Raw genomic sequence first — 261,581 nt, 5'->3', positions numbered from 1 at the left:
AAGAGTCCAGAGGCTTTCTGTCTTCTTCATTCTCCAGGGTCCCCCAACCAAGGTGAAATGTTCATTTTGTCATTTATCAAACATCCTTTCTTGAATTAATTTAACAACTATTTATGGAGCACCTATTATGCGCCAGGCCCTGTGATAGGCACTAGGGACACAATAGTGGAGAAGCAGGCTTAGTCCCTACCTTCCCAGAACTTAGTCTAACTAATGGGAGTGACAGAGAAGTAAACAGATAATCATAATGCAGTGTGACTAGCGCTGACATAAGGACAGTATGGGATGTTAGGAAAGCACATAGACTAGGTACCTAATCTCTACTGGGGTCAAGTAGGGCTTCCTGCTGGCAGTGATGTTTGAGATGAAATCTAAAGGGTGAACGGAAGTTAAGCAAGTGAAGGGAATTCCTCAAAGGAACAGCTTATGCAAAGGCCTGGGAAGTGAGAGAGCTTACAGAGAGGGAGGACATGAAAACAGTTCAGTATGGCGGGAACGTGGAATGGGAGGTGAGAACTGGTAAGATGTGATGCTGAAGAGGTCAACAGGAACCTGACCACTCGAGGGACCTTGGAACTCACAGAGGATCCTATCTTAAGACATTGGATTCTATCTAGGGGCACCAGTTAGCCACTGAAGAGCTTTCAGAGAAAAGTGACACGATCCTGTTTTAATTTTAGAAATCGCTTTCTGCCTCCAAAATGTAGACTAGATTAGAAAGGGACAAGAGTCTAAGTGTGTCTGGGAGAGCAGTCAGAATACCAATGTAGTAATTTAAGTGAGTGATGATAGCAGACTGCCCGCGGAAATAGTGGTGGGGTAGAAAGAAGTCAGGGGTGGGGGGAGGGCGTTCCAGAACTCTTTACGAGGCAGAAACAAGCAGGCTAATACTCAGGATTAACGTCCAGGATTAGTTAAGAGAAATACTGTGAGGGATGAAAACTACAAAAAGTGAAAAGACAAATGACAGATTGGAGAAAAGATATTTGCAGTTTGTATCACAAGCGGCTAAGCTCCCTGTCCTAGAACTCACAGAGATCAGTAAGCCACTAGAAAAAGTAGCAAATGACATTTACAGACAGTTCAGAGAAAAGTAAATATAAATAAATGGCTTTTAAACCTATGAGATGATGTTCAGTTTCACTTTTTTGGTTTAAGTTTATTTATTTTGAGACGGTGAGTGTGGGGGAGGGACAGAGAGAGAGGAAGGGAGAGGGAGGACCCCAAGCAGGCTCCACGCTTGTCAGCACAGAACCTGATGTGGGCTCAAACCCATGACCCCTGAGATCATGACCTGAGCTAAAACCAAGAGATGCCTGACTGAACCACCCAGGCACCCCTCAACTTCATTCTATTAAAAAAAATTTTTTTTTTCAACGTTTATTTATTTTTGGGACAGAGAGAGACAGAGCATGAACGGGGGAGGGGCAGAGAGAGAGGGAGACACAGAATCAGAAACAGGCTCCAGGCTCTGAGCCATCAGCCCAGAGCCTGACGCGGGGCTCGAATTCACGGACCGCGAGATCGTGACCTGGCTGAAGTCGGACGCTTAACCGACTGCGCCACCCAGGCGCCCCAACTTCATTCTATTTAATAAGAAAAAGGCAAACGAAAACCGTGCAGACACCATTATCAGATTGGTAAAATCCAAACATTTGCTAACTTCGCTCTATTTGCAGGGCCGTGACCAAACAGACACTCTAATTTATTTTTTTGTCTTTATTTTCCTAAGCTGTTATTTTAATTTCACTTAACATACAGTGTAATATTAGTCTCAGGTGTATGATACAGTGATTCAAGCCTTCCCTATGACCCTAGGTGGTCACCACAACAAGTGCACAAGTCCTTAATCCCCATTGCCTATTTCACCCAGCCCCCCTCCCCTGTGGTAACCATTAGTTCTCCATAATTAAGTCTGCTTCTTGATTTGTCTTGCTCTCCCTTATCTTTTCATTTTGCTTGTTTGTTTTGTTTCTTAAATTCCACATGAGTGAAATCATAACAGTATTTGTCTTTCTCTGACTACACTCTCTTGCTGGTGGGAATGTAAATTGGTATAACTCCTACTGGGTTAATTTGGCAATATCTATTGATACACGATATCTATCTATCAATACACATACCATCCCCATTTCTAGGAATGATTCCTACAGATATTTGCACTCATGAGAAACACTGTGTATAAAGTGTTCACCGTAGCATTGTAACAGCAAAAGATTAGGAATAACCCATATGTCCAATAATAGGGAAACAGTAAAACAAAGCCTAATACAGCCATACAGCTAAATATTCCGTGGCTGTAACAAAGAATGAGAAAACTCTCCAAAATATTTTTAAATTAAAAAAAAGAAAGAAAGAAAGAAAGAAGAAAGAAAGAAAAACAAAGCTTCAGAACAGTGTGGTTAGCATGATGCCTTTGGTAAAAGAGCAGGAAAACCAAGAATACTCTAGTATTTGAGTAAAGAAATTCTGAAAGAACATACAAGCTACCTACAAAAAGTGGCTACTGGTTGGCATGGGGAAACAGAAGGAAAAGTGAGACTTCACTGTATAACCTCTAAAATTTTTAAAAAATTGGGGCACCTAGGTGGCTCAGTCAGTTAAGTGTCTAACTCTTGATTTCGGCTCAGGTCATGATTTCACAGTTCATGGGTTTGAGCCTCACATTGGGCTCCATGCTGACTGTGCAGAGCCTGCTCGGGATTCTCTTTCTCTGTCCCTCTCTGCCCCTCTCTGCTCTCTCGCTCTCTCTCAAAATAAACAAATATTAATAAATAAAATTTTTTGAACCATATGAATGCTTACCAAGTCAAAAAATTAAAGCAATGTTGGCACACCTATGAAAATGGCTAAATAAACTTAAAAAAAATTAAAAAAAAATAAATACAATAAAATGGCTAACATAAAAAGCCTGACTATTTCAAGTGTTAGAATGTATAGCTATTAGAACTCTCATATGCTGCTAGTAAGAGTATAAAATGGTCCAACCACTTTGGAAACAGTATGGCAGGATCTTTAAAAGTTAAACATACACATAGAACTACCCTACAATCCAGCAATCGCACTACTAAGTATTTACCCAAAGGATACAAAAACTGATTGTTTATAGCAGCATCTATCAACAGTAGCCAAATTATGAAAAGATCCCAAATGTCATCAACTGATGAATGGATAAAGAAGTTGTTATATATATATATATATATATATATATATATATATATATATATATATATATATACACACACACACACATGTATATATACACATGTATATATTAAATTAAATATATATACACACACACATATATATACACACACACACATATATACATACAATGGAATATTATTCAGCCATAAAAAAGAATGAAATCTTGCCATTTGCAATGATGTGGATAGAGCTAGAATGTATCATGCTAAGCGAAATAAGTCAGTCGGAGAAAGACAAATACCCTGTCATTTCACTCATATATGGAATTTAAGAAAAAGAACAGATGAACATAGGGAGAGAAAAAGAGAGGCAAACCCATAAAACAAACTCTTAATTAGAACAAACTGGGGGTTGTTGGAGAGGGGGGGATGGGTTAAACGGGTGATGGGTATTAAGGAGGGCACTTGTGATGAGCACTAGGTATTGTGTGTAGGTGATGAATCACTAGATGCTACTCCTGAAACTAATACTGCGCTATATGTTGACCCACTGGCATTTAAACAAAAACTTGAAATAAATAAACAAACAATAAACAAAACAATTTTTTTTTAAGTTCATACCATATGATCCAGCTATTCCAATCCTGTTAACCCAAGAGAAATGAAGGTGTATGGGCACACACAGACTTACAAGGATATTTATACCAGCTTTATTTGTAACAGCCCCCAGTTGGAAACAACACAAATGACTGTCAACAGGCCAATGGGTAAACAAATTGTAGTACTGCTATACAGTAAAAAGGAATGAACTATGGAAGTGCCCGGGTGGCTCAGTCGGTTAAGCGTCCAACTTCGGCTCAGGTCAGGAACTCGCGCTCTGTGAGTTCGAGCCCCGCGTCGGGCTCTGCGCTGACAGCTCGGAGCCTGAAGCCTGCTTTGGATTCTGGGTCTCCCTCTCTCTGCCCCTCCCCCACTCAACCTCCGTCTCTCAATAAACATGAAAAAGGTTTTTTTAACATAAAAAAAAAAGGAACTATGGATGCACACAAACTGGATAATCTCAATTATGCTGAGTGAAAGGAACCAGACCAAAGAAAAATAAAAAATAAAAAATGCATACTGTAGGATTCTGTTTATATAACATTTTGGAAAATACAAGTTAATCTACGGTGACAAAAAGCAGATCAGTGGTTGCCTGGGGGAGAGGGAGGGACAGGAAGGAAAGATGGATTCCAGGAAAATTTTGGCGGGTAATGGATATGTTAATTATCTTGATTGTGATCATGGTTTTCATGGGTGTATATGTGTGTCAAAATTTATCAAATTGTACATCTTAAATGTCCAGTTTATTGAGTGTCATTATATCTCAGTAAAGGTATGTTAGGGGTGCCTGAGTGGCTCAGTTGGTTAAGCATTGGACTCTTGATTTTGGCTGAGGTCATGATCTCAAGGTCATAAGATCAAGCCTCGCATCGGGCTCCGAGCTGGGTGTGGAGCAAAATTAGGGCAGAAGTTAGCAAATGCTAGAGTACAGATGGGTAAGCTGTGGTCAGAGGGTTCAGAGAATGGCCTTGCCTCTTCCTGCTGGGTCCCTACTTCCAATTAATCAGGCCGAGTAGAGCTTTTTCATGTACCTTTTTTTTTTTTTTAACTTTTTTTAAAAGTTTATTTATTTTGAAAGAGAGCAAGAGAGCAAGCATGAGTCGGGGAGAGGCAGAGAGAGGGAATCCCAACCAGGCTCTGCACTGTCACCAGCGCGGGGCTCAAACCCAAGAGCTGTGAGATCATGACCTGGACCTAAGTCAAGAGTTGGACACTTAACTGACTGAGCCACCCAGGCGCCCCTTTTTATGTACCTTAATTGAACACCTACTATGTGTTGTGCTCTTGACTTATGTAACTGGAAGAACAAAACCACCTCCTATTTCCCAGCCCAAAGAAGGAGGGTAGTGGTTTGTGGAAGAACCCAATCAGGCTCTTTGAAGCAGCCTTTTCAAAGCTTTGGCTGGTTTTTGTGTAACTAAGGGAACAAGGATTACAAGATATATGACTCAGAAATGGACCCTCCTTTCTTATTCCAGGCAAGCCTTTGTAGGAGAGGCACTAACACCGCTCTGCATAATAATGCAAAGGGCTAATTCCACCGTGGCAGGGGCAGCGGCTCTTCTTTGGGGGTTTTGACCAATTTTTCTCAGTGTGAAATCCCAAGCCACCTGCACCAGAATCATTCCGTGCTTATTAAAAGTGCAAAGTAATGCAGTGTTACTAACACACATTCGCCTGTTTGGGGGTTGAGATCTCATTTTATTCTTCGAGGTACGGGTATGTGTCACGAAGGTTACTTACTTCCCAAAGGACAGTCAGAAGAATAAAGCCTCATCTGCATCTCAGTCTGGCCAAGAGACTGGAAGGGTTCTGGACTCGGGTGCCAGCGGCCCCTAGACAGTTCTGCTGGGTGAACTCTGTGTGCCAGAGCTCACTGGGAGGGGCAGAGGGAGAGAGAGAGAACCTTAAGAAGGCTCCACCTAGGGGCGCCTGGGTGGCTCAGTCGGCTGAGCGTCTGACTTTGGCTCAGGTCACGATCTCGCGGTCTGTGAGTTCGAGCCCTGCGTCGGGCTCTGGGCTGATGGCTCAGAGCCTGGAGCCTGCTTCCGATTCTGTGTCTCCCTCTCTCTCTGCCCCTCCCCCATTCATGCTCTGTCTCTCTCTGTCTCAAAAATAAATAAACGTTAATAAATAAATAAATAAATAAATAAATAAATAAATAAATAAAGAAGGCTCCACGCTCAGCTCAGAGCCTGATGTGGGGCTCAATCCCAAGACTCTGGGATCATGACCTGAGCCAAAATCAAGAGTTGGACATTCAACCGACTGAGCCACCCAGGCACCCGAAAGCAAAATTTTTTAAAAAGTTTATTTTTATTTTGAGAGAGAGAGAGAGCGCGCAAGAGAGAGCAGGAGTGGGGGAGGGGCACAGAGAGAGGGAGAGAGAATTCTAAGCAAGCTCTGCACCATCAGCACAGAGCCCAACACAGGACTCGATCCCATAAACCATGAGATCATGACCTGAGCCGAAATCAAGAGTCATATACTCAACCAACTGAGCCACCCAGGTACTCCCCCAAAGGCAAATTTTTAGTGTTTTCCCTTATTCATTGCAATTCTCTTTAGTCTTCCCCCAACCCTTCGGCAAAGAACACTTTGTACAGTCATGTTGAGGAGAACTTACAGCTCTGCTCCACTGTGAATATAGGTGCATTTCATCCAGAGGAACCACACCAGGAGTTTTAGACCATGGCCAGCAGCCAGGTGAAGGGCCCAGGACCGAATGGAACAGAAGGTCAAGCAGAAGACTTGGGAGACAGGCATGAGACAAACCTTGCCTTTCATTCCACTTCCCCAAATACACTAGAGAGAGACAGGTGACCCTTAAAAGGGAAGGATATGGGGGGGAAAAAAGGAGGAAAATGCTGACACTTGGATTTATATACATTATCTCCTTTAACACTTAAAAAAAACCCTAGGAGTGAATGTTATTCCCATTTTACAAATGGGAAGCTATGGCTTAAAGACCTGTCCAAGGTTACACAGCTAGTAAGTGACCATGGTCACATCTGAACACAAATCTATGCATCTGATTGGATTATAATGTCTCCTAGTTGTTCCTGTGGCAATGGGGGTTGGCTGCCTGTCCATGCCCCAGAGACATTTGTTATTCTCTGTTCTATAGAACTTTGTATTATTCGATGCTTTCAAACCTATATTGCTTCTGTAGTTCTGTTTTTAAAATAATAAAAATATTTTAAAAGGGGGGCATAATAAAATCAATGGTTTGCGGAAAACATTGTAAAATGCCTCTATCTTGGGACTGGTGGTCTTTATCACCCAGAGGACTTAGGAAGACAGAATATGAAGAACATGAAACACAAAAGAAAATTTAGGCTCTACTCCTGGTCTGCTCCTTACCAGCTATTTGGCCTTAGACAAGTCACTTGACCTCTCTGAGCCTCAGTTTTCCTCATCTTGAATATTATTCCTACCTCACAGATTTGGTGTGAAGGTCAAATAAGAAGATAAATGATAAATACTTCTGGAGCTATAGAAATCAACCTGTATCTTAGTTAATCTAAGTATTAACTCTATCAGATTTACTGAAGCTTCTCTTTAATTGCAAGGAAGGATACCCCCTCTGGCCACTTCCTGGGCACAATCTCTGTGCAAGCAGGAATCAGGGGCCTTTAGCCAAGTTAAATGAATGGTGGTTGATTCTGCCAATTTATTTCCTACTCCAGGCTTTCTTTCCCTCTTATCTACACATCTGCATGTCAGAAATAAATTTCTGTTTCCTACAATATCATTTTTTTGATGGAAACTTCTAGACTTACTCAGATGGGAGAAAAGGGGGGGGGGAGAACAAAAGACCACATTTCTTCTGCATTTCAATCAACAACCTCATTTTCTTCTAACAGTTGAAGTGAACTTCTTATGAATAATGGATGATGGCCTGATGAATATGCACACAGCCTATTATGCCTGTGAGGTTTGGTAAATAATTTATGAGCTAAAATGTTCCTCACCTTGTTACTGTACAAAAATTATGGGAAAAAAAACATATTTACCCTTTGAGCTGGTAGGGTGATCCGTCAGAGTGACAGCAGCTTAGTAATACAGTCCTACATCATTGCTAAGATTACAGTAAATAGAATAAAATACATGCCTTTCAGGGTGGGAGGTCTGTAAAAACTGGAGTTCGCAAGCCACACTCTGTGTCACGTACAAGTTTTCAAAAACTCTGGCTTCTCAGAAAACAAGCAAACAACGACAGCAAAATACCTCTGGCTTCTCACCTTAAAATATCCCTGCATTGTTAACAGTACTCAACGACCTTCCCCTCTCCCACCTATTCTCTTCCCAAGGGCTTCCACATGACCAGTCAAGATGGACGGCAGCTTCCTGGTTTCGTGAAAACTGGCCAACCGCGACAGGCCATCACATGGCAAAATCTAAGATTCCAGAGACGTTTTTTTAAAAAAATTCTAAAAGCTTTCAGAGAGAACAAACAGGTAGCACACAGAGGGGAAAAACTGGTGGAGAAGCACTTGGAAATGCATTGCTGTCTTTTGTTTCCTCCCGATTGAGGGTTTTTTTTTTTTCCTGCTGACCAACCTGACTCCCTGCTGTATCATCCTCCAACTCACTCCCACCTGCCCAAACCTCATTCCCTTAGCAACAGCAGTGATGCCTTTAATCTGGTGATGGGGGGAGGGGCAAGATTAACTATGGACACGAGGAAGGTGTTTGGGAAAACAGGCATGGATCCTGGGGAAATTTGGTTGTTCTACCACAATTCTGAAAACCTGAAACTGGGTGAGTTCTCAAGCCAGGGAAGATAGGACACCAGGGACTATCTGCTTCGATTCCCAGAGCTTTCTAGGAATGGAGTACCAAGCCAAGGGAGCCGTCAACAGACTCTTGCTATCCCCCTGATGTGCTGAGTGCTTGGTAGAGACCAGACAAAAAAGGAAACAGAAGGCCCTGCCCCACATCTGGTGGGGAAACCAATATGTTCTCCAGAAAAAGAACGAATGGCCTATAAACTACAAATTAGATAATGAAGTTATTGGAACAATGATGTAGCTAAAATAATACTAATTAGAACAACATGGTATTATTCAAGAAAGCTTTTTGCAGGAGATAAACCTCGAGTGGAGTTTACAAAGGAAGAAAGACCCAATTAAACTGAAAGATTAGAGGTATATATGGCCAGGCCTTCCTGATGTGGGCCCTGCCAATCTTCCCAGCCCCATTTTGTGCAATTTTCAGTGCTGTGCCAGCAGCACATGTTGATCCTCTTTCAGTGTCTTGAATGCCAAGTTCTTTCCTGCCAGATGGCCTCTGCCCGGCCTCTGCCTCTGCTGTTCCTTCTGCCTCCTGCCTATCCTGTCTTTTAAAGTTTGTCTTACATTTCACTTCTTCAGAAAGGTCTCCCCTGCCCTGCCCCCCGGTGTTATTCTCTTTCACATCACATTGTTTTCCTTCTTTTTATTTATTTATTTATTTATTTATTTATTTATTTATTTATTTATTTATTTTGAGAGAGAGAAAGAGCATGAGCAGGGGAGGGGCAGAGAGAGAGTGAATCCCAAGCAGGCTCTGTCTGCACTGTCAGTGCAGAGCCTGATGTGGGGCTCAAACTCCCAAACTGCAAGATCATGACCTGAGCCAAAATCAGGAGTCGGACCCCTAACCAAACTGAGCCACCCAGGTGCCCCTGTTCATAGCAGCTTTATCCATAAGGGACAAAAACAAGAATAACCCAAATGCCCATTCGTAGTAGAATGGATATATTGTGGCATAATTATGCAATGGAATATATATACAGCAACAAAAAAAGAGCAAACAATACTGCTAGGCACAACAACATGGATGAATCTCAGGAACATATGTTCAGTGACAGAAGGCAGACCCAAGAGCACATACTGTCTTGATTCCATTTATATGAAGTTCAAGAACCAGCAAAGCTAATCTATGGTGATAGAATTCAGAATAGTGGTAACAGTTGAGTCTTCTTGGGTGTTGGAAGTGCTCTTTTTTTTTTTTAAAGTAGGCTCCATGCCCAACGTGGGGCTTGAACTCAAAACCCTGAAATCAAGAATTGCATGCTCTACTGACTGAGCCAGCCAGGTGTCCCGGAAATGCTCTATATCTCGTTTGGGATGGTGATGATAATTATGTAAAACTTCAAGTTGTACATTTAAGACTTAGGTACTTTACTGGGTGCACATGTCAAACCTGAATATAAAAAAAATTAAACACACAAAGAAGTAATATATGCTCATCATCAAAAATTTAAGCAATGCAGAAGCATACACAATACAAATTAGAGGTTTCCTTTTTCCAGAGAAAACCACAATTAACATTTTGATGTATGTCTCCCCCCAACCCCTTCCATCACATCCATTTCTTTCTTCAAACTATCATCCTTCATATTTACATTCAAAACATTTGATCTGTGTCTGGTACCAAACGAAGTCACATAGACTAAGAGTTTCTGCCTTCGTGTGATAACGTTCAAGAGTAAGAACGTGCCCCTTCTTCACAGAGTGATGGGAAATACAAAAATGAGTAAGTCACAGCCTGTGCTCTCAAGGAATTTATAGTCAGAGGGGAAAGACCACAGAGACTACAGACCAAACAAAACTCCCAAGAGGGGCACTTGGGTGGCTCAGTTGGTTAAACATCCCACTCCTGGTTTCAGCTCAGGTCATGATCTCGCGGTTTGTGCGTTCAAGCCCCACATCCGGCTCCACACTGACAGTGCAGAGCCTGCCTGGGATTCCCTCTCTCCCTGTCTCTGCCCCTCCTCTACTCTCTGTCTCTCTCTCTCAAAAATAAATAAATAAACTTAAACAAAATTTTTTTGAACTCCCAAGAGATAGAATACCATGATATGTATCAGAGTTTCACAAGGCCATTAAAGTGGATATAAGACTATTGTACAGGTAATGATACATCTGTATAGAGCTTATAGTTTTTGAAGTTTTTTCACACACAGCCCCACTATTAAACTTCTTAACCCTAGGCAGTAGTGCCTATAGATATTACCTTCATTTTCTAAGTAATGAAGAAGTTCAACTACTTGCCTGGACTGCAAGCAGAAGAGTTGGGACTAAAACCTAAACAATCTGACTCCCAATCCACCAGCAGGAACTCCTCACCCCCACACGGAAACAGCAAACGGACAGCACCTGAGCCCTGCTGGCCCAGCAGATGATGACGTCAGGCCTCAAGGGGGAAGCTTCTGTGAGCAGGACCTCTGGATGCGAGCAGGCTCCCGGTGACATTCTGGAAAAGCCTGTGGAGCCACTGGTGCGGCTTCCCTTCTATACCCCTCCCCTGCAGGGTCTTCCCCTAAGGGGCTTAAAGAACGGTCGGGGGAGGGCTGAGGACTCCACAGATTCTCCCCGTGCTACCTGTCACTCCTCTATCTCCCGCTCTCCCCGAAATCCACCAAATTGGGGGTGGGGGTGGGGCGGGCAGTGGGTGTGCAATCCAGGCCAACAGCAGGCCGCCTACATTGAGGGATCCATATTCGCTGAATTTAGAGCCTCCCTAAATTATTCTCCCCTCATGCCTTCTTTTCCCCCTTGGGACTTCCAACTCCTTCCTCTTCCACTTGCAACTACTTCTCTAACCTGCTTTCCCTCAGCCCCCAACTCTGCCTTTTCCCATCCCTTCCCCTACCTTCAAAAGCCCCTAGGAAACCAAATCCTCCACACCACCATCACCAGCAAGGCACAACGTTGTTTGTCTCCATTTTACCGAACTTTGTCTTTTTTTTTTCTTTCTTTTTTTTTTTTTTTACATTTCTTGTCCACTTGGACAAGAAGGCAGGGAAGTCGTCTTTAGACAAGACAGCCCACAACCAACCGCCACTGGGGTGAGGGTGGAGGGTGCATTCAGGACCTAGGTTCCCTCCCTGAAATGGAGCTGGCTGAGCGCCCACGAGTTCCCCCTCCTCTGTCGCGGTGGGGTTCCGGCCTGGGGCTTGGGAATGGACCTGAACTTGACTTTCCGGACGAGGAGGGGCACAGCTGACTAACCTAGAGTGGAAAGGCGGCGGCGACGGGGAGTCACCGCCCCAACCCCAGCCTGAAGGGACCGTGGCACAGGGTCTCCACTTCAGACTCCCGTGCTCCCTCTCTCGCACCTTCCAAAATGAAAGCACCTCGAGCAGCACCTCCGAGGGGGCTGCGTGACCCGCCCCACGGACCCTCCATTCCAGTCCAGGAAGGGAGCCCTTGGGGCCTCCTGGCGTGGCCAGGGGCTAAGGGTGCTGCCCTCCCCACCCCCACCCCTCGTTCCCCGCTCCCCAGATCCCCTCCCTTCCTCCACCACCCGCCCAGCCCGCCGCCCCCGGCGGCTGGCGCGCGCGGTGCAGCATGCGGCAAAGCTCTTTGCATAAATTATGCTCATGACGCAGCAGCTAAAAAAATCCAAGTAGCAGAAGGAGGGAAAAAAAGGGGGGGGAGGGAGAGGGGGGGCCGTGGAAGGGGTAAAAGAAGAAAAATATATATACCTGCCCGCCCCCCCCCCCAGCTCCCCCACCCCGCTTCCCGGCCGCCCCCCCTCCGCCCAGCGCAGCCCGCGGAGTCCCCTTCGGCTCTGCCCAGCCCGGCCTGGGGGCCCGGGGGCGGCGGCGGGTCCCGACCGGCTCCCGGGCCGAGCCGAGCCCAGCCAAGCCGCACTGGCTTCTTTGTCTGCGGGCGGCGGCCGCCTGGCCCCGGCCCCGGCCCCGGCCCCCTGGCCCGGGCTGTGAGATGAATCTGTAATCGGTGGCCGCCGGGCACCCGGGGCGGAGGCGGCTCGGGCTCGGGCTCCGGTAAGTAGCGGGGTCCGGGGCGGGGAGGGGTTTGCACGGACGGGGAGGGGGCCGGGCAGGGGAGGTTTCGGGTTTGGTTAATATGCAATGCCCGTAATTAGCATAATTTATATATTTATGATAAAGAGAAAAAATGCCGCGGGGCCGGGGTGCCGGGATGCCGGGCCGGGGCGGCGGGGAGCTCCGGGAGTGGGACAGCGCGCGGCCGCCCGCCTGGGGCCGGAGACCCCGGGGCCGCGCCCTGGTCCGCCCGTGGGCCGGCGGGGACCCGGGGAGGGGAGGGGGCGGCCGCCAGGTGGACCCCGTGGGGTGCTTGGACCTGGCCCCTCCCCGTTTCTGCCCCTGGAGCCCTGGTGGGGTACGGACCAGAGCGGACGTTACGTACACAGACCCGGTGGCGACCAGAAGCCGATTCTTGCCCCGCAGGAGAACCTGGACGCCTGGGTTCCTGGCGGTTAAGGTCAACTGAGACGGCCTAGGCGACCTGTCATAATTCTCCCCAGCCGCAGTACACTGGTGGGACTCAGGGTTAGGAACCCAGGCGTTGCTGGAAGGGTGGGGGAATGTGGGAGGGTCACCATCGAGCAGAGCATGAGCGCTTCATAAATATTTAATAACAATATTATTATTAATAAATAGTCATAATAATGGGCCCGTTAGGTGCTTCCTGGCCATTCTCATCTGCCCAGGCCAAGAGAGCCCCAGGGTGTCTTCTAATCCCCACTTTAGCGTTGGGATCCCCCACTCAGCTATAATTGGAAGCCTGAAACCACAGAATAGCCTTGGCTGCAGGGCAAGGAGAAATAAAACACTGTCAAGAAGCCTTTCTGGGCAAACGAAAAGAAGTTCTTTGCAAAGATTTGAGCCTCATCTACTTTTCCTGATTCCTTGTTCCAAAAGTAGAGGTTGATCTTCAATTGTTCATAGACATCTATCCCTCCTCTCCTTATCTTGGTATTTTAAGGCAGCCAACATCGATGAGCAGGGCCTAATGAGGAATAATTCCATACATCCCCTTTTGATTGAAGTCCTGGTGCTCAGGGTGATATTTCTGTGACCTGGTTTGTTGTTGTTGTTTTGCATATGTGCCATAGAACTTCATTTAGTTTATTGGTCCAACAAAAATACCCGGTATGTGCCAAGTTCTGAACAGTACAGACAGAATTGACTTTGTCATGGAGTTTTCATTTCAGTTTGCTGGCTATAAAATCATAATAGTAATCTTTTACATTTTTTAACACTTTGCAATTGAAAACATTTTTATATCGTGCTTTACTTCGATGAAAAATAAAAATAATATTCACAAACAGTTACATAGTGTTGGCTGTGTGCCAGGCCCTGTTCTAAATGCCTTACCTAAGTGTTATCAGTTTAATCCTTACAATGACCCGTGAGGTGGGTACTGTAATTTAGCCCCATTTTACAGATAAGAAAACTGAGGCTTAGAGAGATTACTTGAGGAGAAGCAGTGCTCAACCTGGGTCTTCTGCCTTTAAGCCCCAAGCTCTTTCTGTGTCAAAAGGTGGGTCAGTGAGGCCACAGAGGGAATGGGAGGGAAACTGGATTGCCACAGTAGGAAAGAGTTGGTGTGGTCAGGGTTCTCCAGAACTTATTGCTACTTCCCTCTTTTTTTTTTTTAATTTTTATTTATTTTTGAAAGAGAGAGAGAGAACAAGCGGGGAAGGGGCAGAGAGAAAGGGGGACAGAGGATCTGAAGCGAGACAGCAGAGAGCCCAATGTGGGGCTCGAACCCATGAACCGCGAGGTCATGACCTGAGGCGAAGGCTGCTGCTTAACCGACTGAGCCACGCAGGTGCCCCTGTTGCTACTTCTTTGAAATCATTTTTAAGTAGTCCTAGTACTGCAAATGGGGGCAAAAAAAATTTGAAATAGGATCTGTGTTTTGAGGGAGAAGGAAATATGAGGAAGCCAAATGATATGACCTGATTTCTTAGTTTATGTTTTTGGCTTATAGTCATTGACCCCTGTTATGTATGAGGTATTGTACTAGGCACTGGGGTATGTTAATAAGTGGACAGGTCTTGGAGCTTACAGTCTGGTGGGGGAATATAGCTACTTTTTATTTTTCACATTTCATTTGCCCCCTCCTTTCACCCTGCCTAGGATGAATCACGTTTGGGCACAAAGGATAAGGGTACAGGAGGAGAAACTAAATCTAAATGTGTCCTTATAAACTAGGTTTACTGTTTGTTGGCTTATATATGTCTAAGATTATATATAAATGGTAATTTGGAAAGGGGGAATTAAAGTCATTCACTACTTTCCTATCTTTTTACTCTTCCCTTTCTTCTGGCCCATGTGTATACCTAGCTGGTTTACCAATGGCTTGCCAAGCCATTTATCTCTGCTTATGACATTGTGGGGGGGGGGGGGGGAGGGGGGCGTGGCTCTGGAGAAGAACTGAGAGCTTCCATTTTCCTATGTGTCCTGATCCTTTGGGGCCAGAACAGGCCCTTTCCATTTCCGGAGAGGAGGCTTGGTATTGTGTTAGGAGGATAGGGATCTGGGGCAGGTGGACACTGACTTCAATTTCGAACCTTCCATGGACTTTCCTGTGCCCTTGGGCAAATCACCGGACTTTTCTCTATCTCCATTTCCCTGTCGATAAAACCGAGAATCGTAATAAGAGCACCACGCTAAGCATTTTACTTACGTGATCTCATATCACCGTTATAACAACCCCCATAAGGTCTTTCCATTTAATCACCATGTTAAAGATAAGGAACTTGAGTTTCAGAGAGAGTAAGTCAGTTGTCCAAGATCACACAGCTATTTCACGGCCAAGCTGGGATTTGAGTCTAGGTTTCCTCCCAAAGCCTATATGCTTACTTCTCTTTAACCCTCAACTTTCTATCTGTAAAAGTGAGAGCAATAATAGCTAACTGTTCTTAGTGTTTTACACAGTAAGTCCAAGGTGAGGTCTCTTATTATTTATCCCTGAGAAAACAGAGAAGTAACCTGCCCCTCTGTGGAAGGTCACACAATTGGTCAGGCTTCGGTGTATATTTGCTCTATGGACTGGTGGGGGGGGGGGGGGCTGGCGTCAGAATTGAATAATAATAGTTAATATATATTGAACCCTTTTGCAATTTACTACAACCCTAGCCCTGTTTCAAATATGGTAACTGAGGCACAGAGAGGTTAGGTCCTTGTCCAAGGTTCTCACAGTGAAGAAATCTTTTATAATTTTTTTTTAAATTTGTTTCGAGAGAGACAGAGACAGTGCAAGTGGGGGAGGGGCAGAGAGCGAGAGGAAGAGAGAGAATCCCAAACAGGCTCCACACTGTCAGCGCAGAGCCCGATGCGGGGCTCAAACCCCTGAAGCCATGAGATCATGACCTGAGCCAAAACCAAAATTCGACGCTTAACCGACTGAGCCACCCGGGCGCCCCATCACAGTGAAGAACTCTTATTTATTTATTTTTTTTCAACGTTTATTTATTTTTGGGACAGAGAGAGACAGAGCATGAACGGGGGAGGGGCAGAGAGAGAGGGAGACACAGAATCTGAAACAGGCTCCAGGCTCTGAGCCATCAGCCCAGAGCCTGACGCGGGGCTCGAACTCACGGACCGCAAGATCGTGACCTGGCTGAAGTCGGACGCTTAACCGACTGCGCCACCCAGGCACCCCAGTGAAGAACTCTTAAAACTGAGAGGTGAATCTAGGCTCTCAACTGCTACACTAAAGTGGCATGAGATAATATATGTAAATTTTTATAATAACTACCATTTTCTGAGCCCTTACTATGTGCCAGGCATCGACCTAAACTTTTTACACGCGTTCATTTATTCAGTCCTCACTATAACCCTATGAAGTAGGTGCTGTTTCTCTCATTTTTTTTTTCAGATGAAGAAACTGAGGCACAAAAGTTAAACCATTTGTCCTGAGGCCCACAGCTAGTAAATATCAAGGCTGAGATTGTGAACCCAACCCATATTGGAAGGGAGAGCCAATGGGATTCGGTGAAGGAGTGAATGTGACCAGTAAGAGAGAAGGCAAGGATGATGGCAAGGTTTTTGGCCTGAGCATCTGTGGAACGAGGTAGTTGCCCATTGGCTGGCGTGGGGAAGGCTGCATGCAGGTGGAACAGGTTTGAGGTGGAAATCTAGAGTTTGGTTTTGAACAGGTGGAATATGAGAGGATATGAACAATCAGTAGGCATTTGGATATATGAGGCTGAAGTTCCCTGAGGAGGTCCCGGCCAGAGATTGAGATTTGGTCCTTGTGTGACCGAGTGAGTGCGCCTGGGGAGGAAGCGAGGAGTTCATGGCACCATTCAGCTCGGCCCCAGTTACCAGTCTTGGCTAATCTGCCAATCCCCTGCTTCCTGTCATTGTGGCCTTTTTGAATGGCAGCTTTGCAAGAGGTAAGTGGGTATACAGCTGAAACATAAAAGCAGTGTAGAATGCCCACAAACAACCTAGCCTGAGGAAATTATGTCAAAACATTTTTTTAAGTTTATTTGCTTATTTTGAGAGAGAGAGAGAGTGAGTGGGAGAGGGTCAGAGGGAGAAGGAGAGAGAGAATCCCAAGGTCTGTGCTGTCAGCACGGGGCTGGACTCAAGGCTCGATCCCATGAACCGTGAGATCACGACGTGAGCCGAAATCAAGAGTTGGATGCTTAACCAACTGAGCCACCCAGGCGCCCTGTGTCACAACAAATGTGACTTTCTTTCCATTGAATACATAAAACTAATTTCAGCTTAATCGACCATTCCTCAGAGTCCAGTAACTTCACGCAGCGTATCCTGCCCCTCCGAATGACTGGATAATGAGAAGGCATTTTACACCTTGGGAACCTCAACCACATTAAGTGTTAAGGGAGGGATTAAACCCACAGAAATGAAGGGGCGCCTGGGTGGCTCACTTGGTGAGGCATCTGACTCTTGATTTCAGCTCAGACAATGATCTGACGGTCATGGGATCAAGCCCCATGTCAGCCTCCCTACTCAGCGTGGAGCCTGCTTAAGATTCACATGCACGCACACACTCTCTCTCTCTCTCTCTCTAAAACAACAATGACAGCAACAACAACAAAACACAGAAATGCGTCTGAATTAAAAGTCTGAACCCCATATAAGAACTTCCATTTTCCTCTATATGGTGTAAGATTTTTTTTTTCAAGTTTATTTTTGAGAGAGAGAGAGAGAGAGAGAGAGAGAGAGCACTAGTGGGGGAGGGGGCAGAGGGAGAGAATCTTAAGCAGGCTCCATGCCCAGTGGAGGAGAGGGGGTTGGGGGGTTGGAGGGGGTCCCCGACATGGGGCTCGATCCCGTGACCACAAGATCATGACCTGAGCCGATATCAAGAGTCGGCCACTCAGCAGACTGAGCCACCCAGGCACCCCATCTTCATACATAAAATTTCGTGTCTGAAACACACGCTCTCGTGGAACAAGGGGAAAAGGACCACACTGTATCCCTTCTGTGGACCCTCTACTACCTTGTATTTATCCACCGTGACATTTAAACATACTGTAACGTAGTTATCTTTTTATTTCCTTGACTCCCACGTCAGACTGAAGGCTTCTCAACAAAGCTGGCAAATGCTTTTTTCCCTCGTTGTAGCCCCAACACCCAGCACATAGTAGCCACTGAAATATTTGTTGAATAAATAAGGGATGAAACATTTCAGAATTTTTCCCAATAGGATCTCCGGCTACTCAGGGGGGTTCGGATTTGTCTGAGATTTCCTAACGCTCCTCCCCGGTGTCTTAGAATGTTGCCCTAAGCGAGCCCAGAGCAGTTGCCAAAGGAGAATGATACATAGAACCCGGCCCCCTAACTCATTCCCCTCCCCGGGAACTCCTTGATGGTCCCGGAGCTCTGGATTTTCGGATTGTGAGCAAATGCTTGAGCACACACAGTTCATTCTCTCCCCGAGGCTACCTGTGTTTTTAGATGTTAGCACAGGAAAGTGAGGGATAAATGAGCCATCTGGTAAGCAGCCGTGGTGCTTTGCCAGGTTTGATTCAGGTGTTTTTCACACCAGTCACTGGAGAAAGAAGACAAAGGAGGAGGCTCTGGGTGGGCGCTGGCTCCCGTCCCAGCTTTACCCAGAGCAGCTCTGCCGTGATCTGTGTATGTAGTGTTCTACTGCCAAAGTGATCACAGGAGTCCCTTCTCTTAAAACAGACTGTGGATCATCTCTCCTCCCTGGCTGTCAGGCTATGGACCCTGCATGGCATCATGAGCTCAAAGGAGGCCATTCAAATGTATGTACCCCAGTCATTAGGGAACTGGTCAAAAAGCAAACTAAAGATGGCGGTCTGGTCAGTGAGACCAAGCCACAGCCTAAGGCTTGAGGAATGTGGAAAGTTCCTGGCAAGGGGGTGGGGCTAGGTCCAGGAGTAACTCTGCACAGATGCTGAACTAGGGGAACACACAGGACACAGCTCAGAGTCAAAATGCTGAGTGTCTGCTTCTCAGCGATGTGTTTGTGTCCCATGCATATCTCTGATAGGCGTCCTGTAGAGCCAAGGCTAAGGAGTCATGTAAGGCCAAGACTAAAGCCAAGTGTGTTCTAGGGTCTGAAATGAGGGAGGCCTTTGTCTCTGTTCTGCCTGTATTTCTGGTGTGCTGAAGCCTGGTTGGTGGGTTAGAGTGGACCTGTGTGTGGCCAGAGGCTCTGAGCCAGGACTGACTTTGCCCTTGACACAAAAGACTAGACATTGAGAAACCAGGCCCACCCCACATAAGCTCATAGAATCTCAAGGGCAGAAGGGGTCTTAGAATCACCTGAGCCTTCTCTACTACTTGAATCTCCCTAATAACACAGCCACAAAAGTGGATAGTTACCTAACAACTCCCCGTGAGTGGCCATTGTTGGCCGAAAGGAGCCAGTGACCACAACAAGACTATGAGCAGACTTTGAGCCCCTCTTGAGCAGATGCCCCTTGCCCCACAATGACTGACTACCAATGCCTCCCACCTAAAGGCCTTTGGGATTGGGAAATTCTTCCTCCATGAAATGTACATATCAAGCTATAGTGGACCCAGATTTACCTTGCATACCTTTCTTCTCAGTTTGGTGTCTGCCTTTTATTTGAATTTGCAAATGACTTGCTAATTGACATTCTTTTTTTAAGTTTATTTATTTATTTTTGGGGGAAGAGCGAGAATCCCCAGCAGCCTCTGCACTGTCAGTGTAGAGCCCAACTCGAGGCTCAAACCCATGAACCATGAGATCATGACCTAAGCTGAGGTCAAGAGTCGGACGCTTAACCGACTGAGCCACCCAAGTGCCCCAGACTTCTTTATGTAACAAATTTCATGGCTCATCCCATTCCCATCCAGAAGTGGTGGTAAATTGTCAAGTTCTTGGCAAAACTCATAGAAGGCTCCCATGTACAAAATCTGGAGGAGGACATCACCCAGGAATGAGACTAGAGTCCCAGTGAGGTTGGAAGATGCCTACTAGCTCTTCCAGCAAATTCCTCTGCCCCTCCTGTACCCCCTTGTACCTAAAAAGAGAGGCCTCGGGGCGCCTGGGTGGCGCAGTCGGTTAAGCGTCCGACTTCAGCCAGGTCACGATCTCGCGGTCCGTGAGTTCGAGCCTCGCATCAGGCTCTGGGCTGATGGCTCAGAGCCTGGAGCCTGTTTCCGATTCTGTGTCTCCCTCTCTCTCTGCCCCTCCCCCATTCATGCTCTGTCTCTCTCTGTCCCAAAAATAAGTAAACGTTGAAAAAAAAAAAATTAAAAAATAAATAAATAAATAAATAAAATAAAAAGAGAGGCCTCATTTCCTCTTTTTTCAAATTGCTAGGTGTCTTGAATTTCTTGCCCTCACTTTCATTCCTACTGTAGGTGGTTAGGGAAGGAAATGGAGAGAGGGAACCTCATGGTTCTCCTTGCCTCTTTGGCCAGGGAACATTCTACCAAAGGGTGAAGACCCTAAAGCCTCTTAGGTGAGCCAGCAACAACACTCTTAGGCATATATTCCAAAGAGCTGAAAACAAATATTCAAACAAAAACTTGTACACAAAAATTCATTGAAGCACTATTCACATGGTCAAAAGGGAGAAACAACCCAAACATCTATCAGCCGAGGAATGGAGAGACAAAATGTGGTATATCCATACAATGGATTTTTTTTTCAAGACCTACGAGTTTAATTACCTACTAGACCATCCAGATGGAAATATGTGGTAAATGAATGGAAACAAGGGTCATAAAATTAGGAGAAAGGCAGGCATTTTTAGAGCAGTTTAGGTTTAGAAGTTCACCAGGTTGGACTTAAAAAAAAAAAAAAAAAAAAAAAAAAAAACATTTAAAACAAATACTTTCTTAAGATTTTATTTTTAAGTAGTGTCTACACCCAGCATGGGACTTGAACTCACAACGCTGAGATTAAAAGTCGCATGCTCCACCAATTGAGTCAGCAGGGCACCCCTTCAAATAAAATTTTTTTACCACAGTGAAAAAACAATAAAATGAAAACAAAATTCCAGAATTGTCCAAATGATTTTTAAAAAAATTTTTTTTTCAACGTTTATTTATTTTTGGGACAGAGAGAGACAGAGCATGAACGGGGGAGGGGCAGAGAGAGAGGGAGACACAGAATCGGAAGCAGGCTCCAGGCTCTGAGCCATCAGCCCAGAGCCCGACGCGGGGCTCGAACTCGCGGACCGCGAGATCCTGACCTGAGCTGAAGTCGGCCGCTTAACCGAGTGTGCCACCCAGGCGCCCCTCCAAATGATTTTTTAATCATGATTACTTTTTTTTCCACATTTCTTTAAATGTCAAGTTTTCGGGGCGCCTGGGTGGCGCAGTCGGTTAAGCGGCCGACTTCAGCTCAGGTCAGGATCTCGCGGTCCGCGAGTTCGAGCCCCGCGTCGGGCTCTGGGCTGATGGCTCAGAGCCTGGAGCCTGCTTCCGATTCTGTGTCTCCCTCTCTCTCTGCCCCTCCCCCGTTCATGCTCTGTCTCTCTCTGTCCCAAAAATAAAATAAAACATTAAAAAAAAAAATAAAAAAAAATAAATGTCAAGTTTTCTTTGGCAAATTTATCCAAAAACATAAATTTTCATTGTATAATTTAGTTTATATTTATATAACATTTATATAAATTGTATATATATATACAATTTATATAATTTGTATAATTGTATATATATATTTAGTTTATATTTATATAACATATAAATTGTATCTATAAATTTCATTGTATAATTTAGTTTATATTTATATAACATTTATATAAATTGATGTTCATCAGAATACTGTTCTCTAAGCCCTAATGGCTTATATCTTCCCTTTAAAGTGTGTATCAAAAAATGTGTATCTTTTAAGTATTTTATCATTTTCAAAGATAGTCTAGAGAAAACATGAATTAAACACCTGTAAGTTCTTCATTTTTTTTTTTAAAGTTTATTTATTTTGAGAGAAAGAGAGACACAGAGAGCACAAGCAGGGGAGGGGCACAGAGAGAGAGAGAGAGAGAGAGAGAGAATCCTAAGCAGGCATCCCACTGTCAGCACAGAGCCGGACTTGGGGCTTGAACTCATGAACTGTGAGATCATGACCTGAGCCGAGATCAAGAGTCAGATGCTTTTTTAAAAAATTAAGTTTATTTATTTATGTTGAGAGAAAGAGAACAAGCAGCGTAGGGGCAGAGAGAGAGAGAGAGAAAATCACAAGCAGGCTCTGCACTGCCAGTGCAGAGACCAATGCTGGGCTCAAACCCGTGAACCCAAGAGTCAGAAGCTTAACCGGCTGAGCCACCCAGGTGCCCCAGTTCTTCATTTCTGTTACAGTGTAGCAATTGGTCCTCTAACCCATGATGGTCTATCAGCTGAGCAAGGCTGAGTCTTGTTCTCAGATGCAGCTGACTGCACCTCGTACAGCAACTGACTACAGGCTTCTCCGCCTCTTTTTCAGACAAGGGTAACTAACACAAATCATTCTTTGATCTATACGTTCTGCTAGTTTCATCCCCCAGATCCTCGTTTGGGAATTCTCATTCGCCAAATCGTTTTTTGAAGACCATTGCACGACACAGTATCAAGTCATTAGATTCACATGCGCTGATAATTCTTGAAGGTATTTTCCAAATGCTTCCTTCCTTCAGCTTTACCATCTGTGTGTTTAAAATGGTCTCAAAAGTTCCAGGGCCACCTGGCGGGCTCCGTCAGAAGTGCGCGTGACTCTTGGTCTTGAGGTCATGCGTTCAAGCCCTGTGTTGGGCGTAGAGATTAATAAATAAATAAGTAACCTTCAAAAAAAAAAAGAGTTCTGAGATTCCAAACAGTTTTCTTCTGGAGAAGATGCCGGTTTCTTGGAAAAGGTTCGATAGTTTTCTTCATTCTCTGCTTTGAGGTATTTTACCATGCTGTAACAGGGATTACATGAAAATCTTCCGTTCCTCAGTCATTGTCTAAGTGTTGCACTTACAACGTTTTTTATTTTTATTAAAAAAATTTTTTTTAACGTTTTCTTTATTTTTGAGACAGGGAGAGACAGAGCATGAGCAGGGGAGGGGCAGAGAGAGGGAGACACAGAATCTGAAACAGGCTCCAGGCTCTGAGCTGTCAGCACAGAGCCCGATGCGGGGCTTGAACTCACAGACCGAAAGATCATGACCTGAGCCGAAGTCGGACGCTTAACCGACTGAGCCACCCAGGCACCCCATCTATTTTTTTTTTAATGTTTATTTTTGAGACAGAGGGAGACAGAGTGTGAGTGGGGGAGGGGCAGAGAGAGAGGGAGACACAGAGTCTGAAACAGGCTCTGGGCTCCGAGCTGTCAGCACAGAGCCCAACATGGGGCTCGAACCCACCAACCGTGAGATCATGACCTGAGCCCAAGTTGAATGCTTAACTGACTGAGCCACCCAGGCGCCCCATACAGGGTTTTTTCTTGAACCGCTTGTGTGGGGAGGTGGTGGATTGGCACACACCTGTGGAGGGCTGGTCGAGTCACAGCTGAGCGTGATGAGCTTTCCATCTTGGAAATGGAACCTCAGTTTGCCTCTCTCTCAGCCCTCCCCAGAGAGAAAGCCCACCCGATATTATCTGTTATTCCATAGCTATAAAAAGGATCAAAGTCCTGATACGTGCCTTGACAACGTTTTTGCTAAAAGAAGCCAGACACAAAGGCCACTTACTGTATGCATCCGTTTTTATGAAATATGGAGAATAGACACATCCATAGAGAAAAGGCCGACTGGTGGCTGCCAGGGGCCGGTGGTGGCAGAGAAAGGGAGGAATTGCTAATGGGTATGGGGTTCCCTTTGGGGATGATGAAAATGTTCTGGAACTAAACAGTGGCGGTGGTTGCACAACATTATAAATGCATTCAATTCCGCGGAGTTTTGCGCTTTAAAATGGTTAAAATGGTGAATTTTATGTTACGTGGATTTTACCTCAATCGATAAAGTAACCGAAGAAGGAGAACCTGTCAGCCAACCCAGGGTTGAAAGAGGAGGAGGAAGGCGAAAGAGGGGGAAGCTAGCGCATTTCTCTGAGCTTAGGTCCCTCATCTGGACCGTGGTGGTGGTAATTCTCCCATCCCCCAGCGGGCATGAGTAATGAGCTTGAGTAAGTGTTATAGAAATACTTAGCCCTAGGGTCGCCTGGGTGGCGCAGTCGGTTGAGCGTCCGACTTCAGCCAGGTCACGATCTCGCAGTCCGTGAGTTTGAGCCCCGCGTCGGGCTCTGGGCTGATGGCTCAGAGCCTGGAGCCTGTTTCCGATTCTGTGTCTCCCTGTCTCTCTGCCCCTCCCCCGTTCATGCTCTGTCTCTCTCTGTCCCAAAAATAAATAAACGTTGAAAAAAAAAATTAAAAAAAAAAATACTTAGCCCTATAGGCGCTCAACGTCAATGTTAATTGCCTTCTTTTCTGTATAAGTATCTAAACCTATTTGTCCGCTTTATACCTTTATTTCTTACGACTCTATGGTCTGAATCTGTTCTTCACGAGGGCTCCTCCCACTCCCTCTCCCTGCATTTGGCAGGCTGCTCTACCATCTGGGATGTTGTCCTGGCTCCCGTGTTAAAGGCCAGGATGGTCCTTAGGCCACTGCCACAGAATCACTTAAGAGCTGCTTCTGTGGGACCCGTCGGCTGAATCAGACTCTCAGGGGAATCTGGGGTCTGCATTTTTAATAAGCGCTCCAAGTGGTGATCACGCACATTCAGGTTTGGGACTACTGTTTCAATTTATTTGGGTCTTTACCATCTCTTCCAGGAAGTCTGCTCAGACTCCTCCCCTGAGAAGCCCTCTGATGGCCAGAGTGCTCCTTTCCTGTGTCTGAGGCTCTGGAGGCTCTGAATGTCTGGGTCAAAGTCAGCTTGGGTTCTGCTGGGTCTGCTCTCTCCCTGCAGACTGGGGAACGCCCAGGGACGGATGCCTGGCCCTCTCTTTCCTCTTGTCACCCTGGTTCTTCCTGAGTGTAGGATCTCTTGGGGTGCTGTAGGAAGCAAGACACTTCCGTTTTCAGGTCCTTTGAATCCTGTTTCCTTTACTTGTACAGATACTTGGGAGAAGTTAGATTTTTCTCCCCTTCCTACCATTCTACTCCTGACTCTCCAAGATGGTATAGAAATTGTATTACTGTGTCACATCAGCCTTTGCTTTTCCCGTCCCATGTCATCCCACAGGCTGTGCTAGGTGTGGGCCAGCCCCCACCCCACCCTAAGTGACCATGGATCCTGGAGCCGGGCCAGAGTCATCACTGACCGTCAATGAGCAGGTATGTTCTGGGGCAGGACGAGGTGGGGGAGTGAGGGTGATGGACCCTGGGGCGTGGCCAGGAGGAACACTCCACAGAGCCTGTCAGTATCTGTTTCTTAACCAAAATTCATGCCGACTTCACCCATCCAGATGCAGTTACCAGCTAGGATTTCTCAGGGGCTGAGATCGGAGATTTAAGCTGTGATTTTCTTATTTATTTATTTATTTATTTTAAGTTTATTTTATTTATTTTTAGAGAGAGAGAGAGAACAGAGGTGCATGTGCGTGCATGCCCAAGCAAGGGAGGGGCAGAGAGAGAGAGAGAGAGAGCGAGAGAGAGAGAGAGAGAGAGAGAGAGAGAATGAATCCCAAGCAGGCTCCACGCCATCAGCACAGACCCTGACTTGGGGCTCGAACTCACAAACCACGAGATCATGACCTGACCTGAAATCAAGAGTCAGATACTTAACCGACTAAGCCACCCAGGCACCCCTTAATTTCACTTTTTAAAGTCACAGCTTAGGGGCACCTGAGTGGCTTAGTCGGTTCAGCAGTTGACTCTTGGTTCTGGTTCAGGTCATGATCTCGAAGTTCATGAGATCAAGCCCCTTGTTGGGCTCTGTGCTGACAGTGCAGAGCCTGCTTCGGTTTCTCTCTCTCCCTCTCTCTCTCAGCCCCTACCCTATTCATGCTCTCTCTCTCTCTCTCTCTCTCAAAATAAATAAACTTAAAAAAGAAGTGAAATTAAAATATAAAAAATTGTATGGGATGCCTAGCTGACTTAGTAGAGCATGTGACACTTGATATCAGGGTCATGAGTTCAAGCCCCACATTGGGGGTAGAGTTTACTTAAAAAAATAATAAAAGGTTTAAATATATATACAAATATGTATAAGTTTACATAAGGAAAAGATTTGGACATCAGGTAATTTACTCTATTTTTTCCTAAATATATTTTATAATTTTTTGCAGTGAACTTTCATTACATAATTTTTTAAAGGAAAAAAAAAAAAGGTTAACATTTCTTAAAAGGTAATTGGACTGAAGTCCCTCGTATCAAATTTAAATCAGAAAAGGAACTGCTTTTGGAGGTGTATTTCACTCATACTCCCCTGAGAGGTCACATTGTCACTTTTTCCAGCAATCTCTGGCTGGGTTCAATTTTGAGGACTGTGTTGTGGGAGTGCCTTCGGGTACAGGCCAAGTGCAGGGGAGGCTCGACACAAATTTTGAACATACAGCGTGTCCCTGATTCTTGATTGGTCTAATTCAAAGCATGCCAGTGCTGGAGGTGAAGAGCTGAGGGCTGGCTGTTTGAGCAGGGGAAGAAGACCAAGAGTTCTGAGGACATGGAAGGCCCCCTCGAGGTCGGAGCATGCCTGCAGATGGCAGGGCTGGCCCCACCGCTCCACAGGGTGCAAGGCTCCAGTCTGGGGAGGTGGGGCTCCAGTCCGGAGAAGTGGGGCTTCAGTCTTGGGAGGTGGGGCTCCAGTCCAGAGAGGTGGGGCTTTAGTCTTGGGAGGTGGGGCTCCAGTCGGAGAGGTGGGGCTCCAGTCCAGAGAGGTGGGGCTTTAGTCTTGGGAGGTGGGGCTCCAGTCCGGAGAGGTGGGGCTTCAGTCTTGGGAGGTGGGGCTCCAGTCGGAGAGGTGGGGCTCCAGTCCAGAGAGGTGGGGCTTTAGTCTTGGGAGGTGGGGCTCCAGTCCGGAGAGGTGGGGCTTCAGTCTTGGGAGGTGGGGCTCCAGTTGGAGAGGTGGGGCTTCAGTCTTGGGAGGTGGGGCCAGTGGCTGCTTCCACAGTATTCCTGACCTGCATTTCAGGAAGTTAGCTTGCCTGGAAACCTTGGCCTGTACCCCAGAGTTTTGGAATCATGAGCCTAAAAAGTTACTCAGCATTGTGGAGCATTCATGTCCATCCCTTTGTCTTTGAGGAAACTCCTGTAAGGTTTCAAGAGAAGTGAAGAGGGATCTGCTTCTTAGCCCAGCCTAAGGCTGGATGCTGTGTTAGTTAGGGGCCTCCAGTATCCTAGCAGCTAAGAGGACGCCCTTGCAGGGCTGTGGGATAGGCCACTTAACCACTCCCTGAACTGAGTCCAGGACGGGGAGCAAACAGAAATATCTCCAAGTGGTTTGGCTCTGTGGGGCTTTTACTAGCGTGTGTCAAGCCCTTCCCGTGTCACCAGGCCCCAGTTTCTTTCCTGGGATCGGGGAGCTGCAGCCTGCCCCAGGCTGTGGAATTGTCACAGCACACAGCCCTCAGGCAAGCGGTCTGCATCTCCAAGTGCCCTCCCCTCTCTCCCCCAGCCAGAAGCCTACTGGCCACTCCCCACCAGCAATGTCCCCTGTCCTCTGTTTTCAGGTCATCGTGATGTCAGGCCACGAGACCATCCGCGTGCTGGAAGTTGGAGTGGATGCCCAGATCTCTGCTGAGGAGGAGGGCAAAGGACTGGAGGGTGTCGCTGCCGAGGGCTCCCAGAGCAGAGGCCCGGCCGAAGCCAGTGAACCCGCTGGTGAAGCTGGGCCAGACAACCCAGACTCCTCTGCAGAGGCAACTGGTACGAGGCCATTGCTCCCATTTGGCATTGGTCCACCCGAGTCCCTCTTTCTGGCTCCTTGGAGAGCCAGCGTGAGTCCCTAGGGCCAGGGTGGCCTCGGGGTCTTGTCTTCCGGTCCACTGGACGACCTCTGGCCACAGCTGTACTTCTGTTCAGCTGCTTGGGCCGTCCTGCCCTCCATGTCCCTGGAACTTGAGTTCTGGTTTCATTCACTTCCGCATGTAAACTGGGATGGGTCCGGGTGAGGTGGGAGGAGAGCAGCTGGGCTCAGTTGAGGGGATCGAATTAACCTCCGAGAGGGCTGTACGTCCAAGCCAGAAAGGCCGAGTGCAGAAAGGACTAGACCTTCAGGATCCCGACAGCCTTTCTAACCCAGTACCTTCTGTGGTGAATCTGGGAGGTTCCAGCGGCTGGGGATAGGAGGGCATGTTACCTACCCCACACTAAAGATGTAGGTTAGGTAGGACCTTGCAGAATCCCAGCTCCTTACTCCTAGCTGGGCTGGTGTGAGTCAAGCCTGGTGTCTTATTCATGCTGTCTCCAAAAACGACTTTTGGGCAAGAACTTGATTCCCCTGTAAGGGGAATGGGTAGGGACGATCCACCCACACCATCTCTCCTAATTACCCTGCAGTATAGCTGCGAGACAGCCAGGGCTGTTCTAGAGGCTGGGACTGAGGTGCCAGGCATGGCTGTCTGGTTGTGGGGCACCCTTTCATGGACTTCCCTCATTGACACCTTTCAGAGTAGACGTCTTTTGCTGGAAACCTGGGGATCCCCAGTTAGTACCCCCAGAACTCCACGATTCATCTCCCCTAGCCTTCTGCTTATCTTCCCTTCCCCGGATTGGAGATCTGGGCTGGTGGGGGTGGGCCAAGAAGAGGAGCCAAGAAGAGAGCAAATGAGAACAGACAGGGAAATATTTAGGGAAATAGCAACTCCATAATAAGAAAACCGTGAGACCTCACATCCCTCACTCTGCCTGCAAATCAGCACGCAGATTCAGTTGGCACCCTAGTGACCTAGGTTATTTTTTCTCCTTTTGAACAAAGGAACTGCAAGAGGCTTGACCGTTTTCCCCTAGCCTGGAAATGCTCTGCTCCATGTTGAGACCAGGGTGGGGTGTCACGTGCTCCACAGGGCAGCGCCCTAGAGAGCAGGCAGCAAAGACCAGGATTCTACGTTTGACCGATCTTCCCACTCCTTTTCCATGGTGGGGATGGGGCCCTTTTCCAGAAAATTCAGGAGATTTCCCAGGTTTACCCACAGGGTTGGCAATTTCCCTTCTTATTCTTTTAACCATCTTCCATATCTCATTTCGTCTGGTGCCTTAATTCTGTTTCTTGTTCAAACCTGCTCTCGGAAATGGATGCTAAGTCAACTATTTATACCTTAGCATCAGTGTTTATGGTACTGTGCATCTTCTTCCAGGGGTTTGTACATTTAAGCCTCTTCACGAAAGTCCTTTTCTCTGTAAAGGCATTTTAGTGATCATCGGGTAGGTAAGGAAGGTATTTTGATGGTACCTCCTAAGAAGCCGCCAACTTAGACTGTGGCCTTGATGGAACCTTTCTTGATAATGCTATTGCAGAGCAGAGGCTAAGAAGAGTTTCCTCTTGGGCGCCTGGGTGGCTCAGTCGGTTAAGCATACGACTTCAGCTCGGGTTATGATCTCACTGCTCGTGAGTTCGAGCCCCACGTTGGGCTCTGTGCTGACAGCTCAGAGCCTGGAGGCTGCTTCAGATTCTGTGTCATCCTCTCTCTCTGTTCTCCCCCACTTATGCTCTGTCTCTCTCTCAAAAATGAATCAACATTAAAAAAGTAAAAAAAAACCAAAAAAACAAAAAACCAGTTTCCTCTTAAAATGAAACTAAGTAATGGGAAACTTTCAGGATGAGAAACATCTAGTGATTTATATCACTCTAAATTACTACCCCGTCCTTGTCCATGTGTGTATTTTTAAAATTTTTTTATTAAAAAATTTTTTGACGTCTATTTATTATTGAGAGACAGAGAGAGACCGAGCCTGAGTGAGGGAGGGGCAGAGAGGGGGAGACCCAGAATCCGAAGCAGGTTCCAGGCTCTGAGCTGTCAGCACAGAGCCCGATGCGGGGCTCAAACTCACAAACTGAGAGATCATGACCTGAGCGGAAGTCGGACGCTCAACCGACCGAGCCACCCAGGCACCCCTCAAACTCCTTTTTTAAAAAATTAATTAATTTTTTGGGGCGCCTGGGTGGCTCAGTCGGTTAAGCGTCCGACTTCGGCTCAGGTCATGATCTCACGGTCCGTGAGTTCGAGTCCCACATCGGGCTCTGTGCTGACAGCTCAGAGCCTGGAGCCTGTTTCAGATTCTGTGTCTCCCTCTCTCTGACCCTCCCCCGTTCATGCTCTGTCTCTCTCTGTCTCAAAAATAAATGTTAAAAAAATTAAAAAAAAAATTAATTAATTTTTTGAGGGAGAGCGGGGGAGGGACAGAAAGAGGGCAAGAGTGAGCGCGAGAAGCCCAAGCAGGCTCTGTGCTATCAATGCAGAACCGGAGGTGGGGCTCAAACCCACATACCGTGAGATCATGACGTGAGCCTAAATCAAGAGTTGGACGCCTAACCGGCTGAGCCACCCAGGCGCCCCTCAAATTCCTTTCGAAAATAAATCAGTTGTGTACCTAGGAGGAAGTTATCACCTGGAAAAGTACAAAATCTATCAATGAGAGGACCAGTAATTGGCTACAAGGTACCACATGGCTGTTAAGCCAGAAAAATAAATAAACAGGGATAAAACCTAGGTTGGGTGGCACTGTGGAGAAATGGGCACATTATTGATGGTTCTGTGAATTGGTTCAGTCTTTCTGAAAAGCAGTCTAGCAGGAAGTGATAAAAGCCCTAAATGTATGCAAACCCTTGGACCCTTAGTCCTACTTTGAAAATAAATCCTAATAAAATGAACATTTCGTTTCTTTAGATGATAAGCTTTTCTCATTCATGTTTATCACATTCCCATTTTCCCACTTTGCTTTTTTTTTTTTATATTTCATAACATTTTGTCAAGCAAAATATTTTTTAAGTTTTTGTGGGTTCAGAGTATCGTGATGTTTCTGATTATTTTTTTCAGTAGCTAGAACTGTATTTCCCCTCCACAGTGGACATAAACCTGCCGTTTTATTTTCTGTTTGTATTTTAGAAGACTTTTGTTGTTGCCTGTTTTCTCTTTGATTCCTTAAAGAGTTGGATTTTTTTTTTTCATTATATACTGTGAACTTTATAGTCCCGAGTTAGGTTACTGCCTTTCCAGATGAAAATGTGGGCTCGGAATGCAAGGTGGAAAGGCTGTCTAATTCCGTGGTTCCTCCTCTGGCTGCATGATGTATCACAAGTGGGTTTAAAAGGAAAAAGAGAGAGAGGAGAGTTTACTGACCTCCATTCCCAGACATCCAATTCAGTAGGTTTAGATTAGGGCCTGGAAATCTACACCCAGCCAATATTAAGAGGCCACCAATCTGGTCTAACGTCCATCACCCAATATTAGATTCCTTTTCAAGTTTTACTGTGTATTAAATAATAACCCTTCTCCTCATTGTTGTGTGGCTTTGAAGAGGTTTCCTGGTGGGGTTCTCCAATACCGGACTAAATCAAGGTAGCAAGAGGAAGCTATCAGCTGGGTGAAAAGCACCCTTTCCCAGGAAAGAAGTTCTTTTGGAAGCTCAGTGAGGCTTCTCAGCTGGACTTCAGACCGCAGGCCCTGGCAGAAAAAAGCTGCCTGGCCTGGAATGCCCCTGTGTTCTGGAGTGTGGCAAAGACCTGTCCAGTTTTCAGGGACTGTCACTTCAAGGACCTCACCCGACAGGAATCTTTGCCCCTTCCCCAAGCTAGCACCTGCATCCACAAAGTCACCTGCAGGTGGTGTAACAATGATTCAGTTGCTGGATGAGTCAAGGGAAGTTGCTCCCATCAATTCTAGCTCCTTCCTTCCCTGACACACGTTTGCTTAGGGCCCCTTTACTGATTATGTGATAGGTCACCATGTCCTATGGAGCCAGGAAATGGGAGACTTGATAGGCAACTGTGCATAGGCCTGCATCTTCTTCAACTAGATGTGGGAAGAGGGTAGCCCACCTTTCAGGTCTGGCACAGGGTCCCCCATCCTTCCATTCTCACTACCGGTAGCATTTGGGAAGCTGCCTCCTGGGCCAGGGAAGGCTGGTGATTGGCCTTGGGTTATGCAGAAAAACAATGTAGGCCTGAGAACTTAGCACTCCAAACTGCAACCAGATGTTCTACTCCAGTGACCCCTCCACTCACACCGGGCTCATTCCTTGTCCTTTCTCTCAATGCCACATGAAGTGAAGTCTCTCCCGGGGATCCCTCCGAGCCCTGCCCCTGCGGTTGCCACCTTCAGCCAAGCCCCAAGCCAGCCTCAGGCATCGCAGACCCTGACGCCACTGGCTGTACAAGCTGCCCCCCAGGTAAGGGCCCCCCGGGGAGCTGAACAGAGGGCCCTGGGCAGGAGCAAAGCATGGGACAGCCAGTGTGGGGTGGCCATGGGATCTGGGGATTTCTCGGGGCAGAACAGGGAAGGGGCTGTGGCTTGAAGGAGGGAATCCCTTCCTGGGCACCCCTGGCCTCTCCCCCACCCCAGATCAGGCCCACTGGGAAGATTAGATCTGTCTTTGCCAACTAATATTCTTGGGTCCAGCAAAGATTGTAGAGATAACGTTAACTCTTTCATGCCACAGGCATCTCTGTTTATCTAATGACTAAATGAGTGAATAGCCTTGTTAGCCCCTCCAGGAGATGCCTGGAAGAGTTAATGGATCGTTCAGAGTCCTCATTTAGAGCCAGGGGGCCGCCCCAGCGCCGCGAGAAGCTGCCTCCCGGGTCCCCCGGCTGTGCTGAGTTCCCTGTGACCTTTTGCTACATGCACAGATCTGCAAGGCATCCAGCGGGGTATCCTCCGTCAGAGCTTCCCAGAAGCCTCTGTAGGTCCTTGATCTCCTGGTTCCACCAGCCCCCGCCCCCTGCTTCCCGACGGCCACAAAGCATTGGTCGTGTGGGCCAGGGCCCAGGGAAGGCCTGGGAGGCAGCAGACTGTGGTGGAGGAGGCCGGCACACCCTCTGCGGTCCCGTGAGTGGGGCCAGGCCCTCGTCTCCGGTTCAGGCAGCTTCTCTGCAGGCAGGATAGTCTGGTCCAGGCACCCCCTCGGGGTCAGGCCTCCGGCTAGGGCTGGTCTCTTCCCCACCCTCACCGGCCTTTTCCCCACCGCCCTCAGAATGCTTTGTTTGTGCTCAACTGGGTCTGAGAGACCTGGTGTTTGCGCTGTCAATGTTGATTTTTTATTTTTTCTTTTCTTTTTGAAATCTTGTTTGCTTTTGCAGGTCTTGACTCAGGAAAACTTAGCCACAGTTCTGACAGGAGTTATGGTTCCAGCAGGGGCAGTTACTCAACCTCTTCTTATCCCCATCAGTATTGCAGGTCAAGTGGCTGGTCAGCAGGGGCTGGCCGTGTGGACAATTCCTACAGCAACCGTGGCTGCCCTCCCAGGACTGACAGCTGCTTCTCCTACGGGGGGAATTTTCAAGCCACCTTTAGCCGGTCTGCAAGGTAACGGCAACTCTCCCCAGGACTGCACCACCTCCCCAGGACCCCACCACCCTACACTACTGTCCCTGCACGTGTGCTTGCCATGCTGGACTCAGAACACGCGGCCCACCGGGGCAACAGCCCTGGAGTCCGGATCCGGTGTCCCAGGCACCCCGCCACAGAGCTGCTGCACCACCTCGGGACTCTAGGCCATGACACCGAGCCGGCCCAGCGGGCCTCTCTCACTCCAGCCAACCGAGACTGCCCCCCTCCCCCCACCCCCCCACCGCGCCAGAGCTCGCCCCACGACCGGCCTCCTAAGAAGGACCACCGCAAGAAGATTCCGCTTCTGCTTTGGAACCTACGCGTCTCCAGCAGGCCCGAGGGAGGGGGGGATGAGAGATGCTGCCACGCGCTGCCCCTGCAAGGATCAAGGGAATCACGGCTGCCTGTCCCCTCTGCCCCGCTGTCCCAACCCCCCTCTCATTCTTGGGCCAGATCCCTTGGGATTGGAGCCGCTCTGGGCTGCGGCTAGGCATTTGAGCGCCTCTGTCTCTGCCTTGCTCCGTAGCAGCTGCCGTGCTGAACGCCGCTCTCCCGACACCCGTACAAGCTGTCCCGCCGGTACAGGCCTCCTCGCCCACGCAGCCCCGGCCAGCGGCCCAGCCCCAGACGCTGTTCCAGACCCAGCCGCTGCTGCAGACCACGCCGGCCATTCTACCGCAGCCCACCGCTGCCACCGCTACTGCCCCCGTCCCCAAGCCAGTGGACACCCCCCCACAGATCACCGTCCAGCCTGCAGGCTTCGCACTGAGTCCAGGAATTGTAAGCTGCTGCCCTCACCCAGGGCTGACCAGGGATGGACCGAATCTCGGGCCAAGGGTGGAACTGGCCCTTCCCACAGGGGAGGAAGGAGGTGGAGGACCAGCCCCCCCGAAAACGGCTCTTTTCCAACACATCCGCAGAGATGGCTCCCTCTGAGGCCTTCTCCTTGCATCTGCCAGCCCATCCATCCCAGACAAGAGCAGACAATCTCCGCCAAGAGGGCTGGGAAAATTCTCCAGAACCTGAACCACTGGACCGGCCTTGGAGGGTGGGATGATGTCTGGGGATTGCAAACTCGTGAGCTGTAACTAAGGTGGAGCTGGAGGCTCACAGCCCCGTGCCCATGTCTGTCCGGTGTGGCTCCCGGCTCGGGCAGTGGATCTGTTGGATGTGACTAGATTCACATCGGCCCCTCCAGTCTGGCCTTCTGTCCTCCTGGGCCTGGCCTGAAAGATTAGCCGGAGTTACTCTTCCGTGGTGGTGCCCCTCCCCCTTCCCCGCAGCCCCTGGCCCTCGATGCCATTCAGCTGGTGGACATAGGCCTGCAGCCCACATTCACACCTGCCCAGCATCCGTATCTCCCCACCCCAAAGCGCTCAGCCTTTTCCTCTCTGCCTTGGGCTCTTTCTCACCTCTAGTGGCCTCTGAGCAAGGCTCTTTCTCCACCCACAGATCAGTGCTGCTTCCCTCGGGGGACAGACCCAGATCCTAGGCTCCCTCACTACCACTCCGGTCATTGCCAACGCCATTCCCAGCATGCCAGGGATCAGCAGTCAGATCCTCACCAACGCTCAGGGACAGGCAAGTGGTCGAAGCCAGGGCTGAGGGTTGAGGGCTGCGGTGAGGCTGCCTGGGGGGGGGGGGGGGGGGGGGGGGTGGCCGGGACTTGGGCTGAGGGTCCTAGAAACTCGGACAGGGTGCCACGCTGCCGTTCATCTCTCGTGTGGCAGCTCTCTGCTGATGCTGAGCCCCGGCAGGGGCCTCACCTCCACCCCAGCCTATCGGTGCTCACTGTACTCTGGGGTTTTCCTTCGTGGAGCACCCACTTTGTGACCAGGCTCTGTGTTAGGTGCTCTCTCACATTATCTCACCTCATTTTGAGTACAGGTCTGTTAGGTGGGGATTTTCATTCCCATTTTTCCGGGGGGGAGAAGGCCGAGGTTCAGAGAAAGTAAGCCACCCAATAAAATGTGGCAGGGCAGGGCAGGGCTTCGCATCCAGGGCTGTGTGAATCACATGCAGACCTATTCTTCCTGCACCTCAGCTCCGGGGATAGAATAAAGGAAACAGCTTTATCGATGAGGGAACTGAGGTCCGGAAGGGTTCAACGATTTGTTGAGGTCCCTTCCCCTGCCCACGTGGGGATTTGGGTTGGGGGTAAAACTGGACGCTGGCCTCACACCTGGGGTCCCTGCCTTGTTTCCTCCAGGTTATTGGAGCACTTCCGTGGGTAGTGAACTCGGCTAGTGTGGCAGCCCCAGCACCAGCCCAAAGCCTGCAGGTCCAGGCTGTGACACCCCAGCTGTTGTTGAATGCCCAGGGCCAGGTGATCGCGACCCTGGCCAGCAGCCCCCTGCCTCCGCCCGTGGCTGTCCGGAAGGCAAGCACGCCTGAGTCCCCTGCTAAGAGTGAGGTACAAGGGCTGGGCTGGGATGAGGGCAGGGGTGGGGGGGTGCCTCCCTCAAGACTGCAGGGCAGGACAAGACTATTTTCTGAAGCCCCTGGCACACAGAGTACCTCCCCAAAGTGAGAGGAAATCCCAGAGTAGAAGGCCCCACATACTCTGTTCAGGGACAGAGCACTCCCCCCCCACCCCCCCACCCCAAAAACAAGTGTATGTGCCCTCAGAGGCCAGTGCCATGCTGAAAGGGCCAGGGAGGTAGTCAAAGCAAACTGAGCCTTGATCGGCTCCAGGGTGAACCGATTGCCAGGAAAGCCCAGGGAGGTGACTCGGCATCCCCTCCGCCTCACCCCTTCACTTGCACTGTGGCTTTGATTATTCCTTTATTTGTTCATTCCAGGAGCAGTTTTTGAGTGCCTAGTATACTCCAGGTGCTGTAGATCTAGGGACGAGTAAGATGCCTTTCCTAGCCTTAGGTGGCCCACTGCTGGAGACAGTTGCAAGCCAGAGTGACAAAGACTGTGACAGGGACGTGACAAGCTGCTGTAGGGACCCCGAGAAGGGAGTTCTGGACCGACTGGGGAATTCAGCAAAGCTTCGTAGAGAAGGGACGCGGCACTAATCTAAAGGGATGAGGTGGGCGGGAGAGTGGGTCCCCCCCTTTACTGTAATTGCAGGAATTAGAAGGTGTCAGAGCAGGGGTTCCCAGAGTTGTGTGTCAGAAGCCCCTGAAGGACAGCTGGAATGCAGAGTCCCGACGCACACACGTCCCCCCACCCTTGGAGTTTCTTGTTCAGAAGTTCTGAAGTGGCACTCCAGAATTTGCATTTCTAGCAAGTTCTCGGGCGAGGTTGAGGCCTTGGCTCTCAAATGCAGCATGCCGCTTCCAGGCTTTGTGAATAACCTCCTAGCCTCATCTGTAAAATGGAGATTATCAGAGTACCAACCTCAGAAGGTTATGAACGTTAATGGATATATCACGCGTAAGACAGGTAACACTCTGGTACGCAGGGAGCACTGGAAAAAAACGGTGCTTTTATTTTATCACTGTTATTATGGAGCTGAGAGTCATGGAAGGGAAGTGGCTAATTAGATGCGTATTAAAAAAAAATTACCGGGGCGCCTGGGTGGCTCGGTCGGTTAAGCGTCCGACTTCGGCTCAGGTCATGATCTCACGGTCCGTGAGTTCGAGCCCCGCGTCGGGCTCTGTGCTGACAGCTCAGAGCCTGGAGCCCCTTTCAGATTCTGTGTCTCCCTCTCTCTCTCTGCCCCTCCCCTGTTCATGCTCTGTCTCTCTCTGTCTCAAAAATAAATAAACGTTAAAAAAAGTTACCTGTTATCCAGGTGGAGCCAAGAACTGAACTGTGGTGAGACTTGAGTCCTTGTCACCTGTTAGGAGGCAGCTGAAACAGTTCTACCAAGAAACCAGGAGCCCTGAACTAAGGCTAAGTCCCTGGGGAGGAAGAGGGACTGGGCTTGAGAGCTACCAAAGGGTAGAATCCAGGGAATAGGACCCATCCTAGAGAAATGTGCACTTTCCAGGAAGTTGTTTTATTTTTTTATTGTTATTATTTAACATTTATTTATTTATTTATTTTGAGAGAGACGGGGACAGTGCGCGTGGGGGAGGGGCAGAGAGAAGGGGGAAGAGAGAGAGGGAGAGAGAGAAGCCCAAGCAGTCTCCACACTGCCAGCATGGAGCTGGCCGCCGGGCTCGAACTCATGAAACTGTGAGACCATGACCTGAGCCCAAACCAAGAGCCAAACGCTCCACCGACTGAGCCACCCAGGCGCCCCGTCAGGAAGCTTTTAAAAACAATCATCCTGGGGCGCCTGGGTGGTGCAGTCGGTTAAGCGTCCGACTTCAGCCAGGTCACGATCTCGCGGTCTGCGAGTTCGAGCCCCGCGTCGGGCTCTGGGCTGATGGCTCAGAGCCTGGAGCCTGTTTCCGATTCTGTGTCTCCCTCTCTCTCTGCCCCTCCCCCGTTCATGCTCTGTCTCTCTCTGTCCCAAAAATAAATAAACGTTGAAAAAAAAAATTTTTAAAGAAAAGAAAAAAAATAAATAAATAAAATAAAAACAATCATCCTGGGGTGCCTGGCTGGCTCAGTCAGTAAGTAGAGCATGCGACTCTTGATCTCGGGGTTTTGAGTTCTAGCCCCACGCTGCGGGTTTTCACTTTAAAAATTCATACTAAAAATACTGCTTTGATATATTTATAGTTTCTCCTGATGATAAATATGATACACACTTAAAAAAAATTTTTTTTAATGTGTATTTATTTTTGAGAGGCTGAGAAACAGAGCATAAGCAGGAAAGGGGCAGAGAGAGGAAGACACAATCCGAGGCAGGCTCCAGGCTCTGAGCTGTCAGCACAGAGCCAGACGTGGGGCTTGAACTCACGGGCCTTGAGATCACGACCTGAGCCGAGGTCGGACGCTCAACTGACTGAACCACTCAGGCACCCTGACACACACTTTTTATAAAAATTCCAATATTATGTGTAATGGAAAAAAGCAAAAATCTCTTACCAGTCCACCCCCAGAGATAGCTGATGTAGACAACTTGCTTTATATGTCTCAAGATTTTGTTTTTCCTGGAAATTCATATGTATTTTTTATAGGAGTTATTCTAAATTTTTTTTTTTCAACGTTTATTTATTTTTGGGACAGAGAGAGACAGAGCATGAACCGGGGAGGGGCAGAGAGAGAGGGAGACACAGAATCGGAAACAGGCTCCAGGCTCTGAGCCATCAGCCCAGATCCTGATGCGGGGCTCGAACTCACGGACCGCGAGATCGTGACCTGGCTGAAGTCGGACGCTTAACCGACTGCGCCACCCAGGCGCCCCTTATAGGAGTTATTCTATAAAAATTGTTTTCACTTTATCTTTTCTTCCACTTAGCACTGTGACCCAGAGCTCCTTCCATGTCGGTTAATTAAGAGATTAACTGCGTACTTTTTTTTTTTTAATGTTATACGTGAGAAAGAGAGACAGTGCGTGAGCAGAGAAGAGCAGAGAGAGAGGGAGACACAGAATCTGAAGCAGGCTGCAGGCCCTGAGCTGTCAGCACAGAGCCCGACGCGGGGCTCGAACTCACGGACCGTGAGATCATGACCTGAGCTGCAATCACGGACACTTAACCGACTAAACCACCCGGGCGCCCCACTGTATTCTTTTTAGTAGCTGCACAGAATGTCATTGTAAAAAGGTCCCCAGAGTCATTTGCCAGTTCCCTGTTAATGGACATTTGGGGCCTGGGAGCCTCTAGAATCAAGTGTAGGTTTCTGTTCTGAGGGAAAAGGTTTGAGAGCAGTTATCTCAAGGGTGGACACCTGTTGGGCTTTGAACAACTGTACTGAACCTTTCGGAGCCTCTGACCTGCCTGTGTCACGGGCGGCTGCGAGGCTCCAACTTGGTGGGGCATGTTGCTGTCCTTACTTCAGAGGTCACTGTCGTTGGGTGGGTGTAATAAGAAGCTTCTAGTCTTGCTTTGTGATGGGGCACGGGTAGGAGTGTGCTGGGGGAGTGAGGATTTCATGCCCATTTTCATGTGGCCCGTGCAGGGACTCCCGCCCCCTGAGCCAGGCAGGTGGGCAGTAGCGTCTCATTGGCTCTCTTCTCCCAGGTCCAGCCCATCCAGCCCACGCCAGCCGTGCCGCAGCCAGCGGTGGTCATCACCAGCCCAGCCCCGGCGGCCAAGCCATCTGCCTCTGCTCCCATTCCAATCACCTGCTCTGAGACCCCTACTGTCAGCCAGTTGGTATCCAGTAAGTGACTCCTGAAAAAGGTTGTAGAGAAGAGGAGAGGCATGTATTCGGATTCCCCAGCCCCTTTAGATGCTGCTCTCCTTAATAAACTTTCTAGTGTCCAAAGGGGAAGGGCAAAGGCCCGCTACCAGGCATTGGCTTTCTTATTCCCATTCCTGCTGAGCTGGATTCTAGGCATGATGACAGTGGAGGCCACTTCCTCAAGAAGCCAATCCATGGGCTGTCTCTCGTTTGGTCTCTCACCCAGTATTTGAGGAATGTGGGTGGCTCAGCTCTGCTTGGGGCCAGGAGCGGGGAGAATGGGGGAGGGTAAGCCGCTGGAGCTGGAAGAACTAGAAAAGAGACCCCTACTTTCAGACAGGTTAGTCCAGGCCCCTTTTCCTCAAGTTTTGTTTGCTTTGGGAACAGGGGCGGTGAAGGTGTTAAGGGTATATGGGCCTTTTGTCAAATGTCTTCATCCCTCACTGCTTCACCAGGCCAGGCCAATGAGCTAGGTAAGGAGGGCTATCATCCGTCTTACACACTCACCCCTGGTCCCTTCCTCTGACCTAGAGCCGCATACCCCAAGCCTGGATGAGGACGGAATCAACTTGGAAGAGATCCGGGAGTTTGCCAAGAACTTTAAGATCCGGCGGCTGTCCTTGGGCCTCACACAGACTCAGGTGGGCCAAGCTCTGACTGCAACGGAAGGCCCAGCCTACAGCCAGTCAGCCATCTGCCGGTGAGTAAGGCTGTTCTGGACAAGGTCAAGGCCGGTTCAGGCATTTGATGGCACTAAGCACTCATTGGGACCCAGGTGCATGGCTCCTTTCCATATTCTCTCTTGCTCCTGCCTCCTTCCAGACCAGGAAGGTTGTTCCAAGGGTAGACGGGAACACCTAGAGTGGCCAGAGGCTGATCCAGTCCGTCTGAGGGCCCTCTCAAGTTTGTTCTTCAATCCTGAGCATGTATGTGGTCTTTCATTGGGGGGAACCTAAGACCCTAACCCATTCAGGAACCCTACAGGGAAAGGCTACAGCTTATGCCGTTGGTCACAAAAGTGGGAACTTCCGTTCTGACTTAGCCGTCCACCGCAACCCACCCTCCCCGCTGTTATGCTCCCACCCCCTTCCTCCCAAGGCATGACTATAAAGCGATGTAGCTGATTTTTCTGTGTGCGGCGTTCAGACTGGTTCTGATGCCAGTATCGAAGGAGGGCAAAGCGTGGCAAACAGGAATGAGCGCATGGCTCAGGGATGGCCGAAAGGTGCCTGCCAGCTCCCAGATTAGACAAGAGTGACCGCTAGACCAGGTGTCACGCTGGCAGTTCTGTAGTTGCATCCGGGCTCGGCCAGGAAGAGCGGTCTGACTCAGTGTCACTACTGTGAGACGAAATCGGAGGAGATGGCACTTGTGACATCCAAGTGCCATCTCTGAAGTCCTCTTAGGATAACTCCTCAAAGGACCTCGCTCATTTGGGTGTGAACGTTCTAGAAGAGTTGTTCAGACAGCAGCTGCACTGTTACCGTTGCGCCACTGAACTGAGGCTGTGGGAATGGTCTCCCTTTTGTGACCTGGCTTACGGGATCGTCTGCGGAGTCTGGGCTTGGCTGAGCCAGGGTGGTCTCGATGGGGGCGGTGAGGGGACCATTTAGTACGGTCCCACCAGTCCTCAGAGGGGCAACCCCTCGTGGAGAGGACTCACACCCCAGGGTGGGGAGTAAGGCATTCTCACTGTCCCTTCCCGGGCTTGGGTCACCCACAGATTTGAGAAGCTGGATATCACACCCAAGAGTGCCCAGAAGCTGAAGCCAGTGCTGGAAAAGTGGCTGAATGAAGCCGAACTCCGGAACCAGGAAGGGCAGCAGAACCTGATGGAGTTCGTGGGAGGGGAGCCCTCCAAGAAACGCAAACGCCGCACCTCCTTCACCCCCCAGGCCATAGAGGCTCTGAATGCCTACTTCGAGAAGAACCCGCTGCCCACAGGCCAGGAGATCACCGAGATCGCTAAGGAGCTCAACTACGACCGGGAGGTCGTGCGCGTCTGGTTCTGCAATCGGCGCCAGACGCTCAAGAACACCAGCAAGCTGAATGTCTTTCAGATCCCTTAGGGCTCCGCCCCCGGCCCTGTGTTCCAGCACTTTGTACTTTTCCCTTGGCCCCTGGCTGCAGCCACTGCTGTGACGGCACCTGTCGTTCTGCCACGTGCGGCTGCGCTTGTCCTGGGGTCGTGAGACTCCACTGTGTGCATGTGCGTTCACTGCCTCCCTCCTCTCCTCCACGTAGCTCACATCACGGGGAGGGCAGAGGGGGCCCACCTGAGAGCTCCAGGCTCCGGGCCGGTCACGCCAAGGGACCCTTCCATTAAGTGGTGTCACTTAAAGAAGCACTTTGCGAAGGTGGTTTTCGAAGGGTGAATTCTGGTTGGGAACCAGAAGCTCCCCGCCTTTGGGGCAGGGCTGCGGCAGCCCCTAAGTACCACTGACCCTTAGCTCTTGTCTTTGATGGCTTCTCTCTCCACCCTCCCTTCCCCTGTGCTCCTCTGTGGAAGTGTCGCAGGTGCAGCAGCTCGCACAGCGGAACCACAGCCTCAACTCCCACCCTTTGCCTGCAGGCACCCTGTCCCCGAAAGGACCCAAGGGGCACAGTTCCGAAAAGTGTGACGAGCTGCTCAGCAGGTCAGGCTCAGTGTCTGCCTTGCCCTCGCGGTCAGAAGGTTCTCGCAGCCCTGGGGCCAGAACATGTGATCCCTGCTTCCTTTGGGGGGAAATTGCACTAAAGCAGAACCTGTTCATTTGTGACCCAGGTTGGAAGGAAGCAGCTTTGAACTCTGGCCGTCCTGGAGTTGACCTGGGTCTACGGCAGGTTGGGAACTCAATAGATGAACCCATCCTTCCAGATTTTAATCTAAACTCTGCCCGTGGCTCTCTCCCTCACTAGACCGTGAGGGTTAAAGAACCGGCAGCCTGGAAAATCCCACTGCCCAAGCTCGCAGCACCCCGAAGAGAAATGAAAGGAATGCTGACTCTTTCTCTTGTCCTCCCACTCACCCCTAACCCTGTGCTGGGCCTTGTCAGAGGGGCACACGAAACCCTAAACCAGACAGCAAGGCCCTGGGGAAAAGGCCACCATCCAGGAAGAATGGATGGCAGCCCAAGAAAGTCTCTTGTGGAAGGTGACTTAACTCTAATTTTCTTGGTGACTTTGAGCCTTGGATACTGGAGGAGAAATCTTGTTTTGTCTGGAGTCTTACACCACGTGTTTGTGCAAACAGTCCTCCCCACCCCTGCCTGCCAGAGCTCCTCTGAGTCAAGAATACCCCCGAAGCAGGACGGGTCTTGCCTACAGAGAGGACAAAGATGGCACACTGAAGGCGGGCACCCCATCCAAGCTGCTCAGTGAGTTTCCCAGCCTCGCTGTGGCTGGACGGCCCCTGGAACTCAGTATGTTACTCCAGGAGGTCGGGCGAGCACTAAGAGGTGTGCTTAGGTGAACCTAGACTCACCGTGTAGACCGTGTCCAAGGGCCACAAGTCACAGAGCCAGATCAGCAGCTGCCCTCCACGGCACCTCACGGGATCTACCCTGACAAAATGGCTGCCAGGCGAGGGCACAGCCCTACCCCACTGGTCACCGGCACAGAGTCCCCTCCTGGTCGAGCTTCCTCTGGCTTGTGGTGTTCCCTTTCCTGCCTACAGCTGGTCCCTGTCAGGCCCTACAATGCCAGAGTGGCCACCCTCTTGGCGGCCCTGCCAGTGAGAGGACGGTTGTGTGTCAGATTTTCCCCCAAACCCCCTACGTACGCACACACTCCTGCCCCAGTGCGTTCGGACCGCCCCAACTTTCCAGAGTGTGGTGGGAACGAGGAAGCAGGCGGGCACCCTGCCTGCCCCAAGCCTCCCGGGAGAGGATACGTCTCCAAGGGGGAGGCTTCACGTTCAAGTTTAGGGTTATCCGCCTGTGTCAACGAGATGAGGGGCTCACTCGGGACGGGCGTCGTAAACAAGTTTTCAGTAAGAAGACCCAGGCTGCTGGCGTCTGTGAAGGATTCAGTGACTTACACGTCAATAAATGAGAGAGGTAGGCTTGCACCCGCAAACACTTGTGTTCAGACAGGCTTTCTTTTTTTGAGAGAGACAAGTGGGTCACAGCTGGAGCCCTGGGAGTAGCATATAATCCAGGGTGTGTCCGTGGCAGTAGATATGCAGGAGAATACCATCTGTCCTGGTCTGTGAAAAGAAGATAATGAAGTCCTGGTCTAAATCAGGCCTGGCCACGCTTTCTCAGCTCCTCCCTTGTCTAAATCTGTCTTCCCGGGGCTGGGTTAGAACGACACCATTTTCTCCTCTGCGGGAAGGATGAGTAGGTCTTTCGGAGGAAGGATACCAGGGGCAGAATTTTTGCAGGCTGAAGTCCCCAGGCACGGGGTGCAGAGCGTCCCTGAAGAGTGCCCAAGGCAGAGCTCACAGGCCTGCTGTCTCTGCTCGCGCTCCCCACCCCCCCCCCCACCCCCCACTGTAGAGCCCTTGGGGAACAGCTATCTCCACCAGAGGTGGGTTTTCTGTTTTGCTTCTGATAGGCATCAGGTTCTGAGGGGTGTCGATATGAATTTTGTTTTGAAAGCACCTTTCTGAACATAACCCAGAGCTCAGTGGCTCCTTTGCCATGGAAAGGCAGGAGAAAGGGCAGAAGTGATTTAACTGTCTGTGTGTGGCATTGTTTGCTTTGTTTTAAAATGAGAGAAGACCAAAATTTCTATGGCCTGGTGAGTCAGCTGGGGTCTGTGACCCTGCACTATCCATAGCATTTTATCTAGCGGGGGCCCGGGAAAGAATTTGGCCAAATGGACTGTGGAACACACTTGAATTTGGAATGAGAGTCCCTGACGTTTTTGTGTCCTTGGAAACCCAATCACCTTCCTATGCCTAGATTCGCTTCCTGTCTCATAAGCCAGGCTCTGACACTGAGGTTCTGACTATTCCCTGACATGGGCAAAGCCTGCTGAGGGCTGGAGTGAGGGGTGGGGAGGGGAAAATGGGGATGTAGTTGTGTGGAATAAACAGTATTTTTCTTTTGTACTGGTCTGTTCGTTTATCCTTCGCCTCTCAGGGTGGGGCTGATAGGGAGAGGCCAGAGAAGGATCTGGGAGCTGCCTTTGCTATCAGAGCTCAGAGCCTGGAAAATCCCACTGCAAGAGGGCGAGACCCAGTGCCCGGGACTATCACTTCACAAGGCCCTGCCATGACCCTCCCCATGGAATGCAGGTCAAGGGGATGCACCCTTTCTCCGCGTAGGACCCCAGAATTCCCTGCAAAGCCCACTTTCCCTCCCCTTTTCTCTGAGTCCCGATAGACTGTGCACATTCCTAGCCCTGAGAGATGACCAAGGGACAGCTCTCTGTTGGAGAGCTGGGGGGATGGAGTTTGGATATGCAAGCTGGAGTGTTGATAAGTATATACAAAGCCCTTTGCAGTGTGAGGTGCGTCTGCCACCCGGGGAGAGAAGGCAAGTAGTGGGCTGGGGACCAAGACTGGGGAACATTCTAGCACAGAACTTGAAGTCTAGCACTTCAAGGAGTGCTAGAAGTCTAAATTCAAACCTGGCCTTCCAGGTGATGATGAAGGTATGCTTGTCGTGATAGAAGGCTAGATCATCCGCAATTAGCTTGTCTTAATACAAATTTAGCTACATGGTAAGTGGATCTTCATTTGTGTTGTTGCTCAGGCCTACAAATGTTAAGGCCTGCCACTTGAGCTTAGAGCAAGGAGAGCACGGCTATAATAAGGGCCCCCCTCTTTACTTGTCTACCTCCTAGGAGTTGGCTTCGTGCCATGCACCCCTGCAGCCCTTCCTCCTTCCTCTTCCACCTACCTGGTATGGATAAGGTCTGGGCTCCATAATCGAAACAGGTGAGAGCAAGGCATCACCTTTGATTCCATCCGATTAACATCCCCGAGCCAGGCAGTGTGCTTCATTCTAGATTGTGTTCTACCACCCTACCTCCACCCAAGGGACAATAGGTGTCCAATATTCTGATGTAAGGCTCAGGGGCCAGAGAAGCTTTACAGCACTCTGAAACGATGGGGCAGAAAAGTCAAATAGAAGCCAACACTTCTGCATAGATGTCATAACCCTAATGTTAGCTGTCCACACTAGGCTGGGATTCCTCAGTATCCAGGTCAGGGACACACAACAGGTCCTTGACAAATGTCCGATAGATGACTGAATGTATTTCCTGTCCTCTCCTTCAAGAAAATAATAAGAGCTAAGTCATTGACTTCATGCAACTGGGAGAAAGCAGGTACAGAAACAGAGGATTCTGCTTAGCCATGCAGGGTTTAGACTGTGCTATGGGGGAGTGAATGGAATCTGGCCAACAACTGGCCTTGACCTGGGAAAGGCAGCTACCACCAGAACAGTCAATGGAAGCTGATATCTCTGGCTTAAACCAGCTGAATGTGGTTCCGGACAGTTGGCCCAGGACAGCCTACAAGGAAGAGGGGTGGGTTTGTGGAGGGACTGGAGTTTCTATTCCTGGGATGTTCTTTTGGGTTCCTGGACACAGTTCTTTATTATTTTTTTTTTTTAATTTTTTTTTTTTTACGTTTATTTATTTCTGAGCCAGAGAGAGACAGAGCATTAGTGGGGAAGGGGCAGAGAGAGAGGGAGACACAGAATCCGAAGCAGGCTCCAGGTTCCGAGCTGTCAGCACAGAGCCCGACATGGGGCTTGAACTCACAAACCGTGAGATCATGACCCGAACCGAAGTCAGTCGCTCAACCGACTGAGCCACCCAGGCGCCCCTCCTGGACCCAGTTCTGATGTGTGTGTGGAGGCTTCCCCACACCAATGAGCAATCTCGGACACCAACAAGGTATCCGAGAATTCAACTCAAGAATTCATCCACCTGAAGATAGCATCAGATTCCACAGGTAAAAGGCTCCGTCCCACAAGACCACCCTCCACTTCAACCACCATCACAAGTCCAGGCTGTTACCTGTGTTTCTGAATGACCAGCTATAAATCGGAGGCTCCAACAACCCCCTTCCAGCTCAGGATGCCAACTGTGAGTATAGGTTGTTACCTACACTTCTGACCAACTGGCTGTAAATTAGACGTTCCCATGACCCTCTCTTGGAGTTCAATGAATTTACTTGAATGGCTCATAGAACTCAGGGAAACCCATTTACTCACTAGAATAAGTGATACAAATCAACAGCCCTGTGAAGAGATACACATGGTGATGTCCTGAACAAAGGAGCTTTTGTGTTCTTGGAGCTTGGGACCCTGGCATGGTGGCACATGGAACAGTTCTGTTCCCCAACCTGGAAACTCTCTGAACTCCTTCCTTTGGGGTTTTTATGGAGGCTTCATTACATAGACATGGTTGATTAACTCATTGGCCATTGGTGATTGATTCAAAATGTAGCCCCTCTCCCTTTCCCTGAAATCAGGAGGTGGGACTGAAAGTTCCAACCCACTATTCATGGTTAGTTACCCTGGGAAGCAGCCCCCATCCGTAAGTGCTTTCCCAAAGCTAACTTTGTTTTTTATTTATTTTTATTTATTTTTAATGTTTATTTATTTTTGAGAGAGAAAGAGAGTGTGAGCGGGGGGAGGCGCAGAGAGAGAGGGAGCCACAGAATCTGAAGTGAGCTCCAGGCTCTGAGCTGTCAGCACAGAGCCCGACACGGGGCTCGAACTCACGAACTGCGAGATCATGACCTGAACGGAAGTCAGACACTTAACCGACCGAGCCACCCAGGCGCCCCCAAAGCCACCTTTGTCAACAAACCCAGTTGTGGTGGAAAGGAGGTTGTTATGAACAATAAGACACTCATTTTACCTTCATGGCTCTGAAGCATTTTCAGGAACTGAAGACAGACCAAATATCGCAAAAGATGCTGTGCTCCCATAGCCCTATTGCTCAGGAAATTCCAAGGGTTTTGGGGACTGTGAGCCAGGAACTATGGATGAAGGCCAAATATGTATGAGAAATATATTTTGGTTATATATATATATATATATATATATATATATATATGTAAATTTCTTATAAATCATCATATTGCAGCTGTCCACCGTGCTAAGGACTGCTGTGAAGGGAGAACTGGTCTTTTATGGACTGGAGAAGATTGCGCTGGTTTCTGGATACAGATCACAACCTGAAGTTGTTGGGAGCTGCATGGCTGTGAAAGCTTTTGATTTCTTTTTCTCTCAACTACACTCCTTCAAAGAAGCCAGACTGGAGCTCATGGGCTTGTCAGGGTGGGATGTGGGAAGATGTGAAGAGTTAAACCTAGGTGGTCAGTCCCTCAACAAAGCCTGCCCGGATAATGGTTTCTTCCTGTTATCTAAAGCAAAATGCCCAATAATTGCCTGGGGAACCCAGCAATAGAGACTCTGACTTCAGTAAATGAATGAGAAGGGAAGACTAGGGGATGGACAGGTGCTGATCCAGAAGCTTGAGCCCTCAAGCCTCTGAGAGAATTGATTTGTCTTGAGAAGTAGGCAGGACAGGTGCTAGGGTCCCCTTTTTATCAGTCATAATAATACTGATCACTATGTGCTAGGTACTGTTCTAAGTACTTAACATGCATTTTGTCAGTTAATTCTCACCATAATTCTGTAAAGCAGTAACTATGCCCATATTATTTATTTTTTAAATGTTTATTTAATTTTTGAGAGAGAGAGAGAGAGAGCGTGCACAAGCAGGGGAGGGGCAGAGAGAGGGAGACACCGAATCCAGAGCAGGCTCCAGACTCCGTGCTCTCAGCGCAGAGCCTGATGCCGGGCTTGAACTCACCTGAGCCAAAGTCGGATGCTTAACCAACTGAGCCACCCAAGCTGATTCCTAAACCCATTTTACAGGTAAGGAGTTGAAGTGCAGAGAAGATGAGGAACCTACTTAGGGTTGCTTTGTTTGTGTGCTGCAGAAGCAAGTCTTGAACCCAGGTAGGCTGTTTCTAAAGCCTGTCTGCTTAACCTTATGCTATACAGGATGGGACCTGGGAATTGCTTTTCTGTCCTGATCATTTTCGTAGGATTTCCACATGTGTTTACCATCCAGGGTAAGCTCTACTGTGTTCTGTGGAGGAGGAAGAACTTTTCCTTTACCCGTTTAGGTTCTTTTGGTGGGTCACTTAATTAAATCAACAAAACACACCAAGAGGAGAAAAAGAAATCTAATTGCATACGTACAGAAGGCCCATAAGAACATGAGACCCCCAGGTGGTCAGGCAACTGAGGCTTATATGGCCTCCTGAGCTATGGGGATGAGGGTAGAGGTCTGAGACTTCACAGGGGAGGAAGATAATTTACAGGAAGATGGGAAGAGCAAGTAGTTGGTAAGTAAATGTTTGCCACGGGATGCAGAGACAATGGAGCCAAAAAGGAATCGGAACAAACAGGCCCTGTTGAGCTTCCCACAGCTACCATACTTAGCTCATATTCTCTGTAGTTATCTCTGATGATAGTTCTCTTCCTGGACTAGGCACTCCGTCTCAAGTATTTTAGGCAGTTAAAAGTAAAGTAAAAGCTTCTCCTGAGTCTTTTGGGCCTTGACTGACTTCAGCTCAAAGCAGTCCACATGCCAAAGCGGCACCTTTTGGGGAGGCTCATTCTGAACCTCTTCAATTCCTTAGATTCTAAACAGTGTCTGTTTCGGGACCTAATCTAGAGAAATGAACCCTTTGCAGATAAGCCTTAACGCCACCCAAATGGTCCAGAATACTGAATTTGGAAGTCTGTGCCACAGGTATTCTAGTTAATCATATTTATTATCTCTAGTAAGAGCCGTGATTTGCGTTGTGGGATGAATTTACGCATACAAACTTTGGTTTATTGATAGGCGGTGCTGGATTTCCAGGGGAACGCCTGGTGATCTTTTCTTGGAAGCAGAGTTCCCAGGGCTATCCCTGGAATCCCTGTTTCTAGCCCTGGCACTCCAATTTCACTCTGAGTTACACTGGGAAAGGGAGAGGAAGGAAAAAGTCCATTTCCCCCAGGCACAGAATTCCAGGGGTAAACAGTCAATAAAATCTTTTCCCCACAGAGGGATCTGGGCTCACAGACATAAATCTCAAGGCTGATCTGCATTCCAATTGGGAGGGAAGCTTAGGAATTATTTTTCATCTTACCCAGTTTATTTTAGAATTAGTAAGTGGCAAGGAGGACTTTTGTGAAGTCTTTATTTTGGTTCAGAATTTAAACTTGAGCTCAAGCATTTCTGAGAAGAACATGTCTGTCTTTTTCTAAATATTTTCCAGAGGACAGGGCTCTACGAGATTCTTGGATATGGCAATGATCTCTTCCAAACATCTAATATGAATATTCCTTGCTTTATTTTAAAGTTATTCACTTTGTGCTCTTTTTCTGCATGTTTTTAAGATTTCATTTTTATTTAAAAAAAAATTTTTTTTTTCAATGTTTATTTATTTTTGGGACAGAGAGAGACAGAGCATGAACGGGGGAGGGGCAGAGAGAGAGGGAGACACAGAATCAGAAACAGGCTCCAGGCTCCGAGCCATCAGCCCAGAGCCTGACGCGGGGCTCGAACTCCGGGACCGCGAGCTCGTGACCTGGCTGAAGTCGGACGCTTAACCGACTGCGCCACCCAGGCGCCCCAAGATTTCATTTTTAAATGTGTATTTATTTATTTTCGGAAGAGAGAGACAGAGCATGAGCAGGAGAGGGGCAGAGAGAAAGGGAGACAGACAATCGCAAACAGGCTCCAAGCGGTCAGCACACAGCCAGACATGGGGCTCAAACTCACAAACTGTGAGATCATGACCTGAGCAGAAATCAAGAGTTGGCCATTCAACTGACTGAGCCACCCATGTGCCCCTAAGATTTTATTTTTAAGTAATATCCACACCCAACGTGGGGCATGAACCCCCAACCCCAAGATCAAGAGTCACATTCTCTACTGACTGAGCCAGCCAGGCGCACCTATTTTTCTGCAGATTAAAAAAAAAAATGCTTCAGGGCACCTGGGTGGCTTAGTCGGTTAAGTGTCTGACTCTTGATGTCAACTCAGGTCATGATCTCACGGTTTGTGGGTTTGAGTCCCATGTCAGGCTCCGTGCTGGCAGTGCAGAGCCTGCTTACAATTCTCTCTCTGCCCTTCCTCCTCCTCTCTCTCTCTAAGATGAATAAATCAACTTTTAAAAAATGCTTCATTCAAGCTATCTTCACGTGACCAGTTTTTGAAAATTTATGTTCTCACCTCCGCAGGCTTCAAAATGCATCTCTGAAAAGAAGGCTAGGTAGGAAGCAGATGTTTTTTTAGGTTAAAACCATCCACAGGGACACAGTGGCATGATGATTACATGTCCAGACTGTGAGATCAGTCAGGCTTCACCACTCACAAGCTGAGTGACCCTGGACAAGTCAATTAATTTTTCTGAGCCTCAGTTTCTTGATCTATGAAATGCATCTAATAATGGTACCTTTCTTACAGGAGTGATGTGAGAATTAAATGAGATTATGTACATAAGACACCTAGTCAGGGGTTGGCACTTAGGAAAGGCTCAGTAAATATGAGCCTCTCATTATTACATCAGAGATTTAAAGTTACTTGCCCAGATGATGCATGTAGAGATGGAGTTGTCATTCAAGGAGGCATGGTTCCACCTAAAAGGCATGTAAAAATACTACCATGGATCTAATGTTCGTTTACAAAGAATTTTGATTATGGCATCTCTCTTTTGGCTTCTGAGCCCAGTTCCAGTTGCTTTACTCATAGGCACGTTTTTAAAAAAAAAATTTTTTTAAATGTTTATTTATTTTTGAGAGAGACAGAGAGGCAGTGCGAGCAGAGGAGGGGCAGAGAGAGAGAGGGAGGCACAGAATCTGAAGCAGGCTCCAGGCTCTGAGCTGTCAGCACAGAGCCCGACCCAGGGGCCTGAACCCACGAACCGCGAGATCATGACCTGAGTCAAAGTTGGACGCTTAACTGACTGAGCCACCCAGGTGCCCTTATTTATTTTTAAAGTTTATTTATTTTGAGAGAGAGTGAGAGAGCAGGAGGGGCAGAGGGAGAGAGAGGGAATCCCAAGCAGGCTCTGCACTGTCAGTGCTAGCCACATGCAGGGCTCAAACTCACCAAACATGAGATCATGACTGAGCTATCTAGGCGCCCCTCAATAAGCATTTTTAAAAAGTCCTATTGAGGGGCGCCTGGGTGGCTCAGTCTGTTGGGCGGCCGACTTCGGCTCAGGTCATGATCTCGCGGTCCGTGAGTTCGAGCCCCGCGTTGGGCTCGTGCTGACAGCTCAGAGCCTGGAGCCTGTTTCCGATTCTGTGTCTCTCTCTCTCTCTGACCCTCCCCTGTTCATGCTCTGTCTCTCTCTGTCTCAAAAATAAATAAACGTTAAAAAAAAAAGAAAAAGTCCTATTGAATGCAGAAACTATACTAGGAGATATGTAGAACACAAGCCTGAGAAAGATTTCTTTCCTATTATTTAGGAAATCGCAGTCTAGTGAAGCAGGCAAATATATACAATTCAGGACGAACTGTAAAAAGTTAAATAATGAAATACAACAGTGAGCCAATACTTTCACATATAGGCAGTGTTTTATAGTGAAAAATATCATCAGACTTTGGAATCAGCTCTGAAGTCGGCACGGTAACTTAGTTGTGGGCAATTTAGCCCCATTAGCCTTCTTTCCTTACTAGTAAAATGAGGGTCATAAATACTTACCCTTTGAATTATAATTCTAATTGCAAGATTGTCTTGAGGATTACTAATAACGTAATAAAGTTCCTGGCATATAGTTGATGCTTGATAAACAATGGATATTACTATTTAATCCTAATAGGACGAAGGGGGAGCAGGGATGGTTATCCTTGCTTTTCAAATGAGGAAACGAAATCTCGGTGAGATAAGTGATTATTCGAAAAGTCACCAAACTAGCAAGTGAAGACGCCAACCCAAATTGTGATCTTCAGACCACGACCTTTTTGAAAACGACAACTTTCACCTATCCCATGCCTGTTCAAACGCATCAGGGGGAATGCGGAAGATGAGCAGAAGCCGCGTCTTGACCTTCGGGGAGGTGAGTTTAAGGAGAGCGAGCATTCCAGGAGCAAAGGAACCCCTACAGGGAGCTCTGGGGAAACGGTCCGGAGTCCTCCAGGGGCCGGGGTGAGTTCGGTAAGACTAGAGTGAAGGCTCCATCCACACCCTAGAGTGTCGACTTGGTACACCGCCCTAGGCAGGACTCAGGTAGCCTCAGAAAGAGCCATTTAAACAGCAGACACCCGACGCACGCGGGGTACTCTCCCAGACCGCCCAGCCCATCTACCGGGGGCGGGGAGGGGCCGTCGCGCAGCTAGCCTATCATCACTGCCGAAGCCCTCGAACTCTCTTCCTCATTGGCGACCTCCTGGGTGACGTCATGTTCGGCGGACCCGCAAAGGAAGAGGGCGCCATGATTGGTTGGCGCTGGGGCGGCGGGCGGTGGAGGACCCTGGCGAGTCTAGGTTTCCAGCCGGTGCTGGACTTTCCCCTTCCATGTTCCGAGGCTCTGGGGGACTGCAGAGGGCGGGGAGTCGGCTCGGCGGAGACCTGGATTGGGTTCTAAGAGCCGTGGGGTTGAGAAGGGGTGACCGGAAGTGATCTTGGGACTGACCGGAAGCGAGGCCTGGAGGGGAAAGGGAGAGCGGGTCCCGGGAGGGAGGGGGGCTTCCAGCAGAAGGGGACGGGGGAGAAAGGTGCGAAAGCGCCGTGGGAGTGCCGGGTAGGCAGTGGGTCGCTGCTGCTGGTCTCTTTGGGAGGCAGCAAGTGACCACCACGAGCTCGAGGGGAGAGCCCAAGCAGTGGGAGTGCGGGAGCCTAGGGCTGCCTCAGCGGAATCTGGAATAGCTAAGCACAGGGGCCCTCGCACGGCTCCAAAGAACTGGGTGGGAGGGATTTTGGAAGTCGAGGCAGGAGCCAGGAGCTGAGGGTACGGCAGATTAGTTGTGCGGGAAGTGCGGTTCGGGCTTGGGGGTGGTCGGTGGGGACGGCGTGGGAGATCTTGGTTTGGAGTTTTCCACAGTCTTACCCCCATTGGGTAGAATCACACTACTTGCCTTTGTACAAGAAACGGTGTCTCCTGGGGCAAGGAAGGAGCCAGCATGGCCTGGGCTCTGAAGCTGCCTCTGGCCGATGAAGTGATTGAATCTGGGCTGGTGCAGGACTTTGATGCTAGTCTGTCCGGGATCGGCCAGGAACTGGGTGCTGGTGCCTATAGCATGAGGTGAGTGAGATTTTTACCTGACCCTGCACCTTCTGAATAACAAAAGCAGGGAAGGGAATAAATAAGGTTGGAGGGGTGTGGGAGGGAGGTATTCAGAGTTAAATAAGCTGTCTGCGGTTAGGGAAAATTGACTTTTTTCTTTGTTACTTTGAGTAGTGACTACTGTGGAAGAAATGGAAGAAGAAGGCAGTGTCAGGTCTGTGCAGGATCAGTGGAAGAAGCAGGAATGGCCCTTGGCTAGCAACCAGATGAATGTTGAGAGGCCGTTGTGCCAGTGTGAGAGATTGGAGACTTATAGTGTGTATGTGTATATGTGGTCAGGTTGGGCTGGAGGTGTGTGAAGGGGCCACATCTGGGGAGTTGGGAGCTGGGATTTATTGATGAATATTGGTTGACTGCTTCTTGGAAGGAAACCTTGGTGAAGAAGCCCACACATCTGTACCTTAGCTTGCTTTAAGGATTAATTCTAGGATGTCTGCCTTTTGAAACATTAGCTATGAAAAGAAAAAGTGTCAGAGAACTTTTAGATACTTCTAGATCTTAGTGTATCAAGTCAAATATTGATCAGAAATAAAAATCTCCTATGAAAGAAGCATAACCTCCCATGTAATTTATTTGCATGCATTGGTTATTTCATTTCCCCAGTATAGTTTGTTTCATTTATGAGATGTACGAGAATCAGGTCTGGAAATGTTGAAACACCTGCACGTGAGGGTTAGATGGAATATAATTGGGTTTCCAAATGCATTATAAGGCTCAATCTAAATAAGCGAGTTAGAAGAGACTTCAGAACTTAACAGTTTGAGTTTATAGGAGAAAGATGTTTTTTGTGGTGAAAGCGGACAAATTTTGTGTTCTGATCACGAGATACTTTGAGAGTTATGTAATGTAAACTTCTTGTCTTTATCTCTGCTAACCCAAAATGGATTTTCCTCAAGTAAAACAATGAGTTAGAACTTAGTACTTCATCTTCAGGAATCTGTGCTTAGAGCTAGAATAATAAAGGCTATCTTGTATACATACTTAAGTGGTTTTCAGGGAAATTTAAGTGCTATCATGCAATGCTCTTAATGTTAAGAAATTTAACTCTAGTTTTGTCTGTCCTTGTTTACATAAGTCTGGCCCGAAAAATAGAGATTAACTTGGTCTGAAAATAAATGCCCTAACCCTGAGCTTATACTCAGTATCTGACATAATATTTGATAATTCATACTGTTGTTCATGTAAAGACTACCACAGCAAAAAGTTTGGTTTAGTTTGTCAGCAGATGGAGATAATTAACTATAACCATACTTGTTATAAAAATAGTTAACATCGTCAACATTCTGTGCGTGTGTCATGTGCTTTCCATACCAAATAACCTTACATTTAAAACTGCTTTCTGGTGTCATACCCCGAATGGTCTACGTTGGTATTAGTAGAATGGTTTGCAAATTCACACCTTTAGAATTTTTTTCTAACATCAATTCTGCGAGAGTTTTCCAAACATCGCTTTCTGTTTTCCCCAGAGCACGATGTGCCAAAATGGCAAGTATTTTTTCTTTCTTTTTTTTCACCTTCCTCTTTTTCATGCATTTTGCTCTTGTCACTCTTCTCCTGACTTTGATACACGTTTAATCATTTGCATTAATTTGTGTTAATTAGATATTAGTTCTCAAACGTTTGTGTTCATGAGAGTCCTCTAGAGTGCTTATTTAAAAATAGTTCCCAGGGCCTCATCTTCAGTGATTTTTCTGGGGCACAGGCCAGAAATCTGATTTTTTAAACAAGTTCTTAGGTGATTTTGATGCAGGTAGTCCAGTGACCACATGTTGAGAAACACTGACTGGAGGAGTTTTTATACGCAAAGACCATGATTCTTTGGTCTTTGTGTTTCTCTCTATAATTAAACCTTCTAATCGATTTTCCTACACCTTTATTAGGGAAAATGTTCTCTTTGTCAAGCTATTTGTTTTGTAAAATATATTCTCTGATGTATTCATTCTAACCTAATTTTCTTATTTTCTACTGCATCTTATAATGGTTTCACTTCAGATCTATTGATTTATATTTTATAAAGATTCACCTTAACTGGATTTCTGTTTTGGACTTGATCTGCCCTTATATTCAGTAATGTTCTTTTTCTAAATGGTTCTTTAATATCTTTCTTACTTTTTCCCTGACACTTTAATACTTGGTACAAACTTTTATTGTTAAAATAAAGGAAATCCCCTGAAAAAAATGCTAAGCGAAAGGAGCTAGTCACAAAAGATCACACAATATACGATTCCACTTCTATGAAATGTCCAGAATAGGCAACTCTGTAGAGACAGAAAGTAGAATAGTGATTGGCTAGAGCTTGGGGAAAGAGGCAATGGGGAAGTGACTGCTGATGGTACTGGGTTTTTTGGGGGGTGGTTGATAAGTGTTCTAAAATTGTGGTCCGGGGCATCTGCCTGGTTGTCGGTAGAGCATGTAACTCTTGATGTTGGGGTTTTAACCCCATGTTGTGTGGCAATTAATTAAAATACATACATACATACATACATATATACATACCCGCAAATTAATTTTGGTAGTTGGGCAATTCTGTGACTACACTAAAGACAACTGAACTGTACACGTTAGATGGGTGAATTGTATAGTACAGGAATTGTATCAAAATAGTGCTGTTATAAAAAAAAAAAAAAAAAAAAGGAAAGAGGATCAAACTCTGTATATTGAGAAGAATTTTATGTCTTTCATTTTTTTTTTAAAGTTGAGGTGGAATTCGCATCATGTAAAATTAACCATTTTAAAGTGAACAATTCAGTGTTATTTGGTACATTCGCAATGTTGTGCGACCACCCACCACTCCCATCAGTCCAAAAGAAAACCCTGTACCTCTTAATGCAGTTGCTCCCCATTTCCCCCTCCCCCTCTGTAGTCTGTGTGCATGGATTTACCTATTTTGGATATTTCATATAAATGGAATCGTGTAACGTGTTCTTTAGTGTCTGGCTTCTTTCACTTAGCATGTTTTCAGGGTCCATTCACAGGTAGCAAGTATCAGTAGTTCAGTATCTCATTCCTTTTTATGGCTGAATAACCCTTTCTATGTATATAACGCAGCTTGTTTATCCATTCATCAATTGGTAGACTGTAGGGGTTGTTTATAAAGGAGATGACCATGACATTTTGTTTTTAAATTTTTTTAATGTTTACTTATTTTTGAGAGGGAGAGAAAGAGAGAGCAGTGGAGGGGCAGAGAGAGGGAGACAAAGAACCCGAAGCAGGCTCCAGGCTCTGAGCTGTCAGCACAGAGCCCGACACAGGCTCGAACTCATGAGCCAAGCTGTGAGATCATGACCCGAGGCAAAGTCATATACTTAACTGACTGAGCCACCCAGGTGCCCTGACCTGAAATGTTTATAAACATTCGTATACAAGTTTCTGTGTAGATTTCTATTTTTCTGTTTTTTTTTCTGTGTAGATTTCTTTTAATTGAGGTATAATGATATATAACATTGTATTAGTTTAAGGTGTACAGCATAATGATTATGTATTTGTATATATTGCAAAATGATCACAATGTCTAGTTAACATCTTTCACCGTACAAAACAGTTTTTTTCTTATGAGAACTTTTTAAAATTAATTAATTTATTTTTAATATAATTTATTGTCAAATTGGCTTCCATACAACACCCAGTGCTCATCCCAGCAAGTGCCCTCCTCAATGCCTATCACGCACTTTCCCCTCTCCCCCACCCCCCATCAACCCTCAGTTTGTTCTCTGTATTTGAGTCTTAGGAGAACTTTAAAGAGTTACTCTCTTAGCAAGTTTCAAATCTGCATTACAGTATTATTAACTATAGTCACGATGCTGTACTAGACATATGTTTCCATTTCTCTTGGGTATATATATCTAGGCGTGGAATTGCTGGCTCATATGGTAATTCTATGCTTAACTTTTTTGTTTTTAAATCTAAAGACTTTTTAGAGCAGTTTAGGCTCACAGAAATACTGAGAGGAAGGTACAGAATTTTCCCATATACCCTCTTGCCTCCACACATGCATAGCCTCCCCTTTTATCAACATCATTTACCAGAGTGGTACCCACTCTGTACCTACATTGATGAACCTAAATTGACGTATCATAATCACCCAAAGTCTATAGTTTACCTGAGAGTTCCCTCTTGGTGGTATACATTCTATGGTTTTGGACCAATATAGAATGACACATACCCATCATAGAGTATCATACAGAGGATTTTCTCTGCTTTAAAAGTCCTCTGTGTTCTGGGTGGCTTAGTCGGTTGAGCATCTCAGGTCATGATCTCACGGTTTGTGGGTTCCAGCCCCACGTCCGACTTTGTGCTGATGACTCAGAGCCTGGAGCCTGCTTGAGTTCTGTGTTTCCCTCTCTCTGCCCCTCCCCTGCTTGTGCTCTGTCTCTCTCTGTCTCTCAAAACTAAATAAATGTTAAAAAAAAAAAAAAAAAAAAAAAGATCAACTTGAAAAAAAAAAAAGCCCTCTGTGTTCTGCCTATTCATTCCTCCACCCCAACCCTGACAACCACTGATTTTTTTTTTAGTGTTTCCAGTTTTGCCTTTCTAGAATGTCATAAAATTGGAATCCTACAATATGTTGCCTTTTCAGATTAGCTTCTTTCACTTAGAAATATGCATTTAATATTCCTCTATGTCTTTTCATAGCTTGATAGCTCATTTCTTTTTAGTACTCAATAATATTCTATTGTCTGGATGTACCACAGTTTATTCATTCACCTACTGGAGGACATCTTGATTCCTTCCAAGTTTTGGCAATTATGAATAAAGCTGTTATAAACATCCATGTGTAGGTTTTCGTATAGAGATAATTTTCAACTCCTTTGGGTAAATACAAGGAATGCAACTCGGGATTATATGGTAAGAATATATTTAGTGTTGTTAAGAAAAGGCCAAACTGTCCTCCAAAGTGGCTGTACCATTTTGCATTCTTACTACAAATTGGTGAGAGTTCCCTTTGCTCCACATCCTTATCAGTATTTGGTGTTGTCAGTGTTCTGGATTTTGGCCATTCTGGTAGATGTATAGTATATACTAAGCTTTTTCAAGAACTTTCAAGCTATTTTACATAACATCTGAACTGCTTTATGTTCCATCAGCAATGTATGAGGGTTCCTGTTTCTCTACACTCTTGTCAGGACTTTTTACTTTCTATTTTCTTTTTGTTGTTTTTTTAATTAAACCCATCCTAATGAGTGTGAAGTAGTATGTCATTGTGATCGTGTTTTGCTATTCCTTGACCATGAAGTTGAACATCTTTTCACGTACTTGCTGGCCATTTGTAGATCTTCTTTGGGGAAGTGTCTTTTCAAGTCTTCTTTTTTTTAAAGATTTCATTTTTAAATCTCTACACCCAACTTGGGGCTCAAACTTACAACCCCGAGATCAAGAGTTACATGCTGTACCAACTGAGCCAGCCAGGCACCCCATCAACCGACATATGGTCCCCAGCTTATGATGGTTCAACTTATGATTTTTTTGACTTTACAGTGGTGTAAAAGTGATACACATGGTAGAAACCATACTTCCAATTTTGAATTTTGAACTTTAACTGGGCTGGTGGTATGAAGTCCAATACTTTTCATGATGCTGGGCAGTGGCAGTGAGCCACAGCTCCCAGTTGGCCAGGTGATCATGAGGGTTGCAAATGATATGCTTATAACTGTACAGTATCCATCCAACCATTCCATTTTTTACTTTCAGTACAGTACTCAATAAACTACATGATATTCAACACTTCGTTATAATATACGCTTTGTGTAAGATGATTTTACCCAACAGTAGGTTAATGTAAGTGTTCTGAGTACATTTGGCTAGGTTAAGCTATGATGTTTGGTAGGTTAGATGTATTAAATACACTTTTGAATGACAGTATTTTCAGCTTACGATGGGTTTATTGGGATGTAACCCCGTTGTAAGTCAAGGAAAAGCTGTACAAGTCTTTCATACCACTGGCTAAATTTATTCCTGTGTATTTTACTCTTTTGGATACTATTATACATGGAATTGTTTTCTTAATTTCCTCTTTGGATTGTTTATTGCTGGCAATAACTACTGATTATTTAGAAACTACTGATTTTTTATGTTGATCTCATATCCTGTAACTTTGCTGAATTCTTTTTTTAGCTTTGGTCACATTTTCCTGGACTTATGGGATTTTCTATATGAAGAGTCATGTCATATGCAAATAGATATAGCTTCACTTTTTCTTTTCCTGTTTGTATGCTTTTTATTTGTTTTTCTTGCTTAATTGGTCTTGCAAGGACTTCCAGTACAATGTTGAATAGTAGTAGTGAAAGTGGGCATCTTTAGCTTATTCCTGATTTTAGAGGGAAAGCTTTCAGTTTTTCACCACTGAGCTGTGAATTTTTCATAAATGCCTTTTTAATTTTGAGGAAGTTTCTATTCCTAGGTTGTTGTGTGTGTATGTACGTGTGTGTGTGTCTGTACGAATGTCCGTGTGTATTATTATGGTAAAATACACATAAAATTTACCATTTTAGCTATTTTTAAGTGTATAGTTCAGTGGCATTAAGTACATTCACATTGTTGTGAATTTGTTGTGCAAATATTACCACCATCCATCTCCAGAATATTTTTAGTTTCCCAAACAGAAGCTCTCTACCCATTAATCACTAACTCGCCTAGTTCCTGACAACCCCCATTTTACTTTCTGTCTCTATGAATTTGACTACTCTAGGAATCTCATGTAAGTGGAATCATACAAATTTGTCCTTATGTGACTGTCTTATTTCACTTAGCATAATGTCTTCAAGGTTTTGCTGAGTGTTTTTATTGTGACAGGTGCTGAATTTTGTCCAGTGCATTTTCTGTGTCTGTTGAGATGATCATGTGGTGTATTACGTTGATTTCTTTATGTTGAACCACGCTTATATTTCTGGGAAAAATCCTACTTGGTTATAGTGTATGATCATTGGATTCAGTTTGCTAGTACAGTATTTTGTTGAGGATTTTTGTGTCTTTATTCATAAGGGATATTGGTCTGCTTTTCCTGTGATGTTTTTTTACACATTTTAAAAATGTTTATTATTTTTGAGAGAGAGAGAGAGAGAGAGAGAGAAAGTAGGAGCAGAGAGAGAAGGAGACACAGAATCTGAAGTAGGCTTCAGGCTCTGAGCTGGCAGCACAGAGCCTGACGTGGGGCTCAAACTCACGGACCGTGAGATTATGAGCTGAGCTGATGTCTGGTGCTTAACTGACTGAGCCACTCAGGTGCCTCATGTGGTATTTTTGTCTGGCCTTGGTATGAGGATAATGCTGGCCTTGTAGAATGTTAGAAAGTGTTCCCTCCTCCTTTTTTCAGAAGAGTTTGAACAAGATTGGTGTTAATTCTTTAAATGTTTGCTAGAACTCACCAACGAAGGCATCTGGTTCTAGACTCTGTTGAAAGGATTTTGATTACTGATTGAATCTCTTGTTATAGGTCTTTTGAGATTTGTTATTTCTTCTTAAGTCACTTTTGACACTTTGTATAAATTTTTTTTTTGGTATCTAAATTATCTTAATCTTTGGTGTAAAATCGTTCATAGTGTTCTCTTACAATCCTTTTCTTTCTATAAAGTTGGTTGTACTAGCCCATTTTCATTTCTGATTTATTTATTTGTGTCTCCTCCTCTTTTTTCCTGGACAGTCTAGCTAAAAGTTTGTCAATTTTGTTGATCTTTTTTAAAGAACTGATTTTTGGTTTTGTGGCTTCACTACTATTTTTTTATTCTCTACTTCATTTCTCCCTGATCATCTTTATTATTTCCTACCTCCTGCTGGTTTTGGATTTAGTTTACTTTTTTATTTTTTTATTTTTTGAGTTCCTTAAGATGTAAAGTTAGATTAATTGATTGAAGTCTTTCTTCCTTTTATATAGGCATTTAGAGCCATGAATTTCCCCCTGAGTACTGCTTTCACTGTGTCCTGTAAGTTTGGATATATAGTGTTTTAATTTGTATTTTCATTTGTATTTCATCAGTATTTTCTAATTTCCCTAGTGATTTTTTGTCCTTCACTCATTGGTTGTTTGTGAGTGTGTTGCTTAATTTGCACATATTTGCACATTTTACAGTTTTCCTTTTATTGATTCCTAGATTCATTCCATTGTGGCCAGAGAAAATAGTTGGTAAGATTTTGATTTTTTAAATACTTACTGAGAATTGGTTTATGGCCAAACACGTGGTCTATCCTGGAGAATGTTTTATGTGTACTTGAGAAGAATATATATTCTCCTGTTGTTGGGTGAAGGGCTCTGTATATGTCTGTTATGTCCAGTTGACTTATAATGTTGTTCAAGTTCTCTGTTTCCTTATTGATCTTCGGTCAGATGTCCTACTCATTATTTAGAGTGGGGGTATTGCAGTCTCTAACCATTGTGGTAGGAGTATCTAGTTCTACCTTCAGTTCTGTCAGTGTTTGCTTCTTGTGTTTGAGGGCTCTGTTATTTGGTGGTGTGTACATGTTTATAATTCTATTTTTTTATAAGTTTTCTTTGAAATCAATATAAAAGTCCTTTGTCTCTTATAGGAACTTAAAAAAAACGTTTTTTTAATGTCTATTTATTTTTGAGTGAGGGGGAGGGGCAGAGAGAGGGAGACACAGAATCCAAAGCAGGCTCCAGGCTCTGAGCTGTCAGCACAGAGCTCAACGAGGGGCTTGAACTCCCGGACCTCAAGATCATGACCTGAGCTGAAGTTGGGTGCGTAACCAACTGAGCTACCCAGGCACCCCACAACTTTTTTTTAAGGACAGTTTATGTATTTATTATTTATTTTGGGAGAGAGAGCACATGTGTGAGCTGGGGAGAGGCAGACAGGAGAGAGAGAGAGAGAGAGAGAGAGGGAGGGAGGGAGGGAGAGGGAGAGAGAGGGAGAGAGAATCTTAAGCAGATTCCATGCCTAGTGTGGAACCCAATGTAAGGCTTGATCTCATGACCCTGAGATCATGACCTGAGCTGAAATCATGAGCGGGTTGCTTAACCAAATGAGCTACCCAGGTACCCCTCTTGTAACAACTTTTGACTTAAGTTCTATTTTGTTTGATATATATGTTTTTAAATTTTTTTACTGTTTGTTTATTTTTGAGAGAGAGAGTGTGAGCAGGGGAGGGGCAGGGAGAGAGGAAGACACAGCATCTGAAGCCGACTCCAGGCTTCAAGCTGTCGGCACAGAGCTCTATGTTGGGCTCAAACTCAGGAACCGTGAGATCATGACCTGAGCCAAAGTCAGATGCTTAACCGACTGAACCACCCAGGCGCCCCTATTTGATATATTTTTAAAAAATGTTTATCCCATTTATTTTGAGAGAGAGAGGGAGAGAGAGTGCTGGAGAGGGGCAGAGAGAGAGGAGAGAGAGAATCCCAAGCAGGATCCACACTGTCAGCACAGGGCCCAATGCGGGGCTCGATTTCACAAACTGTGAGACCATGACCCAAGTGGCAATCAAGAGTTGGTAGCTGAACTGACTGAGCCACCCAGGAGCCCCTTGTTTGATATTTGACTAGTCACTTCAGTTCTCTTTTGGTTACTATTTGCATAGAATATCCTCTTTCACTGTTTTCCTTTTAACCTATTTGTGTGTTGTATCTGAAGTGAGTCTTCTATAAGCAACATGTGGTTGGTCACATGTTGACCACAAGAACAAATATCTTTTTCCCCAATCTGTGTCTTTAATCGGTGAGTTAATCCATTTGTACTTAAAGTGATTACTGACAATGAAGAACTAATTTCTGCCATTGTGCTATTTGTTTTCTATATGTCATATTCTTTTGTTCCTCAATTACTCCAATACGTCTTCTTTTGTGTTTGATTTTTTCTAATGTATCATTTTAATTCCTTCTTTATTTCCTTTTTTTTTGTATATTTTTAAAGTTATTTTCTTAGTGGTTACCGTGGGGATTACAGTTAATATCCTAAGTGTATAGGAATCTAATTTGAATTGATAACAATTTAGCTTCAAGAGCATACATTAAACTAGACTTCTTATGATGATCATTTTGCAATATCTATAAAAATCAAATCATTATGTTGTACACCTGAAATTAATATAATGTTATATGTCAATTATATCACAAATTTATTTATTTTTTTATTATTTTTTTAATGTTTATTTTTGAGAGAGAGACAGAGACAGAGCCCAAGGGAGGAGGGGCAGAGAGAGGGAGACACAGAATCTGAAGCAGGCTCCAGGCTCTGAGCTGTCAGCATAGAGCCTGATGCAGGGCTCAAACTCAAGAGCTGTGAGATCATGACCTGAACCGAAGTTGGATGCTTAACAACTGAGCCGCCCAGGCGCCCCAATTATATCACAACTTAAAAAAAAGAGCATACATTAACTCTGTTCCTGTCAGTTCTGTTTCCATTCTTTATGTTGTTATTGTCACAAATTATGTCTTTATACACTGTGTGCTTGTTACAATAGATTTATAATTATTGTTTTATGCATTTGTCTTTTAAAAAAAAATTTTTTTTTAATGTTTATTTATTTTTGAGACAGAGAGAGACAGAGCATGAACAGGGGAGGGTCAGAGAGAGAGGGAGACACAGAATCCGAAACAGGCTCCGGGCTCCGAGCTGTCAGCACAGAGTCCGATGCGGGGCTCGAACCCACGGATCGCGAGATCATGACCTGGGCCGAAGTTGGACGCTCAACCGACTGAGTCACCCAGGCGCCCCAATGCATTTGTCTTTTTTAAAAATATTTTTTTTTTTTTTTTTTTTTTTTTTTAACGTTTATTTATTTTTGAGACAGGGAGAGACACAGCATGAACAGGGGAGGGTCAGAGAGAGGGAGACACAGAATCTATCTGAAGCAGGCTCCAGGCTCTGAGCCGTCAGCACAGAGCCCGATGCGGGGCTAGAACTCACGGACTGCGAGATCATGACCTGAGCCGAAGTCAGCCGCTTAACCGACTGAGCCACCCAGGCGCCCCTTTTAAAAATATTTTTAAGTAAGCTCTACACTCAATGTGGGTCTCAAATTCACAACCCCCAAGATCAAAAGTTGCACGTTCCACCAGCCAGGTGCCCCTATGTATTCGTCTTTTAAGTCACATAGGAAACAAAAAGAAGAGGTTACATACCAAAAATATGGTATGCTAGCTTTTGTATTTTACCTGTGTGACCTGTGTAATGATCTTTATTTCTTCATATGACTGTGAGTTACCATCTAGTGTTCTTTCATTTCAGGCTGAAAGATTCCCTTTAGCATTTCTTGTAGGGCAGGTTTATTAGCAATGAACTTCCTTACCTTTTGTTGAGAAATATTTTAATTTCTCCTTCATCTTAGAATTCTTGGTTGATAGTTTTTACTTTCAACACTTTACATATATCATCCCACTGCCTCTGGCCTCCATGGTTTCTGATGAGATATTGGCTATTAATTTCATCGAGTTTCCCTCATAATGTGGTGAGTCACTTTTTGCTGCTTTGAAGATTCTCTTTTTTCAACAGTTTGAATATTGTGTACCTTGCTGTGGCTGTCTTTGAATTTATTCTTTTGAAGTTTGTTGAGCTCCTTGAATGTGTAGATTCACATGTGTCATCAATTTGGAAAGTTTTTAGCCATTATTTCTTCAAAAACTTTTCTCCCTTTTTCTCTCCTTCTTCTCCTGGGACTCCCATAATATGCACATTGGTACACTTGATGGTGTACCATTGTATTCTTAGGTTCTATTTAGTTTTCTTCATTTTTGTTTTTGCTCTTCAGCCTGAGTAATCTCAATTTGCCATCTTCAAGTTTGCTGATTCTCTGGAAATCAGATTCTACTCCCTCCCTAGAGATTACTGTTGTTACTTGATTAAAGCTGAAGTTGTCCATTTGTTTAGTGACTTTCCCAAAGTGTTTTTGTAAAGAATGCATTCCTTATTTTTTGTGAACACTGAAGTCTCTTCTGTGAGCTCCGTGGTCCGCCAGTGACTTGACAGAAATTTTCTTAAATGCTTGGATCTAATAAGAAAAAATAAGGAAAAAAAAGAATGTTCTGTTTCTTTAAATCCTTTTGTCTGACTCTGCTCAGGAAGCCACCTCAGCCATGGTGGTTGAAACAATGTCCAGCCTGTGTGCCAGCTCTTCAGCAATCAGAAGCAGTAATCAGAATATATAGTGCTGATTTTTGGAGGACAAGGTCCCTATTGCCCACCCTGACACCAGCAGACTGCAACAGGATCCCAGGCTACTGTCCCCACAGCTGTCTGCCATGGGACTGGGAGCTAGGGGAAGGTAGATGGTGTGCCAGATGCTGAAATTCACTAAAATTTACCAGCCTCTTTCTTCATCAAGCATTCCCTTGTTTGCTGCAAGTATTTGACTAGATTCCAGAGTTCCAGAATAGTTGCTTCAAGCATTTTGTGCCAGCTCAATAGTTATTTTGGTGGAGGGACCAATTCCTGGAGCTTCCTACTGTGCAGTCTTTCATGACCTCTGTCCTTAATCTATAGTAGCCTTTTAACTGGTCCAGCCCTGCTTCCAACTCTGCACTCATCACCCCCATAGCCTGTTCTCTACACAGAAACTTAGAAGTCTATGTGTATTCTGTTCATAAAAAATAATAATAATTTCAGACTTGAAGATTTGCAAAAACAGTGCAAAGAAGTTGTAAATACCCTTCACCGAGATTACTCACATGTTAACGTTTTGCTATATTTGTTTTATCTTCCTCTCTTCTGCTCCTCCCCAACACCTAGAATTATTATTATTTTTTTAATCTGAACTGTTTAAGTTGCAGTTGCAGTGTCCCTTAACACCTAAAAACTTCAGTGTGTGTTTTTAAAAAACATGAAATTCTCCAGTGGAGGGGCAGGAAAAAAACATGAAATGCTCTTACGTAACTATAATATAGTGATCAAAATTAGGAGCTTAACACACAATACCGTGTATGATCTAATCTGTGGACCTTATTCAGATTTTGCCAATTGTCCCAATAATGTCCTTTATAGCAAAAAAATATCCAAGATCATGTATTGATTCAGTTGTCATGTCTTTTATCTCCTTTAATCTAGAGCAGATCATGAGTCTTTGTATTTTTTTTTTTTAACGTTTATTTATTTGTGAGACAGAGAGAGACAGAGCATGAACGGGGGAGGGGCAGAGAGAGAGGGAGACACAGAATTGGAAGCAGGCTCCAGGCTCCGAACCATCAGCCCAGAGCCTGACGCGGGGCTCGAACTCACGGACCGTGAGATCGTGACCTGAGCCGAAGTCGGACGCTCAACCGACTGAGCCACCCAGGCGCCCCGAGTCTTTGTATTTTTATGACATTAACAATTTGATGAGTAGAGGTCAGTTATTTTGTAGAATATCCCTCAGTTTGGGTTTGTCTGATGTTTCCTCATGGTAGATTCAGGTTATGCGCTTTGGGTGGTACTACCTAAGAAGGGATGCTGAGTTCTCTGTGTATCATATTAGGGTACACATGCTATTGATTGGTCCCATTGCTGGCAATGTTAATTTTGACCACTTAGTTAAGGTGGGGTATGCCAATTTTCTCCATTATAAATTTATTGCTTTGCCTTTTGTAATTAGTATTCTGTAGGGGCGAAATTTTGACACCATGTACATATCCTATTTTCAAATTTTCACCAACCAGTTTTAGCATTTATTGATGATTCTTGCCCTAATCAATTTTCTTTATGATGATTGCTAAATGATGATTTTCATATATATATATATATATATATATATATATATATGTATATATTTTAGCTTTATGTATTTATTTTTGAGAGAGACAGAGACTGCATAAACAGGGAGGGGCAGAGAGAGAGAGGGAGAGAATTCCAAGCAGGCTCTGCCCTGTCAGCACAGAGCCAGATGCAGGGTTTGAACTCATGAAACCCCGAGATCATGACCTGAGCTGAAACCAAGAGTGGGATGCTTAACCGACTAAGCCACACGGACGTCCCAAATGATGACTTTCTAATTATGTCTTTCCTTCTACATTTACTAGTTGGCTGTCTACTGTAAGAGCGAACTTTCCCTTCTTATTGGTTTATTTTTAACAATGTAGTCTCAGATTTTTACTTTATTCAATATGTTGTAATCTTTTACTACCATTATATATCTTGATTAAATTATTCCAGATTTGGCCAGAAGAACCCCTTCAAACTGGCTCTGTACAGAAGCCTTTTATTTATTTATTGTTAAATGTTTGTTTATTTTTGAGAGAGAGAGAGAGAGAGAGAGCATGAGAGCACATGTGCACAAGCAGGGGAGGGACAAAGAGAGAGAGGGAGACACAGAATCTGAAGCAGGCTCCAGGCTCCAAGCTGTCACTCAGAGCCCAACATGGGGCTCAAACTCACTATGAGATCATGACCTGAGCTGAAGTCAGACGCTTAACTGACTGAGCCACCCAGGCACCCCTGCACAGAAGCCTTTTAAAATTAAGGTCTTGTTAATGTCTGTTGTCCTGAGGTAACTGCTAATAGCACCCTTGTTCACTCACAAAGTGTCCCTATTTAAATGATAAATTATATGATAGTTTATTTAATTTTTTTTTTTTTTTCAACGTTTATTTATTTTTGGGACAGAGAGAGACAGAGCACGAACGGGGGAGGGGCAGAGAGAGAGGGAGACACAGAATCGGAAACAGGCTCCAGGCTCCGAGCCATCAGCCCAGAGCCCGACGCGGGGCTCGAACTCACGGACCGCGAGATCGCGACCTGGCTGAAGTCGGACGCCCAACCGACTGCGCCACCCAGGCGCCCCTATGATAGTTTATTTAAAATGTAGAGCAGATCATTTCACTTTTCTCCTGGAAACCCTCCATTCATTTTGCATCTTGTTTTGAATTAAAGCCCCAGTTCTGGCATTGATGTACACAGGGTGCCCTTCTGATCATTCTGTCTAGACTCTTTTTATAGCATGCTGTGCCCCAGCCACATCTGATGGTGTTACGGTCCCTCAAATCCTATCACCTTTCTGCCTCAGGGCCTTTGCATTTGCTGTTACTCTTTCTGGAAGTCTTTTTTTTTTTTTTTTTAATTTTTATTTATTTTGAGAGAGAGCCCACACATGTGTGCATGCACACCAGGGGGGTGGGTAGGGAACAGAGAAAGAGAGGGAGAGAAAATCCTAAGCAGGCTCCATGCTATATCAGCTCATGGTTTGTAAGATCAGGACCTGAGCCAAAATCAAGAGTAGAGTTCCTTGGAGCGCCTGGGTGGCTCAGTGGGTTGAGGAGCTGACTTCGGCTCAGGTCACGATCTTGCGGTTTGTGGGTTCGAGCTCCGTGTTGGGCTCTGTGCTGACAGCTGGGAGCCTGGAGCCTGCTTCAGAGTCTGTGTCTTCCTCTCTCTCTGCCCCTCCCCGGCTTGTGCTCTGTCTCTCTCTCTCACTCTCTCTCTCAAAAATAAATAAATAAACATTAAAAAAAATTTTTTAATAAAAAAAGAAATAAACACTAAAAAAAGATGCTTAACCAACTAAGCCACCCAGGTGCCCCTCTTCCTGAAAGTCTTCTGCATTCCCTACTTGCTTTAGGTTTCTGCTCCAATGTCACTTTGTCAGAGAGAGGTTCTGTAACCACCTTCACATATGATAGCAAACACTTCCTTGTCCTCACCAGTACTCTGCCTACTCTACTCTGCTTTATCTTTTTCCAAACATCTGATATCTTATTCATTTGTTTGACTCTTTCCCCAGTTAGAATAAATGCTCCAGGAGAAGAGTGTCTAACAGATAGTTTGTGCTGATTTGTTGGGTATGTGAACTGAATTCACTCTATTTTGTTTCAAAGGCCACTCGTGTAGCAGTTTCTGAGGCAACTATTTCTCTTCATCAAAACTGAATTTTTGACACCTGGGTGGCTCAGTCGGTTGAGCATCCGACTTCAGTTCAGGTCATGATCTCATAGTCGGTGAGTTTGAGCCCCGCATCGGGCTCTGTGCTGACAGCTTGGAGCCTGAAGCCTGCTTCGGATTCTGTGTCTCCCTCTCTCTCTGCCCCTCCCCTGCTCATACTCAGTCTCTCTCTCTCCCTCTCTCTCGGAAAAACAAACAGTAAAAAATTATTATGAAAACCTGAATTTTCTTCATTTTTGCTGTGCGTCTTTTTCACTACTGTTTGCCTTCACTTTTCCCCCTTCAACTGTTACCCATCCATCTCCTAAATCTTCCATTTTTTTGGGTCTTAGAATTGGTCAGTTGTTACTGACTGTGCCTTTACTTTCCCTCTTACTCTCAGTGTCTTATGACGGACTGTGTATTTGGGTGAGATTCCTCCCTTTACCATAAAATTTACCACTGCTTTTTAAAAAGATGGCACCACTGTAAAAATACAAAGAAATGAGTAAGAATGTTTAACTCCAAATTTATGTTACTGTTGCCTCTGGAAGTTAAAGGGGGATACAATGGAGGAAGGGTATAGAGGGCTTCAACTGTTAGTGCTCTTTCTTTCTTTTTTTTAAATGTTTTTTTTTATATTTGAAAGAGAGACAGTGAGTGAGTGGAGGAGGCAGAGAGAGAGAGACAGAGACAGAATTGGAAGCAGGCTCCAGGCTCTGAGCTGTCAGCACAGAGCCCCACGCAGGGCTTGAACTCAGGAGCCATGAGATCATGACCTGAGCCGAAGTCAGACGCTTAACTGACTGAGCCACCCAGGCACCCCTCCCTGTTAGTGCTTTATTTCTTAAGCTGAGTAGAGCGTACACAGGTATCTGTTAAGTTTTTGTTTTGTTTTTTTTTAACCTTCTTGTAAAGTCTGAAATACTGCATAATATAAGTCCAAGAGTGTCTAGCACATAATCGATTGCTGGCTCGCTTTCCTCGTCTTTTTAACTTGTCCTGTCATTCCTTGTCTTTTTTGCCAAAGGTCTGTAACTTTGCTTCCTTCTGGTTCTTGCTCTCTTGGAATACTTATGGAAGTTGACCTCCAGCGTTGCCATTCCTTCCTTCTGCTTTGTTACCTTCTCTTTCTTTTTTCCACCTCCTCCTGCCCTGCCCTCATTCTTTGTCTGCCTGGTTGGCAGTAGTTTCCATTTGTAGCTGATAGCTGGCTCTCCTGATGCAACATCAAACCAGAATCTGGGAGAAAAATAGATTGGGGGCTTTGGATGCACAAATTGATGTTGTGATTTTCTTTCACGGCTACTTCATGCTTTGTGTGCACATCAAGTTCTGGTTGATTCAGTCCCTCGGCAGATTTTTATTCATTCAACACATACTTGAGTGCCTTCTGAATGCTAGGTTTTGTGTTCCAGCTTGATTGTGTAGCTTTGAGTCTTAACCATACACTTCTATATGTAGTGCTGTGTCTGGTGCCATGGTGATTAAAAGACAAAATCAAGCAACTTTTTGTCCTCTAGTTGCTTATAATTTGCTAGAGAAGATAAGACATGTATTTAAATAGGTATGATACAAGCTAGAAACTGATACATCAGAGCACTTAGAGATAAAGTGCTACAGGAGTTTAGAGCATAGAAATACTAAATTCTACCTCCTGAAGGCGTATCTGAAAGAAGAGTAAGATTTGAGCCTGCAAAGATGGAGAAAGAAAATGTTTCAGGCAGAGGGGTTGTAGGATTAATGTAATTGCTGGATTATGAAGTTTGTGTACCTTTTTTTTTTTTTTTTTTAATGTTTGTTTTAAAACACAAGAGCAGGAAGGGACAGAGAGAGAGGGGGATACAGAATCTGAATCAGGCTCCAGGCTCCCAGCTGTCAGCACAGAGCCCGACAGGGGGCTCAAACACACGAACTGCGAGATCGTGACCTGAGCTCGTGATCTGAGAGGAAGTCCAGCACTTAAACTACTGAGCCACCAAGGCAGCTCGAAGTTTGTGTATCTTTATTCAAAATAATGCTAACTTGTTTTTCCCAGTATACTTAGGAGTTTAAAAGTTTTGGTTGTTCTACATCCTAACCAGTATTTTATTTAGTCAGTGTCTTAATTTTTGTCAATTAGTGGATGTGGATTTCATTGTGGTTTTATTTGCGTTTTCCTGATTTTTTATGAGTCTGAGCACCTGTTCAACATGTTTACTAGCCATTCATGTTTTCTCTTGAGAAGTAAGTATTCAAGTATTTTTTGGAGGGGGGAGGGGAGTTGGTCTTTTTCATATTAATTTATAGGAATTTTATTTTTTTAAGTTTATTTATTTTTGAGAGAGTGTGAATAGGGAGGGACACAGAGAGAGGGAAAATCGTAAACAGGAACCTCACAGTCAGTGCACAGAGCCTGATGCAGGGCTCAAACCGGGAAACCATGAGATCATGACCTAAGCTTAAATCAGGATTCAGACGCTTAATCAACTGAGCCACCCAGGTGCCCCTTAAATTTATGTTTTTAAAAAATTTTTATTTAAAAGAAGAGAGAGGGAGAGACAGAATCTAAAGCAGCTCCAGGCTCTGGGCTGACAGCCCAACACGGGGCTCGAACCCAGGAACCGTGAGATCTTGACTTGAGCTGAAGTAGGAGGCTTAACTGAGCCACCCAGGGGCACCAAATTTACATTTTTAAAGATTACTCTGGCTGCAGATTGGCTGATATTGATAAAAAGATGGTTATTGTCCCTGAGAAGGGTTGAAGTTTCATAGGTATCTTCTGCTCTGCATATTCTTAGAAATGCAGATTACTTCCCTCTGTCTACCTACTGTAAAAGAAAGGGAGCAAATAACAGTTCTGCTCTGATTACATCATCAGCCTAATTTGCAATATCTCCAGGGAATGTGTTGGCCATTTTAGAAGACTAGGCTTTCATCAAAGGTATGGTTTGAAGGAGGAGCGATTTTCATAAGGCTTACCACTGGGTGCACAAAGGGAAGAGAGATCGCTAAGGCCTTTTTACCATTTCATAGGACTAATGTTCTGGTACTTTTAGGATTTTCCCAAAAGTCATTAGCAATTAAAGCCTTAAAAAAAAAATCTATGCTTGTATTTCACTGCAGCGAGGAATGGGGGACCAAGATTTGGGGGCTTTGAAGATAGGCTTGGTAGTGGGGATGAAATGAGCAAAGCAGAAGAACACCAACAGATAGGTGGTGAGTGATGCTTGTCTGCGAAGAGGGAAGGAAGCTGAACTACATCAAAGAAGAAGAAGAAGAAGAAGAAGAGGAGGAGGAGGAGGAGGAGGAAGAGGAAGAGGAAGAGGAAGAAGAAGAAAGAAAAGAAATGGTAGACGTTTTGGACCTGAAAAGAAGATTTGAGGCTCAGCACCATATAAGGGTCTATGTATGGTTTCCCTTAGTCGCGGGAAGACAGAACAATCTTGTTTTCCCCTTTAGGTCATACTCTGATGGTAGATAATCAGATTTTGAATACTGAAATGGGGGGGTTCCACTTCCTTTATCAAAATTGTCAGATTCCTGGAATATATAACACACGAATATTGTTGCAGTTTGCCATTTATCACCTAAAGGGGAAGAGTCAGTAATTTCAAATTTAATAAAAGAGCCTGATACTAATGATGCCACAGGTGATATTTTCAATTAGCAGTGTTTTAATGAGATTTATAGGCTGGTCAGAGCTAATCCTGTAATGTAGGGAAAAAAAAAAAAAAACAACAGAAAGCAGGCCTATATCTGGCAAATCTCCTGAGGTAGGGCTTTGCTGATTCATATTTCTTTGATTAAACTTTTAATATCTTGCAAGTTTTCTGGAAGTAAATTTGTATCTGAAATGGGTCAGATACTTTTCAGCTTCGAAAGGAAATAAGGCTTGCAGACAGGTTTGAAGTGAGAAGTTTTTATTGACTTTCTAAGCTAAGGAAAAATAAAAAGTGCATTGCTTATAGCAGTAAATAAATAGTAGTTGACAAATAATTCAACAGAGTAGAATGAGGAAGATCCAGAGACTGGGGTAGAGGGAGAGGAATTAGTTTCATTTTTGGGTAAACTTTGAGTATGTAATGAATGACAACTATTCAAACTGCTGGTCTCTCATAACTGTGTGGAAGAAATAGAATGGTTTATATCTAGAAGTACTTCTTAAAGTGCTTAAAGAGCATTAAGCCCAGTATTGAGATCTTGAAAAAAGTTCCATAAATACTTTCTGACAAGAAAGACTTGTCAGATGACCAATATCTCTGTCAGGGGCATCATCAGCATAAAATCCAGATACGGTGTTTTTATCTACTGCTCACTTGTCATTTTGATGCCCTACTCAACTGGACAGTCTGCATTCCAGGTTTGCAGTTGGAAAGGAGTAGTGGAGTTAAGATACTCAGGTCAGAGTTCTATAAAACACCTGCTAGAGATATACTAAGCCTTTTTGAGTTGTATCATTTTTGCTCTGTATTCTATAATGATTCATTTATGCTTACTTGAGTATCTGTAATACTGTAAGGACAATGAACTGGAAATAAGAAAACAAATAGGTATTTGTAGAATAATGTAGTATGATTTGTTGCTGTTCACAGATAGGAACTTAGACAACGATGCTATACTTTTAAGGGGGACCTTATCTGTACTTGATTATTGTTATATCCCTGCCACCTAAAATAGGGCCCAGAAGATAGCAGGTGCTCAAAGACTATTTGCTGAATAAATGGGGGGAAAAAAAGGAAAGAGATTTACTGATTCAATGTCAAGCTGAGTGTTTTCCCTCTAGTAGTGGTGATAGATACGCATAGATTGAAGAAACTCCCTTTCCATTAGAGGTAGTGTTTCAAGATGGCTCATTGAGGACCTCTGGAAAATCAGATTTTGGTATAGGGAGGTGGTCATCTTCGATGACATGGAGATCATACCCATTATGTTGGCTTATTAAGACATGGAACTAAGTAATTAAGCTCACGATCTGCCCCCCTTCTGATTTAATTGGCACAGGATATGGCCCAGAAAGGAGTTTTAACCACCACCCCACCATCAATTGTTAATACGCACCCAAGGTTAATAGCACTGATCTTTATATGCCTTCCATACGGATTTGACTCTAATTTAGTAATGCAGTCTACAAGTTACGGCGGAAGATTACTTGAAAACTATTTTACTTCCAAATATTTTCTGACTTAAAAAAGCAGGATTTGGATCGCAGTTTTTAAGACAGTCTTCAGTGTGAATATGCTGGCTGTTATATTTTGCAGCATTCTTTGTTCCTTTGCAATGGAGAGTTATGTGCTGTATGAATTTAAAAATGAGAGAGCCAAAAGGGAGCTAATAATGAGTTGAGGAAGTACTGTCTGTGTTTACTCTCTGTGTAAGTCTCTGTATTTCTTTGTCTATTAAACTAGATAATATTCCCTATTCTTGAGTAGCTGAATGACAGTCTGATCTGGAAGACTTGTCTTTTATTGTGTTGTTTTTTGAATACTAATAAAGGGATTGTAAATAAACTTGGTTTAATTTAGTGCAAAGTTTTAAGGGAAAGAGGAGCAGTGTTCTTCAAACTGCAGGTTGTGGTCAACGTTTTCAAAAATGAAGTGCTATAGAAAATACCAAAATTAATAAGTATTGTTTTATGAAACTTATTTCAGTTCTGGGGACACATCCACTGAGTCTTAATATAAAAACGACTTACTTAGGGGAGCGTGGGTGACTCAGTCAGTTAAGCATCTGATTCTCGATTTGGCTTAGGTCATGGTCTCATGGTGCATAGGATCGAGCCCTGCATCAGGCTCCACACTGACAGTATGGAGTCTGCTTGGAATTCTCTCTCTCTCCCTCTCTCTCTACCTCTCCGCTGCTCGTGCTCGCTCTCTCTCTCTCTCTCAAAATAAATAAATAAACTTTAAAAATTTTTTCAAAAAAGTACTTAACGTAAATGGTATTCAGAAAAATTTGAAAGCCATAGGACAAGAGCATGTGAAAAGATGGAGGAAAAGAGGTGGTTGTCCTATCATTCTCTTAATGGGGCCAGAGTCTTTTCTCTCTTTATCTCTCCCACTTTCTTTTGTTTTGTTTTGTTTTGTTTCTTACCCACCTGCTTATTCTTTGGATCTGACCATATTGTTTAAATTCTTTACTGCTGTTTCTTTGCCAGAAAGAATGAAAATAAGTGTGTTTTGTTGGCAGTGTAGTTTTTATAGCATTAATTTGTTTTATTTATTTATTTCTTATTTAGATCTTTAAAATTTGAGTATAGCTGACATATACAGTATTACATTAGTTTCAGGTGTACAACACAATAATTCACCTTCTCTATATGTTATGCTGTGCTCACCACAAGTGTAGCTGCCATCTGTCACCATGCAATGCACACAGTATCATCGGCTGTGTTCCCTGTGCTGTGCCTTTTATTCCTGTGACTTACTCATTCCATAACTGGAAGCTTGTGTCTCCTATTCCCTTTTACTCATTTTGCCTTTCCCCTCACTCCCTTCCCTCTGGCAACCATCAGTTTGTTCTCTATAGGTCTGCTTTTTGTTTGTTTGTTTGTTTGTTTGTTATTCATTTGTTTTTTAGATTCCAGACAGAAGTGAAATCATATGGTATTTGTCTTTCTCAATCTGACTTATTTCATTTAGCATAATACCTTCCAGATCCATCCGTGTTGTCACAAATGGGAAGATCGCATCCTTTTTTGTGACTTCCCTTGATGCTATGGACAACCTGTCTACTTGCCTCTTTTACTCAAGGAGAGCTCATCAAACCTTTCCCTCTTTCTTCACTAGGCTGTCTCTAGAAGAGGGCATTCAGCATCTAGTAGGCCTGAGGGGGAAGGTTAAGTAAACCATAGCTGTGAATTTAGTACAGACCATTCAGAGGCTGCCTTATCTGGAAAGAGTAGTTTATGCCTCAGAAGACCGTGAAGCAGCTCTTCATGGAATCCCAGTTACATATAGGCAAGATCACTTCTAATCGTGCTTCTGTTCCTGTGTTGCTTCCACTCAGATGCTTTCTGCTATGTTTTCACTCTCAGGTGTGAATTTCCACTTAGCGATGCACGTATTTAACATACACTCAAGTTATCTTTTTAGCAGGTGAGATTTCTGTATCCTTACATTTGATCACAGATAGGGTGAGATGTCAAACTAAAATGATCGCAATGAGGGGCGCCTGGGTGGCTCAGTTGGTTAAGCGGCCGACTTCAGCTCAGGTCATGATCTCTCAGTCTGTGAGTTCGAGCCCCACATATTAACAACTCAGAGCCTGGAAGCTGCTTCCAATTCTGTGTCTCCCTCTCTCTCTGACCCTCCCCTGCTTGCTCTCTTTCTCTCTGTCTCTCCCTCAAAAATAATAAACATTAAAAAAATAAAATGATCACAGTGTACTAGTGCTGAATATTCCGGAAAATGCAAACAAAAATGTAAATCACATCAACAAATATTTACTAAGAACAGAAAACAGAAGTTGCTCCTTCAAACAGCTTATGTTTCATTGGAATGAATTAAATATATGCAGCAGGAGCACCTGGCTGGCTCAGTTGGTGGAACAAGGGACTCTTGATTTCTGGGTCATGAATTCAAGTCCCACATTAGGTGTAGAGATTACTTAACAAAAAAAATCTTTTTTGAAAAATAAACAAAATCTTTAAAAAAATAAATACATGAAGCAATCAGATAAAATAATAAAATGCTAAATTAATACATTGGTACCAACTACTTAAGACTCCACCAGAGTGGGTTTCCCTAATCCATGCTCCATTTATCCCTGAGACAGAGGAGCAGACTCTTGTATTTCCAAATCTGTTACGATTTCTTACTTAATCCATTACTGTTTTGCTATAAACAGGGGCCTAGAACTGTGTTCGCCGATGACCTTTAGCCTCTACCTCTGGGAACGTGAAATCAAATGGTATTTTTGATCCACAGCAGAGTAAAAGAAATGCAGTATTGCAAGAACATGAATAGTTCAAATATGTTTGAGGTTTTGGGATCTTAAAAGCTCTGATGAGAAAATATAGCTTTGTGTATTTGGTTTGGCTGTTTTGAGTTATTTAATTTTAGAGGTAGCTTGTAGAATCCGTTTTAAAATTTAAGCATCAAATGACAGTCCTTTGCTTAGTCATGAGGGATTAGGTGTAAAGCCACATTATATTGAGATGACTAGGGACTATTGCTATATATTAACTTTGCTAGGCGGTAACATTGAGAAGAAAAAAAAATACCCTACATTCCTAAAGGTTGAGCTGTTGCTATGTTGCAAAATCCGATTTGCCTTGATTCCTGATAATCTTCACTAATCTTTCAAAGAATCATCAGAGGTGATGTTTTTGAGAATGATATGTATTGGGAATGGTATGGTAATAAAGTCTCCCAAAGACTACCATCATGTTTCTGAAGTTTTGTAGTGTTTTGCTTTATGTTCTGTACTGTTTGTGGTGGGAGCATTGGTAACTTCCTGACTGTAGAAGTGGAGGAACTGGCATGGAATACTTTTCTAGAAAACCCATGCGTCTACAGTTTTAAGTAGTCTCAAGGGATCGGTAGTATGTTTACCTGACAAATTAATACAGACAGAAAGAGGGAGTCCTTGGCTTCTCCACCCAACCCCATGCATTTGAGCACAGCACACACACCTCCAGACCTAAGGGGATGAAAGCACGTTTTGTTTTTCTAGCCTTCTAGAAAGATACTTCTTAGCAACAAGAAACTTGTGTTCCATAAAAGCTGGTTTGCGTCCCGAGTGTCTGGATTCAACTAATAACACGTAACCTTGCTGTGTAGACATCAGCAGAAAAGAGAAATTTCTTTTACTCTTCCCTTCCCCCTGCTTGTTTTGTTTGTTAGCATTAATACCATTAAATTTTTATTACTCCTGTGTGGATTATTAGGACAATAATCAGCATTTTCTGCTTGTTTTGCTTTCCAATGAGAATTTGTAATGTTGTCTCTAAGATTTACCTGAGTTCAGCCATTTTTCTGTCAATGGTGGTTTTTGCCTGAATGTAATGATTCTGTAATGTTTGGGGAGGATGTTTGTACACTGCTGAGGGTACATTTAAAGAATTTTTGTGTTGCCCACACACTTAACATTGTGTAGAACATTTTTATCTCCCCGGAAAGTTCTCTTGTATGTCTTCCAAGCAATCTCTGCCCTGCCAGGAAACCACTGTTCTCCTTGGTTTTGCCTGTTTTAGAACACCATATAAATGGAATCATACATTATATATTCTTTTTGTGTAGCTTCTTTTGTTCAGTATCGTGTCTGCGAGATTCATCCATGTTGTTGCATTCCTTTGGTTTGCTGAGTAGTATTCTACTGTATGGAATATACCACAGTTTGTGCATCCGTTTCTCTTAATTATAAACATTTGGATTCTTTCCCATTTTTGCTTTTGTGCTATGAGCATTTATGTACAAGCTTTACATGGACTTATATTTTCATTTCTCTTGGATAAATACCTATGAATAGAATTGCTGGATCAAAGGGCAGATAGATGTTTACTTTTATAAGAAATGGTCAAACCTTTTTCCAAAGTGGTTGTGCTATTTTACACTCCTACTGGCAAAGAATAAGAGTTCTGGTTGTTCCACATCCTTGCCAACATTTGGGTTGTCATTCTTTTTAATTTTAGCTGTTCTAGTGATTACATGTACAAATTCTTTAAAGTAAAATAAAATACATTTAATTTTGTGGCATGTCTTGAGATAATTGGAAACACTTTTTAATTTGGTACATCTATTAAGATTCTTTTAAAGTTTGGAGCGAATGTTGATCATAACAGTCGGTCTCCAGGATAGGGCCCAGGATGTTCTTTCCCACTAATCCATGGCTAGAGTTTATGAGGGAAGATTACTGTTAATCCTTTACATCAATTTTAGTCCCTTATGGATTCCAAAATACTTTCTTACATATTTACTCTAGAGAGCAGATGTGGTTCCCATTTTATAGATGAAGGAGCGAAGACTAGAGAGCTTGTCTGAGATTTGCGTAAGGCTTTTAGGAACTGAAACACAGCACTTCTAGTTAGCTGTATTCCACAGAATGTAAGCTGACCTTGAAATATACGCTGGTCATTGATTTGTCCTTTTCAAGTGGCTTCTAGGAATTCTGAGTCTTGTTTTAGCCCTTAGAGTAGATGAGCTGATGTGGTTATAAAGATAACTGTAGTTGGTGCCTTTCTAAGAACAAACACATTACTGAGCATCCTAAATTGACATTTTGGAACTCTGCGTATAATTTTCAGAGCCCTTTTAGGAACCCCTGTCTAGATGGTCTTAGCAGTGAATATCTATCTGTCATTGCCCACATTGTTGTGGTGAGGGGACTATCACAGCAGGTAATCTGAACTGAGTGGTTGGGAAGAAACTTCATCAAAGTGAATAATGTTTTTTGTTTTTTGTTTTTGTTTTTAAAGTGAATAATGTTTATAGTTTTCCAAAGCAAATTGCAGTTAAATTGTTTCAGCATAAATCCACTCTTGCACCTCTGTCCGATGTTAATGTAAGTTATTTGTTTTATTTCAGTGATGTCCTTGCATTGCCCATTTTTAAGCAAGAAGAGTCAAGTTTACCCCCTGATAATGAGAATAAAATCCTACCTTTTCAATATGTGCTTTGTGCTGCTACCTCTCCAGCAGTGAAACTCCATGATGAAACCCTGACATATCTCAATCAAGGTTAGATGCTTCCTTATTTGTTAGTATTATTGAAGATATGCTGGATTGATGATATTTTACTAGGTATACTTATATGTAAAAAGCACATCTTTCTAGCGTGACCTGTCAGAGTTGAAGCCTTACTTCAGAGATTTTCACTTTAATGTCATGTTTAATGTATATTACTGGCTTCTTTTGTGTACTTGCCCATTTTTAGTTCCTGTCTCCCTCTTTCTTTCTAATCCATGGTCCCTGGACATCCCCATTCATTGGTTACCAACCGAGAAGTATTACCTTACCCAGCTCTGTTTTCCAGTTGCGTGGCCTTGGACAAGTTACTTAAACTCTTTACGTTTCAATTCCTGTATCTGTAAAAATGGAATTGGTAATAGTTTTGAGAATTGTATCAGTTAATTATATAATGTATGAAAACACTTAGCACTGTGCCTAGCACATAGTAAAGGATTATAGTTTTGTTAATAATACTAATAATATTATACTCTTGTATATTCAGCTGGATTTTATTCTTTGTGCATCTTGCAAAGTTAATTTATGATTAATATAATATGTAGTTACTTTTTCTTCTAGGACAGTCTTATGAAATTCGTATGCTAGACAATAGGAAACTTGGAGAACTTCCAGAAATTAATGGCAAGTTGGTGAAGGTAAAGGAAAATGAGTAAATCATTTCTCTGCGCAGTATTCTTTTACTGACCCTTTTTGGGTAATATTCTTTTGCTTCCATTAAGGGCTTGGTGGTATCTCTTACCCACTACAATTTGCTGGCAGAGTGGGAAGCTGTAATTCCTTTGGCGTGAGAGTGAGCCCCCTTATTCACTTAGATTTTTCACAGCTGCGGAAACAGAAGGCTTACTACTCCATGTCAAAGTAGTCTCCTGGCTCAGTGAAGTTGTTTTGGGTGGAATAGAGTAACCTCCTTGAAATTTTTAGAAAAGCTCCAGTGTCTCTTTGGATACTTGGTCTGGTAACAAGAAAAACAGAAACTGTTGTTAATGAATAGCAGTTATTTTAGTCTAGACTTCGAGCAATGAATTCACAGCACATTTGGGACTGAAGAGTTTGGTCAGCCGCTGTGAAAGTTGGTGGGGGGATATAAATAAGCACCTCCACAAAGCCAGAGTAACAAAAGGGAAGTTGATTGATACAGCCCCTGCTTACCCTCAGTGTCGTGTGGTGGGTTAGCAAGGAGGGAGCTTGGTGAGTTTTTCATATACATCTGAAGAGCTGAGCTGGATATTACATGGTAAGAGTAGAAACTTGTAGAAATGCTTCTAATAGGAATCCTTTATACCCAGTCCATCAGGACTGATGTTTAAGCCAAGTATTAAATATGGTACTAGTAACTATAAAGATTATATCTGAGCACTTATAAAATTTACCCCAAAGTAGAATTTGGCATGGTATGATGGGTTTTAGGGTGAAACAGATTTTTTTTTTTTAATTTATTTTTGAGAGATAGAGTGAGAGCACAGGGGAGGGGCAGAGAGAGAGAGAGAGAGAGAGAGAGACAGAGAATCCCCAGCAAGCTTTGTGCTGCCAGCGCAGAGCCCGACCATGGGGCTCAAACCTATAAAGCCGTGAGATCATGACCTGAGCCAAAAGCAAGAGTCATGCTTTAACTGACCCAGCCACCCAGGCACCCATAGGGTGAAACAGGTCTTAGGAAAAATAATTTTAGGTTATATCTAGAAAACTAACTGGAGGTAACTTCTGCTGGTTTTCTTTTGTCAGCACTGATTTTTATTTTTATTTATTTTTTTCAAATTTTTATTTAAATTCTAGTTAGTTACCATATAGTGTAATATTGGTTTCAGGAGTAGAATTTAGTGATTTATCACTTACATATTATACCCAGTGCTCATCACAAGTGCCTGCCGTAATACCTATCACTCATTTAGCCCATCCCCCACCCACCTCCCTCCACCAACCCTCAGAGTTTGTTCTCTATCTTTGTTTGTTTCATGTTTAAATCCTTTTTTTTTTTAATTTTTAATTTTTTTTTTTAATTTACGTCCAAATTAGTTAGCATATGGTGCAACAATGATTTCAGGAGTAGATTCCTTAGTGTCCCTTACTCTTTACCCATCCCCCCTCCCACAACCCCTCCAAACCCTCAGTTTTTTCTCCATATTTATGAGTCTCTTCTGTTTTTGTCCCCCTCCCTGTTTTTATATTATTTTTGTTTCCCTTCCCTTACGTTCATCTGTTTTGTCTCTTAAAGCCCTCATATGAGTGAAGTCATATGATTTTTGTCTTTCTCTGACTGACTAATTTCACTTAGCATAATACCCTCCAGTTCCATCCATGTAGTTGCAAATGGCAAGATTTCGTTCTTTTTGATTGCCGAGTAATACTCCATTACACACACACACACACACACACACACACACACACACACACACAGCACATCTTTATCCATTCATCTATCGATGGACATTTGGGCTCTTTCCATACTTTGGCTATTGTCGATAGTGCTGCTATAAACATTGGGGTGCACGTGCACCTTCGAAACAGCACACCTGTATCCCTTGGATAAATGCCTAGTAGTGCAATTGCTGGGTCGTAGGGTAGTTCTGTTTTTAGTTTTTTGAGGAACCCCCATACTGTTTTCCAGAGCGGCTGCACCAGCTTGCATTCTCAAGTTTGTTCTCTATCTTTAAGAGTCTCTTATGGTTTGCTTCCCTCCTTTTTTTTTCCCTTTCCCATATGTTCGTCTGTTTTGTTTCTTAAATTCTACATACAAGTAAAATCATATGGTATTTTGTCTTTCTCTGACTGACTTGTTTCGCTTAGCATGATGTACTCTAGCTCCATCCACGTTGTTGCACATGGCAAGATTTCATTGTTTTTGACAGGTCAGCACTGACTTTTAAAGGATCCTATTATCATTTGATTGTGTTGCTCCCTTTTAGAGTATATTCCGTGTAGTGTTCCATGACAGACGACTACAATACACTGAACATCAGCAGCTGGAAGGCTGGAGGTGGAACCGACCTGGAGATAGAATTCTTGACATTGGTGAGTTAAGGGAATCTTTTGCCCAGGAAATGCTTATAAGTATGGTCTGAGAATCGGCTTTCTTTACTTCATGTTTACCTTGATTCAGAATGCTTCAGGGGCTCAATTAGCAAAAACCCCGAAGGGGTTATTGACCATAAGCATAAAAAATTACTGGGATAATACCAAAATTGAAGTTGGAACACTTCAGTTCGGTAACAATTACATCCAGTACTTTAGGGTTTGTTTTTGTGTTTTTAATGTAGTTATGGTAAAATATATAGAACATAAAAGTTAGTATTTCAAAACATTTTAAAGTAAATAATTCAGTGCCCATTCACATTGTGCAGCCCTCACTGCATCCATCTCCAGACCTTTTTTCATCTTGCAAAACTGAAACTCTGTAACCATTCAACAGTAGCTCCCCATCCCCTTTTCTCCCCAGCCCCTGGCAACTACTTTTTGTTTGAATGAATTTGACTACTCTAAGTGCCTCATATAAGTGAAATCATCCAGTATTTGTCTCTTTGTGATTGGCTTGGTTCACTTAACATAATCCTCAAGGTTCATCCACATCGTGGTATGCATCAGAATTTTCCTCCTTTTTAAGGCTGAATACTATTCCATTGTGTATAAATACCACATTTTGTTTATCCATTCATCCTTTAGTAGACACTTGGGCTGATTCTACCTTTTGGTGATTGTGAATAATGCAACTTATGACCATGGGTATACAGATATTTCAGTCTGCTTTCAGTTCTTTTGGGTATAAGCCCAGAGACGGAATTGCTAGATCATATGTGATAATTCTATTTTTAATTGTTTTGAGGAACCACCGTACTGTTTCCATAGCAGCTGCACGTTTTACATTCCCGTCAGAAGTGAACAAGGGTTCTAATTATTCTACTTCCTCACCAACATGTGCTATTTTCCTTTTTAAATTTTGTTTTATTTTTTTAAAAATTTGAAAATGTTTTATTTATTTATTTTTAATAATTTTTTTTAATGTTTATTTATTTTTGAGAGAGAGAGAACAAGCAGGGGAGAGGCAGAGAGAGGGAGACACAGAATCTGAAGCAGGCTCCAAGCTCTGAGCTGTCAGCACAGAGCCCAATACAGAGCTCTAACCCACAAATCGTGAGATCATGACCTGAGCTGAAGTCGGACGCTCAGTCAACTGAGCCACTGAGGCGGCCAGATGTTTTATTTATTTTTGAGAGGGAGAGAGACAGAATGCAAGTGGGGGAGGGACAGAGAGGGAGACAAAATCCAAAGGAGGCTCCAGGCTCTGAGCTGTCATCATAGAGCCTGACGCAGGGCTTGAACTCCCAAACTACAAGATCATGACCTGAGCTGAAGTCAGAGGCTCAACTGACTGAGCCACCCAAGCACCCCTGTTTTCCTTTTTTTAAATAGTAGCCATCCTAATGGATGTGAATTGGTATCTCATCATGGTTTTGATTTATATTTCTGTAATGATTAGTGATGTTGGGCATCTTTTCATATGCTTATTGGCTATATATGTATCTTCTATGAAGAAATGTATATTCAGGTCCTTTCCTAGTTTTTGATTCTGGTTGTTTTGTGGCTGTTGGTTGTTGAGTTGTAGGAGTTCTTTATATATTTTGGATATTAATCCCCTATCAGATACATGCTTTGCAATATTTTCTTCCATTCTGTGTGGATTGTCTTTTCACTGCGTTGATAATGTCCTTTGATGTATAAAAGTTTTAAATTTTGATGTAGTCCAGTTTATGTATTTAATTTTATTGCCTTGCCCGTGCTTTTGGTGTCACATCTAAGAAATTGTTGCAAAACCCAGTGAAGCTTTTCCTGATATGTTTTATAGTTTTAGGTCTTACATTTAGGTGTTTGATACATTTTTCAGTACATTTTTGTATATGGTATAAAGTAAGAGTTCATCTTCATTCCTTGTATGCGGATATTCCGTTTTCCCAAAACCATTTATTGAAACAACTGTTCTTTCCCCACTGATTGGTCTTGGCACCTTTGTCCAACGTCATTTGACCACATATGTGAGGATTCATTTCTGGGCTCTCTCGTATTCCATTTGTCCGTGTCTTCATCTTTATACCAGTATCACACTGGCATAACTTTGATAACTGCAACTTTGTAGTGAGTTTTGAAATCTAGAAATGTGAGACCTCCAACTTTATTTCTCAAGATTGTTTTGGCTATTCAGGGTCTGATATTTTGAGTGTATGTAAAAGGGTTCCCCAAATGCTGCAAGTTCTTTTTTTTACTAATACTTGAGAGCCAGATAGTGTTTGTTTTACCTACAGTAAGAGACCTGGGATTAGAATCGATGTCTCTTGATTTGTAGTTTATATTTTCACCCCTACTACTACAGAGTAGAATGTTTCTCTTGTTTTTTTTTTTTTTTTTTTAATGTTTATTTATTTTTGAGGGAACAGGGAGGGAAGCGGGGGAGAGGGAGACACAGAATCGGAAGCAAGCTCCAGGTTCTGAACTGTCAGCACAGAACCCGACCCATGCGGGGCTTGAAATCAGGAGCCGCAAGATCATGACCTGAGCTGAAGTTGGACATTTAACCAGCTGAGCCACCCATCGCCCCTAGAATTGATTTTTCTTAAATCATTGGGCTTAAGGGAAGTTGTTTTACAAACATACATGCAGTCTCTTTTCATGAATGTACTTTTAATCCTGCCATCTGTGTCTTTGATCTCCTACTGGTCTTATCTCCTACTAGGAAACATAATTGTTAAGCAAATCTAAGTACCTACTAGCTTTACCTAAGAAAATACCGATTCTCATACAGACATCCTGATATCCATTTGATAAATTGACCTTAGGATGAATCCAACACAACTAACATTGTGGGACCCACTTAATGCTTTGTTGTTTGAATCGACAGTAAAACAGTAGTATAGTTAGTATTAGTTGTGATAATATCAGCCTGGCTTTATCTCCCCAGTTTGAATATTAATAGAAGTCAGGAAATGATATTTGAGTGAGTATATGCTATGTGGAATGGAAAGCAGTTCTGCCGAGGCTCATTCATTTTTGTTTCCCTCTTCAGTATCAGATTTGTTGCTCTGTTACAGGATTATTTGATGACTTCAAGGCCAGCATCGATCTCTGTGTTAAATTTTTCCCGTTTCTTTCTGTAATACAATGCTTCTGCCTTTATTCAGACACTCTGCTTTCTCTTTCTGTAGCAGTCTTCTTAGTGTTCTTCTATCAGTAACACTGATCTTAAAACTGTAAGTGAAACAGATTATATTACAATTTTAGAACTAGTGTGTAGACTAAATCTATCTTTAAGTAGAATTTTGGCAAATTAAAAGGAAACTGCGTTTAAATTGTCTTATTTAAAAAACCTTTCAAAGTGGAAAAAAGATACTCAGAAGGAAAGTACTTAGGTCCATTTTAGCTCTAATCAAACCCTTTTCATTGGCAAAAAGAGGTTTAGGATGTGATACATAAAAATCTTGGTAACGAGGACCAATAATAAAACAATGGTACTTTCTTATTTAAACCCAGTAGCCCTCAGAATTGTTCAATGATTACCATTTTGTTTCTCAGATATCCCAATGTCTGTGGGTATAATCGATCCTAGGGCCAATCCAACCCAACTGAATACAGTGGAGTTCCTGTGGGACCCGGCAAAGAGGACATCTGTGTTTATTCAGGTAGGGCCTTGCAGATGGCCTTCCGGTGATGAAGAGCATTCTTACTCCCAGTTTGTTTCTTAAAGGATAAAACATGTTGCATTTGAAATTTTTACAGGGTTCCAGCCTGGCTGTCAAGTCCAGACTCCTCAACACTTGCCTGAGAGCGATGAGGAGTGTCTGAATTGCCCTTCTGATTTCCCCAGTTTATTTATTTGTATGACAAAAAACAAACAAACAAACAAAAACATGCTTGCTAACAGCTGCATAATGTTCTATTCTTTGGATGTACTATAACTTCCTTATTATTTAGCATTTAGGTTGTTCTGAATTTGCCCTATTTTCCATGAAGTTGTTTTGAACATCATTATGCTTAAAATTTGATTTACATATCTGATTATTTCTGTTGAGTAGATTCCTTTAAAATTCTTACTTGTAATAAAGAAAGCTAGGGTTTATGGAGTACGTCCCATTGGTCACTATGTTAAGTAAACAGTTTGTACACATGATCTTTTTTTTTTTTTTAATTTTTTTTTTTCAACGTTTATTTTTATTTTGGGGACAGAGAGAGACAGAGCATGAACGGGGGAGGGGCAGAGAGAGAGGGAGACACAGAATCGGAAACAGGCTCCAGGCTCTGAGCCATCAGCCCAGAGCCCGACACGGGGCTCGAACTCATGGACCGCGAGATCGTGACCTGGCCGAAGTCGGACGCTTAACCGACTGCGCCACCCAGGCGCCCCCACATGATCTTATTTAAAACTTTTAGCAGTAATCCTGTGGACTAGGAATAGTCTTTGAGGCTTAGAGAAATTAACAATTTATCTAAGCTAATAAGTGGCCAGTCAGGGTTTCACAGTTCAGATTCACCAAGGTGTTCACTTTATGCAGTAGCCAAGCAAGCCTTGAAAGCCTTTTTTCCCCACTATTGCCTGTGAGCTTTCATAGTTGGTATTTTCCCAGCATGGATGGTGCCTCTGCTTTCTAACCTCTACCTTAAAGTCTAGAAAACTTTTACTAATAGAAATCATTTCTCTTTTATATTAACTCTGTATTCTCTGAAGCAGTTAATGAATTTAGTTCCTCCAAGTAACTTTTGTTAGCGTTGGATCTGTACATTTACTTTGTTTCATTTGTAAATAAGTTTTTTTTATTTCCTCCATTAGAATATACGTTCTTCAAGATCAAAAAGAGAGTAAAAGTTTTTTCTTGTTTTTTTTTTTTTTTTTAAGATTATATATATATGCTTTTAAGTAAGCTCTATGCCCAACATGGGCTGAAACTTAGGACCCTGAGAGATCAAGAGTTGCATATTCTCCGACCGAGCCAGCCAGGTGTCCCTAGAGTAGAAGTTTTTTATAGGTGTTCATAGTGTTTTCTAAAGGTTTTGCTCTTAGTAGGAGCTGCAAAAATATTGCTGAGTGGTTTGGCTGGCTAGCGGTACCAAAACCTGGATGTTGTATTCTTTGTAGGTGCACTGCATTAGCACAGAGTTCACTATGAGGAAGCATGGTGGAGAAAAGGGAGTGCCATTCCGAGTACAAATTGATACCTTCAAGGAAAATGAAAACGGGGAATATACTGAGCACTTACACTCAGCCAGCTGCCAGATCAAAGTCTTCAAGGTATTCCTGGGCAACTTGCTGTCCCTTGTATCCTTTTTCCTCCTCTTTCAATTTTAACATTAGTTACCAAGTGGGAAAGTCCGCTTGTCTGTTTTTCAACAACTGTGAAAACTCAGTCTAAGCTGGAGTCCTTGAGGTCATTACTGAGATGTCTGGTAATGGATTTATATGGGGATGGGCATGGGAGAAGGGGAATTTGCAAAGGGAGCTAGAGGCAAAAACATGGATTTTCACTGAAAACTCTTAAAGTCTGTTGAGATTATAAGCTCTTGTAAAAGCTCACAAAATTATGAAAAGTTGATAGTTTTGGTTACATTGGTATTTGACTTTCTTTTTTTCTTTTGGTCTTTATTTTTATCACACGGATAAATATGTTCTCACTGCAGAAGATGAAGTATTCAGACTGAAGTCCCTCTTTACCACTTTTACCCCAACTCCCCAATCTTTCTCAGGGGTCACCACTGTCCTAATTTAGCATGTATCCTTTTAGTCCCTTCTGTGCTTTATATACACGTATATTTTCTTTTCTTTGAAGCATAAACAGGATTGCACTAGATGAGTTGTTTTGAGGCTTGCTTTTTTCAGTTAGCTATGTGCTTTAGAGATATTTCCACGTCTATAACTATAGACCGCATATTCTTTTTTAACTGCATCAGACAGTTAGGTTTCCTATTTTCAGACATAGACGCAAGGTTGCATCTTGTGTTTACATTATTGTGCGTACATCCTTGTTTCACATGTGACTATATTTAAGCTCTTAGAAATAATATTGTCGGCTCAAAATTCCGTTGATGAGTCAAGACAAAACATTTCTCATTTCAGCCCAAAGGTGCAGACAGAAAGCAAAAAACAGATAGGGAGAAAATGGAGAAACGAACACCTCATGAAAAGGAGAAGTATCAGCCTTCCTATGAGACAACGATACTCACGGAGGTAAAAGGATTTCTTTTGGTGACAATTTCAGTCAGTACTTTTTATTCTTAAAATCCCCCCATTTCTCAGTGTATATGTGTATCAAATCATTATGTTGTGCACCTTAAAACTAATACGGTGTTGTATGGCAATTGTATCTCAGTTTTTTAAAAACAAAACGAAATAACCCCCCACAACTTTTTGCCTGGTCAAGATTTAGTTGTCCTGGGTATATTTGCTCTTCATTATGGGGGCCTCTGTGTAGTTAAGACTTACTAATCAAGATATGCTATTCAAGTAATAATGTTTAGTGGGACACTAGGGTCAAATGTACTTTTTCCGTATTTCAGTTGTTCTTTGTTTTTAGTGTTCTCCATGGCCTGAGATCACATATGTCAATAATTCCCCATCACCTGGCTTCAACAGTTCCCACAGCAGTTTTTCTCTTGGGGAAGGGTAAGTCTGGGAAATGAAAGTAGGCTGTGTTTGTCCTAAATATGTCTTCTTTCATTATCTTCTCATATACAAGTTCTTTATAAGTCAGTAAGTCCTTTTTGGTCAGTCTCTGATGGATTCATGGATTAACTGAGGTTTGGATTATCTTCAAAAGTGACTGAAAGTCCGTTCTCCTCCTCTTTTTTCTTTCTATTAAAAAACAGCATTAAAAAAAAAAAAGAAAACAGCATTATGGTCAGTTTTTCGTGTTTCAGAGACTGATTTTCTGGGCTTTTCACTTCTCCTGTCACTGCTTATCTTGTGGTTATTTCATTTCCTGCTCATACTTTCCACCAGAGTGGTCATTAGGAATTGAAACACAGTTGTACAACACTAAAATCTGTTTTGTTACTTACTAAGAATGATCCTAATACCTTATTATTATGGATCTTTGATAATTGGGAAAGAAGGTTGGAGAAAGCTAAAATGAAGTTTTAGAATGATCTGTGGGATGCATTTAATCTCTTTTTATTAGTCTTTTATCATCAGAGATCATTGAAAGTTGGTACAGATGCCTATGCCAGTTAAAATAAGTTGTTTTACTAGTCTTAGTATTTAACACAATTTCCACATAGGCCACATTGAAATTTGAAATAGGCTACTAAATGTGTGATGTGTTTTGGTTGTAATGTTTGTTTTTGAATTTACGTAGGCTTTGGTTCAGTCTGCATTTATAAGAAATTAAAGTAGCTTCAATATTCAAAATATAACAATTAAGAATAAAAATAAGCAGAAGTTGTAGAGAGAATAGATAATTAAGGCCTGGTGATAATTTAATTACTAAGTTTGAATACTGAATTTGAATTTTGCAGTTAAAGCAAAAAAAGAAAAAGAAGAAAGTCTGTCTTGAAAGAAAAATCTCTTACCATTCATATGGAGTACGCAGTCTACTTATAGGCAATTTTTTAATGTTTTTTAAGGTTTATTTTTTTTTTTTAGTAATCTCCACACCTGATGTGGGGCTTGAATTTATAACCCCGAGATCAAGAATTGCACACTCTACTGGCTCGGCCAGCCATGCGCCTGTAGGCAATTGTAAATATGTGGGATTAAAGAGTTGTGTTTTAAAATTTTCTCTCTTCTCTTTGTCATTACTTTGTTATTAGGCTCAAATTTTGCTCTGATAAAAGGAGTATTAGGGAATAGGGACAGTCCTTAGAGTGTAGGAGGTATAGAGAAAAACTGAAGAGTATGGAGATAGCCTGTGGATTGCAAATTCGGCAGCACTCATTTTTGAAGCTGCTTTAAAAATAATGGTTTTGGTTGTCATTATAAAAATATATGGGGGCACCTGGGTGGCTCAGTCAGTTAAGGGTCCGACTCTTGATTTCAGCTCAGTTCATGATCTCACAGTTTGTGAGTTCGAGCCCCATGTCGGACTCTGCACTGACAGCACAGAGCCTGCTTGGGATTATCTCTCCCTCTCTCTCTGCTCCTTTCCTGTTCGAGCTTGCTTGCACACACGTTCGCTCTCTCACTCTTTCTCTCTCTCTCTCTCTCAAACAAACAAACAAAAAAAGTATGGGATCACATTGCATTACATAAAGTTTCTCTGGTATTTTTTTCCTGTATATATGTTTGCGTGTATATCTATATATTTATTAAAAGAGTAATCTATTGATTGCTGTTATGTTCTGATATTTTTAGTTTCTTATAAACTGCTTATGTTAAATATTCTTTATGCCATAATTTATCTAATGAATCCCAATTGGCTGAAATTTTTATCTTTTTTCAATTTGTCCAATAATAAAAAATGTTGCAATGACAGTTTCTTACCCTCCCCCTGTGATCTTAATGTTAAATTAACAGACGATAGAAGTATTGACTATAGACTAAAACTGCTTTATGAGAGAGCACAGATTCCTTTTAAATCTCTAGCTTGAGGGGCCCCTGGCTGGCTCAGTCAGTAGAGCACTCGACTCTTAATCTCGGGGGTTGTGGGTTCGGGTACAGGTTGGATGTGGAGATTACTTAAAAAAAAAAAAAATGTCTAGTTTGAGAATTACTATGAGGGTGAGGAATGAGATGATGAACCCTAGTATGTGTCTCATCTTTTTTGTTTTACATGTGTTTTCAGAAATGGTTCACCAAACCACCAGCCAGAGCCACCCCCTCCAGTCACAGATGTAAGTCTAAAGTTAAATGTAAGTGACTTGCAGTGTCTACTAATACTTTGATGACTGCGGTTCCACAGAAATGCCCAACTTTTAAGGAGTACTTTTTATTCATTCATTAAATAGGCATTTATTGAATTTTGACTCCGAATTTTGACAATGCTAGGGAACTGAGATGTGAACAAGTTAATGCAGGAACGCTTGCATTTAAAGAGCTTACAGTCTAGTAAGGAAGACAGGTATGGGATTCCGTGGGCATCTTGCTTGGCTAGAGACAGAAGACTGATGAGGTATAAACAACTTCCAGGCAAACTAGGCGGCCCGTCTGAGTGTGAGTGTGTTTGGCTCTGTGTTACCTAATGATGTAAGAGCTAAATCTATTGAGTTACCAAAAAAACAAAAACAAAAAAAGCCCTCTTGCTTTCTTTTCCTTTCAGAACCTCTTGCCAACAACCACACCTCAGGAAGCTCAGCAGTGGTTGCATCGAAATCGTTTTTCTACGTTCACAAGGCTTTTTACAAACTTCTCAGGTTAAATTGATTTGTCCTTTTGTTTTCCCCAGCACAAGATATTCCTTTACATTCTAGGGCTTCCTGGCATCCACGTAAGGGTGTGTTGTGTGCGTGCACGTGCGGGGGTGTGTGTGGGGGGGGGTGGGGGGTCTTCGTGCTTTTTTCTGATGAAGTGAATTTCATAGAACCCTTCAGACTTTCTCAGCAGGTGCATCTGTGCTGCGAAATACTTAAGAAAGACTTCTTCGTTTAAACTCACTTCAGTTTAAAAATATTTATTCCATACAGTGCTTTTAAAACTGTATACTCCATACACTTTTATCAAGGGCATTTGTAGATAGTCTGAAATTTCCCCTTTGATATCACCATATTGTATTTTATTGCATATTCCACTTATTTAGCACCTTCTGTATACCAGGTATGATAGGGATACACACATGGATAAGGCATACTTTCTGATCATTCATCATCTAGTATCAAAAAAACCCCAAGTCAAAATAAAACCCTGAAAAAAAAATAGTTGTAATGTAGTAGATAAGTGGTACAAAGCAGGGGAGGGGAGTAGTTTCTGGAGTTAGGGAACATGTGCAATGTGTGAGGTAAATCTTGGGAGATGTTGAGGACTCTGTTGGTCGGACAGTGGAAGGATATTTCAGGTAGGAGGAGCAACTTGCTCATTAGACTTCATCAGTGTGATGAAAGCATAGGGTAAAGTGGACCAGTTCATTGGGTGGCAGTTGAGGTGGGAGAGGAAACAGAGGCCAGGTCATGGAGAGGCTTACATGTACCATGCAGAAGATTAGGGGCTAGAACATAACAGAGCCCATTTTAATGGTCATTAACAAAGACAGTCTTTGCCTTTTTCACCCATTTTCTTATATTTTTTCCAGGGGCAGATTTATTGAAACTAACTAGAGATGATGTGATCCAAATCTGTGGCCCTGCAGATGGAATCAGACTTTTTAATGCATTAAAAGGCCGGTATGTAATTAGTGTTAAAATATCCGTGAGGTTGGATTTCAAATGGATTTGGATTCAGGGACTCTTCACAGTACTCTTTGCACAGCTAACTGCATCTTGTCAAAACATTCTTTGCGAATGCCAGCTCTGTACCAAATAAGCAAAGATGAAAATATCCTTTCCTACAGTTGATTCAAGGAATGCCCCATGATACCCCATTTTTCCTTTCCAGGTAGTTTTTTCATTCGATAAATATTCATTATCCCTATCGTGAGCCACGTACTATTGTAGGCTCTAGGGATATGTTGGTGAGCAAAACACACAAGGTACACATTATCATCCATTATCATCATACCCATTATCATGAGTTCACTTTCTAACAGGGAGAGAGAGAAAAATATAAACAGTATTTTGGATAGTGATAAGTGCTTTGAGGGAAAAGCAAACAAATAAACAAAAACAAGGTTATCACCTGTAGAGCACCCAGAATCTGGTCAGGAAAGACCTCTCTGAAGTGGGGGCACTTAAACTGAATTAGGGGAAGGACGAAGCTGTGGAATCAGAGGAGCGAAGAACACTCTAGGCAGGAGGAACAACAGGTGCGAAGGCTCGAAGTCTGTTTTAACTGAAGAAGACGTCATTCTTGGATAGGAAATACTTACGTGTCTGCTTACGAATTTTAATACAGAGTCATTTGTAGTCCCTACACGGAATTTAGAATTTCAAACAGGTAGTGGTATGAATGGAAAAAACATACAAATTAGTGCCACAGAACCAAATCGGTGACTAAATAATGAAACAGATCGTGAAGTATTTTGTTTGGGTACATCACAAGAACTGTGGAATCAGCTTGGCTCTAATCTTGGAAAATTTTAAAGAGAGAGGAAAAGTTCAGAGGTTGAGGACTTGGAGAAAAAGGAATGGATCTTTTATTTTTTAATATATTACTTAAAGAGCATTTAAACATAGGAAGGAATGAGATGATCGGATCAAGGGGTAATTGAATGCTGTTGTCTAAGAAGTAAGAACAGAAAGAGGCTTAGGCTACTTAGGAGAAGGTAATGAGGGAAGTGAGATTCTCCAGTTCATTAGCGTGGTGCTTCCAAGGAGAAGGTATATGTTGACCTGGACCCATGAAACAGTGGCTCACACATGTTGAATATTTCTAAACTTTACCTCAAAGGTCATAAATTCAAATGACTACAGAGGCCAGATGTAAATGAGTGACAGTGGGTGTACTGAAGAATGCATGAATCACGCAAGGAGAACAGCTGATTGTTTTCTTGTAAGTGTCAGGGTCTCAGATTGCCAGATCCGGTTTTTTAAGAAAAGCCAAATGTCCCGACACACGATGTGGGAACGAATTCATTTAAAATGCACGCGCACACGCATGCAGACACACGCACATCCCGGTGGGGAGCTAGCAAAACAGCAGATGAGCTCCCTTGGCCCGCGGGCTGCCAGTTCTCAGCCCCACTGTATAGCGTTAACATAGATACACAAGCTCTCCCTTAAAATGTGCTTCCCGTGAAAACCGTAAGACTAACAGCCTTGTTTTCCTCCTTAGGATGGTGCGCCCAAGGCTAACCATTTATGTTTGTCAGGAATCCCTGCAGTTGAGGGAGCAGCAGCAGCAGCAGCAGCAGCAGAAGCGTGAGGATGGAGACTCAAATGGGACTTTCTTCGGTAGGTGGTTCTGGACAGGCGAGGACGCCCACGAAGAAAGGGAGGGAGGTGCCTTATGAGCATGTGTGATGGGAATTCCTCAAACAGCAGATGCAGCATTTGCTAGAAGTAATGGTCATCGGTAACGTGTATCGAGTTTCCTCGTATATACCAGGCATTGTTCTCGGCCCTTCTACATGCCTTGATTTTTACAACCAGTGTCTCCTCTTTGCGGTAGATTTACTGTCACTGCTAACATTCGGGTGAGGAAAATGAGGCTTAGAGATGTTAAGTAACTCACTCCCGTCACACAGCCAGCGGCGGAGCCAAGATTTGAACTCAGGCAGTCTGACTCCGAGCCCTTCAGGAAAGCGGGCGTTCCGAGTGAGCAGATTACCTTTAACAGCAGAGAGACCTGTATTGACTGCCATCGCTCTCTCCCTTTTGCAGTGTACCACGCCATCTATCTAGAAGAACTGACCGCTGTTGAACTGACCGAAAAAATCGCTCAGCTTTTCAGCATTTCCCCTCGCCAGATCAGCCAGATCTACAAGCAGGGGCCGACAGGAATCCATGTGCTCATTAGTGATGAGGTAGAGTTTCAGTGGAGCTGAGTCACCAGATGACAGGTTGTCAGGGCATGTGACAGGAGCAAGAGCAATTCTACTGGGGCACAGCGCTCTGTTTTCTAGTCCAGGGCTTTGCAAAATCTTGTGCTTGCTTACTTTCTAAAATAATTTCTAAATACCATGTATCCCCTTGCACATTTTTAGGTTGACTTGAAACTTTCTGCTTTAAGTTTAAATAGTTGCAGAATATGTCATTCCTGGGCATATTATATAAACTTTAAAAATGAAATGGTTGCATCACTATTCTAACTATATTCCATGTGACCTAAATAGAAGTGATTTAATACCAGCACCATCATCTTAAAAAACACATGAATATACTTTTCTTTATCAGAGTTTTATATCATTTCTTGATTGCCTTGAATTCCTATTTCCACTCACTTCCCCCATAGAATCTTATCTTATCATAACCTATTTTTATGCTCAAGCATCCTTTACTAATTATCCTACCATATTTCTTTGAAACAAATCTGTTTCAACAAAAGAATGTTTCAATAAAAATTTAAAAATTATTTCTTCTGAATAGAATTATCACCATAATCATACAATTAACATAACTGTATTATGTTTGAATAAGAATTTATTATTATTATTTTTTAATGTTTATTTCTGAGAGAGAGAGCATGAGCCAGGGAGAGACAGAGAGAGGGAGACACAGAATCCAAAGCAGGCTCCAGGCTCTGAACTGTCAGCACAGAGCCCGATGCAGGGCTCAAACCCATGAACTGCGAGATCATGACCTGAGCTGAAGTCGGACGCTTAACTGACGGAGCCACCCAGGCATCCCTTGATAAGAAATTATTAACCACTAAGAAATATGTATTAGATAAAAATTTGAAACAACAAGAAAAAAAATGTAGAAGTATCTCTGTCAATGAGATGGGTGGGATTGTCTGATTCCCCACCCCCACCCACATTAATTCATGTTTTGATGAATACCGTCTACTGATTTATAGCATGAAATAGAGTTCACCATCACTTCCATTCTGTTTTATTCTGTAGATATAAGTGCTATGGAATCTGATTCACACAGATTGTCAGACAGGAATGGAAGGAGTTTTTTTATAACAGCATCACTGGATTTTTTTTTTTTTTTTAACTACTGAGTTAGGTGCCAAAAATTATATAGCGATGTTACAAAGAATTATTTTGAATCGCCTATCATTGACAGTTTGTGATTAGGTCAGTCTTCAGTTCTGGTGAAAGGAAAGAATTAGAAACCACGTGACTCCCATAAGAGTTTGTTACCCCATTATTAAAGTTCACATTAACAGTCACACTTTGGCATCCTGGAGATTTTGTACCCTGGGGCAATAATACATCTTGGTAGGATTCCAGGAGGGTGAAAGTTATGCCTTTATTTTGAAAAATGGGAGAAGGGAGTTTGAGAAGGGAAAGTGGGTAGAGAAAGCTGAAGAGGTGCTCAGGCGGTTTTCGGAAAGAGTACCTGTAGAAGATAAGGACCAGGAAGTCAGTGCTCCCAAATGGGCCTGTCAGGGTCTGTGCACCCCTTGGAACGTCTTGGGGTTAACCCAGGAAAACGCATACTATAATTTTAAGATCACTGTTTTAGACTGCTTAGCTTTTAAAATGTAAGAACTAAATGGGAGAAAGCAAAACAAAGAATTATTTTCCCTTAAATCTAACCTAATAAAAAGCCATTATAGTCTAAATAAATGCAGCAAACCCAAGTTTTTAATAATTAGCAAATTTTCTTGCTTTCCTCAGATGATACAGAACTTTCAGGAGGAAGCCTGTTTTATTCTGGACACAATGAAAGGTAATAAAATAGTAAGCAGCTGCCTCTCTCTAAGGAGTTTAAGAGCTTTGTTCATGGTTTACTCCTTTGAGGAGAGAGGGAAGGTATCGACCACCATATCTGAAGTAGAAAAAGCGATGTCCTTAGAGATTGGCAAGAAGCTAGTTCATACAAAAGGAACCATCGCTAAGAGTGTGAGTGACGATTCTGCCCTTCTCTTCCACCTTCCATGGACAAATGAGATTGAGGCATGCTGTTTTCATAATGCATATTTATTATAAATAGTTTGTGATAATTAATGAGTATGCTGCCCTTTGTCCTGCTGTTTTTTTTTTTTTTCCTCCCTTCTCAAAAGAGCCTTAGTGTATCTTTTTTTCTCCTGCTGTGTTTTAAAGGTGACTAAAGATTCTTCTCTCTCTCTCTCTCTCTTTTTTTTTTACAGCAGAAACCAATGATAGCTATCATATCATACTGAAGTAGGTGCGGGGCATTCCATCCTCAGTGGCTGCTGCTTCCTTCACCTCTTGGAAGCTTCCCCCCTGAAGGGAGTCACTCGCTAATGGAGATTTGAAGGTCTGCAGGAGCCTGACCCATCTGACTGTGTGTGGGGGAGTCCAGGCCGTGGAGGCAGAACCCCAGCCATCTGTCGGCCCAAGCTCTTGTGGCACACACAGATTATTGCCCAACACCCATTTCTGCAGCTGTTTCTTAGTTAAAATTTATGGACCCTGTTGTTGTTGAATATCATTAGAAACTCCACACCATTTAGGGTGTCTGTAGGGCATAATGATGATGAGAGTTGTGTGATGTTTCATGGAAAGATGTTAAATTTTGTGATACGGAGCCATGTAATTTTTTTCTAATATAAAAGTGAACATCTATATTCCTAAGACTGGATCCTCAGTCTCTTTGCATCATACATGCTGGCTTTTGCCACAGTTGGCCCCTGAAAACCTCACCGACGAGGGGAAGTACAAAGATAGAATTGAACTTTTCTTTTGGTTGCTCTGTACTGCCAAGACTAATAGTTTTAGCTAACATTTACTGAGCATTTACTTGTGCCTGTTAGTGTGATAAAATCTTTAAGTGGATTACTTTGTTTAAATCCTCTCTGATAGACCTACCTGAAGTAGATAATAATGATCCCTAATTGAAGCTGAGGAAGTGGAGCCAGTAGAGGGGCTAAAGAGCTTGCTGAGTGACGGGCAGCTCGCCAGGAGTGTCGCCGAAATCCAAACCCAGGCAACCCGGCTCCTTTTAACCGCCAGCCATTCCTGCCACCCTTGCCATACCCTGTGTTTGCCGCTGTTTCTGACCGTGGCTCTTCTGCTGGATAGGACATAACACCGATTGAGAACTGAGGAAATCAACCACTGAAGGGGACAAACCACACCTAAATAATGCTGAACAAATCAAGACCTACAAAAAATGAGAACACAGGTGCTTTTTAAGCATCATCACTTATCAGATTCACAGACATTGAGGTGGTGAAAAGGAGGGGTCATCTGTAACTCCCCAAATTCACTGTTCTTGAATGAGCTTCTCAAACTATTTATTAATGGGTTTGGCTAACCCCTGCTTTCTGTTTTCCCCTCTCTGCATCTTTTCTTGGTAGAGAAAGTTCTTTTATTCCTGTAGTGTTCTTTTATAGAAACTTTATAAGAAATTCATTCCGATCCCATCCCATATATTTTTGTTCTTCTTAAAGCGTGCGAGTGTGTGTGTGTGTGCGTGTGTGCATGTGTGCTGTGTATGTGTGTGCATACATGTGTGAGGCTGTGGGTCTTAATTTTTTCACATGTAGAGTTTTATCCCTTTACACATTATGTTGAGGTGAAAAAAGATAATGTTCAAAGATTCTGTAATGGATTTGGATCTGTGCGTGTGTGTTTTTAAAGCATTTGATAAAGTTTAAATGTTTTTATACAGAGAATTTTGTTCATTAAAATCAACCTGCAATATGGTCTGATTTCTTTTGGTTTTAAACAAATTGAAAGCTTTGAAACTGGAAAATGAGGTCAAGTGACTTTTTAAAATTGGCCTGTGCAACAACTTGACATTGGACCAAAATATTTTTTTAGTGGAATTACCAGATGTCCCTGTTTCAGGGGGACATTTCTGGTTGTGTTATGTTCCTGGGACTGTTCTTTGTTTCAGAGAAGTCCATTCCCTCCTCAGCAGGCTGCTAGTATTTTTGTTTTTTGGTTGTTTTCTGTTCTTTTTGAGAGAGAGACAGAGAGAGAGAGAGTGTGTGTGTGTGTGTGTGTGTGTGTGTGTGTGTGTATGTGTGTGTGAGAGAGAGAGTGAGTGGGAGAGGGGCAGAGAGAGGAAGAGAGAATCCCAAGCAGGATCCACACTGTCAGCACAGAGCCCAACGTGGGACTCGAACCCATGAACCCTGAGATCATGACCTGAGCTGAAAGGAATCAAGAGTCAGATGCTCAACTGACTGAGCCACCCAGGCACCCCGTTTGGTGGTGGTGGTGTTTTTTATTCTGTCTGAATATTAGGCTGGAGACTTGGACTAGATGACCTTGAAAGGTCCCTTCTAAATCTGTGAATCTTCTTTACTGCAAATGATATATAGGATTCTTTTAATGTATTTACTACAAATTACAGTTACTGATTTACTTAGCGTTAGAGTTTTTTAGAGTAGTCTTCATATTTATTATAGAAATGAAATTTTTTTTAAGCAATGGGTTTATATAGGTTTGCAATCAGAGATCCTTGAATTAACCAGAAAATTGCTTAGGCTTTCTTTAGCTCCAAAAAGTATTTATAGTGCCAATACTATATCATTGGTAAGACATGGTATAGTGCTAGGATGTTGTGATTATTCAACTTGCTTTTAAGAATCACATCTGTTTACTATTGATCCTTTCAATTAAATGAAAAATCTAAACTAGCTTTTATTATGAAAATAATACACAAAATGATAAATTCAAACAATAAAGAGGCATATAACTTTTTCTGCTTACCTCCTAGTCCCACTCTAAGGAGGTAATCCTTACAAAAAGTACTCCCCCAGTCCTCCCTCCCTTTCTCCCTCTCATTCTCTCTCCCCCACTCCCCACACAAATACACACATGAGCTCATGTTACACTAATGGTATGCAATTTGCTTTTTGTATTTAACATATCTTGAACATCTTTCTGTCATTAGAATTTATAATTCTGCCTCATTCTGTTTTAAAAATAGCCATTCCCTATGGATGTTGTTTAGGTTAAGTCCATTTGAACATGCATCTTCATAAGTTTTCTGCATGTACCTCTATGATATATTCCCAGAAGTAAAATTTACTGGATTTTATCTTTTGAATAATGTGACAGTTAATACATGAACTGCAGTAGATGGTTTAATGTTTTTATTAAAGTGAGGGTATTTGAGGAGAATGGTTAGATTTTAGGCCCTCCTGAGAAGTGGAGTAGCATCCTATTTGATTTAGCATTGTGTGAACTGTTCCCTTGAAGTGTAATAGGTTCTGTCTACAAGGATCAGCTGTATAAAGACTTGATAGTTAACAGGGAGTTGTTGGGAGATAAAAGGCGGGGGGCGGGGGGAGCCATTGCCCTTCTCCAAGGATTAAGGACTAGTCACTACATAAATACAGCTACTAAATAAGATTGCCCAATATTATGGCCTAATAAGAATGTTTACATAAATTATTTATTCAGGAAGCTATTTAAATGGGGAGGGGAAATGGAGATGGTCATAATATCTGGAAAGAGATTACACTACAACCAACACAAGACAACCAGAGTCAGAGACGTGAGAAAGTGAGATCCACACAAGGGGGCAGACATTCTGATGCCTGGACATCAGGCACAGGTAGGCACTGGGTATGTTGTGAAAGGTAGAGCGTGATCTCACCACTGGGTCGGATGAGCATGGGGAAGCTTGGTGAGTAAAGAAGGCTTGGCAAAATAGAACTAGTCATTTCTTGTATTTTCCTGTTTTAATATACTTGTTTAATGTTTGTTTATTTTGAGAAAGAGCGCACATGAGCAGGGGACGGGCAGAGAGAGGGAGTGAGAATCCCAAGCAGGCTCTGCGCTGTCAGCTCAGAGCACAATGTGGGGCTTGATCTCATGAACCGTGAGATCTTGCAGACACTTAACCGTACAGAGCAACCCCGTTGTTTTGAATTTATGCCTAATGGAGGAGTGTTCTGAAAACCGTTTGTATCCCCAAATATTTATTCTCAGCGGGTCTTTGTGTAGCGTTGCTGCAGAGATTTGGGCCGTCTCGTAAACTACTGTGAAGTGAGTGAAGGTTCGGCATTGGGTTTTGAAAGTAATACAAATTTGGGGTGCAAATATTTGAACTCAAGACTGAGCTTACCCCTCTTCACTGTAGCTTTTTTTCTTTTGTCCATTACCTAACTATTTCAGATAGCGTGATTAGAGAGCTGAAGTTGACCTGTTTTATTATCTTACTGAATTGTTCGACTTCCTTGGTCATTCCTCTACAGGAATTTGATCTGTTGTGTGGCCTCTATTGGTCTGTTATGAGAACTCCAATCTCAACAGAAATGGCACAAATGCCCCACCTAGCTGCATCATTTGTATACTAATTCACACAGTACCTTCCATCATTCTTCTATTTCTCCTAAAAATGACCTCTTTTCTCAGTTGCACTCTTCCTAAAGCTAGAATATTTATTTTTAGTTTGCGATTCAGTTTGTTTTGTTATACAAGCTCCAAGGCTTAAATGGGGAAGAATTTACTACCACTGCAAAATGGAATGAACTGGAGAAAAAATGCCCTATGTGACATAAGATTAATGCCATAAGCGTCTGTTTCTTTCTGTACCGTTAATATTTTATTTCTTTTATTGCTTCATTTAATGACCTTGTATTTTACTTTGACCTTAAACATCCATCTATTTCCACTTCTTCCTCTTTTTCTTCATCTTTCCTTTTCACTTCTAGATCTCCTCTGTGTTGTTCCTTATGTACAGGGGTCTACTGAACAAATTGCACCTAAGTCTAGCATTTACATTCTCAAAATCAGAGGTTTAAAGTTCTATCGGAATTAAATTTTTCAGTTGGATTAATGTGAATTAGAAGGAAACTTGCTATTTAATTTCTTTTAACGTTTATTTATTTTTGAGAGATACAGAGTGCAAGCGGGAGAGGGGCAGACAGAGAGGGAGACCCAGAATCCGAAGCAGGCTCCAGGCTCCACTCTGTCAACACAGAGCCCGACGCAGGGCTCGAACTCACGAACCGTGAGATCATGACCTGAGCCGAAGTTGGATAGAAACTTGCTATTTAAAAAATACTGTTGTATTTATATTATTGCACTGTTTTGTACTGTAAGGGGTCTTGAAGGGCATGAGTTATAACCAGTTATCTCTCATGGAATCTGTATTTTCATATATTTGTGTAAGATGAGGTAAACATTCCTCATTTTAATCGCTACAGATTCCTGTTTTCTTCGTGAATTCTAATGTCTGATTTTTCATTTATGTTTCCATACACATCTTTATAACTTTGCTCAGGCTTTCATTCACTTCCTTTAGGTTTGTTAAGCTTGCCCTCTCTAAACTCACTCCTGCACTCTACCCCCTGATTGTTTGCTTTTTTAAAGAGGATGTGTGTTGTGCACATATACAGATCATTTGTGTGTCCATTTTGAAATCTTCCTGAATCATACAGCTTTTTTTTGTTGTTTTATTTTATTTTTAATTTTTTTTTAACATTTTTATTTATTTTTGAGACAGAGAGAGACAGCATGAACAGGGAAGGGTCAGCGGGAGGGAGACACAAAATCTGAAACAGACTCCAGGCTCTGAGCTGTCAGCACAGAGCCCGACGCGGGGCTTGAGCTCACGGACCGCGAGATCATGACCTGAGCCGAAGTCGGACGCTTAACCGACTGAGCCACCCAGGCGCCCCGTTGTTTTATTGTTTTAAATTGCCATGGCACTTTCCCCCAGATTTGTGCATACTGATCTCTTTTTGTTATTATACTGATTACTTAGTATTTACTTACTGTACTGATCTCTTTGTACAATTAGTCACAAAGAGGTACCTGCCTCTCTAGATCTGGATTATAATTAAATGTAAATTAGTAAAGTAATGTTAACTTCAGGGCTAAATCTACAGGTTAACTCTTTTTCTCTAAGAAGCTTAGCACTTAGTATCCTCAGACCTATTAATTTTCAACCCACCTGGAGAGTGTATTTTTCTTTTGGTGGTAAAGAATAGTTGATACAATGTATACTTTGGTGTCAGATAAGGCTGTTCAGATCTTAGGTCTTGCTTTTCCTGGATGTGACCTTGAACAAAATACTCTCTTAAACCTCCACTTTCTCATCTTAAAAAGGATATAATACTTAATTCATAGGTTTGTTGGGAGATTAAAAAAGGATAAGGAGTATAAAAGTTTTACTTTGTATCTAGTACACGTTTCCAATTTCTCAATAAACTTAGGATACTACTGATTACAAGATCACCTCTACATGTAGACATAACGGGCAAGACAGATAGGTAAACACTGCCCAGGATGGCCAATCTGACCTTTGGTTTTTATCTGCAGCTGCTGTTGCTGATTGTATATCTTCCTGTTTTGCTTTGACCTTTTTGCCCCCCAAACGAACCACCCATTTGTGATTTGTGCCTTCTGAGCTGGTTCATACGTATGTTGCAGTGTGGTTTGGAACAAAGCAGTAACGCTTAGAATTAGACATTGAATGCTATTAGCATTTCTTTTCACTTTTCTTTGTAGTTTCTATTCTGCATTTGAGCTTCCTGGTCACCATTTGCCCTCCATAGGCCCTGCTTAGGTGGGAGGCAGAATTGCAATTCTGGGTGAACTGGCACCATTGTAGCAACTTCTCTAGTGATTCTATCCAGACAATGAAATGTGATAAATAAGTGACTCTGTGATAACTTATCATAGAGTTGTGATGTTTATAACAGGTTCAGATGATCTTCTGACTGACATAGAGCTTATTGCCAAATTGAATTCAGCTATCTTTTCAAAGGCTGTGCTAACTTTGGCTTGGCTGACTCCTGATTTGGTATCATAAATCTACAAATCATGGGCATTGAGGCTGATGGTACCCTGATGAATTTCCATGATTCAAACTGTGGATGTTTAGGCATATGAGACACTTTTTTAGCCTATCCAACATGGCCTTATGTCTGTTATTTTGTAACTTTGTATTCACTGACTCTACAGAGTGGTCTGGGGCTTTCTCCTGTTACCTGTGTGTCCAGGAAAGACAGAATCATGAACATTTACATAGCACTGACTGCATTGTAAACATTTATACTATATTAACTATTTAATCTCCACAAAACCCTCTAAGAAACATACTGTTCGCCCCATTTTGCAGATACAGAAGCTAAGGCAAGAGAAGTTACTGTACCTTGCCAAGGGTCATACCACTACTGAGTGGAGGAGTTGGGCTTGTATCTAGGCAGCCTGGCTCTAGATCACATGTTATACCTAAATTTCAGCAGATAGGGAGCCGATCAGTGCATGGTACACTAAAGACTGCTTTTTTTGTGATCTGCCCTTTCATCTTGCACTGTTGTTTCCTAGCCTCATGGAGCCTCTGATGTCACCAAGGTGAGAGGACTGGAATTTTTGGCATTTTGTCCAAGCCAGCCAACTTCTCAGTTCTAAGACTGAGATGGCTTGGTAACCATCTGGCTCCATAGTTCTTGGTTGCAGTGAAGACTGCACTAGGCTATGAAACCAGTCTCACCTGAGTTTAAATCCTGCCATAAATATCCAATAAATATGCAGTAAATATCTAGTGAGTTCCTAAATGTCAACTACCAGGCTTTGTACTGAGTGCTCAGGATACAGTAAACAAAGCAATTCCTTGCTCTCATGGAATTTAGTCAAGTGATAGAAGACTGAAAAATATACATCAGGAGGTGAACGCTAAGAAGAAATATGAGTCAAGGGGATAGAGACTAAGCATCATTTTTTTCTTAATGGTTAAACAAAGTCTGATATGGGGACATTTGCGCAAATATTAAGTGGAGGAATATGTATGTGGCTTGCTAGCGAACATGTTTTAAGGAAAAGGCCCTGAGCTGAGAGCATGACTGTTGAAGGAACTGCAAGGACACCAGTGGTCCAGGGTAGTGAAAGCAGAGTACAGGAGGGGAAACGTAGAAGGAAACAAGATGACAGGATGGAGGGGAGGTTGGTAGGAAGAGAGGATGTTATCTATATCTTGTATGGCCTTAGAAGTCAAAGAGACATACATAACAACTATTCTGAGTGAGATCGGAAACCAGAGTGTCCGTGGCAAATGATATATAACTTGACTTCTGGGTTTTCGTTTTCCCCATCTTAAAAATGAATTGCCAAGTTGTGAAGATCAGAGACCATGTAGGAATACTTTTGACATAAAACACTTAAATCAACCAGTCAATACGTATTGCAGTACTCCATACACTGCATTTTCTTCTCTATACCTTGGGTAGGCTGCAGCACGTCATGCTGCTTAAGACTAAGCTCCCATGAGTGCGCATAAGGGGGATTATGTTCTTTAGGCATAGGAGAGTGGTCCTGGAGAAAGAAAAAGCGGAGCTTTAGATGGAGATTCGTTTAGTCATTGAAGATCTGTAGCTGAGGTTGTCCCTCTTCCTGTTTAAAAGGCTGCAGCGGCGCCCAACTCGCTCTCCCAGGGTCCACTGCAGCAGAGACACCGCCTCCAAAGCCTGTTTGCCGGCGACTTTCGGCTCTGTGCCTGTCGCCGCCTTCAACTCCCGGCATGCCGCGGGCGTGGGGCCGACACGTAGACTCCATTTCCCAGCATGCTCCGGGGCTCGGTCAGGACGTGCCGGCGCCTATAAGAGCCAGAGCGCTGCGGCCGGAGCCTATTGTTAGCCGGAGCCGGGGCGGTTCTGGGCGTCTGCTACCGGGGGCGCCTGAGTTTGCTGGAGCCGCCCGCCCTCCGCCGCCTGCCGGCCGACCTGCCCACCCGCCCTCCCTCCCAGCCCTGCCGCCCTGGGAACTCCCCGACCGTCGCCGCGGGCCCGGGACTCGCTATCTCCTCTCTCCTTCCCACCCGGGCTAGGGCGGCGGCGGCGGCAGCGGGGGCGGCAGAGACCATCACGGGAGGAGGCAGCTGCGGCGGGGCCGGTAATGGGCCTGGGGGTGCGGGGCGGAGGGTGCCGCCTCGTCCTTTCTCGGGATCGGCCCTCGGGCGGCTGTGGAGGAGTGGTCAACCCAGAGCTGCGCGGATGGAGGGGTCAGAAATGAGGGAGGCTCGGACGGGAGCGGTCGGGGGGCGGGGAGCCAGGGCGCCGCTGGGAAGGGAAAGAGTCGGGAGAGGCGTGGGAGCTAGGGGCACGGAGGACGCGGGCCCGAACTGCGGGGGCAGCTCGGGGGAGACTGATGGGCGGCTTGGAAGCTGGCAGGATTGCGGATGAGGGTTGAGTTCGGAATGGAGTGGAGATGATGTAGGATGGAGGGAAGTGAAGGAAGGGGAGGGCGAATAGAGGAAAATGTGGGAGGAGTGGTTGGGAATTTGTGAGTAGCAGGCAGGAAGGGATGAGGAAGGCTGGGCAGGGGCTGCAGAAGATTGGAATGAGCGGGAAGGTTAGCAGGAATCAGAGAAATGGGTTGGGAGCTGAAGGGTTCAGCAGGGGTGTCCATTAAAGGGAACTGATGCCTTGACATGCCCTTTCAGCTCAGGTTCCTGATGTCTCCCATTTTTCTGGCGTTGTGGGGGAAAACGAAAGCATCACTTGCCCTGGTTGCTAGCTCGATCGTTTTTTCACAGGCCCAAACACGCAGCTGACTGCCATCCATCCCTTTTAGTGCCATGGTCTTGATTTATTTTTTTTTTTGAAGGGGTTAGAGTGGCAGCGTGACACGCAAACCGTTCTTCAATATGAAATGTTGGAAGTTATCCCCGAGAGACACCGTGTCCTCTTGTCCTGCAGTTTTCAGTTTAAGGGAACCCCATAGTTGATTCACATTTGCATTTTCTTCACTGACTTTACATCTTGCTAATTTCCAAAGCCAGGAGGATGTTGGTGTGTGCCAGAGTTATCAATGACTGGATATCCTTGAGGGTTAGTGGTTCCTGCAGCATCACGTTCCTCATCTCCCACAAAGATCTTGTGTCCTCCATACGATGGTAGTTTAGACATGGAAAGCCAAATCCTAACCTTGTGTCAGTGAATGGGGGGTGGGTGGGGAGGGAGGGTTGGAGGGACGCTTCCTTAAAATACCTAGTTTAAACAGTATGTTGGCACTTAAGCACTTTATATGTTCATAATCCTGGTAATCACAAGGACACATGGATCCAAGAAATTGATAGTATTTGAGAATCAGCTGCAATATCTTGTAAAAGGAGAAACAGGGTCCGTCGTCTTATTCAGGTTTATCCTAACAATTAGCAGCAAGCCTTCCTTCCTCTAACCCAGCTATGGAAGATAACCCTGACGATCTTACCAGAGATTTTTGTCTCTTGACCTTTAGTAGAAGGTTGGGTTCCAGTGGAGTGGGGAGGCTTTCTCCCATGAGATATGCCTTGTCTCGTCCTTTTATACTCATTTAAGAGAGAGGCCTTTGTTACCTAAACTTGGCGAATACACTCTGAACCCACGAAATTATTTCTGGACAGTCCCTCTTTTGCTAGTCTCACATAAGCTGTTTTGGTTTTGGGGGGAGTGATAGGAATCCTACAGACGTGAAAAGGCTTAGATCTAGTACTAAAATGCACATATGCTGTAGATCTTTATTTGGTGCTAGCCTAATATCTTCTATATACTCTGGATATGAGTTATTTCATATGCCTTTGAGAAATACTCAGACACACTTGAGAAAAGACCATAAGGCAGAAGTATGTAGCCAGAAAGTATCAGCTGACCTTTCATTTCACTGTCATTAAAAAGCTTTTATAGAGGTTTGCATTGTTTTCTCCAAAAGCATTTGTTGTTTGAGTTGGTCATTTTGACAGTTGACTGTCAGTTATGACCTGCATTTCCAGTCTCACCTTCATTATTTCTGTCTGGGTTTAAGTGCTTTTAGTGTAACTTACAAGTGTTTCTCTTGAACACAGGCATTGATCCTTTGCCAATGAATGGTTGAGAGAGGTGGGCATGACTGATTTCTAATTGTGGTTTGAAAAGAGGTTGATTTGATGAACTGGAAAGTGTGGAACCTATTCTAGTTGCTTCTGTTGCAAAGAAAGGTCTCTTCAGGCCACTGTGGGAAGTGGATGGGAGGTTTGTTCTTGATGCCCAGTGAGTATCTTTGCCTGACAAATCGAGTTCACACCAGAGTTGGGTAAGGAAGGCTGGGTTGAAATTTTAACTTTTATTGGTTGTCAGGACAGAGTTGATGGATTTTGTGTGTATGTATGTGTATATGTATATGTATATGTATATGTATATGTATATGTATATGTATATGTATATATGTGTGTGTGTGTGTATACAAATACATACATGTATTTGTATATATAAATATATGTATAAAATGGAGTGAAAAAGTGACGCAAACAGATCCTGGGTAGCGTTAGGAGAGCTAAATCAGTACGCACAGTATTTACACATAGAGCCGTAGGTTCAGATTATTCTCCAACGTTTTAAGGAAAATAGTTTTCTCCTAGGTTTCACATCCTTTCTTTCTTTTCTTTCCCCCCCTCTTTCTTACCTGCCTCTTACGATTGCCCAGAAGCCACTCTTCTAGAAGTGGAAGTGGGGAAGACCTAGAAAAAGGGGCGAAGGAGAATGGAACAAGTAGCCAGCAGTCCTCGCTGCACCAGAGGAAGTGTTACCCCTGAGGGCAGCTGGGTTAAGACAGCGAGAATTTTAATAATAAAGATGATTTGGGACCAAACCCAAACTCATGCAGGGCATAAAGAGAAATATTCAAAGGGAACCCACAATACTGGAAGCAAAGGGACACTGGAGGAAAGACCAGGAGCGCACAGTTTGCTTCCTTCCGGTCAGAGATCCCCTCATGCTTCCAGGCTGAGGAAAAGGCCACCTTCCCAGTAGCAACACTAAAGATACCAGTTAAAACTGAAGCTGGACTGAGGCCCTTTCTCAAAAGAGCAGACTTTCAGCTCAGTCTGAGTTTTTATGTGGTTGATAAGATTTTTAAGTGGGGAAGAAAAAACTCGGTTCAGTGGTCAACGGTATTCTTTCTCTCTCTCTTTTTTTTTAAACATCACCCACATAAATTCTCAGTCGGAAAGATTACCTCCCAATGTCGAATGCAAGGAAGAAATTTGTTAGTTAATAGGTATCTTTAAACCCAGCTGAAATCTTAGCCCATTAAAGAGTCCTTGGCGCTCTCCATTCTTAATATGTGCGAGGAACGTGACCTCTGATGGTAAGATCAGTAGCCCGAAGAACAGAATCGATACTTTGGGCTCCTTTTTGAATTTCATTACAATTCTTATCAAGCACTTGGTTATTTTTTTTTTCCTCCTGGCCAAGTGTATTTCAGGAATGTGCTTGTCTAGACCTATGATGGCTGAGGTTTCCTAGGTACATCTTGTGACTTGAATACAGAATTTTGATGAGATCTGCATAGAGAGATCAGGAAATCTCTTCGCTAAAGTACTCATTAGGTCTGGTTGACTAAGTAGAGCTGATCCAGGAGCAGGCAAATTGCTTCCGAGAGACTCAGTCCAGAAAAACAGCTCTGTAGCAGACAGCTTTTGACACCACAGTATATTCTGGGTAGCTGCTCTGCAGTAATGCAGCCCTGTCTTTCTGGGCAGTGTTGTTATTCCTGCTGCATAATTAGCAACTAGTGAGATCATAGTCTGGGGAGATTCTGGCATTACTGAGGCAAAGCAGGGAGGCTTCGTATCGTCACATGTGGCTCCGGCTCTGACAGCATTTCTGTTTCGAGCAGATTCATATTCTTGGGAACTTAGGTCCAAAGATGGAGAAGGAGAGAGATCTGTACCTGGGAAGTGGACTATCCCTCGTGTGGCACGTTGAAAACACTGCCTGCCGTATTGACTTTACCAGAGTCAATTGTCACTTCTCTTGCTATTTGTTTTCCCCTCGCTGGTTTCTTTACAGGGGGCTAAGATTGTAAAGCTAAGTTTTCCTCGCACAGGGGATGATGACAGACCGGCCGAGCCCTATTTTATGGAGCTATATGAGATCGGAAAAGCTTCTGGGTTTCGAAGGCAGTGCAGATTCTAATCTTCAGTCCATTCTTTACAACCACATTTGATCTTTGTAGGAGGCCGGTGAGAATCTTCACCCTTGTGAAGATCTAGGTAAAGTGTTTCCCTGGCTTCTGATATACTGTGAAATTTGGGGCCGAGAGCAGTGTTTCCCAATGTGCGATCCAAGGCTCATTTGCCCCCTGAGATTCTTCCATAATCGGGTGTGTGGAACACTGCACTAGCTGTGGGCTCTCACGCTTCACCGTGCTCTTTGGCATAGTCAAGGCCTTCAAGCTATCCTCTCATAGCGCTTTTCTAAACTGTTTGGACACGGCAGTCCTATTTCCACGTAAGGCTATTAATATCCATGGAACTAGTTTATTTAATATACACACTTTGGGAAACGCCAGGCCAAATTTTCCCTAGGAGAAATAATTGGCTCTCGTTTAGGTTTAGGCACAGCCTAATTCTGCCTTTGATCCCCAGTCCCTCCTCCTGGCCCCTTGGGAGAGCTCTCCCGTGTGAGCCCAAGAGCAGCTACCGTTATCCCCGGGCTAGTGAAACCCAGAGCCCAGCTGGCGTGGAACCAAAGGCCTTCACTCTGCTGGGAAGGGTGCTGCTGTTACTCATCTCATTATTCTAAGAGTGACTGGGACTGAAGGGAAACATAAGTAGGAGAATGTTGGCCAGAATAGGTAGAGAAATGACCTAGTCGCAAGAGACCAGACATCAGTGCTAGCTCAGGGACTTTCTTTCTTCATTTGGAGAGCCGCGTGTATAGACTTGGGAGGGAGGTCTGTCTCAGGACAGGAGTGCTGATTCCTCTTTTCCCCTGGGCAGAATCCTAATGCGCCCGGCTAACTGGTGGTGAGCAGGGGCTTTGGGGCCAACGCCGTGGGCTCCCCAAGGAAACCCCTTTGAAACCAATGGATGCATTCACGGGCTCGGGTCTCAAGAGGAAGTTTGATGATGTGGATGTGGGCTCATCAGTTTCCAACTCCGATGATGAGATCTCCAGCAGTGACAGTGCTGACAGCTGTGACAGTCTCAATCCTCCTACAACTGCCAGCTTCACGCGTGAGTGAGCCCCTCTACCCCCCACCTGCACCCACAGCCCCCCAAGCATCAGAGCCCATTGCAGTCCTTGCGACTGCTTCTTCTGTCCAGCTTGAGGATTTTCCCTTAACCATAATCTTCCTACTCTTAGCCCAACCTCGCTGTTTGGAGGACTTCCCTGCTCTAATATCATAGACTTAGGTCTGACTTCCTCTAGCTGATTTTCCTTATGCCATGTTTTATAGGTTCCCAGGAACCTATGGGCTGAATTAAATTGAAGAAGTCCAGGATACTACCCTTGCCCACCCGAGTTCCACACAATTGTAGCACTAGTAGGACATAAATGCTTACTGCCTGGACAACTGGGGAAACTCCAGATTTCTTACTTCTTTTTTTTTTTTTTTTTTTTTTATTGTTTAAAATGTTTGTTTTTGAGAGAGAGAGAGACAGAGAGAGAGAGACAGAGTGTGAGTGGGGGAGGGGCAGAGAGAGAGGGAGACACAGAATCCGAAACAGGATAAAGGCTCTGAGCTGTCAGCACAGAGCCCGATGTGGGACTTGAACCCACGGACCGTGAGATCATGACCTGAGCCAAAATCGGCCGCTTAACTAACTGAGCCACCCAAGCATCCCCACATTTCTTAATTCTTATAGCTCAATTAATTTCTTGGAAAGAACTTCCACATGAGAGCGGGAGAGGGACAGAGGAAGAAGGAGAGAGAGAATCCTAAGCAGGCTCCATGCCTAGTGCAGAGTCCCACGCTGGGCTCGATCTCACAACCATCTGGTCATGACCTGAGCAGAAATCAAGAGTCCAACACTTAACTGACTGGGCCACTCAGGTGCCCCAGAACTTCTGATTCAGTTGTTCAGTTGATCAGAGGTTGCCTGATTCAGTTGATCAGAGGTTGCCTATGGACCAAATCTGGTCCGCTGCCTGTTTTTGTAAATAAAGTTTTATTGGAATACAGCCACACACGTTGTAATTGATTTCATGCTACAGTGGCAGAGTTGAGTAGTTGCAGCAGAGTTGCAAAGCCTAAAGTATTTACTATCTGGCCCTTTAAAGAAATACAGCATCCTCTGCTATAGGTTATACACACTGTCCAATAGAATTTTCTCTTATGATAGAAACGGTCTAGGGGTACTAGGTGTCTCAGTCAGTTGAGTGTCTGACTCTTGATTTTGGCTCAGGTCATGATCCTGGCATTGTGGGATCCAGCCCCATGTTGGGCTCCATGTTGAGTGTGGAGCCTGCTTGGGATTCTCTCTCTCCCTCTGCCCCTCTCCCCCACTTACACTCTATCTTTCTTAAAAAAAAAAAAAAAAAAAAAAAAGTTTTACATCTGCACTGTCCAGTATGATAGCCATCAGCCGTACGTAGCTGTGAGCACTTGAAATGTGATTAGTGTAATTGAAGAGCTGAATTTTAAATTTTATTTTGAGTAACTGAAATTTAAATCGCCACAGGTGGTTACTTGCTGCCATACTGACTGAAGCTATATAGATTGTTACATCCTGAAAAGATGGCCTAGATGTCCTCTTCCCAGCTGATGTCCAAAATTAGATGTTGTGGTCATCTGTGTGGGTAAAGTCAGTCTGGAGGCTGTGGTTCGGACCAGCTGATGTCCAAGGCCCCTCCCAACTGTGCATTTATGATGTGACGATCAGAAGTTTCCCAAGGTTCAGAGAGCACTTTGGACAACAGTTGAGAGCCTAGTTGAATGAGAAAGAACGAGACCGCCAGGCAGGCCGTTCCTGGGTTAGTAACGCTGCTCTGTGCTCCCTTCTCAGCCACATCCATCCTCAAGCGGCAGAAGCAGCTGCGGAGGAAGAATGTGCGCTTTGACCAGGTGACCGTTTACTACTTTGCCCGACGCCAAGGCTTCACGAGTGTGCCCAGCCAGGGTGGGAGCTCTCTGGGCATGGCCCAGCGCCATAACTCCGTGCGCAGCTACACGCTCTGTGAGTTTGCTCAGGAGCAGGAGGTGAACCATCGGGAGATTCTTCGTGAACACCTAAAGGAGGAGAAGCTCCATGCCAAGAAGATGAAGGTGCCTAAGGGGTCTGGGATCTGGTATTTAACCGCGTTCCGAGATAAAATGGAAAACCATCTGGGTCTCTGGATTCTTTATTTATTTGTTTTAAATTTGTTGCCCTCGGCACGTAGAAATTCCAGATCTTTTTAACGAGACATCCCAGATTTGGAATCCGATCTCAGTCTGAGACACCATTGTTCTGGTCTCTGGCGGGGAGTCTACACAGGGTAGCAAAATGGCTGCCCTAGAATTCCCTACCCTCAGCAGATTTTTAAAAAGTTTAAAATGTGAATATCTACAAACATCCGAGTCTGCCACCCTTGGAATCTGAGGAAGCACAGTGTTTCAGTTTCTTGTCAAATGATCGTCTGTTGTCCCAATGCCCAGAACGGGTTTTAGATCCTTTACGTTCTCTGATAGGAGCCTGCCGTTTCTATAACCCCCGTCACCTCGAGGTGATAGTCTTTTATGTGTAAATGACAGTGTAGCCAAATAGTTCTCTCACTGTGGATGGTCCCGGGCCTGCCGCTGAGACCACGCCAGCTCTCACGGTGTAGGAGAGCAGCGCTGGAAGAAGACCCGTCTCTCGCAGGATGGCTCTTCACAGCTACCCGTTTGCTTTCAGCACTGCCTGGCACTCCACAGCCGTGTCTTCCACCAGGCCGCAAAAAGGTCCCCCCGAGTTCCTAGTTCCAAACTTGGAGAACACTGCTTCTGGCCCGGCCAGGTTTCTTGTGGGCCCAAAGCCTGCTGACCCATATTAAGACAGGTGGCCGCGTTATTTCCAGGGCTGCGGGTGACCCCCTGATGAGCCACACCAGATTGTGGTGTGGTCGGAGAACTGACGGCAGGGGATGTGGACTAATGATATCCCTTTCCCCCTGTGAGAGCCGTGTCTCCTTCCCTCAGTCTACTCCCAAAGCCTTACACCTGTTTTTCTAACTGGAATGACATTGAGGCGTCCCTTTCTTGTGTCTGAGGAATTCTGTCACTGACCCTATCACCTTCCTGCTGCTATAGCAACGGCTGGGGAAATAAACACTGTTCTCCTCATTTGCGACGAAGGCTTTCTTCCCTTTCCGTAGAAGAAACCCGTCTCCTAAATCCGGTAGAGGCATAGCCTGTCACAGCAGGATTCCATCCTGTTCTGTGGCCCCCCCTTGCAGGATGTCTAGGGACAGAGCTCAGCAAACTCCAGGCTGGCAGAGGATTCCTCCTTATTAGCAGACTTCGCGAACAGCAGCACTGGTGGCAGCTGGTACATCTTTCTGTGTCAAGAGAAAACCCTGCCTTTGCCCTCCCCCGGTCCAGTTTGCTCTTAGAAAGTTTTCCTATCTTTATTTAGCGCTCTACAGGGGAGACTGTTGATCTCAAAGATACATCTTTTGCATGGCCCAGTGCCATCTGATATTTTTTCCTTTTAGGCTGCCAACAAAAACAAAAAAAACTGCTGGTGCTCTGTAGCTTTGATTATATATAATTTTTCTAATATTTTCATTAAACAATTTTAAATTTATTTTGAGAGTGCGCGCGCACGCGTGCACACACACACACACACACACACACACGTGGGGAAGGGGCAGAGAGAGAGGCCCAAGCAGCCTCCATGAAGTCGGTGCACAGAGCCCGACATGGGGCTGGAACCCATGAAACCATCAGGTCATGACTTGAGCCAAAGTCAGATGCTCAACCAACTGAGCCACCCAGGTGCCCCAGTTCTTTTTCTTTTTAATTTTGGCCTTTCATTCCTTTGGACTGCCTTATTATGGGTAGCATGAATTGGGACTCTAACTTTTTTTTTTTTTCCCCAAAAGAATATCCAGTTGTCCCAATACCATTTAATGCCAGAGGACTCTTCTCACTTGATTTGAAATGCCACCTCTATCGTGTTATATCCTTACATTTGTGTGGGTTTCTTTCTATTGCATCTCTAGCTTCTTTCCCTTGAGAGGACAGCGAGAGGGAGGGTGAGGAGGAGGCCATGAGGAGGAAGCCATCCCCAGTGAAATAGGCAGGGGTGATCCCAAGGTCTGCAGAAAGGCCCCTCATCGTTGGTCTGCCTGCTACAGAAATAACAGACCAGGAAACCCCCAGAAGCACCACTGTATTTGTCTCCTCTGTCCTACCTTCCCACAAACAAACACAACAGGTGTGGAGCTTATTAGCCAGGCCTATTGCATCACGTCCCCCAGGAGCTGTTCCTTTACCAGCACCAATCTGTGGCTGTCTGATGAAGTAAGCCAACCCCTCCAGTAGCTTGGCTCACATCCCGCTAGTAGCTTCCAGAGCTCTGGAGATGATGAGGTCTCATTTTCTTCACTCGAATTCTCTAGGGAGTTTTCAAAACTCATTCAGCCAGCTTGTCTTCACACTGTCCTTCCACTAAGACTCCCTTTTCTGGCTGGCTATCCTTCTTAGCCCAGAGAACCCAGATTTCTGCCTGTAGATGGTACCTTAGTGCTTTATAAGCCACCCTGCCTCACATACTGCTTTTCTTTGAAATCAAATAAAAAAGTATCAGGAGAAAGAATATGTTCTAGACTGTGGGCCGGAAGTGAGAGCTTTCTTCGGTAGCCATTAACAACTTGCTCCTTTTTTTTCCTCCTCCCAATGAAATGACGCTCTTCTGTATACGTAGATCGTTGTTGACACTGTGAAGATTTAGGCTCATTGACAAAGACCCGGTGGCCTTGTACTACACTTGAGTGTAGTCTTCTTCCCAGAATGTGGTTTTGGGTCCTTTGGGGGTACATATTGAAGGGTGTTTTGCAACGTTCTCTATCCATCCAAGGAATATCTAGCCATTGATAGACCTTCTCCTCCCTGTGTTAGAAGGCAAGTTAGCTGAAGTTAAGGGACACAGGTCTGGGAATGGAGAATATATTCGTGGAAGAATATTATCTTCTAGGAGGGAGGATGAGACACAGGTTTTGAGAAACTTTGATCTACCAAGGTGATACCCGGTGTCGACAGGAAGGTGTTAGAACTACAGAGCTACATAAGGCTTCCTGCCTTCCTGCTCTAGGTTTATTCTCTTAAACTATCCAATATGGTAGCCACTAGCCACACATGGCTATTTTTTTTTTAAGTTTATTTATTTTTGGGAGAGAGATAAGGAGCACAGGTGGGGGAGGGGCAGAGAGAAGGAGAGCGAAAATCCCAAGCAAGCTCCCCACCATCGACACAGAGCTCAGTGCGGGGCTTGAACTCGTGCACTGTGAGATCATGACCTGAGCCGAGACCAAGAGTCGGCCGCTTAACCGACCGTGCCACCCAGGCGCCCCATGTGGCTCTTTATACTACACTCAGTTAAAGTGAAATGAAAACGTTCAGCTTCTCATTTGCACTAGCCACGTTTCCAGTGCTCAGTAGCCACACGTGCTATGAGCAGCATGGCCATTTCCATCGTCGCACCAGGTTCAGTTGGACTGTGCTGCTCTAGACACCCACTGTGAGGAGGTGCCTGCAAATACTTGAGGCTAACCTGTCCTCCCTGTCTCCTGGCAGCTGACCAAGAATGGGACGGTGGAGTCGGTGGAGGCCGACGGCCTGACCCTGGATGATGTTTCAGATGAAGATATTGATGTGGAAAACGTGGAGGTGGATGATTACTTCTTCCTGCAGCCCCTGCCCACCAAGCGGCGCCGAGCCTTGCTGAGGGCTTCGGGGGTCCACCGCATCGATGCCGAAGAGAAACAGGAGCTTAGAGCCATCCGCCTGTCACGGGAAGAGTGTGGTTGCGACTGTCGCCTGTACTGTGACCCAGAAGCCTGTGCCTGTAGTCAGGCTGGGATTAAATGCCAGGTGAGTCCAAGTCGGCTTGAGAGAGCATATCTACTCTAGAGTCTGGGGGACTTGATACGGGTACCCATGAACACGGGAGGCCGCCTGTCACCCGTGGGTGGATTCCCCGTGAGTGTGAACACTCCATAGCTCCATAACCCTCCTCCACCAAGGAGAAAACCATGCACGGCAGGATTCCTGGGCTATGGAGATAGCAGTTACCTTTTCTGTGTTTCTCACCTCAGAGGTGATGAAGAGGCAGCTGTCCGCAAATGGGGGAACAGGGAACAGGGGTTAGTAAGTTTACCATTAGTAGCTATTCCTTAAATATTGATTTCGTGAGATAAAAGGAAGCAGAGAGCTGAGTTAGGCCTTTAGATTTTATCTTCACTCACAGGACCTCTACCCCAATTTTGTAAAACTCAAAGTAATCCTCGGATCCTGTAATTTAGGATCAAACTTGGCCTGGCAGAGGTTAAGACCAGGATCTTAAGTTCAGGATCTTTTTTTTTTTTTTTTTTTAGTTTCTAAAATTAAAAAAAAAATTATTTATTTTGAGAGAGACAACAAGTGAGATAGGGGGACAGGATCCAAAGCAGGCTCTGTGCTGACAGCCAAGAGCCCCACGTGGGGTTTGAACTCAAGAACTGTGAGATCATGAAGTCAGACGCTTAACCAACTGAGCCACCCAGGCACCCCTTAGGTCCAGGATCTTAAAAGATAGAAGACCTCATTCCCCACTTGGCCTTCCGACAAGGGACAGGTTAGAAGGCCTAGCCCAACTGAAAAGAGTAGTACCATCCCAGAGGATGAAATCTACCTGGAACTTGTAGGATGTGGGTGCTGAGTCCTTTTGGTTGAATGGATTCTAACCAACCTTTTGTTTCTTAATTTTAGGCAGGTAATAGCTCTAGCTGATCTGGCCAAATACTGCTTTTCAGACTGAAGTCCCTAATATATCATTCTGTTTTACAGTCCTGAGAATAGTCCTAAGAATTGGACTGTTCTTAAGACTGGAATGGAGAGTTCTAGAAGTTGATATCATAGGAAGACATTGTGTGTTTGTACATATTTGCTGATGTTATTTTATTTTTGGTGGGGGGGGGGTGCTTTTTTCCATTTTGGGATCCAATAAGGAGGTAGAGTAGATCCCCTTTCCACATATTCCTGGTCTATAACTGTTTCAGAACTAAACTGGCCAACCATCAGGGAAAAATGAAGCAGGCAGTGAAAAGCTGGCCATTATTTTGTTGGAACTGTCACGATAGCACCTTAGCAAACTAAGGCACTTTCGCTAGTTTTCCTGGAATGTATCGATTGCTTTGGACCAGCTAGATCTACTTCCTTTCCCACGCCTGTCGTTGCAGAAGGCACTAGGCTTGGGCCCCAGCCTTTGTCTTCTCGACACACCAGGTAAGTTCTGGGAAAGTCTGAGGCACAAAAATTTCTTCCACTCTGAGAACTGTCAGCATTCAGAGAGGTGGTCTCAGGACTTTTTAACTGGAAAGGCCCTTTGACGTGATTTTTGGCTACACTTTATTTGGAAGAGGAAACAAAGCCTTGGAGAGATACAGGACCTTCCCGAGGTCCCAACTGCTAACTAATGGCTGTGCTGGAATCAGAACGCGAGTGGTCTGAAAACTACCACCTCATGCTCTTAGGTCACCACGTTGCACGTTACGCTTTGAATTAGTTGTTCCTCTTGTAAGAAGACCTCAAATCCCAGCTGCCCGTGTTTGCCAGCTGACGTCTCCTATCGCCGTTATTAAATCTGCTGGCCTCATCTTCCCTCAACCTCCTTGTCCCCTCCTCAGGTGGATCGCATGTCCTTTCCGTGCGGTTGTTCCCGGGATGGCTGCGGGAACATGGCGGGGCGCATTGAATTTAATCCGATCCGGGTCCGGACTCATTACCTCCACACCATCATGAAGCTGGAGCTGGAGAGCAAGCGGCAGGTGAGCCGCCCGCCAGCCCCGGACGAGGAGCCCTCACCCGCCGCCGGTTGCAGCCTGACGGGAGCCCAGGGCTCCGAGACACAGGACTTCCAGGAGTTCATTGCTGAGAACGAGACGGCGGTCATGCACCTGCAGAGTGCAGAGGAACTGGAGCGGCTCAAGGCAGAGGAAGACTCCAGCGGCTCTAGCGCCAGCCTGGACTCCAGCATCGAGAGCCTGGGCGTGTGCATCCTGGAGGAGCCGCTGGCCGTGCCCGAAGAGCTGTGCCCGGGCCTCACAGCCCCCATCCTCATCCAGGCTCAGCTGCCCCCGGGCTCCTCGGTCCTGTGTTTCGCCGAGAACTCAGACCACCCGGCCGCCTCGGCAGTGAACAGCCCGTCCTACTTGAACGGTGGGCCCCTGGTCTACTATCAGGTGGAGCAGAGGCCAGTCCTGGGGGTGAAAGGAGATCCTAGCGCAGAAGAAGTCCCGCCTTCTTTCCCCAAGGAGAAGGATCTGAACGTCTTCTCTCTCCCGGTTACCTCACTGGTGGCTTGTAGCCCCACAGACCCAGCTGCCCTGTGTAAGTCAGAAGTGGGGAAAGCGTCCACCCTAGAGGCGCTAGTGCCCGAAGGCTGTAACCCTGACGAGCCTGAGAGCGAAGACTTCCGCCCCTCTTGGTCCCCCTCGAGCCTCCCCTTCCGCACGGACCATGAAGAGGGCTGTGCGGTGGAGAAAACCTCACAGCAGAGTGAGGACAGGCCCCCCGAAGATTCTTCCCTAGAACTCCCTCTGGCAGTGTGAGCCGGGGATGGAGATTCTGCCTCTGACCCATTCTCTATTTATTCCCTTATTTTATCTAACACCGTTTCAAAACAAAACTGTAGAAGCAGCTGCTACGCCCATGTTATTTTATTGGGGTCTTGGGGGGATGGGTGGGAAAGAATCGTTTGTACGAGTATTTTTTAAAGGGTAAACAGAACCAAGGAGACTGGTCCCAGCTGGATGTGGGGAGAGTCTTGGGGCAAAGGAGGCCGCACAGTGCTGAATACTGAGCTTTCTGGGCCGTTGGAACAAAGAACGAGGATCTCACAGGAGAAGCTGGGTAATTCGAGCAGCTATTCTTTATGTAGGGACCAGAACGCAATAATTTGAACAGCGTGGCAAAGCTCCCTTCTCCTTTCCTGAGCTCCAGGTGGGGAAGAAGCTCAAGTTTTCTCATCGGTCACCCTGATACCCCACTTTGGTGCATAACGCAGTTGGAGTACCATCTGGCCAGATCTAGAGAGGAACGGGTAGAAGGGTCTCTGCTTCTGTAGAAAACCTCCAGAATTTAGAAAAACTTAACCTGCCTTCCCTGGCCCCCTGTTTGGTAAATAAGTTAGTATTTGACACGTTTGGTGTCCTCTGACCTGTTCCCCACACTGGGGATTCCTGGTCTGTAACTTGAATTCTTTCTTTCACATGTTCTTAGGTACTAGAGTTAAACTTGCCTATTTGTCTCCCCCACCCCCTTTCTTTTTCCCTTGAAGAAAAAGCTAGATTGGCTGGGGATGTGGCCTAAAGAGCCTGAGGCTTGTGCCTGTGTAATGCCGGCTCTGTCAGGCAGCTTCAGGCCGGGGCTCACACGTCCCACGGGAGGCATATATGGAGCATTGCCTGTGTCTGAAAGAGGCAGCAGGAAAAGGCTGCTGTCTGCAAAGAGGTGGACTTGATCTGTGCCATGCTTGCTTTTTCACCCAGGTTCCCCCCGCCCCGCTCTGGGAGGTTTGAGCTTTAAAGGAATGCAGGACGTGGCAATCTAAAGTCACCAACTAGTTTTTGTCCTTTTCTTTCTGTACTACCCTTGTGGTCCTTGGATATACAGGGTTAAGAGAGTTTTGCTATTCCAGTCCCCCCGCCCTGACAACTGCAAATGTTTATTGGATCCCTCCAACTTGATACATAAAAATTGGAAGCCAAACGAATTCTTAATTGCTACACACAGCTCCCAGGTTCCAAAGAGTTCAAGTTCTGACTGTTACTTTTGAGATCTATAGAGTGGGACTCAAATTCGGGTCTTTCCTCCATGGGGGGACACGGTTCCCGTTCTTTTTACGTCCAGCTCATGTTCTAGGATGCGCTCTGCTAAACACCGCTGAATTCTTATTAGTTCTCTTTGCGTCCATTTTAAAATGGAGTCAGTAGGGAGCAAAAAAAACACTCTCCGCTAGCATCCTTTACATCACACTTCACTTCTCGTATGGTTTATTGACCAAGAAAGAACAAGTGGAAAACTGTTTGCTTTTGGTGGGGGAGAACTCTTCCTACTTACCTTGCTCACAAAGCCTTTTCTTGTGGGACGTGAACGCACTCTTTATGTATGTCACAGCAACATTTCACCTAGAAAATCTCTAAACTGAGCCTGTGAGGCCTTGTACTTAAACAGGTATGTCTTTTAACCCAGTCTGCCTCTCCAGTTCCTTCCTGGTTTTGCTTGGTTTTACATTTGGAGGGGAGTTCTTCAGTACAAGACCTTGTCCCTCCCCATCCTCTAGCCTCACAAAACAAGAGAGTCTTAAGCACCCGAGATGTAGACACTATCCCAAGCCAAGCCACACTCCCCCATGATCAGCCATCCCCTTGAATACAAGGCTGAAGCTTAAACTGCAAACTGACTTTCTTCCTGAAAGCTTATATTGGGAGGGGAGCGTGGGCTCTAAACATTCCCTCCTTAGGAAGGCTCCAGCCTCACCTTTGGAAGTGGATTCCACCTGCTTGGTAAGAGACACTTTAGCCTTTGGGGTCAAGCCAAGAATTGGAATCTCATTATTAAACTCATTGCCAGCCCCCAAGAGATTTGATTTTTCTGAAAAACTAGTTTCTTAATCCAAGTCCGTCCCTCCAGGAACAACACTTCTGACTCCCGCTGATCCCAAGTTTTTAAATGCCGAAATATTAACACTGAGCATTAACTGTCTTGTTAAGCAAAGGGCCTTTTCTACAACCTAGTCCATCTCGTTTCTGGTGCTACCTGAGCTGGACACAGTTCTCGCTCATGGTTGCTAGAAAAGCTAAGCCTAGGCCTCTGATCACAGGACCGTACGGCTTCAGTCCCACTCAGTCTAGGCCTAGATAAAAGAAATCTCTTATTACTGCAACTCTTAAGATTTTCCAGTTTCCTTTCTCATATACTGTACACAGGTAGTATTTTCAATGTGAATCCAAAGCTTGTCTGGTTCTCTGAAAACTTTTTTTTTTTTTTTTTTTTTTTTTTTTTTTTTGCCTTTTAGGTCCTTTACATTGTGATAATGCTGTATTTAAAGAGAATATTTAAATGTAATATTAAAGAAATATTCAAAAGAATGGTGTGTTATTCTTTATCCTGGCAGGCCACAACTTAGTTACTTGTTAGACAAAGGGTGCTTCTCCAGCGTTGTATATAAAACCAATTAGGTCAGTTAGATATTAATGTTAACAACAGAAATGTTTTACGATGGAAAAACAGAATATTCTCTTTGGAGCGTCAAGAACTTGACGTGCATCGTATGCCCTTATGCACCCAAGCTGGAGCACGCCTGATGCTCCCCTGTTGAAGCTTTTCCCTGTCTATAGTCCGTATCCTGGGGGCTCATCTGCTAATCCCGTTTTCTTTATAATCATATATATATAATTTTTACAGATTATGTGTGTATCTATATGTTCTTAGTTATCGCGTTAAAATCGAGCAGAGGATCAGTGTCAAATCCGTTTCCTCAGAACTTCCATCCCATCAGAAGCTTCTATCCCAACCGCCTACGTCTCCATTAGTTAGGTTACGTCCGTCTTGTCAAAGGAGTTTTAGCAAAATCATCCGAGTATGCAGAAGTCACTTCCAGCAACTGGTTTCAGGCAGTCTTTACTTGGCTTTAAAACAGTGCTTCATGCATTTAACAATAAGTTATTACACGTCACTAGCGTACAGGGACAAAAGCTAAACCCAACGTACTCTCGCCGCAGACCGCTCCCGGGCTCCCAAGCAGGGTGGTCGTTAGTGCCTTGGAGGCTTAATCCAGGGCCCAAAGGCGGCCACTGGCAGTTACAGCCGGACTGCCGCAACTCAGCGGAGGTAGCAGAGTTTAAGATCTGTGGAGGCTGCACCACAGCCCGGAAATTAAGACAAGGGTGGGGTGAAGGCTATAAACACGGAAAGGGTCAAGTGGCACTTGTATTTCCTTGCATCGTTGCCATCAGAATGTTCCCATATATGAAAAACTATTTGCTTTAAAAAAAAAAAAAAAAAGTGTTTCATGGACTTGGAAAGGGAGTGGTTAACCCGGTGAGGGGACCAAAAATAAAAATAAAAATAAAAAGCCTATTTTTGGTCACAAAAAGGATCGAGGGCAGCATCAAAGGACACGCACAGATGTAAATGCTCCAGTTTCAACAGGGCTGCCCCCCTCCCCAGCCGGAAACTAACAAAAACCCAGCTGTAAAGAACGTGGCAGTGGTTAAGTCCGAGGCTGCTAGGACTTGCCCCACCTGGGGCAAAAGCTCACTTCCTAGGATCTGAACTCAAAACGTCACAATTAAAGCCCAGTACGGAGGCTGCTGCCAGCTCTGGCTGATGGTGAGGAAGTTGGGATGACACTTCTGGTAAGAGGGTCTGTTTCGGTTCCAGCTCCCTCCCTCGAGGGTACCACGCTGGGAAGCCCGCGGGCACCTGCTCCTCTGCCTCCCGCACACCCCCGCCAGGGCACACAGATGCTTTGCCGGCCAGTGCTGTTTGGTACCATGCTGCCATACTGTGTGACTGCAGGATGATGCCACCCGCTCCACGTTCATTCAGCGCCTTGAGCCGGTGTAGTTGATGGAAAGCAGGACCACGTTGTGTAGCAAGAGGGACAGCTCAGCTTCTGAAAACACCATCAATGTTAATGGTTTGGCCAGGGAACAGTCACCTGGGGCGGGGGAGGGGTGGGGGAGGGGGCAGGGCTTGATCCTGGAGTCAGGAAGCCAAGTGCAGGGAGGTGTGACATCGAGAGGCTACTGTTCTTGAAGGTCCCCTGCTTCACCCCAGTCCCTGCCACGGATGCTTTCCTTTCCTTCCACCAGGTATTCCTTTCTCCTCATCCTCACTTCTGGCCTCTCATGTGGTGGTGGGAGAAAATTCAGAGATGCTAATGGTAGTGAACACTAACTATTGTCACCCTTGGGATTCTTCTGCTAGAAGCTGGTGCTCTGGAAACATTTCTTGGCTCCAAGGAGATTAGTAGGCCTACCCTGCTATTCACAGGCTTAGAAAACATCAAAGCCCAGCCAAAGGTTCCAACAAGTGACTCACAGGCCTAATACCCACCCTCAGATACTTTTTATTTAGCCAATTGTTTTTGATTTTGTGGGTTTTTTTTTTTTAAAGATTTGTTTTTATTTTAAACTTAAAAAAAAACGTTTTATTTATTTTTGAGAGAGAGAGACAGAGACAGAGTGTGAGCAGGGGAGAGGCAGAGAGAGAGGGAGACACAGAATCTGAAACAGGCTCTAGACTCTGAGCTGTCAGCACAGAGCCCGACGCGGGGCTTGAACTCACAAACCGTGAGATTGTGACCTGAGCCAAAGTCGGACGCCTAAGTGACTGAGCCACCCAGGTGCCCCAAGATTTATTTTTAAGTCATCTCTACACCCAACGTGGAGCTCGAACTCACAACCCTGAGATCAAGAGTTGTATGCTCTACCGACTGAGCCAGCCAGGTGCTCCAAGTGTTTTTGTTTTGAGTTTGAATGCCTTTAGACTGGCGCTTCTCACCCGGGATAATTCTATTCCCCCTTCCCCCACAGGACATCTAGCAATGTTGGGAGACGTTTTTGATGATCAGAACTGGGGTGGAGGGTGCTACTGACATCTAGTGGGTAGAGGGCAGGGATACTGCTAGATACCCTCTAATGCACATGGTAGCCCCCCAGGACGAAGCATCTATAGTGCTGAGGCTGAGAAACTGCTTCAGACTGGCATGCATATAGTCTTGGTTCCCACAGTCCCCGCTACTGCCTCTTGTCTTGCACAGTCTACTTCACTACCCGCTTAGCCCCTGTAGGCAAATGAGTTTATACACAGGATAAGGGTCTCACAGTACTCACTCATCAACCCCAAAGTAATCTCAGAATAAAATATAAAAATTATTTGAACTTGAGTGGCATAACCACAGGGATGGATCTTACCTTCCAGGCTGCAGGAAATCTGTAGCCATTCTCCCAGCCAAGTTCGACACCTCTCTTCAGCGATATGGGTAGAATTCAGGCCACGAAGATAACAAGCCTATTATCACCCAGAAGAGAAACAGTCCTCAAAAATCACATAGCAAGTATGGCCATGAACTGTAAACCCACTAATAATTCAAAACCTCTAAGTAAGTTCCAATCTCATCCCCACAAGAAACCTTTCTCTGTGGCAATCTGAACTACAATGGACAAGAAGACAAGCAAAGAGGACTATATAACCAAAAATAGTAGGTCTAAAGAACAGTGTCCCTGGTTTTTGAAAGGCCATAAGCCAAAACTACTCTGGGCAATTCCCTCCCATGAGTTCACTGAGAAAAAAAGACACAGAAACGAGGTGAAAGAATAAAGAGTTTGGGCTTTGTTCTAACAACCAAAACATGGTGGAGGTCTCTGTAAGCTCCCAGTCCTGTGAGCTCAAAAGCCCACCAAGGATTGAGGGTTGATATTGCCATCAAATTCTTACCGATTTCACTTCCTGAGGGGTCAGGTGGCCAATCCCCAGCTTTGCCAAAGCTTTGTCCAGTTGGTGAATTACGGTGGTATGAGTCTTTAAACGGTGTCTCAACAAGAAAGAAGGCAGATAAGGTGTGAGAAGCATGGCTCGACTCAAGGCTTTCTGTAACGCAACGACACAGGAGGAGAAAGTCAGCACGGCATTACCATACACAGAACCTGAGGCAAGGCGAGGCTGCGGAACAGAGAAAGCCTCGAAGTGCTCACCATTTGCAAAGCATGGAGTTGGTTCATGCCCAGAGGATGGTTAGAGAAACACTCTCTCAGAGCCAGGATATCATGTATTGCTGGGTGGGTACCATGCTGTATCTTGGGAGAGCCAAGAGATTGGTAGAGGTTAGGAAGCTCCTGACTGGCCCTCTTTCCTAGTTTTAGTGCAAACTGGATCTAACAAGAGTCCTAGTTTGCAGGAAGGGTTAGCTAGAGGAATACCTTGGTGCACAGCTCTGTCATATGCCACCGGAGTCCTGCATCAGAAACGAGAGGGATAACCCTTTCTAAATAGCCAAGGATTTCTGGGTGGGACTGCTTCCGGAGAGCATGATAGATATCTAAGAAATCAATTTGTTGCTTTGGGGTCCAGAAATGTTGGATCAGTAGCTGCCTAGGAAACAGGTACCTGAAAGGAAAAGGAATCACAATGTCACTTGCTGAAACCGGCATCTTCAAAGCGATCTAAGAAAGCATTTGGCAGATATGAATACTAGGAAGAAGAAATGGAGACATTACTTCCTACCTCACTGTTCTGTAAATGAGTCTCAGACCAAGGTTTAAGAGACATGGAAGCACAATTTCAAGCAACATTACTGAGGTTTGTGAAAGCAAGCAGTAGTGGAATAGCCTCGCATGCAGTAATTGGATAAAATGACTCCTTTTGAACCAAAGCATCTGAAGAACATATGCTGGACAGACCGGGAGACAGATGCAGACAGAGCTGGTCATTATATGTGATGGTGACAACCTCAAGCTGTTGCACAGTCCGTATGTGTATACAAAATGTGAAAGTCAAATTTGTTTTTTAATTCATTTTCTGCATGTGTGGTGGTTTTAAAGCACGGCCACAAATTCTCTGGCATCCCTCTTATTGAGAAGGAAGGTCTATGTCCCCCTTACTTTTAAATCTGGGTGACTGATTCAACCAATAAAGCAGAGCAGAAGTGAGTCTTTGTGACTTCCAAGGCTAGGTTATAAAAGGCCACCCGGATTCTTATTTGCTGAAACACTCACCCTTGGAGCCCTGAGCTGCCATGTAAGAAGTCCTATTACTCTGAGGCCACCATATTAAAGAGGCCACATATAGGCACTCTGACAGTCCCAGCCTTCCAGCCATCCCTACTAAGGCACCAGACATAAGAGTGACTTTAGATCATCCAGACCAGTCCATTCATCAGATAAATATCACTGGGAGACTTCTGTCAACATCACACGGAAGAGATAACTCAGTCACACACCTGAACCCTGCCCAATTTCCTGACCCACGAAACCATGAAAAGCTATTAAGCTTTGAGGTTGTTTGTTATGTAGCAACAGATAACTAAAACAACACACAAGATCAAAGTTTAAAAGTGTCATCTTTGCGGGGGGGGGGGGGGGGGGCGCGCCTGGGTAGCTCAGTCGATTAAGCATCCAACTCTTGACTTTGGCTCAGGTCACACGGCTCACGGTTCGTGAGTTCTAGCCCTGCACTGGGCTCTGTGCTGACAGTGCAGAGCCAGCTTGAGATTCTCTCTCTCCTCTCTCTCAAGATAAATAAACTTAAAAAATCAATCAATCAATCATCAAAAGTGTCGTGTTTGGATACAAAGTAAAGATTTATGTGATCAGAATATGAAATGCGTTTCTCTCCTAAAAAAACTGTCCCAAATTGCTAAGCCTCTCAGGGAGTGGGTTGCTGCCTCTAGGGATGATGGAAAAGGTCATAATCGTATTTCACAACACACAGGGGCAGCTGAGAGGCAGGAAAAGTCTACGCTACCTACACCTACAGCTAACCCAGTAATCCAAGTGCTACCAAGTGTGGCTAATTAGAAGACTGGAGCAGGAAATGTGATAATCTCTGCCTATTTCTGAAATGGAAAGTTCTTCTTAAAATAATTTTGAATTAAAAAAAAATCTACATATCTTCAATACGCTGGGAAGATAGAAGTCTGTACTCACATTAGCAAGAAGACCAGGTAGTTGGCAAAGGGTGGAATGGAAATAATACCTAGGAAAAGACACTTGGTGACGTCTCGGCGGAACTAAGCAGAAATAAACACAGATGCAGTTTTAACCCAAGTAAGTTCTTAATACAATGGACAATCCCTCCCCCAACACTGTGCAGTAAATTTCTATTATAGCCCAGAGAAGGATCAAGGTTATTTCTATCTACCTCTAGCTGGTAAGTTCCTTGAGGACAGAAGCCCTGATTTGTTCATTTTTGTATCCCAAATAATGTCTAGTACAGGGCCTGGCATTATACCAAATCTCTCAACAAATTCTTCCTGATGTGCCAAACGGGTCCTAGGTTCTCGCTCTCAGTTTCAAAGTCACCACCAAAGTGAACACCATCAAGTCACTACCAAATACTACTTTCCTGCTGCCTTTGGGATCCTTGCAGATTTTTATATATTCAGAAATGAACTCGATTTTAGTGTCCACAACTTTCATTCGGCAAGGATGCCAGAATCTCTATGGAGCTCTGTTGTAGAGGGCTAGAACTCCGAATAAACCCAATTCTGACCAATAACCCGATGTTCTTACTTAGTTCGATACTTTGATCTCACAGCAGAGGGGGAAAAGGTTGATCAGTGGTGAACAAGATAGGAAAGGAAAAAAAACAAAACAAAACAAAAAACACTTGAGATCTTAGTTAACTTTAATTACCTCACCATGAATTTCTGGGTATCTGCCCCCGGCCCATACCTGTCTCAAATGCTCCATCTCCCGGTATGAAAGTTGATGAAACTTTACATTGTGCTTCCACATATATGTCTTTATTCTTCTAGCCTTTTTGGCATCAGCCCAAAACATCTGCAATCCTGCCTCATTAAAGTAGAGGACAGAGTGTAATGTTATCCCAGTGTGAATCTTACCACACAGGTCCCTAACTCCATGTCTAACCCCAATGCACGTACTTGTCGCTCCCAAAATTACTCTAAATCAGAGCTCTAAACTAGGACACTTAAAACTCTTGTGAGGCCAACTTGTATCTCTTTTCTCATTCTTCTCCCCTGCAACACACTACCTATCTCCCAGCCAAGCCGGCCTTCTGTGATCTACTATAGAATGGTCTCCCTCTTCTGGTTCATTGCCCGCTCCCTCCTTAAAATGAAAATTCAAGGGGTGCTGGATGGCTTTGTCAGTTGAGCGTCCGACTCTTGATCTCAGCTCAGGCCGTGATCTCACGGCTTATGGGCTCGAGCCTCGCATCAGGCTCTGCGCTGACAGGGTGGAGCCTGCTTGGGGTTCTCTCTCCCTCTCTCTCTCTCTCCCTGCCCTTCACCTGCTGTACGCGTGTGTACCCTCTCTCTCTCTTAAAAGAGAATAAACATTTAGAAATAAAAAAAATTCAAAAGCTCCCTAACTTCAGGAAGTCTTGCTCAATTAACCTTATGTTTTCCCCAACCAGATATTAACTTATCTTCTTTCTAGAACACTTTTAGAAATAGTATAATTCAACATATTTCTATGGTTCAATTTTTTTCTTCATTCGATGAGTATTCTTACCTTTTATCTAGGGCTTTAGTTCTTAAAAATGCTTTCATATTTATGAATGAAATGATATAATATGTAGGTTGGCTTCAAAATTATACAGGAGAAGGCAAGTGTATAAATGAAGTAAGACCAGCAGCCATGAGTTGGTAGCTGTTGAAGTGAGACTGAGTATATGGAAATTCATCACATTATTCTCTCTACTTTTGTGTACATTTAAAACTTTACACAATCTAAAGCTTAAAAACAAACCAACCAAAATATTTTTTCGGACCTTTTTCTCATTTAATCATAGCTATAAACTGGGAGCAGAGAAAGTAGCCATTCTATTTCTACTTTAGATTTTCCATGAAGCTAGTAATAATCATGATAATATTCACAGCTGACAATATGGTACTTTGTTGTAATTGGTGTTATGATAAAAGTACAGAGTATAATAATAGAGATACATTTATTGAGCACATACTATGATCAGGCCATGAGTACTTTACAAATATTGATGTATTTAATCTTCACAACCATGTGGGCCAATAGGTAGGTTCTATTATTATTTTCTATATTTTACAGATGAAAAAAACAAGGAACAGAGAGGTTAAGTAACTAGTCCAATCACATAGCCAGTGACAAGCTAGGATTTGAACACAGGCAGTCTGGCACCAGAGTGGACATGTGTCATTATACCATCTCTTAGTAACTAGCTCAGCTTTGATTTTAATGAAAACATCCAGAAAACAAGTATATGTAGTGCAATTTCCACAATATGCTACCTATAGATTTGTGATAACCATTAAACCACATCTGCTTATGGGCCAAGTCCACTGATAAATCACAGGGCAGGTCTGTGCAGCCATAGACGTCTGGCCTGGTGCATGTCAAAGAATTTCCATAATAGGCAGCTGCGTATGGTTAAGAAAAGTGCAAAAATACCTATAGGCATCCCCCTCCGGATGCTCTCAGAAGTTGTTGTCATAATACTTTTCTAGAAGCATTCTCCAGAAGTGCTAACTTAAAAGAATTCATTTCACGCTCAAGCATTTATGAAACAGAAACCCCCCCAGCTCACATCACACAGCAGAACATGCAAACACTCTTACTCATTCTAACTCTTTGACATTGCTCATGAACTGATTCAAGGGATTTCTGTTTTGGCTTTACCTTTCATGAAGATTGTGTACAGGACATAGAAGCGGGGGAAATGACGACCCAAGAAACGATGGTATTTCCCATTAATCACTTTGGTCTTGGTCACCACATAAGAAATCAAGCTCTTCACATCTGCCTTTGGAGAAAGGTGGAGGTTTGAAGACCTACAAGGAAGATCAAAGAGACTATCTGGGCATCAGTCCTGGAGTCCGTTCACACTAATGTAAAACACCAGGTCTCAGGGAATGTATGCTAAGGCCTGAAACTTCTGAAATCCAAGGAAGATCTTGGGCTCAGGAAGAGATAAGCGATCAGAAAAGAAAAACAGATCGGGCAGATGAAAGATCAGACGGGAAGGAATGTTGGGTGTGGGTATGAGTCTGCAGGGAGCGCAAGGCCTGAGGGACCATTTGAACAGCAGGCTAAGGCCAGAGAGATGGGATCCAGACAAGCAGCCGTAAAGCTTGAGTAGAAAAAGGGAGGCTGAAAGAGCTCGGAATACGTGGGGGATTCGGACAATATGGAGCCCTGAAAGTTGAAGCGGGTCAGGAAGCCATATGACTAGTAGGGATCGGGGTGCGAATTCTGACCAGAATAAAAACCCGGGGCTAGGACGTGTAACGCTAAGAATTAAGAAAAGCCATGCAAACAACGTTGAGAGACTGGAAGGGCCTGAACATCAGAAACGCTTTCCTTTCTCCCACGTCCCTCACCGAGGGGCCCCCCAGGCCAGGCCAGCGCGAGGGCGAGCAAGTTGCAGCTTCCGGGTGACATAAGGCCCGGGGGTGACCGCCGAACCCCACAGAGCAGCCCGAGCCCAGCACACCCTGGAGAGCGCCATCTTCACAGCGAGGGCGGGGGAGAAGGAAAGAGGTCGTCTTTAGGTCAAAGTTCACTGTACGTCACGTTCGTTCCAGAACGCATGCGTCTTTCCTGAGCGCTGATTGGTATCCATAGACGGCCTGTCTGAGGCTCCCCTGGCGAGGAACCGATGCTAACTAGGTGGCGAAAGAAGGAGCAGGATTGGATGCATCCAGTATTTCCTTGTTTAAAAGCGCCGGAAGCGGGTTGTCCCGAAGGGAATGAGGACTTACGGCAGTGGTTGGTTTTGCGATCTTGAGGACGTCCTCTCTCTGAGGACCTACTGACCCCTCGCGATTCACTAGGGCTTCCTAGCGCTTCCCTTGCCCTCTGTCCTTACTCCGGACTTCGGGGCCTTGAGGCGGTGGAGGGGGGTTGGGGGGGCGGGGACAGTACCAGGTGTCACGGTGGCAGTGACTGGGGCCAAGGCGCCTCCTGGGGGCTGGGACCCGAGGCGCCCTCTAGTGGCGGCGGCCGGGAACTGTCCAGTGTCAGTCGAGGCGATGAGGGAGCGGCCCCTGTGCGCACTAAGTACCTTTTTACTTTAGCCAGCTTTTTCCAAACTAGGTTTGTGGGAAGGTGTCTTTCCTTAAAAGCCTCCTGAAGACCAAGGTCGGGCCTGAAGTGTCACTTTTCCGAGACGCTTTCTCTGTCCACTTTATCCAACAAAAAGGGTACACATTTTCCTCCATCACCTTGTGTGTGTATGTATATGTGTATATATATAATGTAATACATTATACATGTATTATACATACATGCGTACATGTGTTATATATAATGTATTATACATGTAAACGTACATGTGTTATACATATATACATATGTGTTATACATGTATACATACATGTATACATTATATACATATGTATAATGTATATATATACACATTAACTTAAATTGTAGTTAACATGCACGTGCAATATTGGTTTCAAGAGAGTCAGTGATTTATCCCTTATATACAAAATCCAGTGCTCATCACAAGTGCCCTCTTTAGTACCCCTTACCCTTCTAGCCCATCCCCCACCTCCCTCCCTCCATCAACTTACCACTTACATTGTTTATACATTTGTTTCCTTGTTTGGCCGGCTCCCTGAACTAGACTGAGGGTAGGCACCTTCCTGCCTTGTTCACTGCTGTACCCTACCCCTGACAATAGGCGCCATGCCTGGGATGTATTAGGTGTTCAATAAATATTTTTGAGTTAAACTAATTACTGAAACTGGGAAGGATTCTTAGAGGTGGTGCTTAGCTGCTGCCCAGATATAGTTTGCTGTCTTGAGTACATATGAATATTTACCCTACATGGAGAGTAGTAAAAAGCATCCTATTGGTAAACAGGATCTAGGTTCAAATCTTAGCACTGCCATTTCCTTTAGTGTATGTGACCTTGGACAAGTTACTTTAGCTCTATTTCTTCTGTAAGAGTACTCATTTGATAAGAGTTCTGTGAAAAGCCAAGAAAAAAATGGTTGTGAAAACTCCATATGACACTTAATGGGTCAGAGAGTTTCATATTAACATAGACTTTATGACTACTGCTCATGAAGTCAGAACATGTTCTGTAAGTGATGATCTCTACAATTGTTGGGTAGATGAGGTGGGAAGGATAGAAAGTTGACTAAAACATGATTTCAGTCTTCAGGCAGTGTCTAAGTTCTCTCAACTGTTATGTATCTCAAGAATATTTAGCGCTACAGGTCTTGATCTCAGGGTTGTGAGTTCAAGCCCCATGTTGGGCTCCACGCTGGGTGTGGAGCCTACTTAAAAAAAAGAAAAATATTCAGCTCTAAAATTCTAGAACACTCGTGGAAAGAAGGGGGCAAGATCAATCAGAGACACTTTTGTGGAGGAAATAGGCAGGTATTGTGCCTGGAAAGATGGGAGTCGAGGGAACAATAAAACAATATGGCAGGAACACAGGAATTCTTTCCCTCCCTTCCTTCCTTCCTTCCTTCCTTCCTTCCTTCCTTCCTTCCTTCCTTCCTCAAATACATGTTTGTTATTTAGTGCCTCTCCCTCCATGCCCCCTCACCACAACATACACACATAAGTCTTGCTGGTTCAGCCTTCTAACTATTTCTTCAGTCATCCAGTTTCCTCTCTCCTGTGCCACCACCCGCCTTTGATCTAGAAGACTGGATCCGCTTCCTTACTGGTTTCCCTTTCATCTATTTTGGCCTCCTTCCAACCAGTTTTCTATTCCATAGCCAGAGAAAGCTTTGAAAATTGCAAATCTAAGCTTGTCACTCCCCTTTATAAAACCTTTCAAGTTTCCTCTGACTCTTAGGATAAAGTTCAGACTCCTTAACCCGGCCTACAAGGCTTTGCATTATTGACTTCATCCTGTCTTCCCAGCCTCCTCTCATACCGCATCGTTATCTTTTCAACCCCTTAGCTTTCTATGCTAAGAAACGTTGGCCTTTCAGTTCTACTTTAGGCCAAGCAACCTTATGCTCTGGGCTTTTGCATGTTGCTCTTTGCTTGGAGTGTCTTCCCTCCCTCCCAGTTTGTCTTTCAAGTTCCAGCTGAAATGGTAATAATAGCTAGCGTTTATTAAGCAACTACCATGTGCCAGCATTGTTCTTGATGCTTTCTGTGTATTATGTTATTTAATCCTCAGTATAACTTCATGAGGTAGATACTGTTGTTAGCTCCACTTTATTATTTATTTATTATTTTCTTTTTCGTGTTTATTTATTCTTTTTTTTTTTTTTAATTTTTTTTTTTCCCGTTTATTTATTTTTGGGACAGAGACAGAGCATGAACGGGGGAGGGGCAGAGAGAGAGGGAGACACAGAATCGGAAGCAGGCTCCAGACTCTGAGCTGTCAGCACAGAGCCCGATGCCGGGCTCGAACCCACGTAATTGTGAGATCTTGACCTGAGCCGAAGTCGGATGCTCAACCGACTCAGCCACCCAGGCGCCCCAGCTCCACTTTATAAATGAGGAAAGGGAGGTTAAGTAACCTGCTCAAGATTTGAGTCAGGATTTGAACCCAGACTGGGCACGTGAATTACTGCTGCACTGTACATAAACAGCACTGTTGGAGAAAACTATTTTTTAATCCCACAGATTTAGGTTCCTCTGTCGCTCATCTATCTTGTAGCTAGGTATACTTGTCCTTAATAGTACTTAAAATGATCATAATTAATCAGCTGTGGCATTATGCATTTCATGAATTCCATGGAATTCTAAGCTCACTGTATTTATAGTCCCTCGCACAGTGCCTGGGACACAAGACATGCTCATTACATATTTGTTACATGAATAAGTATTTTATATACCTGAATGTAAAGTAGTGTTTTATTTATTATTTATTTTTTAATTTTATTCTGAAAATAATTTTGCAGGAAAGAAGTTGCCTTATATCTTGTGTTCTTACAAAGTCTTTTATAGCCCGTGGTGCCTGTTTTATATATTTCGTTTTGAATCAAAATACTGTTTGGGGAAGATGCAGACTGAAATGACCTTAGTCGATGCTGGTTCTCCAAGCTTACAGAGATCACCGTATGGAATTACTTAAAAGGGAGGTGAGGGGCGCCTGGGTGGCTCAGTCGGTTGAGCGTCCGACTTCGGCTCAGGTCATGATTTCACAGTCTGTGGGTTCTAGCCCCGCATCAGGCTCTGTGCTGACCGCTTGCTCAGAGCCTGGAGCCTGCTTCAGATTCTGTGTGTCCGCTCTCTGCCCCTCCCCCGCTCACGCTTTGTCTCACTCTGTTTCTCAAAAATAAATAAATGTAAAAAAATAAATAAATAAATAAAAAAAGGGAGGCAAAAAACGTTAACACGGATTTAAGGAATTATTCTGGCTTTAGGACCTCACAGTTTCAAGTGTTAGATCTTGTTGGAGTAAGCCTTTTATTTTTAAAAAAAATTTTTTTTTAACATTTATTTATTTTTGAGACAGACAGAGAGAGAGCATGAACAGGGGAGGGTCAGAGGAAGAGGGAGACATAGAATCTGAAACAGGCTTCAGGCTCTGAGCTGTCAGCACAGAGCCCGACGCAGGGCTCGAACCCACAGATCGCAAGATCGTGACCTGAGCTGAAGTTGGACGCTTAACCCACTGAGCCACCCAGGCGCCCCGGAGTAAGCCTTTTAAAAAGCAGCAGAGGGGCACCTGGGTGGCTCAGTCGGTTGAGCGTCCGACTTCAGCTTAGGTCATGATCTCGCAGGTGTGGGTTCGAGCCCTGTGTCGGGCTCTGTGCTGACAGCTCAGAGCCTGGAGCCTGCTTCAGATTCGTCTCTCTCTCTCTCTCTCTCTCTTTCTCTCTCTGCCCCTCCCCAGCTCTCACTCTGTCTCTCAAAAATAAATGAATGTTAAAAAAAATTAAAAAGCAGAAAGGTTATATTGTGGATATCAGGAATAGATAAGCATAGCATGAATTTAAAAAAACCCACTGTCCTCAAATAATTTGGATATATGTGAGGATGGTGTGATCTGTAAATTGGGCCAGCTGATGATAAAATTGGCTTGAATGATGATGAAAGTACTGATAATTTGAATGAAATTGTATTATAAAGTTCGAGGGAAAAAGCATTACCTCTATTTCATATGTGATTTTTTTTTTTTTAACGTTTATTTATTTTTGAGACAGAGAGAGACAGAGCATGAACGGGGGAGGGGCAGAGAGAGAAGGGACATAGAATCGGAAACAGGCTCCAGGCTCTGAGCCATCAGCCCAGAGCCCGATGCGGGGCTCGAACTCACGGACCGAGAGATCGTGACCTGAGCTGAAGTCGGACGCTTAACCGACTGCGCCACCCAGGCGCCCCTCATATGTGATTTTAAATGTGTTGCTAAATAATATTAGATAGTGTATGTTCACTAAATTAGTACTGCTTAAAGTAGACAGTTGACTATTTCATATATATGAGGTTGACCAAAAACTATTTTTTTAGTTCTTCCTTTTGGGAAAATAAGGCACTGCCTTATTTTGCAATACATTTTATTAAGTGTTGTTTATTAGGTACTAGCAGACACAAAGATGGGCTGATATGAATTTGGTGTATATACAAAACAAGAGGAAACTAGCTGGGCTGAAACAAATGGTTATATATTAGGATTAGTTCATTTATTCAATGATCTCACAATTATTAAGCCTCTCCCCCAGGCCAGCGATTTTTCTTGTTGCTCGGAATAAATCAGAGATGAGACAGGTAATTCCAGCCCTAGGATAGTTCACGTAATAAAATGATTGGGAGATATGTTTGGAGTACTAAAGTGAGGCTGGGTTTCTGAAGGCCTCATGACTGAAGACTAGAGATTTGGATTTGATATGAAAGGATTAGAGAGTCCTGCTGCATTTTGCCCAAAGGAATGACAAGAAAAGATGATGTTTTATAAAAATTAGTCTGGGGTGGCATCCAGGATGGATCAGAGTGGGAAGACACTGAAGGTTAAGGATACAAAAGAGTTATTATAAGGACCTGGACAAGAGATAGTGAGGAACCAATAGAATGCCCTAAAATAAGGACCACCTTAAAGCGGTCCAGATTTGTGGTGCAATAAATGGGAATCAGATTTGAGCTCCCCAAACCCATGTATCATGTAGTCTGTCATCAGAACTTGGCGTTCATCTTATAAACATTTGAGGGGCCACTCTGTAGCCATTCTGCTAGGTTCTAGGAAAATAAGGGCAAATAAGAGGTAGGTCTTTCCCTCAAGAAGTTCAAAAGTTTAGCAGTGAAGATTGGCGTTTGAAAGTTACTGTGCTATCATGTGATAGGTGCTGTAACAGAGAAATATGTTCAGGGCACAGTGAGAGTTAAAGGAAGGAGTAATCATTGATAAAATCTGGTGGTGGGGGACAGAGCATCCAGATGAAGAGAAGTCACGCTGGAACTAGATCATGGAAGGTAAATTGGAGATTGCCTGGCAGACAAGCACCGGAAGGAAGGGCTTTGTGAAAAGAAGGAACAGCATGTCCAAAGATAGGAAAGATTGAAATTTCAGGAAAAGAGAAATCTCTTTTGCTAGTGGAAATACTCACTGCAGTGATTTGCCAATCTTAGATACTAATTCATTAAGTTTGACAGGCTGCCTTTGGCAGGTTATTCATCCCAAGGCACTAAAAAAAATATCCCAGAATGAAAGAGTTTTAATAACCAGTGCTTAATACAATTTTATGATATTCTTTCAGAATCTGAACAAGATGAAAACTTCTTAATTACATTTTTTTCTTATGTGTTAAAAAGGTTGGGAAGCCTGGCTGTCTGTCAAAGAGCATGTGCCTCTTGATCTCTGGGTCATGGGTTCGAGCCCCATCTTGGGTGGGGATTACTAAAAAAAAAAAAAAAATTAATATTTTAAAAGGAAGAGAACAAGGAATACTATAACGTACACTTACATATCCACCACCTAAAATGAATAAATAATATCATACCTACTTTTTCCCAAGTCCCATTTCCCTCCCTTCCTGGGCATCCCCTTTGTATCAGTCCACTTTTAACACTTTGAATATATATATTATAATATATATACTTATATATTAAATATAAATTACATGAATTATATATGAGCATATGTATATTCAATATGGATTACATATATATATTTGAATATATATGCATATGAATATATACTATATGAGTTTTTTTAATGTTTTAAAAATTCATATACAGGGTCACCTGGGTGGCTGAGCTGGTTAAGCATCTGATTCTTTAAATGTTTATTTAGTTTCGAGAGAGACAGAGAGAGGCAGAGCACAAGCAGGGGAGGGGCAGAAAGAGAGGGAGACACAGAATCTGTAGCAGACTCCAGTCTCTGCGCTGTCATACAGAGCCCAACGCGGGGCTCAAACCCACAAACCGTGAGATCATGACTTGAGCTGAAGTAGGATGCTTAACCAGCTGAGCCACCCAGGCACCCCTAAGCATCTGACTCTTGATCTCAGCTCAGGTCTTGATCTCAGGGTCATGAGTTCAAATCCTGTGTTGGGCTCCATGCTGGACACGAAGCCTACTTAATAAATCAATATTCATATACAGTTGACCCTTGAACAACATGGGTTTGCACAGCACAGCCCCTGTTTGAACTTACTCAAAAAGTGCTAATTAAAATGTGGATGATTGTTGATTTTAGTGGAACAGCATTCCATTAAGGTCAAGAACATGTCCTGAGTTGCCTTTGTACCATGTTGTTGGGTCTTTGATAGGAGTAGTGCTGGTTTGGGGATTTAATTTTTTTTAGAGAAAGGAACACAAGTACATTGTAAAAAAAAAACTTTAACTTTTCCCTGTGTATTCTTTTTTGAGACTCACAGCATTACTTGTAAAATTTTTATTTTGAAATATACAATACAGAAAATTATTTTCAGGTTATTGAGGTATAAATAACGTCACTATTACTTTTTAAATATTATGAAGAAAGACAACCAAAGAGACTACCTACCCCCCCAGACTGTGTGTACAAAAAACCGTTTCTATAGATATTTTTCTATGTGAAAAATCATATGGGCTTTTTATAAATACTGTTTCTAACACAATTCTATATTTGTAAATTAATTTATAATGTGAACTGGGACACAATGCAGGTCCACTCCCACTTATATGCAGATTTTTTTCAATAAATACAGTACGGGACTATAAATGTATTTTCTCTTCTTTGTGATTTTCCAAATAATATTTTCTTCCCTCTAGCACACTTTATTGTAAGTATACAGGATATAATACATAGAACATACAAAATATGTATTAATTGACTATGTTATTGGTAAGGCTTCTGGTCAATAGTTAAGTCTGGGGGGAGTCAAAAGTTATACATGGATTTTTTAAATTTTTTTTAATGTTTATTTATTTTTGACAGAGAGAGAGAGAGAGAGAGACAGAGCATGAGTGGGAGAGGGGCAGAGAGCGAGGGAGACACAGAATCTGAAGCAAGCTCCAGGCTCTGAGCTGTCAGCACAGAGCCCGATGAGGGGCTCGAACTCACAGACCGCGAGACCATGACCTGAGCTGAAGTCAGATGCTGAACTGACTGAGCCACCCAGGCGCCCCGATATACATGGATTTTTGACCGCGTGAGGGATCAATACCCCAACCCCTGTGTTGTTCAAAGGTCAACTGTAATTGGTTTCATGTGGCATTTATTTTTATTTCCCTCAAATTTGCTTTCAGAATTCATCCATGTAGACCAAGTTCATTAATTTTAGCTGCTGTGTGGTGTTCCATCTCATGAATGCACTCCAATTTGTTATTCTGTTTGTTACTGATAAACATTTATGTTGTTTTCAATGTTTCATTATTACAAACACTGCCTTGTAGGGGAACATCCTTGAACAGGCTTCCTTGTTCTTGTGTATGAGAGTTCCTCTTAAGCAGTGTTTTCAGAGTAGTTTTTTTTTTTAACCATAACTCATAGTAAGAATACAATTTATGGGGCACCTGGGTGACTTAGTCCGTTAAGCATCGAACTTCGGCTCCCGTCATGATCTCACAGCTCATGAGTTCAAGCCTGCATCAGGCTCTGCGCTGACAGTGTGCACATGCTGTCTCAAAAATAAATGAACAATTTAAAAAATGCATTTTATACCAAGACTCATTTAATATACAAAATAAAAGTTTAGTGAAATAATACTTACTTAGGCTATCTGTACTCTATTTACTATTCTATTCCATTTTTGTGAAATGCTGGACACGACTAACTAAAACAATTTCATGACCCACTAATGGACTGATAAACCCTGTTCCAAGGCAGCAGACTTTCTGGATCGGAGGATATATGCATTTTCAACTTGAGTAAATATTGCCCTGTTGCTCTCCAAAGTGGTTGTATCAGTTTTACAGGATATGCAAGTCCTAGTTTCTCACCAACACTTAAAATGGTCAGACTTTTAGATTATTGCTAATCCAGTAGATGTGCGATGAAACTCTTTGTCAGTTTACTTTGCGTTTTCCCGGATACTGGAGAGGTAGAATAGATTTTTATATGTACCATTGTTTGAATGTCTTCTGGTAATTGTCTATTCATACCTTATGTCTATCTTCCCACTGGGTTGTTTATCTTCTTTTTTATTATTATTGGTTTATAGGAAGCCTTTACAGATGCTAAATACCAATCTTTTTCTGATATGCATGTACATTGCAGATACCTTCTCCCTATCTCCCCATCCGTTACTTGTATTTTGACCTTGTTTAAAATACTTTTAGAGGGGCTGCCAGCTGGCTCAGTTGGTGGAGCATGTCACTCTTCATCTCAGGATCATGAGTTCAAGCCCCACATTGGGTGTGGAACCTACAAAAAAAATTATTTATATATATATATATATATATATACACACACATATATACATATATATATTTGTATATGAGTTTTTAGTATTTGTTACAGTCAGCTTTATCAAAACTGGCTATTATAACTTCTGCTTTTTCATAATTTGGCTTTTTAAATTCTATCTTAGGATCATAAAGATATTTATATTTTTTCAGATGATTTTGAAGGTTTTATTTCATTTTGTTTTACCATTTCAGGTCTTTAATTCACCTGGAGTTTATTTTTGCCTGTTCTTTTTCTGTCTTCTGAAGCTTGCGGGGCTCACCGTTTGACTCCAGCACCTTTCTCATTCCAGTCATTGTTTTCTGGCACTCTAGGTGTCTTACCCCCTCCTCCAAGTCTTTCTCTTAGCAAGAACAGAATGAGGATATAAATGACCTCCAGGCTTAGAAAAGTATCGGTTTGAAGGCCTGTAAGGAAGAAGCAAGCGGCAAAAATGAGGTCAAGAGGGTCATCGGGAGGAAACTCCGCGAAAGATGACGTGCAAGGATGGTTCCTCCTTCAGACCAGGAACCTGAGGATCCTGGAAGAAGAAGTGTGTCTACAGGGAGAAAGAAGAGTGTCTCAGAGGGCTGGCCCTGAAGGAGAAGCTTCTGACAGGCTCCTCATGTCCTACTCTTGAAGCCCTTCGGCATCTACCGTATCTACTTTTTAATTTTACCTCTTGTTTCTACTTGCAAGCCCTGTGAGCTTCTTCCATCTTGCACTAGAAAACTGTGAAACTAAGGCATGTAAGAGACCCACAGAAGTTTTTGGTGGATCTGAGATTAAAACATAGGTCTCTTGGCCATCAAATGGAAAGGGTTCGGGTGGAGTCCAGTGGAAACCAGTTTGTGAGAGGAGACTTGTAAAAGAGGAGGTTAGCATTCCAGAGGAGCAGCAGTCCAAAATTATAACAGGTAGCCTTTGATTTCCAGTGTAATCACTGCAGTCATAATCATCATCAAAAAGCCTTTATGAGTGCCTGTTGGTAATGAGCAATTAAGGTAGACACTGAGCTACATTTAGAATATGTTTTTCCTGAACATGGTCTAAGAATTCATACTCTATGAAAATGAATATAAACAGATAAGCAAAGGACCTATCCATCTGACAATTAAAAGTAGGCCAATCTAGCTACTGGAGGTAGTAAAGAACATCAAACATGCCAGAAGTAGTGCAATTTAAGGATAAGGGCATCACTGGATGAAAAACAGTGCCAAGTCGGGATGGGTTATAGGGGTTCCAAGGTCAGGGAAACTGTCACCAATCAATTAGGGAGGGCGGGTCTCTTGCTTTCTGACTTCTCTCACTCCCTTCCACCCTTCACACACACGTACCCCACCCCAAGCTTTTCTCTTTCAGGTGACATAACCCTTGCTAAGGATTGAGATCAGAGGAATTTTTCCTTTGTGTTAGTCCTTGGCTTTGGATAAGGGACCTTTACCCAGCAGCAGCAGGAACCACCCTCAGGAGCCACTTTGTGCCGCCTGGCACGTCCACGGCAATTAGAGCAAAAGGACAGAGGTAAGAAAATCCCTAGAAGGAAATTCTCCCCACCCAGCTTTAGTTGGGTCACCCAGGATCTCTGTCCCATCAGTCTTGGTATTCACTGTGCTGCATGGCTCGTTATCCCACCAGCACCATTTAGTGAGCTTCCGCTGGGTTCAGTTTCTATTGGGCAAAGGAAGTCCCTGCCTCAAGTCTAGGCACCTGTGCACACTCAACAAGATTCATAAATATCTTACTTAGAAGAATCAATAGTAGAAAGACTTTACGGATTTTGCAGTTAAAATTTTTTTAACGTTTATTTATTATTGAGAGACAGAGAGACACAGAGCATGAGCAGGGGAGGGGAGGGGCAGAGAGGGGGAAGACAAGAATCCGAAGCAGGCTTCAGGCTTCAAGCTGTCAGCACAGAGCCCTATGCGGGGCCCGAACCCACAAACCGCGAGATCATGACCTGAGCTGAAGTCGGACGCTTAACCGACTGAACCACCCAGGCGCCCCAGGATTTTGCAGTTTAGTATCACTGCCCTAAAAGTCATCGATTTGGGGCGCCTGGGTGGCGCAGTCGGTTAAGCGTCCGACTTCAGCCAGGTCACGATCTCACGGTCCGTGAGTTCGAGCCCCGCGTCAGGCTCTGGGCTGATGGCTCAGAGCCTGGAGCCTGTTTCCGATTCTGTGTCTCCCTCTCTCTCTGCCCTTCCCCCGTTCATGCTCTGTCTCTCTCTGTCCCAAAATAAATAAACGTTGAAAAAAAAAAATTAAAAAAAAAAAAGTCATCGATTTAATGTAGAAAAATAATTAACATGATCACATACACATGCAAATATGTGTTAATAAGTGTACATGTATTGCTCCAGGGGGAAGTTATTGGCTCTGTCTCAGGATCTTTGCACTTGCTGGTCCCTCTGCCTGGAAGTTCTTTCCCAGATGCTAATCATGTAGTTTGCTTTCTCACTCTGGTCAGATTTCTGCTTCAAAGTCACCCAGTGACGTCTTCTCTAACCATCCTTTGTCAAATAATCCTTACCTCTCACCTCTGGCTCTTGCTGCTCCTTACCTTACCTTTCAAATTTATTTTTTAATGTTTATTCATTTTTGAGACAGAGAGAGACAGGGCATGAACGGGGGAGGGTCAGAGAGAGAGGGAGACACAGAATCCGAAGCAGGCTCCAGGCTCTGAGCTGTCAGCACAGAGCCCGATGCGGGGCTTGAACTCACGGACTGTGAGATCATGACCTGAGCCGAAGTCAGATGCTTAACCGACTGAGCCACTCAGGCGCCCCTCAAATTTATTTTTTAATAGAATTTATTACTTTCTCACTTATATTTATTGACTTGTTTATTATTGGTCTCCCCCACCACAGAATGTAAGTTCTCTGAGAGCAGGACATTTGTATATCTTGATCATTACAATATTCCAGTGCCTTGAACAGCATTTGCACATAGTAGATCCTCGGTGCTATATTTATTAAATAAATGAAATGAAATGGAACAAACATTCCTCTGCTGTTCTATGATGAAGCTAAACAGAAGGAACCATGAAGTCTTTCTAAACTAATCCTATTCAGCTTTAGAAACTTGGTCATTCTGAATCTCTGTCATTCTGAATCTCTGACCCCTGGAGAAGACTCCCTACCAATCTCGTTTTCAGTTCAGATGACTCCAGTAGGGCTGACCACACCCCCTAGCTCTAATGGTCAGCTTGTGTCCCAGGCACCCCTGGGCACTGTTTTCAGCTTGGGACTTGGTTCATGACCCAAGCTAGGTTATCAGACAGAGCCCTCCCCAACACTTTTGCTGGAACAATAGGGAAAGAGATACTCCAAGCTGTGAGGATCACATTGGCCCAGAGCAGATGGTGGCCATTGTTCCCCCATGCAAGGAGAACTTGCTTGAGAATAAAATCATTCTAGGATGGATACAGAGTCTAGAGAGAGAGAGAGAGAGAGTTAGATAAAGACAGGTGGACAGTAGCTTGGCAATATTATCTGAGTCCTCAGATCCAGCCCTGCTTCAAGCTAGATGTGCCATTGGATTTCCCACTTATGTGAATGATTCAGTTCCCTTTGAGCACACCAGTCTGAATGGGTTTCTGGGTGTCACTGACCATCAAAAAACAAAATGAAAATCACACCTCGTGCCCATTTAGCTGTATAATTTTTGCCCCATCAGTTTTCACTTTTTTACTGAATGACACATGCAGGTTTTTTTTTTTTTTTTTTTAATTTTTTTTTTCAACGTTTATTTATTTTTGGGACAGAGAGAGACAGAGCATGAACGGGGGAGGGGCAGAGAGAGAGGGAGACACAGAATCAGAAACAGGCTCCAGGCTCTGAGCCATCAGCCCAGAGCCCGATGCGGGGCTCGAACTCACGGACCGCGAGATCGTGACCTGGCTGAAGTCGGTCGCTTAACCGACTGCGCCACCCAGGCGCCCCCACATGCAGGTTTTTATCTAAAACTTTTGAACATTTTTATAGTTTACAAAGTAATCTCGTGTGTATGTAAAATTTAATTTTAATACAGTTATGTGAGGCGGGGTATATGTTGTTCTTTTAATTGGTTAAAACTGAAGCTCAAGAAATCAAGCAATTCATTCAGCATCACACAGTGAACAGCAGAGCGAGAACTCTAATGTGGGTCTTCTGGTGCTAAATCCAAGGCCTGGTCTATAGTTTTCCATCTGCTTTCTTAAGTATTTGTAGAATTTCTTCATGAATTTATTTATTTTTTGTCTCTCTTAACAGAGGAGAAGCTCACTTAATAGGACCTTGCTGTCTGCCTTGAGTCCCTCTTTTAATTCCTAGGGCAGCTTTCTGGAATGAGTGAGGTTCAGGAGTAGGGGGTTGGCTCTCACTGATCGTAAGGTTAGAGTTGGTCAGATCTGCTTTCTGTCATCAAGGAGCTTGTAATCAGCTGACTGAAATAATGCATATGTATTAAAGTGGTGCTTTTCCACCTTTTTTTGACTGCTATGGTAAGAAGCCACACACACATCATTAAAGTTTTACAAAGCAATACCTACCTTAGTACTTATAACATTCTTTGATATTTCCTATTTCATTAAAAAAATTTTTTTTAATGTTTACTTATTCTTGAGGTGGGGGGCGGGGGGGACAGACAGAGAGGGAGACACAGACTCCGAAGCAGGCTCCAGGCTCTGAGCTGTCAGCACAGAGCCTGACGCGGGGCTTGAACTCACAAACCGTAAGATCATGACCTGAGCCAAAGTCAGACACTCAACCGACTGAGCCACCTAGGTGCCCCAACCTATTTCATTTTTTAAAAATTCGGATTGTGACCCACTAAATTGACTTCATCATTCAGTAAGATGGATTGAGACTCACTTTGAAAAACACTTTTACAGGTCACGTATATGTAAAGTCAAATCCAAGCTAAAGTTCAAGATCACAAATGTTTATTGAGTGCTAAAGGATGTGCTAAGTATATTACTAGGTGCAGTGGACAATAAAAAAATAATGTATGTACAGCTATCTTTATGAAGCTCATACTCTACTGGCAAAAATTAGAGAATAAGCTCAAATAATTAATAAAAGGAAAAATTTGAGCCAAAAAAAAAAAAAAAAAAAAAAAAAGCCCTCACAAAGATTCTGGAGCAGCAGAAGTCATATCCCGTGAGAATCAGGAAAGGCTTTAAGGGAGCAGGTGGTATTTGAGTTGAGCCTTGAAAAATGGATACTAGAGGGACACGTGGGTGACTCAGTTGGTTGAATGTTCAACTCTTGATGTTGACTCAGGTCACGATCTCACGGTTTGTGGGATCGAGCCCTGCATCAGGCTCTGTGTTGGCAGCTTGGAGCCTCCTTGGATTCTTTCTTTCCCTCTCCCTCTCTCTGCCCCTCCCCTTCTCGTGCTCTCCCTCCCCCAAATAAACAAACTTAAAAACAAATTTTGATAAAAAGCATTAAAAAAATGGAGACTAGAACTGTGAGTGGAGGTAACAAAAGGAGCCAAAAGCATAGGGTCAGGCAAACCCAGGGTGTGTTGGGGAAAGAAAACAGGAAATTCAACTGGAAGGAAGGGTTCGCATGGTGGAGAGGTGGAAGATGAGGTGGAAGGAGGGCTGGAACCATGGTGTGGGGGATCTTGAATGCCAGATGAAAAGTCTATTCTGTATTTAATGTGATAATGTGTGTAAAATATCCTCCACGTGGCATGAAGTGGCACTCAGTTGATGTGATCTCCTCTTTCCTTCTTTACTCTGTAGGCTATAGGAAGTTTCCAAGTGGGGAAGAGAAATAGATTGATCAGGAGGAAATTGAGGCTGTGGAGGTCAGAGCTATGGGGGCCTAAGCAGGAAGGTAGCAGTTGAAATAGAAGGGGACAACTGACCTTGCGCAGGTAGGCTACATAATTACCATTATTTTATGTAAGGGAAGATGAGGAATCCATGATAACCTTCAGTTTTCAAGTCCTAGAAACTGGGAATATAAGAAAATTGTAAGAACAACCTGGTTTGAAGAGAAAGGAGGATAGTTGGGGATATAGTAATGCTGACTTTCTAGCTGGACATGCGAGGAGAAAGTCCAAGAGGCAGGTGTAGCTCAGGGAAAGAGGGTACAGAGAGTAATGGCCTTTGGGAATCATTGTCAAGACGGTGAAATGGTGCCATGGCTGTGAAGGGATGCTATCACAGCCTGGGACTCCTCCCCAAGGACACACCAGTGAACATGATAAAGTTCTGGCTCTCAAGGAGAAATACAAACCACAAAAGCAATTCAGTGTTATGGGAAAGGGAAGAATACAGTATAGTATATCATAGGACTACATAGAAAACATGCCTTACTCAGACACTTGGGCTCGTGGAAGGCTTTTGGAGGAAGAAGCATTTAAAGTGAGACCTCAGTGGTGAGTAGGAACAGGCCCAGCTGAAAGATGTGTAGAGCAAGAATGTTCCAGCAGGAGCACAGCATGTGAAAAGGTGGGGAGGCAAGAAAGAACATTGGTGCATTTGGGGAACAAACGATAGAGAGAATATCCTTCAGAGGTTAGTATCATACCCACTTATCATACCATATCAACACAAAGATTTAAGAGTGTACCCATGGTTTCCCAGCTGGCTAGACCTCAAATCCAGGTCCGTGTTACTCTTAAGAGGTTGCTCTTTCCATTATTCCAAGCTGTCCCATAGTGTCTCTAATGCTGGGTGGGTCCCGGTATTGTTACACTGAAGTTGTAGGGATTGTGTAGAATTAGAGCACCAAGGGTTGAACCTAAGGAATGCCAACATTTAAGGAGTAGGAAGAAGAAGAAAAGTAGCCAATGAAGAAAGTAGAGGAAGTGCGATCCAAATAGAACTGCCCAGAGAGCACAGTATGATGGAATCCGAAGAAAGAGAGTTGGAAGGAAGAGGAGTGGTATGACATTTCGAATGTGGCAAGAGCTCAAGAGTTTGTGGGTTCTGACCATAGATGGCCAATGATGATGTTATTTAGCTAACAAGAAAGTAATTACCGGGGTAGATCACAAAGGGTGGAAAAATAAAGGAGTGTTCAGGAAGCAGAGTAAGTGCTGGTCACTTTTTCAGAGACCTTGATTTTGGGTTTTACAAGAAGAGGAAGTAAGAAGGGAAGCCAACTCTGTGTTGGAAGCACTAGGTTTATTAGGAAGTGCTCTTGAGATCACCACGAAGGTAAGGGAGGCAAATCTGCACAGAAGGAGAAGTCGGGCTGTGAGGTAGGACGAAGGCTCAGCTGACTTTCAGAGCTGTTCCTGGTTGGGGTGAGAGGGATGAATCTTTACACTCCTACATAAATCAGTCATTCCGTGTGGGCTGCCTAAGAAAGAGGCATGACGTGACAGCTGAGGGCCATCTGCCAGCAGTGTGCCCACTTCAACAGCTGGGGTCATAAGTCCTTTATTCTCAAGGGGGATCCTGTCTGTGCATTCTAACATTTATCACAGCAATAGCCTTACAAGGCTAGCAGATTCGAGGGAGGAATGTTTTTAGGGTAGTAAGACTCAACTTGGGAAATAGATACATTAATATAAACATATCCTAATTATTATTCTGTATTGCCTTGTCAGGCAATATGTCAGCCATAACATATTAAAAAGTGGGCTAATCCGTGTATGAAACACCTCCCATATAGCTGGCCTTTGTTAGCAGGTGTACAAAGATAAGATAATCACCCGTATTGAGAAGCTAACAAGTTAGTGGGAGAAGGGATGCGCCAAAACAATAACCCTGTAAGAGGCTGTGCTTATCTTATTTGTGTTTATATCTGTACCACCCCATCTATGCCTGGCACACAGTAGATTCTCAATAGGTATATACAGAATGAGCCAGTGCTAGAGTAGAGCAAAAATTGCTTGGGTCAAAGACAGAATAGAGGGCTAATGCAGCCTGGAGGAGGCAGGGAATGCATCACGGAGGGGGATATTTTAAGGGAAGCTTAAATGATAATAACGAGCTTTCCAGGTAAGGAAGGGGAAGGGTGGGAGGAGTTAATTCCTAGCAGCTGTTTCAGGGAAAACAAAAGCATGAAAAAGAATACTTGGAGGGTGGGTCAAAGGTAAAGCATGGAAGGAAAAGTCTCCTATTTCGATAAAGGGCATGCGCGACACAAACACATATTAACATCTACCCAGAAACGAGTTGGCTACTGTGGTAATGTGGGATATTCAGGGAATTTACAAGAGATCGTTTTTTGAGCTGGAGTTGAATGAAAGGGAATTGTTTTAGGTGTACACAACAGAGGCAGAATGGTATGGTAGTTGAGCACTGGTTCTTCAAGAACAGATCTGTGTTCAAAGCCTAGCTCATGTTTGTGACATGTTATATGTGGTGTCTGATACGGATACATAATAAGAATGCAATTAATGTCAGTGAGAATCGCGGACCTGGAAGGCATGAGTGGAGTGTTTATACCAGGGGAACTGTTGAGTAAACGAAACAGGAGCTATGGTAGAGTCTCACTGTAAAATCCATTCCTGTTTTTGGAACTCCTAAACCAAAATAGGGCTTCTTCCTCCAACATTTTAGTTCAGGGATGATTTCGTGTGTACGTATTTTCCTGGGAAGGGGGACAAATCGGTGCCCCACTCAATCTAAGGCAGCTCTGCATTGGGGAACTTGTCTGAGGTAGCACAAGGACAAGGAGCAGGGCACATTGTAATGATACGACTTTTAGTATTTGTGCGTGCCCTGGAACAAAGAGATCTTCATCTGGGATCCGGGAAAGAGATTTGTAGATCTTCTGACCCTACGGTTGTTCTGAATAGGAAGCAGAGCCACCTGCTAGAAGCCTACTTTGACCAATATGAATCCATTACTCTTTTCTTTCTTTTCCATTCTAAGACATTTCTTTCTGTCGCACTTATTTGCATATGTTTTTGTGGTATTAAGCAGATTTTCTTTAAAACTATGAGAAAAGTTTCTGAAGGCAGCAACTTCTTCCTCCCAGTATCCCACTTCACTCTTCTTACTGGCCCCGCCCCCATGTGTCCTTTCCACCTCTGCCTCCAGCTGGCCTACTAAACTATTTGCCAGAGGCATGATTTCCTCATTCTTTCAATTCTCCTTCTCCCAGATTGAGAAATTCTGGGCTTGCTCTGGATTTTTTTACAGTCTCAGGTTTTCGTTTTTGTTTTTTCTTTTTCTTTTCCAGCAGATGCCCCAGTCCTGGGTTTGCATGTCTTTGTTGTCAGCCTGTGGATCACTGATTGACCAGCCTGAGCCAGCGGGTCCCTCAGATCCCAAGGGACAGACTGGGCGGTGCTTTTACCCACACCGTGAGACTCCTCGTAATTGCATCAGTGCTGCACGTACCTATGGAAAATACTAGTGGACTGTCAGGCTTGGGGTTAATTGGTTTCAGCTAACACCTTATGGGAGCAGAGTCCTTGTGCACATGCTGCCGTGGTACAAGTGCCCTAACTAGCTTCACAGCAAGGGGAGTGGCATCCTGAAGGAAAGCAATTCCTTTGACTCCACCCCTTTCATCCACTGCCACTCACAGATTGGCCTCCAGCTCCTGCCCCGTGGATCAAAGACGAAATCTTAGAATACACGTTTTCAAACTCAATTAATTGTTCATTAATACCCGGGAGTGGCAGATATATGATGCTTCCCTTTTCATGGCAGGTCAAAGATGAAATTTGATTATGCTTTGAAGGGTGTGGTTTGCCTCTTGAAATTCCCGGCAGTGTCTTTACCAACGTGGTGTTGCCCAGAGCGGCCCAAGTGCCCTTATCTAACCAAGGGAGGCGCACTTGTCTGCATATATACAGGCAGGAGCCGACACTCGGAAAAGTCAAATCCAGCCTGCACAATGAAGAAGCAACCTAAGAAGGATGAAGCTCCACACTGTGAGCTCAGTAAGTAGCCAGCAACCATGCGGAAGCCCAAAGAGGTTGCTTAGCTGAGCAGACCCGTTAGGGGGACATGAATGGCTCCAGCCATGTTACTTTCTAGTTGCAGCAGAAGTTCCCACAGGAAAGGTTCTGGTCTGGAAGGACTTCATCAAGCCTTTCTGAAAACTACCCAGAGGTGTTGGAGAGAGATTCTCAGAACTAATTTGTGCATTTTCTTTTTCTCTCTAGGGGAAGTTCTGTATGGAAACCAGCCTGTACCAGAGTAACTGAGGATACTCAGCCCAGTTTTTTTTTGTCCCTGAGATTTTTACTTTGTACTTGATTTGGAGTTTTCTTTTTGCAGTTCATTCTCCTTCCTCCTCTCTTGGACTCTTTTTACTATCTAATAAAATTTTCTCCTAGCAGTTTTTTTACGTGGAGAAAGAAGTTGGAGGGGTTTATGCTTCTTTTCCTCTCTAGGCCTACAATTTGGTTAGATAAGCCTGGTTATCTTCAACGTAAGCTGTAGGGGGGTGTCTAAGAATGTTTCTGGAAGCTCTAAAGGGCATTGCAGAAAATGAGGGTGGCTCGTCAGACAATTTTTCTTCCCTCTAAAGCACCACTGGTCTGGCTATCATCTTCAGGGAAAGGCTGGCGTTGTGAGGTTGGGGCTGGGGCGGGATCGCTTTTAGGTAGGCAGAGATAAAGCTTGGGGGAAGAAGTGAACCAGCCGGGTAGGATGGAGGAAAACAATTCATTACCGAGGCTTGGGAGTGGGGCATCTGATGCGGTGGAACTGGCTGTACTAGCTGATGTCTCGCGATTCCTCCCGGGTGTGGGTTGCTTTCGGTGAAGCAGCAGATACTATGGTGTGGCTCTGGGGACGATAGCATATGGTCCTGCCAGGTTGGCTAAACTTTATGGAGTGGAGCTGTACCTCGCTGAACAAAGTCTCCAGAAAAAAAAGGGGTTTGACTGCCAGTATCTAATGTGAGGCAGCGGCTAACTGAGGTAGGAAATTGATCGGACCCGGGACTGGGCGCAGGACCGCCGGAGCCCCGACATCCACACTCAGTTGAGCACGACCCGCGCTCGCAATGGCTCGGCGAGAAACAGCTCCAGCCCAGGCCGTCGTGGCCCCGCCTCCAGCCTGACCCTGGGGTGGGCGGACCCTCGGGACGCCCTCAGCTGGCCACGCGCGCCGGCAGCTACCGGGAATACGAGGAGTCCAGCCAATAGGAATGTGCAACTGCGGTCCTATCGGCCAATCGCGGGGCGTGTAGGGGGTTGGCCGGCTTGGCGCTAGCTCCCGGGATATGGAGCGGCCAGCGCGAGGGCATCCTGTCTGGTGGCTGCGGAACCGGTAAGGCCACCGGCGGGCGAGGTCAGGGGTCACGCGGCCGCACCAGTTTCCCCAGGCCGGCCGGGAGGGCGCGGGGGTGGGCCAGGGAGCAGGCGCCGGGGCCAGTATGGGGCACGCGGGGCGCCATGCGGGACGGCGAGGGGCGGTGCGGGCAGGGAGGGTCTGAGGCGCGGGGGGCCAGACAGAGCCGCCTTATTCGAAGGAAGACAGAGAGCGGGGCGGGGGGTGGGGGCAGGGAGCGAACGCCTGAGGTTGTGGGGCCTCGTCCCTTCCCCGCCGCGGCCTAGGCGAAATGGCCGAACCCCCGTCTGGACCTGCCGCTGCGCCGGAACCCGTGATGCAGGGTGCGCTGACCCGCTTCACGCCGCGGAGGAGGCGACGGGCACAGGGCAAGGTCCCCGCAGCCGCCTTCTTATCTGCGGAGCCCTGGGGCCGCGCCCGTTCCCTGGGCCTCCCGCCGCTCCTCTTCAACAATAAAGATCACTTTAGTGCAGCCGACATCCATGGAGCGCCTTCGAGTGAAGGGCCTGGGCAGGCCGCTGAGTACTCGCGTGTAGATTGGTTTTAGGGCTCTTTGTGCCGCTTCCTGGCTCCAGGTACTTTTATAGGGGGCACACGGTATGGAAATGGGGTGGATGCTCTCCGACTGTTCGGTTTCTTGTATCCCTGCTTTTAAAGCTGCGATATTCCGTCTTTGGATTCCTTTCCACTCCCCCCCCCTCCCCCGCGCCCCAATTCCCCCACTCATGTACCAGACGATTTCAAAGAGCATCGTTAGGGAAGAAGTTGAGGAACCTGGGCTTGAGTTTTCCTGTGTGTAAAATGAGCATATTTTCATATTGTCTGTTGCTTTCAGAAGAGTGCTGAGAAATTAAGGGAACGCGGCATATCTTTAAAGTGGAAGGCAAAAGCAGAAATTCTGTGGAAGGAGAAGCAAGGGCAAATGGGCTTCCAGAAACTTTTGCTGGCCATTATTTTAGTGAATATCGGTGAAACCGGGGGATACTGTTGACCGTGACTCCTGTGAATCGAAGGCCCACCAGTTAGCACCACTTCTTGACTGTGTAAACCTTTGAGCAAGTTGCTTAGCCTCCTGGTTCATTTGTCTCCAGGAACTTAAAATGAGAATTGGTAATATAAATCTTACAGGGTTGTTAGTATAAAATAAGTTGATACAGATGAAGTGCTTAGTTCTTGGCGTGTAGGAATTTTTATTACTTACACGTGCCTTCTTTCCTCTAAAGATTCCCGTCTAAAGAATTCTGATCTTATAACTTACCCTTTGCTCAGAATCATGTGAGCCTATTGTGAATGAATCCTTAGGCCCTTGTTTTCCATCCCTGGTGTTAACGTTGACCTGAAGGTATAGTATAATTCCGGGTGATTAGAGGCTTCCTACTGGGCGTTTACTGTATCATTAAATAAGGTTGGAAACTATCACTATACTAGGTATGGCTGTGATAGCTGTGTTGAGTAAACGAAGCCTCAGAACTTTTTGGGCTGTTTAGTTTTTCATTGGAAAATACTTCATTGACAGTCTTGGCCCAGGCACGGTTTATTTTGGATCCACTACCAAAAAGGCCATGATTGCAGTATACTTGGTTTCTCATGTTTCCGGGATGGCTGTGGGACTTCGGAGGGGAATTTCTGGGCAGCCTGGCAACACTTCTTGTTAATGAATGGGGAAGCTTGGTATGAATCTAATCTTACTTTACTGTTAGGAAATCCGCAGTGGTTCCTTGGATTACTCTACAGAGCAACTACTAAGCAGTTTTACTTCAGTTTTGACTCAGTGATGTCAAGGTTAGAGGTTAGAGAACAGTATCCATAAAGTAGCATCTTTTGGGTGGGTGCTGTGGAGTGAAAGGCGTCTTTATTCCTTGTCTCCTCCCCATGTACATAAATACAGTCTGCTGACAGATTTATACCCTTTCCATGAGCTTAAAAGTCTCTCTTTTTTTTTTTTAATTTCTTTTTAATGTTTATTTGTTTATTTTGAGAGGGGGGAGGGACAGAGAGAGAGAGAGAGAGAGGGAGACAGAATCCCAAGCAGGCTCTCCTCCAGAGCCCGATGCAGGGCCCAAATTCACGAACTGTGAGATCATGACCTGAGCTGAAATCGAGAGTCAGACACTTGATTTTAGGGCCACCCAGGTGCCCCTAAAAGTCTCTCCTAAGTTCTCACGGTGTTATCTGGAAGGCACTAATGAAAGACTGTTTTGTCTTCCAATTCTCCCCTTCCATGAAAGCTGCTTTTTACACACATAGCATAATCACAAAATGAGAAACTCCGAATTTGTGAAAAAGAGTATGCTGTCCCCATTTGGCTGAAGTACGGATGGTATACGTTCAGTTATTTAGCTTTGGAATGAGACAATTTAGTACTTCTGTAGGGTTGAAAGTTGGATGTGGGTTTGGTGAGGGTAGAGGACGGTGTCTTCTCAAAACCTCTTTACTTGTGCTTGAGTAAGGAGGAAAGGGAGTGGCATCTTCAAAGAGTTGAGTGTTTAAGGCAGAAAAGGAAGCCTTTTGCTCTAATGTTGTTGTCATCCTTATCATCTGAGTCTCTGTGGTCTGAATAAAATATTTTGGAAAAGAAGGCAGGGAGCATTTGAATGTGCAGAATATAAGGCTTTGGAAAAGCTCGACCCCTTTTGTCTCATCAGATGCTATTCATTCTTTTGATAATTTAACAAACAGATATTTAACAATTGACATTTTGGGGCCCCTGGAGACACAAAGAAAGACCCTTCAGACATCATCAGGGACATCATGGATAACATACAACATTGTTTGTATTATAAACTATAATAAAATGGGAATGGAATATAAAATAGTTGGCCAGGAATGATAGAAAATATACTTATCATCTAGTTCCTCTTCCACTTTTAATTTTAAGGCTGAAGTCACTTATATTTTTTAATGTGAGGACCAAAGTTTCCGGTAAAACCTTGAATTGGGAAGTTGGGGTTCTTAGTCTTGTCTTTATGCTTATTGCTGGTAGGTGATCTTGTTTGGGTTATTTTTGTTTTGGTCCCATTAATCGCTAGTAATCGAGTGACTGCTAAAACCCCTAGGTAATGAAAGGAGAAGGCTGCAAGTTAATTATTAAAATTTTAAACAAGTTCCAAAGAGCAGAAGGAGGCAGGTGTGCAGCTGGAGAATCTTGTAGTAAGTGTTATTTGTCTGTACATATAATTTTTCTTTACTTTAAGAAAAGACGTGTTGAGGAAAATATGTACTCAAATTGTTAAGGCCAGGCTACGTCCGAGGGGCCAGAATGTGTCATTGGAATGAATGAATTGAATGTAGTCTAGTAATAATCATTCTTCACATTTGCCGGAGGAAAATGACTCATGCAAGTGTGAGGGCAAAACATTTTTTCTGAGGCATGAGTGGGTATAGGCTTATTTAATACTGACCTTCTTACTTCAATATAAAGGGGTGTTTGAAATTGTTCACAGAGCGTAGAGTTGCAGGATAGATGCGTCAGGCTGGGAGGCCAGGTTGGTTCCCCCAAAGGGAAATGCACTGCTGTTTACTTCTGGTTAGGAAGTAATCAGAGGAAGCTCTCTGTGTGAGAATTGGGAGGAACAAAGACCCAGCTACAGTCTCTAGAGGTAAGACTTCAGGGACCCTGACTTGTGAGCATAGAGGTTTGAAAGCTGGTTAACCCTCAGCAATGAGCAGAGAAAGTGTTCTGTCTAGTAGGTATCAGGTCCTTCTAATTCTGAAGTCTCTGGTTGATGAGTGATATATTTTTTGAAAGATCAGTACTTCTGGACAGCCTGGCCACATTTCTCCCAGCTGTTATCATCTTTGACACCCAGGCAGCCAGTTTCATTATCTTTCTCCCCATTTCTTACTCCCTCCTTGCTGCTTAACATTTTTTTCTTCTTTTTTTTTTTTTTTTTTTTTTTTTTTATCATTCAGTGTTTTCAATGTCATGTTTTTCTTTCAACTGTAAAACAGATTCTCAGAAGTCCAGCTCAAGTGAGAAACAGCAAACTTGATGTTGAGTTGAAATTGTGGTTCTCTGGGAGACTAAGCAAGATTATCCCAATTTTGAGATTATTACTACAGTATACAAAGTCAGTAAAATGAAAAACAGTCCACACTGGTATCTCAATGGCCATCGTGCCAGAGTGAGAAAGAGACACATACAGAAGCCCTGATGCGTATTAAGCACATTGTACAATAGGAGTACTGTTTGTACTTTGTGAACTGGGTGTGTTTCTGTGGCTTTGGCTGAAGACATTGTAACATGAAGACATTCTCTACTTAGGTAGTGAGGATTAGAGTTTTCAGGCCTTTTCTTAAACTAACACCACAGGGACTTTTCACTTTTCCTTCACAGAAGTAGGTGTAATCAGTCTCAACCTGTCTTTTCTTCATTTTATCATTTTCTATCAAATTCATTTTCATAACAGAAAACTAGGAGGCACTTACATCTAAATTTAAAAAATTCTAAACTTTGTATCCTCAAGAATAATTTAGAAATTCACAAGGCTTTTTAAAAATTAATTATCATAGTTGACATACAGTGTTACATTAGAGTCAGGTGTACAACATAGTGATTTGACAATTCTGTACATTATGGGACACTTCCCATGGTACATGGAGTTCCCATTTGCCACCATGAAATGTTATTACAGTATTGTTGACTATATTCCCTATGCTTTCCTTTTCATTTCCATGACTTATTTATTTTAAAATTGGAAGTTTGTACTTCTTTTTTTTTTTTTTGAGAGAGAGAGAGAGAGAGCGAGAGAGGGCGCAAGTGAGGGAGGGGCAGAGAGAGAGGGAGGGAGAGAATTGGGGCTCACCCTAAGCAGGGCTCAAGCTCACCAGTGCAGGACTTGAACTCAGAAACCATGAGATCATGACCTGAGATGAAGTCAGATGCTTAATGGACTGACTCACCCAGCCACCTGGAAGTTTGTACCTCTTAATCCCCGTTACCTATTTTGCCCATCTTCCCTCACACCTCCACTCAGGTAACCATCAGTTTGGTCTCTGTATTTAAGAGATTGTTCATTTGTTTGTTTTGCTTTTTAGATTCCACATATAAGTGAAATCATATGGTATTTGTCTTTCCCTCTTTGACATATTTCACTTAGCATAATACCCTCTAGGTGCTATGTTATGCTATGTTATGTTACTCCTTACATGGGCTTTGGTGGGGGTCTTGGGGCAGCACCTGTGGTCTAAATCAGGGTGGGAGGAGCGCCTAGGTTGCTCAGTCAGTTGAGCATCGACTTCAGCTCAGGTCATGATCTCACGGTTTGTGGGTTCGAGCCCCATGTCACGCTCTGTGCTGACAGCTCAGAGCCTGGAGCCTGCTTCGGATTCTGTGTCTCCCTCTCTCTCTGCCCCTCCCCTTCTCATGCTCTGTCTCTCTCTCTCTCTCTCTCTCTCTCTCTCTCCGAAGTAAACATTTTTAAAAAATTAAAAAAATAAAAATAAAAAAATAATAAATCAGGGTGGGGATGTTCAGTCCTTCCATGCTTTGCAAAAGCGATTCCTGACTACCTTGTGAATTTTGCCAGTCAACTTTAAACATTCCTGTTCACATTTATTTAGCCAGTTGCTTCCATATAAACACTTTTGGTTCCCTCCATGAGAGTTTGTTGCCTTCTTAATGCTGTCTTTGATTTTATTTATATAGGGGAAGGGAGGGGAGGTAAAAAGGGATGAATTAGAGGAATGTTCAAAAACATTACTCTCTAAACTTTACAATTAATTTTAGGGAGACTTTTTCAATATTGAACACTACTCTGAAATCGATGAAATAGTTTGTATGTATGTATTTATTTATGTTTATTTTTGAGAGAGAGAGAGCAAGTGAGGAGTGGGAGCAGGGGAGGTCCAGAGAGAGAGGGAGACACAGGATCTGAAGCAGGCTCCAGGCTCTGAGCTGTCAGCGTAGAGCTCAAACCCACAAACCGTGAAATCATGACCTGAGCTGAAGTCAGATGCTTAACTGACTGAGCCACCCAGGTGCCCAGGTTTATTTATTTATTTTGAGAGAGGGAGTTTGTGCACCAGCAGGGGAGGGTCAGAGAGAGAGGGAGAAAGAGAGAGAATCCCAAGCAGGCTCCGCACTGTCAGTGTGGAGCCCAACTTATGGCCGGTTCCATCTCAGGAACCATGAGATCATGACCTGAGCTGAAACCAAGAGTCAGATATTTAACCAGCTGAGCCACCCAGGCGCCCCTTAACTTACATGTTTTTTAACATTCAGTATTTCATACTTTCTTGGGGGCAATTTAAAAACAGATTTGGGCTATCTAAATTATTCTTTAAAAAATTAACTGTTCTTCCAGAGTTCTTGTGAATGCTAAGAGAACACATGAGATAATGTTAATTAGATGTTCAGAATTGATTATGGCTAGTATGTGTTTGGGGGGATACCCAAATTAAGGAGTCAGGAAACTCCTGACAAGGCAGCTTCTAATTTTTGCATTCAAGTGAAATTCCCAATTCATAATTTCAGAGCATGGCTGTTTGGGCACTAAGACAAAGTAGTAATAAGTTAAGCTTAAGACAGTATATTCTATGCCTGCCAGCTGGACAGGCTGATATCCATTCTGATTATCCATTACAGAAGTTTTGTCAGACAGAGTTCATCTACACATTCTGAAAGTATTTGTTTGGAAGCTGAGTGAATCCATAGGACTTTTGCATTAAAAAATAAATAAATGGTACAAGTACATGACAAAATGATTTTTTTTTAAGTGCAAAATGGTATATGGTGTATATTCAGTGAGAGGTCTTCCTTTCACCTGACCTTGTTTGTACTTCCCTACCCCTTCATCTTGGGGACAGCATTATTAGTTTTTGGTATGTCCTTGAGAGATAGTCCATACATGTACGTATGTATATTATCATCCCTCCTCTTTTTTTCTTCTTGCCATATAAATGATTCCATACTGTTTATAAATTGGATTTTTCACTTGAAAACATATCTTGGAGATTGTCCCCTATCAGTACAGTTAGATATGCTCTATTATAATAGCTGCATGGCATTCTATCCTGTGAATGTACATAGTCTATTTAACCAGTCTTTGACTGATATCAAGGTTGTTTTTAGTCTATTGATACTACAAACAGCGTTACAGGAAATTTCCTTGCACATACTTCCTTGTATGAGTGTTTCTTTAGGATACATTCTTAGAAACAGAATTGCTGGGTCAAAGGGTGCTTTTAACATTTGAGACAGAAAATGTAATTTTATTAGCCTTTTTATCTTGTAAAACATTTGTTTGAAAGTAATCTCTATGGGGCTTGATCTCATGTGGGGCTTGAACTCATGACCCCAATGTGGCGCTTGAACTCATGACCCCGAGATCAAGAGTCACATGGCTCTATTGCTCTACTGACTGAGCCAGCTGGGCACCCCACTTGTAAACATTCTTACAGCTTTTTTTGTCTTGAAAGAGAGAGAGAGTGGGTACACACAAGTTGGAGAGGGGTAGAGGGAGAGAGAGAATCCCATGCAGGCTCCATGCTCAGTGAGGAGCCTGACATGGGGCTTTATCTCACGACCCCAGGATTATGACCTGAGCCGAAATCAAGAGTTGGACCCTCAACCGACTGAGCCATCCAGGCACCTCATTCTTACAACTTTTGATAAGGAATGGGATAAAACAGTTTATAGTACATGTATCCAGGAGTGCCATTTTTTTCTGTTGTTGCTGTTTGACAGGAGGAAACTTACTGGCTTTGGAAGAAGGTGATGCTTTATGGTTGAGGGTGAGCTAGAATATTATCAAAGGTATATTAATCGTAATTACCAAGTATTGCTGGATTGATTCTGGTTGCTTATATTTCAACTTGATCTTTTTATTAATGTAGTTAAATGACTGAAATGATCTGGTGGCATAGTCCTAGGGAGGAAAACTGTCTTAATATTAACTCAGTGCTTCCATATGAGTCTTAAATTTTCATGGAGATTTAAATACCAAGCATAACTGACCTTCTCTATTCCCTGCTCTCATTATGTTCTATAGACACTGGAAACAGTGGAACTTATAGTTTGTTAACTGCAAGTTTTGATGAGAAAAATGGAATCTATAATCTCTTTTCCTTTCTTAAAATAATACATTCCTGAGATTTCAGAGAGAAGGTCAGACTTCTTGTATCTTATTGGCTCTGTAGGTAGTTAGTATAGGAATAGTCCCTTAGAATACAAATAACAATTGTAAAAAATTTTATCATGAAATATTTGTCTAAAATTATTTATCACCTTTGTAGACTGTAGGCTTGGGGAAAAACAGAGTACTATCTGAATTGTTTGTTCTCAGAATTTAATTTAAAAGCTTATTTTGGGGAGAAAATTTCACCAGATGCATTAAACAATTCTGTGCCTTAAAGAGGCTCTCAGTCATCACTATAAAAGTAATCTAATTTAGTCAGTTCTTGGTGAGTGGGGCCACATTGGAAGAAAGTTGAGTTATTCTTGATAATAACATAATAATAAAATATTAATAATATAATTTTAAGTAATAATAGTGTTCTCAGAGTTGATTAAAGTATAAAGAAGGGCTCTTTACCTCACACCAAGTGGCCCAAAACCTTTTCCCGTAAGAGCCATAGTCCCAAAGCTGATTTGCAGTGCCTAATTTATGATGGGTTAGGATAACCTGATAACCTAGTTTCTTAGAATTCTATGTAAAATAAAAAGGCTCTGGATGGGTCCAAAGGGCTGTGCTGTGATTGGAATCCAAGTGGCTACTGCTACTCTGAGTGGTCAGCTATGTAAATCTCATTTAGATGAGGTGCTAAAGAGGGTTTGAATATCATCAGTATTACTGGCATCTGTTGGCTGGTTTTCGACATCTGGTGTCTTAAAACCTGATAGGAGGGACATGGCTAGTTGTCCATTGCAACAAAATACTTGATATTGGTGAGGTAAAAGATTATGTTTTCCAAATTAGTAAGTGGTAGTATGTTTTACATCGGGAAGATAGATGAAACCTAAAACCCTTCAGGTCTGAATTCTGTAATTCTTTAAAATAGATACAGAATATGTTGGTAGATTATGTAAAAAAGAAAGTAGAGGAATGTTCAGATAGGAACAAGGGACAAGAGAGATGAAGACTTTATACAGTAAAAGATATCTAAGGAGAGGCTTTATAACTTTTTAGGAGGATAGTTTTTATTGGGATTTAAGTGGGGGTTAGGGTTAACAATAAATATTGCCTTAGGGCGCCTGGGTGGCTCAGTTGGTTGAGTGGCCGACTTTGACTCAGGTCGTGATCTCGCGGTTTGTGAGTTCGAGCCCCGTCTCGGTCTCTGTGCTGACCGCTCGGAGCCTGGAGCCTGCTTCGGATTCTGTATCTCTCTCTCTCTCTCTCTCTCTCTCTCTCTCTCTGCCCCTCCCCTGCTCATGCTCTTTCTCTGTCTCAGAAATAAACATTAAAAAATTTTTTTTAAAAACAATAAATATTGCCTTGTCTTTCTCCTTCTAAATTTGAAATCAACTGAGAAATAAATTCCTTAATAAGCAGATCAAAATGTTAAAAAATCATCCTGATTGGTGGGGTTGACTGGAGAATACTCCATAGATCTGTGGCTAGATGAGCTTACTACCATCTTCCCCTCTCCCCAGTTAAACTTAACCCAACAGGATGCTGGACCTCTGGGACAACCACTCATCCCGCTGTCCCCCGACCCCCACCTGGGCCTTGCAGGCCAGAGAGAAGTTCTGGCATCCTGCAGACTGTGCCTACTCCTCCTGGTACCTCATCTTTCCCTGAGAGCCCAAGAAGGGAAGGCCATGGTGATTAGTTTCTGCTCCTGGTTGTTGAAGGGTTAGGGAATGAGAAATGTCGTAGAAGTCTCTCTCTCCTCAGGGAAATATGAGCCTGTGGAATAATGGCCCTCCTTTTCTCCCCCCTTCTCAGAAAATTGAAGCGTGAGCTTAAATTGTTTCCTAGATCAAAAAGGGTTACAGATCTTTGTCCTTTGGGGCGCCTGGGTGGCTCAGTTGGTTAAACGTCCGACTTCAGCTCAGGTCATGATCTCATCGTCCATGAGTTCGAGCCCCGCGTCAGGCTCTGTGCTGACAGCTCCGAGCCTGGAAACTGCTTCAGATTCTGTGTCTCCCTCTCTCTCTGACCCTCCCCCATTCATTCTCTGTCTCTTTCTGTCTCAAAAATAAATAAACATTAAAAAAAATTAAAATAGGGGCGCCTGGGTGGCGCAGTCGGTTAAGCGTCCGGCTTCAGCCAGGTCATGATCTCGCGGCCCCGTGAGTTCGAGCCCCGCGTCGGGCTCTGGGCTGATGGCTCAGAGCCTGGAGCCTGTTTCCGATTCTGTGTCTCCCTCTCTCTCTGCCCCTCCCCCGTTCATGCTCTGTCTCTCTCTGTCCCAAAAATAAATAAACGTTGAAAAAAAAAAAAAAATAAAAAAAAAATAAAAAAAATTAAAATAAAAAACTTGTAAAAGGCTGGGGGACCAATCTGGTTTTAAATATTTGAGTTAATCTGGAAGCAAAGGGCAGAAACTGGGGAATCGCCTAGCAGCCTCTCTGTGGATGCTTATTAAAAAGTATTTGCCTACTTCCCTGAAACACCTTTTGCTTCAGCTTGGCTTAGAAGTCTTATTAGCAAGACTTTTATATTTTTATTAAATATCTCAATCATACTCTGAAAACTAATTATTTTCAAGGTTATCTAATTCAGTAGAAGGATTAATTCTTTTCATATAATACGGGATCAGTTGTACAGAGTAACAAAATGCTGGTTCTAAACTTTTAGTTTGTTCTTGCTGATTCCTCTCTTCCTTTTCTCCATTTCAGAATCCTATTCTAAGAACTTGGACACTCAGTCATCCACCATGGTATTGGGTCCTGAACAGAAGATGCCAGATGGTAATTTACAGCTTTGTGTTATTGTCTGATTTTTATTTGGAACTAAGTTTATTTTTTTTATTTTAATTTTTTTAATGCTTATTTTTGAAAGAGAGAGAGAGAGAGAGACAAAGCATGAATGGGAGAGGGGCAGAAAGAGAGGGAGACACACAATCTGAAGCAGGCTCCAGGCTCTGAGCTGTCAGCACAGAGCCCAATGAGGGACTCGAACCCACGAACCATGAGATCATGACGTGAGCTGAAGTCAGACGCTTAACCAATTGAGCCACCCAGGCACCCTGGAATTAGGTTTAAATCAGTAGCAGAAATTGACCATATTTTCCTTCTTGTCATCTGTGGTAACAAAAACTGTCCTTAACTCCGCTTCCCTAGCCAACAGTATCATCACAGAGACCTGCTCCAATCAGGTCCGATCCAGTCACCATCTGCTAATTTAGGCTGTAAATGAAAATGGATTTATAACTAGAGAGATCTGTCTCCTGTCTTATTTCCAATTCTGAGATGAGCCAAGATTGTAGCCAAGATTGTAGCTACAAGTTTGGTTTCTATAGCAGTAATGCTTGCAAGGGCAGTATTAACCACAGACCTGGCATAAAATTCTTTAGAATGCTTTGGCTTTTCACAGCACTGCAGATACTTAACGTGAGGAGCAATAAAGTACCGAGCAAGCACCTTAAACTGTGTATTCCATTAGAGCTTCTTGAGTGCTCTAATCCTTCCGAATTCTAAATGTCCCCTTTAGAATTTTCATTCCTTTTCTTTAAATATCTTCATTAATTCAGGGCCACTTCACCTCAGTGGGTCAGCTCCTTATAGAAAGAAAGCTTTTGTTTTTCTAATTGGAGGTTGCAAGGATTTCTTGGAAACCCTAACATTAGAGAGCTCTGTGGTTCAAAATAGCCATTTGATGGCTACCAAACTAGGCTTTGTGTCCTTCTGGCAGATTAGCCCTTTTCTTCCAGACCCTCCCCTTCCCAGCACTTAAGATTAACTGTGAAATGCAGGACTCAGGGAAACACTGATTACCAGTCTAAGATGAGACCTCCTATCACAAGGGTGCCCACACCCCGTGACCCAAAGCTCTTTACTGCAGACCGTAGTCAGGAGGCAAAGGGTTCCTGTTTGGTGGCTTTCCTGCAGGTTCAGATTTTAGCTTGAACTGTGGCAGGATTTTTCAACTTCCACATTTACTGAGAAGCCTGACAGAGGTATAATGTCCAAGATGATTCTTTGAGTAAGTCCTACCAAATGATGGGTTGGAGACAGAACTAGACAGACTTAGTTCCTTTCTTCTAAAAGTTAAGATTTTAGCTTTTACCAGCCTGGGAATGTTATATTTTGAGCCCTAGACATCCGTGTTTTTAGAAGAAAATGAAGTGGTTCTAAAAATTGCTACCTGGGAATATAGAAGTGTGAAAGTAGGAAAACCATTGCAAGATGAGTGTTAAAACTGATCTAGAGCTAAGTGACTGGGGAAGAGGGGTGAGAGGGAGCTTTGTTACCATAAGCTTTTTTTATTTCCTGAATTTCCATCCCTGTGGATATATCGCCTATTAAAGAATTCATTTATTTTGGGCGCCTGGGTGGCTCAGTAGTTAAGCATTTGACTCTTGACTTTGACTCAGGTCATGATCTCACGGTTCGTGAGTTTGAGCCCTGCATTGGGCTCTGTGCTGCCAGCATGGAGCCTGCTTGAGGTTCTCTCTCTCACTCTCTTTCTCTGCCCCTCCCCCACTGGTGCTCTCTTTCTCAAAATAAATAAACTTTTAAGAAAGGAATTAGTTTATTAAAAATATAAATAAAATATTAGAAATAAATTGAGTAGAGTCAGCTTGGTCTTGTGTATTTAGGTATTAAAAGATTTAATTTAAAAGTTACTAAGGATGAGTTGTCAGTGTATTTTGTTCATTTTCATTTCTTCTCAAATTTGTTAATTTAGATGATGCTTCTGGAGACCTTGGGGACCCTGCCAGTCTTGGTACCCTCAACCCTGCCTATAGTAACTCATCTCTTTCCCAGTCCACTGGGCACTCCCAGGAGCCCTTCACCACCTACTTTGATGAGAAGATTGCCATTCCTGAAGAGGAGGTTAGTGACAAATCTTTGGAGGAAAACTTTATTTAGAGAAAACTTAGGAGTGAAAAGTCTGCTGGATAACTCAAGATTAATGGCCTCACATCTAATTTTGGCAAGCAGTCTCTGAAGACAGCTTTTGTAATCAGAATAAGTAGAAACTGTTTGGGAAAATGAGGGCCTTGAAAAACAGTTGCCACATTGACCTAGTGAATATTTTTTGATCTAGAAGTATGAATTTCATGTTCTTTTTTTTTTACAGTGTCCCATTTGGGTAGTGATTGGGCATAGGGGTACTGATAGGTTTTAGACTGAGAGGCTGATTGATGGAAAGAACAGGTAAAGAAAGGGCTCCTATTTGGACAGAGAAGAGGTAGCTTATTGACAAGAAGTGGGTAACATGGAAGTTGAACTTGGACACACGCAGTGTCCAACATCCTAAGTCTTTCGATCTTATGAAGCTCATATTGTTGTTTTATATGTAACAAAATAACAGATGAATTAGATCAGTAATTTATTTGGAGGTGGTAATTCGTTTGATGTCTTCCTCTCTCGTATAGTATTCTTGTTTTAGCTTTCGTAAACTCTGGGCTTTCACGGGACCAGGCTTTCTTATGAGTATTGCCTACTTGGATCCAGGAAACATCGAGTCTGATTTGCAGTCTGGAGCGGTGGCTGGATTTAAGGTGAATATCTAGTCTTACCCCTGTCCCTTTTAAACACACAGTACACCCTCACATCCTTTCCCCCTACAATGCCTGTCGGATGTCAGCCTCGGGAGTTACATGCAAATACTTCATTGGCAGTAATGCTTAGGTGAAAAGTACTTTCCACCATCTGCTTTTTTTTTTTTTTTTAATGTTTATTTATTTTTGAGAAAATGTGAGTGGGTGAGGGGCAGAGAGAAAGGGACAAAGGATCGGAAGCATACTCCTCACTGAACAGCAGTGAGCTCAATGTGGGGCTTAAACTCAAGAACTGTGAGATCATGACCTGAGCTGAAGTTGGATGCTCAACTGATTGAGTCACGCTTCTGTTTTTTTTTTTAATTTATTAAAAAAAATTTTTTTTAATGTTTATTTATTTTTGAGAGAGAGAGAGAGAGAGAGAGCGCCAGCGGAGGAGGGCAGAGAGAGAGGGAGACACAGAATCCAAAGCAGGCTCCAAGCTCTGAGCTGTCTGCAACGAGCCCCATGTGGGGCTGAAACTCACCAACCTTGAGATCACGTACTGTGCCAGAGTCGGATGCTTAACTGACCAAGCCACCCAGGTGCCCCTTAATTTATTTTAGACACATATTTGGTTTAAAATTTTTGTTTTGTTTTATCTACTCCACATAGTTTCCTTGAACAAAGGAGAAACTGTAGGTGGGAGAAACTAAGACTCAGAAAGGTATGAGGTGACCTAGCAGGTTATGTACAGAACCTGATACAGAACTTAGGTCATTTGATTCTGGATCTGGGCTCTTTCCTGAATGTTGTATTTCTCATTCATGTTGCTAAACAGCCAAACAAAAACACCCCAGTTGTCTAATGAGTGTTATGATGGGATTTTGTTCTTTTCTAGTTGCTCTGGGTTCTTCTGTTGGCCACCATGGTGGGGCTCCTACTCCAGCGCCTTGCAGCTAGACTGGGAGTGGTCACGGGGTTGCATCTTGCTGAAGTGTGTCACCGTCAGTATCCCAGGGTGAGCAATGTAGTGTGCTGTTTGTTACTCATCTCATAGGAACCTGTGTGTCTGGTGATACGTGCTGGCCTGAGGGCTTGGCGGTATCAGGGGCCCTGAGGATGAGTCCCAAGGAATATTATTTAGTTCCTCTTGCTGCCAACCCATATTTCTCTACTCCTTCAGAATTTAACTTGAGATTCGCTTTTTGCCAGAAAGCTTCCTTCGAAAAACTCAGTTTGCATAAATACCTGCCATTCGTTCTGCCTTCTGGCATCTTGCAGTGCCCAGCCCATGGAGGGGTGGGAGTGCTCTAAGCACTTTGAGTCATACATCTTTATTACTATCATACATATTTTCTTTTTTGATTGACTTTGTCATCAACTTGAAAAATAAGGTTTTTCATTTTACTTTACTATATGTGGCAGGATCTTTGGATTTGTTAATAATTATTTTTCAATTTACCATGACCCTGGAGGTTATACTGTCTTCTGCAGCTTTTTTCTGGACATTTTGGCCCTTTCTCACTGCTATCTAAGGCAGGAATGGACTCTGTGTCTGGAAGATAGTTTTAACCTAGGTTCATCTTTAGATAAGATACTGATCTGCCTCTGGTTTGTCCTAAATGTTTAATCTCTTTTCATGGCTGTGAGAAACTATCTGTATCTGCTTTATTTCCCCATATATGCTTCTCAAAAAAGCCATGGTAATTTATAATTTCTTGTAGCTTCTTTTTCTTCATGTATCTTAACAGTTGTTTTTTGTGACAATTTTTTTGTATAGTCAATACCTGAAGATGTTTGTTTGTTTTTTTTTTCTTGACCTCTGCTAGCCAGTATTAACTAAATTTGTCTTTTAGCTGGATTATTTGACCAGATTAGTTTCCTCTTGTATGGCCACTCAATTCCAATCAGTTCACCCTAAGTCCCTTTACATGTCTGTCCTTTTTCACTTGCTTGTGTATTATTATTACATTAAGGATGACCCCAGCCTTTTCATTTTTGTTTTGTCTCTTTAGCCACGGTCAAGATATTTTCTCTTGTGGTCATTTTCTGTTCTCTCCTCAACAATATTTTGACCATATGAGCATCCTCATCTTCCCCTAAAACTTTTAAGTTTGTTTTTAGGCGGGAAATTAAGTGGAAATTAATGATGGAAATTCTGTTCCTCTCTTGAGTGGAAGGGAAAGAAAAAATTAGGATCAGCCCTTGCCCTGACCTCGGTTCATAGGTTCTACCACGTAGAAACACCCTTGCTTTCTCCAGCGGGGGGCCACAGTGCAGTAGTCCATTCCTAGACTGGAAGCTTATAAAGGACTGTGGATGGGTCAGTGCCAGATGTGAATTCCAAACTCTAAGGAAAGTTCTTAGAAATGATTAATTAGAACCATGTCTTTCTGCTGTTTGGTATTTAGGTCCCACGAATTATCCTATGGCTGATGGTGGAGTTGGCTATCATTGGCTCAGATATGCAAGAAGTTATTGGCTCAGCCATTGCCATCAATCTCCTGTCTGTAGGAAGGTGAGGGGGTTTTCCTCCAGAGAGTAATATTTTGCTAAATTTCAAAACAAATGTAAAAACCACCCAACTCATTTTCAGTTTTCAAGATTCAACTTGAGTATTATTTTTTCTGTGGAGCCTTTCTGGAGCCACCTTCTCTCCCAGCAGCCTGTAGGCTCTATATGTCCCATGTTCTCATGTTGGGTTATACATCCCAGTATTGTATAGTATGTGACATTGTGTGTTACAATTATTTATCTGTATATCAGCTTATCCCACTAGACAGTGAGCTCCTAGAGGGGTAAGACCTATACTTTTCAGCTGTGTATCCGAAATGTCTGACTTAGTAGACCATCAGTGTTGGAATGAATGTAATTAATTCAGTTGGTGCTGTGATCCTAAACTACCCAAGGCCTGACCTCCCACCACTGTCGCCTCTCCCCCAAGTCCTTGCTTCTCTAAGTATTGTATATCTGGAGACCTGTTGGAGAGAAAGTGTTTCTCAATGTTTTCTTTCTTTCTTTTAATCTCCATTTCTTACCTCTGACCTAGGGTTCCTCTGTGGGGTGGAGTTCTCATCACCATTGCAGATACCTTTGTATTTCTCTTTTTGGACAAGTACGGTAAGGAGAGTGGGAATGGAGGGGTCAAAGAATCTACTTTCCATCATGTAGCTGATGGAGAAGTCTGCCTTCTGTGAGCTCACTGCTGCATTTTCCCTTTTAGGCTTACGGAAGCTAGAAGCATTTTTTGGCTTTCTCATCACTATTATGGCCCTCACATTTGGATATGAGGCAAGTATTATAGGCTGTTCGTTAGCTTTTACAACAAAGGAAAGATTTTTTTGCCTTTTATTTACAATCATATAATGCTATGATGGTTTAGTTGTATCCCATGCATTAACAAAAAGCCAATTCAGTTTAGGCCAGTTTTGAAGGAATAGGATCTGTAGCAAAGGCTAGTCTCCAGAAAGGCCTGCTGGTGCTCCTAGTTCAAAAGTGACTAGATTTTTTAGGACTTCCCAGACTAGACTCTCTGGTTCCAAGTTGGCCATCCCAACAATAGAGCATCCTGGGAGAGGGCTAGGGAGGAAGCAGGGTTATTCCTGACTGTGAACTTGGAGGGGTTTTACTTATATTGGCTTATACCAACCGCAGCTTGAACTTTCTCTGTATTGCAACAGTTATTGAACTCTAAGGGTTATAGCCGACGTTTCCTGCTTTGTGCCCCAACCCAGCTGCTCCTAGGAATCAGTACCGTTTTATGCAGTAATAGTACCTTTCTGTGTCCAATTGTTTTTTTAAATATTTATTTATTTTGAGAGAGAGAGAGAAAGCGTGCGTGTACACGTGAGCAGGGGAGGGGCAGAAAGAGAGGGAGAGAGAGAATCCCAAGCAGGCTCCACCCACCCTGTCAGCCCAGAGCCCCACTTGGGGCTCGATCTCTTGAACCTTAAGATCATGGCCTAAGCCGAAATCAAGAGTTGGATGCTTACCCAACTGAGCCACCTGGGCGCCCCTATGTTCAGTTGTTATAAACTGATTTTTGCTTAATGGCCTCACTAAACTTGGAAAAGTATATCTAATCTGTGAATAGATTATGCAGTAGGTTAGTCTAAGGCTTCCAAGAGAAATGCGGAACCAGGAAAAAGTATGTATGGGAAGTATTTATGAATGAGTTTCCGCATACGTTAGTGGCGAACATAAGTGATTTTTAGATAAACATAGGTGAATAGAGGCATAAGTGAGTAATCAAGAATTGACTGTATTCTTGGGTCTGTCTCACAGGAGTGACTGTGAAGCTGCTCTCAGTGAGGCCCTTAGCAGCTGCTGACTGTTTCTTTAGAATATTAATTACATTCTCCACACATCTACTTTGTATATTTAGAATGTGATGTAAAATGTCTGGGTACCCCAGTCCTGAATTCTCAGACCTCTGGCAGCAAGCCCCTCTTATGCTTCTTGGTTTCCTAATGGTTCTGTGTTCCTCATTATTCCAGGTAGTTGTTGAAGAAAGTATTGTAAGGAACAATGGATGCTGAGTGTTTCCTAGTACTGTGTTACTCCCCCGGTCTCATATCCTAATAGTTGTTATGTTGGCATATAGTATGTTACAGTGAAACCCAGCCAGAGCCAGGTACTCAAGGGCATGTTCCTGCCATCCTGTCCAGGCTGTCACACCCCACAGATCGAGCAGGCTGTGGGCATCGTGGGAGCTGTCATCATGCCACACAATATGTACCTGCATTCTGCCTTAGTCAAGGTGAGCATGGCCCTTATCTCCGTGCCCCCCAGGTAGTTGATGGTTCCTTCAGTTGCAAGGGACACACGCATAGTTTAAAACTGTTAGAGCCCTAAAGGAGAGAAGTATTTTTCCACAGTTGGGTGTTTATAAACTCCACACACTCAGACTGTTTTTATCACAAAGGTGACCAGAAATAAGCGACCACACGGAAAAACTGGGACTAAAGTTCTACATAAAAGGTCCAAAAGTACACCAAGTCTCTTGTGTTTGAATCTCAAAAGTCTGAGTGACCGTGAGGAGATCAGAAGTAAAGTACCCAACAAAGCTTTTCTCAGTCAGTCTTCTACAGTAGTTCGCTGGGAGATTTCAGAGACCTTTATAATTAAGGTTATTAGGACTGAAAATCAGGTTGTTTTTGTATGTCGGTGGTTCTTCTGGCCACAATAACTGAGAGCTCATTGTCATCATTTCCTGTTTGGGGCATGCCCAACGTTGTCAAAGTGCCACGAAGTTCTTACTCACTTCATGAACTAGGATGTTAAAGTGCGTTTTCTCACATTTCATATGGTCAGTTGTTTTGCCCTCTGCATCTTTCCCCTGACTCCAAACTCATGCAATATTACGAGGAGACTTGTTCTAACTAATTAACGACTACTGCTGTCCTCTCTCTAGTCCAGACAGGTAAACCGAGCCAATAAGCAGGAGGTACGAGAAGCTAATAAGTACTTTTTCATTGAATCCTGCATTGCTCTCTTTGTTTCCTTCATCATCAACGTCTTTGTCGTCTCCGTCTTTGCCGAAGCATTTTTTGAAAAAACCAACGACCAGGTGGTGAGTAAGCCAGGGTCGTGAATGGTAGTGAATGTGAGGATAAGTGAAGGAGTGGGGTAGGCAGAATGACAGTGACTTGAAGCTCAGGGGAAACAGATCTCCAACCTCAGGGCTGCCCCCTAATCACTGCACTAGTTAGGGTTTGGAGTCTGGGGGCAGACTAAGCCTAGACCCATTTTTCCCGTCTTTTGGCACAGAAGAGAGCTTGCCTCAGATTAAAGATTGCCTCATGTTGCTGTTAGTGGCTTCGTGTCTGTTTGGCTCTTTGTCATCCCCTTTTGTTTCCTGTTTATCAACTGCCAGCCTGCTTGCCAGTCCTGCCATTTGGTGATGAGGACAAGTGGGGAGGAGTCAACAAACAGAAAACAGAAACCGCCTAAGATACACTCTTTGGCTTTTTTTTTTTCCTCACTCTTTTGCATTTTGAATTCTCTGTCGTCTTGATTCCTGATTGCCTGTCTATAGGAACTCAGACTTCTGGCTCTGCTTTGACTCAGGAGTCCTCTCCTGTTTCTTAGGGGCCCTCTCCTCCTGTCATCGCTTAAAGTGAGCCAGCATTCACGTATTACCATTCACACTCTTCACTCGGTAAATATTTTTGATGGCAGGGGGGTGTAGAAAGATTATGGAAGAAGACCACACGTGACATTGGTGCCAGTCTCTGCTCCCTTTACAACCTGTATCCGGTGTCTTACCTCCACCCTAGGTCTCATAGATGACTTGAGTATGACGTGTAGTTTGTGATTTGCTGGAGAGTTCTTCTGATCTGGTCCTTGCCTCAAAAATAAAAGTTGCTCCTAAACTGCTTGCATTCCAGGTTGCAGTCTGTAGAAATGCGAGCAGTCCCCACACTAGCCTCTTTCCTGACGATAACTCGACACTGGCTGTGGACATCTACAAAGGGGTAAACCTATTCAGATCTGTGATCATTGCTCCTGAATCAATATTCTTGGAATAGTATCTGGTCTTTTCTGTGGGTTCACTTCAGAACTGAATATATCTTCTCTGGAGTGCCATTTATTTCAGAGGTCTAGATGCCAGACAAGCATTTTTGGATTACATGGGAGGGAATAGAGGATAAGCTGAAAGATAAAGATGAACAGTATCAGCCATTCCCAGAGTTATGCTGGTAGTTTATTGTTTTATAGGATTTTTTAAAGTTTCTTTTTAAAGTTTTTTATTTAGAGAGAGAGAGTGTGTGCGAGTGAGCAGGGGAGGGGCAGAGAGAGGGAGGTGGGGACAGAGGCTCTGCACTGATAGTGGCAAGCCTGACACGGGGCTCAAACTCACAAACCGCGAGATCAGGAAGCTAAAGTTGGATGCCCAACCGACTGAACCACCCAGGCACCCCTTTTTATAGGATATTTATTGGGGGAGACTGAAGAAAGTGTTTCTGATAAAGTATTCATTATTGGGACCTCTCAGTCCCTTTTATGTTGGTTACATTACGAACCTCCAAGAGTAGAACACATAGCTTATGTAGCACTTCCCAAATTTATTTGACCTTTTTCTTCACTCCTGTTGCTATCTTCCAGAATAGTGTGTTAAGTAATATAATTTGAGAAATGTGGTATAGACTTTTTTTTTTTCACATATTTACAATCTATGTTGAAGACGAAGCCTTTAAGAACTTGGAGAAGAGGTAGAGGAATGAAGGAATATCCAGGAAAATTTAGGTTGAGGGCCTCTGAAGTGAGGACAGGTCCTGAGTCTAGCTTCTGGGGTAGTTCCCAGCACAGCACTTGGTGTAGATTGGTACATAGGAAGGAAGAGGGAGAAATGCTGCAGAGGAATTCTGTTTTGGGTGTTGTCCAGGCAGGTCATTGACACAAACATCTTTCTTCCCTGCTTCTCCCAGGGTGTTGTACTGGGATGTTACTTTGGGCCTGCTGCACTCTACATCTGGGCAGTGGGGATCCTGGCTGCAGGGCAGAGCTCTACCATGACAGGAACCTATTCTGGCCAGTTCGTCATGGAGGTATGTGCTGTTGTGACTGGTATACATAAGAGGAAGAAAACATTGTCCTTTTGTTACTTCTTCTTACTCCCATGTTTCTAAGGGCTTCCCAGACCTCTCTCTGTTTCCTATTCTAGACATTCATCCTGCTGTGTTTTCTTCCAGGGATTCCTGAACCTAAAGTGGTCACGCTTTGCCCGAGTGATTCTGACCCGCTCTATTGCCATCATCCCCACTCTGCTTGTTGCCATCTTCCAGGATGTAGAGCATCTAACAGGGATGAATGACTTCCTGAATGTTTTGCAGAGCTTACAGGTAAGGAAGGAGCTGAGGAAACTCCCATTCCATTTAATCAGGCAGCATTATATATTGCTGTCCCTAGGTACTGAGTGTATAGGGCTGGGTGCTGGGGAAAATTGAGAGGAAGAAAGAGGCAGAGTCTTGGTCTGCAGTAAATGTATGGAATCCTTGGTATCTAAAAACCTTTTAGGGATGCCTGGGTGGTTCATTTGGTTAAGCATCCAACTCTTGACTTCAACTCAGGTCATGATATCACTGTTCATGGATTTGAGCCCCTAGTCAAGCTCTGTGCTGATAGCGCAGAGCCTGATTGGGATTTTCTGTCTCCCTCTCCCTCTGCGCCTCCCCCACTTGCTCTCAAAAATAAACAAACAAACAAAAATAAATAAATGCATAAATGAAAGCTTTTAGGGTGCTACAGTCAGTGAAGCATCAGACTCTTGACCTCAGCTCAGGTCACGATCTCACGGTTCATGAGGTTGAGCCCTGCATCCGGCTCTGCACTGACAGTACAGATCTTGCTTGAGATTCTGTCTCTTCTTCTCTCTGCCCCTCCCCCGTTTATTCTCTCTCTCTCTCTCTCTCTCTCTCTCTCTGTCTTTCTCTCTCAAATGAATTTTAAAACATTTTTCTAAATAAAATCTTTTGGACATGGTTTGGTTTTAAAAGCTTGTTGAATGGGAATTATCTGCTATAATTACGCACAGAGTATAAAATTATTGTTTCTTAATCCAAGCAAACATTAAATAATAAATAACATAGGACATCGTTAGGTCCTATGGAGGTTAAGAAGACAAGGAAGATAACAAATGTTTTTAAGGACTCAAAGGATGATGATTGATGCTAAGTTAATGATGCCTCTATAGATTTCAACGTAATGCATGAGCATGTTGGGATGACAGGAATAATTTCTCATGGGGCAGATGAAGCAGGGTGTGTGTTTCCCTTTTGCTAACAGTGCTGGGTAATATGAGTATCTCCAGTAGTCCTGTCTGATCTTTGTTCTTTCTTTTCCAGCTTCCCTTTGCTCTCATACCCATCCTCACGTTTACGAGCTTGCGGCCAGTAATGAGTGACTTTGCCAATGGAATGTGAGTGTACTTCTCTCAGTTCCCCCAAAATACGTGGGGAAATGGTATCTGCATCCAACAGGCCAGTCAGAAAATGAGTCATATAGGGAACCACATGCTTTGAGAGGTGATTCCTAGAGGTGCCCCTCAATCTTTGGCTTAGAAAATGGAGACTCTGAATGTAGTAAAAGAAGGCAAGCAATTTTTCATTTTTGGGGAGAGAAAGGTCAGCTCTTAGGGTTTTATTCTTCAGCTGCAGCCACTGAAGCTGCCTTAATTTCATGTTAAATGATCTTAATGAGAAAGGCATAAACTAATACCTTTTATATGCATCTTTAAAGAGTGTGGGGCATTTGAAATTGTCTGTTGCATCTCTAGGAACTCCGGGCTTGTTGCATTTTTAGGGCTTGTTGCATTTTTAGGGACTTAAATATCAGGGATTATTTGATAGTATTTCCCCCACCTCTTTCTCCCTACTGGTGTCTATTTGGCTCATTTAATTGGGACATAATAAGACAATTTTCAGTTCATTTTGAAATGCCTCTTAACTCCTGTCCTGTCTGCCCCACAAGACCGAGTGTCCTTTTCTGCTTACAGATAGGTTGGACTATTCCACCAATGATTGCTGATTCTTTTACAGAGGCTGGAGGATTGCAGGCGGGATCTTGGTCCTTATCGTCTGTTCCATCAACATGTACTTTGTCATGGTTTATGTCCAGGAACTAGGGCATGTGGCATTGTATGTGGTAGCTGCTGTGGTCAGTGTGGCTTATCTGAGCTTTGTGTTATACTTGGTAAGTCCATTCAGGAGGGAGTAGGGGTATATGTATCAGAGTTGGTAGAGACGAGGCTTACTGATACCAAAATGAAAGGACTCAAAAGAGCACATAGCCTTCTTATCTCCAGGTTACTGGAACAGTTTACATGAAATTGTTAATAACGTCAGCTGTGGTTAAACAGTATTTTGAACCATAAAATTTAGACTCCTAAGAGCTGTCCTGTCACTTCTGCTGGTTTCCATTCTTAGTAATTCCTAATAAGAGAGTGTACTGTGTTTGAGGAATTAAAAAGAAGAGCAGTATAGAAAGTAGAGGGCAGTACGAGATGGGGTTGGTGAGATGTCAGAGCTTTGGGGCGGGATACGTGAGTTCACGGCCCTGCTCAGCTCTGCCATTAATAACTGTCTTGTAAAGAAATAACAGTGATACTCGCTCATTGAATTACTCTAGAGTGATTTAAAAATGATGGTTATGAAATCGTAACTACATAGAAAATGAATATGGGGTAATGTGTTCCGAGATAATCAAGTTCCTTCTCAAAAGTCTAGGGTAGATTATGTGAACATGATGATAGGTATGTTCGGATGGTACCATCATGGGGGTGCCTGGGTCGCTCAGTCTGTTAAGTGTCCAATTTCGGCTCAGGTCATGATCTCATGATTCATGAGGTCACCCTGAGTCGGGCTGTTTACTGTCAGCATAGAGCCTGGAGCCTGCTTCAGATTCTGTGTCCCTCTCTCTCTCTGCTCATCCCCTACTTGCATCCCCCCCCCAAAATAAATAAACATTAAAAAAAAGATGGTACCATCATAGATACATTCTTTTCTCTATTTCCCAAATGTTCTGTCACATTACTTATAGTAATGGAAATAGTTCTAGCAACAAAAACAACAAATCCACCTCCCTGTTCCATACAGGTTTCTCTGAAAAATTCATGTTTGGAGGAATTTAGGGGCAGCAGAATTTATACTATATCTGCTGCAGAGAATGGTTAAGGACAGAGGCTGGAAACCCGATCTTTTGAACATTTAACTAATGCCCATGCCAGTGTTTGCCACAGGTTAGGTACTAGATTGAGAAAATCGCTTTAGTGACTATTGAAAATTATGTCCTGGACTGATACAGCTTTTCTTTTTTTTCTCCCCAGTAAACCTGGGGCACGCTAGGATTATGCTGAGCCTATATTCTAGGGATTTACTCTAAGGAAATCCAAGTAATTGAACGTGTCTTTGACAGGAAATATTTTAAAAATGCACCGTAGAAGTTAAAGGAATCTTTCCTTCCTGCAAATTGTGTATGGAGGGTCCGAGTTGTCCTCAGTCACCCTGAGACTGTCGAGATTGTTGAAGACCCATTTTAAGGCTGAGGGCTGATTCCAGGGTGGGTTACTGCTATGAAGCCCCCAAAACATGGACATCGTAGAGCAGTTCAGGATACTATTCCATTTGTATTAGTCTGTCCGTCATTCCCTCCGCCTCCACCTTCATCATGAGGAATGGGTCTTCAGGGAACTCCCAGTCGGATGAAAGAAACAAACGACAAACGAAAAGCGGTAGGAGCAGGGAGCTCAGTATTGAAAATAGTATGCAAAAAAACGTTGCCGAGGAAGGCAAACTCCAGGATGTTTTGAAGGGGGTGTGGGGTTGGGAGAATGACTTTGTGCAACCTTGGTGGTAGGAGATGAGCAAAGCTGGATATGCAAGGAAGAGAGAAGGTTTGTGTCTGAGCAGTGAGGCGTGAGCAGTCATGGTGGGTAAGAGGGCTCTTCAGAGAGGCTGGTGAATGATGGCCATACTTTATCTTTCAGGGTTGGCAATGTTTGATTGCACTGGGCATGTCCTTCCTGGACTGTGGGCACACGGTAAGCATCTCTAAAGTCCTGCTGACCGAAGAAGCCACCGGTGGCTATACTAAGTAAACACTGGATCAGTCTGTCTGTCCTCCACAGGTAGCCATCAGAGCCAGTGTGTTTCTATGGTTTACTGTGTGAACATAGACAAAAGTATGTGCTGTTGCACAGACTTCATTTAAGACTCAACTGTTTGTTGGGAAAGACTTTGTTTCAATATATGTTTGAAAGATGGAATTTTTTTTCTTCCTGACCTCCTAACCTGGGAACTGGATTAGATAGGATCTGTGAAAAGCTGACATTTGCTGCTATCATTCCAACACTAAAATTTTAAGTAGCTGCCTAAGGGCCAGCTTGTTTTATCCTTTTGAGAGAGAATCCTGTAGGCATGATTCTTAACTAGGCTGTGTGTTTTAAAAAAAAAAAAAAAATTGGAAAATGTAATAAATTTTTCATAATACAAATTATAGAATGGGTATGCAGGTTTTGTTTATCAAAAGATTCTGGATTTTAAGAGGCTGAGAAATACTTTTCTTATCCATACCCTTTCAGTTACTTTAATTATTAAAAAAAACCCAAAAAACTCACCTAAGGTGGTGTCATCCATATTAAATATAAAATTGTGAAACATCTCTACCTCTTTCAGGTTCAGGGTTCTTTTAACTTCTTTCCACTTTAAATTTTTGGTGGAAGTTAAGAGGGATGAGAAAGCATAAATTTAGAAGGTGATAAATGAACAAATAGCAAAGCTGACATGCAGGTGGTGGTTATTAATCACCTTGGAACATCACTGAGCAGATTTTCCTCAGAGATGGAAAGCTTATCAGGAATTTCTTGGGAGTCCTGATTTTCTTAAGTTTCATCTTAGTACCGAGCTTTCCCGTTGATACTTCCTCTTTGAGTGCATACAGTTGTAAAACCTTCACCTTCCTCATCCAGGAAGTTGGTTATAGAAAAAGATGGTAGCATGTATGAACTGACGTTCTCATGAGATTTTGGAATGAGGAGAAAAGACTGAAAGGAAAAGAAGAGCCATCTGTTTTATTCCTAAAAGCCATCTCCTACCAGAACTGTCATGTTTTTCCGAAGCATGCCCAAGACCACTTGCAAGGCAATCTCAGGAGCTGTGGACCTAACTGTTGCAAAGCTCTTTCTCTCTCCCTCAGCAAGTCAGTAGGTATCACTGTGGTTGCAGAGTTCTCTCAGCAAGGTTGCGCTGGGCTACCTCTCTTCAGCCATTCCCTCAGAGGGAAAAATTTTGAGACCAGATGGTGGAGCTTTGGAGTCAGAGGAAATGGGTCCCTTCGGCCTGAAGCTGCTGCTCTTCAGCCACTTCTGATACTTTTACATGTGGAGCCTGAGATTGTGTGATTATATCAAATCACATTTGTCTGGTGGAGATAAATAATCAAGTCTTTTATAGCCGTTGACTTGGTGAGAACAGTAACGGGAATGGCATTGAAGGACTTCTCGTTTTTTGGAGCTTTCCTTCTGGAGTCCTGGTTAATTGATATTATGTATTCATCTCAGCCCCTGAAAGCATTATTGCTCATATTTTGCACACAGTCAAAAGCACAGACTGGATGGATTGTTTTTCATAAGGCATTAAGGATAAACTGCTGTTTCACTGACTATACCGTCTCTTACTCCCTCAAGTAATATCTGACAGGATCATGAAAGACAAATTTCCCCAACTGTTCCTCCTCACATCTTCCCCTCTCCCTATCGTCATGCCTGGTCATAAGGGCACTCTGTGAAGATGTTGGAGACTGACATCTTTATCTCTCATCTGGCTGTGCTAGGTGAAGGCAAAATTGACAAGAAAAATTCTTTGTAAAGACAGTACAGTGACACTTCCCTTTGCCCTGAGTCTGGTGGACCCAGTCAGTCTCAGATTCACAAAATGTATTTAGAAGTTCAAGTAAAGCTGCTTATTTTCTTTTTTAAAGTTTTATTTATGACTTAGGATGGTGGAAAATTTCTTCCCACTTAAGTGGCATTTTATAATACTACGTGTGGAGTGTTTTACAGTGTTAAAAGCACTCCCAAACCATATTCCATTTGATCCTCTTCGAGAGTGTCCTTTAGCCAGTACTCTGGGTGCAATAAACAATGCTTATGAAGTCTTCCGGTGCCAGCATGTGCAGTGTGTGTGTGTGTGGAATGTTAAGGATATACAATTGTACCTTATGTAAATCCGTCCTTGTTCTCCAGAAATGTGACATGAAATAATTGTGCTGGTACAGCATCTTGGGAATTCATAGGGATGGGGACGAGCTGTAGTTTGGCTCCTGTGAGGTCCTGCTAGTCGTATTCCAAGTGGTGACAACTGAGCTGTTAGCGACCACTTAACAATATGTAAACTTGCTTTGTAATTAAAAATTTTTTCTTTTTTCCTGTTTGGTTTCCTGGGTATTTTTTTTCACCTTGAAAATATTTAACTTCTGAAATACTGAAACATCAGCCGCCACCTGGATTGACATATTAAGCCCACAGTGTTAGTGATTTTCTCTTGTGAAGGGATAGAGGTATAAATAGCTTTAGTCCCCAGAAGACTTGATGAACTGCAGACAGCAAACACGAATATCAATCTACCCACTTAGTCACATACTGTTTGTCTTGCTGTTGCTAAAGGTCACATCATTGCCTTATTTAAACTCGAAAAAAAATTGTTATTCAGCCTTTCTTTGCTCTAAGCTGAACATTTTTCTGTCCATAGTCTTGTTTCACCGTTGGAATAGGCTTTTATATTCCATGTATGCTGCCCATAAAAAGTATAAGTGTTTGAAAAGAGAAACCAAAATTGTTTAGCTTAAAAATTGAAAGCATTTTGGTGGAACGGATATAAACGGAAACATTGGCGCCATTTAATGAAAACAAAGTCGAAGCTCAGGCCTAATAAACTACCAGCCCTGTCACCATACAAATGACAGGAAAATCTAAGTGAACACTTGATTTATTCCAAGATTGTCACTTGAACTTCATTTTCCCTTTCTCTGTCATAAGCTTTTCTGCCTGTCTTATAGGAGCTGAATACTGTAACACCATAGAAGTAATCTGGGAATTCTGTCCTCTATGTTGTCCTTTCTCGTTTAGCTCTCCCTTCTTCTCTTGGGTTTACTTTCCAAACTAGAATAGGATGCAGTAGTTTGAAGATCCTGATTTGAGACATTTCTTTTAGCTCTGCCCTCTGGAATGCTTTCTACTCCTTTATTCGATAGGTAGGGCCAGTGAATCTAAATGTGTCAGCTTCCCTTGGCACCTTAGCTTATGAAGGTTAAAAACGGCTGACACTGACCCCCATGTGCTCGTCCTGGTCTGAGCACTCCTAGGACCTCATTCAGTTGTTACAAGAGGATCGGCCTCTACATCGATGAGGCAACTGGAAGGCCAAAAAGTAAACTTCCTCGAATCACATCACTGGTAAATGAGCAGCTGGCATGTCAACTTGAATAGCTAAACTCCAGAGTCCACGTTGCCATTACCGAACTGTCCTGTGTAATACGTAGTACACTCTTCATGCCAGGTTAAGACGCCAAGCTTTGGTGTCTGGCATTACAGGAACACGTCAGAGGGTCTCGCTTGATACTCTGATTAGTGAGAGATTCGTACTCCAGCCAACTGACAGACTAATTTTGCTTGGCCTGTGTTAAATTTGGAACAACTTTGAATGCTTTTTGGTGCGCACAGAAGGCGGACAGGGCCCTCTCTGATCCTACCCCAGGAGTAGCTAAGAACTATGAAGCTTACTCATTTGCATTACCTCTCTGCCCCTGTGACAGCAGTTAGCCTATTCCTGTGCCGTTCCGCGCCACTTCTCAGTGTCTCCCAACAATATGACAGACTCCTCCAGTGAAGGAACCCTAACAAGTCCTCTAAGAGTCTGGGGATCACAGGACTAATAAGGCAACTCTTGCTTATTACGTAATGAGGAAGCCCACCAGCTCAGCTCTCTTGTGAAAAGGCAGCAATGAGTTTATAGTGTATCTGACAGTTGCTCTTGGTTACTAAAACCTGAAATGGAAGACCCTGAAATGAATAAGGAGGCTTGTCTGAAGAGCTGTTTCTCTGCCTTAAGGCCACTGTTAGTAATTTCCTAGCTCACTATGCCTAGAATTATTTGGGGGTTCATTTGGTGTCCACGGGGTCATCAGAAGCTTGTGAGGTATACAGGGCAATTTGTAATGTGTTAAAAAATTCCATTTGTCGAGGTGCCTGGGCGGCTCAGTCAGTTAAGCATCCGACTCTTGATCTCAGCTCAGGTCATGATCTCACGGTTCGTGGGCTCGAGCCCTGCAACCGGTTCTATACTGAGAATGCAGAACCTGCTTGGGATTCTCTCTCTCTGCCTCTATAAATGAACAAACAAACAAACATTAAAAAATAAACATTAAAAAATCATATTTGTTGAAGACTAACAGCATATCCGCGTACTTGGCATTTTCAAATGTAGCATTATTCCCATTTTACAAATAAGTAGGATAAGGCTCCAAAAAGGATACATGAACTTGCTCAAGGTCACAGGAAGTGGCAGAGTTGGAGCTTGAACTTGAGTCTGGTGCCTTTTCCACTGTGCTATAATAGGAATATTTTCCTCCTGTGGATTTATAGTCTACATTCTGCCTTAACTCACAGGTTGTTGATGCCAAGGGGTGATAACATTCCTAAAGCCCTAAGTAATAACAGTAGGGCTAAAGTGAGATTCAGTGATTATCTCACGATGGTATGCAGAGGAGAGAAAAAGAGTAAACGACAACTTCAAAGATCTCAACACAAACCATAGGGATTCATGTTTTCAGGAAGGTGGTTTGGCAATGTTGTTTTGGGTTTTTTTTTTCATGTTATTTATTTTGGAGAGAGCAGAGGATAGGGGCAGAGGAAGAGAGAGAGAGAGAGAGAGAGAGAGAGAGGGAGAGAGGGAGAGAGAGAGAGAATCTCAAGCAGGTTCCACACTCAGCATGGAGCCCAAAACGGGCTTGATCCCACCTGAGCTGAATCATGGCCTGAGCCCTGAGCCGAAATTAAGAGTCTGACGCTTCTCCAACTGAGCCACCCAGGTGCCCCAGCAATGTGTTTTGATAGCAGTCCAAGTGATTTGATTCAGCCTGACAAACTTTTGCAACTCAGGTCATCTCCCTGTCACTCTTAGCACGTGCTATTTTCTTTTTTTTTAGGGAAAGAATTGGCTCAGGTGCCAGAAGATCATGGGGCCTGGATATTGGGCTTAGGAGTTAGAGTGAGCTCAAGAGTTAGAATTAGTATTTGATTCTAATATTTATTTTAATTATTTAGAGCTTATTTGATTTCTAAAACACAGTACTAGAATACAAAAGTGCTCAGAGTGTTTGTTTGCTCTCGTCCTTATTGCCAGCAAGCACCCCTCTGGAAGCAAATGTGTCACAAGAATAGTCAAAGTGCAGATTTCATGAGGGCACTTGGCATTATCTCAGTTCTTAACTATTTCATTCAGCTCCAAGCTAGTATTTTATGTAAACCGTTTCTGTAAGCCATTTCTCTTCGGAAATAAAAATCAATATAGCAGTACTGAAAAAAGGCCTATACCGATGTGCTGATTATAGGTGCTCGTGTGCCAGTTTCAGTATTTAAATACTCGTAAATCAGGGCTGCCTGGGTGGCTCAGTTGGCTAAGCGCCTGACTTCCATTCAGGTCATAATCAGTTTGTGAGTTTGAGCCCCACATCTGGCTCTCCAGCTCTCCGGCTCTCTGCTGTCAGCCTGGAGCTCACTTCAGATCCTCTGTCCCCATCTCTGCCTCCCCCCTTCCCCCGCTCACGTGTGCACTCCCTCTGTCTCTCAGAAATAGACATAAAAAAATAATAACAAATACTTGCACATCAGTCTAACCCTTTTTCATTTTTTTGTCCTTAGTACCATCTGGGACTGACAGCTCAGCCTGAACTCTACCTTCTGAACACCGTGGATGCTGACTCACTTGTGTCTAGATGACTGACAGCCTGAGAGACTGTTTAAGAACCACTTTGTCTTAGTCCTTTTGTGCCAGGTGTCCTGTTAACATATCTCTGTTAGTTCAGAGGTGAGTTTTGTTCAGATGTTTTGAACAAAAGTCAAAGATTTCCTCATGGGAAGGGTGTTAAAAGCTGCCAGTTCTAAGTGTAGGACAGAGACCCACCCACCTCACGATGGTCCTACAGTAGCCAGAGTGACATGATTGGCCCACGGTGGCCACACACCCCTATGGGCTTGTGTCTTGACCTCTGGAATTTAAAAAATATATAGGTGTATATATTTATGTAAACCTGAACATGTCAGTTTGGGTAGAGTTTTAAGGTTATGTGAAATTGATAGGTCTTTCTTATTTTTTTAAAAGCTATAGATAAATCAGATATTTGTTTTCTCTGGGTCACAAGTGACAGAGGAAAGGGAGTAATGCTCTTTTTCAGAATGATCTGGTCAAATTGACTTGCCTTTTAAAGTGACACTTGACTATGGCTAGTTACATTCGATTTCAGTTTTAACCAGACCCTTAGCGACTACTGACTAGCAGCACATCATTTCTAAAGGAAACAGTTCTTCTTTTCAGCAGATTTATCTTGGTTATATTGTGTGCTTTGTAATTATTATTCTTTGTTGCTTTTCTTGAAATCTTGTCAGAGGTATGGTGGTATTTCCCAAAGAGCTTAATACCTCATCAGAAGATTCAGAAACCATACTCTAACCAATGATCAGTTTTCCATGTGACATCGTAACTCAGCCCATTCTAACATTCAAGCTTTAGGGATAAAAAGAAGAACCTTCTAACATTTCACTTTGTAAGTCCCAAACAGAAAATGATGGAGGTTACTTGTTTTCTTTCTAACGTTTGTAGAGTTCTACCATGTCTTTTCTTCCTATTTTTCCCCACTAAAACTCCACAGACACCATTTCTAGGTCCAAAGTCTATTTCCAGGAATGCTTAATATTTCTAGTGTTGAATTTCCTTGAATGCTGAGCATTTTATTTAAGATATTTATATCAAGTAATACGAGAGCAGAACTAGACCAGGACGTGGACGACTAGTTCTCATGTCATAAACTGCCTGCCTACATGTGGGTGATAGACTTTTTTTGACCCCTCTTCTTAACCAGGACTTTTTTCCTTAAGATTTTTATAATAAAAATGAATATTTAAAAATTGGGAAAATGTTGCATAATTATCTGATTGAAAAGAAGATTTGCCACACTGGGCTTATATTCCTGCATGGAATTGCAGTTGGCTGGAACTGGATGGTGGCTAGTCCGTTTTAATGGACTATACTCAGGGTGGCACACACTTCTTCGATTCGTTTCCTTCTAGCCCCAAAGACATTGAGTTTGCAAACCCTGCAGCTTTTGTATGACTTTGAGCATCATTTTCCTCTTTCAGCTTAAAAGTGAAATATCTGACCTCTCTGTCTTATTTTAAAAGTTAGTATTGGGCACCTGGGTGTCTCAGTCGGTTGGGCGTCTGACTTTGGCTCAGGTCATGATCTCACAGTCTGTGAGTTCATGGCCCACGTCGGGCTCTGTGCTGACAGCTTGGAGCCTGGAGCCTGTGTCTCCCTCTCTCTCTGCTTCTCCCCTGCTCATGCTCTGTCTCTCTCTGTCTCAAAAATAAACAAAAACATTAAAAAATTTAAAAACAAATAAAAATGAAAAAAATAAAAGTTAGTATTTTTTCAGTAAGACTTTTTAAAATTCCAGACATCGTTTATCTTCACTTATAAAGACTTGGTCCTCTAAGTGGCAGGGAGTTGTCTAAGGTAATACTTTTTAAAAATTCTCTCATTTCTATTTCAGAGGCCCTTGAAACTTCTGGTAAGAGTAGCATTTGTAGGTTAGAGTCCTTCTGATCTTAAAAATGAAACTGAATTAACATCAGTTATCAGCTTTCATTTGAAAACGAGATTTCTTTTTTGAAAGAGAGGGAGAGCATGAGCACACACGCACATACAGGAGAGGGGCGGGGCGGGGGGAGAGGGAGAGAGAGAGAGAGAGAGAGAGAGAGAGGGAGGGAGAGAATGAATGAATCTTAAGCAGGCTCCATGCCCATTGCGTAGACTGCTGTGGGGCTTGATCTCATGACCCTTGAGATCATGACCTGAGCCAAAACCAAGAGTGGATGCTTAACTGACTGAGCCACCCAGGTGCCCTGAAAAAGAGATTTTTTAAATGAGTTTCAGTATTTTAGATTTTTTTAAAGACATTTTATTTATTTAAGTAATCTCTACACCCAACATGGACTTGAACTCATAACCCCAAGATCAAGAGTCACATGCTGTTTGACTGAGCCAGTCAGCTGCCCCACAGTATTTTATATTCTTTATACACAGATAGCAACTCTAGATGAACCAATTTGGATTTTCCTGCCTCTCTTGGAAATTCAATTTCTCAGGTAGTTAGTTTCATGACCAGAGAGTGTTCGGAGAAAGAAGAAAAAGGTTACAAAATTCTGTTTTGCCACTCATAAAAAGATGAAGTGCTTGGTTAAACAGAGACTAAGTACTTGGGGGAGTCTAGCTCTCATCTCCATCCTATGGCTGTACATTAATGGAACAGACTGGAGTTTACAAAAGCTTTTAAGTTTGGGGCGCCTGGCCCACTCAGTCGGTAGAACATGCAACTCTTGATCTCAGGTTGTGAGTTCAAGCCCCATGTTGGTGTGGAAGCTACTTAAAATAAAAGTAACTTGAAAAAAATGTTTATAAATTTATCCATCAAGTCATACAACTCCTGTAATCTGAAAAGTTGATAAACCGAGTCACACCAAAATCAGTAGAGGAGACTGATTTCTAAGGAATGAGTCTTGGGTAAACTTTTTTTCTAAGTTAGAGCTTTTAATCATTCTCTAATTTATATTTACAAATCTGGATTTTATATTATATGCTTTTATAGCTATTAACATATTCAATCGGAAGATAAACCTAGAAGCATACACTCAACTCAGTTCCTCAGGTTTAACATTATGGAGTCAATTTATAAGAGGATGCTCTGACAATGAATATCCAGAATGTCAAAAAAATACAACTAAATAATAGTTACTGGGCAGCTGCTGCTACATAACCACATGTCCACCTAATATAAAAGGCAGTCAGTCAGTTTTGGTTCAGGTCATGATCTCACAGTTCATGGGTTCGAGCCCCATGTTGGGCTCTGTACTGACAGCTCAGAGCCTGAAGCCTGCTTGGGATTCTGTGTCTCCCTCTCTCTCTGCCCCTCCCCTGCTTGTGCTCCATCTCTCAAAAATATATAAATGTTGAAAAAAAAATTTTTAATTAAAAAAAATAAAAGGCAGAGCATATTGAGGCAAATGAAATAGTTTAGCAAGTGAGGCATCAGGGGTTTCAGTAGTTAATGAAAAAAGCCTTCTCAACTTTAAACATTATGATATCAAGCCTCCAAAGTTTTGCCCCAGAAGTGTTGTCTTCATTCGGGTACTGTATTTCACCTATATGTAGGGTCCCTGCAGTGACCCCTCTTCTTAACCCAAGCTAAAGTGGATAAATGAGCATCCTGCTTCTTTTCTACACAGATGATTTTACATGTTAATTTAAATACAGTTTGTGAGTTCTCATGCATAGCTATTCTTGGTGAATAAATACTTTGCATTTCTGTTTCAAGCAATAAATATATTCAGCTCTCAGTAAAATTACAAAATTCTGGAACCTGTTGGGTGTTTTGAAAAAAGCCCATTTCTAATTAAACACTTAAGTCTATTTTTAATGCAGAGTATACATTGAGAGAATGGAATCTTTCCAGGACCCTGAATAGAAGTACTTCTCCATTGTGGAATCAACACGAGGGGTGACATTTCTATGCCTGCTGTTCTCAATCTCCCTGACCTCCATGCAACATATTAGATCCAGCTGCAGGACTATTTAGTGGAATAAAGTCGTTGGATTCTTGCCTTGCCTATTTTCCCCAGAGGACAGTGTTGCCCAAAATATGTATACTTGTTGGTGGAACTAGGAGAGCCCCATGACAGGTACAAATGACAATTTTAAAAATAATTGCCTGTGCCAATTAATACACAGAACAGTGGAGGTTAATGCCTGGACTGCAGACTTAATTTCAGCTATTCCGACATTGTTTCTTTTCCCAAATACTAGACTTCACCTTCCTTTCAGATGATCTCTCCACCGGAGGAGACATCAAAGAAAAGGAAGTAACCACCACAGATAATTTTATAATGCATTCTTGATTTTTTTTCAGTGAATGCTTTTTTCATTTGTTTGTTTCTGGTTTTGCTTTTTTTTTTTTTTTTTTTCCTTTCTCCCCAGGCTTGGAGTCTTAGAAGGTAGATCTGAGTCACAGATGTAATGACTTCAACAGTATAGTTAATTTTTTAGAACCTTAGGGCAGTTGTAGAGGAGTTTCAGGTCACAGGTGTAATTAACATTTAATGTCTGTTTTGATTTCTGTGTTTTCGAGTGTCATACCAGATTAGCAATAGCACTGGGCTAATTCCTTTCACCCCTACAGTTGTCGTCTGGGGAAAAGGGATTTTTTTTTTTAGCAATTCACCTTTGTACTCCTAGAAATGCTTTCAAGTATAAAAATGAATACAAAGACATTTAAATGTTAAACATTTATGTTTGTGGCAAAATAGTCAAATTTCGAGATAAGAGCAAAGTACACAATGGTCAACCAAATTTAAATAACAACATGGCCATTCTCCTCTGATGTAATTGTTTCCCATTCTCAAAAGGAATTTATGAAAGCTTTAATTACCTTGCCCTATTTGGAGAGAATTAAACAATGAATGGAGCATCATTTTTTTTTTAAGGTTTATTTATTTATTTTGAGAGAGAGAGAGAGAGCAGAGGAGGGACAGCAAGAGAGAGACACACACACACAGAATCCAAAACAGGCTCCAGGCTCTGAGCTGTCAGCCCAGAGCCCGACATGGGGCTTGAACCCACAAACTGCGAGATCATGACCTGAGCTGAAGTTGGACACTTAACCGACTGAGCCACCCAGGCTAGACCGTCACATTTAATACAGATATAGATAATTTTTCTGTAGCCATTATATAACTAACTCCTAATTTTCAGATTGGTTTGACATAATATAGATTATTTTTGCCACTAACTAGAAAATAAACATTCTAAAAGTCAGAAAATCATGTCCTAGGTTCTGAAAGACAACAAGGATATTTTTGAGTTGACTATGACTCGATTTGGAAATCAACATAAACAATTGAGACTTGCTATACAAGGCTATGCGAATCCTGTCTCATACTTTTGCAGTATAATTTACTACATACTGAAAATGTATTCTTCAGAATAAATAGTTTTCAGAAGCCTTCTTGTCTTGTATGTATGTAGCTTCATTTTTTGGACACATTGAAGAATCGAGGTCTAATGTAATCCTTATACATAGAATAGAGAACACCTAGAAACAAAAAGATAGACATCAATACGGTATCTATGGGAAACAAACACTGAATTTATTGTATTCTGCTTGTATTTTTCCAAAACTGTCCCTCAGTTTGGGTGCCTTTTCTTTTTTTTTTAAGTGACCTCTACACTCAATGATGGGCTTGAACTCACAACACCAAGATCAAGAGTCACATGCTCTACTGACTAAGCCAGCCACGGGCCCCGTTATCCCTTAATTTAAAAACAAACAAATGCCTTCCATCTCACTAACTTTTGGCTTAGATTATATAAGTGGCTCCAGAAAAAGAAGCCCAAAAAAGTTAGAGCCCATTAAGATCAGTACAAATCTAAATCTGAATTTATAATGTTACTATGTCATCCTAAAATTTGAATTTTAAAATATTGGTGAAAAAGAGAGAGGGGGGAGATTTGGCTAGATAATAAAATCGAAATAATAGACACCTCAACTTAGCAAACCTCTATTCAGTGTCTGCTTGTGCTCAGCATCTCAAGAGAAGCAAAACTGCTTCTAGGGGATTACAGTCTAGTGGGTAAATTAGCTGTGAGTTTAGGCAGATGACATAGATGTGGGTCTTTCACCAGGATGAGGTCCTAGGGCCATGCAGAAAAGGGTAAGGAGTCAGGGGAAATAGCGTGTGGAATAGAGTGCTTTCGTTGAATTGTGGGGATGTCAGCAAATGTTCATACCCAAAGCAAGTTAAGGAGTCCCGCTCAGCTCCCATTCCCACCCGTATCAATTATCAAGGCTTCAGATATCTAGTAGATTGTCTAATCTAAATCCTCCATTTTCTTCTGCTTTCTTTTTTTTTTTTTTTTATTTTTTTCTTCTGCTTTCTTACACCTCTTGTTAATATCTTCAAAGAGCGCACAGAGAATAAGGGGTCAGTAAGTTAGTTGTTCTCATCTCAACATGGTAGCCACGTGAGGCAGCTGTCTGCACAATTTTCTAACGAAACAGGAGTGTAACTATCATAGATGCATAAGATCCAAGGCAAAAATATGCTTACCTGAATCATTGTCGTATCTAGGGAAATAACATTCTCCAATGTAGAGAGACTTCTAGAACTCATTTCCCTATGCTTATTAGACACAGATAATTCTTACCTCATGCCTACCTTTTAAATGTTGGTGTTCCCTGCAGTTCCAATCTCAACTCTTTTCTCGCCTCACTCACACCTGTTGCTTCACTGGTAAGCAAGTTATTAGATCTCTCTTCTGAACATGAGACTTATATTCATTATACTATATGTGGCATTTCCACATACATGGGTAGGTGGCTGCCAGACTTTTAAATTGTGCACAAATCAGTAATTTGAGCTTGCCCCTCAAAATGTTCATTTATTTATAAACTTATATAAATGTACTATTGGTCAGTGTGTCTGTTAGTAAAGCTTTTTGGTTTTTTAATTTTTTTAATTTTAATTTTTTTTTTGATGTTTATTTTTGAGAGAGACAGAGACAGAATGCGAGTGGGTTGGGGCAGAGAGAGAGGGAGGCACAGAATCTGAAGCAGGCTGCAGGCTCCAAGCTGTCAGCACAGAGCCTGACACGGGGCTCGAACTCACAAGGTGTGAGATCATGACCTGAGCCGAAGTCGGACACTCAATCGACTGAGCCACCCAGGCACCCCAAAGCTTTTTGTTTTTAAGATAGGAATATATTCTCCCTACATACCCACGGATCTCCTTCTACATCTCCTAGGGTATGAGTACTCTAATTTAGAGACATCTCAGTCAGTATAATATAGAATTAAGAGTTCAGGCCCTGGAGTAGAGAGCCCACGTGATTGTGAGCAAGAAAGTTTTCCTCTCTAAGCCTCAATTTCCTTATCTGTAAATGGGATTATAACAGTACCTACCTCATAGGGTATTGTTTAATAAAGACTTTGGTCTTCGTCCACAGTTCCTGGCCTAGAGCTTCTAAAATGCTTGGAATTTACCAGGTATGGGAGTATCTTTGTTATTCATGAGCCTCTTGGATCATACCGGAGTTTACGTTAATGGTGTGATCCATGGTGGGCTCCTAGATAACTTCAGGATATGGCTAGTCATGCCAGGAAGACCAATTATGTGACTAAACCTCCAGGAGGGGAACAGGACTGGAGACTTAGTTGTGTCATAGGGCCAGTGATTCAATCAATGGTGCCTACGTAACGAAGCCACAATAAAAACTCTGGGTACTGAAGCTCCGTAGAGTCTCTTGGTTGGTAAACACACTGATGTGCTGGAAGGGTGGCATTCCACAGGGAGAGGGTACAGAAGCTTTGAGTTTGGGGCGCTCCCAGACCTATACCCTATGTGTTTCGATTGGGCTGCTTCTGATCTGTATACTTTGTAATAAAACTGTAATTGTAAGTATAGAGCTTTCCTGAGTTCACAAGTTGTTCTCGTGAAATATCAAACCTGAAGGAGTCTTGGGAACCCCTGAATTTGTCGCTAGTTGGTCAGAAGGGCAGGTGGCCTGGGAACCCCCAATGGCTGGTGTCTGAAGTAACAGCAGTCCCTTTGGGAACCATGTCCTTAAACCTGTGGCATCTGAGGTGAGCTGCAGTGGTTGGCGTCAGTATTGAATTGTATTACAGTACACCAGGTGGTGTAAAGAGGTATTAATTATTAGGATTAAATCACTATATTGTACACCTGAAACTAACATAACACTGTATGTTATACTGGAATGAAAAGAATAATAATATAAAGTTTACCTACAAAAAAAGGTTAAGTGAGGTAGTGATATATAAAGCAATTAGAGTGGGTTCCACATCATAAACACTCATTAACTATTAGCTATTATTTTGTCCAGTACTTACTGGACTTACTCTCCTACCAACCCTGTTCTGCTTCATTTTTTACATTGGTGCAAGGCCCATCTTATATCGGATTGCCCAAACCAGAAACCTAGGAATCATCCTGGACGACTCCTTCCTTCCTTTTCCCACGCACTTAGTTGCTGAGTCCTCAATGTTCGTAGACTCCATCTCCTCCCGTTTTCACCATTACTGCTTTAATTCAGACCCAGTTCATCATCTCATTGGCCTCTCTGTCTTTATTTTCTCCCCTCCTTTGCCAATCATCTCTAATCATTTTCTTTTTCCTTTTGACATTTTTTTTCATGGTGAAATATAATATGCATGGAAAACAGTAGACACACTTTAAACGACTAGATTAACAAACAGTTGTAGACTGAATACCTGTAATCGTGGGTCAAGAAATAGCATATAGCAAGCATCCTAGAAGCCTGACTATATCTCGCTCTCTTTTCCATAGATAACCACCGTTCTGACTTTTATGATAACAGTTTTTTTCCTTGTCTTTATAGTGTGACCTTCTGTTTAAACAAAGTTTCATATTGCCTGTTTTTGAGCTTTGATAAGGCAGGCATCTTTCTGAGCTGCCATTCTGACTACGTTACTCCCCTGTTTAAATCTTTCACTGGCTCACTTCATCTCGTTGACTTCTCAGCTCGCAGCCATGTAGATCTATTGGGGATTTGTTTTCTATCAGGCTAACTAAACTGTAATTCCCATCCCTGCATTTTTTCTGAGTTAGCTTGGCTCACAAGAGACATTTTGCTTGAGATTTGAAGGTAGAATTGAAGCAGTATAGCTTCTGTATTCTTTTCACACTTGGAAGGCTCGGTGCAGGGTTACTAGGCGCTGTTACAGCTTGTGCGTGTTGTTTATCTGCTGGCTCACCTTGCCGTTGCTGGGCAGCTGTCAGACCCACGGATCGTTCAGCTCCTTCTGGAGCTCCTCCTTTAGCTTCTTTGGCTACAAGGCCAGTGGATTAGCTCCATGATAGACGGCGCCAGCTTCTCCTACAGGTCACACCATGATCGAAGTTGGAGTCAGTTAGAGACTGACTCAGGTTTCTATTTCTCTGTGGGTTCCAGCTCTTCCTTGCAGATTCCAGTTTATTTTTCCTTCCCAACTGCTGCCTGGCTAAATTTAGGCTCCAGTATTAGAAACATAAGCAACAGCCTCACATGGACTGTTTAACCAGCTCCCAAAGTTGGTTAGGGTCATGTTTCTATAATAACTCCCTTTGTATATATCACTACTCACAGTTTTACTTCTCTGGTTGAACCCTGACTGATACAGATTTTGGTATCAGAAGCTTCCAGAGGAACATAACCATGAGTGCAGGTGCTCTGAATAGGTTCTGGGTCATCTCGAATTGGCTCTCTGGTGTGATGAGATTTAAAGATATTAATGGCCATTTTTTCCAGTAGTAAAGACAATGCTAGCAGCCCATGGCATGCTAGCAAAACATTTTTTAAAGACTGTCGCCTATAGATAAGATACCCTTAATCAGGTGCCTGTAGAAAACAAGGCTTTGGGGGGCGCCTGGGTGGCGCAGTCGGTTAAGCGTCCGACTTCAGCCAGGTCACGATCTCGCGGTCCGTGAGTTCGAGCCCCGCGTCAGGCTCTGGGCTGATGGCTCAGAGCCTGGAGCCTGTTTCCGATTCTGTGTCTCCCTCTCTCTCTGCCCCTCCCCCATTCATGCTCTGTCTCTCTCTGTCCCAAAAATAAATAAACGTTGAAAAAAAAAAATTAAAAAAAAAAAAAAAAGAAAACAAGGCTTTGGGTGATCAAGTATTTACTGTCATAGAATGTTTGGTGGAAAAGAGAAGTATAATTAGGTTGGTTTCTTCTAAGTGTGCTGGAGAACTCGGGAAAACAAAATGATGGGCTCAGGGCTTTTAACTCCTCGTTTAAAGTCCGATGAGGGGACCTGAAAGCTTTATGACTTCCCAGAAAGAAACTCAACTCCTGTAGCTGTGAGGCTGATATTTTTGAAAAACACAACTCAGGGACTAATCCTGTGAGTGGCTAATCACTACAATCATAAAATTCCCACCCTCACAGAGTCTCTTTTGTCAAAGTTAGGGTATTGCTTTGGAAAGAGTGGGACCCTGAAAATTAGGATGGGGATACGTGGGCAGATTTCAGTGAAAGGGAGTCCTTAAATCCCTGTATCTGACTGAGACCCCTTTCCACTCCTTTCAGAGAACGACTGAAACTTGGACTGAAAGGTAATCTCCACTAAATGAAGCTGCAATGCCAGAGCTTTCTTGGTATAATTCTAAGGTACAGCAGTGATTCTGTACTGGCAGTGATTCTTCTTTACTGGGGCAATTTTATTCCCCAGGGAAATCTGGCAATTTCTGGAGCTATTTTTGGTTGTCACTCCGGGGGTGGGTAGGTGCTATTGGCATCTAGAGGGTAGGGGCCAGGGATGCTGCTAAACATCCTGTAATGCACAAGACAGCCCTCCACAACAAAGAGCAATTAGTCCAAAATGTCAGTAGTGCCGAGACTAAGAAACCCTGACATTTGGGAAGGTATCCAAAGGCTTAGGGAGATTGGAATGTTAAGGTAGATTTATCCTGCTCATTCACCCCCTAAATATATCTACTCCCTTCACCAAGGCTGGGAAAAACACATTTGTGAAGGGAGTCCTGGCATCCTTGGAGAGTTCCGTGGCAACTATCTTCTGTAAGCCAGAAATGACGGTGGAAACTGCTAAGCTTCCTGAATTCAGTGGAGATGGTGGGATCCTGGGAAGCAGGGGTCAAGGAGCACCATTTAATTGACAAAGACGAGGAAAGTGTGATTACTGTAATGGGCAGCAAAGACTAAACAGTAATCAGAATAGGCTAAACCACAAAGACCTTTGGCATTGTCTAATTGATTATGGTGTTCCTAGAGTTGAAAGTGGTGGGCAACATTTAAGCAGAAAAGCTCTAGGTTTGGTGAATAAAAGTTTAACTTGAATCATCACAGTAGACAGCCATGGGCCCCCAACCAATTCCCAGATTTGAGTCACTTCACAGACCCAGAGTCCCTTGAATAAAGGAGAAGTCAGATCTCCTTAAGAAAAGATGCTGTTAACACGGCCAAAAAGTAAATACTATGAACAGATCTGTGGCCATTCACCAAGATGCCTATGCATAAGGAATGGCAAATGATCACATTTGTGAGATTATGAAACACTGGCTCTGAATTGATACTAATGCCTGGAGAATTAGGGCAGTCTACCAGTCAAGCTAGGAGTTTATGAAGGTCAGGTGGTCAGTGGAGTTTTGCTGTGGGTCCATTTTGCAGTTGGCCTGGTGGGCCCCTAAATCCATATGTCATTTGGATTGTCATTTCCCCAGTTCTGGAATGTGTAACTGAAAGGGACATACTCAGCAACTGTCAGAATCCTCACATCAGTTCCCTGACCTGGGGTGTAAGGGCTATTATGGTGGGGAAAGCCAACTGTAAGCCGTTCTACTTGCCTGTATCTACCAAAAGAGTAAACCAAAGCAGTACTGCATTCTTAGATGGACTGTAGAGATTAGAGCCATCATCAAGGACTTTAAAGATGCTAGGGTGGGGATTCCTACCGCATACCAATTCAATTTGCCTCTTTGGCTAGAAGACAGATGGCTCTTGGAGAATGATAATGGATTTCTATAAACTTAATCAGATGATCACTCTAATTGCAGCTGTTGTCCAGGTGTGGTTTCATTGCTAGAACCTATCAATACAAGCATCTTTGCTGTTTGATTCGCAGCTATTAATCTGGCTGATTGCTTTATTCTCTAGAGCTGTTTTTTTTGTTTTTTGTTTTTTGTTTGTTTTTTTCAACGTTTATTTATTTTTGGGACAGAGAGAGACAGAGCATGAACGGGGGAGGGGCAGAGAGAGAGGGAGACACAGAATTGGAAACAGGCTCCAGGCTCTGAGCCATCAGCCCAGAGCCTGACGTGGAGCTCGAACTCACGGACCACAAGATCGTGACCTGGCTGAAGTCGGACGCTTAACCGACTGCGCCACCCAGGCGCCCCTTAATTTTTTTTTTTCAACGTTTATTTATTTTTGGGACAGAGAGAGACAGAGCATGAACGGGGGAGGGGCAGAGAGAGAGGGAGACACAGAATCGGAAGCAGGCTCCAGGCTCTGGGCCATCAGCCCAGAGCCTGATGCGGGGCTCGAACTCACGGACCGCAAGATAGTGACCTGAGCTGAAGTCAGACGCTCAACCGACTGAGCCACCCAGGCACCCCTATTCTCTAGAGCTTTTACTAAAAACTACCAAAAGCATTTTGCTGTCACCCGGTTGGGCCAAGAGTATACTTTCACTATTCAGTCTCAGGGCTGCCTGAATTCTCCGGACTATACCATAATCTGGTCTGCAAGGACTTTGATCATCGCTCCATTGCACAGGACAGCACGTTAATCCATTACATTGATCTGATCTATCAAGGGGAGATTATGCTACTACTATATAATGGTAAGGTAAGGAGGTATGTGTGGAATCCATGTATCTTCTGGGCATTTTTTAGTACTCTCATGTCCTGTGATTAAAGACCGTGGAAAACTATACCCAATACAAGCAGACTGGCTAAGGACCCAGACCATTTAGGAATGAAGGTGTGGGTCACCATTCTAGTCAAATAACCACGAATAGCCAAGGTGCTTGCTGAAGGCAAAGTGAGTAAGAAATGACTAGTGGAAGAACATAGTTATAATACCAGCCATGACCATCCGACCAGTTGTAGAAACAAAGTCTGATGGGAATATTTCTTCCTTATTTTGATATGAATACATTTGTATATACATTAATTTTTTATCTATTTGCTACTTCCATTTATCTGCCATCTAATGTAAAAAGTGTTAATAATACTTAATCTTACATTTCAGGATTTAGGTTACAGGATATCAAACAGGAATGTGACTCTATTCAAAGACAAATGAACACCACCCAAAGATGGGTAAAAGGATTTTTGTATCCTCTTTTGGGACAGAATTAGCATGTTTTTGGTTATACAATGGATGGTTGATTTTGCCATTGTCTTTATTTGAAAGTTAAGTGTATTAAAAGAGATATACATGGATGCCAGGTTGACAAGGCCTAGTGGTAAGTTTGTGTTGTGTCAACTTAACCCTAAACTAATAACTACATTTCCAGAATTCCTTTCCGTTTATTCCCTGAGTTATTGCAGAAGAAACACTTTGCATAAGATTTAGAGGACAGAAGTGAAGCAGCAGCTAAATTCATTTTTTTCTTGGAAGGCAGCACATGTTTGTTTATCTGCTGGTCCACTTTGTTGGCATGGGGCAACAACTAGGAATGCATCTACTGTGGATCTGCTTAATTTCCTCCTTCACCTTTTCTGACTCCTTGGCTTGGTTCATGTTTATCTCCAAGATGAAGGGCATCATTTTTCCCTCTGTCACTCCCATCATCGAATTCAGAGGCTTAGAGATGGTGAGAAACCCACAAGGGTTCCAGTCTATCCTATGTGTTCAGCTCATCCTTGTAGCTTCCAGATTTTTCTTGCTTCTCTCACTTTACATCTACTTTTTAAAAAAATTTACTTATTTATTTATTTATTTATTTATTTATTTATTTATTTATTGGGAGAGTGCGAGTAGGGGAGGAGCAGAGAGAGGGGGACAGAGGATCCAAATCCTGCTCTGTGCTGACAGCCCCATGTGGGGCTTGAACTCACAAACTGCAAGATCATGATCTAAGCCAAAGTTGGGCGCTCAACTGACTGAGCCACCCACATGCCCCCACATCTACTTTTCATTTTTTTTTTAATGTTTATTTATTTTTGAGAGACAGAGCGTGAGCGGGGGAAGGGCAGAGAGAGAGAAAGATACAGAATCTGAGGCAGGCTTTAGGCTCTGAGCTGTCAGCACAGAGCCCGACGCAGGGCTCAAATTCACAAACTGCGAGATCAAAACCTGAGCTGAAGTTGGATGCTTAACTGACTGAGCCACTCAGGCACCCCTCATATGGTTTAATCCTTAGGGAAGCCTCTCCTGGACTCTCAGCCCTAGTTAAATGCCCCTCCTTTCTGCTTGTGCTTCCATAGCAACAACCTGTGCTATCTCTGTCATAACATCTGTGAGTTTATGTGGTCTTCTGTTGTTGGTGTCTCTCCCTAAGGAGACTAAACTGTTTGAGGGTAGGGACTGAGTCTTATCTCTGTATCTCTAGACCAGTGCAGTGCTTTGCACATAGCAAGAGCTCAATAAATGTTTGCTAAATGATGAAAATGAGCCCTGTAACTTTGTAGTGAGGCTTCTTGTATTTTGTTAACACCTGTGTATCACAGCTCATGGTAGTAAGGTAATTACCATATAACTCCCTATACACAATCCCCACACTGCTCATTCCATAATCCTAGACCTACTCTTAGGCTGATTCTACTCTGCACAGCATGGAAGAGAACTAAGAACATTGTAACTTGTTCTCATTAATGTAGACCAAAAAAAAAAAAAAAAAAAAAAAAGAATTTAGACCCCCAAAGTAGATTTCTTGTTAGAACTATCTGGTTTAGCTGTTGATATAACTGGAATTAACCAGATAGTTTTACACCTGTTCTTTGGATTTCACTACATTAAGTATAACCTAATTTATAGACTGATTAAAAAAGGATTGCCTATTGCTCAGACCGGACTAAAAGGAGAACAGATGTGGAGATTGTGGGCTCCAAAAAATGTATTCTTCCAAGTTAAACTACATCAGTAATTATATCTGCTGTTCAAATAGGCCAAGAGCTATGACTGCTGCTCTTAGGTGAGCAGTAAAGGCTGGAATCTAGAACCACTGCTTTAGTTGGGTTATAGAGGGTACAAACTATTCACTGCTCCTTTCATAATACAAGATAACAGAACCCAAAACCTAGTTCTCTACGTTTTTAAAATGTTTATTTATTTATCTTGAGAGAGAGAAGGGGAGAGAGTGGGGAGGGGCAGAGGGAGAGAGAGAACCCCAAGCAGGTGCCACGCCGTCAGTACAGAGCCCAATGTAGGGCTCGATCTCGCAAAATGTGAGATCATGACCTGAGCCGAAATTAAGGGTCAGACTGCCAAGTGACGGAGCTACCCAGGTGCCCCCTCTGTTTTAAACTGAGTTATAATCAACCTATAACATTATATTAGTTTCAGGTGTACAACAATGATTTGTTATTTCTATATGTTGTAATGATCACCACAGTAAGGCTAGTTAACATTTGTAACCATGAATACTTACAGAATTTTTTTCTTGTGATGAGAACTTTGAAGATCTACTCTCTACTCTCAGCACCTTTCAAATATGCAAAACCGTATTATGAACTATAGTCACCAATATGTACATGACATCCCAAGCACTTATTTATTTTATAACTGGATGTTTGTACTTTTTGTCTACTGGTTGTTTTTCTTTCAGTGCTTAAAATACCAAGAAATTAAGCCTATTATGGGGAAGCAACTTCAACCAAGTGAAGTTCATGGTCTTTCTTACCATTCCTCCTCCATTATATCATCTTAACCCAATTTTCATTTTCCAATATGATTGAATAAAATAAATAAAAATACTCACAAAGACAGCACAAGATACAAATTAAGCAGGTTACCTAGAGTCACAGCTCCTACAACACATCCTTGGGCAGCAACTCTCATGTGAATAAGATGAATGGACATTTTCTGATCCCTTCTGTACTTTAACGTGTAAAGACCATAGGACACCACAGTCATAAAGCCTGCTATTCCTGTGAAAGAAAAAAGTAGAGGTTATGTAAATAGTAGGCTAGAATCCCCAACATTTAGAGAGCTGAATAAGACTGTCCAAAGGATCAGTACTTGGAAGATAAGCAGGCAAGATACCAGAGAATACTTTAAAAAGAACCTGCTGGATTTGATCCACAGATTTTTTTTTTTTCAACGTTTATTTATTTTTGGGACAGAGAGAGACAGAGCATGAACGGGGGAGGGTCAGAGAGAGAGGGAGACACAGAATCGGAAACAGGCTCCAGGCTCTGAGCCATCAGCCCAGAGCCCGACGCGGGGCTCGAACTCACGGACCGCGAGATCATGACCTGGCTGAAGTCGGACGCTTAACCGACTGCGCCACCCAGGCGCCCCATCCACAGATTTTTTAAAGAGACCCTTAACATTTATGGATTCAATATTTTCCGTTTCTGACTCTTCCCAGAAAACCCCGAATCATAGAGTGTAGTAATTTCTCTTTTTCCTGAGGCATGATTTCAGATTGTGCATGCTGAGAGACTTTTATTTGGGGCAAGTCACTTTAGCCAGTGAGTGAACCAACAACAAACATCCCAGCATCCATAGCTTTCGAATGTTTGCCTTTACTCCTGTCTACTTGTTATCAAGTAAGGAGTAAATCTAGTAAAATGAGAACATTTTTGGTCTTCTGTAAAAATGAGATATTTGAATTGTAATGAGACATGGAAAGGTATGAATATTTGCACAGGAAGTGTGTGACTCCAAAAAGAACTATGACTCTAGGAGACTCCAGAAGGGCAAATATTTTTGTATTCCCTACCAGTGTCAAGGGGTGAATATGCTGCTGTGACAACCAAGATCCTATGTAATTGGCTCTAAGACAGAAAACCAATCAACTGAATAGGAAATGTTCTAGAAACAGATTTAAAACACTGTGAGAACACTGAGAATTCATGACAAATCAAAATAACCAAATAACAGATAAAGGAGTAATTATTTAATAAATTCCATTGGTACAATTTGTTGGTATAAAGAACTAATTTGGATTTGTATCTCACAGCAGACCCTCCAAAAAAATTCTGCAGGAGTTAGAATTAAATGTAAAAACAAAACAAAAACACCAAAAAAAAAACAAAGAGGAATAGCATATTTGTAACATCTAAAAGAGGGTAAAATAGACTTAAGAGAAAATGACAAGGACAAAATGCCATTTTGACATAAGAATAAAGAAAACTTTTGCATAATGAAAACATGGGTCTATTTTTTGGGTTTTCTCTCCTATGTTGTTGGTCTGTGTATCTGTCCCTCCATCAACACCACACTGTCTTGATTACTGTAGCTATATAGTAAGCCTCCATATCAGGTAGAGTGATTTCTCCCACTTTATCCTTGTTTTTTAATGTTTTAGCCACTTTACGACTTCTGCCTTTACTTGTAAATTTTATTTTTTATTGACTTTTTAAACTATTTTTAAAACAATTTTTAAAAACAAATTTTTAATGTTTATTTATTTTTGAGAGAGAGAGAGACAGAGTGTGAGCAGGGGAGGGACAAAAAGAGAGGGAGACACAGAACCCAAAGCAGGCTCCAGGCTCTGAGCTGTCAGCACAGAGCCTGACACGGGACTCAAATTCATGAACCGTGAGCTCATGACCTGAGCCAAAGTCGGACGCTTAACCTACTGAGCCACCCAGGTGTCCCTAAAAAAAAATTTTTTTAAGTGTATTTATTTTTGAGAGAGAGAGAATCCCAACGACGTGGGGTTCAAACTCACAAACCCAGAGATCATGACCTGAGCCAAAATCAAGAATCAGAGCCCAGCTGACTAAGTCACCCAGGCACCCCTTTACATGTAAATTTTGGAGTAAGCATGTCTTATCTACAAAAAAACTTACTGGGATTTTGATGGGAAGTACACAAACATGTAGATCAATTTGGGGAGAGTCTTCCAATCCATGAACACAATACTACCTGTGGTCTTTACATTTATTTAGGTCCTTTTTTAATTCTTTCATTAACATTTTATAATTTTCAGCATACAGATTGCATGTATGTTTTGTTAAGCATATATCTAAGCATTTCATTGCCTTTGGAGTGACTAGAAATGAGGTTATGTTTTTAATTTCAGTTTCTGTATGTTGTTAATACATGGAAATTCAGTTGATATTTATGTAGGATAGCAAATTTTGATTAGTTATGTTGGTACATGTATGCCTCTATAGGTGGGTGAGGATATATTTATTCTTTCAGAATCCATTTAATAAGTGGAAGTAAGAGAGTAATTGCATTGACACGTATATTTTGTAGGCCGATTAGCAAATGAAATCAAAATTAAAATGACAAAAACAGCAAAAACCAAGTAATAATAGAATAGTGGCAGGCATGTTGAGAAACAGGTACAATGCTGAAAGCTCTGTGAGTGTAGCCAACTCTATAAAGATTTCTGGAAATATATAATAAGGGGTGTTAAATCAGATGTACTTCCTGCCCTAAAAATTCATACTCCAAGGAAATAAAGCAAAAGAAACGTCAAGAAGTTGACACAAAGATGTTTATGGCGGGGCGCCTGGGTGGCGCAGTCGGTTAAGCGTCTGACTTCAGCCAGGTCACGATCTCGCGGTCTGGGAGTTCGAGCCCCGCGTCGGGCTCTGGGCTGATGGCTCAGAGCCTGGAGCCTGTTTCCGATTCTGTGTCTCCCTCTCTCTCTGCCCCACCCCCGTTCATGCTCTGTCTCTCTCTGTCCCAAAAAAAATAAATAAACGTTGAAAAAAAAAATTAAAAAAAAAAAAAAAAAGATGTTTATGGCTACACTATGTATGAAGAAAACCTGAACAACCCAAATGCCCCAAACAGAGGAAGAACTGCCATAGCTATGAAAAAAATTATAAGCATAGCAAGGAGTTTCAATATGTATAATGTGTGCAGAGACCTTAACAATGATCACAAAATAATTTTAAGCAATATAGATTGTATTTATTGATGGAATGGAAATATATCTACTTATATTTAATGATGGAAGTTGTTGAAGACAATAAAAATATTTATTGGTGGAATGTAAATATATCTCTTTATAGATATATTTAATGATGGAAGTTGTTGAAGATAAATAAAAATGTTTTGTGAGTTTTCTGCACAGCTCACTCCCTGCAGCAGGAAATATATAGTAGATATTATTAAAATAACAATAGCTAAACAAACTATTCAATAATATATATTCAGATTTTGTCATTTATTTTTCTAGCAAAAACTTGATTCTCTTCCCTTATCAAATCAAGGCTCTGTTCTTAGTTAAATTGGTTTTGTTTCTTTTGGAGATTAAAGTCAGAACCTTTACTGTTTTCCATGTAGTGTCTCTGTGTAGTTTATATGTAATTGAATTTAGCTGGAAACACTTTTATCTTACTACTTTAATCACCCTAAATGTCTCTGGAAAAATTATTTAATTTGCAGTGGGCACAGTGATTAATCTCTCTATTCATGATAGTGATCTGTTCAAGTGGCAACAAGTTCTTGAATTGTTTTTCCAGTTAAAAATGCTAAGGAAGATGAATCACTATAACATTATTTGCTTCCATTTCTTGTAGGTGCTATTATCAAGTTTTAATCAAATGAAATTAAACGTATAAACAGCATATTAGTATAAAGTAAAATTTTGATTCTTTTTAATATGTGAATAATGACACGAGGTTGCTAGATTTGCAGTGGTAATAGAAACCCAATGATATACCTATTCAGAAGGTTTTAGGGAATTAATCACCTATGTCAGTGTAACTTACATAATGTAAGTCTCATTTAAATAAGTTATTTTAATAGCTTCCAGACCAAATGAACACCAGGCAAGAGGCATGGCTGCAGTATACAATAATAATGCTTGCATCAGCTAAAGCATCCAAAAGAAGAAAGAGAAAACTTAGATTTTAAAACATAATATTGGTGTTTAGATTGTGTGTGTGTGTGTGTGTGTGTGTGTGTGTGTGTGTGTGTGTCTAAGTCCACTTACATATAGTATTCTAAATGTAGGCATATTAAGTCTGTGTCGGGAAAAGACAAACAGGCTAAGCCTCCAGGTCTAATTATAATACCACTTCTTTAATCTAGAGTTTATTTAACCATCAACCTCAACATCTGGAACACTTCAGGAAACCAGCAAAAAGGGCCATTGAACATGAACATCACAAAGTTCACGCTCTCAAGTGTACAGACAAGTAGGTAGGCCTAGGCTTTTTCATTCAGAGCTTCTTTACTCTGAATTGACTCACAGTTATTTTAAACTTGGGTAGCTAGCTTCTGGTGCCACAGAATACTAGAAGCAGAAGTTTTTGTTTTTGTTTTTGTTTTTTTTTTAATTTTTTCAATGTTTATTTATTTTTGGGACAGAGAGAGACAGAGCATGAACGGGGAGGGGCAGAGAGAGAGGGAGACACAGAATCGGAAACAGGCTCCAGGCTCTGAGCCATCAGCCCAGAGCCTGACGCGGGGCTCGAACTCCCAGACCGCGAGATCGTGACCTGGCTGAAGTCGGACGCTCAACCGACTGTGCCACCCAGGCGCCCCCCTAGAAGCAGAAGTTTTTGATTGCACTCAACATTAATGGAAGAGACAGAAAAATCTATAAACATCAGACACAAGAGTTTAAAGGTTGGAGTTAGCACAGAAAGAGACATACACATCTCAGTAGTCACTCTTAGACTTTCAATGTAATAAACTGGTGCTGCTAATGATCTAGTCATCATAGAAGTGTTAAAGTTCATTCAACTCCAGTTAGAGTGGCTGGGAACTAGGAATTCGAGATAGACCTCGAATGAAGAGGAGTTAAGTAAGATTTGAAGCTTTGTAATAAAAATAGCTAACATTTACTGGGGATTTGCCATCTACTAGAAACTGTTCTGAAAGTTTAACTTCTGCTTAGAGAGGCTTAGCTTCAGTTATCTTAAAAGTTCAATGATGTAAAACATCTCCATTCTCAAAGATACTGGGTAAGGCATTATTATTATTACAGACAGTTCTCCAGTGTCCAGTCAAGGCTTGTACTTACCTACGGGGACAAAAGGGGAGGCTCTAGATTTCCTAATCAGTCGTGAGAGTGGGCTTTCCTCCCCATCTGCTGACCACTGGTTATCTGAAGACATTTTTCTCTCTGGTAACAGTAGGGGATAAATGTGGTTGCTGTGAATCATTAAAAATCCATTTACCCTCTCCCAATACATTGTCGATTATGTGTTTTCAGTTTGCTTGATCTGCCTGCTTGCTCCATTGAAATAAACAGTCCTGTTTCCTTCACCCTTTTCATTATGGAATCCTTTCATCTTGTTTGGGGGTAGGGGGTAAAAGAAAAAGAGTAGTGATGATAATCAGATTCCATGAATACAGAATGAAGACACAGATCATAACTGGGTTATTCAGTCTCCTTTCACTGCTCAGCATTTGAGAACATGGGGAATCTCAAAACTTCTTCCATAAACAGGAAGACAATGCTTTTACAAAACATTTTAAAGAATGATGGCGGTGCCACATACGCAGAATTACTTCCAGATTCACAGCTGATGGCAGAATGATCACTCCAATTCTTCAGAATGTGCAGAGCACTATAAAATCATTGGGACAGTGGAAATAATCCTCCTTGTCTATACAGGAATGAGGAAACTCACAGTCATCAACATGGCTTAGCAGCACCTCAGTCTGTTATCTGCACCACCCACCCTTTTTACCTCAAAATTCAAATACCATGGCTTCATCCTATAAATCGGCTTTCATCGGAAAATGGAACCCGGTAAGCGGCAGAAGCACCATACCTTTGGCGTACCCCACCACCTGCTGCCTGTCCCAGTGCTCCTTGAGCAGGAAGCTGTGGATCAGAACAGGCTTTGAAAGGCTGGGACACATTTATGTGCAATTTCCTACGAATTGATCATGAGAAAGCCCAGAAACAACCTGCTCGCCCCCGCCCCCGCCCCGGGGGGGGGCGTGGCCAGCTGGTATTGCCAAGGTTTCCACCTCCCCCGCTGGAAATTTACTAACACCACCTGGACCACAAACATTGGGGGTTTTGAGGACAACACTAAGGAAACATTAAGGATTTTGAAGAAGATGCTTTTACTGAATTCTGCCTTCACAGGGAGCTCCCAACTTCTCTCCATGGCTGTGAGTCCCCACTACCTGATACCAGGACCCCAAATCAAGAGGAAAGTGGGCCCGTGGTTACAACATTGGGCTTGGGCGGGGGTGGATGTTAGCTATCTGAGGCCGAGAGTCTTGTCTTTAACGACTCTGGGGGCGCCTGGGTGGCTCAGTCGGTTAAGCCTCCCACTTCAGCTCGGGTCATGATCTCCTGGTTCCTGGGTTCAGGCCCCCCCCCCCCCATCAGTTCAGAGCCTGCAGTCGGCTTCAGATTCTGTCTCCTTCTCTCTCTACCCTTCCCTCACTCACACTCGGTCTCTCAAAAATTAATCAATTAAACAAACATTAAAAAAAAAGAATATGCACTTGCTAAAGGGGCGCCCACTGCGGCCCAGATCCCTGGCTGAGATGCCACGAGCCTGCACCTGGGGTCACCTGGAGGCGAGGCCCTCACACCTGAGGCTCCTGCAGAGCCTCGAGCAGCTTGAGCACCAGGCTGTAAAGCACTTGACGTCACCAAGCCCCCGGCCAATGTGAGAGCCCGATAGGCACAGGAAGGTGCTGAGGGAGCTGTTGTCCTGCGCCTGTGCCGGGAGCCTGAGCCTTCTGTGGCTCCCCGGGCGGGTCGGTGGTGGACGCTGCTTTTGCTTCTGTTGTGACCCCGCAGCCTTCGGGTGCTTGAGGCCTCGGAAAAGTCCTGGCTCACCGTCTCCATCTGACTGCATCCAGAAAGATGAGCGCAGAGTACCAGGTAGCATTCACGGTTTTTTCCTTATGGCTTTAAACTATTAAGTAATTTCGAATTTACAGAGAAGTGCCCAGAATAGCACAAAATATTGGATGTCCGACACCCAGCTTGCCTTTTGTTAACGTTTAGCCACATTTGCTTTATCATTTTTCTCAACGAAAATTTCTCCCTTCCTTCCTTTCTTCCTGAGACCCATCTGAGAGTGAGTCATATACTGATGCGCCCCAACCCCTAAAAACTTCTGTATGCATTTGGGGCATTCTTTTATGTAACCATAGTACCGTGGTCAAAATCAGGATGTTAGTTTTGCTATAATACTATAATCTAAAGATTTTATTCATATATTCAGCAGTTAAGGTCCCAGTGATGACCTTAATAACAAACATTTTTTTTCTAGGCTAAGATTCAATCAGGATTACATACTGCCTTTGGTTGTCAAGTCGCTTTATCCCCCCCCCCCCCAATCTGAAACATTTCCTTAGTCGTTGTATTAGTCAAGATTCTCCAGAGAAACAGAACCAATAGGAGATATATATACACACGTATATACTTACACACATATATGCACACACATACATGTATGTGTGTGTGTATATATATATATATATATATATATATATATATATATATGAGCCTGCATATCTCTGTATGCATATACTCACGTATATATACTTATATACGAAGAAATTGACTATAGGAATTGGCTCATGTGGTTGTGGGAGCTGAGAAGTCTCATGATCTGCTATCTGCAACCTCGCAATGGTGTAAGTCCTTATCCAACCCCAAAGGCCTGAGAACCGGGAGCAGTGATGTCTGAGGGCAGAAGGTGGATGTTCCTGCTCAGGCAGAGAACACATTCACCCTTCCTCTGCCTTTTTGTCCTGTTCGGGCCCTCAGTGGAGCCCGATAATTATCAAATTATCATTTGATAATACTCCGCTGCATTGGTGAGGGTGCTCTTTATTGGTCTGCCAACTCAAATGCTAATAATCTCTTCTGGAAACACCCTCACAAACACACCCAGATATAAGGTTTTACCAGCTATCTGGGCATCCCTTAGCCCAGTCAAGTTGACATGTAAAATTAACCATCAAAATCTTCTTTTGTCTTGCATGACCCTGATATTTTGCTAACACAGGCCACTTATTTTGTAGGATGTCTCCCAATTTAGTTTTTTGCTGATACTTTCTCATCATTAGGTTGCGGTTATACATTTTTGGCAGAGTGATTCTGTGTTGTTGGTGTGCAGTATCCGGAGGCACATAACTTAGTTCGTCCGGTGGCAGTAACTTTGATCCACTGTTATGCTGATAAATGTCTAACAGCTGGTTATCCAGAGGAAGAGAAGCCCTGACTTGTAATATTTGTCACTTTCCACTTGTAAATGGCCAATTTCAAGCTACTGTTATGTCATCACTCACTGAACACAAAGTTGGGAAGAGATGTGCTGCCCCTGAGTTGGGGTGAGTTGACTCTGGCACGCCACAGTTTTGAGCATTTGGATTAAGGTGGGGTCCGCCAGTTTCTACACTGTAAAGTTCCTCTTTTTTCCCTTTATTCATAATGAGTATTTTGTGAGGAGATACTTTAGTATTATGCAAATACACTGTTATGTATCGGGCTTTTACTCATTAACTTCAGCATCCTTTTATGATCCTTGCCTGAATCAATTAATATTATGTTTGCCAGATGATAATTTTCTAAATACATCATTCTTTTTACATTTTTCAGTTGGCACTCTAATATAAGGAATTGCTTTTCCTTCTTTCCTATTATTCATTTATTTATATCAGTTTGGTCTCATGAATTTCTATTTTATTCAGTGCTTATCCATCACCACCATTATGTATTTTGATGGTCAAATTGTCCCAGATTTGTCTAATGGGAGCCCCTTCAGGCTGGCTTGAGGGTTGATGGGGAAGGGTGGGAGAAAGGGGGAAATGAGTGATGGCATTGAGGAGGGCACTTGTTGGAATGAGCACTGGGTGTTGTATGGAAGCGATGAATCATGGGAATCTACTCCTGAAGCCAAGAGCACACTGTATACACTGTATGTTAGCTAACTTGACAACAAAATTATATTTAAAAAAAAAGAAAAAGAAAAGAAAGAAAATGTGATATGGAAATCACATTTATGGAAATGTACAATGGAAAATTATTTGGCCGTAAAAAGAAATGAAGTACTGATATGTGCTATACCATAGATGAGCCTTGAAACATGCTAAGTGAAAGAAGCCTGTTATAAAAGACCATATATTGGGGCGCCTGGGTGGCGCAGTCGGTTAAGCGTCCGACTTCAGCCAGGTCACGATCTCGCGGTCCGTGAGTTCGAGCCCCATGTCAGGCTCTGGGCTGATGGCTCAGAGCCTGGAGCCTGTTTCCGATTCTGTGTCTCCCTCTCTCTCTGCCCCTCCCCGTTCATGCTCTGTCTCTCTCTGTCCCAAAAATAATAAATAAACGTTGAAAAAAAAATTAAAAAAAAAAAGACCATATATTGTGTGATTCCATTTTTATGAAATACCCAGAATAAACAAATCTATAGAGATAGAAAATAGAGAGCTGCCTGGGTGGCTCAGTTGGTTGAGCACCTGACTCTTGGTTTCAGCTCAGGTCATAATCCCAGGGTCATGGAATTGAGTCCGGCATTGGGCTCCACACTGAGTGTGGGTCCTGTTTAAAATATTCTCTCCCCCCACCCCACCCCGTCTCTCCTGCCTCTGCACCTCTCCCCTGCTTATGCTTACTCACTCTCTCTAAAATAAAAAAATAATAAAATTAAAACCATAAATTTAAAAAAATAAAGTAGATCAGTGGTTGCCTGGGGCTGTGAGACAGTGGGAGGAAAATAGGGAGTGACTTCTAATGGTTACAGAGGCTTTTCAGGGGGTAATGAAAAAAATTTTTTAAATAGATTGTGTTGGGGGCACCAGTAGCTCACTCAGTTAAGTATCTGACTCTTGATTTCAGCTCAGATCATGATCTCGTGGTTCATGAGATCAAGCCCCACGTCAAGCTCTGTGCTGACAGCATGGAGACTGCCTTGGGATTCTCTCTCCTCTCTCTCCCTCTCTCTCTCTCTGCCCCTCCTCTGCTTGTGCTTTCTCTCCCTCTCTCTCTCTCTCTCTCAAAATAAACAAACATTTAAAAATAAAGATTGTGATGATGGTTGCACAATGCTAAATATAATAAAAATCACTTAATTGTATATTTCAGGTAAGTTTTAGGATATGTGAATTATATGTTAACAAAGTTGTTTAAAAAAAAAGTCTTGACGGGGGAGGGGAAGGAAAAGAGAAAAGTTAGGGAGAGAGCCAAGCCATAAGAGACTCTTAAAAACTGAGAATAGGGGTGCCTGGGTGGCTCAGTCATTTAAGCGGCCGACTTCGGCTCAGGTCATGATCTCGCGGTCCGTGAGTTCAAGCCCCGCGTCGGGCTCTGTGCTGACAGCTCAGAGCCTGGAGCCTGTTTCAGATTCTGTGTCTCCCTCTCTCTGACCCTCCCCTGTTCATGCTCTCTCTGTCTCAATAAATAAACGTTAAAAAAAAAATTTAAAAACTGAAAATAAACTAAGGGTTGATGGGGAGTGGGAGGAAGGGAAGGGTGGGTGATGGGCATTGAGGAGGGCACTTGTTGGGAGGAGCTCTGGGTGTTGTATGGAAACCAATTTGACAATAAATTTCATATTAAAAAATAAATAGATAAATCTAATGACACACACAAAAAAGTTACTTGGAAAAAAAGCTACTTGGGTTGAATTTTCTCCCTCTGCATCAATGTGGTTAGTCTTCATTTAGAATACAGTTAGGGCACCTGGGTGGAGTAGTTGGTTAAGTGTCTGACTCTTGATCTAGGCTCAGGTCATGATCTCACGGTTTGTGAGTTCGAGCCCCACATTGGACTCTACACTGACGGTGCTGAGGCTGCTTGGGATTCTGTGTCTCCTCTCTGCTCCTACCTTGCCTGTGTTTGCTCTCTCTCTCTCTCTCAATAAATAAATAAAACTTTTTAAAAAAAGCAGGAAAGAATTTTACACACACACACACACACAAAAGAATACCATTAGGTGTTTTTTATTTTTCGATTTTAGGGATGCCCCCCCCCCATTCTTCATTTCATCTTATGTAAAAAACATTCTTTTGCATATTTTATGTAAGACATTAACATGGTTCCCCAAATCAAAACTATACAAAGGGTATATTTAAAACTGCATCACTGCTCTTCCCCCTTTTATTTCTGCTCTCTTCCCACCCACCGCTATAGACAACCAATCTCGCTAGTGTCTGGCTTATTCTTCTGCAATTTCTTTTTGCAAAAATAAACATATACGTGGGTATTCTCTTATTTACCCTCCTTTTTTACAGAGAAGGTATCACATTATAGCTAGTTTTAGCTGACAGAGCTTCTGTTTACTCAATAATACGCCCTTGAAATCACACCTTATCACCCTAGCAGCTCCTTGCCTCCCATCCAAGTACTAATCAGGCCCGACCCTGCTTAGCTTCCGAGATCAGACGAGATCGGGCGCGTTCAGGGTGGTGGGGCCGTAGACTCTAGCAGCTCTTTGTCATGCTGCTATTCAGATATGTAGTAAGTGCTCCGCTGTGCAAAAAGTGCCCTGGTTTATTCAAGCATATTCGTATGTATGAGCATCTAGCTTGGAACCATTACAAACGATGCGACAATGAACTGTCTTGTGCTTCTGCACTTTCCTGTGGTTGGAAGCGTATCTTCAGGATGCAATTCTGGAGGTGGGAGTGCCGGGCCAAAAGGTAAATGCAGGTATAGTTTTGTCAAGTATTGCCAAATTCCACAAGAGCTGAACACTTTGGCATCCCCATCAGCGATACGCAGGTATGTCTGTTTCCCCATGGCTTGCCCAACTGAATGTATTGTCAGACTTTTGGAGTCTTCGCAGACCTGATGTGTGAGAAGTGGTATCCCCCGGTAGTTTTAATTCGCATTTTGTGGACTGTGAGCGAGATTGAGCATGACGTCTAGGGCCATTTTTGCGTAGTAAAAATTATTTGCTTTCATAATTTTAAAGTTCCGGAGGAATTTGGGGACGGTTGGCAGATATCCCCAGACTCGTCAAAGGATTCTGAGTTCAGGGATCGGTACGGGAAGCCTCCAGAAGTAGAAATGATCATTTTAGCGTGAGGAGACTTCAGAGGTAAACACGAGCTGTCCTGTAAAGTGCAGCCAAATTGCCTTTTTGAAACCTAGAGTTTCATGTTGTTCTTTTGTATCCCTCGTTCAGTTCTTCCCGCAACTCGTTTGCCATTCTGCACCGTTCTCACCTTGGCTCTGTGTTAGGCCAGCTGCAGCTTCGTGAAAGTCCCCACTATCATTTACATATTTGCCTTTTCTTTCTTTGTCCAGTCTAGCTGATGTGGTAGGCAGAATAATGCCTCCTCTACCCTGCTCCCAGAGATCTCCCCGTCCTAGTACCCACAACCTATTGGAAATTAAGGTTGCAGGTGGAATTAAGCTTGCTATCCAGCTGACCTTGAGATGTGGTTATTCTGGAGTATCTTGGTAGGGCCTGTGTAATCACAAGGGCCCTTAGAAGTGAAACTGGGAGACAAGAAAGTCAGGTCCGTTTCAGAAAGAGATTTGAACCAGCGTGGCCTCGCGAAGCTGGCAAAGGCAAGGGAACAGTTTCTCCCCGGGGGGCCTACAGAAAACGAACAAACAAACGAAACCCTGCCAACACCTTGGTTTTAGCCAAGTGACACCCATTTGGGGCTTTTGTCCTCCAGAACCGGAAGATAAAAGTTTGTATTGTTTTAAACCACTAAGTCTGTGGTAATTTGTCATGGCAGCAATAGGAAACTAATATGGCTGACGCGGGCCTGGCATTCTCCCACACAGCCAGTCTGCCCCAAAGGCCAGGAGAGGGAGGTGATGTAGAACTGGCTTGGCAGTTCTGTTGAACTCCTACAAAGGGAAGTCTGTAGGGATGGAGAGGACTAAGGATGGAATTCTGGGGAAGTAAAAGGCAGCCAAGGAGCTCGAAATGGAGCAGCCAGAGGGTCAAAAAGACTCACAAGAAAAAGGAGGAAGATCTCCAGAAGAGCGGTCAGAATCAGATAGTACACAGTTCATACAAAGAAGGAAGCCTTGGGGCGCGTGGGTGGCTCAGTTGGTTAAGCGTCTGACTTCCACTCGGGTCATAATCTCACAGTTCGTGGGCTCGAGTCCCGCATTGGGCTCTGTGCTGACAGCTCAGAGCCTGGACCCTGCTTTGGATTCTGTGACTCCCTCTCTCTCTACTCCTCCCCGACTCACTCTCTCTCTCTCTGTCTCAAAAATAAATAAACATTTAAAAAAATTAAACACACCAAAGAACAAAGCCTTTATATTTGGGAAGCAGGATATCAGTGGCGGTTTCAAGGAGAACAGTTTCAGGGAGGGCTGGCTACCCAATGAGAATGGATTGAGGAGTGAGTGGGAAGTAGGCAAAAAAAAAAAATGGATTTGATATTTTTAAGAGATTTGAAGGAAGGAAAACAGCATAGCGATTTCAGGGGAAAGCAAAGCTAAGTTTTTTTGGTGTTTTTTGTTTGTTTGTTTTTACTGGAGGAAGGTGGTATGGTTTTTAGGATATTTGAACACAAGGGGAAGAGTGACAATGCAAAAAGAGTGCGACTTGGCAGGAAAAAAAGACCGGGAAGAAATGAATCCAGGGCCCAGGGCTGGCCTTGCAGATCTGGTCAGGAGAGGGCATCTGGTGGGGTTCTTAAATCTGTAGACCCGCTCAATGGCTCTCTGTTTGTGTTTCCCTCTGTGGAGTAGTAAAAGTCCTCTGCTGAGAAGAGAGGCGTGGCAATGTGGAAATGAGCATGGTCAAGGACGGGCGGGACCCTGTGGCAGCTGAGGGTACATTAGCAGTTTCTGAGCAGCCCCGAGAAGTCTAACTGGGTCTTTGGGCTCTCTCCTAAAGGCAGCAGAGGAGACAAATGAGTGGGATCGTTTGTACGTTTCACACAGATGGAGTGCTGCAGGTAAAAGCTGAGTTAAGAGGAACCGCCTGTCCCCCAAGAAGCTTTGAGTCAGTCTGGGGCAGACAGATGAGTAAAGCAACAATGGCAGCACATGAGAACGTGACAGGAGGAGGCCTGGGCTCGTAGGAGCCTGGATGAAGGACCTAAAGACCCAACTGGAGAATTAAGGAAGTTCTTTTCGGAGAAAGTGACTTTTACGGGATATTGTAGAGAACTAGTCAATTTGAGGTGGAGAGGAGAGGGTAGGGCATTCTGGGCAGAGGGCACAGCGCTTGGAAAGGCTCAGAGGCAGAAGGTCCAGACAGCACAGTGTGTAGAGTCAGGGGTGGGAGTGGCCTGTAGAGAATCAAGCTGCAGGGCCAGTGGGGCCAGATCGTGAGAGCCTTGCATTTTAACCTAAGGATTTTGCAGTTTCATCTGAAAACCATGAAAAGCCATCCAAAGGTTTGAGGCAGGAAGTGATTTAAAAAAAAAAATTTTTTTTTTTTACATTTATTTATTTTTGAGAGACAGAGAGAGACAAAGCACGAGCAGGGGAGGGGCAGAGAGAGAGAGAGAGAGAGAGAGACAGAATCTGAAGCAGGCTCCAGGCTCTGAGCTCTCAGCACAGAGCCTGTTGCGGGGCTTGAACTCAAGAACTGCGAGATCACCACCTGAGCCGAAGTCAGAAGCTTAACCAACTGAGCCACCCAGGCGCCCCCAGGTGGCACCATTTTTACCTAATTCTTACACTTTCAGACATACTTGTCCTCCAGGTATGGATGTGTATTTGCTGTGTGTGCAAAAGGCAAATATTTTTTATGAAATTTACCCAGGATCCCAGAAGGCCTCCTTCCCAGAATACGAAGGGAAGAAAATAAAAGCACAGTGGCAAAAAGGGGGGCCGACAGGTTATTGATTTATTGATTGTGGCCATGTTCTCCAGTGTTTTCTCTCACTTTCAACATTTGGGCAGATGAGGTTGCATCCATTGGTAAGTAGTTTGGTATATGACAACATTTATATTTATAAGTAAATATTATGGGGTCACCTGGGTGGCTCAGTCGGTTAAGGGTCCAACGTCGGCTCAGGCCATGATGTCACAGTTCATGAGTTCAGGCCCCGCATCGGGCTCTGTGCTGACAGCTTAAAGCCTGGAGCCTGTTTCAGATTCTGTGTCTCCCTCTCTCTGCCCCTCTCCCACTCATGCTCTGTCTCTTTCCCTCAAAAACAAATAAACATTATAAATATTATGTATTTTAATATTGCACTCTTGGCTTTTAAAAAAGTTTTTAGCTTTTTTTGTCCTTAAGCTGTGGCAGACAATAAAATTTAAAAGAAACGCTTCCTCTGAGACCAGAGCAAATAATCCGTTCCCATAACCTGAGAGGTGAGATAGAATTTGAACTGAGTGCTGCTGTTTTTACAGTTCTAATACTGTCTACTAAGCCTGACAGGTAAAACGTGAGCCAAGATTAGAGGGATTTGGGAAATCACATCTGTATCTTTAGCGCTCTGTGTAGAAGTTCTTTGCAGCATCTCCTGTAGGTGCCAAACATTTTATTGTTAGGTGCAAACATGAGGGCTTTGTCAAGTTATTTTTTAAGGGAGATTTCTTTAACAGTATACTGAGTCTCCAGAAAAACATTAGGGTGTATAGTAATCCAGCCGATTGGAATTCTAGGACTGCATTTATAGAAGTAAAATATCTTGGGGCGCCTGGGTGGCTCAGTCGGTTGAGTGACCGACTTCGGCTCAGGTCATGATCTCCTGGTCCGTGAGTTCGAGCCCCATGTCGGGCTCTGTGCTGACAGCTCAGAGCCTGGAGCCTGCTTGGGATTCCGTGTCTCCCTCTCTCTCTGCCCCTCTCCTGCTCATGCTCTCTCTCTCTCTCTCTCAAAGAATAAATAAACATTAAAAAAAATTAAGAAAGAAGTAAAATATCTTTTCCTATAGACAAATTAACTTTATTCTGTTCCTCTCACAATTGCTTAAGGAGGCCGGGCCCCGACCCAAGTAAGGGACCATGTGAAGAACTCCAGCGCTCACGGCAAACAGTTTGAAGTTTACAAAGCACTGTTTGCATTTATGTCCTGCATCCTCACAAGAATCCTGGGAGATGTAAGCAGTGTTCTCTTTTTTTTTTTTTTTTTTTTATTATTTAAAAAAAAATTTTTTTTTTCAACGTTTATTTATTTTTGGGACAGAGAGAGACAGAGCATGAACGGGGGAGGGGCAGAGAGAGAGGGAGACACAGAATCGGAAACAGGCTCCAGGCTCTGAGCCATCAGCCCAGAGCCTGACGTGGGGCTCGAACTCACGGACCGCGAGATCGTGACCTGGCTGAAGTCGGACGCTTAACCGACTGCGCCACCCAGGCACCCCAGCAGTGTTCTCTTTTTAAGTGAACAGTGGATTAGTAAGACGCAATGTTAGTACGATTAGATTCAATTAGATTCAGTTAGTAAGATTCAGACGTTCTCAGTCCGAACCCCATCCTTTCCCCGCTGGCCTACACAGCAGGGAGAAGCGTTGAGGTGTCTGTTGACAGTCCCAAGTGCGAAGTTGAGCGACCTCAGTTCAACTCAGGAAGTTGAGTAGCTGCCTTCATAATTTGAGTTGCAGGAATGGCTAGAGTAAAGCGTTTTGGAAATTAGGAGCTTGAAGGCAGTGGGTGTTGGAGGCATGGAGACCAGTTTGAAGCATTTTCTGGCATGAGAGATTGTGACTTAGATCAGACATTGGTGCCTTCCTAGGAAACCACTTCTTTGTGCCTCAGGAAAATTATTTGCTGAGTTATCGTTTTTCCATCCTAGGTTATTGGGGTGAATTGAGTGAAGGAAGGCAAAGAAAGCTGAGTCAGTTGCAAAAGGAGTGTTTTTCTACTACTCTATCTACATGTCGTATCTTCCCCTCACCCTGGAGCTATTTTGCTGCCGACACCCTGAATCATGCATTACCTAGCAAGTTCCTGCACGCATGGTTTGTGATTCGAGCTGTCCACACTCAATCTATACATGTAATCATCCAGGGCTTAGTTCTCAAACTAAGATGGTGGCTGTGGAAAGGCGGTAGAAGGGGCTATCTAAGGGGTATGGAGAAGAGGATTTGATGATGAATTAATCGGTAACTACTCTGGGAGCACCTGCTATGTAGTAAGCACTGTGTCTGGCTTGTGCACTAATACCCACAAGTGTATTAGTGAATGCCGAGGGATTTCTCAAAGAGGAAGCTTCTTGAAACAGCCAGCAAATGCTTTCTAGAAGGGCGTCTCTTTATCTGGTCCTTGGGAAATAATCCTAGGTGTTGAAGCAATTAGCAAGTGTCGCTTGTTTAGGGAAGGACATGGTGGCGAGTTTTGTTTTTGACATGTTAAATTCTCAATGTCAAAGGCATGGCAAAAGTGTGAGGTTTAAGAATCTCTTCCACACGGGTGATAGCTCACAAGCTAGGAGTATAAGCAAGGCTCGAGGGATGAAACACACACTGAATGAGTCTCGGGGACCATTCACAGTGAAATGGTAGAGAAAGGAGACAGAAATACAGAGACTTGGGTTTGAAGAGACCTCAAGAAGCATCACAACATTGTGGGGAGGGCTGGGCTTTGGAATCAGGTAAGTTTCACGGGCATACTGGTGTGATCACTCAGTAAGTGGCTTTGGGCAAGTCACATTGACCATTTGTCACAGGCCCTTTCTCATTTGTCAATTGCAGGTAATGTATCTGCCTTATAGAGTTATGAGTATTCTATGAAATAATTGTGTAAAAACTTGGTGCCTGGCATAAAGAAGGCGTGTAATAAATGAAAGTTTTTATTATTAGCTATTAGAGTCTTGGAATAGAAGGATCATTCCAAGGAGAAGGTTGACATCAGTGTCGGACCCATTTTAAAGATTGAGAAGGACACAGCCTGAATTAAGGCTGTGAGAGGTTTTTACTTTTAGAACGGTAAATTCTGAATGGCAGTTGTCCTTGTTTGTATGTAATTCTCTACAGGTTCCCCAAATTTCCTTTAGGAATAAAATAATAACTTGTTTGGCCAGCAAATTCCTATGTTTTATTTTTTGTTTGTTTGTTGTTGTTTTGTTTGCTTTTTTTGTTTCCAAATGAGCTAGAAATTGGGAATATTGGCCCCTCTACATTCATTTCCTGTATCCTCAATCAACATGTCCTCTGTTCTTGATTCTGGCAGTTCCATGGATCAGGGACTTCTGATTATTCTTTTCTTATTTTGTAAGGATTTTATTTTTAAGTAATCTCTGCACTCAACGTGGGGCTCTAACTCCCAACCCTGAGATCAAGAGTCACATGCTCCTCCGGCTGAGCCAGCCTGGCGCCCTTGGTTTTTCTTTAATGTAGCCTGAATGCTTTTGGTTTTAGGTATTGAAAGAGTTCAAGTGACACTGGACAGTTTTCTTTTTAGCTTTTGTTGGCACTAGGCTCCTTGATCATTATGCTCCCAATTGCATTAACGGATTAATGGGAATTGAATTTCAGTTAAGTTCTAGGTCTTCTAAAGCAATACCAAAGGGGAAGGCTTATGTTAAGGGTTAAGAGTACACAAGGTGCTATTATGCAATATTTGCTTCACTCGCTATCCAAGTATGAAATACGTAGGAATTCAGAAGAAGCAATTAGAATATGAAAACACTTAGGAACAGAGTGTTTTATAATATAAACATAAGAAATTTCAATGGTATTTGGTTTGGTTTGCCATTAAAATGAAGTACGGGGCTCATGCGTCCAGGGACTTAACAAGATTAGGAAGAGGCCTGGTGTAAGTAGCAGCCATCCCCAAATCCTCCTTGCCTTGCCTTGCCTTGCCTGGGTCTCTCATACCCAGCCCTGCCTGCCTTCAGTTCCTTGAACACATTGTGTTTCCTCCTTTTATTTGTGTGTGGTACCAGCTGTTCTGTTAGGCTGAAATACTAATACCCTCTGGAATTCAGCTCGGATGTCACTTCCTCAAGGAAACTTCTGATCCTCCCCTCCCTCCCCCACCCCAGGGCTGCCGATTCCATTTTCCTGGTGCCTGGTGCTTCTCCCTCCTAGCTAGCATTTATCACCGCCTATGCCTCTGCTCCGTGAGGGCAAAGAACAAGTCTAGCTTATTCAGGGCTCTAAGCCAAGCACCAAGGGTGGAGTACACAGTAGGCACTCAATAACTGTCGAATGAAGTTTAACATTTGTTAAGTACCAAATGCTTCACTTCATTAATTCCTCTCAGTAACCCTTGAGGTAGATATTATCCTCATTAACAGATGAGGAAAGTGGCACTAGAAAGGGAAACAAAACACAAGAGAATCTTAAAGATAGAGAACAAACCGGGGGTTGATGGAGGGAGGTGGGTGGGGGATGGGCTAGGTGCCTGATGGGTATTAAGGAGGGTACTTGTGAGGAGCACTGGGTGTTATATGTAAGTGATGAATCACTGGGTTCTACTCCTGAAACCAATTTGGACTGTATATGAACTGACTAAAATACAAATAATAATAATAATAATAATAATAATAATAATAATAATAATAAAGAAGGTGACACTAGAGAAATAACTTGCCCAAGGTCTCACAGTCAACAGATGACACAACCAGGACTTGACCTAAGTCACTTGGATGCCAAAGCCAGTGTCATTTTGTCTTTTATCTTCCTCGGTGCATGCAACTATCCTAGTGAAAAGCCAGGGTTCTCAGCACGGTACTACGTAATCTACCACCCGGAAGCAAACAGGGTCTGATCAAAATGCAGCGATGTGCCCATAACGAGCATTTGCGGCGTGCCTTCTCAGCCTCCCTTCCCACTTTCCCCCAGCCTTGTTTCATTTGGAGGATATACAAGTCTCCTTGTCTCCGTTCACAAGGGTCTGGGTGTGCTCAGCCCCGGGGATGAAGCACTGTGACCTTTACTTGAGCCAAATCAGCCTAATCCATTTGGTCTAAACATTATGACTGGTTCGAGAATGGACTCGTGACCCCAGATTGTCAACAAGAGCCAGCTGAGACTCAGTGCAGAAATTGGGTGGAGCATTTGCAAAATAGCTTTGATCTTTCCAACTGGCCTTGGCCCTGGGGAAGCATGAAGATTGGCACCACTTCCACAGACTCACCGCCTGGTAGGGCAGTCAGCAAGGGCAGATGTGACATCTGATCACATCAGCTGAGCCCTGCTCAAGCTGTGCGGGAGGCTTTCTGCCCCTGTGCTTTTCACTAATTGGAGTCATGAAGGTCTTTCTTCTGCTTATGCACGTCACTTGCAATCGAAGGAATCCTAACCAACACAGGACCCAAAAGACATTGGACCCGTTTTACCTTTTCCGGTTTCCATTTTGCACGGGCTTAGGTCACTTCCACAGGCTGTCGGAATGACCACAAACGTGTATCTTCTGGCCTGTGGAGGAAAGCAGTGGGGAGGTGCTATGGCAGCCATGATGTCAAGACAGGTCTTGTAGTTTCGGGAATTAGGGCTTCTTAGACTTGCTCGGGAACTCATGGAATGTAAGAAATTTTATTTATTTATTTCTCCACAGAAAGGATCAACTTTGCCACACCACTTAGACAAGAGGGAATTGATAAGAATGTACCTAGTACCTTGTGCTATATGGCATTCCTTTCAACATGCTGATAACATTTCAGCATGTCAACCTGTGGTTTTTCATATTTCTCAATCACTGGACTACCTTAACCGATAGTGAAGTGGGGTGGTTAAGGAGGTCCCTACTTTGGAGCGACAGCAGAGGGAGGAGATCCCTGTTCTAGAGCTCAGAAGGCCTTAGGTAACTATCCTAACCTCACCATAACAGTAACTGTCTTCATGTTCAAGAGAGTTAGAATCGTTATGTTTCCTTCCTTTTTGCTTTATGAATGTTACAAGTGGAGGTCTTTGGACTTGAACTTTTCAAAATCCATTCTGATCCTCCCTCTGCTTTCTGTAAGCAATTACCTGGCTCTAGAAACATAAATCTGTATGTTCAAATAGCTTAATTTTCCCCTTCCAGACATTAAAAAAAAAAGAAAAAAATGAAGCCAAGCCAGCAAAGACATAAACCATTTATTTCCATTCCTAAAATCTATATGAACATGTTGATTTGATAATTAAAATAGTCCTTTTGTAAAGTCATCTTAGAAAATATACTAAATTTATTAAAATACATACAGACTATTGCTGAAAACGGTATTCTTAAGCCCTCTGACCAACCTAACACTTCAGAGGTTCCCAGAGTGTCAAGGAACAAAGAAATCATCTTGGGACAAGAGGGGACATTTGGTCAGAATTATCTCCAAAATATGTGTCTACTTCTTGACAGATTCACAGATTGCCTGGGTTATAGGGGTTCTTACAAAATATGCCTAATTACCCAAGGTTTTCCTAATTATAGTGGCCCTTTTCCTTGCCTATATTTAAGACATCCATGGGGCGCCTGGGTGGCGCAGTCGGTTAAGCGTCCGACTTCAGCCAGGTCACGATCTCACGGTCCGTGAGTTCGAGCCCCGCGTCAGGCTCTGGGCTGATGGCTCAGAGCCTGGAGCCTGTTTCCGATTCTGTGTCTCCCTCTCGCTCTGCCCCTCCCCCGTTCATGCTCTGTCTCTCTCTGTCCCAAAAATAAATAAACGTTGAAAAAAAAAAAGACATCCAGCAAAGTGTATGCCACATAATCAGGAAAATGGAGTCAAGAACCTTAAGTATCTCAACTATTTTTATGGACATACTAACGGGTCAAGCACACTCTTCACCTTAAGAGTTGAAGACTGGAATGCAGGAAAACAAATGTGGGTGGAATACTGGAGAAAACACAGTAAAGCTGGGCAGAACTAGGTGTGGCATCCTGGTCCATTAATTTTGAAAACCAGCCCCGAGATCCTAAGAACAACACATGCATTCAGCTTTCTTTCTGAAAAAATCTGGGCTGTTCAGATTAGGATTTTCGCCTGGGTAGGATTTCTTTATTCAATTTGTGAGTTATTAAGATCTTGTCACGTCTCCCTTTTCAAAGTCTTCTTTTGAGTGATTTGACGGCTTATTAGCGCCAAGCTCTCAAAAAGCGGGTACAATTAAAATCCGTCAGGTAACCATGTAAGTAAGACAGTTGTGGGGCGCCTGGGTGGCTCAGCCGGTTAAGCGTCTGACTTGCACTCAGGTCATGATCTCATGGTTCGTGAGTTCAAGCCCCACATTGGCTTCTCTGCTCTCAGCACAGAGCCTGCCTCAGATCCTGTCTCCTCCTCTCTGCCCTCCCCTACTTGTGCTCGCTTTCTTTCTCTCTCAGAAATAAAACATGAAAAAATTATAAAAATCTATGATATTAAAAGACAAAAAAGACAGCTGGGAGGATTTTGAAGTTACAGACTTAAGTTTGGGGATAATGGTAAACTTCAATTATGAAAGCCCAGTGTTTCCTTTTAAGGGAGAGTCCTGTTTTGCGTTTGCTTTGGTTTTGATCCTCTGGGAGCCAACAGAAAATGGCTAAACGGGTTATCACATAAACTTCTAGGGATGAAATTCAACTTTACTTAAAAAAAAAAAAAAAGGTTTCCTTTCTCCCAATTAGTATTGTGAGTGTAAATAAAACTGTAGCCTTAAGCCATCTGAGCCACGCAGCTCTCCGCCCCCGCTCCTGCTATTTCACAGCATATCCACAGATGTGAGGGCGCACCAGCTCCACGGACAGCGGCGCCTGGAGGTGCTGCAGCTCAAGTTTAGAGAAGCGCGCCCGTTCCAGGGCCTTCCAGCTCTCTCTGGTCAGGTTGCACCCATCAAACAGCAGGTACCATGCAGGATCCAGGACTTGTTGCCAGAAGTAATTCCAAGTTGAGCTCTCAGCGGCTACATGCTCCAGGAAATAGAAAGCCCCTCCCTGAGAAACAAACAAACAAACAAACCCCCCATATTGGTTTTGTCAGAACAGGTTTATAAGATGACTGAAGAAGCTTCGATTTCAGTGGCCCCAGAGGCTAACTTCATGAAAAGGCATGGATAAATTAAAACTTGCTAAGGCACCATTTTGGCCAATAGTCTCACCTTCTGTCAAATTTTATACAGAGCTGCCAATTTCAGGCAATTAACACATATTTTCTGATCATATAGGGGCGCCTGGGTGGCTCAGTCAGCTAAGCGTCCAACTCTTGGTTTTGGCTCAGGTCACGAGCTCACGGTTAGTGGGATTGAGCCCCACGTTGGGCTCTGTGCTGACAGCAAGGAGTCTGCTTGGGATTCTCTCTTCCTCTCTCTCTCTCTTTCTCTCTCTCTCTCCCCCCCCTCTCCTGTGCATGCGCACTCTCTGTCAAATAAACGTTAAAAAATTCATATTATGTGAATATCTATTTTTTCCCTAAAACTAGGATTAGAAGGTACATTCTCTTTTGTAACCTGCTTTGTTTATGTATTCGAATATTATCCTAAAACATGATTTAAAAACTTTTCACACATTTCACAACACTGAAGGTACCATGTCTCCTTTAACCATTCTCATTGAAGTTATTTCCAGTTTTTCATCACTATAAATACTATCGCAGTGAATAGCCTTGTCCGTACGTCTCTTTGACAACCTCTAATTATTTCCAAAAAAATAACTTGCTAAAAAGTGGAACTGCTGAGTCCAAAGTCTGTGTCTTCTTAAACTGTTGGTACAGGTGGTCAAATTGCCCTTCGGAAGAGTCGTAGCAAGTTTACATTCATACTAGCAACGCATATGAGTGCCCATTTCCAATAAACTCTTCTCAATCCTTTTTTCCTCTGTATCCTTGGCAAGCTGATGGGTAAAATGGTATTTCATTTTCAATAATGTGTACATCTTTAATATCCTTAATATAGATAACATCTTTCGCTAAACCTTATTGGCAATTTGGATTTCTTCTCTTCCGATTTGTCTGTTATGTCCTTCATCAGTTTTCTAGTAGGGTGTTGGGTTTTTCTTACTGCTTAGTGGGGGCATTTAGTATAATAAGGCAACATATACTACAAATGTCTCCCCCAGTTTGTTGTTTGCCTTTTAATGGCACATTTTTTTTTAACTTCTACTTTTATTTAAAAACAAAAATTTGGGGGTGGCTGGGTGGCTCAGTCAGCCCAACTCTTGATTTTGGCTCAGATCAGGATCTCACAGTTAGTGGGATCGAGCCCTGCATGGGGCTCCGTGCTGACAGCATGGTGCCTGCTTGGGATTCTCTGTCTCTGTCTCTCTCCGTCCCTCCCCTCCTCTCTCAAAATAAATAAACTTTACATACATACGTAGAAAAAAATTTTTTTTTACTTCATCTGAGAATTGCTCTTGGGTTCTGTTTTGCAAACCTGTGGGAGAGTCTGAATCCACACCCAGCATTGCCTGAGACTGAATAAGTATGTCTTACACTTTTGTACCATTGTCACAAGGATGTAAATGATATGATGAATTAAAATACTGAAGCATCAGCCCGTGGACACCGCCAAGTCAGCATCGTGAAAGTCTCCCCTCCACCAGCCGTCATGTCTAAGTCAGAATCTACTAAAGAGCCTGAACAGAAGCTTTTCATTGGAGGTTTGAGCTTTGAAACAACCGACGAGCATCTGAGGAGCCAGATGGAGAATGCTCACGGGCTGTATGGTAATGAGAGATCCAAACACCAAACGCTCCAGAGGCTTTGGGTTTGTCACCTATGCCACTGTGGAGGAGGTGGACGCACCCATGAATGCAAGGCCACACAAGGTGGATGGGAGAATTGTGGAACCAAAGAGAGAGAAGATTCTTAGAGACCTGGTGCGCACTTAACCGTGAAAAAGATTTTGGTCGGTGGCATTAAAGAAGACATTGAACAACATCACCTGAGAGATTATTTTGAACAGTAGGGGAAAACTGAAGTCATTGAAATCATGACCGACCGAGGCGGTGGCAGAAAGACAGGCTTTGCTTGTGTGACGTTTGATGACCGTGACTCTGAGGACAAGATTGTCATTCGAAAATACCAGACTGTGAACGGCCACAACTGTGAAGTCAGAAGAGCCATATCTCAGCAAGAGATGGCCAGTGCTTCGTCCAGCCAAAGAGGTCGACGTGGTTCTGGAAACTTCGGTGATCGTCATGGAGGTGGTTTTGGCGGGAATGACAACTTTGGTCGTGGAGGAAACTGCAGTGGGCAAGGTGGCTTTGGTGGCAGTCGAGGTGGCAATGGATACAGTGGCAGTGGGGATGGCTGTCACGGATTTGGTAATGATGGAAGCAACTTTGGAGGTGGCGGAAGCTGTAATGATTTTGACAGTTACAACGGCCAATCTTCAAACTTTAGACCCATGAAAGGAGGCAATTTGGGGGGCCGAAGCTCTGGCCCCTGTGGTGGTGGAGGCCAGTACTTTGCCAAACCACAAATCCAGCGTGGCTATGGTGGCTGCAGCAGCAGCAGCTATGGCAGTGGCAGAAGGTTTAGAAAAATATTTTTAATGTTTATTCTTTGAGAGTGAGAGAGAGCATGAGCAGGAGAGGAGTAGAGGGGTGGGGGACACAGAATCTGAAGCAGGCTCCAGGCTCTGAGCTGTCAGCACAGAGCCCGACGCGGGGCTCGAACTCACAAACCGTGACATCATGACCTGAGCCGAAGTCGGACGGTTTTCGGTTTTAATTGCTACCAGGACACAAAGCTTAGCAGGAATAAAGAGCCAGAGAAGTGACAGGGAAGCTACAGGTTCCAACAGTTTTGTGAACTCAGCCAAGCACAGGGGTGGCAGGGCCTAGCTGCTACAAAGAAGACACGTTTTAGACAATACTCATGTGTATGGGCAAAAAACTCGAGGACTGTATTTGTGACTAATTGTATAACAGGGTATTTTAGTTTCTGTTCTATGGAAAACATAAAGCATTCCAACAAAGGTTTGGTTTTTTAAAAAAAAAATTTTTTTTAAGTGTTTGTTTATTTTTGAGAGAGGGAAGGAGACAGAGTGCAAGCAGGGGAGGGGTGGAGAGAAAGGGAGACACAGCAGCTGAAGCAGGCTCCAGGCTCTGAGCTATCTGCACAGAGCCTGATGCGGGACTCGAACCCACAAAGCATGAGATCATGACCTGAGCCGAAGTCGACACTTAACCGACTGAGCCACCCGGGAGCCTCCCAACAAAGGGTTTTAGTGTAGATTTTTTTTTTTTTGCACCCCTGCTGTTGATTGCTAAATGTAATAGTCTCATCATGACACTGAATAAATGTGTCTTTTTCAAAAATAATAATAAATAATAGATTATAATAAATTATAATAAATAATATATATAATATTAATATATATAATATATTAATAATATATAATATATATTGCATATAATATATAATATATAAATAATAAATTATAATTCATAATAATAATAATAATAAATAATAAAATGCTGAAGCATTACTGAAGTCACGGTACCATTGTGTCATTAGGTATTTTATTCGGTGGATGTGATACGTAAGTCACTGTCATGTAGGAATTAGCAACTGCTGCTTTCATCTAGGGCAGTCCTATAGATGTAGGTGAAGTATAGACACAGTGGAGGGTATAGACTATCAGGGGGATTTCAGAAGTCTCCTACCTATCTACCTCTTTGGAAAGTAAGGGGAAAGGGACCTCCAAATCCCCTCCAAAACCTGTGGTGATGGCCACACTCTTCTTAGCCTCTTCTATCTACCCTAATCTTGCCTATCCCAAGCAGAGAGCTTAGAGGTGGGAGTTTCCCATTTCTGTGGGTAAGTATAAGACAGGAATGTGAGTATAAGTTCAGGAATGGAAAACCTGGAATTTCCTGATTGGGTAAAAAAAAAAAAAATCCATAGACTAGAGCAGGAGAGAAAGGAGGAGACCCACGGAGGCCAGTGTTACCCCAAGGGTCACACAGGTTTAAGCTAGAGATAGATGCCTGTCACCCATTCAGGTGACTATTGAATAGACAGCTGGATATGCAGATTTGGGGTTAGAAGAAAGATCTGGGCTAGATATTTAGATTTAGAAACCATCTGCCCCCCAACACACTCACGCTCTGTCTCTCTCTCTCTGTCTCTCTCTAAACAAACAAACAAACAAAAATAATAAATAATAAATAAAAGGAGGTGAGACCTACTAGCTGTGTAACCTTGGGCAAATTTCTTAACCTCTCTGAGTCTGTTTCCTCAAAACAACATGAAGACAGTATCTGCTTTAAAGGACTGTTGTGAAGGTTAAATGACAATGTAATAAAGCTCCTGGTTATATTCCGTAGAGAGTAGAAGGCTACAAAGAATGTGATCTCCTTAAGGCTACAAAGAATGTGATCTCCTTAAGAGTGCTATTAAAACGGGGGTCAGAATTACTTGTTTTGTAGGGATAACACTGTAAGCAAAACATTTGCTAACATTGCCCAGTTAGTGCCCAGTCTCAGGACACAAAAACCCAGCATTTGGGTATAAGAGGCAGAACCTTTTCATTTACTATTTTGATGTTGGCCTATCCTTGAGCCAAAGACAGAATTATATCATTGCCTGTAAACTCCATCTCAAGTCCTTTTCTTCCTGAGGAACTTCCTCTACTAGAAAATAAAACTGGGGATTACAGAGCATCCTGTTCTACTAGAGCAGTGAATTCAAATGTTGAGACATCCATACTTTATCTATGTTCAACTATGTTTGGAATAAAACTATTAGGGGCGCCTGGGTGGCGCAGTCGGTTAAGCGTCCGACTTCAGCCAGGTCACGATCTCGCGGTCCGTGAGTTCGAGCCCCGCGTCGGGCTCTGGGCTGATGGCTCAGAGCCTGGAGCCTGTTTCCGATTCTGTGTCCCCCTCTCTCTCTGCCCCTCCCCCGTTCATGCTCTGTCTCTCTCTGTCCCAAAAATAAACGTTGAAAAAAAAAAAAGAATAAAACTATTAAAAAATAATAAAGGTAATAGGTAAAAATTACATGCAAGGATAAAGAATTCCTAACAATACCAAAAGATATAAAATGAAAAGTATGGGAATGCAAACTGGTGCAACCACTCTGGGAAACAGTATGGAGGTTCCTCAAAAAACTAAAAACAGAAATACCCTATGACCCAGCAATTGCACTACTAGGCATTTATCCAAAGGATACACTTGTGCTGTTTTGAACGGACACACGCACCCCCATGTTTATAGCAGCGCTATCAACAATAGCCAAAGTATGGAAAGAGCCCAAATGTCCGTCGATGGATGAATGGATAAAGAAGATGTGGTATAATTATACAATGGAGTATTACTCACTAATCAAAAAGAATGAAATCTTGCCATTTGCAACAACGTGGATGGAACTGGAGGGTATTATGCTAAGTGAAATTAGTCAGAGAAAGACAAAAATCATATGACTTCACTCATATGAGGACTTTATGAGACAAAACAGATGAACATAAGGGAAGGGAAACAAAAATAATATAAAAACAGGGAGGGGGACAAAACAGAAGAGACTCATAAATATGGAGAACAAACTGAGGGTTATGGGAGGGGTGGTGGGAGGGGGGATGGGCTAAATGGCTCAGGGGCACTAAGGAATCTACTCCTGAAATCATTGTTGCACTATATGCTAACTAATTGGAATGTAAATTTTAAAAAATAAAAAATAAAATTAAAAAAAAAGTGATTCTTCCCCTGCATCCAATCCCATTCCTAAGAGGTAACCATTGTTAATAGTTTTTTGTCTGTCATTTCCTTTAACATATATACACGTGCATATATATGTGTACATATATGTGTGTGTATACATATGTATACACACATATATATCCCACACTTTAACATATATACATATGCATATATATGTGTATGTATGTGTGTATACACATATATATACATACACATATATATGTATATCCCACACATATATATGTGTATGTATATGTGTGTATATGCATATATACATATACATACATATATATGTATATCCCATGCACTTATACTCGACCTAATTGTCTATGCTTTGATTGCTTTTTTTCATTTAACAGGATCTCTCAGGGATTTTTTCCATATCAACATAGGTAACCCTTCCTTGTTCTTTTTAACAACTGCACAGAATTCTTCTATACTCTATGACCGTTTACTTGAATGACCTCCTGTCGATGGACATGTAGGTTATTTCCAATTTATGCTATTATAAATACTCTAACGAATATCTTTGCATATGGCCACGTTTTTGCATATTTGTGCAGTATAACTATGGGATAAATTAGTGGAGAAAAGACTCTGTGCACCTTTTGATATTATCAAATTACCCTCGAAAGAGGGCACTTCCTCCAATGTAAAGGAAGATGTCCTGCCTCCCAAAACCATAATACCATATTGGCCTTAAAAGCCTCTGATAGTATTAATAGGTAAAAATGGTATCTGGCTTTATTTTGTTCTTTAATTGCATGTAAGGTTGAGCATTTTTATCACATAATTGGCTATTTTTAAAAAATTATTTATTTTGAGAGAGAGTGGGGGGTGGAGGGAGCAGAGAGAGAGAGAGAGAGAATCCCAAGCAGGCTCCCCACTGTCAGCATGGAGCCCTTCTGAGGGCTCCATTTCACCAACTGTCAGATCATGACCTGAGCAGAAATCAAGGTGAAGCTCAACCAACTGGGCCACCCAGGCTCCCGGCGTATAATTGGCTATTTTTATTTATATTTCCATTCCTGCTGTTTGCCTATTTTTCTGTTGTGTTTTTCTTATTGTTTAAAAAAAAAAATCCTACTGATCTTTTGATATGAAGGAAGTTAACCTTTTTTGTCTATCATCCCTGGCAAATACTTCTATGTTTTTGTACTTTACTGTGTTTATAGTATTTTTTTTTCCTCTGTCGAAGTTTTACACTTTTTGTGTATTCAGAATCAGTCTTTCCCTTTATAGCTTCTTCCCAACTCTAAGATTCTACAAAATTCAACAGTGCCTTCTCTCCTAGTTGCCCTTTTTATGTTTGAACGTCCGATCCACCTGAAATTGATAGAACTAACTACCCTTGGTGATAGTGGTTGCCACTAACCAGTCCCCCTTGCACCGCCTCACTCACCGGCCTCAGCACTCGGCACACCTCCTGGAGGATCTGCTCCGGGTTCTGCACGGAGCACAGGACCAGGGTGCAGACCACCACATCCATGGAGCCATCGGCCACCTGCTGCATGTTCTCCCCCGCAGCCACCACGAAGCGCTCGAACTGCAGGTGTCGGTTCTCGGCGACGCTCTTGATCAAGAACTTCTCAAAGTTGGGGTTGGGGTCGATACAAGTCACGCTGCATCCAGCCGGGTAGAACTTGAAGTTGGCCCCGGTGCCGCAGCCCACTTCCAGCAGAGAGAGCTTCCCGGAGGGGCCCGCAAACTTGGGCAGGTTGCTGAAGAGCTCGCGCTTCTTGCTCGCCATCTGTTCGTTGTACATCACGGTGAACCTCCGCAAGAAGTAGGGGAACCATTTTTTGCATATCTGGTCCCACAAGCCCAGAAAGTTCAACAGGAACATGGGAAATAGCAGGATGCCGATGGCCAGCCGGAGGGTAAAGATGATAAGCGCCATCACCAACAAGAGAAAAAGATCAACGGGTTAGCGACCCAGCAACTAGACTCCTTTATTGCAGGAGGTAGGCTTCTAGCCAGAGCCAATCCGCTGCGGAGGAAAGAAGAACTGGCCGGGCTAGAGAGACACAGCTCAAATCAAATCGTGGGCGAGAGGCCCATTTCACCTAATTAATAGGCGCTGGGCAAAAGATTCAGCTTCGTTTTCATGAAGCAAAGTGAGAAATTTTCCAGCTTCTCCTTAGAAGGAAAGTTGATTACAGTCCTTTCTTCCAGATCTATTGCTGCTTCTCCTTCTCTGGGTTTGGAAACTAGCGCTGGTTTCCTGCTGGAGTTTTATATGCACGCTGCTCTCGTACACACCCCATCCGGGTCCTCCAATGACATCTGCAAAGAAAACAGAACCCGTGGGTGGAGCCTGGCTAAACCGTACTAGGAGGCTGCTGCCAAGTGACCGCCTCCTGTCACCCTTTGGTCCCTCTCCTCCCCCAGCCCTGTTTTTAAAAAGAGGAAATGAGAAGACACGCTTGCCTGACCACAGTTAACGGGAGTTTCCCCCCTTTTGCATTCTGGATCGAGGCTCTCAGACGTTCATAACTCAACAGGATTATTTTTGAGTCACAGTTCTGGGCCTCCCATTTTTTTAAGGGCAAGTTTCAACTTCAAATTGTGCGTGACTGCTCTGTCACTCAGCTAATTTAGATAAAAATAGTCCCCAGAATATTCGTGTTGGGGAACCTAAAACCCTAAAGTATACAGAAAGTAGTTTCAAGCATTCATCTGTTTTTAACAAGAAAGCCTTGGCTTTCGGGTGGGTCGGGGAACACAGAAATTTTCAAAAATTATGGTAACGTTACTTTTTTAAATTGGGTGATGGATACAGGGAGTGTTCTGTTGATTCATTATTTGTGATCCTCTATATAAATATATCTCTTCCATATTTAGCAGCTTTCTTGAGGTGGAATTGACATACAATAAACTATATAAAGTGTACAGTCTGGTAAGTTCCAACCTAGGTACATACCTGTGACACCATCACTTTAGTCATCACCCCCGAAAGTTTCCTCTTGCCCCTTTGTGATCCTTCCCTCCTGCCCTCCCCATCCCAAGGCAACCACTCATCAGTTTTTTGTCACTAGCGACGAGTTATGCATTTCCTAGAATTTTGTGTAATTGGAATCAGGCATAATGTGCTTTTTTGTCTGACTTCTTTTACTCAGCATAATTATTTTGAAAGTCAGCAACATTGTTGCATGAATCCATTGATTTTGTCCCTTAGTAGTATTCCATTGTATGGATGTATAACAGTTTGTTTATCTGTTCACCTACTGATGGACATTTGGGTTGTTTTTGACTGTTACAGATTGAGCTAATGTGAGTATCAGCATACAGGTCTTTGTATGGACAAAAGCTTTCATTTCTCTTGGATGAATTTTTAGGAGTAGGATATATGGGTCACATGGTAGGCAAATATTTCACTTTTTTTTTTTGCAAATATTTTTTTTAAGAAACTGCCAAACTGTTTTCCGTAGTGGTATACCATTTTATATTCCCACTGTAAGGGTATGAGAGATTTAGCTGTTTCACATCCTGACCAATACTTGGTGTAATTGTCTTTCTTTATTTTAGCCATTTTAAAAGGTCTGTAGTAGTCTCCCCTTGTACTTATAATTAGCATTTCCCTGATGATTAATGATGTTGAGCATCTTTTAATGGACCTATTTGCCATTTGTGGTCTTATTTGGTAAGGTCTCTGTTCAGATCTTTCACTCACTTTTAAATTGGGTTATTTTCTGGGGTGCCTGGGTGGCTCAGTCGGTTAAGCATCCGACTTTGGCTCATGTCATGATCTTACGGTCCGTGAGTTCGAGCCCCGCGTCGGGCTCTGTGCTGACAGCTCAGAGCCTGGAGCCTGTTTCCGATTCTGTGTCTCCCTCTCTCTCTGCCCCTCCCCCGTTCATGCTCTGTCTCTCTCTGTCCCAAAAATAAATAAAGGTTGAAAAAAATATATATATTGGTCATCTATACGTGTGGGTCTATTTCTGGGAATTCTGCTTTATTGTCTCTCTATCCATCCATATGCCAGGATCACACTGGTTTGATTACTGTAGCTTTTATAGAAAATCTTGAAATCAAGTAGTTTAAGCTTCCTGACTCTGTTCTTCTTTCTCAAAATTGCTTTGACTCTTTAGGTCGTTTGTGTCTTTATATAAAATTTAGACATTTTAAAATTATAGAAATATACATATTGTAAATTTTTAATGGAAAATGTAATTTCTTTAGGAAATTTGGGACTGTTCAGATTTTCTAGTTCTTCCTGTGTCTGTTTTGGTAAAGTGTCTCTCAGGAATTTGCCACCTATAAAGTCCAAGTTGTTGAATTTATTGGTATAGAGTTGGCCACAATGTTCTCTTATAATCCTTTTAATATCTGTAGGATCTATAGAAATGATACTGATACTTTGTGTCTTTTTTTTTTTTTTTTTTTGGTGAATTTAGCTAGAGGGCTTTTTTAATTGAAGGCTACTTGATATACATAATATAATATTCTATTACTTTCAGGTGTACAACACGGCCATTCAATACTTATATGCATTACAAAATGCTGACCACCATAAATGTGGTTAGTTACTGTCCATCACCATTCAAAATTATTATAATATTATTGACTCTGTTCCCTACACTATACTTTATATCACTGTATACTTCATATCCGTACTTTATTGCAGTTCAGTTTGTACCTCTTAATCCCCTTCACCTATTTTGCCCATCCCCTGATGCCCCTCCCCTTTGGCAACTACCAGTTTGTTCTCTGTATTTATGAATCTCTTTCTGTTTTATTTGTTCATTTGTTTTGTTTTTTTTTTTTTTTTTTTTTATTTTTGAGAGAGTGTCTTAGCGCGTCTTTTATTTTGATAAAGTCCAATTTATACATTTTTTCATTAAAAAAATTTTTTTTAATGTTTGTTTATTTTTAAGAGAGAGAGACAGCATGAGCAGGGGAGGGGCAGAGAGAGGGGGAGACACAGAATCTGAAGCAGGCTCCAGGCTCTGAGCTGTCAGCACAAAGTCCGATTCGGGCTTAAACTCACCGACTGTGAGAGCATGACCTGAGCTGAAGTCAGATGCTTAACCAACTGAGCCACCCAGGCGCCCCTATTTGTTATTTTTTTGAGAAAGACAGAGACAGCACGAGTGAAGGAGGGGCAGGGAGGGAGGGAGGGAGAGAGAATCCCAAGCAGGCTCTGCTCCATGAGCACAGAGCCCAACGCAGGCCTTGAACTCATGAAAGCATGAACTCATGACCTGAGCCGAAGTTGGATGCTTAACCGACTGAGCCACCGAGGCGCCCCTGTTTTGTTTTCTGGATTCCACATGTAAGCGAGATCATACAGTATTTGTCTTTTTCTGTATGACTTATTTCACTTAGCATTATACCCTCTGGGTCCATGTTGTTGCAAATGGCAAGATTTCACTCTTTTTTATGGCTACATAATATTCCATACTATGACTTCATTAGCCATTCATCTGTTGATGGACACTTAGGCTGATTCCATATCTTGGCTGTTGTATATAATGCTGTAGGGAACATAGGGGTGTCTCTATGTGTTCAAATTAGAGTTTTCATTTTCTTTGGGTAAATACCCAGTAGTGGAACTGCTGGATTGTATGGTGTTTGTATTTTTAATTTTTTGAGGCAACTCCACAGTGTTTTCCATAGGGGTTGCATCACTTTACATTTCCACCAATAGTGCGTGAGGGTTTGACATTAGCCATTCTGACAGGTAGGAAGTGATACCTCCTGGTGGTTTTGATTTGCATTTCCCTGGTGATTAGTGATGTTGAGCATCTTTTCATGTGTCTGTTGGCCATTGTATGTCTTCCTTGGAAAAATGTCTGGTCAGGTCCTCCGCCCATTTTTAAGTCAGATTGTGGGTTTGTTTTGTTTTGTTTTGTTTTTGGTGTTGCATTGTATGAGTTCTTTATATGTTTTGGATAGTTACCCCTTATTGGATATATGATTTACAAATATCTTCTCCCATTCAGTAGGTTGCCTTTTCATTTTGTTGAAGGTTTCTTTTACTCTACGGAACCTTTTTCGTTTGATGTAGTTCCAATTATTTATTTTTGGTTTTGTTGCCCTTGCCTGAGGAGACAGATCCAAAAAAAAAAAAAATATTGCTAAGAACAATGTCCAAGAGATTACTGCCTCTGTTTTCTTTTAGGATCTTTGATTTCAAGTCTTGCATTTAGGTCTTTTTTTTTTTTTTTAACGTTTATTTATTTTTGAGACAGAGAGAGACAGAGCATGAATGGGGGAGGGGCAGAGAGAGAGGGAGACACAGAACCAGAAGCAGACTCCAGGCTTTGAGCCATCAGCCCAGAGCCCGACACGGGGCTCAAACTCACGGACTGCGAGATCGTGACCTGAGCTGAAGTCGGACGCTTAACTGACTGAGCCACCCAGGGGCCCCGCATTTAGGTCTTTAATCCACTTTGAGTTTTTTTTTCTTTTTTTTTTTTAAGTTTTTTTTAAGCTTATTTATTTGACAGAGAGAGAGCTTGAGAGAGAGAGAGAGCAGGAGAGGGGCAGACAGAGAATCCCAAGCAGGCTCCACACTGTCAGCACAGAGCCTGGCACAGGGCTGAATCTCACGAACTGTGAGATCATGACCTGAGCTGAAATCAAGAGCCAGTCGCCCAATCGACTGAGCCACCCAGGCGCCCCGAGGTTATCTTTCTGTGTGGTGTGTGAAAATGTTCCAATATCATTCTTTGCATTTTTTGCATGTATGCATTCTTTTTCATACGTTTTCCTAACACCATTTATTGAAGAGACTGTCTATTCCCCGCATGGTATATTCTTTTTTCTTTTTGTGTTTATTTTTGAGACAGAGAAAGAGAGATAGAGCATGAGTAGGGGAGGGGCAGAGAGAGAGGGAGACACAGAATCTGAAGCAGGCTCCATGCTCTGCTCTGTCAGCACAGAGCCTGAGGCGGGGCTCGAACTCAAGACCTGTGAGATCTTGACCTTAGCCAAAGTCGGATGCTTAACTGACTGAGCCACCCAGGTGCCCCTCCCCCATGGTATTTTCTTGCCTCTTTTGTTTTAGATTAAATGACCATATACATGTGGGTTTATTTCTGGGCATTCTATTCTGTTCTATTGGTTTATGTGTCTGTTTTTGTTCTATTACCATACCATTTTGACTACTATAGTTTTGTAGTATAGTTTGAAGTCTGGGAGTATGACACCTTCATCTTTGTTCTTTTTTCTCAAGATTGATTTGTTGATTCAGGGTGTTTTTTGGTTCCGTGCAAATTTTAGGGTTATTTGTTCTAGTTCTGTGAAAATGCTATTTGTATTTTGATAGGGATTGCCTTGGATCTATAGATTGCTTTGGATAGTATGGACATTATACTCATATTAATTAATTAGTTCATGCCAATCCACAGCATGTTGTATCTTCCCATTTATTTGTACTGTTTTCAATTTCTTTCATCAGCGTTTTATAATGTTCAGAGCACGGGTCTTTCGCCTCCTTGGTTAAGTTTATTCCTAGGTATTTTATTGTTTGGGGTATAATTTTCAGTGTGATTGTTTTCCTAATTTCCCTTTCTGCTGCTTCATTTTAAGTGTATAACAGTGCAACAGATTTCTACATATTAATTTTATATTTTGCAGTTTTAGTGAGTTCAGTTATTCTAGTAGATTTTGGGTGGAGTCTAGGTTTTTCTTTGTAACATGTCATGTCATCTGCAAATAGTGACAGTTTTACTTCTTCCTTACCAATTAGGATGCGTTTTCTTTTTCTTGTCTGATTACTGTAACTGGGCTTGAACCCACGAACGGTGCAATCATGACCTGAACTGAAGTTGGATGCTCAACTGACTGAGCCACCCAGGCAACCCTAAATGATTCTTTTTTATGTATTGTTGAATTCAGTTTGTTGATATTTTGTTGAGGGTTTTTGCACCTATAGTCTTTGTTTTAGAACCTATTTTGTGGGGCGCCTGGGTGTCTTGGTCATTTATGCGTCTGACTTTGGCTCAGGTCACGATCTCACAGTTCGTGAGTTCGAGCCCCGCGTCGGGCTCTGTGTTGACAGCTCAGAGCTTGAAGCCTGCTTCGGATTCTGTGTCTCCCTCTCTCTCTGCCCCTCCCTTGCTCACGCTCTGTCTCTCTCTCTCAAAAAAATAAACAAACATTAAAATAAATTTTTAAGAAATAAAATAATGCCCATTTTGTCTGTTACAAGTATTACTACCTGGCCTTTTTCTCCCCTTCCATTTGCATGGTATATGTTTTCCGGCCCTTCACTTTCATTCTGCATGTGTCTTTAGGTCTGAAATTAGTCTCTTGTAGGCACCATATAGATGGGGGTTTTCTGTTTTGTTCGTTTCGTTTTGTTTTGTTGTCTTTATCCTTTCAGTCACTCTATGTCTTTTGATTGGAGCCTTGGGTCCATTTATATATAAAATAATTATTGATATGTATGTATTTATTGCCATTTTGTGACGTGTGTCAACTATACTCAAGTAAAAAAATAAAAATAAATTGCAGTGTATACTCTACTAGTCTCTTTTGGTGGAGAGAAGCATCATATACCTGAATTCCAGTTGCCTGAAATAAGTGAACTCAGTTCAGTAACAGATAAGAAATTGCTTGTTGTAGCTCCTGCCTGATTAGAAATACATACCTGAAGAGTAATTAAGGCATACTTTTTGTTAAAGCTTACTTCTTTATTTTGAGACAGAGAGAGAACACGGGGGGGGGGGGGCCGAGAGAGAGAGAGAAAGAGAGAGAATCCCAAGCAAGCTCTGCACTGTCAGCACAGAGCCCAATCTCACAAACCACGAGATCGTGACCTGAGCCAAAATCAGGAGTCAGCTACTTACCCGACTGAGCCACCCAGGCGCCCCAAGGCATACTTTTGAAGCGAACCACAAGACCTGCCCCCCAGTGCTGTTGAATGTATTTTGGAAGTGTTACTTAATATTAACATTCAGGGCTACCAAGTGAATCTGAAAGGTACTCAGGTAGTATAAATAGGAAAAACCTAATACATTGTGCTGATTGTTATACAAGCATTACGAACGAATTCCTTATAAGACCTTGCTCGTGGAAATCTAGGGTCTCTTTTAAGAAAGAACAGTCAATAGCCCCTCATTGTTGCTTACAAGCCTGTACAAATCACAGTCTTCTACCCCATGAGTCTTAAACCAACAATGATCCCTAAGCGAATTAATAGAAAGAAAACTCATCCTTCCTTTCAGTTTAAATCCTGAAATTAGGTTAAAGCAAAGCAAAACAACAAAAACAAAACACTTGGTTTTAGCTTATTGAATATAAAAACAAGGATGAGAAAATTAGTTCTCTTTTACAACATGGGTTCCCAAAATTCAAAGGAGATGGGAATTTATTAATCGTAGATACTGAGTCAACTTGTTCTTTTGCTTTAATAATTTATTTTATGTAAGTTTGTTCCAGGTTGGATTCCCTCTTTTATCCAGCAAGGATTTTAGTCACCTCTCCCCACAGTTAATTCAGAGTCTAAGGAATACAAAATTGGAGCATGGGCTCCAAGAAAATAGGTTTAGAAGTAGGTAAGTGGCACCTGGGTGTCTCAGTTGGTTAAGTGTCCAACTCTTGATTTTGGCTCAGGTGATGATCTCAGGGTTTGCGAGATCAAGACCCATGTCTGGCGGTGTGCTGACGGTGTGGAGCCTGCTTGGGATTGTCCCTCTGCCCCTCTCCCACGTTCTCTCCCCCCACCTCTCAAAATAAATAAACTTACAAGAAGAGAGAAGTAGATAAAGGGCTTTAAGAAAGTCACATGATGGGGCGCCTGGATGGCGCAGTCGGTTAAGCGTCCGACTTCAGCCAGGTCACGATCTCGCGGTCCGTGAGTTCGAGTCCTGCGTCAGGCTCTGGGTTGATGGCTCGGAGTCTGGAGCCTGTTTCTGATTCTGTGTCTCCCTCTCTCTCTGACCCTCCCCTGTTCATGCTCTGTCTCTCTCTGTCCCAAAAATAAATAAACATTGAAAAAAAAATTAAAAAAAAAAAAAAAAAAAAAAGAAAGTCACATGAGGGGCGCCTGGGTGGCTCAGTCGGTTGGGCATCTGACTTCGGCTCAGGTTATGATCTCGCGGTCCGTGAGTTTGAGCCCCGCGTCGGGCTCTGTGCTGACAGCTCAGAGCCTGGAGCCTGTTTCAGATTCTGTGTCTCCCTCTCTCTCTGCCCCTCCCCTATTCATGCTCTGTCTCTGTCTCAAAAATGAATAAACGTTTAAAAAAAATTTTTTTTAAAGTCACATGATAAATTTTTAAATAAAAAGTAAATTATTTTGGGGGTGTCTGCACCATGGTTCTTTTTTGGCATAAGAAGGGGAGTATTAATATTTTAAAAATTATTTTCATTAGAATTTTAAAAATAGGCAAATACTTTTTCTCCTCCAAGTGAGAACCAGAAACAGGATGGTAATGAAAAATATACACTATAGGGTCACCTGGGTGGATCAGTTGGTTAAGCATCTGACCTCGGCTCAGGTCATGATCTCGTGGTTGGTGAGTTTGAGCATCAGGCTCTGGGCTGACAGCTCAGAGCCTGGAGCCTGCTTCGGATTCTGGGTCCCAATCTCTCTGCCTCTCCCCCACTTGTGCTCGGTCTCTCTGTCTCTCAAAAGTAAATAAACGTTTAAAAAGTTCAAATATAGGGGCGCCTGGGTGGCACAGTTGGTTAAGCGTCCGACTTCAGCCAGGTCACGATCTTGCGGTCTGTGAGTTCGAGCCCCGCGTCGGGCTCTGGGCTGATGGCTCAGAGCCTGGAGCCTGTTTCCGATTCTGTGTCTCCCTCTCTCTCTGCCCCTCCCCCGTTCATGCTCTGTCTCTCTCTGTCCCCCCCCCCAAAAAAAATAAACGTTGAAAAAAAAAAGTTCAAATATATATATATATATATATATATATGCTGCATATCAAATTTTCAAGAAAATCTAACTTAAAAGGAAATGGTTTTGATTAATTTAAGAAAGAACAGCTTTCATTTTAATTATAAACTCTTTATTATTTGGCATTTGTATACATAAAGCATATATTTAACTGAATATTCTATACACACTCTAGGGAAGTATTCCAAATGCAAAATTATGATTATAAAGTTAAAAAAAAAAACAAAATACATCAAAGAGGCGTGTCAGTGCCCAATTTATGAAAACACATCTAATATGTCACAAGCCTTTGGTTCCAAAAAACGTTCACACGAGAAGTGCAAAGCGGGCAATTACTTGCCAAAAGAATAAATGGGTTTCATTATGTGGAACGTGGAAAGGGATGCGATGCAAGATAGAGATTCTTCAGAATTTCATTATGGGATTCCCAGTAAGACAACAGAAGCCGAGGCTATGAGGACCTGTCCCAGTAGAACATTTATGTTAAATATGCCTTTACTCCTTGCCCGGTAGAGGTGATCCGTCAGCCACTGTTGGTAGAAGGAGGGCCCACAATAGACACCAGGGAAATTTTTCCGACCACAGCCATATCCGTAACTGGTGATTCCCATTACAAAAAATCGTCTGTGTTCTGGTAAGTAGCACATTAATGGTCCACCACTATCACCCTATTAAAAAAGTCCCAAAGTAGCGTTAGTTGCTTCTGGTAGTCTTGAAACAACAGGAACGATTTAATAAATTAATCCCATTAATCAGACATTTATATAAATATAAATTGTCTTTAAAAAATTTTTTTAGGGGCGCCTGGGTGGCTCAGTTGGTTGAGTGTCCAGCTTCGGCTCAGGTCATGATCTCACGGTTCGTGGGTTTGAGCCCCGCATCGGGCTCTGTGCTGACGGCTCGGGGCCTGGAACCTGCTTCAGATTCTGTGTCTCCCTCTCTCTCTGCCTTTCCCCCATTCACACGCTGTCTCTGTGTCTCTCAAAAATGAATAAACGTTAAAAAAAATTAAAAATAAATAAATAAATAAATAAATTTTTTAATGTTTATTTTTGAGAGCGAGCGTGAGCGGGGGAGGAGTAGAGAGACAGGGAGACACAGAATCCAAGCAGCTCCAGGCTCTGAGCTGTCAGCGCAGAGCCCGACGTGGGGCTCGATCTCATGAACCGTGAGATCATGACCTGAGGTGAAGTCGGACGCTTAACCAACTGAGCCACCCAGGCGCCCCAATATACATTTTCAATGTATCTTCAAGTTATAAAGATCCATAGATTTTCAGTTTTACATTCCAACTCAGACAGAAAGCATTCTGTCTGGTCTGATACTTAGAGGAACCATAAAGCTGGTAGATAAACCTCCTATTTGCATGCTATTGCACCAGGATACTATAAATCCAATTGTTTGGAGTTTTTAGTGTAATTACTCAGGAGAGACGTAATTTAGGGAGTAGTGTGCAAAATACTGTACATACTGCTAGAATACTTTTTACTGCTTAATGCTCTATGTGAAAAGTGTAACTTTAAATGGATAAAGGATTCTTGAAGTTGTGTCCAAGGTTTGCTCACTAGAAGAGATGTACAAACTGGCACCTTGCAGGAGATGGCATCTTTCCAGGTGTTAACATTGGCTGCTGCAGGGGTAACAGGAATAAATGGCTAAGCCTCTCGGTAGCGTTACAATAACGAATGTCTGTCATAGTTTATACAAGACTGTCAGGGCACCAAAACACGATTACTAAGGACTGTTAATCACTCAAAACAACTAGAACCTTGAGAGAACTGTTTCAGTGTCTAAAGATTCAGGAATGTATTTCTAAGGTGTTTTCAGTGTCTCTCTATAAGGTAGGCATTGAATGAGTAATTACTTTTTGATAGTGACGCTTAAAAAAATTTTTTTTAATGTTTATTTGTTTTCAAGAAGAGAAAGAACGGGCGCAGGAGAGGGCCAGAGAGAGAGAGGGAGACACAGAATCCGAAGCAGGCTCCAGGCTCGAGCTGTCAGCACAGAGCCCGATGCGGGGCTCGAACCCACGAACCACGAGAACATGACCTGAGAGCTGAGGCAGGACACTTAACTGACTGAGTCACCAGGTGCCCCAGTAATGAGGATGTTTTGCTTATGAATGCAATTCAATTAGATTTCGATTCCCTACTGTTTTACTCAGTAAAAGTTTTAAGAAAAAGGACACTGGAAAGATAAATGCTGGATTGCAGAAATCAGAACGAGTAGCAAAGGGTAGAGCATGGGGGTTCTGCTTGGGAGTGAAGTGCTGATAGATTGAGAAGTAGAATAAAGAAAGATTCAAAAAGCCCAAGAGACAAAACCAAAAAACAAGTAAACTGGACTTCCTAAAAATAAAAATCTGTGCTACAAATGGTAACATCAAGGAAATGAAGAGAGAGACCACAGAATGGGAGAAAAAATTTGCTAACCATATATCTGGCGAGAGACTTGTATCTAAAATCTATAAAAAGTGCTGATGACTCAATAATAAAAAGATAAATAACTCAGTTTTAAAATGGGCAAACTATTTGAATACACACACCTCCAAAGAAGATGTACAAATGGCTGGCAAAGAAGCACATGAAAAGATGCTCAACATCATTAGTCACTAGGAAAATGCAAATGAAAACCACAATAAAAACACCCCTTCACACCCATGAGGGTGGCTACAGTCAAGAGGGCAAACAACAGGGGTGCCTGGGTGGCTCAGTCAGCTGGGCGTCCCACTTGGGCTCAGGTCATGATCTCATGGTTCGGGAGTTCGAGCCCCGCGTCGGGCTCTGTGCTGACAGCTCAGAGTCCGGAGCCTGCTTCAGATTCTGTGTCTCCCTCTCTCTCATTAAGGAAAAAAAAAATTAAAAAAAAAAAAAGATGACAAACAATAACAAGTCCTGGCAGGATGTGGAGAGATTGGAGCTTTCATATTGCTGGTAGGAATATAAAATAGTGCAGCCGTCTGGAATAGGCTTTGGCAGTTCTTCAAAATGTTAAACATTGACCCAACAATTCCAGTCCTAGGTGGAATTTCCAGAAGAAATAAAAAACATACCCACACATAAAAACCGTATACACAAACGTGTACAGCGACATTATTCACAATAGCCAAAAAAATGGAAACAGCTCAAGTGTCCATCGACTAATGAATGGATAAAATGCGGCACATCCGTATGGTGGGATATTATTCGACAATAAAATGAATAAAGTATCAATACATGCTATAATATGGATGAACCTTGGAAACACTACGTTAAGTGAAAGATGCCGATCACAAAACATAATGATTCCATTCGTATGAAGTTTCCAGAATAGGCAAATCTGTAGGGATTACTGGCTGCCTAGGCCTGAGGGCAGGTGGGCAGAGAATGGGGAGTGATTCATAATGGGTAGAGGCTTCTTTTTGGGTTGACAAAAGTGTCCTAAAATTAGATTGAGATGATGGTTGCAATGCTCTGTAAATACACTAAAAGCCCGTTGAGTTATACACTTTAAATGGGTGAATTACACACATGTATATTAAAGGTGGTAATAAGAAAAGGAAGATTCAAGACAAATTTCGCCTGAAGTTGACCACGAAACCAAGGAATCAGGAAAGCAATAGGATTTGGATTGTTGGAATGTAGTTTAAAAGGAGAAAAAAGAATTTAGTACCTTTAAATTTGATAATTCAAGACTTTCGCAGAAAGTGATCAAAGGCCTGTTCAAGTTTCCCTCGAGCTTTAGCAAATATTGCAGAGGAAAATTATTTGGTCTTACCCTGCAAGTATCAAAAATTCCATCTTCATCCCCTGCACAAAATGAGGTGTTAGGGATTATTTGCCCATAACTCTGCTCAGAATCACAGATCTTTCGAGAGATATAATGTACTTCCGCTTCCTGTAACACATCTGTAACATTACCTATTAACAAAAAAATACCAGTAAATTATTTTGGAGAGCAGGCATCTTGACGGCAATATAAAATGTTCGTGTTGAATAGGTTTTCTTTCCAAAGTGATTCAACAATTATGTGAAGTTGTATCCATATATGCTTGTGTGCCTAGGAAGATCGTGGAAGAATAATCTGATTGTTCATAGTTTAATTCCTTTAAGTTACTTTTTGTCTCTATGATTTGCCCATTCTGGACATTTCATCCTACAAATGGAATCGTACAATATGTGAGCTTTTATGTCAAGCTTATTTCACTTGGTATAATGTAGCATGTACCAACACTTCATTCCTTTTAACGGCTAGGTAATATTCCATTGTATGAATATACCACATTTTGTTTATCCATTTATCAGTTGATGGATCTTTAGATTGTTTTTTTTTTTTTTTTTTTTTTGCTAATATGAATAATGCTTCTGTGAGCATTTGAGTACAGGTGTTTGTGTGGACAAGTGTTTTCATTTCTCTTGGGTATAGACATAGTGGAGGTTCGGAATTATATGGGAACTATAAATTTTAATTTATACTATACTCCAAACTATGCTCCAAAACACCTGTGCCATTTTATATTCCCACCAGCAATGCACGAGGGTTCCAATTTCTTCGCATCCTTGTCAACACTCGTTCCCGTCTAACTTTGGATTGTAGACATCCTTGTGGGTGTGACATTTATTAACTTTGAAAATTACATTTCCTAACAATTTTTAAAAATATCTTCGGATCAAAAGATCTGGGGTTTGTTTCTGTTCCTGATTCTTTTTTTTTTGTTTTCATGTTTATTTATTTTTGAGAGACAGAGAGAGTCCCAGCAGGGAAGGGGCAGAGAGACAGAGATAGACACAGAATCTGAAGCAGGGTCCAGGCTCGGAGCTGTCAGCCCAGAGCCCAACATGGGGCTCGAACTCACGAACCGCAAGATCATGACCTGAGCCAAAGTCAGAAAGTTAACTGACTGAGCCACTCAGGTACCCCTACATTTCCTAACTATTGGTAGTGTATAAAAATGAAATCGATTTTGGCATTTTGGTTTTATATCTGGCCACTTTACTGGACTCTCTTAATTCCAATGTATTGTAGACTGTATTAACGTAGGTAGTCCCATCATCTGTGAATAGTGAGTGTTTTGTTATTACCTAAGTCATAGGTGTTGTGCATCTTTTTCTAGTGTGCACTTGCTAGAACCTCTACTATGATATTGACAAAAGTAGTGATGGTGGGGGAAATTGTGCCTGATTCTAAGAGAAATGTTCATTTATAATAATGATGTTTGCTGTAGTCTGGAAGTAGATAACCTTAACCAGGTTCAGGAAGTTCGCTTCTGTGTCTGGATTGCTATTGTTTAAAAAAATTTTTTTTTAATATTTATTTATTTTTAAGAGAGAGAGAGAGAGAGAGTGCAAGCAGGGGAGGGACAGAGACAGAGATGGAAACACAGAATCCGAAGCAGGCTCCAGGCTCTAAGCTGTCAGGACAGAGCCCAGTGTGGGGCTCGAACTCACAGACCGTGAGATCATGACCGGAGCTGAAGTCAGAGGCTTAACCACAGCCACCCAGGCATCCCTAGATTATGTTTTTAACAGAGCTTCTTCTGCTCGTATTGAAATAATCATGTTTTTAAAAATTCTTTAATCAGTTAATGTGGTGGATTACGTCAAGAGACTTCTAACATCCAACCACCCTTAATTTCCTTCGATACATTCGTCTTGGTTATGTTGAATTCTATTTATACTATTCTTGATAGATTCAGTGTGCTTATAATTTGTTTGGCATGTCTGCCTTTATAATATTGGCCTTTCTTGTACTATACTATACTTATTAATCATAAACTAGTAAAAACAGGATGTGTTCCCTCTTTTTGGATTCTCTGGAAGTATTCATATGAGATTTAAACGGCTTATCTCTGGTAATTAAGGTAGGGCTCACTTGTTCTGAATTCTGGTGTTTTATTTTTGAAAACAATAATTACTGAATCATTTCCTTTACTCTTTAAGAAGTGTTTTTTTAGTGTTTATTCATTTTTGAGAGACAGAGAGCAAGAAGGGGTGGGGCAGAGAGGGAGACACAGAATCTGAAGCAGGCTCCAGGCTCTGAGCTGTCAGCACAGAGCCCGACGCAGGGCTCAAACTCACAGAATGTGAGATCAGACCTGAGCCCAAGTCAACCGACTGAGCCACCCAGGCACCCTTCCTTTACTCTTTATAGGACTATTCTTAGTCAGTTTGGGTTACTTTGAATTTTCTAGGAATTTATCCATTTTATCTAAGTATTAAAATGGAGAACTTAACATAGCTTAAAGTATTTTATCTTTTAATTCATAACCTTATTTGTATTTGTGTCTTCTCTCCTTTTCTCATCAGTCTCACCGGGGTTTGCTATTTTTTTCTTCTTCTTCAAAGAACTAGATTTTGGCTTTGTTGGTCCTCTTTTTTCTAACTTTATTTTCTGTTCATGAATTGCTGTGCTTATCTCGATTTCTCTTCTTTCTATGGGTCATGTAATGTTCTGTTCAACTTTTTCCAGTTGGATATTTAATGCATGGTGTTTAGCCTTTTTTCTCTAATAGGTCAAATATTTACTCTTTGATATTTTTGAGCCTAAAGGTGTATGTGTTTAAAGCTTTACATTTCCCTTTATGTGGCACTGAAATTGCAACATTCAAGCTTCTCTGTGCAGTATACACATTACAGTTCAGGTCTAAGGATTTAAAGTTATGACACAGGAGTTATTTCGTAGTGTATTTTGAATTTTCTAAATGTGTGAGTTTTTTAAGAAAATATTATCTTTGTCATTTTTTAAAAAGCATCATGAATGTTTAACTAACATAACAAAATTCTCACACTGTAGGCTTGCAGTTCGATGATTGCTGGTAAATTTATACCGGCACCACAACCCAGTTTTAGACTATTTCCTTCACTCCAAAGAGTCCTCCCATGCCCATGTGCGGTCAATTCCCACCTCCAACCCACATTCAAAAAATGACTAATAGGATTACTGCCACTATGGGTTTGCCTTTTCTAGAAAGTTTGTATGAAGAAATCAATTGGCTGCAAATGTAAGTTAGGATCCCCCCCGCCTTTTTTTTTTTTTTTTTTTGGACTGTCTTGTGTTCTATTGATCTCTATGCTCTCAGTACAGAAAACAAACCCATGCCCTGCTGTCTTGATGGCTATAGTTTTGTTTTTTTTTTTTTTAATTTTTTTTTCAACGTTTATTTATTTTTGGGACAGAGAGAGACAGAGCATGAACGGGGGAGGGGCAGAGAGAGAGGGAGACACAGAATCGGAAACAGGCTCCAGGCTCTGAGCCATCAGCCCAGAGCCCGACGCGGGGCTCGAACTCACGGACCGCGAGATCGTGTCCTGGCTGAAGTCGGACGCTTAACCGACTGCGCCACCCAGGCGCCCCATTGATGGCTATAGTTTTATATGAAATCAGAGTAACTCCTTCAGCCTTGTTGTTTTTCAAAATAATTTTGGCCGTTGTAGGTCCTTTGCCTTTTCATCTAAGTTTGTCAATTTGTATGAAGAAGTTTGCTGGGATATGGATAGCGATTGCATTGAATATATAGGTCAATCTAGAGATACTTGTAATATTAACAACAATGAACCTTCTAATACAAATCAGTATGACATTCATTTATTAGGTCTTCTTTATGTAATGTTTTGCAGGGTTTTTTTAAATATTTACTTTTTTTTAATGTTTATTTTTGAGAGCGCGAGAGAGCACTATGTGCATGCACAGGCAGGGGAGGGGTAAGGAGAGAGGGGGACAGAGAGGCTCCGAAGCAGGGTCTGTGCTGACAGCAGAGAGCCCGATGTGGGGCTTGAGCTCACGAACCATGAGATCATGACCTGAGCCGAAATCAAGAGTCGGTTGCTTAACTGACTGAGCCACCCAGGTGCCCCTTGAAGTTTTCAATGTATAGACCTTGCACCTCTTTTGTTGACTACAGTGAATGTAGGTGTGGATCTCTTTCTTTTTTTTTAATCTTAACTGGGGATTCATTGAGCTTTTGTAAATGTTTTTCATGAAATTTCAGGAGCTTGGGGCCATATTTTCTTTGAATTATTTTTTCTTCCCCATCTTCTCTCTCTTCCTCTTCCAGAAATCCCATTGCACACATGTTGGTGTACTTGATGTTGTGCCACATGTCTCTGAGTGTGTATTCATTTTTCTGCAATATTTTTCCTCTGTGTTCTTCAGATTAGGTCACTTCTTTTGCTGTGTTTCAGTTCACTGATTCTTGCGCCATTTCATTTCACTAGACTTTTTATTCAGTTCTTTTGAAAATTGACTATTTCAGGGGCGCCTGCGTGGCTCAGTCGGTTAAGCGGCCGACTTCGGCTCAGGTCGCGATCTCGCGGTCCGTGAGTTCGAGCCCCGCATCAGGCTCTGTGTTGACAGCTCAGAGCCTGGAGCCCTTTCAGATTCTGTGTCTCCCTCTCTCTGACCCTCCCCCATTCATGCTCTGTCTCTCTCTGTCTCAAAAATAAATAAACATTAAAAAAAAAAAATTAAAGGGGCGCCCGGGTGGCTCAGTCGGTTAAGCGGCCGACTTCGGCTCAGGTCACGATCTCACACTCTGTGAGTTTGAGCCCCGCGTCGGGCTCTGTGCTGACAGCTCAGAGCCTGGAGCCTGTTTCAGATTCTGTGTCTCCGTCTCTCTCTGACCCTCCCCCATTCATGCTCTGTCTCTCTCTGTCTCAAAAATAAATAAACGTTAAAAAAAAAATTAAAAAAAAAAATTAAAAAAAAAAGAAAATTGACTATTTCACTACAGATATTCCCTATTTGGTAAATTATTGTCATCACATTTTCCTTTAATTCCTTTGACTTATGCACACCTAACGAGCTTCTTTGTGGTGCCTGGGCAGCTCAATCGGTTTAGTATCCAACTCTTGATTTTGGCTCAGGTCATGATCTTATGGTTCGTGAGATCGAGCCCTGTGTTAGACACTGTGCTGTTAGCACCAAGCCTGCTTGGGATTCTCTCTCTCTCTCTCTCTCTCTCTCTCTCTCCCCGCCCCCAATATGGTTTGCATTCTCTCTTTCTCTTAAAGTAAATGAATAATTTTTTAAAGAGCTTCTCTGAAGTCTTTATCTGCTAAATTCAACATCTGAGCCTATATAGAGTCTGGTTCTATTGACCATTTCCCCCCACCTGAGAATAGGTGACACTTTTGGGTTTTTTGTTTGTTTGTTTTGTATGTCTTATATTTTTGTTGAAAATTGGGCATTTTAGGGGCACCTGGGTGGCTCAGTTGGTTAAGAGTCCAACGTCAGCTCAGGTCATGATCTAATGGTTCATGAGTTTGAATCCTGCATTGGGCTCTGTGTTGACAGCTCAGAGCCTGGAGCCTGCTTTGGATTTTGTCTCCCTCTCTCTCTGCCCCTCCCCTGCTTTCATGGTCTCATTCTCTCTCTCTCTCTCTCAAAAATAAATAAATTAAAAATTTTTTAAAAAAGAAAGAAAATTTGTCATTTTATATAGTAATATTGTAACAACCCTGGATTTTGATTCCTTCCTCAATAATGTTGTTGTCAGGGGCACCTGGGTGGTTCAGTCAGTTGAGTATCCAACTCATGATTTCAGCTCAGATCATGATCCCAGGATGGTGGGATTGAGCCCTACATCAGGCTCTGCACTGAGTGTGGAGCTTGCTTAAGATTCTCTCTGTCTCCCCCTCTGCCCTTCCCTTGCTCACATGCTCTAAAATTAAAAAAAAAAAAAAAAAAAAAAAAGAAAGAAAGAAAAAAAAGAATGTTGTCATCCTTAAAGTAACTTGCCCGGACTTAAATTGTAGACTCGTCTGTCGTGACTGTTGATGTTTCTGCTCAGTGTTTTAATTCTGATTTTTACCTTTAGCCTAGCTTCATAAGGCTTGCGTGTGTGTCTGTATAGTTTAGGGGTCAGTCAGTGATTTGGGCTGCTGATGAATAAATCTGTGTTTGGGTTGGGGACTGTATTCAAAGTCCAGTCAGTTTTCAAATCTACTTTGACTTTCTCTTTATTGTGAGTTCTCTCGGATTTTCCTGACACATGTATGGTTTCCCAACCAGCCAAGGATATTTGGAAAGCTTATTGAGCTATTCTATAGCTCTCACATTTTCAGGATTTATCTGTCAAATTTCTGACTGTTCTGCTGGCCATATCCAGGACTAGCAGAGGCTGTGGGTTTTCCCCATTTGTCTCTTGCTGAGTCTTCTACTTTTTATTGAGAATGCTGTTAGCCAGGATTTTCATCTGCTGTTCCAGATAGAGTTCACCTCCTCTGGTAACAAGATTCTGTTCTTCATGACCCTAGTAAAACTATTGCACTGACTGATGAGAGGGGACTTTGGACCAACCACAAACAAAAAAGCTGCAAATTCCTCTTTTACCCAGTTTATAGCCGTTTATGATGAACAAATATTTCTCAATTTGTTGTGTACTTTGGTTGATTTTCAAGGCCCTGAAATGGTTGCTTTTGGCAATTTTGTCCAGTTTATATCTGGGGAGGGGGGAGAAGATTTGCCACCCTCCCCATGCCATCACAGCCCAAATTCCCATCCCTTTTATTGTTTTATTGTTTCATAATCACAGTTCATAGTTTGTACAGTACTTACCCTTTGGACTTCGAGATTTGTTTTATGGGCTAGTAAGTGGTCAGTTTATTATTATTTTTTAATGTTTATTTTTGAGAGAGAGGGAGACAGAGTGCGAGCAGGGAAGGGCAGAGAGAGAGGGAGACACAGAATCCAAAGAAGGCTCCAGGCTCTGAGCTGTCAGCACAGAGCCTGATGCAGGGCTTGAACCCACGGAAGGTGGTCAATTTTTATAAAGATTCTACCTATACTCGAAAAGATAAAATTCTCTAACTTTTTGAGGGCAGTGATTTGGCTATTAAATCAAGCTTACTAATTATGTTGTTCAAATATTCCACATCTTTACTTACTAGGTTTTCATCTGTTTGATATGTTAATAATAAAAATAGTGTTGTATTAAAATTCCCTACCATCACAGAGGAGTTATAATGTTTGTTGTACAATTCTACTTTTCTATACAATTCTACAATTCTATAATTCTGCTTAATATTATCTGGGTCCTATTAGGTTCAGAAGTCTAGAATTGCTCTATTGTCTTGGTGAGTTAAACCTTTTCTAAATAAAAATGACCTTCTTTATCCCTAATAATTCTTTTGTCTTAAAGTCTATTTTGTCTGCAATTTGCATAGTGATACTAGCTTTCTTTTAATTTGGATTTACTTGATATATTTCTTTCCTATTGTTTTACTTATCCCTTTAGGTAAACTGGATTTCCTACTCCCTAATCTGATTATCTGTCTTTTAACTAGTGGTTTGCTCCATTAACACTCATCATGATTATGGATATATTTGGGCTTTTTTCTACTGTCTTATTTTATATTTTCTACTGTCTTCACTTTTCCTATGCTTCTTATTTCTTGATTTATTAAGATTTTGTCTTCATTTTCTTATTCCATTTGTTTCTTGCTACTAGTTTACACATTATATCTTCTATTTCTATTATTGAGATTTGACCATTCATGCTTCAATCTAATGTTAATCAGTATCTTAACACTTCTTTTTTTTTTTCAATTTTTTTTGAATATTTATTTTTGAGAGAGAGAGAGAGACAGAGCATGAGCGGGGGAGAGGCATAGAGAGAGGGAGACACAGAATCTAAAACAGGCTCGAGGCTCTGAGCTATCAGCACAGAGCCCCATATAGCAGGGCTCAAACTCACGAACCACCAGATCATGACCTGAGCCGAAGTAGGATGCTTAACCAACTAAGCCACCCGTGTGCCCCTCTCACAGGTATAATTGCTATCATCTCACAGATCATGAATACATATGACATTGTGACAGATGATATAATATAGTGGAAACACATGAGTTTTGAAGCAGGCCAACCTGGGATTGAATTTTTATGCCCCACTTAGCTGTGTAATTTGGGGCAACTTACTTAACATCTTCAAACCTCAGTTCATTCATGTCATAGTATTTTTCATGGTGTTACTGGGGGCATTAAGTGAGAAATGCATTAAGGTGCTTAGCATTTTATTAAGTACCTAGACCTGAATAAATGGAAGCTGCTGCTATATCATTGCTCTAATTGTTGTTCAAGAGTCAGTAACTTGCCCATGGTCATGCAGCTAGTACACTGCAGGGCTGAGATTTAGACTTAGGTCTTTGGTCCTAAAGCCCATACCTCTTTATCTTGTTTAAACAGTATTCTCAGAGGAAAAAAAATAATTCACAGATCTTTCATACATTTATCTGGTATTCTATCTAATCTATACCTAATTATTTACTTCTTAAAAATGTTTTTTCATCTTTATTTATTTTTGAGAGAGATAGAGTGCAAGCAGGGAGGAGCAGAGAGAGAGGGAGACACAGAATCTGAAGCAGGCTCCAGGCCCTGAGCTGTCAGCACAGAGCCCGATGCGGGACTTGAACCCACCAACTATGAGATCATGACCTGAGCTGAAGTCGGACGCTTAACCGACTGAACCACCCAGGCACGCCTAATCTACACATATTTAAATGGCTAGTTTCTATGGGGAATAGAAAAGAGACTCAACGCTTGAGATCATGTATTGCTAACTAGATTTGGATTCCTTTGAGGGTAATTTGTACTTAATGTAGTACTTATATATTCAGGCTTTACAATGAGGAAGATCTGAATTTGTGTCCTACCTTTTCAACCTCTAAGATCCACAGTTCCTGGTCTGTTACATGGGAATAATAACATTAACTTCCTAATAGGAATATTTTGAAGATAAAAGAAAATGATATATTTAGAAAAAGGGCCTAAAACACGGTAAATGCTCTCAAATAGTAGCTATTGTTAACACCAAAGGCAGAGACTAGTTTCTACATTTGTTTGTTCTTCCCAGTAGTTCAATCAATCAATAATTAGTGCCTGTTTGTGCACTAAAGAAAATGTATGGCAATCAACCTGCTTGATACTAAATAGGACATTAAGTAAAAAGGACCCTAATTTGATCCCTTATAGCCAGAAGCTTATTACGATAAGCCATTCTGGGGGCGCCTGGGGGGCTCCGTCGGTTGAGCGTCCGACTTCGGCTCAGGTCATGATCTCGCGGTGTGTGAGTTCGAGACCCGCGTCGGGCTCTGTGGTGACAGCTCAGAGCCTGGAGCCTGCTTCAGATTCTGCGTCCCCTTCTCTCTCCGCCCTACCCCTTCTTGTGCTCTCTGTCTTTCAAAAATGAATAAACATAAAAAAAATTTAATAAAAAGATAAGCCATTCTGTTACAGAGCTGGAACAACAGAAACACTTAAAACCTCTCTCTCATCCTCTCTGAGAATGTCTAGAGGTTCAAGGGTCTTGGCAGGTATAACCAGAGAAAGTCTCTATTTCTGCTTTGGAAGATAATTTCATCTTTCCCACAAAAAAGAAAAACAAGGAAAAAAAGAACATTTCCTTTTCAATGGTTTATAAAGACTAATTGCTCAAGCTCATGATATAAAGAGATACACGTATAGAAGGGTTCATCCTCTCTAATAATCAGGAAAAAAATATACACATAAAATTCAGACTATAATTACCTTCTTCTTTTGTTCTTCCCCAGCCACTTATAAAACACTTCGTGTTTTGGTCCAGCATTTGGAAAACATCAAAAGGTAGACAAATAGGCTGAATATAGTCATTATACCTCACTGCTTTTTTTAAATGAAAAAGCGCAATATCATTTACGTAAGTTTCCAAATTGAAATCTGGATGGATAATGATTGCTTTAACTTTTATCTTCTTGGAGTATGGAGGACCTCCATGTATGTTATTAGTTCCAATCACAACTCTCCACATTAAAGGATCTCTGAAAGAGAATAAATGTTGTTATAAACATGTTTATTAAGTAAGTATTCTTCATCTCCCACTAGTTTTTGTTTTTCTCAGGGTAATCAGAAAAATTGAATCTTACTTTCAGGTACGTGAAGTCACATCAAATAAGAGCCAAAATATCATGCCATAGGAAAGGAGAAAAAGATCAATGGGACAGAGGTCCTAAGACAGATTTAAGTACATGAGACTTTAATATATGATGAAGGTATCACTTCTTACCAGTGGACAAAAGAATGATGTACTTGATAGATGGTATGGGGACATCTAGCTAAACGAACTAGTTTGAAAAGTGAGATAAAATTAAATCTCTGAAAAACATTAAACAGTAAAATAAACCCCAAATGGATTAAATATTTAAATGCAAAAATCTTTTTTAATGCAGAAATCTTTTAAATAACATCTTCATTTTAGAGATACATAAAGCGATCTGTCTGAGATTTGCTTCCAAATAATTGAAGGGGGGAGGAGTTGGTGGGGATAAAAATGAAATAAGATCAGGTAAGAGTTGATAACTGGAAGCTGGACGCTAGGTACATGGAATTCACTAAACTATTCCTTCTACTTTTGTAAATTTTTGAAATTTTAGAATGAAACCTTTGGATATGAAATTAGCATGAGAATTATAAAAAACTAGGAAGAAAATGTAGGTGAATACATAGCATTGATAGGAAATACATAGCATACATAGGAAATAGGAATAGGAATACATAGCATACATAGGAAAAAGGACTTGATCAAGCACAACATTCTAAATATATAAAACAGGATGCACTTATGGATCTTGACAATCTTAAAAAAACAAAAGCAAAGAACAAGTAAAAAACCAAAATGTTTTCTGTCGGTCAAAATCAACAATTAAAACCTTAAGAATTTAATAGTTGTTCATCTGGAATTGGACTGGGAAGGAGGACCTTTTACTTTATAGACTGTTGTTTACAAATGCTGAAATTCCTTTTCATCCTTCAAACTGGCCAAGTTTACGAGTGTGTGTGTGTGTGTGTGTGTGTGTGTGTGTGTGTGTGTGTAATGCTCAGGATAAACAAAAGTCACCAAAACAAAGCAACTCTTATTCATGTGGGAAGTATAAACAGATGGGTACTTTGCCAGCATGTATCAATAGCCTATAAAATTTGCATTGTATTTTACTCTGCAATTCTACTTCCTAGAATTTCTCCCAAGGAAATAGAAGATATTTAGCTATCCTAAAAGTAGGTTAGGTAACCTCTAGAAAGTTTACCAAAAAATTGTAAAGCCCTAGTTCTATTTTGTGGAAAAAGAAATCACTGCTTTGAGCTACTTTGAAATAATGGTCTTTTCTTTTCTTTTCCAAACTTACTCAACTTATATTCCTTGCTTCAGTTTATATTCAGGCCATAAGATTACAAAACAGGCTGTAGGGGCACCTAGGTGGTTCAGTTGGTTGAGTATCCAACTCTTGATTTTGTCTCAGGTCATGATCCCAGCATGGGATCAAGCCCCACATAAGGCTCTGTGCTGAGCGTGGAGTCTGCTTGAGATTCATTCTCTTTCTCTTTCTCTCTCTTCCTCCCCCTCTCTTTCTTTTCTTCCCCCTGCTTTCTTTCACTCTCAAATAATAGTAAAAAACAAACAAACAAACAAAACAAAACAAAAAAAAACCCCAAAACACACGACCCAGGCTGTATACTGAAATGTATACATTGCTGAAATTAAAGAAGACATGAATATGTGGAAAGAGATTCTGTGCTCATGGACTGGAAAACTTAATATTGTTAAGATGACAGTAATTACCCAAAGCAATCTATAGATTCAATGCAATCCATATAAAAATCCCAATGATTTTTTTTTTGAAGAAATAGAAAAGCCCATCCTAAATTCACACAGAATGTCAAGGGACCCCAAGTAGCCAAAATAATCTTGAAAAAGAAGACTCTAGTTGGAGGACTCCCATTTCCAGACTTGAAACCAACTGCAAAGCTACAATAGTCAAAACAGTATCGTACTGGCAGGCACACACACACCAGCTGAAAAGAATCGAAAGCCCAGAAATACACCCTTGCGTATGGGCTCAACTGATTTTCAACAGAAGTGTCAAGACAATTCACTGGGACAGGACAGCCCTTTTCAACAAATTTTGCTGGCAAAGTTGTGTACGTACATGCAAAAGAATGAATTGGACACTTACCTTACACCACATGCAAAAATTAAACCAAAACAGATGAAGGCCTAACTATAAAAGTAAAACAAAAAAACTCCTAGAAGAAGACACGGGAGGAAACTTTCACGGTATTGGATTTGGCAATGATTTCTTGGATGTGACACCAAAAACACAGGTAACAATAAATAAATAAATAAATAAATAAATAAATAAGACGTCTTTAAGATTAAAAACTTTTGTGCATCAAAGATCATTATGAAGAGAGTGAAAAGACAAACCACAGAATGAGAGAAAATATTTGTAAATCCTGTATTTGATAAGGGACTGATATCAAGAATAAAAAAACATTCCTACAGCTCAGCAAAAATACTAATTAAAAATGGGCAAAGGATTGAATACATGTTTCTTCAGGGAAGATATACACATGGCCAATAAGCACATTGAAAGGTGCTCAACATCACTAGTTATTAGGGAAATGTAAATCCAAATCACAGTGAGGGGCGCCTGGGTGGCTCAGTTGGTTAAGCACCGAATGCTGAAATGACTCTTCATTTCAGCTCAGGTCATGATCTCAGGGTGTGAGATTGAGCCCCAAGTTGGGCTCCACATGGGGTGTGGAGCCTGCTTGGGATTCTCTCTCCCTCTGCCCCCCCCTCCCGTTACCCCTGCCCCCCACTCCCACTCTTGCACGCTCTCTCTGAGAAAAATACAAAGACAAAAACAGAAACAAAGACAAAACACAAAAGCCACCGTGAGATACACTTCACATGCATTAGGATAGTTACCATAGTAGTAGTGTAAGTGTTAAGTTGTGTAAGCAATGAGCTAGGCACATGGAGACTGATGTTCTGAATCGATTTCTAATCAGTGTGGGGTACTGGGAGATGAGAAACAAATTTAAGAGCTACTGTGCAGAGAGAGCTAATTCTAGGTAATGGAGCCATTAGTGATGGTGTTATGTGAAAGAATCGAGAAGGAACAGGGTTGTAGAGGAAAGATTTTTTAAAATTCATTTTCGGACTTGTTGAGATGGCAACTCCAGTATAAATGTGTAGCAGAGAACCGGAAATATGACTCCCCTGGAGAGACTTGGGTGTTTCCAGTACATGGTGACTACTGAAACAGAAGTAGACGGGACATCTCCAGCAAAGAGTACAGATGATAAGGCAAAAGGATAACAAGGGGAACTCTAGAAATATTGCCATTTAGACAATGACAGACTCATCAAGGAAAAGGAGAAAAGAAAAAAGAGACGGTGACTTAAAAATCAAGAAAAAAAAAAGAAAAAAAAGAAATCAAGGAAACAGATCGTTTCGAGGGGAGCAGCGGTCAACTTCGCCACATGCTATAAAGATCAAATAGGAGGCACCCCTGCGGGGCTCAGTCGGTTAAGCATCCAACTCATGGTTTTGGCTCAGGTCATGATCTGACAGTTCGTGAATTTGAGCCCTGCGTCAGGCTCTGTGCTGACAGTGCAGAGCCTGCTTGGGATTCCCTCCCTCTCTATGCCTCTCCCCCGCTTGCACACACACACTCTCTCTCAAAAATAAATAAGCTTAAAAAAAAAAAAAAAAAGATCAAATAAGATGGGGACTAACAAGAAGTCATTGGATTTGGCACAGAGGGGGATCTTTAACAGTGTGATTTGGCCCCAGATATCAGACTGCAATTGGGATCTTATGAGTCAATGCAGAGGAAGCAAAAGGGGGTCTCTCAAAGTGTTTAACAGTGAAGGGAAGAACAGAAACAGGTAGGGTTAATCGGTAGGTTGCTTGGGTTTTTAAATAATGGCGGAGTGACCTAAACACGTGTAAGGATTACAGGGAAGAAACCAGAGAGAGGTTGAAAAACACTAAAGCAACACTGAAGTATAATGAAACAGCACAGATTTTAGAACTGGCTTGAAATCAGGGGGCTGCTATTTAACAGCAGTGTGATCTTGGGCAAGTTACCAAATCGCCCTGCTCTCTGGATTCTTCAGGCGTAAAACAGAGATAATAATAGCTATCTACCTCAGAGGGTTACTGGGAGAGCTTTTTTTTTTTTAAAACACAGAATTATATTTAACATCCTTAGTACTCAGAGCAAGTCTTTGATAAATGGTCGTTATAAGAAGGAATAAGGGATCGTTGACGGTGCAAGATAAGTGAGGAGGAACCGGAATAAAAGGTGGCAAAGTTAGTCCTCTGACAGAGGGGGCGCTTCTGAAAAGTAGAGACTATGCCCCAGTAATGTCTACTTCCTCAGCACCCAGCCCAGCCCCTAGCAGATAACATATATCCAGTAAATGTTGAGTGCAGAAGTAAAAAAAATCAATGAGATTTAGCCTTGAGAAACGTTAAGTGGAATATGAACATTATCCTCGAAGAACTGGATTCAATATATCTGGCGTCAGAAAGCAGATAAAAAAATCAAGGCACTTACTTTAACATAAGGAAAGCTCTCTAAGAATTAGAGCTGTCCAAAAAAGAAGTGAGATTCCTCCTAAGGTAGCAGTGCATCATCGCAAGAAATGTTTCAAGTAGAGAGCCATATGCTGTAGTTACGGTTACATGTGTGAGTTTTCATCCTGACAAACGTGGATTTGATCCCTGATTTGGTGGCTCTCTAGCCATGAGCAAGGTACTTAATGCTTAAGTCTCAGGGTCTCCCTACAGCAAAGAATGGTTGCAAACGTTAGTAAAATTAAGTACGAAAACGTGCCTGGCTCAGCACATTGAAGCAATCATTATTTCAGACTCGACAGCGTCTTACTTCGATATTGTAAGAAGGAGTCAAATACAGGACAGAGGATTGAACCAGACCTTTAAAATGCCTCTTTGAACTCTAAGGTTCTATGACAATGTAACAAAGCTATATTATTTGACCAAGGTCATACATCTGGTAGGTTTTGGAAACTTCCTTAAAGCCTCAGCACCAGAGTGTCAGTGGAAAACTAGGATACAGGTCTCCTCAATCTAAACTCATTTTTCTTCCTACTGTGTCAAAGGACTAGACCAGTAAAAAGCACGATGTCAGGACTTGGTAGGCAAGAAAAGCTTTTCCAAGAATCTTCAAACCATATCAACCAGGGTTTTCCTCCCTTGATTTGAGGTCTGAATGCTGCGGAAAAGCAGTTTTTAAAGATAGCATGTTAGAAAACAATTGTAAAGCACTCACCCTTGAAAGAACAGAATTGATTCCTAACTCTGAAACTTCTTTTCTAGATCTCCACGTTTGGTTTATACCTTAGTATCTTACTATTTTTCTACCTCTGTTCCTCAAAAAAGCCAATTTATGGAACTGAAATGCATGTTTCAAAAATTTAGTATACCGGGGCGCTTGGCTGGCTCAGTTGGTCTCAGGGTCATGAGTTCAAGCCCCACGTTGGGCATAGAGCTTACTTACAAAAAATGTAGTACACAGACTAAAACCTTATGTACCCCATCAGGCCAGTTGCCCTCAACTGAATTTTGAACTTGTTAGTCCCTTTTAAAGACTTTTCATTCTTCTCCAAGAGATCTGTTCTGTTATAAATGAAAAACTAAAGGGGCGCCTGGGGGGCTCAGTCAGTTAAGCGCCGACTTTGGCTCAGGTCACGATCTCACTGCTCGTGAGTTCAAGCCCCACACTGGGCTCTGTGCTGACAGCTCTCAGAGCCTGGAGCCTGCTTCAGATTCTGTGTCTCCTCTCTCTGCCCCTCCTCCAATCACAGTCTGTCTCTCTCAAAAATAAACATGAAAAACATTTTTTTTTTTAAAAAACCAAACAGCTAAAGGGATGTTATATGACAGGTACCATCGTTTCCCAAAATATTTTTCTTAGAGCTTCGTATAAAATGGTTATGAGGGTCATGAAGTTCTATTCTATCTGTGGTAAATCCTATTTCTCTAAGACTGACCTCACCCATAGAATCAATAAACATTTATTAGGTCTTCTATAAAGTAGGCCAAGTCCTATATTAGTCCAAGGAATACAAAATGAAACATGTAGCTCTTGTTCTTAAAAAACTCATGATCCAATCATGAGAAAGACAAACACATGGTTGCAATATACTTGTAAAAGCTAGAAGAAAATTGTCAGTATTTAAAGCAACGTTCAACAAACTCCAACCCATAGTCCAAATCTACCTGTTTCCTATTTTTGTATAGCCCACAAACAAAGAATGTTTTTTATACTTTTAGATGGTTGGGACTCTCCCCCAATAGTATTTTGTCAAATTTTAGTGTTCACAAGTGATTTATTGGATCACAGCACACTTATTCAGTTGTACTGTCTATGGCTACTTTGGTTCTACAGCGACAGAGTTGAGTAGTTGTGACAGAGTCCTTAAAACTTTTGCTATCTTTGCAGAAAGTGTGTTGACTTCTGATTTATAGGACTCACGTCAATAAATAGCGTGCTACATGGAAAGCATTATGGCTATTTGTAAACACACAGCTTAACTGAACATGACTGAAACAAAATGGTCCTCTACTACTTTAAAATACTCCCTCAGAGGGGCACCTGGGTGGCTCGGTCGGCTGAGCGTCCGCCTTCAGCTCAGGTCATGATCTCACACTCCGTGAGTTCGAGCCCCACGTCGGGCTCTGTGCTGACAGCTCAGAGCCTGGAGCCTGCTTCGGATTCTGTGTCTCCCTCTCTCTCTCTGCCCCTCCCCTGCTCATGCTCTGTCTCTCTCTGTCTCAAAAAAATAAATAAAAACATTTAAAATAAATAAAATAAAATACTCCCTCAGAGAAAAACAATAGGAATTGCGTTTTGAATACATACCTAGTGTCCTTAGTGCAGTGGGCAGCTGTGAGGACCCACTTACTTTTCACTAAGCTTCCCCCACATATGTGAGCAAGAATTTTGCCTGACTGGATCTGCAGGCTAACTAGCCATGGCCATGCACCAATTTGAGCTTCTGTGCCCCCTATAATCCGAGACCCTTTCGATGCATCTGCAAGTGGTGCTGTTCCACAATCTAAAAATAAAAGTCATATATTATTTGGACTGAACATCTAATAATACGCACTACCTCCTAATCTTAACACACTAATCTTTTAAATTCCTATTTAAAAGATGGATATAGCAAGCTGGATACCTAAGGCATGCCCATCTTCTGGGAAAAAAAAAAAAAAAAAAAAGGAGCGTTAAGACAAACAGGCTTAACTGATCACTTGCAAATGGGCGTTAGATCAACACAATTCATTAATTTTAAACTCTATTCCTCTAAATGAGATCGGTTTCTTTGACCAGGTATCACATTGTTTCCTGTGCAGAATGGCAATTAGAGAGCCTGGGACTGATGAATCACGGGCTACAAGTTACAATACTTGCATTTAACTTGTTAGGTTAATTTTTCTCAAGTGTAGTATGTATGAACATACATAGATGCGCCACACAAGCCTATGGCGTTTTTGTTACAACGACTACTACCCTGTCACGAATGGACTGCTTAGGTCTGTACGTTTTAAAGACAGTTGGAACGACAGAAAGGGAGGGACCCAAATCCAAACACTACAGAAGTGGGGAAGACGCACAGGACACCGTCCAAAGAGAGGAATGAACAGATACTGCCCTCTTCGTCTGCTGCTCCCTCCTCCCGGGCCCAGGGTGCCCTCCGCCTTGCTCGCGGGGCCTCAGGCCACCCCGGGGCAGCCACCTGCTCCTGCCAGGGGCCGCGTCCAGTCCTTTCAGAGAGTGAGTAGTGCGCTGCGTACGGGAGAGCGCTGCCCACAAACAGCAGGGCAGCACTCAGCAGCCGCAGCCCCATTTTGAAACTCCCGGCGCACAAGATGGCGGCAGGCATTTCCTGTCTGGCGGGCTGTGGGCCGCGGGCTGGGAGACGGGGGTGCGCAGTCGGTTCGCGGGCTAGGAGACGGGGGACAGATGGTGCGCTGGTGGCCCGCAGCCTAGGAGACAGGGGTGGGGGGCACAGGTGCTCCGTGGCCTGGGGGGGGGGGGGGAGGCGGTGCACAGGCGGGCCGTGGCCTAGGAGATGGGGGGCAGTGCGCCGATGGGCCACGGCCTAAGAGACGCGGGTGTGCATTGGCTGGCCGCAGTCCAGGAGACTGGGTGTACGGGCATGCAGAGTGGTGGGCCCCAGCACACCGGGGTGGCCAGGGGCAGGAGGCCAGCGAGGCTGGCGGAGTGGCCCGGATGGGGCTGTGCCCGTTGGCTTCCACTCACGGGGCGGACGCACCTGAGGAGTGCTGCCCTCGCCGTTCCGAGCCTTCATTCATTGGCCAGATCCACTGTGCTCATACAGTACAGTTGGGCCACTGTTGTGGGAGGGGACGTGCAGGGCCCCTGGGCACTGCTAGCTCAGACTTGTAGGGCCTGGAAGGCTTCCAGAAGTCAGGGCAGCTAAACTGAGGCACGGAAGCTGGGAAGGGGAGAGGGAAAGCAGAGAACAAAGCAAACGCAAGGTGGGGAGCCGAGGTAATATAGCCACTGGGGAACCCAATTTCTGTGATACGTGTTTTGTAGTAGTTTGCTTTCAAGTGGTCACCTCAGGGTGAGCTGATAAAATCAAATTGCAGGACCTGCAAAGTTGACAAAAACTGCCTGATGGTAACTGCTCGCTCGCTCGCTCTCTTTCTCTCTCTCTCTCACTTCAGTCCCAAGCCTGGGAGATGGGTTATTCCTGGCCCCTATCAGAAGCCCTGAGATGACCTTTGACATTCCAAACACTGTGGGGAGAGGACAAGATAAGTGGCACCAGTTAACTGATCCATTGAACAAGTAGGTATTAACCTCACATTATGCACCTGTCCTGAAATAAATATCACATCGCAGGAGGAGTGTTAAGACCCATCCCTCTGACCCAGGGAACTTTGTAACTTGGCTAGCAGAGAAAATCACCTGGGGAACAAAGAAATAAACTGTGACACCCAAACCTAATACAAATTCAGACGCAAGGGATTGATGTGGGCTGTGGCAGTCTGGGAAGGTCCCTGAAGGAGGGGGTTGTGAGCTGGGCCTAGAT

At 43.1% G+C, this 261,581-nt stretch overlaps 8 protein-coding genes and 1 pseudogene across 40 annotated transcripts; 5 read left to right on the top strand and 4 right to left on the bottom strand.

Annotated features, from left to right (window-relative positions):
- Positions 1 to 12,229: 12,229 nt before the first annotated feature.
- Positions 12,230 to 44,618, top strand: POU6F1 (POU class 6 homeobox 1). 7 transcript variants are annotated; one of them, XM_045465692.1, is made up of 14 exons: positions 12,231 to 12,528; positions 16,397 to 16,449; positions 16,677 to 16,916; positions 18,685 to 18,764; positions 25,147 to 25,238; positions 27,575 to 27,770; positions 32,110 to 32,231; positions 33,142 to 33,367; positions 33,918 to 34,171; positions 34,844 to 34,972; positions 35,601 to 35,804; positions 39,421 to 39,562; positions 40,115 to 40,283; positions 41,307 to 44,618. In XM_045465692.1, exons 5-14 carry the CDS (start codon positions 25,191 to 25,193, stop codon positions 41,650 to 41,652), a joined length of 1,836 nt encoding a protein of 611 aa, XP_045321648.1. In that variant the 5' UTR covers positions 12,231 to 12,528; positions 16,397 to 16,449; positions 16,677 to 16,916; positions 18,685 to 18,764; positions 25,147 to 25,190; the 3' UTR covers positions 41,653 to 44,618. The 7 variants fall into 7 exon arrangements, with proteins under 7 accessions (XP_045321652.1, XP_045321648.1, XP_045321646.1 ...); XM_045465696.1 differs by lacking the exon at positions 16,677 to 16,916 and having other exon boundaries at positions 12,230 to 12,528; positions 33,921 to 34,171; XM_045465690.1 differs by lacking the exon at positions 16,677 to 16,916.
- Positions 44,619 to 52,946: 8,328 nt separating this feature from the next.
- On the top strand, positions 52,947 to 99,534 carry TFCP2 (transcription factor CP2). 4 transcript variants are annotated; one of them, XM_045467168.1, is made up of 15 exons: positions 52,947 to 53,784; positions 80,102 to 80,253; positions 80,821 to 80,897; positions 83,166 to 83,271; positions 86,818 to 86,924; positions 88,376 to 88,528; positions 89,351 to 89,461; positions 89,808 to 89,896; positions 92,013 to 92,079; positions 92,487 to 92,580; positions 93,453 to 93,543; positions 95,090 to 95,208; positions 95,638 to 95,780; positions 97,545 to 97,596; positions 98,018 to 99,534. In XM_045467168.1, the coding sequence occupies exons 1-15, from the start codon at positions 53,663 to 53,665 to the stop codon at positions 98,053 to 98,055; spliced, it is 1,521 nt and encodes a 506-aa protein (XP_045323124.1). In that variant the 5' UTR covers positions 52,947 to 53,662; the 3' UTR covers positions 98,056 to 99,534. The 4 variants fall into 4 exon arrangements, with proteins under 4 accessions (XP_045323124.1, XP_045323125.1, XP_045323127.1 ...); XM_045467169.1 differs by having other exon boundaries at positions 52,957 to 53,784; positions 98,021 to 99,534; XM_045467171.1 differs by having other exon boundaries at positions 52,958 to 53,784; positions 92,013 to 92,061; positions 98,021 to 99,534.
- A 6,864-nt stretch (positions 99,535 to 106,398) lies between these two features.
- On the top strand, positions 106,399 to 123,773 carry CSRNP2 (cysteine and serine rich nuclear protein 2). Of its 3 annotated transcripts, XM_045465151.1 has the most exons (6): positions 106,399 to 106,688; positions 110,640 to 110,805; positions 111,535 to 111,771; positions 113,545 to 113,804; positions 117,297 to 117,593; positions 119,387 to 123,773. In XM_045465151.1, exons 3-6 carry the CDS (start codon positions 111,621 to 111,623, stop codon positions 120,308 to 120,310), a joined length of 1,632 nt encoding a protein of 543 aa, XP_045321107.1. In that variant the 5' UTR covers positions 106,399 to 106,688; positions 110,640 to 110,805; positions 111,535 to 111,620; the 3' UTR covers positions 120,311 to 123,773. The 3 variants fall into 3 exon arrangements, with proteins under 3 accessions (XP_045321107.1, XP_045321104.1, XP_045321106.1); XM_045465148.1 differs by lacking the exon at positions 110,640 to 110,805; XM_045465150.1 differs by lacking the exon at positions 110,640 to 110,805 and having other exon boundaries at positions 106,399 to 106,797.
- Positions 123,368 to 132,304, bottom strand: LETMD1 (LETM1 domain containing 1). Of its 14 annotated transcripts, none has more exons than XM_045465158.1 (9): positions 132,187 to 132,304; positions 131,105 to 131,256; positions 129,161 to 129,280; positions 128,414 to 128,496; positions 126,689 to 126,875; positions 126,464 to 126,565; positions 126,207 to 126,359; positions 125,684 to 125,780; positions 123,368 to 124,380 (listed from the first exon to the last, which is right to left on the bottom strand). In XM_045465158.1, the coding sequence occupies exons 3-9, from the start codon at positions 129,266 to 129,268 to the stop codon at positions 124,310 to 124,312; spliced, it is 801 nt and encodes a 266-aa protein (XP_045321114.1). In that variant the 5' UTR covers positions 129,269 to 129,280; positions 131,105 to 131,256; positions 132,187 to 132,304; the 3' UTR covers positions 123,368 to 124,309. The 14 variants fall into 14 exon arrangements, with proteins under 14 accessions (XP_045321114.1, XP_045321113.1, XP_045321109.1 ...); XM_045465157.1 differs by having other exon boundaries at positions 129,161 to 129,276; positions 132,187 to 132,303; XM_045465153.1 differs by lacking the exon at positions 132,187 to 132,304 and adding an exon at positions 131,806 to 131,967 and having other exon boundaries at positions 129,161 to 129,276.
- On the top strand, positions 132,082 to 184,697 carry SLC11A2 (solute carrier family 11 member 2). 8 transcript variants are annotated; one of them, XM_045465144.1, is made up of 21 exons: positions 132,082 to 132,193; positions 141,548 to 142,129; positions 142,575 to 142,736; positions 146,947 to 147,080; positions 150,350 to 151,058; positions 163,202 to 163,273; positions 165,213 to 165,361; positions 165,907 to 166,032; positions 166,913 to 167,032; positions 168,426 to 168,532; positions 169,064 to 169,134; positions 169,238 to 169,305; positions 170,618 to 170,773; positions 171,428 to 171,586; positions 172,404 to 172,490; positions 173,445 to 173,564; positions 173,709 to 173,858; positions 174,861 to 174,934; positions 175,554 to 175,707; positions 177,500 to 177,553; positions 183,431 to 184,697. In XM_045465144.1, the coding sequence occupies exons 5-21, from the start codon at positions 150,833 to 150,835 to the stop codon at positions 183,506 to 183,508; spliced, it is 1,971 nt and encodes a 656-aa protein (XP_045321100.1). In that variant the 5' UTR covers positions 132,082 to 132,193; positions 141,548 to 142,129; positions 142,575 to 142,736; positions 146,947 to 147,080; positions 150,350 to 150,832; the 3' UTR covers positions 183,509 to 184,697. The 8 variants fall into 8 exon arrangements, with proteins under 8 accessions (XP_045321100.1, XP_045321099.1, XP_045321097.1 ...); XM_045465143.1 differs by having other exon boundaries at positions 141,428 to 141,870; XM_045465141.1 differs by having other exon boundaries at positions 141,428 to 141,961.
- A 4,056-nt stretch (positions 184,698 to 188,753) lies between these two features.
- Positions 188,754 to 220,692, bottom strand: HIGD1C (HIG1 hypoxia inducible domain family member 1C). The gene is made up of 4 exons (XM_045465139.1): positions 219,600 to 220,692; positions 204,482 to 204,583; positions 199,335 to 199,469; positions 188,754 to 188,931 (listed from the first exon to the last, which is right to left on the bottom strand). Exons 1-4 carry the CDS (start codon positions 219,778 to 219,780, stop codon positions 188,867 to 188,869), a joined length of 483 nt encoding a protein of 160 aa, XP_045321095.1. The 5' UTR covers positions 219,781 to 220,692; the 3' UTR covers positions 188,754 to 188,866.
- Positions 220,693 to 220,971: 279 nt separating this feature from the next.
- METTL7A (methyltransferase like 7A) lies at positions 220,972 to 230,133 on the bottom strand. Its single transcript, XM_045465138.1, has 2 exons — positions 229,251 to 230,133; positions 220,972 to 222,142 (listed from the first exon to the last, which is right to left on the bottom strand). Exons 1-2 carry the CDS (start codon positions 229,746 to 229,748, stop codon positions 221,906 to 221,908), a joined length of 735 nt encoding a protein of 244 aa, XP_045321094.1. The 5' UTR covers positions 229,749 to 230,133; the 3' UTR covers positions 220,972 to 221,905.
- Positions 223,593 to 224,736, top strand: LOC123591209 (annotated as a pseudogene).
- Positions 230,134 to 238,784: 8,651 nt separating the features above from the next.
- Positions 238,785 to 261,002, bottom strand: TMPRSS12 (transmembrane serine protease 12). 2 transcript variants are annotated; one of them, XM_045465136.1, is made up of 5 exons: positions 260,796 to 261,002; positions 259,379 to 259,574; positions 252,195 to 252,463; positions 242,451 to 242,593; positions 238,785 to 239,362 (listed from the first exon to the last, which is right to left on the bottom strand). In XM_045465136.1, exons 1-5 carry the CDS (start codon positions 260,833 to 260,835, stop codon positions 239,111 to 239,113), a joined length of 900 nt encoding a protein of 299 aa, XP_045321092.1. In that variant the 5' UTR covers positions 260,836 to 261,002; the 3' UTR covers positions 238,785 to 239,110. The 2 variants fall into 2 exon arrangements, with proteins under 2 accessions (XP_045321092.1, XP_045321091.1); XM_045465135.1 differs by lacking the exon at positions 260,796 to 261,002 and adding an exon at positions 260,171 to 260,778.
- Positions 261,003 to 261,581: the final 579 nt, after the last annotated feature.

Source organism: Leopardus geoffroyi, chromosome B4 (genome assembly GCF_018350155.1).
Source record: "Leopardus geoffroyi isolate Oge1 chromosome B4, O.geoffroyi_Oge1_pat1.0, whole genome shotgun sequence".
NCBI classification, from domain to species: domain Eukaryota; kingdom Metazoa; phylum Chordata; class Mammalia; order Carnivora; family Felidae; genus Leopardus; species Leopardus geoffroyi.
Note: the sequence above shows the minus strand (reverse complement) of the source record. Positions and strands in the feature narration are given on the sequence as shown.

Bases quoted from the DNA above. Each gene is read 5' to 3' on its own strand.
- CSRNP2 (XM_045465148.1), top strand. From the start codon at position 111,621: ATGGATGCATTCACGGGCTCGGGTCTCAAGAGGAAGTTTGATGATGTG. The intron at 113,805-117,296 runs GTGCCTAAGGGG...GTCTCCTGGCAG, and splicing joins TCCATGCCAAGAAGATGAAG to CTGACCAAGAATGGGACGGT. The intron at 117,594-119,386 runs GTGAGTCCAAGT...TCCCCTCCTCAG, and splicing joins AGGCTGGGATTAAATGCCAG to GTGGATCGCATGTCCTTTCC.
- TFCP2 (XM_045467168.1), top strand. From the start codon at position 53,663: ATGGCCTGGGCTCTGAAGCTGCCTCTGGCCGATGAAGTGATTGAATCT. The intron at 80,254-80,820 runs GTTAGATGCTTC...TTTTTCTTCTAG, and splicing joins CCTGACATATCTCAATCAAG to GACAGTCTTATGAAATTCGT. The intron at 93,544-95,089 runs GTATGTAATTAG...TTTCCTCCTTAG, and splicing joins TTTAATGCATTAAAAGGCCG to GATGGTGCGCCCAAGGCTAA.
- SLC11A2 (XM_045465144.1), top strand. From the start codon at position 150,833: ATGAAATTTGATTATGCTTTGAAGGGTGTGGTTTGCCTCTTGAAATTC. The intron at 173,565-173,708 runs GTATGTGCTGTT...GTTTTCTTCCAG, and splicing joins CTGGCCAGTTCGTCATGGAG to GGATTCCTGAACCTAAAGTG. The intron at 173,859-174,860 runs GTAAGGAAGGAG...TTTCTTTTCCAG, and splicing joins ATGTTTTGCAGAGCTTACAG to CTTCCCTTTGCTCTCATACC.
- METTL7A (XM_045465138.1), bottom strand. From the start codon at position 229,748: ATGGCGCTTATCATCTTTACCCTCCGGCTGGCCATCGGCATCCTGCTA. The intron at 222,143-229,250 runs GTGAGTGAGGCG...TTTGTTTCTCAG, and splicing joins TGTGCCGAGTGCTGAGGCCG to GGAGGGGCTTTCTATTTCCT.
- POU6F1 (XM_045465691.1), top strand. From the start codon at position 25,191: ATGGATCCTGGAGCCGGGCCAGAGTCATCACTGACCGTCAATGAGCAG. The intron at 34,172-34,843 runs GTAAGCTGCTGC...CTCCACCCACAG, and splicing joins TCGCACTGAGTCCAGGAATT to ATCAGTGCTGCTTCCCTCGG. The intron at 34,973-35,600 runs GCAAGTGGTCGA...TGTTTCCTCCAG, and splicing joins TCACCAACGCTCAGGGACAG to GTTATTGGAGCACTTCCGTG.
- HIGD1C (XM_045465139.1), bottom strand. From the start codon at position 219,780: ATGAGTTCCCGAGCAAGTCTAAGAAGCCCTAATTCCCGAAACTACAAG. The intron at 204,584-219,599 runs GTAAAACGGGTC...TACTGTTACCAG, and splicing joins CAAAATGGAAACCGGAAAAG to AGAGAAAAATGTCTTCAGAT. The intron at 199,470-204,481 runs GTAAGTACAAGC...TTTCTTTCACAG, and splicing joins CTCCCCTTTTGTCCCCGTAG to GAATAGCAGGCTTTATGACT.
- TMPRSS12 (XM_045465135.1), bottom strand. From the start codon at position 260,402: ATGCCTGCCGCCATCTTGTGCGCCGGGAGTTTCAAAATGGGGCTGCGG. The intron at 259,575-260,170 runs GCAGTATCTGTT...TTTTATTTTTAG, and splicing joins GGGAGCAGCAGACGAAGAGG to ATTGTGGAACAGCACCACTT. The intron at 242,594-252,194 runs GTAATTATAGTC...TTTTGTTAATAG, and splicing joins GGGAAGAACAAAAGAAGAAG to GTAATGTTACAGATGTGTTA.
- LETMD1 (XM_045465152.1), bottom strand. From the start codon at position 131,933: ATGGCGCTCTCCAGGGTGTGCTGGGCTCGGGCTGCTCTGTGGGGTTCG. The intron at 126,360-126,463 runs GTGAGCACTTCG...GTTGCGTTACAG, and splicing joins AACTCCATGCTTTGCAAATG to AAAGCCTTGAGTCGAGCCAT. The intron at 124,381-125,683 runs GTAAGATCCATC...TGGTGTTTTCAG, and splicing joins GATTTCCTGCAGCCTGGAAG to AAGCTGAGCTGTCCCTCTTG.